Consider the following 274242-nt stretch of genomic DNA (forward strand, 5'->3'; position numbering starts at 1 on the left):
GCCCCTCGGCCCGGAGCCACGCCCACCAGCCAGCCCCGCCTTCCTGATGGTCGGGACCAGCCTGTCCCGGCCGATTTGGGGGAAACCCCTTGCAGGGCCCTCCCTCTTTGGTAGGTCAAGATCAGTGAGTGCCCCTAGCGTCCTTCCGATAAGCCAAGGCTGTGGGTCCCATCTCCCCGCAGGGCACATACAAGAAGCAACCAGTGAATGCATACGTGGGGCAATAAATCGATGTTGCTCTTGCTCTCGCTCAAATCAATTTAAAAACCAACAATTTTACTTAAAAAATAAAAGACCAGTGCCTTCAGGGAAGCCAGGGGAGAGAAGGCACAGGGTGTCTCAGGGGGACCCTCAGTGTGGTCAGACCTCGAATTCTAGCTTCATGGTCACCAAGAACAAAGCTTTTGAGGAACCTCAACAGTTGTTACCAGACTCTCAGAGCATCACCTTCCTCATCGGTAAAATGAGTATCCTAATAATAGGGTGATGTATGTAAACAATTATTATTATTATTATTATTATTATTATTATTACTATCTGCCCTCCCAACTCCCCCTCCATTCCCCCCCCTCCCCCCAGAGTTCTAGGCATTCCCTCGTTAGGACTACCATCCCCAAGGCAGGAGAAAAGGGGAGGAGCCCGGGCCGCCGCCCACCCACCCCTGAATGGGGCCCTGATGGCTGGGCGGATGGGCCCCTGGGAGGCCCCCTACCTAGCGCTCCCGACAGGGGTGCGAACTTGACTGGACCCCGGCCTGGGCGAGAGGCCCGGCTTAGGAAAAAGGGCTTCATGCGTTGGGGAAATTTCATGGGCGAGTCTTGCGGGGGGGGGGGGGGGGGGGTCGGGCTCCGAGGGGCTCCAGTTTGGGGCAGGTCCTGTTGGGGTGGAACTTAAGGGGGTTGGGCTCCAAGGGGGCGGCCTTGGCGATTCCTAGGGTCACAGTCCATGGGCGTCTGGCACGAGGGTTCCAGAGGATGGTCCTAGGGGCGGGCCTCTGTGACCTTGGCCCCTCCTGGGGCCAACAAAATGTGGGGTGCCACAAGGGTTAGGCTCAAAGGGCGGGGCCTGGGAAGAGGCCTTTAGGGGAGCTGGGCTCTTTGAGGACCTGCTTAGGGGGCAGGTTTTATGGGGTTGAGTTTAGGGGGGTCTCCATGGGAATCTATATGGGGGGGCTTTAGAAGGAGGGACCTAGGGACTGGCAATATGTGGGACCTTAAGAGGGCGGGTCTCCTGGGGAAGGATCTGGGTGGGGTCTCGAGGGAGGGGTTTGAGGGGCTGTGCTGGCTCAGGTCAACTACATCAGGGACATTTCAGGGTTTATTCAAACTTGGCATATTCGGGGTCCTTGGACCTGCTTAGGGTATGTCAAGGGGTTCCTTGGGGCACCACCTTCCCCTGAGTGAAATGGGAGGGGACAGAAAATTTGAAGAAACCTCTCCAGGGCGTCCTCACAGTCTGTGCACCCAGGTAGCGGCCAGCTCCCTAAAGACTGCACCTGGGGGCACCCGAGGGGATGGGCACCCAACTGTGCGCAGCCCCTGGAGGGAGGGACTGGAAGCCCTTTCTACCGGGAGGAAATGAGGAGGGGGCCGCATCTTGCTGCAGTTGGAGTCCAAGTAGCTGTTTGCCCGCAGTGTATTTTGAGGTTTGAGGGTGAGCGGCCTTGCACGGTTACATCACCAAGGGCCTGAGTTCAGATGCCTTGAGACCTTGCAGAAGGGCACCAGGCGTCCCCTGACATCCTCTCGCTTCTCCCCTGTCCAGTGGGCAAGTGGGCCAAAGGGTGGGCCTGGCAGCCACCCCATTGTGGGCCCTGCATTTGCAAAGTGAAGGATGATGACCCCCAGGGGTTGTTGTGATTCATAAACAATTGTGCCCAGGAACACAGTGAGGCTGTGGAAGGTATACATTGTATTAAAATGACTTGTTTATCTCCCTGTTGAATGATGCTCCTTCCCCCCTTCCCATGCAAGGCAGCCAGACACATCTTGGGGCCACTAGGAGTAGTGCCCCCTGGCCTCAGTCTTCCACACTGACAAATGGGCCACATCTGCACCTTCCTAGGGCCCTTTTGAGGATGATGTGAGTACATGCATGGAGCAGGGAGCCCAGCACCTAGTATTGCTACATCCATGTAGCAAAACTACATAAACATCTGCTGTTACAACTAGTTACATTAATGTCATGCTTTTCCAGGTCATGGAACAGACAGTTGGCACCTACTGTTTGCTTACTTAATGAGTCAATAGGTCCCGCCCTCCCTCACCTCTCTGGTTCCTTGCACCCCACCCTCTAATTCTGGGACACCCCACTACCACCACCACCACCAAGAAGTTGCCAAGGGCTTGGGGGAACATTCAACCTGTCGGTGAGTTTGGGCAGCTCAGGCAAACCATCGACCGTTGAGTGGACCCCGAGGCCTGGAAGTGCCGTCCAGCCATCGTGACCCCCACCTTCCAGATCTGGGGGGCTGGGTCCTACCTGATCACATCCCCTCCTTTAGGCCACAGAGAAAGTCACAATCAACATTCATTGTTGTCGGTGGGTTGTGAGGAGGAGGCCAGACCCACCGAGGGATGAATGTCACTGTGGCTGGGCCACACACAGCCTGAGGGGAGTGGGCTGGGGGACAAGACCCACCATGGGTTCCCCCCAAATTGCTCAGCCTGTACCTTGCCCTGACCCCAGCCTCTCACCACTTGGGAGGGCTGGGGTCTGGGGTCCTAATGGAGGCGAGCTGGATTTGGGGAGGAAATCCTGGAGGGTTGGAGGGGCTGGACAGCTAAAAACCCTTCTGGAAGCGGGTGGTGAGCTCTGCTCCCTGCAGCTCCACAAACGCTTCTTGAAAGAATAAGCGAATGGGTCCTCTCTGTGTCCAAATCCTGGGCTCAGCTTTCTCACCTCTTTGCCCACACCCTCCATCGCCCACCTAGCACCTTGGTGCTGCTGATCACTCCCCCCGCATGTCTGTGCCCCACTCCTGGGCACACTCCATCCTCCTGAGGCTGACTGAGCTCTCACTTGAGGGAGGGAAGATCAAGACTCTGGTGAGTGCTGGGGGTCCTCCCATTAGCCCAGCCTGGCCTCTGCTCTCCCCAGCCTCCCCATTTCACCCCCTCACCACCCCAGGGACAGAACAGGCTGCCTGGCCAGCACCTAGCCTTGGGGGCTTTAATAAGTAGATGGGGGAAGGCAGACTTTTGTGTTAGTCTTTGTGAACAGCCTTAGGGGCAGGCGGCTTCATACCTCAGTTTGTTCATCCATTAAGTGGGGGACAATAGGTGTGAAAACACCCCAAGGCAGACCAGAGCTGGGGGCTGAGGGCCAGATACCATCCTCCTTCCAGGGACATCTGGACAATCTGCAGGTGTCCCCCATCCAGTCTCCCCCCACCCCCATTCCCCAAAGGCCCAGGGGCACCTGGCCCTACCCCCAGCCCAGGGAAGGAAGAAAGCAATTACTAAGTTACAGGTTAAATCAATGCGTGTCTTGAGGGCGGGGCTTCCAACACTACCCCCCCCCCCCAAACCCTGTGGGGCAGGGTGGCAGGCCTCCTCAAAGGAGAGGTTGGGGGTAGCCCTCCAAACACCCTCTGGGTGGGGTATGTGGCTCTAAATTGCAGGTGCCCCTTGCAGACTGTGTCCTGTATCCCCCTTGCCCCACTCAGAGACCAAACATCTCCTTGGCAGGTGCATTTACAGGGAGCAGCAGCTAGTCCCCCTGTGACAATAAGAAGTCTCCCACAGGCTATTCCTTCCCCTTCACAATCCCTTGGAGGTATAAGGAGGGAACTGACAGCCCAGACTCCTAGGCTCCAGAGAGGGGAAGGGAGGGGCAGGGAGGAAGTGGAGAAGGACGAGCTTGGGGCAGGCAGGGTTTCTCCTCTCTCTGCCCCAACGCCTGGCACATATTGCCCAGCCATGGGGACCTTCGACCTGTGGACAGATTACCTGGGTTTGGCACGTCTGGTGGGGGCTCTGCGTGGGGAAGAAGAGCCTGAGACCAGGCTGGACCCCCAGCCAGAACCAGTGCCAGGACCAGGGGATCCGAGGTCCAGCCCGGAACCCTCACCAGCTCCAGAACGCTTGTGCTCTTTCTGCAAACACAACGGCGAGTCCCGGGCCATCTACCAGTCCCACGTGCTCAAGGACGAGGCGGGCCGGGTGCTGTGCCCCATCCTTCGAGACTACGTGTGCCCCCAGTGCGGTGCCACTAGAGATCGAGCCCACACCCGCCGCTTCTGCCCGCTCACCGGCCAAGGCTACACCTCTGTCTACAGCTACACCACCCGCAACTCTGCAGGCAAGAAGTTGGCTCGGTCTGACAAGGCGAGGACACAGGACTCCAGTCACCATAGAGGAGGAGGAGCCAGTGCAGGTGGCTGGGGGAAGTCCACTGTGAAGGGGGGATGCCTTTGTTAAGTGGGATTAACCCCAGTACCCACCTCATAGGGTTGGGGTAGAGAATCTGCGTAGGAACCTTAGTATTCTAGAAGTGTTGCCCAGGTGGGTCAGCTGGGGCTTGACTTTGCTCTGCAGTCTTGGGAAAGGGACTCTCCCTCTCTGGGCCCTTGGGGGAAATGCCATCCTTTCCCAGGCACAGGCGACCTGGCATGGAAGCCATGGGGATTAGCAAGCAGTGGGATCTGCGGATGGGCACAGCAAGGGCTTGACAGTGGGTGGCTCTGAGGAGCTGTGTGCTCTGAGAGAAGTTGCTCAGACTCTCTGAACCCTAGCTTCCTTATTTCTTACTCATTTGCTAATAGTTTGTGTGCCTGTTCTATGCCAAGTGCTGGGCTGGGCTAGTGGTGAACAAGATAGATGGAAGAACAGCAGTTAAAACACAGGGTGATAGGTGCTGAATGGGGGAGTCTAGAGAAGTACCTGATCCAGATAAGGGGACTCAGGAGGGCTTCCTGGAGGAAGGGACCTCAGGAAGCCTGATTCAGTTTGGGGGAGAGCTGGAAGTGTGGCCAGGCATTGGGGCTTGTTCAGGAACTTAGGGAGGGGGAGTGTGTGATTGTGTGGTGGAGGGGGAGGTGTCAGAGACTTGGGGACAAGCCGAAGGGCCTGTAGGGCCTTGTGGGTCACATTAAAGAGCTTGGCCTTGGGCAGCAGGGACCCACAGAAGTGGCAAGACCAGGTGTGTGTGTTAAGAGTGTGGCTAAGCGGGTGGACCTAGGGGTGGATTTGAGAGTGGTGAAAGCGGCTGGTTCTCCAGGCAGAGGTGTCTGAGGCAGGCCAGAGGGAATGGCCCAGGGCCCAGGGCAAGGTCAGGCTGGAGGGGAGTTTGCTATGTGGGGGGCAGCCCCATAGAGCACCGGGGACTGTAGCTTAGGCGCAAGCTGCCCTGGAGCCCCCCCCCCCTCCCCAGGTCCAAGCCCAGTCTCCTCACCTGCATGGCCCCCCACTCTGATCTTGCTCATCAAATGTGGGTCTCACTTCACAAGTTTGTTTGGGTGAGGCCTGAGCAGCTGCATTTCTAAGCAGCTCCCCAGGAGGTGGCCACGCTGCCAGGCCACGACCATGCAGGCTTTGAGTAGCTTGGGCTTCAATGACAGCAGTTATCAGAAGAGATGCAAAGGACCTCAGCTCCAGTGGGGTTTTAAGGACAGATCCATTTCAGCGACTTTCTGGGGGTAGTCAGCCAACAGAGGGGGTTCTTTTTTTAAATTATTGATTTTAGAGAGAGGAAGGCAGAGTGAGAGAGACAAAAAGAAACATCAATGTGAGAGAGAAACATCGACTGGTTGCCTCACACACACACCCCGACTGGGGGGTGAAACCCACAACGTGGCTGGACCCCCAGCCAGGAATGGAACCCACCACCCTTTGGTGTATGTGAGGACCCTCCAACCAACTGAGCCACACTGGCCAGGGCACGGGAAGGGGTTCTGATGGGCAGTGTCGCTATGTGGGGACTGTGGGTGGGGACTGCCTCCCATCAGATTGAGCTCCGTGAGCATGGTGAGCGGGAAGGAGGATCCCAGCCTGTCCCCGCAGCTGCAAAGTGAACATTTTGAAAGAGCGAGCTTGCCTCCAGGAGAAGATAGTATCCCTGTGCGGTTCAGTGAGGTCCAACTTGGAGGCGCAGGAAGCTGAGGGGACACATGAGATGATGGTCTCAGAATCTTCCTTTTCCCCATTAATTCTGAGGGAGCAGGAACACTCACCTCCCAGGGTGTGGAGTGAAGGGTGAGGGAGACATCCCTGGCGCAAAAGGGCTGTGGGACGCCGGCCTCCCTGGTAACACTCTAGGTATCACAAATACGGGGTCCCCAGGCCCTACGGCCACGAGGGGGCAGCACCACAGGACGGAGTGGGAGTTTTTGCGCTGTTTCTGGGTCTCATATGAGGGCTTGACTTGGTCCAGTAATGTGATTTGGGTGCTGTTCCACAACCAGCCTCTGGGTGGCGCCAGAGCCCTGACAGCCCTGTAGGTTGAACCGGTACTTTGACCACATGAATCATCGCCTATTATTGTTTTTCTCCTCCCCCTTCCGCTTTTGAAACTCAGGTTCCAAAGGTGCCAGGAAGTCGTCGGGACCTTCGCCCTCTTCCTGCTACCCCTCCAATTCTGCCTAGAGGGCAGGTGCGGGGAGGACGCCCGGGATGCAGTCTTCCCCAAGCCTGGGGACTTCTTGAAGGCTGGATTTCAGGGAAGATGCATCAGGCAAGGACCCTCCCCTGCACCCCTCCCCCAGCCTGGGCCTTGAATGAGGGAGCAGCGCCAGGAAACACGACCCAAAGAGCCCTGTGAGGAAGGAGGTGGCCCCGGGACAACCTGCCCTCCCTCCCCAGCCCTGGGCGCCCAGTCAGCTCTCAATAAATGCTATGAATGGATCAGTGGTCAGATGAGGCTGGTCTTGAGACAGGTTAGTGGGAACAGCTTCGGAGGGGCTGGGGCACCTCTTTTCTCTCCTGGCTGTTAGCCTGCACATGTTCCCGTGATTCCTACTTTCCCGACTGCTATTTGGATTTCAGTTCACCCTGAGGCTCTGGGGGAGCAGAGAAATGGGAGTGGGCGCCATAGGGTGGCTGTGGGGCTTTGAGAGGTGGCTCCTTTCCTGGCACTTCTGGGCATGACTTCTGCTGCTGGCATATTTGGGACTTTTTCTGATGTTTTCAAACCCCCTTTCAGCCACTCATAACATATTGACATGCTAAATAGGTGGAATCTCACACGCTGGGGGTGAGGGCCTGATATGGGGGGAGAAATGAAGAGACAATTAGACCAAGCCTCCCTCACCCCCATTGTCCTCGCCAAGGAGGCCCTCAGTGAATGTTTTCCATCGCACCACAATGCCCCCGTGACTTGGGCCATGGAGTCAATATACCAAGCCCTTCTGGGTGGGGGCCAGAATGGGACTATGTTGACTATGCCCTGGGGGGTCAGCCAGTTGAGGCCTTGCCCAGGAGTACTAGGAGGTCATCTGGATCTGCTTGGGCAAGAGAAGGAGATACAGAGCCCTCCCCACCCAGGGACTGTGATCCAGCTCTCCTGGGAAGGGGCTGTGCTCAGAGGAACACCTACCCCTGACTGTCTCCTCCATCACTGGAGGTTGTTTCCCTGGCAGGTGGCAAGTGTCCATCCACATTCCCCTAAGTCAGGATGCTGGCCCCCACCCCATCTCCCAGGGATGGGTGGAGGCAGGATTTGGACTTTGCAGGTCCCCTCTGCCCTTGAACTGGGACCTGGGGCCACCCAGAAGGAGAGTCTGGGATGGGAGCCTGCCCTTGAAGACAGCCTGCTGCCTAGGCTTGGAGGGGGAGAATGGAGGCCAAAAACACCACAGAGAGCAGTCCAAAGGGTCTTCAAATTGAATTAGGGACACAACATCCCAGGCACTGCCAGCTGCTGCGTACTGCCAAGGGCAGAGCTCCTAGGGTTTGGACACACTGGACAAACTGGCATGTCCTGGCGGGGTCAAGGAAGGAGAGGTGAAAGGGGACCCTGATCTGACTTGCTCCCCTCCTGAATAGTCTCCGAGGGTGTAGGCAGTGGGAGGGGTGCTCTGCCATGGCCCTAGAAGTCTGGGTGAGGGAGTCACTGGCAGAGCCACTAATAAAGGGACAGGTCTGGTCCACCTGGTGGTGACCAATTTCATAGAAATAGCTTTTTTTCTGAGAAATGGGTTTGATGACAGTGTCTGGGGCTGCTTCTGATGCTACCTTGGGGGCTGTGGTCAGGCTTGTGGGGGATGAGGTGTGCAGTGACCCCTCCTTGACATCCTGTCTTAATAACAACCCCCCAGGACTGCCTCCTTCCGGTCTGGGGCTTCAAAGCAGCTTGTCTCATGGAGAACAGACAGGGCCACTGAGCACGGGGAAAAAACACCTCTCCAGGTGAGTCCTGTGGGCTCACTGCCTCACAGGTGCTGGCGTGGGTGCCTCAATGGGCCCACACAGCCACCCGCTCCCAGGGAATCCCACACACTCGGGATCTCGTGCGGACACCCTGACCTGTGTCCCAGCAATAGCCCTACTTGCCCTCCTAGGGAGGATGAGAAGCAAAAGGGGAAAGAGGCAGTTAGGTTTGTGGGCCGAATATCAAGGAACCCAAAGGCTTCAACCTTCAAACAGCAGGTCCGGGGCCTTGCTGGGGAATCATTTATTAGTGCTCTTCCCAAAATAAATAAAATGGAAATCCAGAGAGAGACAAACGCACAACCAACAAAGGGGGCCCTTTTTCCTCCAGGAAAGAAACAAATTCTGAACCTGCCATAACCTCAGCTAAGGAGCCAAAATTTGCAAACCCAGATAAACATCTGGGTGGCTCTGGGCCCTGCTCCTGGGGCCCCAGCCCGCCTCCACTTCCCCCTGCAGCCTCAGCCTCTCGGGGAGCAGGTTCCCTCCCCATACAGACTCCAGAGGGCTGCTGTGGACCCAGGGTTTCCCAGGGAGGCTGACTTCCAGGTCGGCTAAAGGGCAGTTTCTGGGGCCCACTAGGACCCGCTGGAGCATCTTGGGGATAACAAAGTACCAGGGGTAACAAAATACCAGGAGCAACATCAGGGACTGAAGGCTTTCCGGGGTCTGCAGGGGGATTGTTGACAGCTCTGTGGCAGGAACATCAGGCACTTCTGGGGCCAGGGTTTGAACAAAACATACATCCATGGGAGGGGTAAGCCCTGCACACAGTCCCCCAGCTTCCCCATTCGGAAGCATCTACAAATCCCGCCAGGGTTGCTCCCCTCTCGGGAGAGCCCCAGCCCCCTTTGATGTGTAGGGCATGGGGGCTTTCCCTGCAGGCTTTGCCTTCCGGTAGTTGAGGCGCTTGAATGCTTCCAGGTCCCGGTGGGCATTCATGATCAGCCGGCTGCAAGAATATGCTGGCTTGACTATGAGGCAGAGCAGGACACACCCACACTCCTGTTTGCACATTCTCACAGAGGCTCACACACTCTCAGACACACATGCACAATCAGAATCAACCTGTTACAGAGTGGACCACTGACTGTCCCAGGCCCTCTCTAGAGCCTAACAAGTCTATAAAGGATGAATCTATGACGTAATAGGTGAGAGCCCAGGAGGAGTGACACTTTTTGGAGGTCTTTGATGGGAGGTCTGGGCGGCTGTAGGGTGCCTCCTTGCTGCCACACTGGTTTTCCCATCCCACTGCCTGTCCTATCCATCCCCTCTTACTTCAGGTTGGAGAGTTCAATAATGAGGCCGCGCATGGTATTGGTTGCGTCCTCCATCCTGGTGGCTTCACGGGGCTTGATCCCCTTGTGGGTACTGTAGGGAAAGGAAGATAAGAGGCCTGACCTCAACAGGCAGCTCCACCAAACACCATTCTGGGGGGCTTTCGCTGGGCCTTCAGCTGTCTGCTTTCCCAGATATTAAGCTACTGCGGGCAGAGCTCTGATGGCCAACCCAGCTGGATCGATTGCCAAAAGCACACCCAGAATCCAGCCACCTCTCCCCACCAGTCTCCCCAGACCCTGCGCCTACAGCTTGTCTCCCATGCAGTATGGGGTGAAGGGCTGTGAAAATGGTCACTGCACCATCTGCTGGCCCCTCCAGCCCCCATCCCCTCCCTCTCGTCCCTGCCTTCCCTCCAGCCACAAGATGAATTCCTGGCCTTTCCCTGAGTACCTCTTAGGGCTCTGGAATGTTCTCTCCCAAATGTCTCCTTCTTGAGGGGGATTGGGGGAATACTTTTCTGATCACTGAGTTAAAATTTTAACCTCTTCCCCACTGACTTTTTCTCCCTAACACTCTGCCATCTGCTTATCTAATTTGCTTGTCTCTCTCTCACCCTGCCTGCCCCATCCAATGTGCAGTAGATGGTGGCTTCATGTTTTGTCCTGTCCCACGCTGCCTGCCCAGTGCCCAGTGCCCAGTGCCCAGAACAGTTTCTGGAAGAGCCGGCACTGGATGGTGTTAACCTCTATGGGAGCGGTGGATGTGCCACAGCACCCACTGTATCTAACATGTGGCCTGCGGGTGCTGGCAGAGGGTCGTCCTCCTGGCCTCCAGTCAACAGCTTTCCCCAAATCACACCAGACCCGGGCATGGCAGCACCTCCTGGTCCTTCACTACAGGATCTCTGTTCTGCTCCACCTGCTGCTGTCACCCAAGATGGCTGGCTGACCTTGGCCTTAGCTTCTTTTGTGTCTTACTCACCATGGGCCATGACCGCAGGCCCTGCCCTGGGGGCCTTCCAGATGTCCATGTGGGGTCACATCGCCCAGCAAGGACATCAGACTCAGACGCGATTCCCCCTCCTCTTTGCTCAAACAATGGTGGGGCCATTTTGACTGAATGGCCTCTGGTACTTGTGCAGGGTGTGTGTGTGTGTGTGTGTATGTGTGTGTGTGTGTGTGTGTGTGTGTGTGTGTGTGACTAGTACAATAGGTACTAGTGACAAAGCTTATGCAAGGGAAGAAGGCAAAAACATGCTACCTTATCCCTGGAGGAGGAGGAGGAGGCGGGAAAGAAAAACTCACCCAGGGTTGCACCCCTAGTCCCTCTTCCACACTTGCTAGACGGAAACAGAAGCTTGGCCATAAATAATTGATAAGGCACCGCCTCTGCAGAGAGGCCTGTAACAGGAGAGGATGGCCACCCAGTGCTTGCCCCGGCAGGGCGGGAGAAAGGACTGGAGGGAGATGACAGGCTGTGAGAGCCTCTGGAGTAAGGGGAGAGGACACCCTCGTCCCACACACACACACTCCTCAGGTGGAGGGACAGTGCACCCAGTGGCCTGCCTGGGGCACAGAGCCAAGTGGGAAGTGAGGAGACAAGCCAGGTCAGACCCTGGGCCAGAACTGGGACCGCCCAAGATCGGCCCGGTCAAGGTTCTTAGCTGTTTCACTGAGGAGATTCAGGGAAAGTTCTAGACCTTTTCTCCAGAAAAATGCACACACTGAATTCAAACAACCCACAGAACCAGGGGCACCAACAGGGGTCCCGGGAGAGATGCTTGTTTGGGTGCAGATGGCTGGTGACCAGTTTTCCACCTGCGGGGAGCCGGGGACACACACAGTCTGAAGGACAGAACTCAGCTCCCTTACTGGATTGAGGAAAGCGAGGCCCAGTGAGGGAGAGCCAGGCCCCCTCATCAGCAAAATGGGAGCTCACAGGGCTGGGGCGGGGGGTGGAGATCATGGCAGCTCAGTGCCAGGAAAGCAGTGACACTCCCTCTCTAAAGGGAAGACCCCCCCTAGATGAGGGTCCTGGGGTGGCCTCCCACCTGGCCTACCTTGGCTGAGACTCGATGAGGGGGCCTCCTTCAGTACTCAGGCTGGTGCCAGGCCAGCAAGGGCCCACCCCGCTCCCTGCAGGAAACTGGAAAGAGAGCACATGTGTGAGCAGTTACCCTGCACAGGAAAGGAAAGGAAAGTCACACAGGAAACGTCTGTGCCCCTGGGGCCACGGCAGGAACACCGAGGCTGGAACTCCTGGAGGAAAAGTGGTTAGACCTGGGGGCCACCAGCTGGGCTGCTCTTGCCATCACTCCTCAGAAAGAGAGCAGACAGGGAACCACGGGCCTGCACCTTCCAACAAGCTGCCCTAAGCCTTGGGGGCTCCAGCCACACATTCTCTGTGCATCCTGCAGTATCTAGAAAGGCACAGAGAGGACCCCTGGGTGCAGCGACTGTAGCAAGGTGGGCATCAGTGTTGAAGGGAAGGGGTCAGCCAGATAAGCCACACATTTTATGTCAGAAAAAGATCTTGCAAATCTATTGCAAAGGAAAAATTCATACTTAATAGGGGAGAGAGCCAAATAACCCGGAGAAGCTTAAGTCTCTAAATATCGACAGTGTTTTAATTTTTGTGGAAAATGTCAGGCTCAATCACGGGGTGACATGTGTCCCAGGGAAAGAGGAAAGAGGCCGGGGGTGGGGGTGGGGGCAGCAGCTTAGCCCAGAGCCTCTTTTAAGGAGACCAAAGTCTTGGGGTTGGAAAGGCGCCTGTTCTAGGGACATGCTCTTCCCTGATGGAGTGGGGACAGGGTGAAGGATTGAGCTACACTAGCAAAGAAGTACCTGAAAAACTGCCTGTAGCCAGTGGTTCTCACCTGGGGATGACTCCATCCCCAGGAGACACTTCACAATGTCTGGGGACATTCTTGGTTGTCACGACTGGGGAAGAAGGTGCTACTGGCATCTGGGTGGAGGCCAGAGATGCTACTCAACATGCTACAGTGCACAGGACAGTCCCCACCACCAGAACGAGCTGGCCCTGAATGCCAGCAGTGCCAGCTGGGGTCTCTGCTGCAGACAATAATTCAGTGTCTCCAGCATCTGGCTATTTCATGCAGGCAACTCTCACTTAAAAGACCACATATTCACCCAACTCACTGCACTGTTCCTGGCCACAGGAATATTCTCTCGCCCACCAGGATTGTGTAAATGTCGGTCACAACAAAAGTGTTTCTGAACATGCCAGGGTCAGAGCTGTAGGCCCCTGAAAGGGACCTGGGACTCAGCTTTGATGCTCCTTAATGCAGCAGTGTATGGAGGCTCCACAGCTCTGGGGTGAGTATCATGTCCCAAGGGAGCTGTTGTAGAAGAAAACACCAGTTTCCTGTGAGGGGACCTGGGTTTGAAGCTGGTCAGTCACCGCTGTGTAACCTCTGAGTCTCTGAGTGGCTTCACCTGACGCGGCACCCACCACCGTGCCTGGTGAGGCTGCCCTCCCTCCATCTGTGCTGCACCTAAGTGTCCCTACCCACCTGGCCTTCCTGCCAAGGGCTATCAGAATCTTCCCATGAGAATTTGCTTGTGCCTGGGTCACCCCAACTTGTTCAGGAACGCCCAATATCTAAACGAAACTCATCTGGGCGTTGGCAGCCTTGTTAAGGCAGAGCCTACTCCCCTGGGGCACCTGTCAGGTCTGACCACCTGGCTGTCTGCCCAGGGCCCCCCCACTGCTGACTCTCAAGTGCACAGTCACTGGCAGCCTGTCCGGAAGGGCTCGCTCTTTTGCCTGCTGGCTGCCACCAAATGTCCCAACTGCTTCCCCAGCTTTCTCCCTTAGCCACTGCCCAAGAGGCCAGAGACTGGGAGTAACTTAGACGGCATTTCCTTCCGAGTGAGGAGTTTGCACTTTTCAAGAAACAAGGCTCCAATTCTAAAATTTCAGCTGTTCCCAGGAGATCGTGTTCTAACTCTGCACTGTGACCTACTTTCCATGATCTTGCTCATCTGGTGATCATGAGACAGGTGCAGGAGGAGCCAGGGCCCGGACAGCCCAGGGAGGGCCAGGTCTGAAATCGCCTCACAGGTGAGCACTGTGGAGGGCCAGAATGCAGTGGAGACCACCTTCGCTCAACCCAGTCACGCTCCCTCCGCCCTCAGAACGGCTGGCTTTCTTCAGCTGGGCACCCGATGGGATCCTGTGCTTGTTTGGGAGCTGTGTCACATGCAGACTCTTTAAGTTCCAAAATGAAAGGGTACAAAAATGCTCACTCTGGCCCTAGCTGGTTTGGCTCAGTGGATAGAGTGTCGGCTTGTGGACTGAAGGGTCCCAGGTTCAATTCTGGTCAGGGGCAATTCTGGTCTGGGGCAGGCTCGATCCCCAGTGGGGGGCGTGCAGAAGGCAGCCAATCAATGATTTTCTCTCATCATTGATGTTTCTATCTCTTTCTATCTCCCTCTCCCTCCCTCTCCCTTCCTCTCTGCAATCAATAAAAATATATATTTTTAAAAAATGCTCACTCTGGGAGAGGTAGGCGGGAACAGTGCTACTGAAAACCTCAGGGGAGCAGGGACCATGCAGGCTCTTGACAAGCATGTATTGAATACATTTTTTGGGGAAAATATCTTCACAGGAACAGCTGAAAAAACAGGCCATCGTTTGTAAAGGGAGTTGGACTCCACATTCTGGGATGGGGTGGCTGAGGCATAGGTGTAGAATCAGGATAATCTGGATGCAGACTCGGCCTCCTCCCCTCCTGGCTGTGTCACCTCTGGCAGGTGCCCAACCCAGTGTGTGGAAAGAGAACCGAGAACCACCTACCTCTCAGAGCACCACTGCAAAGCACTTAGCCCAGGCTCAGGTGTGCCACCAGCCAGGGACATGGAGCCTACTCTGGGAGCAGGGCTCAAGCAAGGCTGCCACCTGCCCTGACAGGTGAACGCCAGGGCTGGCAGAGGCTCATTGGGCAGCTTTCCCACTGCCTGTCACGCAGGCAGCCCCAGCATAAAATCAAAATTCCATACATATGTTTGGCACAGGCCCCTCATGGAAAAGCAGGTCTTTCTTTCTGGAAAATCACAGACTCCACACATCCACTGAAGTTGCAACTCAGACCCCCTAGACTCGTCTGCCATAGAAACAGACTACCACACGCCCCATCTTCCCCCACCACTGGGTGGTTTGGACGAGAGCCTGTGGACACTGGCACCTGTTCTGGGATGGTCTGGCTGTAACTTAAGGAAGCTCTTACCTGCTCAGGTGGGGCTTCAAAGTTGAGGGCTTCCAGGGCATCCTGTATCTGGCTGTCTGGCAGGAAGTCAAGTTCCAAGGCGGCCTGGTCTGCAGGGTCAGGATGCTTGGGCTGGCCTGCCGGGCCTGCAGGGGCATCTGGGCTGCCCTGGTGGGCCCTGGCATCCGGGGGAGGACCAACTGCTGTTTCTCTGCGCAATGGTGGAACAGAGGCTCCAAGGGACAGACTGAACCCCCCAAAGTCTTGTTCATGGCTCTGGCTACCTAATTCGGCTGCCTTTTCACCTGAGGGCTGTGACAACAAAGACAACGCGCACACACCTCCCAGCCCTTCTTGACCCAGGTCTGGTACCTGTGTCTGACCAACAACTGGGTCAATTTCTGAGGCTACAGGACTGGGACATCCAGCACCTACTGAGGGCTCTTGGGTCTCATGAGCCAGAACCAGGGAGGCTGCAGGGCCCCTGGAGACATCACCAGGGGGGTCGGCCTCCCACCCTTCCTCTCCTCTGCTTTCTGTGGTCTCCCCAGCGAGAGGCGGGCCTGTGAGCAGGGCCCCGCTATGGCCTCCATCAGGGGCCTTCCCGCTGGGAGAGGCAGGTGCCTGGGTGTTAGCCTTCTCATCTGGCCCCGTCAACCCCAGAGCCCTCTGTTCTGACTTGGTGGGGTCTGTGCCCACATCTGTGATGACACTGATCCTAAGGGAGGAGTGTCTGGGGCTGCTACAGCGCCCTCCTGCTTCCTTGCCAACCCTGCCGAGTATCTGCAGGGGGTCAGGTGGGGCCTGGGCTGCAGATCCTGGCTCTGAGCCCTGAGTGACCAGGCCTAGGACGCTGTCTCCTTTCTCCTGGTCAGTCCCTGTTCCCCCTTGGCCACCTTCCTCCTGTGGGACTCCTTGGTCTGGCTCCTTCTCCTCAGCACCACTGCTTGGCAGATGCCCTTTCTGGCTGAGATCACCTGGAATCCAACCCCCCTCTGTGCTTCCAGCATCTGGCAAATCGGTCCCTTGTTTCAACAGACAGTCCTGGCTGGCACTCTCTGAAACCAAGGGCACCATCCCCCATTCTGAAGAAATGTCATTGGAGACCTCAGGCTGAGAATCCCCCCTGCTGGACACAGGTGTTACAGCGCTTTGGACACTGTGCTTGGAGTGGGTGCCATCTGTTTGCGTCTGGTCTCCTGGCTCCCAGGCCTCCAAGATAGTGAGCTCTGGGGACTCCTGCCACGGCTGGCTTCCTGCCTGCTGGGCACTGGGCTCTGGTGGTGTCTCCTGTGTAGAGAGAAAGGCTCAGCCTCAGGCCTTCAATAACCAACCACTCTGAAGGTTTTTCTAGTTGTTACTGCCCCTGTACAAAGTCTCAGACACTGTGCAGACCACTGAAGGGATCAGTACAGTAATTCCGTCTTATCCATGGGGGATGCGTTCCAAGACCCCCAGTGGATGCCTGAAACTGCAGATAGTACTGAACCCTGTATATACTATGTTTTTTCCTATAAATACATGCCTATGATAAAGTTATATTTCAAATTAGGCACCATAAGAGATTAACAACAATAATTAATGATAAAATAGGACAATTATAACAGTACACTGTAATAAAAGTTATATGAATGGCTTTGAGGCCATTACTGAGTAAAATAAAGGTTACTTGAATACAAACACCGTGATACCACAGCAGTCAATCTGATAACGCAAACGGCTGCTAAGTGACTGATGGGAAGGGAGCATATGCAGGGTGGAGCCACTGGACAAAGGGACGATTCATGTCCCAGGCAGGACGGTGTGAGATTTCATCACATTACTCAGGACGGCATGCAATTTAAAACTTATGAATTGTTTATTTCTGTATTTTCTATTTAATATTTTTTTGGAAGTGGTTGACCACAGGTTAACTAAAACCATGGACAGTGAAAGCACGGAAAAGGGGGGACTACTTACTAGTACAGGGCAGAGCTTTGTGCCAGAGGCCGGAGGGTAACCGGAAGCCCAGGAATCCTTCCCACATCCCCTTCTCCCCACCAGGCATGTGGAGATCAAGGACATACTAGTAAAACTCAAGGGGGTCTGTGGATGACACTAATGTCAATTGCCTGTACTGGAGACGAACCATACTTATGTAAGAGTCACCACTTGCGAAACTAGGGGAGGAAATACAGGACTTCTCTGTGCTGTTTTGTTGTTAAATTGTGGTATGATGCACACAATGTAAGATTCACCATCTTAACCATTTTTTGTTGTTGTTAATCATCACCTGAGGATATTTTTCCATTGATTTTTAGAGAGTGGAAGAGAGGGGGAGAGACAGAGAGAGAGAAACATCAATATTAGAGAGACACATCAATTGGTTGCCTCCCACATGAGCCCCGATCAGGGCTGGGGATCAAGCCTGCAACCGAGGTATGTGCCCTTGACCGGAATTGAACCCAGGACCCTTCAGTCAGTGTGTCAGTGCTCTAGCCACTGAGCAAAACCAGCTAGGGCACTATCTTAACCATTTTTAAGTGCACAGTTCAGTGGCATTAAGTAAATTCACACTCGCATGCAACCATCATCATCACCCATCCCCAGAAGTCTTCACCTTGTACAACTGAAGCTCTACCCCCATTAAACACTAAGTCCCCACCCCCCCTCTCTCCAGCCCCTCATGACCTCCACACTACTGTCGTTAGAAGTTTGACTAATCTAGGGACCTTATGTAAGGGGAATTGTACGCCATTTGTTGCTTTGTGACTGGCTTATTTTGTTAGCATAATGTCCCAGGTTCATCTGTGTTGTAGCATGCAGCAGTATATCCTTCCTTTGTAATGGTGAATAACATTCCATTGAGTGGATATGCAACATTCTGTTTATCCCATTCATTCATTCATCAATGGGTCCATACTGTTTTTTTGCAACTTCCTATAAATCTCTAATCATTTCAAGATAAACTGTTTAAAAGGTGGGAGATGACCAGAGCAGGCTCAGAGAGAGTATGGCTCCAGCTGGGACATAGATGGAGGACCATCCTTAGGTAGATGGCACCTCGATCCTTCTAGGTGCTCAAGCCTAAACCTGTGGAGTCACTGCAGCCCAGATCGCCCCTGACTGTAGATGCATGTATCTGACATTCCCGCCTGGCATTTCCTGGTCACCTCCAGTGTGACACAACGAACACCAGCTCCTAAGCATCCCCTTAGAGTCTCCCTGTCTCAACGAGCAGCAACTCCATCCTTCAAGCTATTCAGCCCCTAACAATGGAGTCAACTCAATATCTCCCTTCCTTTCACCCCCATGCCATCATCTCTCCCTTCAAATTGAACTGCAAATAAATTCAATACCTAGGGACCGAGGTTTGCATCCAGGATGCCTACAGAGAGCAGCTGCTCCCCCACTTCTTTTGTAGTTATCAGTGCTGGGGGGGAGACACCTTCTCAATAACCTTCCTGCACAGTAGGGCAAATATTTCTAGGAGAGGGTCTGCATTGCAAATGTCAGACCACCGAAGGTCACAGCATGTCTATAGGGCTTCAGTGAAGCCACCGGCCACCAGACCGCTGAGTCACATACAGCCTTTTCGGCATCAATGGCAAAGCTATCACCCGTACTTTTTTTTTTAAATTAAACTTTTTGTAAGATCATTGCAAATTCTTGTGCAGTTGTGAGAAATAATGTGAAAAGATCCTTTGTGCTCCTCACCCGGTTTGCCCCAATGGTAACATCTTATATAACCAAAGTACAGTATCACAACCAGGGTGTTGAAATTGATCAAGTCCCCCGCCTTATTCGGCTCTCCCATTCGTGTATGTGTATTAAGTTCTATACGGTTCTCTCACTGGTGGAGGCTGTGTATCCACTCTGAGAGTTAAGATATTGAAAAGTTGCAAAACAAAGATTCCTGGTACTGCCATTTGCAGCCACACACACCTCTCTCCCATGTTGTGACCTCCCCGTCCCTCCCCCTGCCCCATCTCCAACTGCTGGCAACCCCTAGTCCACCCTACATGTCTATGATCTTTGTCATTTCAATAATGTTCTGTAAATGGAACCCTATAGCAAATAACCTTTCAGGATTGGCTATTCCTACTCCATGTAATGCTCTGCAGATCCATCCATGTGGTTGCCTGTGTCACTACTTTGCTCCTTTTTTTATTGCTGAGTTGTGTTCACGGTGACAGACCATGGTTTGTTCAACCATTCACCAGTTGAAAGATATCAAGGGTGTTCCCAACTAAGGCTGATTACAAACGCAGTTGCTGGCATTCCCACCACTCACTTATTGTGGGGCCTGTGTTACCAGACAGTGTCAGCGCTGGAGCTCACAGCGGCAAGGATAAGGGAGCACACTGTGAGAGCCCCCACAGCCCCCACTTGCCCAAAAGCTACTGAGAAGCAAAGGGGTTCAGGGACAGAACATGGGCTGCCTTTCTGAGTTTTCTTTTTTAATCCTCACCGGAGGATATGTTTTTATTGATTTTTAGAGAGGGAGGGAAGAAGGGAGGGAGGGAGAGAGAGAGAGAAAGAGAGGAAACATGATCAGTTGCTTTCTGCATGGCATGCACCCTGATAGGGGATGAACCCACAAACTAGGTATGTGCCCTGACTGGGAATTAAACCTGCAATCTTTTGGTGTTTGGGATGACACTCCAACCAACTGAGCAGCAACTGGTCAGGATTGCCTTTCTGAGTTTTCTAGTTTTCACGAAATGTGGGCAAGAGGGCTCTTGCCTCCAGCACTCTGATATGGGCACAGCTGTCCTGAGTGCCTCTCACAGGCATGGGAGCTGCTTGCATAGCACCTGCAGTCCAGAGACATCTGTAGTGCAATGTGCTGAAAATGGGGTGTGGAGAGGTGCAGATCTAGCCATTGCCAAAAAACAACAACAACAAGGTTAAACTCCGCTCCCAAGGCTTGGCCAAGAAGCTGCCCATCTATGGGGCTCAGCCTGCTGATTTTAGGGTCTTACCGAGCTAAAGGCCCCACTCCCGAGGTCCTCTTCCCTCGTAGCAGCTAGTCTTGTCACTGCCTTCCTGGGTTTTGCAAACTGCGGGACAAACCTCCTGTCTGAGTTCTGTGAACCAGATACAACAAGAACAAAGCAGCAATAAATATAAGGGAGGAATGAGGTCTAAGAAAACAAACAAATGCCCAAACCGGTTTCCTTCTTGTCTCAAACCTGGCCTGTGCCCTCTATCCCCAGGGCAAACAGCCCATTGGCCACGAGGATGAACAGAGGCAGGAGCTCCAGGGAAAGCTACAAAACAGGCTCACCTGGGAAGGAGGAAAGGGGATTGGCTCCTTTTCTGGTTGCGAGAGGCTCCTGGAAGGAGCTCCAGCTTCCTTGTCCAGAGAGCTGGGTGGAGAAAGACAAAACAAGAGGTTCTGAAATCACCCAAGGCTTTCAGTGCACCTAGTGGGACAGAGAATGAAGTCCAAGGGCAAAGCAGGGCTCAGTCTCCCAGAAGGGAGGTCCTGGAGCACCTTGCCGAGAGAGGGTGGGATGAAGGGGAGCAGTGTGCTGGGGAACATTTGACTCTAAGAAGGGTGTTGAGTCCCACATCTAGAATCGAAGCTGCCTGCTTGGCAGCACTTCACCCTTATAATCCCAGGAATCGGCTCCTCAGGTAAGACCAGGAATTCTCATTTGCACTGACACTCCTGCCTCCAACTCTGCAAATTCTAAGGGAATTTGTAGATATGAGAAACACAGTGCCCAAAGAAACAGGAGTATTCATAATTGCCAAGACCTGATGGCCTCCAGTGCGTAAATGAAATGGTACAACCAGAAAATGGAATATTATTCAGCACTAAAAAGAACTGAGCCCTGGCCAAGTGGGTCAGTTGGTTAGAGTGTCGTCCTATGCACCAAAAGGTTTTGGGTTCGATTCCCAGTTCGGGCACATATCTGGGTTACAGGTTTGATCCCCAGTAGGGGCATGTAAGGGAGGCAACCAATCAATGTTTCTCTCTCTCCCTTCCTCTCTCTCTCAAATCAACAAACATATCCTCTGGTGAGGATAAAATAAATAAAATAAATGAGCTATCAAGCCATGAAAAGACATAGAGGAAACTTAAATGCACATTACTAAGTGAAAGAAGCCAATTTGAAAGGCCACATATTGTATGATTCCAACTACATGAGATTCTGTAAAAGGCAAACTATGGAGAAGTAAAAAGACCAGTGGTGCCCTAGCCGGTTTTGCTCAGTGGATAGCGCGTAGGCCTGTGGATTGAAGGGTACCGGGTTCAATTCTGGTCAAGGGCATATGCCCAGGTTGCGGGCTCGATCCCCAGTAGGGGGCATGCAGGAGACAGCTGATCCATGACTCTCTCTAATCATTGATGTTTTTTTCTCTCTCTCCCTCTCCTTTCCTCTCTGAAATCAATAAAAATATATTATATATATAAAAAAAGACCAGTGGTTGCCAGGATCAGGGGGAGAGATGAACAGTCTCTCAGAGCACAGGGGATTTTTAGGGCAGTGAAAATACTCTGTATGATACTATAGTGGTAGATACATGTCTTTATACATTTGTCCAAACCCATAGGATGTATACCAAGAGTGAACACTAAGGTAAACTATAGACTTTGGTTGATGATATGTCAGTGTAGGTTCATCTTTGGCTAAAAAAATAAAAAGTACCATTCTGGTGAGTGATGGTGATAATGGGGGAGGCTATGCATGTGTGAGGCAAGGGGTATGTGAGGAATTTCTGTCTTCCTCTCAAATCTCTGTAAACCAAAGTGCTCTGAAATTAAAAAAAAAGTTCTCTGAAATTTTTTTGTTTACATTCTCATCTGAGGATATGTTTTTTATTGATTTGTCAGAGAGAGAGAGAGAGAGAGAGAGAGAGAAATATCAATCGGTTACCTCCCATACATGCCCTGACGGGATTGAACCTGCAGCCTAGGTATGTGCTCTGACCAGGAATCAAACCTGCAACTTTTGTTGGCAAATGGGACGATGCTCCAATCAACTGAGCCACGCGGCCAGGGCTAAAAATAAAATCTTTTAAAAAACATTGGTGAGACTACGTTTATCCTATATAATAAAACCTTAATATGCAAATTGACAGAACAGTGGAATGACCAGTCACTATGATGCGCACTGACCACCAGGGGGCAGATGCTCAACACAGGAGCTTCCCCCTGGTGGTCAGTGCCTGGGGGAGCGGCTGCTCAGCCAGAAGCCGGGCTCACAGCTGGCAAGTGCAGCGGCTGTGGGGGTGGTGGTGGTGGTGGTGGTGGTGGTGGTGGTGGGAGCCTCTCCCGCCTCCACTGCAGGCAGGCGGTAAGGAGCGAGGGGTCCTGGATTGCAAGAGGGCTCAGACTGGGCTGAGGGAACCCCACAGTGCACAAAATTTCATGCACCGGGCCTTTAGTATTATAATAATTGTGGAGATATACATGTATACTTTTTTTAAAAAAGACCAAAATGTGGAACCAAAATTTCATATGATTTCAACTTTGGAAGTGGAACAGGAAGAAGCATGAAGATATGCTAATGTGCTTGAATTGTGCCAGCAGAGGTTCCAGAGACAGAGTAAGTCTAGATACTGATAGTAAGAGTCTGTTTTGAGCCACCTACCTGGAGGCCTCCTGTCCTGATTCCTCCCCACTCTGCTCTGTAGAGGGAACAGGTCCTGAACTGCCTTTTGACTCTTCAGGGTGACCCAAAGGGCCAAACTGGAAACTCTGAGGATCCCCGTCAGGGTCTCCGAGCCTTGGGTGCTTTGGGGGTTTTGGTGGACAAATTCCTTCTCCTGGTTTAGAGAAAAGGAAGACAATGGGGTAGAGGATGCCAGGAGCATGCACTTCCATGGCTGACAACCAAACCTGGCGAGGCCACTGCTGCAGTGTGAGCAGGCTTGTTCCAAGGGCAGGAAACCACTGCTCTGACACTTGCCTGGAAAGCGAGAGATGGGACGGAACCTTATCCAGGTGGGGCCTAGGAGCTTATGTGGCTATGGGACTCCAAAGCTTTTTAACCTGTGGACTGGTCATGATTGAGGCTGAATCCTGAGTTGGCCTGATTTGGCTCTAAACCACAGAAGACAAAACCCAGCTGACTGCTTTTCTGGGGAAGTGGTGAGAGGTGTGTACTGGCTCCTTTGGTCTCGGCTCAAACATCCCTGCAGAGGAGCCATTCCCTAACTTTTCTATAGAGCATCCCCTGTCAGGCCCATGCTGTTTTTGTTGACTTCAAAGCTCTTCTGCAAGAATCAATGTACTGGGTCCTTTCTGTCTTGCCCACTACAACTTGCTCCATGCAAGGAGTGGCCTTGTTTATCTCACTCTCTGCTGAGTCTCAAGTGCCCAGAAGAGCATCTAGTTCACCATCAGTGATCAATAAATATTTGGTAGATGATTGAATAAACATGTAGAAAATACACATCACTTCCCAGGAAACGCAGATACAAATAAATGGTGTACCACGCTAGTTTTCTGTGATGCCTGGAAATATCCACCCTGGGAAAACTTGGACCCAGAGTGACTAAGTGGTAATTACGGAACTGATGTCTCAGCTGCCACTTATTTCCTTGTATCTCTGCAATACCTCTCCGTCACTGAGAGCAATTTAGAGCTTAAAGGTACTTTTAAAAATATATAGATTTCATTAATTTTCACAGAGAGGAAGGGAGAGGGATAGAGAGAAATACTGATGAGACAGAAACATCGATTAGCTGCCTCCTGCGCGCCCCTACTGGGGATTAAGCCCACAACCAAGATACATGCCCTTGACTGGAATCGAAACTGGGATCCTTCAGTCCACGGGCCAATGCTCTATCCACTGAGCTAAACCGGTGAGGGCCTAAAGGTATTTATTAACATCTCTTTGTTGGATAAAGGAAACTCCCTTACACATGAATCACCAATTGTTGCTGGTTTGTGAAACGTCCCCAAATCTGGGCTCAACTGAATCATTTATTTAATGAACAAATAATAAGGTTTGACTCTGGTGAGCTCCAGGCCAGACACTGTCCTAAGAACTTGGGTGTGTTATGATAAAACTTCAAGGTAGGGTCCTGTTGTTATGCCCATTTTACACATGAGAAAGCACAGGTACAGAAGGCCAAGGAATCCAGAGCGGGATCCAGGCATCCAACTCCAAAGTCTGCACACCTAAGTGTACTTCGGCATTTATTGAGTGCCTACTGTGTACCGTGCTTCTGACCAGGCAGTGAAGACAAAAGGACAAACCAGACATAGGCCTGATCTTCCTGGAGTTCAGTCACGTAGACCCTTTCCAACCTCAGCTCCTTACACCCACTGACATTAACCCATTGAATAAGCGCCCCCTTTCTCCCAATGCCAATTGCTAGGGCCCACCTCAGCATTCATTCAACTGTGTGCACTCCACTAGACCACAGCAACTTTCCTATAACTTCTAATTCTGTTATGGTTCGTGTGTGCCCATTCAGAACTATAACCCACTGCTGTGTATTTGATTAGCTCTCTCCATGAGAAGCATTTTTCTTTTTTTTCTTGACTTGACCTTGAAGGTGTGGAGGGGAGGCACTAAGTCTGCTGTACCTTTTGATCTCGTGCTTGATCTGCCTCTCCTCAGGTGCCCACCCCAATGCTGCACCCAGAGCAACGCTCCAATGAGTTTCTTACACAAACATATTCCTACCTTGTGGTCTGCCAGAAAACACAAAATACAGCAGCTTCATTTATTTGGTTTTTTTTTAAGATGCCCAAACACTAGCTTTCTTTGCTAATCTAATGGACATTTATACCAAATAAGAAGCAAAAATATCAACAGAAATGAAGAGCCTCTCATTTCCTTCCTGTGATCTGTTCCCACAGGACTAATATAAGAAAAAACTAAGGCAGAACCTTGTTTTCAACCCCAAAGGCCAAAAAGATGTTGGAAGGGAAAGGGCTTCTTTCACCATCTGCCAGAACTGTCTTCCTCTCTCCCCACCCCATCCAAGGCATACAGAAACAGCTGGGCCAGCCCCGGGGTTCAATGAGCTGGGGGTCCACAGCCAAGAGAGGCCCCAAATGACTTGCTGTGGGTGGGCTTGGCTGTCCCCAGCTTCCCCCTCTGAGGTCAGAGAAATTCTCATGTCCCAAGCAGCCTATTGCTCATCTCTACACAAAATATTTCAATCTGTTGATAATTTATTTTTGGTCCCACATTTTGAGGGGAAAAAATGAATGCTACTCCCTAACTTCATTAAGCACTAAGTAAAGAAGTTATTGCTAAACTTTTAAGAAATTTGAGTTACCTTAGACAATAGACAGGGAAATCAAACTATGCTATGTAATACTTGTGTTTCTTTTCTAATGAGGAAATTTTATATGTATATGGACAAGTGAAGATGGTCCCAATATACCATGAAGTAAAAAACAAAGGTTGGCCCTAACCGGTTTGGCTCAGTGGATAGAGCATCGGCCTGCGGACTGAAGGGTTCCAGGTTCGATTCCGGTCCAGGGCATGTACCTTGGTTGCAGGCACATCCCCAGTTGGGGGTGTGCAGGAGGCAGCTGATCCATGTTTCTCTCTCACTGATGTTTCCAACTCTCTATTCCTCTCCCTTCCTCTCTGTTAAAAAATCAATAAAACATATATATTTTAAAAAGGTTGCATATCAATGTGCGATGACGCTATCTCTATATATAAAAGCCTAATATTTTAAGTGCCCAACCATTCGACTGTTCTACCAGTCACTATGACATGCACTGACCACCGGGGGCAGACACTCCGATAGGTAGGTTAGCTTGCTGCTGGGGCCCAGTTGATCAGGACTGGGCAAGATGGGCTGGACATGCCCTGGAGCCCTCCCGTGGTCCCTCTCCAGCCTCTAAAATATTTCTTCTAATTAATTTCCTTTCAATGTGCATGAATCCGTGCACCGGGCCTCTACTTTCCCAATAAAAACACTATATTTTTGTATGTGAAGGAAAAGTTTGGAAGAAGTAGTGTACTCAGGTTCATTTCCTGTTTGTTTTCTTTTGCTTTTTTAATGTTTTAAATTTTTATTGATTTCAGAGAGGAAGGGAGAGGGAGAGACAGAAACATCAATGATGAGAGAGAATCATTGATTAGCTGCCTTCTGCACGCTCCACAGTGGGGATCGAGCCCACAACCTGGGCATGTGCCCTTGACCGGAATCGAACTGGGACCCTTCAGTCCACAGGCTGATGCTCTATCTACTGAGCAAAACCGGCTAGGGCCTGTTTTTTTAAATCCCCACCTAAGGATATATGTTTTTGATTTTTAGAGAGAGAGGAAGGGGGAGGGGGAGAAAGAGAGAGAAACATTGGTTGCCTCTCGTACCAGCCCAGTTTGATTTGGGGATCAAACCACAACCAGGATTTGAACCCTCAACTTTTTGGTGTAGGGGACAACACTCCTATCAACTGAGTTACCTGGCCAGGACATTTCCTATTTTTATTTATTTATTTATTTATTAATATATTTTATTGATTTTTCACAGAAAGAAAGGGAGAGGGATAGAGAGTTAGAAACATCGATGAGAGAGAAATATCAACCAGCCACCTCCTGCACACCTCCTACTGGGGATGTGCCCGCAACCAAGGTACATGCCCTTGACCAGAATCGAACCTGGGACCCTTCAGTCCACAGGCCGATGCTCTATTCACTGAGCCAAACCGGTTTGGCGCTATTTTTATTTTTGTTTGTTTGTTTTTTAAATGCTGTACTATATGATTGATCCATGGCCTGTGGTTTTGCTGGATGTTAACATAGGGGAATAAAGTCTGGAAGGACAATCATAATAGTAGCATATATTCGCGTACTACCTAGGGTCTCTTCTTGGTGCATGACAAACACTAATCCAGCCCTGGCCGGTGTGGGTCGGTGGATAGAGCATCGGCCCTGGCACTGAAGGGTGGTAGGTTCAATTCCCGGTCAAGGACCGTACTTGGGTTGCAGGTTCGATCTCCAGCCCAGTCAGGGGCAGGTGTGGGAGGCAACCAATCGATGTGCCCCTCTCACATCAATGTTTCTCCCCCCTCCCTCTGCTCACTCCCTTCCACTCTCTCTAAAAATCAATGGAAAAAAATATCCTAAGGATATTTTGTAAGAATAACAAAACAAAACAACAAATACTATCCTAATCCACATCTGAGCTCTCAGGCAGGGTTCTCTACCTTAGCACCACTGACATCTGAGGTTGGATGGCTCTGTGTTGTGAGGGCTGTCATGCACATCCTATGACTTTGAGCAGCATCCTGGCCTAGACCCACTAAACGCCAGGACCACCCCTCCCACACACCCCAACTGTGAAAACCCAAAATGTCTCTAGACATCGCCAACTTCCTCTGCAGGGCAAATGCCTCCCCCCACCAGGCAGAGAATCACTGTTCTAAAGAAAAGGAGGGGCGCTCTATGACCCCGTTTGCAGAAGGGGGAAAGTGAGGCATGCAGCACGTCACCTGCCCCACGGAGCAGCAGAGCGGGGCGGATCGCAGGTTTTCGGTCTGACTGTGGAGCACGCAGCCACACCCCAGAGGGCCTTGCCACACGTCACGCTCCGTTCAGGACCAGTCTCTGGCGTGGGCTGGCATGGGGGTTGCACCCCTGCCACAAAGCCGGGGCCCTGCCCCCCCTCCCGGCTGTAGAACCCGCCAGAGGCTGGAGGAAGCCCACAAAGCTTTCACTTTCTCCTGGAGGCACTCTTCCATCATTTATACTTTTTTTAACCAGCAGGTATTAAATTATTTTTTTTAAAGGAGCTTGGTGTGGTCACTTCAGCATTTCCGCAATTAATAAGCCCAAATTCCTACGAAGCGCAGAAACGGCCATAAAGAGATCAACTTGAATATCCGGCTACCTGAGGTCCGCAGCTTCTTCCGCTTACTCATGTTATCCCGCCCTGAGAAACCTGGAAATGAGCAAAATCCCATCGTTACCAGCAGTCACTGCCCCCGATGCGGACCCAGGGCCGCCGGCTGAGGGGAGAAGCCACCCCGTCCCCCACCTTGGCCCGCGGGCCGCCCTGAGGGGTCAGCTGGGCCCCAGAGGACGCAGGTGGGAGTCGCAGCAGCCCCGGGCCAGGCCTGGCTGGGAGGCGGCGGGGAGGGCACCGAGGGAGCTGCCCGGCTGCCCAGGGTCCGGCGCGCCCGGAGGGACCGGGAGGCGGCGACCTCGGTGGTAAGTCTCCGGCAGCCTGTGCGCCGCTCCTCCCTCTGGGCTGGAGTCTCGGGAACCTTCTAGAGCAGCGGTTCTCAACCTGTGGGTCGCGACCCCTTTGGCGGTGGAACGACCCTTTCACAGGGGTCGCCTAAGACCATCCTGCATATCAGATATTTACATGACGCTTCATAACAGTAGCAACATGACAGTTATGAAGTAGCCACGAAAATGATTTTATCGTTGGGTCACAACATGAGGAACTGTATTTAAAGGGCTGTATTTAGAATCTAGAGACACGCGAAGGCTTTGGGGGGGCCCTGGGAGTCCTTCAGAGTCACCAGGTGACTTCAGAGGGGCCTTCGGGGGCGCTTCAAGGGCTGGACGTGGGGCCTTTGGGGAGGGGGGGGGAGCGCTGGGCCTTGAGGGGACGGGAGCGACCACAGGGCAATTCCTTCCACCCTCAGGGACGGACGGCCCAAACTGACCTGAGCCAGAGAAGTTGTTGAGAAACCTCTGTCCTTATCAGGCACTGGGAAGGTCTGCCTGGAGCGGGTGGGGGACACCTAGGTTACGTTATATGCCTGAAATATTCTGGAGAAAATAAAAGATAATCTGGTTCCTCTCAGAGGCCGGGCAGCCCTCCGGGAGGGTCGGGAGCTGAAGGGCCAGGAGGCCTGAGGCCCGAGCTTGTGGAATGGCTTCTGGCAACTAGACCCACACTAACCCTACTGCGGCCACCGAAGTGTGAAGAACGCCCAGACCCAGACCGCCGCGCGGGGCGAAGTGAGCCCTGCGGCCACGGCCACCCCGCACGCCTGAGCGCGCTCTACTTCTTTCCCGCGCACTGCTAGGCCCAGTCCCGCGCATGCGCGGCGCCAGCTTTGGCCGCTCACACCCACTCACGCCCCGCCTCTTGCCCGGACCACTCGTGGCACCACCCACCGCCCCGCAACGCGCACGCGTGCTTACGCACTGACTTTCGGGAGTTGTAGTTTCAATGCGGCGGGCCCCGCAAGTCCAGTGGCCGCGCTCCGGTGCCGCGGTGCCCAAGGGACGAGGCGGAAGTAGGGTGGCCACCCCGGGGACCGAGGACGCTGGGTCGGCGGTCGCGGGGCGCCGGCGAGGGGCGCAGGGCTCTGGAAGGGCGCGTGCGCGGCCATAGGCCCCGGGGGAGGAGGCAGGGCAAGGCCAGGCGAGGGGGCCGTGGTCTGGGCATCTAGCCTGGAAGATGCACAAGAGGAAGGGAACCCCGGGACCCCCGGGCCGAGGCGCCGCCGCCGCCCGCCAGGTGAGTCTGTACCCCGCGGCCCCGCCGAAGGAACCCTCCCCACCCCTCAGGGAACCTGATCTCCACCCCCCAGGTGAGCCACGGTCCCCGCCCCCCAAGTGCGGTTCGACCCCCCAAAGTGCGGCCTACGGGACCTGGCTCCCCAGCTTCTGGCGCCCCGCCCTAGGCTCAGGGCCACCTGTTGCCACACAGCCCCAGTAGGGGAGGGGAAGGCCTCGACTTGGGATAAGGACAGTACTGCTCCCCTGCCCGGGGCAGCTTTGAACCCTCCCATCAGCCAGGCCAGGTCAGACTCTTTTTATCCCCATTATAAGGATGAGGGCACTGAGGCCCAGAAAGGTGGACACCTGGCCAAGGTCATGGGGATTAACAGGTTGGCCAGAGCTCAGTGCAAATCCAGAGCTGCTGCCATGAGCCCACAGCACTGTGGCTGGGTCCCTCCTGCTCTCCCATCTCCTCTGCCCCAGGCACCCGAGAGTTTGATTTTTCTCAGCTTTAATGGAAGGAACCCAGGCCATTGCTTAGTACCCAGGTGTTAGAGTCTGGCCAACCTGAAGTTCCCTCCTAACCCCTGCACATTGGATACTTGGCCTCAGCTCTCAGCCTCAGTTTCCTTATCTGTAAAATGGGGGCCCTAAGAGTCCCTGTGTCACAGGACAGGTGTGAAAATTCATTGGAATAGTTTATGGTAAGTTCTAGAACATAGCACTCAGTAAATATTATTGTCATTGTTCATAGTATTAGAAGGAGCCATATATAATTGCCAATATTGGGTCATTTTTGATCCACAGAAAGGGCAATTTTGTATAGTTCATCCTAACATTATCATGTCATGATGGGTCATTAACCAGGATAGGATAGGATAGGATAGGATAGGATAGGAAAGGATAGGATAGGAAAATGGTCTGTTACATAGCAAAGAGCCCACTTTCAAAGTCATGTTACTGTCAGGGCTTCTATTTACTTTTTTTTTTAAATCCTCACCCGAGGGTATTTTTCCACTGATTTTTAGAGAGAGTGGAAGAGAGAGGGAAACACAGGGAGAAATATCAATGTGAGAGAAACACATCGATTGGTTGCCTCCTGCACGAGCCCCGACCAGGGCCCGGGTAGGGAAGAGCCTGCAACCAAGGTATGCGCCCTTGACCGAAATCGAACCCGGGACCTTTCGGTCCGAAGGCCGATGCTCTAGCCACTGAGCCAAACCGGCTAGGGCAGGGCTTCCTGCATGACCCCCTCTGCTGAGGATGCTGGAAGGAAAAGCCCAGGTGTGCAGAATGGCTGTGCTTTGGGCAGGGTGTGGGGCCTGTTTTCCCTACTGATTTCTGTAAGCAGCGAATCATGGGTGTGGACTCGGAGCAGGGAGCTGGGTCTCTCCGCTTGCCCTTTGCCCCATGTTGATCTATGCCAGGGGGCCTGGCCATCTTGAGACACCTGTTGCATTCTGGGCCTGTTCCAGACTTCTGACACTCCCCAGGGAAATGGCTTTTGCCACAAGGCCTGGGTTCCCTTCCTCCCAAGGGGACCCTGGGTCAATCATGGCTAGGTGTGGTGCATCCCCAGGTCTGACTGGACTCTTTTCTATTCCCACAGCTGGGTCTGCTGGTTGATCTCTCCCCGGATGGCCTGATGATTCCTGAGGATGGAGTTAACCATGAGGAACTGGAGGCTGAGTTCTTGGCTTTGGTTGGGGGCCAACCTCAAACCCTGGAGAAGCTCCGAGGCAAAGGTGAGACTCACAGTTCATCCCTGGAACATTTACCGAGCTCCACTGTGGGCAGGCTCAGAGCTGGGTGCTGGGAAGGCGGGGGAAAGGAGACAGAGAAGGTCCCTGCTCTCCTGAAACCCACGGGTCTGGGTTAAAGGTTAAGCACCAACTCTGTACCCAGAGTGAGGGTTCAATCCCAGCCAGGCCACTTACTGGCTGTGACTTCATGAGTCTAGCACCTGTGTGGGCCTCAGTTTTCCCATTTATAAAATGGGAATAAACCTCACTTACAGGAATTAATCATCTAGTGTTCTTAAAGCACTTCACACAGGTCCTGGTGAGTCGTCCAACCCACTGTCCGGTGATCGGGGCTGCGATGGGGGAAGCACAGAGCATTGGGAGACACCTAAGAGCTGGGAGGGGATTCTTGGAGGAGGCACGCATAATGGGGAGGGCCACCTGAAGAGGTGGGGAGCACTTCTGGGAGAGGTCACAGCACATGCAGATGCCCTGGGGGAGATGGCATTGGGCAGAGGATTCTAAAATGGTCCAGTGGGCTGGAGCCCAGACAGCAGACATAGCCTTTACACTTTTTAGCTAATACAATCGACCCTCATTATCATAAATTCTGTCATTGTGGATTCATCTACTGGCTAATTCTTGGACATGCACAGAGCCACAAAAAGTTTGAGTCACCCAACTTGCCCAGTGTCCCACAGTGAGAAAGTTCCAGAGCCAGAGTTTGAACTCAGGCTTCATAAGGAAGGGATAAGGCCGGTGAGGTCCCTGGGGAGTGGGATTGTGCCGGCTGGATCTAGAGCAGTGGCTGCCATGGAAGTGCCAGGAGGGAGACATGCTGCCCCAATGCCTACTACCCTATTCTCTGGGGCTGTGGGTGACTGGGATGGGAGGCTGGGGACTCTTGAAGGATCCCGATCCACCTGGCACCTCCCCCTGCTGCCAGGTCCCCTACCCATGGAGGCCATTGAGAAGATGGCCAGCTTGTGCATGAGAGACCCGGATGAGGAGGAGGAGGAGGTGACAGATGAGGAGGATGTGGAAGCTGATGATGACCTGCTGGTGAGTGTCCAGAGTGGGGCAGGAGGGTTCCTCCCATTGTTGCCCCATCCATTGGGCCCACATGCAAGCCTCTGGCCTTGTGTCCCTGCAGGCGGAACTTAATGAGGTCCTTGGGGAGCAGCAGAAGACTTCAGAGTCCCACCCTCCTGTGGCCCAGGTATCTCTGACAACTCTGTTCCCTAGCCCGGCGTTCAAGGCTTTCCCTTGAACCGCTTAGCCATGTGACCTCAGGCAGATGATGGGACACTTCTGAGCCCCAGTTCTCTATACTAGGAAAGGGTCTGATAATTTCTGTCCCTCCCAGGTGGGGGCAACTGGCCCAGGGGTGACATGGCTGGTGTGCAGTAGGCCCTCAACCAAGGACACCTTCAGGGTGGGCCGAGTTGGGTCACCACCCACCCACGCCATGCCCCTGGCCCCTCCCACAGCCAAAAGCCACAGCCCCCAGCCCAGGGTTGGAGGCCACCTTGAAGGAGAGGCTGGCCCTCTACCAGACAGCGATTGAAAGTGCTAGGCAAGCCGGAGACAGTGCCAAGGTGCGGCGCTATGAGCGGGGACTTAAGGTGAGTGGGCAGACAGGAGGGTGCTGGGACCCCACCATTGCCCCGGCACTCAGCCCTGTGCTCTTCCAAAACCCACATTTACACCTTCTTCCAGACACTGGAAAACCTGCTGGCCTCTGTCCGGAAGGGCAGTGCCATTGACGAAGAGGACATCCCACCACCTGTTGCCGTGGGGAAGGGCCCAGCAGCCCCATCGAGCCACACTCCTGCACCCACCCTGCCAGGCTCTATGAACCTGCCGGCCCCAGAACCCAGGGTCACAGTGGAGGGTCCTCCTTCCACTGCCCCTGCCTCGTCACTGGGCTTGGCTAAGCCCCAGCTGCCCCCAGGTAGGCTGGGAGCAGGGGTGTTGACATGGGCTGTCGGAGGATATATTCAGTGGTTGGCCCCTCTATGAGGGTTTAGGCCAGCCGTGGGCAAACTACAGCCCGTGGGCCGGATCCGGCCCGTTTGAAATGAATAAAACTAAAAAAAAAAAAAGACCGTACCCTTTTATGTAATGATGTTTACTTTGAAGTTATATTAGTTCACACAAACACTCCACCCATGCTTTTGTTCCGGCCCTCCGGTCCAGTTTAAGAACCCATTGTGGCCCTCGAGTCAAAAAGTTTGCCCACCCCTGGTTTAGGCCCTGTACTGGTTGTTCGATATTATAAACACTTCTCCCTTTCCGAGGTCTGCATGCCTCTGCAGTTCATGAATACCCTTTTTTTCATGTGTGGTGGTAGTAAAATATATATCACATACCATGTGCCATTTTAACCGTAATTCAGTGTAATTAAGTAGTGTCACGCAACCATCACCTCTATTTTCCAAATTTCACCCCAAACCAAAACTCTGTCCCCATTAAACACTAACTCCCCATCTCCATCTCCCTCCCCAGCTCCTAGTAACCTCTATTCTTCTGTCTATGAATTTGCCTCTTGTAAATATTTCATATAAGTAGAACCGTACACTATTTGTCCTTTGTTGTCTGGTTTCTTTCACTCAGGATAACGTTGCAGCTTGTATCAGAACTTGATTCCTTTTTAGGGCTGAATAACATTCCCACATACAGAGTTTTAAGTGGGTAATTCTCAAGCGCTCAGCTTGTCTGTCGTTTCTACTAAACCTCACCTGGCTGGAGGACGCACCTACCTGGAGGTTTTTCTTCTCTACCTCCCCCTCTGGGGTCGCCCTCCTCCCATACAGGAAAGGAGTACACAACCTCTCCCTTCTAGAACCTGAACTCTGGGTTCTGCTCCAGGGGCAAACGCTCCCAGATGGGAACCAATTAGATAGTATAAAAGGATGGCCTGGGCTTGAGAATGTGAACACTGGGTCTTTAATTCCTTTAGCGGCCAGGCTGGTCTCTAAGCCATTGTTTTTGGCGAAGGAGGACTATTGGAAATTGCCACCTGGAATTCTTGGTTGAAATCACCCCAAATTTTTCATGATGGGGTTTTTGGCATTTTTCACAGCAGGCGTTCGGAGAATTGTGGTGTGACGTGGCAATAACAAGACTGTCTCTTCCAAACTATTCTTTTTGGTGTGAAGCAGGTTTCTCTACACTTTAAAAAAGGAAAAAATAAAGTAGGAAAGGAGTGAATGGGAATCAGGAGCTAAATGTTAGGAGGTGGACCCAGCCTTTACTGTGTCAGCAAGAGGTACCTTCCTGATAAAATTTTACCCTTGGTTTGTAAAGGTATTTATGAGAAAGCTAGAGGTATTTATACTTCGCTCAATTACGTGCTAAATATAATTGTAACAGTAATTCAACCCCAGGAGAAAATTTTTTAATGCCGAGAGAGACTTGCGATAATAAATCAATCAAATATCAAGGTGTTTAGGTTCAACCTGTACACACCTTCTCAGGCTAGTGCCCTCAAACTTAAAGCCCTGGGTCCAGCTGTCAGTATGGAAAAGCACAGCCCAGGCTCTTTCCCAGGTGTTTCTAGGATTTGTGGTCACTGGGTGGTGTATCTGTTGTGCTTTGTTTTTTAAATATATTTTTAAAAAAATATATTTTGTTTTTTAAATATATTTTTATTTATTTCAGAGAGGAAAGAGAGGGAGAGAGAGATAGAAACATCAATGATAAGAGAGAATCATCGATCAGCTGCCTTCTGCATGCCCCACATGGGATCCGGCCTGCAACCTGGGCATGTACCCTGACCAGAATCGAACCGTGACCTCCTGCTTCATAGGTCGACGCTCAACCACTGAGCCACACCAGCTGGGCTTGTGCTTTGGTTTTTTATACCAACAACTTACCGATTACTTTCAATCTAGAGATACTTCCTCTGAAAACAAATTGAGCCTATTATTCAAACTAAATTGCTGTTTAAAAAGCAGGTTAGGCCCTAACCCGTTTCGCTCAGTGGACAGAGCGTCGGCCTGCAGACTGAAGGGTCCCAGGTTCGATTCTGGTCAAGGGCATGTATCTTGGTTGCGGGCACATCCCCAGTGTGTGTGTGTGGGGGGGGGGGGGCGTGTAGGAGGCAGCTGATCGATGTCTCTAAATCTCTATCCCTCTCCCTTCCTCTCTGTAAAAAAAGCAATAAAATATTTTTAAAAATAAAATAAAATAAAAAGCAGTTTAGCCCTGACTGGTTTGGCTTAGTGGATAGAGCCTTGGCCTGTGGACGGAAAGGTCCCGGGTTCAATTCCAGTCAAAGGGCACATGCCTGGGTTGCTGGCTTGATCCCCAGTGTGGGGCGTGCAGGAGGTGGCCCATCGATGATTCTCATAACTGATGTTTCTTTTTTTGTTCTTTTAGTTTTTTCCTTTTTTTAAATAATTGATGTTTCTATTTCTCCTTCTCCCGTCCTCTCTGAAATCAATGAAAATATATATTTTTTAAAAATAAATAAAAGCAGTTTAATCCTCTGTTTCCCAGCTTTACCAACACACCACATAAGTGTGTTTTGGTTACAAATGTATGATAGGGTGGTCAAAAAAGGTTCTCAAGTCCCCACATAGATAATGTTAGGATTAAATTCTGTGGGGGACATGGATAGAAAGAAGAGAAGAAGTATGAAATTTCCAACTGCTAAAAGTGAACCCTGGTAAATGTTTTATAAGGAAATGTTGGTATATACTCAAAAGAATTGAAAGCAGAGACATGAAGAGATATTTGCACACCCATGCTCATAGCAGCATGATTAAAAGGTAGAAGCAACCCAAGTGTCTATTGGTAGATGGATGGATAAACAAAACACTATATCTGTACAATGAAGTATTATGCAGCCTTAAAAAGGAAGGACATTCTTGCCCTGGCCAGGTGGCTCGGTTGGTTGGAGTGTCATAGGTGGCAGGTTCAACTCTTGGTCAGGGCCCATACCTAGGTTGCAAGTTTGATCCCTGGTTGGGCCACATATGGGAGGCAACTGATGGATGTTTCTCTCTCCTTCTCTCCCTCTCCCCACCTCCATTCCCCCCCCCCCCCACTTTCCCTCTCCCTCTCTCTATAGAAATCAGTAAAAAATATACCTTCGGGTGAGGATTTAAAAAATAAAGTAAAATAAATAAAAGGAAGGACATGCTGACACATGCTACAATGTGGATGAACCTTTTGGATGTTATGCTGGATGAAATAAGACAGTAAATACTGTCTGATTCTACTTATTGAGGCTCCTAGGGAAGTCAAATTCATAGAGACAGAATGGTGGGTGCCAGGGTTTGGGAGAGGAGGAATGGGGAGTTAGTGTTTAATGGGGACAGAATTTCAATTTGGAAAGATGAAAGTGTTCTGTTCTGTGGATGGATGATGGTGATGGCTGCACAACAAATGGATGTACTTAATGCCACTGAACTGTATACTTGAAAATGGTTAAGATGGTGAATTTTGCCTTAATTGTATTCTGTCATATTTTTCAAAAATTAAAGAGTGGATATTGATGAGTTCCAAATCACCATAGTAGTTAAAATATGTTAGGTTTAAAAGAGTGGTGCAATGTTTTTCTTTTTCGAACATAAATATTTGCAAGATACTGGGAATGACAATGTTGGCCACTTTTAAAACTTAAGATGAAAAAATTTTAGATGTCAACTTAACAATGCTTAACGGTACATCAAATTTGCCAAAAAATTTGGGGCACAAAACAGCAATGGCTCTGGAGCCTGCCAGGCCTAAGCTGAGTCCCCACCATGCTGTGTGACCTTGGGGAAACAGCATACCCTCTCTGAGCCTCAGTTCTCACATCTATAAAATGAGCCTAAGAACAGTTTTTGCTGTGAGAATAGAAATGGTCTGTGTGCTCTTCTCCCTGCCAGGTCCCTGCAGCACTGGCCCCCTGGCTCAGTTGCAGAGCCGCCAACGTGAGTACAAGCTGGCCGCTCTTCATGCCAAGCAGCAGGGAGATACCTCCGCTGCCACCAGATACTTCCGTGTGGCCAAGGTGTGTCCAGACTGAACGACAGACAGTGTCGTATGGAAAGGACGGGATGCTTCCAACATTACATGGTGGCAAAGAACGTGGGCTCTAGAGTCAGACTCACCTAAATTTGAATTCTGGCCTCATCAGTCCCTAGGTGCCATTTGTGGCACCGCTTAAAACCTTGGTTTACCCTTTCTGTGAAATGGTCCTAAGTGTAAGAAGAGGCTTAAGCAAGAAGGGACAAAGGAAGGGGCAGAACTGGGAGTCCTCTGTCACATGGCAGGGCATGGAGGCTCCCCATAGGGCCCTGGCTCCAGCTCCAGCCTCTCCTGACCCCCTTCCTTCTCACAGAGCTTTGATGCTGTCTTGGAGGCCCTGAGCCGCGGGGAGCCTGTGGATTTGTCCCGCTTGCCCCCTCCACCTGGTAAGGACCCCACCTGCCCACCTTCCAGGACTATTGGAGGCTTCCACTGACTTCCTGATATTGCCGCCCCTTTTGGTCAGGCTCGGAGACCCGCTCAGGCCACACCAGCCTGGGGGTAGGGGCGGCCACAAGCAAGCCCCTCATTGCACTGGACTTCTCTGCCCCCAGACCAGCTGCCCCAAGACCCACCATCACCACCACTGCAGCCTCCGGCTCCCACCACGGTGCCGCCCACACCAGGTAGGCTCCTGGGACTTTGGGCGGGCGGGCGGGCCAGGGCAAGACAGTCCCCTTCCTCCCCTTCCAAGACTCTTAACCCTGCCCCCACCCTCATTGGGCCCAGAGGTTCCCCCACCCCCAAGGACTCTCCTGGAAGCACTGGAACAGCGGATGGAGCGATACCATGCGGCTGCAGCCCAGGCTAAGACCAAAGGGGACCAGCGGAAGGCTCGCATGCATGAGCGCATTGTCAAGGTGCATGGGGGCTGAGTGGGTGGGTGGGTGGGCAGCACCTGGAGACCGTGCCAAGGGAATCCTAATATCTGTGTCCCCCACAGCAATACCAAGATGCCATCCGAGCCCACAAGTCTGGCCGAGCTGTGGATGTTGCTGAGCTGCCAGTGCCCCCAGGTAGGCCCTGCCCCTCCCTCCAGCCTCTGAGCCTTTGCAGGTGCTATTCCTTCTGACTGTACAGGCTTGGGAAGTTGATTGCGACACATTCAGGAATTCTGCAAGCTTCTTAGGCAATTGGTAGCTTAAAATCAGTATAGTTGGCGTGTTTACACCTTGGAACTTGGCCAACACTAAAAATCAGGGGGTTTTATTTGAAGAGCCTGTTGGCTAGCCCGCTGCTGTCTGATCTTTCCTTTTCTTCTTTGTTTGACTCACTCCTCCCTGGTCATCAGCTCTTCAGCTTTACAGATACCTGCTCCGCCTCCCATTAACCCCGCCAGTGAGTTGGAGGCCTCCTTTGGGTTCTCAGAGCTGCCTGTGCATCTCTGCTGAGAGCAATGATCTCTCTGCACTTTGGCCCCCCAGGAGTCCCCCCAGGTCCAGGACCAACCCTTGCACCCAGCACAGCGCCTCACAGTGCTTGCTTATTGGAGTCTGGTCAAGGTCCAGGGTCAGGCGAGAGGAGCCAAGAGACAAGAGGGAGGTTGACAGGGTCTGGTGTCTACACCAAACCACCAGCAGCTCCTTCCTGCATTTAAAGTGGATTCAAAAAATAAAAAATAAAAAAAATAAAGTGGATTCAAAGACCCAAGGCTCCATTGGATCGGGTGGAACCCACCTCTCCACCATCATGGCACAGGTTTCTCTCTCCTGACCGGGCTCTCACTGGCCGCCAGGCTTTCTCCCTATCCAGGGCCTAGAGGCCTCCGAGTCCACCCAGCCAAGCCTGGTGGGGGTCCTGGAGACTGCTATGAAGCTGGCAAACCAGGACGAAGGCCCAGAGGACGAAGAGGATGAGGAGCCTAAGAAGGTATGAGGGCTGGGTTCTTGGGGTGAGGCAGGGAGTGACAGCAAAGTAAATCCTGACAATCCCAATCTTGAGCTAGAACAGCAGTTCTCAACCTGTGGGTCGTGACCCCTTTAGGGGTCGAATGACCCTTTCACAGGGGTCGCCTAAGACCATCGGAAAACACATATATAATTAGATATTGTTTTTGTGATTAATCACTATGCTTTAATTATGTTCGATTTGTAACAATGAAAATACATCCTGCATATCAGATAGTTACATTACGATTCATAACAGTAGCAAAATTACAGTTATGAAGTAGCAACGAAAATAATGTTATGGTTGGGGGTCACCACAACATGAGGAACTGTATTAAAGGGTCGGGGCATTAGGAAGGTTGAGAACCACTGAGCTGGAAAGAACTGGCCTCGTTTCTTGGCCCCGCCACTTCCTGATCATGTGGCCATGGACAAGTCATTTTGTTCTCTGGGCCTCAGTCTCCTCTTCTATAAAGTGGGCATAGTCCTAGTCCCTATCTTCCAAAGCTGTTGCAAAGATTCGAGGAGAACAGGACTGTAGGTTGTATTTAGTGCTGAGGAAACAGAAATTAAGCTGGTCACTATTGTCAGTGTCAGGCCCTGACTACTTGGGGAGTGGCCTCATCATAGGTGCTGGAAAAGCCCTGATTTTCTCTCTGTCCTCGGCAGTCCAACAGCCCTGCGGCCCCCACAGCCCAGCCCAAAGCCCCACCCTCAAAGGCACCCCAACCAGGATCCACCTCAGCAGCTAAAGCAGCCCCCAAAGGCACATCCAACAGAGGTAGGTGCCCCCTCCCCACCCTGCCTGTCACCGGGCCACAGGCTGGGCAGCACCCGCAGATGCCCCTGTGCCCACAGCTCAGCAGCAGTTGGCCTTCCTGGAGGGCCGAAAAAAGCAGCTTTTGCAGGCTGCATTGCGAGCCAAGCAGAAGAACGACGTGGAGGGAGCCAAGATGCACTTGCGCCAGGCCAAGGGGCTGGAGCCCATGCTGGAGGCCTCACGCAACGGGCTGCCTGTGGATATCACCAAGGTGAAATCTCTGGGCCGGCTAGACCTTCCCAGGTGCTCATCTGTTGGGCTATGGCCAAAAGCAGCCATGTGACTTGGAATATATTAGTCAGGATGCAGATTAAGCTGCTGTAACAAACAGGCTCTTCCTAAGAGACTGGTTAAACAAGACAGATGCTTATGTTTCTTGCATGTAACACTCAGGGTGCTCTGGGCTCTGAAAGATAAAGCCCTTTAGAGCCCAGGTTCTTTCCATTTTGTTGCATCTGAGGAGGTCGTCATTGTGCATGTGGTCCAAGTGGACCGCTAATCTGTCTGCATCCCGTCCATGGGAAGTCATGAGGGAGAAAAATTGCAGGCCAAGAAGCTTCCTCTAAAGGAAGTGGCATGGAATTGTCATCACTACTGCTCACCTCACATTGCCCAGAACTGAGTCACATGGCTGCACCTAGCTGCAAGGAAAGCTGAGACATGTCTCTTGCGGGGCGGCCATGTACCCAGTCAGAACTCCATTATCAGGGAAGAGGGTATGGATCCTCATCAAGTAAGGCCCCAATGGCCCCTGGCCCAGATGCCCCTTTGAGGAGGGGTTTGCCCTCCCCAGAAGCTAGTGGAGGACTTGCCTCTGGAGGAGAGTTTGGGTGGGTGGTGGGAGCATAGATTTGGGGGAAGTAGTTAATAGATTCTGCCACTTTGGTCAGGACCGTACACCTCTCTCTAGCATCACTTTTTTCTCTGCGGAAGAAAGAGGCAGGGGCCAAAGCAGTGGTCAGGGAAGGCCTCTCCAAAAAGGGATTAGGGCAGGCCCCTCTCCATGAGCCTTGTCTTTCACAGGTGCCACCCGCCCCTGTCAACAAGGATGACTTCACCCTGGTCCAGCGGCCTGGCCCTGGTCTGTCTCAGGATTCTATCCGGCGCTATGGTGAACTCACCAAGCTCATAAGGCAGCAGCATGAGGTGAGGGGGCCCCTGGCCTGGGTCAGCAGGGTTCCCCCAGGGTCATGGCCCCTCAACCCTCCCTTCACTGTCTTTTGCCTCACCAGATGTGTCTGAACCATTCTAACCAGTTCACTCACCTGGGTAACATTGCCGAAACCAGCAAGTAAGTGCCCCCATGCCCACCTCTGCCTGATGTGTGCACCCCCAGCCTGCCTCTGGGACCAGGGACCTGAGCAGAGCCCTCTTATGGCAGATTTGAGAAACTAGCAGAGGACTGTAAGCGGAGCATGGAGACTCTGAAGCAGGCCTTCGCCCGGGGTCTCCCCACGCCTTCTGCCCGCTTTGAGCAGAGAACCTTCAGCGTCATCAAGTAAGGCCCCGATGGCCCCTGGCCCAGATGCCCCTTTGAGGAGGGGTTTGCCCCCCCCAGAAGCTAGTGGAGGACTTGCCTCTGGAGGAGAGTTTGGGTGGGTGGTGGGAGCATAGCACACTCAAGGGTCCTGAGGCAGGCATGAGGTGTGAGTGAAGGATGGCAAGTGAGGAGGTGTTAACAGCGACACCCCGTGGAAACAGTGCAGAGGTGTGCCCTGTCGGGGGCCCGTGGGATGGCGGTTGTTGGTCCTGCTTCAGTTAAGTGTTCCCACGCCTGGATAGTTGGGGTAATTGCTCCACTTGTAGAAGTTGGGTGCAGCCTCTGGGGTAACCTAGGAAAACCACGTAGGAAAATCCACACCGTTTACCCTGGCTTTCCCACGTCTGCATGGCCTGGCTCCTTGTCACTTCCTTTCTGTCTGTCGTCCCCAGTTGGCTCGCCCCCTGCCACACAGCCCTCTTTTTGGTCCCTCAGACACACCAAGCATGTTCCCACGCAGGGCCTTCACCCCAGCGGTGTGTCCTGCCCAGACTCTGTTCCCCGTGTAGCATCTCCATGAAGCATCTCTATGCAGCGGCTTCTGGACATTCAGCATCACCTATGGTGTCACCTGAGAGGCCCTCCTGACCACCCTGTCTAAAGCAGCCCCTCCTGAGCACATTTCAGTCTTTCCCCTATTTTAATTCTTTGCAGAGTTGCTTTATTTCTTTATTCATTGGGCATTTTTCCACTCAGTCAGCTCAGGTTCCATGAGCACAGAGATGGGTCTCATTTACTTCTGTATCCCCAGCATCAAGACCAGCGTGATCAAGAACACAGGCTGGCACATAGTAGGGCCTCCAGAAATATTGTTAAATGAAGGGAACGTCCCCAAGCCATGAGGTCACTGACTGGCACTTAGTAGGTACTCAAGTAATGCCAAATGAAGAGAAGGCCTATAGCAGCTAGGGCACTGGCTGGCACATAGTAGGAGCCTCCTGAAATACTGTTAAATGAAGAGAAGGTGCCACAGCAGTGAGGCCACTGATGTGCAAAGCAGGTACTAAATGTGTGCAAACTAAAGAAAATACCCAAAACTTAGTCATTGGCAGAATTGGACAGAGAACTCTAGTTTGTCTAATTCTAAAACTGGAGCTCAGGAGCTGAGACACCCCCAAAGGCAGTGCGGGGTTCCCTACCCATGCTGAAGGAAAAGGTTGGGGGGGCAGTGAGGTTGAGGTTCCTCTGTCTCCCCACCTGCCCTCCTGGAAGGATCTTCCCAGACCTCAGCAGCAATGACATGCTCCTGTTCGTCGTGAAGTGCATCAACTTGCCCACACCTCCAGGTGAGGGGGCGCCAGGCAGGGGTCAGGGTTCTGGGGACCACCTCTGCCCAGCTGTGACCTTTGTTTGTCCACAGGGCTGTCCCCTGGCGATCTGGATGTCTTCGTTCGGTTCGATTTCCCCTATCCCAATGTGGTATGTGGAGAGCCAAAGAGAGATGGCCTTAAGCCCCATCAGGATGGGAAGTGGGTTGGGCAGGGGTCCCAGGCCAGGCCCCAACCCCTGAGCTTTCCTGCCTCTTGACTGGTCCCAGGAAGAAGCTCAGAAAGACAAGACCAGCGTGATCAAGAATACAGACTCCCCTGGTAATTCATGGGCAACAGGTACCCCCGGCCCTCTGCAGAAATAACATGAGACGATAGCTGACCCCTCCCTCCTTCCCTGGGCAGAGTTCAAGGAGCAGTTCAAGCTCTGCATCAACCGCAGCCACCGAGGCTTCCGAAGGGCGATCCAGACCAAAGGCATCAAGTTCGAAGTGGTCCATAAGGGGTGAGCTGGGGGGTCAGGCACTGCATGGGCGCTGAGGGAGGGGAAGCTACCCTGGGCCAACCATCCTGCGTCCGCTCACATACATAGGGGCCTGTTCAAGACCGACCGGGTCCTGGGCACAGCCCAGCTGAAGCTGGATGCCTTGGAGACGGCATGTGAGGTCCGGGAGATCCTTGAGGTAAGAGGTGGCATTAATGGAATGTTCCATTATGGCCATGTCATCATTCACAGTACTCAGCTGCTCCCTGCCCTGAGCCTCCCAAGGGTCCTCTCTGCTGACCCAGCCCCTCCCAGCCCCTAACACTTCCAGCACCTGCTCCATTATGACCGGTTGGTGTCTCAGTCTCACCCATGGGCTCATAGTTTGGAAATCACCTTGGTTCTCCCTGATCCCAGCCCTGGGACTCCAGCCGCTGCCTGCTTCCCAGCAGCCTCCCCTTATGCCCACCCAGGTCCTGGATGGTCGCCGGCCCACAGGGGGACGGCTAGAAGTGATGGTCCGGATTCGAGAGCCACTGACGGCCCAGCAGTTAGAGACAGTGACTGAGAGATGGCTGGTCATTGACCCCGTGCCAGCAGCTGTGCCCACAGTGAGACCCCCACCCAGCAGCAACCCCAGGGCGGGAGGCTGGGTTCAAGGGGATCCAAGACTCACAACACTGGTTTTGTCCTCTGAAGCAGGTTGCTGGGCCTAAAGGGAAGGCCCCTCTCATGCCTGCCTCTTCAAGGGAGCCAGGAAACAGGTAGGTGGCTGAGCCAGGCCGTGCTGGAAAGAACCCCTCTCTTCCCATCTCAGTCCTTCCTGGACAATATCTCATCAGGCACAAATTGGAGTATGTCCTTCCCCCATTTAAAACCTTTCCTGGCTCCCTTTCTTCTGGAGGATCCAGTTTAAACTCCTCAGCTTGATTGTTAAGATCTTTTTTGATCTGACCATTGTGAATACTAGTATATCCAGCCTTCTCTCCCCCACTTCCTCCTTTTGGTTCATGGCTACACCTAGTTTTCACTGTCCTCTTGGCGTCTATGTTACAATGCCCAGAGCACCTCTACCTCTATACTTGTTCCCTATTCCTCTGCCCAACTCTGACTCCTATGGGTCCCAATTCGGCTGTCATCTCCAGGAAGCCCTCTCTGACTGCCTGGCACAGGCATTGCAGTGGCCTATATATACAGTTGCCTGAGTGAACATCACTGCCACCAGGGTGTAGGCTGAGCAACATTGTGGTGGGCCTGGCTTGTTCCCTAGTACCCATCGTGTCAAATTAATGGAGTCAGGGGTGAGGGATCCTTGTAGACCCTCATCTCTATCCCCACCCCATAGATCTGCCCGGCCCCTGCATAGCCTTAGCGTGCTGGCCTTCGACCAAGAGCGTCTGGAGCGGAAGGTGAGTGCCCACCCACTGGCCTTGGTGGGGCAGGATTGTGGGGTCTGCAGGCTCAAGCAGGGCCCTCTCAGCCCCCTTTGTACCCCACTCCCTCAGATCCTGGCCCTCAGGCAGGCACGGCGGCCAGTGCCCCCGGAGGTGGCCCAGCAGTACCAGGACATCATGCATCGCAGCCAGTGGCAGAGGGCACAGCTGGAGCAGGGGGGCCCAGGCATCCGGCGAGGTGGGGGCTCAGGGACAGGCACACGGGGGAGGGGCAGTGGCAGTGGCCCCATTCTGACCCCCTCCCACCCTCAGAATACATGGCCCAGCTGGAGCATCAGCTGCAGTTCTACACAGAGGCTGCTCGGCGCCTAGGCAACGAGGGCAGCAGGGTGAGTCGGCTGGAGTTGGGGTGGTCACTGGGGGACTGGGGCTGCCAGGGGCTTCCCACTGACTCCCTTTTGGATCCCCAGGAAGCTGCAAAGGAGGCGCTCTACAGGCGGAACCTGGTTGAGAATGAGGTGAGCAGCTCAAGTGTTGGGGTGGGGGTGGGCAGCTGTGGCCACGGCCCCCCTGACTCCTGTGGACTTCTGCAGCTGCAGCGGCTCCGCAGGTGAGGCGCCAACGGGGCTGGCCGCCCTGGAGATCTGGGAGCAGGCCCAGGCCCTGGTGCTGGGAGGAGCTGACATGGCCACAGCTTCCGACCAGACAAGCAGACAATCAGCGGACAATCGGTTCTGGATGGACTCGTCCCCTGCTGGGCCCACCCAGCCTGGCCAGAGCCTCCCTGGCAGGGGGCATCAGGGATGGTGCCTACCAGCCAGCCTGTGCCCCTGGCCTGTTCCGGAGGTGGAAGAGTGGCTAGGACCAAGCCCTGAGAGCCCCTCTAAGCACTTTATTCCCTGTCCCTCCCCAGCCTTAATCCTCAAGCCCTCCCACACCCAAAGAAGCCTCTGAGAGCAGCCAGAACCTGGCTGGCTCCCCACAGGGGTGCCCTGGCCCAGCTAGGCCCCAGGGTTGATACACAGAATAAACAGCCAGGGCCACACCCGGCTCTCCATCTTGCCTTTGTTTCTTGCCCTCAGTGGCCGCTTTGGGTCTTCCCCCCACACACTTTCCCCAGGGGTAGTAGAAGGGAAGGTGCCTGGGTGGAGGAGTGTCCGCAAAGGATGTGTTCTTGCATGTGAAAGCCCATGCATCTGTCAGGGGGTCTGTGGCTGCCTGAGGGCGCCTGCCCTACCATGCATTTAATCTTCACGTATAAACCCAGATATGCCCAGTGGCCTTGGGTATATCTGGGTTTAGAGGTGTGGTCAGGCCATACGTGGTGGTGCTTGGTGACCCATGTGGTTCTCAGGGCCTCAGAATCCAGCCCTGCCACTCACTAGCCGTGGGACCTGGACCAAATTGCCTGATCCACTTAGCATCCTGCAGCCTCAGTTTCCCCCACTGGATAGAGGGATGGTGAGAGCCCTTCCTGTCCCACAACGTGAAGGGCACCTGATTGGTGGTGAGTGCTCGAAAGAATTAGGCTTTATTGTTGCTGTCTCCATCTGTGCGGGACCTGGCCAGCAGGGTCACCTGATGTGTGAGCTGCATGCCTCGGTCCTTCCCTCCGTGTGAGGTGCCCCAGCTTCCTAGCCAGCACTGGTCAGGTGGGCTTAGCCCGGAGGCCTGGGAGAGGTGGGTTGAGGCCCCAGGTGGGCACTGTCTCCTTAGTCCACAGCCCAGCAGAACCCCTTAGGTCAGGGGCACCCTGCCCGTGGCTGCCGTGGGGCCGCGGATGGCAGCTGGATCAGGACCTGCTCAGGGTTACCCGTCGTGTCCACCACGCACAGGTGTGGGAGGCCCAGGAAGGCCTCAGGCGCAATGCTGGTCATGTGAAGCCTGTTGGCCCTGAACCGAGAGGCAAGCATGAGGGCAGGTGCAGGGGAAGGGGCCATAACCACCCTGACCCCCTGGGCCTACTGAGGTCCCCACAGCCCACCATGGCCCTCCCTGCCCGTGTGGACCTGCCCCGGCCCTGAGGGCACCTGAGGAAGAGGGCACGTAGGCTGGGTGTGCTGAGGAAAGCTTCGGGGCCCACGTGGCTGATGCGGTTGCTCTGCAGGTGCAGCTCCTCAAGGGCCTCGGGCAGGTCGGGGGGCACGAAGGACAGCTGGTTGTGGCTGAGGTCCAGCACCTGGCAGGTGGGCAGAGACGCCCGTGATGGCTCTAGGCCCTGGGTCATCTGCTCAGCTAAGCCCCAAACCACTCTCCCCCCAAGCCCTCCTCCCCTGCATGCCCAGCCCAGTCCTGCCCCTTCTCCTGGCCCTTTTCGAGGCTGCTGAAATCCCCCCTTGGCAGAGGTAAACAGTCCTTTCTGGGGCAGGCCCTGCTGTAGATGCTAGGGGCACAGACAAGTTCCCACCTACTGTGGGAGACACTGATTCAATTAGCCATTCACGGAGATGGCACTTAACCCACATTCTCATGCCCTTCTAACACTGTCGTTTACTTATGTTTGCTATTGATTGCTTTCTCCCTAGGCAGGGCGTTTATGCCAGGCCCAGGCGCTGTGTCACTGTGACCCCCCTAGAACAGTGCCTGACACCCACAGATGCTTTAAACTCTGGGATTAATAGTGGTGAAGAGCTAGAGGCCACAGTGTTTACTGAGGCGATGGAGGGGGTGTCTCAGAGGACCAGGAGGCAGGGACAGCACAGCAGAAGGCCTGGGAGCTGAATCTGTCTTATCTACCCCAGGGCTATCTACCCCAGGGCTAGCCCCCCGTGGGGGGCTCTTTCTGTGGTATCTTCCAAGGGCCTTGTGGAGGAGGACCTGGGCAAGCAGGGGATGGAAGGGCCATGGGGACAGTCAGTGTGGCTAACCAGCCAGCCTCTGACCTGGAGGGCCTGCAGCTCATGCCAGGTGCCGGGCTCAATGTCACCCACTCGGAGTCGGTTATGTGCCAGGCTGAGCTCTCGCAGCTGGTCCAGGCCGGCCAGCGGCTCGGGCTCTAGGGCCCGCAACTGGTTGCGCTGCAGCCGCAGGGTGTGCAGGCCAGTGGGTAGACCAGAGGGCACCCGAGTCAGCTGGTTGCCGGCCAGGTCGAGGCTGCGTAGGGCACGCAGCCGGCGGAAGGCCCGATGGTGCACGCGGGCACTGACCAGGTGGTTGTAAGCCAGGTTGAGCTCGGCCAGGCGTGGTGTGGCTGCCAAGTCTCGGGCACCCAGTGCGGCCACACGGTTGTGGGGCAGCACCAGGGACCGCAGGCGGCGGGGCAGCACCAGGGGCACACGCTCCAGCCTATTCCCATAGACATGCAGCGTGTGCAGGCCCCGCAGAGGCCGCAGCGCCCCTGCCGGCAGCCCCGCTGCCCCCAGCTGGTTGTGCTGAAGCAGCAGGTAGCGCAGTCCCCGTGCCCCACGAAGCCGGGCTGCCTCCACCTGCTGGATGCGGTTCCGGCCCAGGTGCAGCACAGTCAGGGTGCGAGGCAGGCCGGCAGGCACCGCGGCCAGCTGATTGTGGGACAGGTCCAGGTACTCGAGGCGGTGCAGTTTGCTGGTGGGAGAGGGGACTGGCGTCGGTCTGGGCACCCAGCCTCGTGGACCCGGTGATCTTGGGTGGAAGGCAGAAGGGCTGACGAGTGGTACTGAGATGTCAGCTGGAAATTCCAACTTTGGGGTGGTGAGTTGAGAGATCTGGGTGGGAGGTAAACTTGGGGTGATCAAGGCAGGTTCTGGCCTGAGGGTTAGAGGTGGGGATGACCAAGACGGAATTCTGGGTCCAGATCTGCATGTGGCAGCTGTGATGTTGGATAACAAGATGGGAGCACAAGGTAGTTGGTAGTGAGGGTGGCTGCCCGGTGCTGGGCTGAGCTGGCGCACAGTGAGTGCTCACCAATGAGGCCATGGGTAGGAGTGATACACGGGAGAGGACAGAGGGTGGTGGCCCCAGGCTCTGAATCCTCAGCCCCTACTCCCAGCACAAAGCTGTACCCCATCCCACCTGTCCCAAGCCCCACCTGAAGGTGGTGGCATCCAGGCCACTGTCTGTCAGCTGGTTATGTTGGAGGTAGAGCTCACGGAGGTGGGTCTGGCGGCTCAGGGCTCCTCGGGGTACCTTGGAGATGAGGTTGTTCTGGGAAAGGAGGAGAGAATGAAATGCAGGGTCTGGAATAGAGGGCAGTGGAGAGCCACAGAAGGCTCTTGAGTAAGGGAGTGATAGAGGAGGAGCTGACTTTAGCAAGACTGCTCAGAGCACTTGTGACCCACTTGTGCCAGTGGTGGAGACTCAGAGAAAGATATCGCTGACAGCTGGAATATTAAGGGGGCAGAGGGGCCTTCCGGGAGAGAGGTGAAGGGGGGCGGGGCGGGGCGGGGAGGAGGTAAAGTGAAGGAGGGGCACCTGCAGGTGGAGCCGCTCCAGAGAGGGTGGCAGGCTGGGCGGCAGGTAGCTGAGCCGGTTGTTGGAGAGGCTAAGGGTGGTGACAGCCTCAGAGCCGTGGAAGGCATCGGGGGGCAGGCCGGCGTTGCTCAGGTGGTTGTTGTGGAGGTACACGGACCTGAGGGGAGCCAGGCTGCGGCCACCCCCAGGCTCCCCACCACTCCCCTCTGCACCCCAGCTCAGGGCTGCCTTCAGTGTGCGTGAGAGTGTGTGTGTGTGTGTGTGTGTGTGTGTTCAGACAGAGCATGCAGGGTCCTGTCTCCCCCAGACCCCCCACGGCAGGCTCATGACCTCCCTCAGACCCAGGGGAGGGGTGGCCTAGGCATGCCTGAGGCCTGGAGGGCCCGAGATGGGCCAGGGGCTACCTGAGCGCCGGCTTCTCCCCAAAGGTGAGTGGGAAGATCTCCGTCACTTGGTTGGCAGCCAGATCCGCTACTCGGAGGGATCGAGGCAGAAACTGGGGGGCCACCGAGAGCTGTGGGAGCACAGTGTGCTGGTCCTGGTAGCACCTTCCAGCCCCTGCTGTTCCCTCTCTGCATCCTCTGTGTGGCTGGCTGGGGTGCGGTGGGGAGTTGGGTGGGGAGCTCACCTTATTGTGGGCCACGTAGAAATGCTGCAGCTGGCTGAGGGACTCAAAGGCCTCGTCGGGCAGGCCTGGGAGCGGAGTGGGTATTGAGGGGACCCCAGGCCTGGGAGGGGGCAGGGGGCAGAGGGAGTCTGTGCTCCCAGCTGCCCCAGGGCTCCTGGCCTGGGACTGGCAGAGGCTCCTCCAGGCACCCCCTCCCAGTCCACAAAAGCCACAGCCCCCCCTCCCCACCCCCATCCCCTGAGTTTCCATCCGGCTCAGCAAAGGGCAGTTCTGGGAAGTGCCGCAGAGCTGCCCACAGACCCAGCATGGGGGAGGGACAGGGCTGCTGGGGCCAAGCCAGGGAGGGCAGCCTCCCGTGTTCCCCCTCACCCTCAGAGGAGATGAGATTGTTGTGCAGGTTGAGGGTGCGAAGACCACTGAGGCGGGACAGCTCATTGTAGGGGAGCTCCTGCAGCTGGTTGTTCTGGGGAGGGGCATTCACACCCCTGACCCGGATGACCCTGAGCCCTCAACAAAAGCCCCCAGCCCTGATTCTCAGCTTCCCATCAGCCTAAGCAGGAGAGCCCCAACACCCCATTGCCCCCATAGTTGATCCCAAACGCCTCATCACCCCTTAGCCAAAAGGACTTTAATCCCCAATACCCCATCCACCCCTATAGTTGACTCCTGACACCCATCACCTTCACCCCAGACAACCCCATAACTGTCAAGATTTTGACCCCCTGTCTCTCAGCCCCTCCCACATCCAATATCTGTACCCCACCTCCAACGCCAGGGCCAATACCCACATGCCCACTGCCTCACCCCTGCATAAGGACCCCACACCGTCACTCAATTCCAGCACTTCCCATGCTCGTCCCACTTCACCCCACCCTGTAATGTCCCCCCCTCACCTGCAGGGAGAGGTGCTGAGCCTCCCTGGTGATGTTGTGGGGGAACAGCCACAGGTCCAGGCCATCGCAGTCCACGGTGTCAGCCCGGGGGCAGGAGCAGCGCGGGGGGCAGGCCCGGGGCAGGGGCTGCGAGCTCTCCCCCATGTGGGGGAAAGCAGGGTCCTCCATGCCGGGGGTAGTTGGGGGGCCCAGCAGCAGCAGGAGCAGCAGCAGCAGGCTCAGCCGCTGGGAGTGGAGGGACAGGTCAGGGTGTAGCCAGGTTGGGCACCCTGTCGCCATGGTGACAGGAGCATCCCAGAGGGGGTGCAGGGCAGGCCAGCCTCACCCTCATACCTTCCCCCACCCCACCTCACCATAGCCAGCCCCAGTTCAGCTGTCTTGCCCGAACTGCCGACCAGGGCTTCCTAATGGAAACCAGGCGGTCACCTCCTGGAGCCTCTGCTGTGGCCGCCACCGCCCCCCATCTCCTGGCACAGGCCACCCTCCCTGCAGGCTGTTCCCCCGGGGCTTAAGAGCGCTGGCCTACCCCCTTGCCTGCTTTGGGGAGGGTGGGTGGGCTGATGGATGGGGTGGTGAGAAAAGGCCAGCCTGTCCCCTTGGCTCCCCACCCCCACCCCCAGCTCTGCTTGCGTAACCTCCGCCAGCTTGGGCCGGGCTACGGGAGCAAGGAATGTTTGGGGGAAAGCTAAGATTCACCCTGTCTGGTATTTGGGCCAACCACAGGAGCAGGGGTGGAGGCAGAGGAGTGGGGCATGCTTCAGGCCGCAGGAGGGTCCCCAAGGACCTGAGGCTGGCGGGGAGGGGTCAGGGCAGGCCTGGGCTCAGCCTGCTAAGCCCCGACACCAACCTGGAGGCTCTCAGCCAGGCCTGCTCTCCCGGCTCCTCCCCCACCAGCTGGCCTCACTGGCAGTCACTCCCCTCCTCACCCAAATGGCCACAGCCGCCGCTGCCTGGAGGAAATTACACGTGTGGAGGCACCAGCCTGGTGGTTAAGGATGCGCACTCGGTGCCAGCCTGCCTGGGCTTGAACCTGGGCTCGGGCTCCTCTCTGGGGCTCGGTTTCCCACTCTGCAGAGTGGAGGGAAGGTGGTCTCACCTCCCAGGATGGGCGTGAGGGTTAAGGGAGATCATGCCTATGAAGTGGGAAGACAGTCCCCGCACATCCCATGCCCTCAATGCCAGAGCAGCAGTGTGTGTCACCGGGTGAGGAGGCACATGCCACTTACCAGACAGACAGACAGGAGCAGAGCAAGGACGCTGGGCCAGGTGCAGAAGGTCACCAGGGCAGGACACCTCCAGGAGCCTGGCAACGGGCAGAACTGGGACAACAGGACCTCCCCCAGGATAAGCTTTCCTCCCCTGGCGTTGCGGTTTAGACCCCCTGACCTTTCATATTGCTGGTCATGGGACTGGGACCTTCCCTTCACCTTTCCTCCTCTGATGCGTTGCCAGTCAAGTGGTAGACCCCCTTGGAGGAGGAGCAAGGGATCAAAGAATGGCCTCATGCGGCTCCCATGCGGGCCCTTGCAGAACGGTCCCCATAAGCATTAACCCCCAGGGATAACATCTGGACCTGTTGTGTCTCAGCCCCAGGCCCTGAAAAGCAGCAAGGCCAGGTGGGGTGACACCATGGCTGACATTAGGACCAGCTGCCATGAGTAATGACTCCCTCCCCTGGCACCGACCAATAGAGACCAGGACCCTGAAAGGACACACCTGGAAAAGCTGATGAATATTCTCAATGAGATCCTCCCCTGGGACGTCCCCTAAGATCCCTGCCTTTAGAGAGGGGAGGAAAGCCCCAGGCAGAGGACCCAGCTCACCTCTCTATCCCACACTCTCCATCGCGCCCTGCCTTTCCCTACTCCCTCCCCCCAGCACCACACCCTTTTCTGGAACATACTGCACCTCCCCTCCTCCTTACCCCAGGCACATGCATCCTTGCTTGCTTTCTCCTAAGTTCCTAGGGCCCTTCTTTAACCTCTGTCACTTGTTTCCTGAGCCCATGTAGCCCAGCTGGCTCACTTCTTCTACCTCTGTCACTTTCTAAATAAACTTCTGCTTGTATTTGAGTCTTGGCTCTGAATGCTTTCTTAACCAGAACTCAACTACTGAGGTGACTGAACTGAGGTCCAATTGCTGGTAACATTCTGGTGCCATTTTGCCGCAAATAGTCTGGTCTCTGAGACATGCCACTTACCAGTGGGGTGACTTCAGACAAGTTATTTTCCTGCCCCAACCCCAGCTTTCCCACACCTAAAATGGGACGACAGCAGACCCTGCCTCAAAGGGTTGTCACAGGCAAAGCCAGTAACAGACAGATGTTCTGAGACCACATCTGACCCTCCCAAGCCCTCAGCGGCTGAGGCCATGGCTGAGGAGGTAGGGACCCCTGGAAGCAGAGCTTGAGACAAGGCCTGTGTGTGTGTGTGTGTGTGTGTGTGTGTGTGTGTGTGTGTGTCAGAGGAGGAAGCTGTAGGGAAGCGGGGCGGTAAGGAAGGAAGGGAGCAGTCAATAATCAGTAAGTTGTCACTGGGGTTATCAACTTGCCTGGATCTTGCCAGTCTTAGCACTCAAAGTCCTGTTACCCAGAAAACCTTTAGTCCTGGGCAGACTGGGGTGATTGGTTGCTATTCTTATCAACACATTCCTGCCATAGACACCTGGGGGCTCACTCCCACTGGGGAACACTAAGAGACTGTGTAGGACACACACCTCAGAGTCACCCACCTCAGGGGCAATGGAACTGGGATATTGATCTTATACTTCCCTCCATCTATCACTGATGGAGGGCTGCCCCCGAGGGGCCTGAATTCTGCTGCACTTTGGGTAGAGCAGGCTCTAGTCCTAAAGAGGTACAGGTGCCTGATGGTGAGGCATGAGGGCATGAAAGGCCCCAGATAGCACCTGCTATAGGAGGCTATGGGGTCCAGCCATGGGGAGTTGGCAGTGAAGTGCATCAGGTGGGTGGTAAGAAGGGAGCAAGATGTAGGAGAACCCTGGCTAGTGTTGCTCAGTGGTTGGAGCATCAGCCCAAGCACCAATAGGTCTCAGGTTCAATTCCCTGTCAAGGGCACGTAGCTGGGTTTCAGGTTTGCTCCCCCCACCGCCCCCCCCCCCCCATAAGGGAATGTGCAGGAGGCAACTGGTCGGCCAGTGTGTCTCTCTCACATGAATGTTTCTCTCTCTCTCTCTCCTCTCTCTCCTCCCACCTCTGGTTTAACAACAACAAAAAAGACATGGGAGAATGGTGGAAAGAGAGGGTCTCTGTATTATTAATCTCTCTTCCACAAAGAAGGAAACTGAAGCCCAAAGAGGTAGTCATTTGCCCACATTTCCGAGGACTGTGTAGCCTTGTGTGTGGGGCCCTCAGGCTGGGGCAGGAGACAGGTCTTAGTCTTGGCCAGAGACAACAACAAACCTCACTCCAAGTTCTCCATGTGGGGCTGATGGCCACTAGTTGGAACATCGTGTAGCAGAATAATATAGCCAGTCCCAGCGAGCTACTGAGCTCCACGGCCCGGCCCCTGGCCCCAGGAAAGCAGCAATGCCAGCCAAGCTGTTTGAGTTTCTGGCAGGCCTCCTTCATTTGCAAAGTATGGAGAACCCAAACCAAACTAACTAATGCAAACATAACGTTTACTGACTCATGAACAAAATACTGGGGGAGAGGTTCTTCGGGTATAGTTGAATCCAGGGGCTCAAATGATATCTTCCTATGGATTCTCTCTCTACCTCTCTGCTCACCAGCAGGCCACTCTGTAGGCTCCAGTTTTAGTTCAGATGAAAGCTCCAAGCTTGAATCTCAAAGGCCTAGCTTTGGTCACCTGTCCATCTGGAACCAGTCCCTGTAGCCAGAAGGATAGAATGTGCTGATTGGCTAGGAACCTTACCATCCTATCTAATAAAGAGGCAATATGCAAATTAACCCTCACACACTCACAAGATGGCAGCCTAGGACCAGGCCAGCAGGGGGTTAGTGAGGGATGACTGAATGACTGAACAGCAGGCTGCGTGGGGCAACCAGGCTGGTGGAGGGGAGGGCGGCCGTGAAGGGTGACCAGGCCGGCAGGAGGGGTAGTACGGGGTGACCAGGCCAGCGGGGGGGGGGCAGTAAGAGGTGACCAGGCCGGTGGGGAGGGCAGTTAGGGACAACCAGGCTGGCAGGGGGGGGCAGTGGAGTTGGGGGCAACCAGGCTGGTGGGGGGGGAGCAGTTAGGTGCGACCAGGCCGTCAGAAGGGGGCAGTTGGGGCAACCAGGCCAGCAGGGGATTAGTGAGGGACGACCAAATGACTGAACAAACAGGCTGCGTGGGGCGACCAGGCTGGCAGGGGTGTTAGTGAGGGACGACCAAATGACTGAACAGCAGGCTATGTGGGCCAACCATACCGGTGGGGCGGGGGGAGCCATGAGGGGTGACCAGGCCAGCAAAGAGGGGCAGTTGGGAGTGACCAGGCCAGTGGGGGGGGGCAGCCATGAGGGGCAACCAGGCCAGCAGAAGGGGGTAGTTGGGGGTGACCAGGCCAGGGGGGGGAGCAGGAAGAGGCAACAAGGCCAGTGGGGTGGGGGGAAGTTAGAGACAACCAGGCCAGCAGAGGGAGTGCAGTTGGGGGTAACCAGGCTGGCAGGGTGGGCAGTAAGGGGTGACCAGGCAGACAGGTAGGTGAGTGATTAGGAGCCAGTGGTCCAGGATTGTGAGAGGGATGTCCGACTGCTGGTTTAGGCCCAATCCCTGGGATCGGGCCTAAACTGACAGTCGGACATCCCCCGACGGGTACCAGATTGGAGAGGATGCAGGCTGGGCTGAGGGGACCCATGCATGAATTTCGTGCACCAGGCCTCTAGTCCTAAATAATAAAGTCTAATATGCAATCGACCAAATGGCGGGATGACCAGTTGCAATGACACTCACTGACCATCAGGGGGCAGATGCTCAATGCAGGAACTGCCTCCAGGTGGTCAGTGCACTCCCACAGGGGGAGTACCCCTTAGCCAGAAGCCAGGCTCACAGCGGGAGAGTGCAGCAGCAGTGGTGGGAGCCTCTCCTGCCTCCACTGCAGGCAGGTGGTAAGGAGCAAGGGGTCCCCAACTGTGAGAGTCCTGGGCTGAGAGAGGGTGCAGGCCGGGCTGAGGGACCCTCCTGCCCCTGCCCAGTGCACGAATCTTGTGCACCAGGCCTCTAGTTAATCTTATAAATGACCTACTGGGCTTATCTCCCTGTAACAAACTCCTCTTCTTTTACTCAACCCGGTCCAGCCCAATTGTGTCCTGCCCAGTCCTGCCTTGCCCAGCTAAGCAGGGAGTTCTGTTGGGAAAGAGATGTAGTGTGGTCAACTAAATATTGATCCTGGAACAATCAGCATTTAGTACACCGTTATGAAATGCATGCAGAATTGTCTATGTGTGGGAAGATTTGCATGGGAAGGGGGTGTAAATGTGTCTCGCTTCACCTGAGGCACTGATCTAAGAGTAGGAAGGACTGTAGAATCAGGGGTAGCTATTGCAGCAATCTGATCTCATTTTGGTTGCAGTGCGGGGTGTGTGTGTGGAGTGTTGATGTAGGAGGGAGCAAGAGGCTGATGGGAAGTGTAGTCTTCCAATTAGAATAGAAAAGGAGAGGTCAATTCAGAACCAGTTAATGACCTTAAGGCTGACCTTTGGCACACCCCTGCTTATCCTCTGATGCCATCCAACCTTAAGACATGGGGTAAGACCCAACCTCTTAATCAGCCTTCATCCAGCCGATAAGCTTTATAGGATCTGGACCCAATCCATGAAATCACTGAAAGACTTTCCTCTTGGTTGAGGGGAATGTCTGACAAAAGTAGGGAAACTCATGGTGAGGGCTTTGGAGCCCTGTGTAAATCAAATGTGTTGAGCCCTGATTGGCTAAGAACCTTACCATCCTAAGGTTCTTAGCCAATCAGGGCTCAATGCACACCGAACGTTAGGCCTCAGCTCGCTCCAGTCATCTTGAGCATGAGAGGAATCCGATCTGACATCTCTCTTGTTTAAGCCACTGTTTCTCTTTTTTTCCTCTTTTTTTTTTTTTTTTTTAAAAAAAACAACAACAACTGAATCTAATCCGAATGGATACAGGGGATAGCCACAGAGCTGAGAGTTGAAGCCACAGCATGGATGACATTAGTCAATGAGAAAGATAGAATGAAAAGGGAGACCCTTGAGGAATGCTGATGCTCAAGGGGAGGGTGGAAAAGATCAGGTGAGGGCCATGGAGATGGAGCGCCAGAAAGAGACGAAGAACCTGAAAAGTATCTGGTAAAACTGAAAATGTACCTGTCATGTACTTGGGATGGTTAATTGTATATGTCAAATATAAAATCTATAATAATAAAAGCGTAATATGCAAATTGACTGAATGACTGAACAGCAGAACGACTGTCCAGACGACCATGCTATGACACGCACTGGCGCCAGGCCAGCGAAGGTGGGTGTGATACGGTTGGTTGGGGGCCCCGCCATTGCCCCATGATTGCCCCGCAGAGGGAGGCCCAGGCCACCGGCTGGCAGACGATCAATCAGGGGGCTCCGTGGAACCGGGGAACCAGGAGTGTGTGGGGTGTTGAGGACACGGGGAATGCCAGGCCAAGGCGGGTGTGGGCAGGGAGAGGGGCCAGGGCTGCAAAAGCCAGGGCGGTGAAAGCCGGAGCTGCAAAGCTGGCAGCCAGGGCTGAGAAGCCAGCAGCCAGGGGAAGGAAGGCCTACCCTTGAACGAATTTCATGCATCGAGCCTCTAGTTATATTATAAAATTACTAGAGGCCTGGTGCACAATATTTGTGCACTCGGGGGGGGAGGGGAGGTGTCACTCAGCCCAGCCTGTGCTCTTTCACAGTCCAGGAGCCATCGGGGGATGTCTGACTGATGGCTTAGGCCCGCTCCCTGTGGGACCAGGACTAAGCCGGCAGTTGGACATCCTTAGTGATGCTGCCAAGGCGGGAGAGGCTCCTGCCACCGCTGCTGCGCTCGCCAGCCTTGAGCCTGGCTTCTGGCTGAGTGGCGCTTCCCCTGTGGGAGCACACTGGCCACCAGGGCGCCATTCCTACATTGAGCATCTGTCCCCTGATGGTCAGTGCTCACCATAGCGACCAGTTGGTCCTCCGTTCGGTGGATTTGCATATTACCCTTTGATTATATAGGCTATTGGGTCACAGGGTACCTAGATTACACATTATTTTTGGGTATGTCTGGATGAGATTAGCATTTGAATCAGTAGACTCAGTAGGCTGTCCCTCACAATGTGGATGGGCATCATCCAATCCATTGAGAGCCTGAATAGAACAAAAAGTGGAGGAAGGAGAAATTCACTCCCTTTTCCTTCCTGCCTGCCTGCTGAGCTTGGACATGGTCTTCTCCTGCCATCAGACTGGGATTTATACCATTGGTTCCCCTGGTTCTCAGGCCTTCAGGCTCGAAGTAGAATTACACCACCAGCTTTCCTGGGTTTCCAGCTTGCAGACAGCAGATCCTGGGACATATTATGTTGTAATAAGCTCATCATAAGCTGAAAATATTATAGGTCGAAAAATGCATTTAATACACCTTACCTGCCAAACATCATAGCTTACCCTGGCCTACCTTACATGTGCTCAGAACACTAACATTAGCCTATAGTCGGGCAAAACCATCTCACTGCCATTAAACACCACAACAGAGTATTGTACCATATGCCACCAGACCGGGAAAAGATCAAAATTCAAAATCTGAAGTCCAGTGTCTACTGAATGCATGTTGTTTTTGCGCTATCATGAAGTTGAAAAATCATATGCTGAACTATCATGTCAGGGACCATCTGTATATATCTCATTGGTTCTGTTTCACATGTGTATTAGGCAGGCGAGATGATTCTGCCTAACAAAAGACCCCAAAGGTCAGTGCCGGACATTAGAGTCGGTCGTCCGTATGATACAATCACCCCAGATCGGCAGGGTTTCCGAGCCACACAGGCACCGGTTGGACAGAGGCTGGGGCAGCCTCCGCAGCTGCTGGTGCAGTGGAAGAGACAGAGGAGACTCCCACGTCAGCTTCAGTGTTTCCAGCCGGAAGTACCACACAACCCTTCCGCCGTTTCATTGGCCAGGTCACAGACACGCGGTCCTGCCTGACCACAGGGATAGAGACGTGAAGGGATGGGGTTTGGGAGGAGCAAGTGGAATATTTGGAGTATTACTCTCTGTGACACCCAAAGACCAGCAATCTAGTCTTTCTGGAAAAACTTTTACATAGCCTCCAACAGATATTTACAAGGATGTTCCTCCAGCCTCATTTATTAGAGTGAAAATTCTCTCTTGCCCTGTATCCTAGGGCTCACAATTTCACTTCATGATCAATGAACATGTGTTCAGTAAGCAAATGAAAAAAAAAAAAAAGTCCCATAAGAGGGGAATAGAATGTGTCCTATGAAAATAATAAAGAACCAGACCTAGGCTGTACAAGGGATTTGGTTTACACATATTGTGTTAGTTTCCTCAGGCTGTCGTAATAAATGACCACAGACTGGGTTGGGTGCCTTAAATCAGCAGACACGTATTCATTTCAGAAGTTTAAGGTGTGTTTTATTTGTGAAGGCTAGAAGTCCAAAGTCAAGGTGTTGGCAGAGCTGGTTCTTTCTGGAGGCGCGTTCTTGCCTCTCTTCCCGTTTCTGGTGGCTGCTGGCAATTAGTGATGTTCCTGGGCTTGTGGCTGTTACTCCAAACTCTGCCTCAGTTTTCATGAGGCCTTTTCGTGTGTGTGTGTGTTTCCTCTCCTGTCTCTTATAAAGACATTGGTCATTGGATATAGGGCCTAAGTGGTTAATCCAGAAAAATCTCATTGTAAGATCTTTAACTTAATTACATCTTTCCCCCCCAGATAAGGTCATATTTACATGTGTTGGGGGTTAGGACATCAGCATCTCTTTTTGTGGGTTGCCATTCAAACCACAACATTGGTTGATCTGAGTAGAGCTCATCTTATGAGGGAAAAAAAAGTTACAGAGTGAGGCTAACATTTTTGATCATTTTTATAAGTTAAAAAAGATATTGGGTGTCTCTGGGGGAAGAACTGGGTGGCTGGGGCTGGGTGCACAGTGGGGCTTGCCATCATATATCCGTGTGTATCTGTTGAATTAAAAAAACTTGATTGAGGTATACGGGACATACAATAAAATGAAAATATTTAATATTTAATAAATAGTAAAATATTTGATATTTAAATGAATCAAAACTCATCATTCCAAAACTCCACATGTATGTACCCACGAAACCATCAGCATAATTGTGATAGTGAAAATTGTCAGCCTTTTCTCCATCCACTTCACCCCCAACCCCAAGAAAATAGCTGGATGCCCTGGCTGGTTGCTCAGTGGTTAGAGCCTCGGGCTGCAGACTGAAGGGTCCCGGATTTGATTCCGGTCAAGGACACATGCCAACGTTGCTGGCTCAGTCCCCACTGGGGGTCATGCAGGAGGTGGCTGATCCATGATTCTCTCTTCATTGATGTTTCTCTCTCTCCCTCTCTCTCTCTGAAATCAATAAAAATACATTAAAAGAAAAAAAGAGAGAAACCAGCTGGAACAGAACACAGTGGCCTGTCCAAGAAAGGGTGGTCCCTTTCCCTTCATTTAATTATTCAATCACTAGAGGCCCGGTAAATGAAATATGTGCACAGTAGGGTCCTTAGGCCTGGCTGGTGATAAGGGCCAATCAGGGCCTTCCGACTGCCACCTGGGGCCTTTCTTCGTTCCGCACCGCCCCCTGGCGGTCAGTGCACATCATAGCGAGCAATCAAACTTCCGGTCTCCCAGTTGAACTCCCGAGGGGACACTTTGCATATTAGCCTTTTATATACAGGCAGTCCTCGGGTTACATTGGACTCGACATACGTTGTTTCGTGGTTACGTTGCCATCTCACATTTATTTATTTTAAAAAAAGTTCCGTCATTTCAACGTATGTACATATGTGCTTTATGTTTTTTATTATTTATTTACCACAAGTAAAGGTCAGGAATTGTTATCTTTCTTTTACATTTTTTTTTACTGTTTCACTTCACTACTGCTGTGTATGTGCTCCATGTGAGTGACGTAGGTGCTTTTGTAGGTGGGTTCCTACTTACGGCGAAAATTGTGTTACATCACATCGTAGGAACGGATCTCCGACGTAACCTGAGGACCGACTGTATACAGATTTATACCATATGGACTCCTGGGTATTTAATTCTTTGGATCACAATGATCTTTTAAAACTCGAATCAGATTCCATCATCTTCTACTAAAACTTTCCAGAGGCTTCCCTTTATATTTGAGTAAAATCCAAGTGCCTTGCTTTTCTATAAGCCCCATGCACTCTTCTTTAAAAAAAAATGTTTTAATTGATTTTAAGAGAGAGGAAGGAAAGATAGAAACACTAATGAGAGAGAGAAACATTATTGATCAGCTGCCTCTTGCACGTCCCCCACTGGGGTTGAGCACACAACCCAGGCATGTGCCCTGACTGGGAATTGAACCAGTGACCTCTTGGTTTATGGGTCGACACTCAACCACTTGAGCCACACCAGCTGGGTGCCCATACACTTTTTACCTGCTTCCTGGTCCTTCTCTGTTTTCCTTGCTCATTCCTGCTCTGGCCCAACTGGCCTTGTTGCAGTCTCTCAGTTATACCACCCTCACTCCCCTGAAACCATTGTCATTGTTGGAATATTCCTTGTCCTCACCTTCACAGAACCCCTCTCTGACTGCCCTAAGTAGCGTTCTTCCTACCTGAAATAAGAAATTTATTTCCCTGTTTATCATCTGTCTTGTTCACTGTTGTATGCACTGCGTTTAGAACATAGTAGGTACTCAATAAATATTTGTCGAATAAATGAAAGCTAAGCTGGAAGAATAAGGAGAGTGAGATCCATTCACTTCCACTGTGATTATAGTCACAATAGCTAGCTTGCATCTGAAATATACATATGCCAGATAGTCAGGGGCACTACACTGTAAGTCCTGGTTTCATCATGTGTAAAATGAAGTGATAAGAGGACCAAAACTGTTGCAAAGTGCCGGGGTCCAACCCCAGCGGGTCCAGGGGTCCCCAAAGGTGTGGACGGAGTCGGCGAAGAAGGAATGACACGGAGACAGCGTTCAGTTGATCAGCAGCCTAGCCAGGATCTCCAGCCAAGTTCTGGTCTGGATCTCCAGAGAGGTTCTGCTTTGGATCTCCAGGGAAGTTCTGTGGCCATGTTCCCTCGCTAGGCTCTCCAGCCAGGCTCAGTCACCAGGTTCTAGTCAGGTTCTCTTGCCAATTTCTGTAGTCAGGTTCAGTCCAGGATCCCTTGCCATGTTCTCTCGCCAGGTTCCGCCTCCAGGCTCCGAGGCCAGTCCCTGTCCAGGATCCTCCAGCATGCTCTCGCCAGCGAAGTTCTTCTGTCTCTAGAGAATGCTCTGTGTAGGTTCTGTGCCTAGGCTCTGTCTCTCTTGGTCCTGTCTTCCAAGCCCTGTGTTCTAAGTTCTGTCTCTTGCTGTCTAGTTACATCTGTATTTATACCAGTTGATTCAATCCTATCAATCTCTATTACAAAGGTTAGGGCGTTTCTTATCTTCATTCCAGGGAGTAAAGATTATGTAGCTTAAGCATGATTGTTCGTAGTTAAAGTGATTAATTACCCGCCTGGCACTTAGTTGAGGGGTTTTATTCCCTCCGTAACTTCAGGGGAAAAATCCCTACCTGGGGAAACAACCTTTCTCAGAGAGGAGACCTTGGTTAAAACACATAGTGCCAAGAAGGTGAGCAAACATATTAAGAACAGTATGCCATATATGCCAGGTCCTTTGAAACAGCAAGGATGGACCGGCTCCCGGCAGCAAAGATTAAATGAACACACACGCAGATGATACTCAGCAGACATGCAACTATTATTAGTATCATGTGTAAAATGTACATAGAATTGTGAGCTCAGAACAGTGCCTGGCACATGTAAAGGGCTCTATAAGCGATTGATGCTATCATCACTATCATCATTATCACACCAGGCTGGGCCCTCATCTAAAAGATGCTTTAATTGAATGTCATTGTGGTTTTGACCCTGGGTGCTCGCCAGATTTCCCCGCTGACATCTCTGGGCTGGGGATTCAGGCCCTGGTGGACCACAGGCTCTTATCGCCCCGCCCACGGGCCTAAACCGCCCCCGGTCTCCATAGAAACCCACCAGCCGCGGAGGGGCGTGACGCCATCGAGACGGACAGGGGCCTTCGCCTATCGAGTCAAAGTCATCTCGGTGTGAGGCACAAACGGGACCTCTGACTGGTGCGTCCTTGCAGGAAGGCGGGAATACGTCGATAACCGCGGGAGCCGTACCGTGCCTACCAATCAGTGGCCGAGGTGGCTGTGATGGACAGGCATAGAGGGCAGAGGCCCGGCGTGTGGGCTTTTACCCAACCAGCGGTCCACAATCTAGTGAAAAGGCCAATAAGGAGGCGGCGGGGGTGGGGCGGAGAGGCCGGTTGCTCCGGAAGTGGAGGGAGGGGATGAAAATGGCGCCCAGCTCGAAATCGGAGCGGAACAGCGGGGCCGGGAGTGGCGGTGGCGGCACCGGCAGCGCCGGGGGGAAGCGGACAGCGGGGCGGCGGCGGGAGCACGTACTCAAGCAGCTGGAGCGGGTCAAGGTGAGGCCCAGAGTCTGGATGGGGCGCGCCTGAGGGTGCGGAAGAGGGACGAGGGAATCGGAGGGAGGGCGTTTGCGGGGTGAGGGGTTGTGGGCGGAGTCCCGGGTAGGGGGCTCGGAGGGAGGGAGTGGGGCGGCGCCCCGGGGAGAAGGCTTGGATGCGGGGGCCGTGTCGGGGCTGGGATGGAGGCGTGGGAGGCGGGGCACCCGCGCCGGGGCTGGGATGGAGGCGCCGCCGGAGGAGTGGGGAGGAAGGGGGCGATCGGGGTTGGACTCCTTCCCCAGGACCCTCCTCCCGCTGCCCCTCCGGTGTGGGGTCTTCGCGCCCCCTCGGCCGAGCCCTCGCTGCCGGCTTCGCGCTTCCTCCGCTCGGTGCTCCTCTCCGTGTTCTGCTCTGGCCACACGGAGCTGGGAGCTGCTGTACCTGCTGCCGCCTCCCCTGCCGAACGGGAGGCGGCTCCCCGGTCTGCCCCTCGGACGGGGGGCCACCGGAGCAGGGCTTTCCCTCCGCCATCAGACAGCACCTTTCCAGGGGGCCGGGCTCTCCGCCCCATCCGTTTGGGGGCTGGGAGGGCAGCGGGCCGCGGGGTCCGGGCTGTGTCGCTGTGGACGGGGTGTGCCTGGTGCCTCGTCTGCGAGGCCGGGAGCTCCGTGAGGCCGGCGGCGTCTCCCCGTTGGGACTGGAGCTCCCGGGCCGGGACGGTCTCCGCCCTTAGCCTGGGAGCTCCCGGGGCTGGGCTGTGCCTCCGCCCTTGGCCTGGGAGCTCCCTGGATGGGCATCTGGGTATCGAGTCTTCCTTGTCGGCCTGGGCCTTGCAGGGCTGATCCTTCAGACCAGGGTCTCCTGGAGCGCTGGGCTGGGTGCCCCTCCGTCCGCAGGCTGCCCAGACCGCTGTCTCGCTGCCATCAGAGTGGACTTTCTTGAGGGAGGACTGTTCATCCCCTATCGGCCGGGGTAGCAGGACCCAGGGTGCCCAGGTCACCTTGTACCCCTCTTTCCTGATTGAAGGGTTTGAGATGAAGGAGTGGGTTTAAAGGAGGCCAAGCTAAGTGAGAAGGGGAATCAGGAAGGACTTGGGTCACTGGTCAGCCCCACCCTCTTATCTGCCTCAGTTGGTCCTCTGCTGAGGCCACAGCTGTCCCAGGGGGCCTGAGCACCCCATGTGTAGGCTAGTGGGTTGAGGACAGGTGAGTGCCGTTGGTCAAGCCCCCGGCCAGCCTTCTTAGCAGCTTTGGACACCCACAGCTCCGTGTGCCTTCAGGAAGGCAGCCAGGTGGCTGGCAAATGTGGGCAGGGGTAACTGGGGGACCTCCCTGGGGGAACGGGATGATGTCAGTGCCGTCCTCAGAGTCTGGGGCCTTGGCAAGAGGGACCCTGAGGCTGAAGATGGGTGGGTCTGGGAGGGTGGCCCGGGTCCCTGGTGAGGAGGGCGGCTCAAGGGAAGTCCAGCTTACCTATCTCCCCGAGCCGATCCCACCTGCCAGAGCTTGGACCACCCTTGGTGGTTATGGTGGGCAGGGTGTGGGCCTGCGTTCAGTGCTGCTCTACCTTGAGTGAGGGGCCTGGGGGACTGCAGGTGGCCTCTGTCCAATGGTGCCTCAAGAGTCCTGGCCGCCCCTTCCCCAGATCAGTGGGCAGCTCTCCCCTCGACTCTTCCGGAAGCTGCCACCCAGGGTGTGCGTCTCCCTTAAGAGCATCGTGGACGAGGACTTCCTCTATGCAGGGTGAGGCTAAGGCCGGGCAGGGGGGTGGCTGGGTGGGGTGACAGGCTGGCCCTGACCTGGCCCATCTGCCCTGTGCCCCACCAGACATATCTTCCTGGGCTTTTCCAAGTGCGGCCGGTACGTCCTCTCCTACACCAGCAGCAGTGGAGACGATGACTTCTCCTTCTACATCTACCACCTGTACTGGTGGGAGTTCAACGTGCACAGCAAGCTCAAGCTGGTAGGGCCAGGCTCGGCGCACAGCAGCGTGCCCCCCCCCCCCCCAGGGCATGCCACCCCTCTGAGCCTCAGTTTCCTTCTTCGGAAAATGGAGATGGTGTGCTCATTGGGTCAAGGCTCATGTTAGGTCAAACCACATGAAATTGCTGTTGTTAGAGTTGAAAATGAGTAAATAGTGGTAATTTTTTGAGGTTCAACTCAGCATATACAATCCATAGAACTCAGTGTCTACAGCTCAAGCCAGGTGGGGTCCATTAGCTTTGCTATGACCAAGTGGGTTGCCACACTGGCTTTAGCCCTGACCTTGACTCCCCCAACCCCATCCCTATTCCAGGTGTGGGGGGTGCTGTTACCCCAGTTTACACGAGCTCAGTGGGGTGGATGGGGCTTGGAAACCAATGCGTCTGGCCGAGTCCCCTCTGCTGGGACAGGGCTTCCTGGGCACATCCAGCCCTGGGTCCAGCCTTTCTGTTTCCCCCATTTGTGGACTGTCTCCCCAGCCTGTCCTCAGGAGGCAGAGGGGTGCAGGCTGGAGGCTGCTTGGGACTCCCTGGCCTGAGACACCACCAGAGGGGTGCTTCTGCCGGCCTCCATTCCCGCCCAGCGTGCGCTCGGGTGGGCTCCCGTGGACCTCTGTCCGCTCTGACCCTGCACTGACACAAACGTGCCACTCAGATCCGGCAGGTGCGGCTCTTCCAGGATGAGGAGATCTATAGTGACCTGTACCTGACTGTGTGTGAGTGGCCCAGCGATGCCTCCAAGGTCATCGTCTTTGGCTTCAAGTGAGACTCGAAGATGGGGAGGCTGAGGTTGGCTAGGGGAGGGCACATGGACCAGGCAGCTGAGGCTGTGCTTGCCCCCAGCACCCGCTCAGCAAATGGGATGCTCATGAACATGATGATGATGAGTGACGAGAACCACCGAGACATCTACATCAGCACAGTGGCTGTGCCACCATCAGGCCGCTGTGCCGCCTGCCAGGAAGCCAGCCGGGCCCATCCAGGTGAGGGACTTGGGGGCTTCAGAGCTCAGGCCACCTGCTTCCTTACTCCAGGGTGGCGACTGAGCCCACGGGTATGTGTTTCTGTAGGTGACCCTAGCGCGCAGTGCCTGCAACATGGCTTCATGCTGCATACCAAGTACCAGGTGGTGTACCCCTTCCCCACCTTCCAGCCCGCCTTTCAGCTCAAGAAGGACCAGGTGGTACTGCTCAACACCAGCTACTCCCTGGTGGCCTGTGCTGTCTCAGTCCACTCGGCAGGTAGGCTCCCAGGTGTGATGACAGTCACAGCATTTGCTGTGAGCCCTGTCAGGTCCGTCCTGTCACTACCTTATGTGACAGGAAGAAACTGAGGCTTGGAGAGGTGCCTCATCCACGGTCACCCAGCCCCAGAGTGGGAGTGTCGGACCCAGACCCAGTCTCACCCCAGCAGTGTCCTCTCGAACAGTGGGCCTGGCATGTTCCCGTGTCTCTGTCCACTACAGCCGCCACCAGTAGAAACATGAAAGTGGCCCATGTGACCAAGGAACTGAGTGTTTGACTAATTTTAGTTATGTTTAAAGTCACATTTGGGCCCGGCCGGTGTGGCTCAGTGGTTGAGTGTCGACCTCTGAACCAGGAGGTCACAGTTTGATTCCCAGTCAGGGCACATGCCTGGGTTGCGGGCTCGATCCCCAGTGTGGGGCGTGCAGGAGGCAGCCGATCAATGATTCTCTCTCATCTTGATGTTTCTATCTCTCTCTCCCTCTCCATTCCTCTCTGAAATTAATAAAAACATATTTTTTTTAAAAAAAGGAATGCCACATTTGGCCCGCAGCTATCATGCTGGACCGCACAGTACTGCCTTCTCAAAAGGAGAACTGTCCATTCAAAGTTTTAGGGAGTGGTGAGTGGACAGAGGGCCCTCTGCATCGTTGTAATCAGAAGGACCAGTGAAAATCAGAAGGTGATGTCCCTTGACAGAGTGGCAGTCATTAGAAAGCTGGGTAATGCCACTGGCTTCTGGCTAGTGGAGCTCCGGTGGCTTTCCCCCACTCCCAGGGCTGGGTGGCAACAGAGTGTGACGTAGGCCCAGCAGCCCCGCGCCTGGGCATATCCAAAGCTGTGGTGGTCGGAGCTGGGGACCACCTGGTGTCCATTCCTGAGGATGTGGGAGGCAACAATAGGGTGGATCAGCAGACCCAGTGTGAGCTCCAGTATCCTGTCTGGGGAGCATGTCTCAAAGTCATTTGCAAATGCAAAAGAAATACAAGCTCTATAACCGAATAACACATAAATTAAAAATGTTTCAATTTTGCAAGAATGCAGTCAAATAAAAAGATGCCCGCTAACTATGTTAAAAGCGTCGCCCTGGGGCAGGAGACTGTGGGCATGAAGAGCGGCCTAAGTGTCTAAGACGGCCCACACGTGCGCTCTCCCTCATGCCTTTCCCGTCCCCCTCCTCTTCCCCTCAGGCCCGTTACCTTTGCCTCTCTCTCCTAAGCTCCAAAGACCCTTGTTTCCTGAGCCTGAGCAACCCCGCTGGATCCCTTAACTGCCTCTGTAACTTTCTAAACAAACTTTCTCTTAGCATTTGGAAAAAGAAAATGGAGCCCACAAACCTGCCAGGACCAGGGCATCTTGTGTCTGGGCCCGTCAGAGGCCTCCCGCCCCTGCCCTGGTCACCTGTGCCCATGTGGGCGAGGCCCAGCCCTGGTTAAGCTGCAGTCCTCTAATGAGCCTGTCCCGGGTGGGGCTGCTGCTCCCTGCCCTCACAGTGTGGGTCCTGTTGGGAAGGACCATGTCAGACAGGACTCAGCCATGTGCACCAGCCAGGGGAGGGGCACTGTCACTGATGCCTAAACACTCCTCTCACCAGAGGAGGGCATTTTCAGAGTTTTGACTTGGCCACTTTCTAGTGGACAGGAGTGCATTGATGGATTCAAATGATCTTGTGGTGTGGTCCTGGACAAGTGTCTCTGAACTGAGAACCACCCCACCCATCCCACCCTCCACCCCCTTTGCTGCTGGGGGCGGGTTCCAAAGGGGATGGTGCGGGCTGGGCACAGGGCCTGGCCTTGGTGCTGCTTAGCTGAGTGAGTGGTGGGGCTCTTGATGCCGAGCCGCCGGCCTGGCTCACTGGGGAGGATGGAGTGTAGTAAACTCCATGTGGCTTTTTAAAAAATCTTCACCCGAGGATGTGTGTTCTGTTTTGTTTTGATTAGAAAAAGTATTTTTTTTTTTATTTTTATTTTAGAGAGAGAGGAAGGGGGGAGAGAGTGAGAAACAACTATCGCTTGCCTCAGCGGGGATCAAACCTAAGTATGTGCCCTGACCAGGAATCGAACCCGCCACCTTTTGGTATATGGAATCGAACCTCCAGTTGACTGAGCTACCCTGCCAGGGCGTGGCTTTTTGTGTTTGTTTTTTGTTTTAAAATTTTGTTGATTTTTAGAGAGAGAGGAAGGGAGAGGGAGAAAGAGATACTCAACGTAAGAGCATTCGGCTGCCTCCTACACGTGCCCCAACCCAGGACCAAATCCGCAACCTGGGTGTGTGCCTTGACTGGGAATTGAACCAGCATCCTTTCCAAACCGAGCCACATGGGCCAGGGCTGTTTTCTTTTTATTTATTTATTTTTTTATGTGGCTTTTTATCTGCTGTCACCGTAGACTGTCAGCTCCTTTTCTGTCTTGTTCACTCGTGTCCTCGGTGTGTGGCATACAGTAGATGCTCACGAATCATAGAATGAACGTGTTCCTGTGCATATACGTGTAAGAGAGAGGCCTTTTAAAACTCTTCTGAGTGTTTCATACAGATCACAGAGCATAGGCTTTTTTAGAACCGCCCAGGGTGGGAGAGAGGCCTGTACTTGAGCTTTTGTTTTGACATTGGCTCACCCGAACACCTACATCTCTTTTTATATTCCAGGTGATAGCAGCTTCTGCCAAATCCTGTATGACCATACCACCTACCCCCCGGCCCCTCCCAGCTCCCCTGGGCTCCAGAGCCCAGAGGTGCCCCTGGCCCTCCCCAGCCTCTGTCCCGAACTGGCTCCAACCCGTCCCTCTGGGGTCCATGAGCCCTCACCCGCCATCGCCAAAGCCAAGGAGTTTGTGGCCGACATCTTCCGCAGGGCCAAAGAGGCCAAGGGTGGGACCTCAGAGGAAGCTCGGCCACTCTCCCACACGGGGCTCTCCGGCAGCTGCTGCCGCCCATCCTCTGAGCCTGTAGCCCCAGGTGGGGAGGTAGCACCCCAGGACAGCCCCCCTGCAGCGGAGGAGCCAGCCCCTGAGCCTGGCTATGTCAACTACACGAAGCTGTATTACGTGCTGGGGTCCGGCGAAGGGACAGAGCCAGAGGATGGTAAGCAGGGAGTCCACCCAGCAGGCAGGGCCCCGAGCACGGGAGGCTGGTCCGGAGTGGGCCTCAGGCCTCCCACCAGCCCTACCCCCTCTTCCTGCCCCTTCAGAGTTTGAGGATGACAAGATCTCCCTGCCTTTTGTGGTGACCGATCTCCGTGGCCGAAGTCTGAGGCCCATGCGGGAGCGGGCTTCTGTACAGGTAGGTGCTGGCAGCAGACAGAACCAGGGGCAGCCCCAGGGAGCCTGCTAGAGTAGTGCTGGGCACAGTCCTCCCTCTACCCCTCCGCCACTGCCCACAGGGTCAGTACCTGACAGTGGAGCAGCTCACGCTGGACTTTGAGTATGTCATCAATGAAGTCATCCGCCATGATGCCACCTGGGGCCACCAGTTCTGTTCCTTCAGCGACTATGACATCGTCATCCTAGAGGTGGGCCCAGGAGTGGGACAAAGCGGGTTCTGGACCTCTCTGCTCTGATGGTCATCCTTAGTAGCTATCTCTATCCACCCCTCGTCCCCCAGGTCTGCCCTGAAACCAACCAGGTCCTGATCAACATTGGCCTGCTGCTCCTGGCATTCCCATCCCCAACCGAGGAAGGCCAGCTCCGGTGAGTGGGCAGGGGGCCACACTGAGACCCTTCCATGTAGGAGAGTGGGGATGTGAGGAGACCCCCCCCCCCCCCAAACTTGGATCAGGTACTTTGTTACTGCTCCGAAGACAGAGCCCCTTGGGGCAGCTTGGGTCCTCGTTCATGGACGTGGTGGTCCCACCCCTTTCTCCTGTTTTCCACCCGCCTGCAGACCAAAGACCTATCACACCAGCCTCAAGGTGGCATGGGACCTCAACACGGGCATCTTCGTGACAGTCAGTGTGGGCGATCTCACTGAAGTCAAAGGGCAGACTAGGTAAGGCTGGGCTGAGGCCAGGGCCCGGGGTGGGTGCCAGAGTGATGAGACCCCTCACCCCTTTGCCCTCAGCGGCAGTGTCTGGAGCTCATACCGCAAGAGTTGTGTGGACATGGTCATGAAGTGGCTGGTGCCCGAGAGCAGCGGCCGCTACATCAACAGGATGACTAACGAGGCACTGCACAAAGGTAGGCCCTATGACCCATGACAGTAGGACGGGGTTATCCCAGTGCCAGGCAGGCCTGGAGGAGACCCCGACTCCTGTGCTGCTGCATGGACGAGCACGATGGCTGTGCTAGTGGATGGCGCGGACGAGGGGTGAGGGGAGGGCAGCCTAGCCAGGCATGCCGGGGGGCCAGCTCAGAGGGCATGACAGGTGTGGCACCGGAGACCTCCAGCCAGTTGCTTATTTATTCAGCAGACATTTATTGGGTGGCTGCAGGCAGGAGGCAGAGCTAACAGCAGGGTCCCTGCCTTCCAGAACCTTCTGGCCCAAATCAGGTCTAGGAAAGAGGGGAACTCATCTCACAGCTGGGCCTTCAGAGACTCCTCTGTCCCAACCCTTCCCCACAGGGTGCTCACTGAAGGTTCTGGCAGACAGCGAGCGATACACATGGATTGTGCTGTGAGGGTCTGGCCGGCCTGGACACTGACTCCAACTACCTCCGCGGCCTGGGAGCTGGCCGCCTTCCTGGCAGCCTCTTCTTGGTTGGCTGGCCGCCCAACGACCGCCACTAGTGTTAGGCTGTGGGAAGGGGGCTGGGCGGGGCAGCCCCTGGTGGCCTGAGAGTCTGGATGCTTCTTATTTATGCCTATTTAAGTTGGGAAGGGGCAGAGGGAGGGAGTCCCCTGCCCCACCAGCCTCGAGTGCCTGCCTTTATCCTGCACGGGGCATGGGTCTTTGCTCCTTGTGTATTTTCCCCTTCCCAGGTTACAGGTGTGGACATTGCCCCCTGGGAAGCTGAACAGACCCTGATTCCTGCCCCCAGCCTCTGACCTGAGATGGCCAACGTCGTGGTCAACCCCCGCCCCCCCATTCCTCCTTTCATGTAATAAATGTTTTATTTCTGAACCTCACTGAGTTCCCTTTCCTGCGATCAGGGCAGCTGGAGCCCCAAGGTCCTCGTGTCCTCATCCCAGCCCCCGGCAAGGCCCTCAAGTCAGCAGTAGCCAAATATCACAGCGGAATTTATTGTTTTAAGAAAGACTACAAAAAGGTAGAAAACGCTTGGCACACTAGACTACCACACTTTCACTGCTGGGAGGGAGGCCAGAGGGCATGGAGGGGAGTGGGCGACCACCCCAAAAGCTTGCAGCACTGCGGAGCACACAAAATAGTGATTTTTATACAATAGGTCAGGTTTTTTTCTTTTTTTGTGTGTGATTTTTGCCATAAACATCTATCTCACAGGTTGAAAACACTGAGAAAACCGAACAGATAAGGCCATGATGGTTGGAAAAAAACCCAAGTTACCGACTCCGCTTGGGCGGCACTCACAAATCGCACAATAGTCATGTGGGGGGCGGGCACACGGCAGGGAGAAGCACGGAGGTTCCATTACAAACCAGCCAGCGGCAGGATTGGTGGGGGAAATGGGGGGTGGTCTTGGATCTGAGCGAGCGGAGCCCAGGCCTTGAGGGCAGGCTACTTCTGGGCCCTGCTGCCCGCAGCAGGCCCCTCTGGGCTCCGGCACCAGGCCCAGCCCACTGCTCTTTGGAAGCTGGAGGCAGTGCCCCCTGCAGCCTTCCCTAGAGCCAGGCTGCCTTCCCCAGAGCTAGGCCGGGCAGTGCCCCCCTCGAGGGCTGTGGGGCAAGGGAGAACCCAGCTCTGGAGAAGATGCGACACCCACGGCTTTAATTGCACTTATACCAAGGAGGAGGGAGCAGTGGGGTTGCTGGGGAAGGGGTCCCGGGGCTGCTGCTGACAGTGGGGGGATCCCTAGGTGATGCCCACCTGTGCCCACCCGGGGCTCAGGGCTGGGCCCAGGACAGGCTGTGCAAAGCCAGCGAGCTGAATAAGTTAACAGGGGAGGGGGCCTGCCTGCCTGCCCCCTGAGGGGGGGGAGGGAGAGGCTGCTGCCTTCTGGGTCAAGGGGCCAGGCTGCTGCCCCAAAGGGCACCTGGGCACAGCGGCGGGTTCCTTAAGGCACGTCTTTTGTGTCAGTTTGCAGCTGTGGCTTTACCCGGCCCTGTGATTGTGCCGGTCCTGTCGGGGGTGGGACCCCCTTGACTTCCCTGTCTGGGAGGCCCCCTCCCCACCCTGGCCGAGGCTGGAGTGGGAAAAGCGAAGCCACAGGAGCTGTGAGGGACCCTGGAGTGGAGGGGCGGAGGGGGCGGGCGGGGCGGGACAGGGGGGGCTGCGGGCTTAGCTGGAAGGCAGCGCCTGCACGAAGAGGCCGCGTGTGTCTGTCCGAGCAAGCTTGGTCGGAGGCTCCAGAGCCTCGGGGCCCAGCGCAGGAGAGGGCGACTCGCTGCCCGCCGCCAGCGAGATGTCCTGTGGCAGCTCATCCTCACTCTCCTCCTCCTCTTCCTCCTCCTCGTCTGGGAAACACGGACCAGAACCACTCAGTGCAGGGCGCTGCGTCCCCCGCCCCCTGCTGCAGGTGCCTCCTTCCCCACAGCCCGCGCCCTGCCCCATCGCGCCCTGCCCCATCGCAGACTTGGGCCCTGGGCGGGGACAAGCCTCGCCTACCTTTGTCTGGGTCTAGGGGGTTCAGCGAGGTGGCCAGGTTGGCGAACTGGAAGGAGGGGAGAGGAAAAAAGGTGTGGGTTCCGGCAAGGGGTGCCCCGCCCGCACCCTCAGCGCTCCCTGCGCACCTCGCCCATGACGGCGATGGGGGTCTCTCCCTTGGCTTGAGCCACTCGGTGCTCGATCAGGTAGTACATGTACTCATCGTAGAGCAGCCGGATGAGGTGGAAGGAGCCGAAGCTGGCCGCGCTGCGCAGGGTCAGGTCCCTAATCACCATGGAGCTGGGGCAGCAGCGGGGAGGAGGAGTGAGGCCGGTTCCGCCCCTCCATCCCTTGTGCCCACATCCCGGCTGCAGGGTCCAGCAAGCCCAGCTACCCTAGCCCTGCCCCCCCCCCCCCGCCCCCAGCCCCTGCCCCGCCAGGCTTCTGTGGGGTGTGCACCAGTAAGAGTGGAAGGCCCTAGCTCCCCCGCCCCCCTCCCCCCCAAGACATCTGCCTTCATAAAAGACCACCTAAGCCCGTTGGCCCCGCCCCTCCCGGAGCCCGCCCGCCGGGCGCACCTGTAGAAGGACCACTTGAGGAGGAAGAGCTTGGCGGCCTTGGGAAAGCCGGTGCTGCCCTGGTAGGGCTTGAGCACCTGACTCACGACGCCATCCAGCCAGGCCGCCCACTGCTCCAACGAGTTCTGCTGCTGAAGCGTCACCTTGAAGTCCTGCTCCAGCCGCTGCACTACTCGGTCCTCGCAGCGGCACACCCACGAGGCCTGCTCCTGGGCACAGTGGGAGGGCGTCCCCGACTCAGCCGCCGATCCAGAATCACCCGGCCCGGCTTTACTCTCACCTGCCCTGCCCTGTGCTCACCTGCACATTGGCGAAGTCCACTCGGTTGAGGTCGCTCAGCATCTGATTGATCTGCGCCGTGTTCTGCAGCACTGCGCGTGCCGCCTGCGCCAAGTGGTTAAGCGACGTGTACCGCCGCAGCGTCTGCGCAAAGGCGCCAGCAGCTGCCACCTGGGGGCGAGGGGAGGGGGGGCTCGTGGCTTCCGCGGAACCCACACCCACTGCAACCTCTCTGAGCCCTTTTCTTCTCCTAAGTAGGATGGGGGTATACCTCACTGCTTTTGTTGGGAGAGCAAGAGGTTGGAAATTTCAAATTTTGGGTATCCACCCACCCAAAGCATGGGTTCCCCCCCCAAAATCAATGGTTTATACCTGACCACCATTATTATTATGAAAGGCCACAACAGAAAATCTGAGTGCGCTGCCCAGAAAGGGCATTGCTTCAATAAATTTCCTTCTATTATGTTTTTACTATTCCGGGGAATGACAGCTCCACAAGGCGGAGTTTGGTTCATCTTGGTCACTGTTGTGCTGCCAGCACTAAGAACCACGCTGGGCATACAGTAGGCACTTAACAAATGTGTTTAATCAATGAATGAATACATGAGTCTTGCCAGTTCTGAAGTGCTTCCCCCTGGATCCAGCTTCTACTCTCTCCCCACAGGCCCCCAGCCCTGCCTGTGTCCGGTGTATCCAGGGGTGATTCTTTAGACATCAGTTCTGTTTAGCTGTCTTGTTAGCATTTTACGAAAAGAAAAAAAACACGTATTTTTTTCCTTCTTTGCTCAAGAGCAAGCACATACCATCTAATTCCTCACATCTAAGTAGTTGGTGAATGTGTAGCATTGATAAAGAGGGCTATTGTTCTGTTTCCTTATCAGTGTAACTCCTTTTTTTTTTTTTTTTAAAGATTTTATCTATTTCTGAACACTTAAAGCACTTTCTGTTGAGGTTGTCTGAAGAAAACTACTTCAAGTTTGCCGTTTGTGTGTGTGTGTGTGTGTGTGTGTGTGTTTTAACTCCTCACTGGAGGACATGCTCAATGATTTCAGAGAGAGGGGAAGAGAGAGAGAAAGATAGATGTGAGAAACATCCATCAGTTGCCTCCCAAATGCACGCAGACCGGGAATCTAACCTACAACCTTTCTATATAAAGGATGACACTCTCACCAACTAAGCCACACTGCCCAGGGCTGCAGTTGGTTTTTAAGATTCTGTGTTGTGAGGTATTGTTTCAGAAATGGGTAACTGAGGAAGCTAGTTTGTAAAGACAATGCCCAAAGCTCACTCCCAGGGGACAGGCAGGGGGATAAATCTTAATGCCTTTTTGGGCAGCGGTACTGAGACCCAGCCCGGAGCCCCCAGACCTTGGCCCTGCAGCCAGGAGGAAGGAGCTAGGCTAAACCCAGGCTGGCCCCTCACCCTCACCTTCACCCGCAACATCTCCTCAGGGATGTTCACCATGGCATGAGTGAGCCAGCTTTCCAGGCTCTTGGCAAAGTTCCGGATTGCTTGGGTCAAGGCACCTGTGGGTGGCAGTGGGAGCTGATGAGGACTGAGGGGTGGGGGACAGGGAGTTGAGGGGGCAGCAGCAGCGCACTCACTGGGGATGGGCCGCAGCACGTCAGGGATAAGGATTTCCACCAGGCCCTGGTATAGCACGTTGTCACAGTGCTTGGTCCACTGCAGCACCGGCTCGAACTTGGACAGCAGCACCAAGCTGGCCTTGGGCAGCCGCTTCTCAGCCTCGTCGTGCCTGCAGACACCCCGTCTTGAGTCAGGCAGGTGCTCTCTGCCTCTGTCTAACCCTTAAGGTCAGGCTGACACAGGCTCAGTGCCCCAGGGCCCGATGGGTCTTATACTTTGCATACTGGGACACAGGCACCCACCTACCCACTGCAGGGAAGACAGGATTCAGTGGGGCACCCCATCCCATGCACTGTCAGACCTATACACACTCTGGAGGGGGCTCAGTAGGCCACGTTTACCTCACCAACGGCAGGAGTCAGGCAGCGCCCCCATTCCTGCAAGATGCCTGAGGCCCAGCCACCCCAGCTCTGGTACTGACTCACAAAGTCCTCCCCTTCCTCCCCGCCTCCCGCTCTCCCCCAGGGACTCACACGGCCAGCGGGGGTGCCTCACTGGACTGGTTGAGGTTGTACCTCCAGAAGGTTTTCCACAGCGTCTCCACCAGGGTGAACTGCAGGTTCACCATGACGTCAACGATGGCCTGTGGGGAGGCCGGACATTCAGGGCCATTGGTGGACAGCGTGGCCCTCCCTCACCCCACCTACCGGCCGGGGGCCCTACCTCACAGTGCTCCCGGTATAGGACCTGGAAGGCCTTGATGTCCCCAGGCCCGATGCCCTCGGGCAGCACTTTGCCCTGGATGTCAAGCTCTGAGAAGTCAGGGAGGCTCCTCGAGGCATCTGGGGGCAGGAAGGGACACCATGAGGCCCTCTGTCCCCTACCTGCCTGTCTCCTTGGAGCCTCATCCTGGGATCTGATTAAGTGGTTACCACTTTCCTACCAAGCAGGAGTCCCCCCTGTGCAGTGGGGGATGACAAGGCTCAGGGAGGGCAAGTGAACCAGCTGGGACCACAAACCCTGACCCAGGCCCCGGCCCATAGGCCAGGGGGCTCTCACCCAGGAACTGCTGGTACTGCTGGACCTGGGCGCTGATGTCTGACAGCCCGGTGGCCTGCTGTGGCCCCACGGCCACACCGTTGGTCATGCCCTCCATCTTCTGGATGGGCTTGAGCCTGGGGGAGAAGGGGTGGGCGGGGCAATTGGGTGGGGGTCAGCCAGAACACCCTTTTTCACCCATCAGTGCAGGGTCCAGCTTGCCCTCTTACCTCTGCTTTTGTGAGAAGGGCTGGCCTCGCATAGCCATGTGCTGTTGGTCCTCCATCAGCCGCAGCAGAGGCGAGCTGGCCTTGATGCGCAGGCCATAGTAGTGGTACTTGGAGTTGCCCCTGAGGGTGAGGTGGAAGGTGAGGGCTGGGCTGGGGAGGCCACTAGTCATCCACCGGGAGCTTCATATCATACCCACTTGGGGGCCAGAAAGAGCCCACAGGAGGGGGAGACATTCCACAGCAAAGACTTGTTGACCACTAGTCATAAGAACATGCTAGGTGCTGTTCCGAGCTCTGAGCACATACAAGTCCACATGCTCCTCATCCCTACCCTATGACGATTGCTTGGACAGGTGAGGAAATGGAGGCATCGAGAAATGCAGCACTTTGCTGAAGGTTATGAGGTGATGCTGAAGCTGAGAACTGGAACCGAGATGCATGCATAGGCCCAGGGGTTGCAAAAGAGGGGCAGGGAAGGGTGGGTTCATGGAATGGCTCCCTGTTCCTTCCTGTGTGAATTCAATGACTCGAGCCTTGATTAAGCACTGACTGTGTGCAGCCCCTGCGCTAGCGAGATGTATGCATTTCAACATCGGAAGACAGGCTAGAAACAAGGGAAGTAACATAAAAGGTATGTTGGACAATGGCAAGTGCTAAGGAGAAAAAGTAAGCAGGGAAGAATGAAAGGTCGGAGTGTCAGAGAAGTAGGGAAAGGCTGCAGTTTTAGTTAAGGGGACTCAAGGTTGTTTGAGTTGAGGTGGGGAAAAGCACACAAGGCAGAAGGCACAGCTGGTGCAAAGGCCCTGGGGTGGAAAGCTGTACAGAGGCCAGTGGGGCTGGAGGGGAGTGAGCAAGGGCATGAGAGAGGTAACTGAGGCCCTGGATAACTTGGAGTGGGGTGGTCCTTGTGGCTATCAGGGGCAGGTGGCCCCACCTGGTGCCCAGACGGCGGGTGCGCAAGCCCATGAAGACAGAGCGGATGAGCTTGCCAAAGGAGGCGGCATTGACGGGCTCCAGCTTCTGCTCCTGGCAGTGCAGTAGGTAGTGGCAGTAGAGGGTGCTCCGTGGCAGACTCACGCCCTCGGCCGTCTCATAGTTGTCCAGGAGCCACTGGACCTGGGGCCAGGAGGAGATGGAAGAGTGCTAAGAATTGCTACAGTATCATCCCTTATCCATGGTTTTGCTTTTTGCAGTTTCAGCTACCCAAGGTCAACCATAGTCCAAAATATTCAATTTCCCCAGCCATCAACACTGTCTGCTCCTGACATCCAACCACTGACAATGTCATGGCTCAATGTCCAGGATCACGGAAGTGACATGTCACAACGTCAGCAGTAGCCTAAGACACTATGTCACATATGTCATTCACTTCACTTCATCTCATCATGTCGGCACTGCATCAGCTCTCATCATCACAAGAAGAGTACAATACAATAAGATATTTTGAGAGAGACCATATTCACATAACTTTTATTACAACATATTGTTATAATTATTCTATTTTATTATAAGTTGTTGTTGTTAATCCCTGACTGTGCCTTTAAACTAAACTTTATCATAGGTATGTATATGTAGGAATAAACACGGTATATGTAGGGTTCAGGCATCCACTGGGGGTCTTGGAATGAATCCCCCATGGTTAAGGTGGGACTGTAGTACTCATTGTTTAGTGCTCTCTGTACCAATTTCCAATTGTGAACCAGACAACCACTGTAGGGCATATCCTATCACAATGACCCATGGGAATTCTCTAGAACCACACTGTCTAATATAGTCACTGTCAGCTACATATAGCTATGTAAATACAAATTTAATTTATGCTAAGTGGAAAAAGCAATGTCAAAAGGTCACAGGCAGTAAGATTCCATTCATAGACATTCTCAAAATGACAATATAGATATGGGGAACAGATCCCTGGTTGCAGAGGGTTAGGGATGTGGGGCGGGAGGAGGGCGCCATGACTAGGAAGGGTTAGCATGAGGGAGACCTTGTGGTGCTGAAACAGTTCTGCATCTTGACTGTGGTAGTGGTTTCCAAATCTACACACACATCAGCAGACACCCACGCTACAGCAATGCTGGCGGCCTCACTGGATACTGTACTGCAGTTATGTCAAATGTAACGAGTGGGGGTAACCTGGGGAAGGGCGCATGGGGTGTCTCTACTATTTTTGCAGTTTCCTGTGACTCTAAAATTGTATCAAAATAGTTTAAAGAAAGCAACTCAACTCAGTTCCTTGGTGACCCCCGCCAAATTTCAAGGGCTTAATAGCCACATGTGGCCAGAGGCCTCTGTACTGAGCATTTATATCACCAGGGAACGTTCTATTGGACAGCACTCTTCTATGCAGCACGTCTGCAAACTGTGGGCGAGGACCCATTAGGGGATCATTAAGTTGGTTAGTGGGTCACACCCGCATTAAGGAAAACTAGACTAGCCCTGGCTGGGTAGCTCAGTTGGTCAGAACATTGTCCCAATACATCAAGGTTGCGTGTTCGATCCCCAGTCAAGACACATACAAGAAAAAAACCAATGAATGCATAAATAAGTAGAACAAATTGATGTTTCTCTCTCTCTTCCTTCCTCCCTCTCTCTCTGAAATCAATAACTTAAAAAAAAAAATTAGAAAAAAAGAAAAATAGACTAGAAGTCAGGGTATATAAGGGAGGTCCCTACCTTCTGAGAAAGTGTCCATCTGAGTTATGTGGTCCACAATGGGTCACCATGCACGTGGACAGTAGTTAAAAAAGTGGGGAAGCCCCCTGGTTGGGGTGACTCAGCGATTAGAGTGTCAGCCCTCACACCAGAGTCACGGGTTCAATTCCTGGTCAAGGGCACATACCTGGGATGCAGGTTTGATCCCCGGTTGGGGAGTGTATGGGAGGCAACCAATAGATGTTTCTCTCTCACATGGACGTTTCTCTCTCTACCCCCCACCTCTCCTTCCCTTCCACTCTCTCTAAAAAAAATCAATGGAAAAAATATCCTCAAGTGGGGATTAACAACAAAAACGGGGGAAGACATCACTCCAGACCCCCGTGCTCTGTGAGGACAGGGGCCACCCATAATTACCAGGGCCTGACCCACCCATGGTAACAGAGCTGATGAGGGGCCCATTTGGGGTTGGGACCCCAGGCTGCCCAAGTGATTGCACACAGCCATCTCTTGGCAGAGGGAGGTATCTCAGTGCCGTCCAGATGAACAAAGAACCTTGCTCAGGGCAGCTCCCCTCATGATGGTGCCTACTTCTCCCTCTCCTTGCTATCTATCTGCTATTATCAATTATAATCAGAGTGACACTTCTTGAGGTACCACTCTAAGAGCTTCATGCATATTTATTGAGGCTCAGAGGGACTGAATAACTTGTCTAAGGCCAAACAGTGATAATTCAATCCTAGGCCATCTTCATCTGAGCACCATGGTGCCAGGTTACGTAGGTGTCTGCAGGGGTCTCACCACCCGCCTCCTCAGGGGCCAGGGCTGGTACTTACAGTGGCTGGTGAGGCACGGGTGGTATGGGAGTAGGACTGGCTGGCACTGCCCAGCATGTAGCCACCTTGGATCACGTAGGTGCCTGCTCCGCTGCTGCTGCCGCTGCTGCCTCCACCACTGCCGCCGCCACCGGCTCCATTGCCACCACTGCCGCCGTTGCTGCTGTTGCTGGCCCCGCCCCCACTGCTGGTAGGGCTGGCGACGACCTGGCTGCCAGACACGTACATGGGCACGGAGCCACTGCTGGCCACCGCTTGGGAGGTGGCAGGCGTGCTGACCTGGGCAGCTGTGCCTGCAGCCTCATAGTAGCTGGTGCCTGCTGTTTGCGTGTACAGCGGTGTCTCGGGGTAGGGGTAGGTGCTGGAACGGCTGAGAACGAAGCAGAAGGAGGGGAGTCAGGGGCAAGAGCTGGGGAACGAGGGGCATGAAGGAGGGAGATCCTACAGGTGTGGGCTTCCAGGATTGGAGCAAGAAGCCACAGCCTAAGTGCCAGCCAGGCACCACCCCAAGGGCTTAATGAGCAAATTTTCATTGAATCCACATGGGAGTCCCCAGATCACAGGTGAGGAAGCTAAAACAAAAGGGCTACATGTCCAGCGAGTGGCTCAGATGGGAGTGCCAGCCCATCCTGTACACCAAAAGGTTGTGAGTTCAATTCCCAGTCAGGGCACACACCTGGGTTGCAGGTTCGATCCCTGGTTGGGGAGTGTATGGGAGGCAACTGATTTATATTTTTGTCTCACATTGATGTTTTTCTCTCTCCTTTCCTCTCTCTCTCTAAAACAAATCAATAAAAAAACATCCTCGGGTGAGGATAAAAACAAACAAACAACTGCCTCCCAAAGTTTATGTTTTAGAAAAAGTTGAGTTAACTTGCAACAGGCCACATGTACGCTGGGATGGTGCTGTACTCGGCACTGTGGACCCGCAGTGTGTGAGACAAAAAAGGCCCCGCCTAGGAGAGTTCATGTTCTAGGGGGGGAGCCAGAAGAGAAGCCTAATGCAGAGGTAAATTGAGGGCACTGTATCAGGTGGTCCGTGCCCCGGAGGAGAGCAAGACGGGAAGGGGGTGCTGAACAAAGGGAGGCTGGCTCTACTTCTGAATCCAGTGGCCACCCTGAGTGCAGATGCGTTTTTGTGTGTGGATCTAGCAACCTATTCTGCTCTGGAGAGTGCTCCTCCAGCTTCCCAGGACCCGCCTCAGATGATGCTGGCTCAAGGGGGTGGAGAGGGGTTGGGAGGGGCACCTCTCTCACTAGGCATCATTGGACATAGTTTTCATGTTTGAACCCTCCCAACAATTAGTGATTTAAAATAACATTAAGTTTTACAAGTCCAGAAAGACAGGAAGGCCAGCACGGGAAGCCCTGGCTTAGGTGGTGTTGTTGGAGCCATCTCATGAAGGAAGCAGGGGAGGAAGCCTTGCGAATTGTAGCAGGAGAGTAAAAATGACTGGGTTTATCTCCAGTGGGCTGTCAGGTAACAGGTGATGGAACCCTACATAGGGGTGAGGGGAGGAGGGGGGAGGAGGAAGCTCTCATGACGCTGCCAAAGGACAAGTCCCATAACATTCCATTAGGCGAACAAAAGCGGGAATGGAGCAGACGGTGTGCTGGTAAGAGAGGGGAGATTAAGGTGGATTTCTTATCTATGTCTGCCATCTGTATGCCATCCATAGGGGCCCCTGGGGGCAGCCAGGAGAGGGAGTTGGTGGGTCCAAGAGTGGTAAGAGGCTAACCACTGGAGGTGAGTGGCCCTGCCCCTCAGACACCTGGATGCAGATCTTGATCAAATGCCCACATCTACCAAATGAGTGACACCGAGAGTGGTGACCTGAACCGTCACTAGCAAGTGTTCACACATTCCAGTGGCGGGGACCACAGCCAGGACCAGTCCAGTTCCCCACATGCATCACTTATTCCAAAAAAAATACTGCATCTATTTGCTGACTGACTGAATGAATGTGTGCATCTCTGGTATTGGCCTGGACAGGGACAGAGGCACGGAGGCTGTGGCTTTTACTAGGGCGGGATAAAGGCCCATCAAGAGCTGGGAATCCAGGAATGAGCCACTGTGAGGAAGAGACAGAAGATTCAGTGCCCCAAGAACTTCATATAGCAAAACTGACGGTAAAATGGACCACATGGTATCACACATACTGTAATCACAGAGGGAAGAATTCAAACAGAAGCAAGGGACAGACACTATCAAGGGAAGCAGATGGAGCCACCCTGCGACCCCAGGCCTGGGCTCATGGCTCAGCTCTGACCCTCTCATCCTAGTGGCCCTTGGGGCCTGTCTCCTCTCCACAATGCCCCCTGTGGTCCCTGCCAGCACTGGTTAAATGCACAGCTAGGAGGCTGGCAGCGTTAGAATTACATCAGTACAACTGGGAGGTAGCTGGATGCCATGAATCATGACTCAGGTGCTGGGGCCATGCCCCTGAGGGGAGCCACAGCATCATGGCCTGGGGACCACCAGCGTCATGCCCACAGGGGAAGGTGGCAGAGATATAAGGAAAAAATTAGAAAAATGCAAATAAAATCTAATGAAACATCTAAAAACTGAAAAAATGGTAACTATAGTCCTGGAATTGTTACTATGGGGGATGGAAGAGGGAAGGTGGCATGTAGAGGATCCTGGGCTGGGGCTAGGGCAGGCCTGGGGAACGTCTACCTGATGTGACATGAATTTATGTGCCATGCGCAGTCCCAGGGAGTGGAAGTCACCTATGTGTCAGCTGGGTGGGCTCTGGCTTTGTTGTTCATGCTATGTCTGTACAGTGGAGTATTCACAGTGTTGAAAGAGGGTAACCCGGACCCATTTGAGCAAATAGAGGGCAAGATCTGAGCTACACATTGAGGAAAGAAATAAGGGATAGAACATGCTGCCTCTATTTCTGAACAAAGAAAGGGTGGTTTCTATTCTCAGATTATCTCTGGGAGGAAACAAAAAAGTGGGTCAGAGTGCCCGCCCTGGGCAAGGTGGGGATTAAAGAGTGGGGGCAATTTCTTTTTTACTGTTTAACATTCCATGTTCCTTTGAAATTTTTATCTTGTAAAATTTTTAATTAAAAATTGTTTTTGTAGGAGGCTACAAACCAGGCCCATCTGACTCCAAAGCCCTAGGTTATGCTGGAACCCTTTCCCAACCTATAGGTCCTCCCTGCTTCACCTTTGCCTGTGGCTGCTGGCTGCCCCGGGGGAGCACCCACCATCTGTCTGTCACCTGAGGCCTTGAGGGCCGGCTGGTCCCCTGAGGACTGGGACTGGGCCCTCCAGTCCTGGGGGTTCCCGAGCAGACCTATGATCCTAATCCTGTCTCCTCCCCCAGCTTTCCTCCCACTCACATGGCACTGGTTGTGTAGCTGGCGTCACCGCCCTCCACATACTGCACTTGGCTGGAGTACACATGTGGGACAGGTACCTGCTGGAGCTGCTGCACCTGCCGCGGGACAAAGAGCATGCAGAGGGTCAAAAGGTGAACCAGCTCCTCCTCTGCCCCTGAAAGGCTAGTGGCAACCCAGCTCCCCGGTCCCCTGGCTCCCAGGCTGGCAGGCTGCACTTCTGGGCTCTCTGAACACACAATGAACAGGACCAGGAGTCAGAGCCCAGGAGCTGCGGCCTCTGCCAGGGCTGGGAATCAGGCAGAGCTGTGTCAGAAGCAAGGACTCTGCTCCACTTGGGGACAGCAAGGGTGGGGCCTGAGGCGGGACATACAGAGGGGAGCCCAGACAGGTTCTGCTGTGGGTGTGAAAGCTGGGCCCCAGGGGCAGAGCCAACCACTGGGCCAAGGCTGTCGCTAAAGCCAGAGCCTTGAACTATAGGCAGGCCCTCATGGATGGAGTCTGCACTAGGGACTGACCCCTGGTTTGCAGGGGTGGGGCCGGGAAATCTAATACGGGATTTAGGGGCAGAGACAGGGTTCGGGAGTGGGGCCCAGTTTGTACGATGGAACTTGGAACCTCCCACAGGGCTTTAGGGGCGGGGTTTACGTACCCCACCCCTCTGTGGGGCGGAGCCTGGGACCTGGAACTGGCTTTGGGGAGGGAGTCAAAAGTGGGTCCCCAAGACTGGCTGGCCTGAGGGGGTGTCCAGGGCCTAAGGGGCCGGGCGCAGGCCGGGGCCAGCGGAACCCGCCCCCGCCTTCCCCTTGTCCCTCCACCTACTTTGAGGGCCGTGGCAGCCGTGCTGAACACTAGCACCTGGGGGACTCTCTGGATCCTGACCCTCTGGTCGGGGCTGGCTGGGGCCGGGAGCCCGGGCAGTGGCTCGAGGACCACTTTCTGCTGCGGCAGGAGCAGGTGTGGGGGCAGCACGCCCACCAGCTCCACCCACTGCTCAGCGCCCAGATCGTAATGGGGCGGCAGCAGCTCAGGGCTGTCTAGCTGCGGGGCCTCGCCGCTGCACGCGGGTGGGAGCGACGGTGGCTCCGGGGCCAGCGCGCCAGGTCCCGGCCCGGGCGAGGGCGGCCGGGGTGGCGGCTCCGGCGGCGGCGTGGGCCTGCGCTCTCGCTGCTCTGCCTTCCTAGCGGGAAACTGACTGCCTGAGCTCTGGAGGACAAACAGAGACACTGCGGGGTAATCAGGGCTTCAGGCCTCCGCCCCCCGGGATGCTGAGCTCCGGTGAGACCCCAGATTATTCTCTCAGCAAAACCTGGGCCCTGAAATGCCAGGTGCCAGGGAAGGGGAAGCCCACAGCCAGAGGTGGAGCCCAGTGTGGGGCTAGGCCCTTAGGACCCCAGGGGGCGCTCTATTCCCTCCCTGCGGCCTGAGGGGCCTGCAACCCTCCCCAGTCCAGCCCAGGACCAGCCCCAGTCTGCCCAGATGTAGGTGGGGGAGCTATAGTACCTCTTGAGCCACATGAACTGGCTGGAGCCCCTGCACCGTGAGTGGCTGCACAGGGCTGGCTTTGGGTGCCTGCGGAGTGGCCTGGACCACAGACCTCTGGGGAGGGAAAAGGGAATCAGACCACGGTGATAATGGCAATGATGGTGGCAAACCCATCCCTAAGCACCCACCCCCGGCCCATATGCACTCATATAAGCCTGGGAGCAGCCTGGTAAGAAAGAGGCCACCTTCTCCAACTTCTCACAGCCGGCCCTGCACCAAGTGCCTTCCAGGTTCATTAACACATTGACCCTGGGCACTGTCCTAGGTGTGGAATCCAGGCTCAGCAAGGCAAGGCTGAGGGGAAGTGACAAGGCTGAGAGATGAACCAGAAACTGGCTGAGGGAGTCCCTGCTCTCGGTCTCCACTCCCTTCAGGCTTATCCCACTCTCCCATGTCCAGGACTCCCACTGTCCTCACTTCCATGCTGGGGATTCAGGTATCACCTTCAGGGCACAGTGAGGGACAGAGGCTGGGGTGGGGTGGGGAAGTGATGAGTCGTGGGGCATAGACTCAAACCCAGGTCTGGATATTCAGAGGGGCTGTGGTGCCAGGCAGAATATCTGTGATTCCTTTGGGGTACAGTTCTGCTTCCTTTGGGGAGAGGATCTATGCTTTTATCCGGTTTCTGAGGGTTGGGAATGCACCAGTGTCAGTGATAACAACCAGATGACAGACAACCCTCACCTCTCACCTAACCTGCCCTGGGTACCATGGCGGGTGGCTCAGAGCACCACCTCCTCCAGAATGCTGGAAACAGATTGGAGGCTAGGGCTTCTCCCTGAGTCTCTTAGGAGTGAGCCAGGACTTGGCCTTGGGGCTCCTGCAGGCAAATCGGCCCAAAGAGGTCAAAGTTGTTTCTAGCGCCTGCTCAGGGTTAGGTGCCTCCCACAGGACCACATTTCATCCTCACAGCAGCTCCAACCACACTGACCCTAGGCCCCAGGACAGAAGCCATTATTTAGAGTAGGGTGCTGGGTCTGGAGAGAGGCAGAAGCGCTTGCCAAAGTTCCCGGTGGCAGGACTCCCATCTGCCCAGCTCTCACAGCCCTAGAAGGCTACAGAGGCTGCCTGGCCAGGACCCCTCGCCCCAGCTGCCGCCCGCCTTGGCCTGGCACCTCTTGGGTGACAGGGACACTCTGCTGGACGCCGTGGACCTGCAGCTGCTGTGGCACCGTGCCCGTGGGGGCCCCGGCCGTCTTGCTGGAGGAACTGTTGGCCTGCACTGGCGACCGCTACAAGGAAAGAAAACATGGAGTGATGCCTGATAAAACCCTTCTCAGGAGGGCTATCCCCAAGAGCTGTTGGGGGCGGCAACAGCCAGTGGGGGCATGTCCCAACCACCTAAACTGGTAACCGGCTGCATTCTGTGCACCCAAACGCCTAGTCCTGGCCACAAGCTGGCCACTACTGGGTACGGCTGGCGATTCAGCCCAGAGGTGCTGGTGAGCAGACCCATCTTCCCCAGTGAAGATAGCTGGACTCCAGCCTCAGCCCAGGCCATCTGCTGCCTCCATAACTGGAGAGGCCGCAGCCCTGAGGTAAGGAAAGGCAACCTAATTTCCAGATATGCTGAGGCACAGATGGCAACGGACACGCCCCAGAGCTACGCAGCTATGAGAGGTGGCACCGGGCACTGACCCCGGGTAAGCTGGTTACAGAGCCCCTGTGAGCACTGGGCCATGCTGGTATCATTAGCTACTTTATATGTAGAAAACTCTAGGCACAGAAGGCTCTGAGGGCCTTCCCAGAGTCCTCCAGGAGAAAATGGCTGAGCTAGGGAATCTGAACCCAAGCTCCTAATGTGGACACCCATGCTCCAGCCCCATGGCCTGCCTACCTGCTTCTAACACTCTTGAAGATATTTGGGGGTCCCCAGATCCTGCCCTGTGGTCTGAGGAAGTGCCTCTACCCAGCCTGTAGAGGGCAGAGGGGCCTACTTTGCCTCGTGTGATGCATTCCTGAGCTGGAACTGAGGCCCATCTCAACTCAGGGTGGGGGAGGAAACTTAACTCCTCCTGAAGGTGGCAGGATCAGGAATTGGGCAGCCAAGCCACCCTGCCCGGGGTCAAAGAGAGTATCAGAGCTGGGGGTGGAGAGGGCTGGAGGATTCTGGAGAGCAAATGGGCTTAGGAGGGGGGCGGGAGCTAAGCCCAAGTATACTATGGGGGTACATGGCTAACCTGGGGAGAAGGAAGTGGGGAAGGGAGCTGACAGAGCCACCACCTACCTCAGGGGGTGAGTGCACCTGCTGGGTGCCATGCACTGTCAGGGAGACTTGGCCTGCTTTGACGCCCGGGGCTGTGCTCTGCACTACCAGCCGCTGCGTGGGGAGAGCCTGGAGCCGGGAGGGAGAAGCACCACAGTTCACTGATGACAATCTGCACAGTTTTAATGAGCATTAACGCGCATCTGTGTTGAGCCAGACAACATCCCAGTGCTGCAAGCTTAGCTCACGGACTCTCTCAGACAAGCCCCGATGCAGCACAGTCCTTATCCCCACTTCAGAGGCTGACAGTGAGGCTCAGTACAGCAATTGTGCTTGCCTGAGGTCTTGGAGCCCATAAGCAGCAGAGCCAGGGTTTGTGTCCAGGGAGTTTCACCCCTGAACCTGACAGGACTGTCCTGGTCTGTACGGAGGCCGGCATGCCACCTATAGCCTTCCAGGGGACAGAGCAGAGCCCTTGCAGTCCCTGTGCTGCCTACAGGCTGTCGGCACCTAAACTGGCCTTGGGTTCTCTGCTCGGGGACCAGCTTGACCTGCAAGCCACCTTTCTGACCACCAATCGTAGTTCTTTCTGTTAAGGTGATTTGTGCGGCTCCTCCTTCCCTGATGAGCCCCGACTAACAGTCTCACCGGCTGGAAGCAGTGGGTGGGGCAGCCCCTATATGGGCTCATGTCCTAGATGCTGGTGAGGGCAGATCCCCGAAGGCTATCAAGGGCTGGTTCTGCACCCTGGGAAGGCTGTGAGGGCCAGGGCCAGACATGGCAGACTTACCTGCGGGGGCACGGGGATGTTGGTGAGCTGGAGGGGTGACATGTGGCCTGGCTTGGTCTGCACACTTGTCTGGACCAGCAGCCGCTGTGGGGGCAAAAAGGAAAGCCCTGAGTTGCGCTGACTTCTCCATGAGGACCAGCCCAGGTGGCTGGAGGGGTAGCTGAAATGAACATCTTGATAAGGACAGGTAAGCAGATGGCTCTGGCAGTGGATCAGGAGGGAAAGCCAGGTACCCTTAGCCACAGCCCCACTGCCTCCCTCATGTGCCCTTCCCACCTGGCCCTGGGAAGGGGTGTGTCCTACCTGCTGGGTTCCTTGCACCTGCTGAACCACCTGAGTGGGAACTCCAGTCTGGCTGGCCGTGGAGCCTGGGCTGGCCTCTGACACAGTCTCACTGGCCCGCATGGCACCTTCTGGGAGGAGGAGTCATAGGGTCTGCTCTGCCTCTGTCCCTGCTCCCACCCTGAGCCTGAGCCCATGTGCATGGGATGATACAATCTGAGGCAGACCCTTGATGGGGCCAGGCCTCTGCAAGAGTCCTGCCTGCCCCCTGGTCAGCCCTGCCCATGTTCATTGGGGTGGAGGCCAGAAGGACCCTTATATCCAGAAGCAGCCCCACCCCCACCCTCCTTATCCCACAGCCAGACTGGAAGGGGTAACCAGAAAGCCATGATGCAGTGGAGGCCTGGAGGGCTGAACCCCCTTTTCCCAACAGACAGGACTTGTAGCCAGGCAGTGACTGGCCTCCCACCTCGGTAGCCCTGGAAGGAAGAGGTGCTGCGGCCACCTTCCCTGAAATGGCCTGTGGCTTCCCAGGAATTGCAGCTGATTAGAGTGGCCCCAGCAGACCTTGTAGGCCAGTGGCTGAGAGCCCCCTCCCTCTCCACGGACCCAGCCTTTCTGTCCTCAGTGGAGTGGGGCAGGCTGGTACTCACGCTGAAGGGCAGCCGAGAAGAGGCAATCATAGAACATGGTGCCCCCTCACTGTCCGTCCCCCCTCCTGTGTCTGGGGGAGCCTGCTCTGTGCTCCTCACTCCTGGCCCACCTCTTTGGAAACAGCAGGGCTCGAGGGCAGGTTTATTATACCTGCAACCTTGGAGAGCTAATCCCCCCAGTGGAAGCAGAGCTCCAGCTGCCCTCTTGGAATAAACACTCCCCTCCCAGCAGGTGTGGCCAAGCAGGGCCTCCTAGGGGCTGGGGCTGGGGCTGGGGCTGGGACTGCACTGCACAGACAGGAGGGAGGCTGGTACCCAGAGATACTATCAGACCGGCACAGGTAGAGTTTCATGCACATTTCACTGAGTGATTAAGGAGAGCTGGGGGGGCGAGGGCATGGAGGGTGAAGTGTTCCTGAAAGGTGTGGGCTGGGAGACCCTCACCCCAACCAGGGAGCCGCTTATCCTGCCCCTCTGTGTGGCCTGATTTGCTCCCAACAGTTCCAGAGGTTGGGGTGGGGCTGGGGGCACACACGTGCCTGCCCTCTAATGTGCTGCCACAAGCAGCCAAGGTCCCAGCCCCACTACCTGGGTCCGCTGGCAAGATTGGGGGCAGGGGTGGGTGGACAAGGAGGGCTAGTGTGGGAAACTGATATAGGGTTAAGCCTCGGACTGACCTGCTGGCAAAGTCACAAGTCCTAACTTAGAGGGCACAGTCCTCTTAGCATAATTAGGCTTGACCTTATAACACTCCCTAGGTCTTATCTGGGAATCTAATGGGCTGAGGAAGTGCAGGAAGTATAACCATGGTGTTAAACAAGTGAAACTCACAAGAACAGTGTAACTTTGGTAACCACTACCTTGTTTAGCGCTCACTATAAAAAGCTTGGTGAGGCCTGAGCACAGTGGAAGTCCTTTCTCTTGAGTTGGACTTGCCGCCCGGTCCCCAATATTCCCAAATTATCTCGTGTCTTTTCTTTTTCATTTGTTGTGCGGCTCCTCTTCCAGACCCGAACCCTGAACCACGCAGGACGTGGAAGGAAACACTTACGACAGGCTAGGACTAACTATAGTGCCTCTGGTGCCCCAGGAGCTGCACTAGGGTCTTCCTGGGCAGCTGGAGATGGAAGGAACTTTTATTACCCCTAATTTCAGATAAGGCTACAGAGACTGGAAGAAAGAAACTGACTTGCCTGAGGTCACCCAGCTGGGAACAGGCAGGCCAGGACACCGGCCCATGTCTGTGCCCACATGAATCTCACGCTATGCATGGAACCCATAGTCGTAGGTCACACCTGGGCGAGGCCCCATGGGCAGTGGTGTGCAGACTCAGGCATGTGGGTACAGGGGCCTATGGGAACAACACAAGGTCCAGAGCATTCCAGCGTGGGGACTCAGCCTCCAAAGCAAGGAGCTGGGCCTTGCTTATGTGGAAATACCAGGAGAAGGGCCCAGCCAGAGCAAAAGGGCTATCCCAGGTAGACGCAAGGACCTCAGGGCCCAAGTCTGGCGCAGAGCACATGATGTGTGTGTTAGGTAGTGGGGAGTAGTGGCCAGATGTGGGAGGAGGAATTGGGGGAAGCCTCCCATTGGTCACATTTGGGGCCGGCATTAGAATAACCCCAGGCCTGCTTGGCCAGCTGCCTCTGCAGCCAGTTCCAGAAAGCATGGATTCCTGTTTTGCTGGAATCTTTCCTGAGCTGTGAGGGAGGCCCTCCCTGAGAGGCCCCCCTGGAAGAAACCTGAGAAAACCCTGAGTCACGTGAGGAGCCCAGCACACCTGGGTGTCTGTGGAGCCCAGCCCAAGGGATGATGCCCAACCAAGGAGGCCTGTGGCAGGTTTGGCCTGGCGCGGAGTGGGCAGCGAGTTGTAGGGGGTGGGAGGGCTGGTCCCCGACACCTTCTAGGCCCAGAGGCTCTGATGAACACGCCAAGGCTGATCCTCGAGCGGGACCCTCAGAATATCAGACATCTGTCTGGGACAGGGACGCCTGGGAAGCAGTCTTGCCCATCTCCTGTGTCTGGGGTGGCCCCCAGGCTGGGACAAAGGAAGATGAGCAGGTAAGGTGTCAGAGTCTATTCCTCAGATGAGGGGTTTCCTGTGCGGCCCCTGTCTGCCCGTGTCTTGCCTAAGGTGTGTGTGTCGGGAAGTGGGGAGTCTGAGAGCGTTTGCATCTGTCTGTCTGCCATCTCCATTCTAGGCATGTGCATGAGATCAGGGAGGGCCCCACTGTCTCAAGACTCTAGTCAGGAAGTGGCAGCTGATTTCCTGTCCCTCAGTCTGGTGAGTATCTCATCTTCCCTGGACCCTGCACTTCCCCTTCAAGATCTATTCATACCTCAAATGCCATGAGCTACTTGGGGGAAGCTGAGAGAGGCCCATTCCCCATGGACAATAGATGGGGTAGTGTGGCCCTCTCCCTCCCAGTCTTTGCTCCCAGGGATGATTTCAGCCAGGAGAACTTGGGGGAGGGGGACCTCTAGGCCTCTGCTGCTCCCATGGTCCTGGGTCCCTTGTCGGTCCTGACCTCGGTGAGGAAACCACACACCCCCACCCTCTATGCCCCTCTCTCAGACGCAAGTCTTTGGGACTCCCAAGGACTCCAAGTGAGAGAGAAGCAGGGACGAGAAGCTGGACTTGGCCCCTGCTTCAGGCTAGCCCCATCCCTGGCAGGCAGGCTTGGTGTCACTGTCCTGGGGACACTGCCAGGACCCCCAGAGCCCTCTTTCCACCTCGAGTTTCTGGCAAGAGTCTGGTGGCCTCTGAAGATGGGATTCATGGATCTAGAAGATTGTTTCTGAGCAGAGAAACGTGAGCTGCTTTCCCATCACCTCCAAAGTCACCTTAGGGCAGAGCCCACGAGGACAGAGCTGGATGACCTGCCTTTTGGTGCTGCCTTGGCTGGCTGCCAGCCTGGGCTCCAAGTCTGGATCCAGGCCCTTCCCTGCCCCCTCCCTGAAACTCCCTGGGTCCCTGGTCAGCTCAGATTGCTTCTGGCCCTGGAGGAGCCCCAGGCACCTTGCTGCATTTGCTGGTGTCACTTACAGCTCCACCTCCCTACCCCAGGACTGGCTCACATGGCCCAAAGGCCACCCTTACATACAAAGGGACACTAACCTGGAAGAAGGTCACAGTAGACCCCCTAGGAAATCACTGCAAGGGGATGGGGGAGGGGTGGACAGCAGCGAGTGCAGTTGCAGGGTGCTAGCCAATCTCCCCTTCCTCAGAACAGATCTAGGAAACATCACCCAGACACTCTTCTGGGAATAGCTCACTCCTGCCAGATCCAGGAGCAGCAGAAGAAAGAAATCTCCTAAGACCACTGTAAAAGATGATTAAGCCACTGCCAAAGAAGGGATCCCAAGAGTCATGCCAATAGCCCAGAGCGCCCTGCAGCACGGTGGGAGGACTGGGGGCCACCTCCCCAGCCCCACAGCTAGTAAGAGTCCTGCTGAGACCCAAGAGACCATGCATAACCTTGACCTCTAAGCACAGGGCCTCCGTGGGGGTAGTTCCAGGAAGAACTGGAGGAGCTGGAGGAACGGAGGGGAACAGAGGGGATGGGCTGGGATTTGGGGAGTTCTGGGGCCTGGAGTTGTGCGCCCATTCTAGACCCTTGCTCTAGAGACCCTAGACCAGAAGGCAGCTAAAGCCAGCACCCAGGAGGTCCAGAGCCAAGCAATGCCCTGGAGCTGAGCAAAGCCCTCCACCTGTGCCACGGAAGGCCTCCCACCTGCTCTTGGTGGCCCAGGGGCTGACCCGTTGTGAGGGCTGCACGGGGTCAGGCCAGCATTCATATGGGAGTTCACCAACCATTCCACCAAGACTCAGTAGACAGAGCTCCGCCCTCACAGATAATGGAGGTAGATATCACCACTGTCATCACTACAGGTGATGATATTAAGAAAAATAAAGCAAAGTAAAGAGATAAGGAGTGAGAGTGCCCGTGAGGTGGTATGGGCGTCAGGGAGGTGGCATCTGAGCAGAGACTGGAAAAACAGGAGGGATGAAACTCCAGATCTAGGGTGGAGTGCTCCAGGCAGAGAGCACTGAGAGTGCAAAGGCCCTGAGGCTGGACCGAGCCTGGTGGGTTTGTAGAGCTGCAGGTAGGCCAGTGAGGCTAGAGCAAAGGTTTGAGGGCACAGGGGGGCCAGGTGGGGCCGAGCAGCCAGCAGAACTTGCAGGCCAGGGTCAGGAGGTTGGGTGCTCATTGCAGGGGCACAGCAAGTGTGGAAAGTTTAAAGCCCTTTCCTATGGGAGGGGCCCAAAGGAGCAGATGTCCTAGAACCCAGAAAGCCCAGGCCAGGGTTTCTAAGAGAGTACCCAAGGTCACCTGCCTTGGAATCAGCTGGGTTGAGCTGGAATGTTAAGGGACCTATGACTATTGTCAATAGGCTCCCTCTAGCTGCTGTAGGGGGAGGACTGTGAAGGGTGAGAGTGGAAGCTGGACCATGCCGGGGGCCATGCAGGCAGGAGAGATGGCTGGCTTTAGGAGGGGGAGCCAAGAGGCCTAGCTTGCTGGCGGATGGGGAAGAGGAATCAAAGCTGACCCGGGCCTGGGGGTGGTGTTTATGAGGACGAGGAAGGCTCAAAGGAGGGCAGGTCTGAGCTGGGGGGAATCTAGGGTCCCACTTGGCCATGGTGACTTGAGAGGCCTATTCAACTGAGTAGATGGTCAGAGGAAGCTGGACACAGGATCCTGGGGTTCCGGGCTGTGGCCCAGGGCACAGATCTCAGTATGGGTATTGTCAGCATGGAGGTGGCATTAAAAGCAGAGACATTAGACAAGGCCCCAATGAAGGATGAGTCACTGGAGTGAAGAGGAGGCCCCAGATCTGATGAGGTCATTGCTGATGAGGCCAGAGAGATGAGAAGGAAGCAGCAAAGGGGACAGAGGAGTGGCAGGGAGGTGGGTGGAGACCAGGGCTAGAGGGCATCTCTGGAAGGAAAGGTGTGGGTGGCTGGGGAGAAAGCTTGGGGTAAGGAAGGAAAGACAAATCCTTTGAGAAATTCTGACTTAAAGGGAAGACACTAGTGGCAGCTTGAGGGGATGCAGGGCTTGGGGGTGGGGGTCCTGGTTAAAATGGGAGCTGTTCCATCTTTGTGGGCAGGTGAGAAAGAATGCAAGATAGGGATCGAAGGACGAGGCTGAGATGGCAGGAGCAAGTCACAGAGAGGGCGGCCTGGGACAGGTGAAGCCGGTGGATGAGATGGAGCTGGGAGGCTGGCTGGGGGAGGGAGTGGGGTCCTTCTCATCACATGATGACACCCTGTCCCCAGTGCGGTCAGCAGCAGGGTCAGGGGTCAAGAACGCAGAGATGGAGGTGATAGAGGTTAGGGGGCAGAGGGGAAGTGGGTTTCTCGGACAGTGGGGGGTATGCTAGTGAGAAGATGTAGCAGGATTGCTGGGCAGCACTGAGAACCCACCAGAGATCTGTGGCCTGGAAACCCTGGCCATGCCCATGGCCTGGCCTCAACCCAGTGTGCTCTGCATGGCTCTCATGTACCATCCCTCCACACCATCTGTGTGGTAAAGCGCCAATGCTCTGAGCTCCTGCATGCCCCACCCCCTGGCCCTCTCTGGGGACACTGACACTGCCAGGAATCTCCAGGAAGCTGCCCAGAGCCCCGGCTGCATCTGTCCTAGTCCCATGGAGTCATGTCATGCCACATATTTAACTATCATCTGTGGTCCTAAACTCAGTCTTGATCTGCTCCTTCCACAGCCCCCAGAATGCACTGTGACCCCCTGCCACTTCCTTTTTCACTCCAAAAGATCTGGCAGCCTCAACTGGGAGTTTTGCTGCATCCTCCCCCCTCCTCAGAGCACATTGGAAACCACTAACAACGCCCAGTCCTGGTCTGAGCTATACACTTCCCCTCAGGGGAGTGACCGCCTGTCCGAACCCTCTGCTCTGCGTTCCCTCTGCCCGGTCTGGCCTTGTCCTGGGAAGACTGGGGCGTGGGTTAGATGCTCTAGGAAGGCTGCACAGGCGCCATGACCCAAGTTTCCTGGTCATTTGCTCCATGGCTTTACGGGGTGGGCACAGTGAGGAACAGGAGCTCTTGGCTACATACTCTTGAACTTGTCCAGCCAAGAGCCCTGCTTGGCCCAAGTCCTGCCAAAAATGAAATGAGAACGGAGGGAGGTGATGCCTTCAGGCCCTCCAGCCAATCTCCCTCACACACATCCCCTGAGCGCATGAAACCATTAGGAACCTTTTTTGGATGAGGAAACTGAGGTAGGGCAGCCAAGGGGCTGGTGCGCAGTGAGGCCAGAACTACTGCACAGCGGCCGTGTGCTCGCCCTCCTCTCCAGCAGATGTTTATGAACTTTAACTCCACTGCCCAATCCTTTCTTCAAGTGACATCTCACTTGGGGATAGACAGGAACAGCTCTTAGAGCTACCCTGGTGGGGAGGAGTCGGGGGCACAGAGGCCTCCCTGTCTGGCCTGGTCACTCCTTCCCCAGAGATGTTCCCCAAGTCTCACCTGGGAATCCTGGAGAGTTTGAAAGCTGCCATCCTGATAACAGGCACAGTAAGTGACAGCCCACTGCCAGGATGCTCCCCAAAGCTCCTCTTGGAGTAGTTTAAAGAGCACCCTGGCCCCACACACATGTCCACTTACCAGAGACGGTGACCACGATGTACTGCTGGGACACTGAGGACGGGGCAGGTGTGCCCGCTGGCTGTGAGGGCGTGGGGGCAGCCGGCAGCTCCGTCACATACTGCTTCTGGCTGCCCGGTGGCTGTGCCTGGGGCTGGGGGCTCTGCAGCTCGGTGACGTACTGAGGCTGGGGGGTGGCGGCAGTGGCAGGTGGCTGAGGGGGCTGGGGTGCCGCTGATGGCGGTGGCTGGGGCTGGGCCTGTGGCGGCTGAGAGGGTTGCGGGGTTGCCTGTAGCTCAGTAACGTACGCCTGTGTTGCCATGCCAACAGTGGGGAAAATGATAATAAATAAGGCTTTTTTTTCTTCCTTGGGAAGAAGGGGAGGGGGGAAGAGGAAAAAAAGAAACAACAAAAGAAGGAAAAACAAAAAATTAATCTACAGGCAGAGGAAGCCAGGGACAGCTCCTGGCTCCCTAGAGACACATTTGGGTTCATCACTGACTTAATTAAATACCGAGGCTGGCGGCCAAATGTAACCAACCCATCACTACAGAGGCACTGGGTATGGACCGAGGCGGGTCTGCACCTCTTCCACTTATCCCCGCCCAGGACTCCTGTCTTCTTCTGTCCCAGCCCCTGGTGCCTGGGGGACCCCTGTGCCAGGAGGAACTCAGTTGGGCCCTCACCCAGGCACAAATGGTACAGTGCTCTGAGGGTTCCTACAGGCTGGGCACTGTGCTTTACATTATTTCATTTTAAACTGTGCAACAATCACATCTGGGTTTGGGTTCAGAATGCCAGATGAGGAGCAGAGGCTGAGAGGTTAAAGGTTACAGAGCTTGCCCCAGGCCACAGAGCATGGAAGCAGCAAGGCTGAACCCTGGGTGCTCTGAGCACTTGACTGATCAGCTAATTGCTGGAAAGGAAAGTCTTGGGTCAAGTTACCAGCCAGCCCATGCTAGCTTCCTATGTGCCCACCATCTGGGCTTGGATTCTTGGCTGGGTATCATTCCCAGTGGGGTACCAGAAAGGTATTTGAGTCCACAACCCCCCCCCCCCCCAACTGCTTATGGCCACAGAAGCTGTCAGGCCTTTGCCTGAGGCAGTTATAGGTGAACACACCAGATGTGAGCTTATCATGGAGAGAGGGCCCTTCTGGGCCACAGGGCAGGCCCAGCAGCCGCTGCTACTTCTGAGGCCCATCTGACTAGGCAGAGGCAGCCTTTCTGGCTGCTAACCCGTCATGGTTCCTCTCCCAGATGCAGGGCTAGGCAAGGCATCCCTCTTGCCAGCCTGCCTCTGCAGGGGATGGGCCGATAGTTTCTGCCCCCCATCTCCCAAGGCACTCCATCCCCAGCTCCTGGGCATCTTATCAGTGGAACAAATGCCTGAGTGGTTCAGAGGTAAAGCTCCAGCCCCACACCTTCATGGCCCTGCCCCGCCTTGCCCCTGGATTTGAGTTTGACAGCCCTGCCTGAGATCCAACTTAAGAATGGGATTTTTAAGAGGAAAGAGGAGAAAAACAACTGCTGCTCCTTGAGGAGAAGCCCCAGGAGCTCTTTGCTGCGATGGCCTCCTCACAGCAGCCGAGTGAAGGAGGAGCCACCATGCCCATTTTACAGATGAGCAAAGCTAGGCTCTGGGGTGAGCTGCTGAAGGTTGTGCAGCAACAGGGAGTGAAGGAGTTGAACCCAGGTCTCTCTGACCTCCAGATGCCCTCTTAGCCCCCAGCCCTACTCAGGGAGCCGGGTTCATTTATTTCTCACAATCAGTAGATTTTCAGGTCAGGAGACCCGAGGGAACCCTTTCTCTCCTCCCCTCCCCTTCACCCCTTGCTCCCAGAGGTTAGCTACCTGCCCTGGACCCCTGTTAAAGCAGCAGAAATGGTGAGCAGGGAGCTCACCTGAGCAGCCTGAGGGATGCTGGGCAGCACAATGGTTTCCCTTTATTTCCCTTCCTAGGACCCAAGAGCTGTCCAAGTCAGGACTTGAACTTGGCTATCTCCTAGCCGTGTGACTTGAAAAAGAGCCTCCCCTCCCTGGGCCTCCAGTGTCCCGTCTATACAATGGGAGGACGGCAGGACTACAAGGCAGGGTGGCTGAGGAGTTCAGTCTAGTCGAGAGGGCAAGCTTGGCTAAGCACCTAGCACAGAATAAGCACTTAGGAAATGGCTCTGGTCCATAACATTACCCAGGACCCTCTAACAAAGCTTTAGGAAAGAGGAAGAGCTGCCAGGTCCTGCCTCTTGGCCGTGGAGCACAAAGGAAAAGGGGCTTCTGTCTGCACTTGGGTGTCCCCACTTGCTGGGCTTAGGGTAGGCTGGGGAGGAGCTGTAGGGCTCCGCTGGCTGGCATAGGCAGAGCTGGCAGCGCCCTGGGGCTACCTTACCTACCAGGCCAGGTCATTGGGAACAGAGGGGCAGAGGCGGGTGGGGAGCTGTCCACCGGGCACTGCAGATGGGTGGCCAGTCTCAGTGATTCCCAGCTGGTAACTCAGGCAGCCTGGGGAGCTTGCCCACCTGAAGAGGCAAGGGGCTGCTGTCTGCCACCACGTGGCCTCCACCCTCCAGCCTCCACCCTCCCCAGACTCCTTCCTGCTATCATTAGAGAGGTCACCTCCCAGGGGCTCCTCACGCCATTAAGTCCAAACTCTGGCCTAGCGCTCGTGCTCAAGGCACTATAGCAAATCATCACCCAAGTGCCTTGTGGCAGATCCGCCTCGACATGAACCTGGCCTGTCTCTTAATTCATGAACACCTGGGTGTGATGAGAACAGCCGATTCATAGGGCTGTTGTAAAAATCTGATGAGATCAGCCTAGCACCCAATGAACACTGAGAAATGGAAGCTGCTATTTTTTTTTAAAAAAAATTTAATTGATTTTAGAGAGAGAGGAAGGGAAAGGGGGAGAGATAAAAACATCAATGGGCTGCCTCCTGCATACCTCACACCGGGGATCAAGCCTGCATTTCGGGTACATCCCCCAACCGGAAATCGAACCAGTGACTTCCTGGTGCATGGGATGATGTTCAACCCATTGAGCCACACTGGCCAAGCAGGCAGCTGCTATTATTATTCATTCAACAAATATCTGTACCTGGTGTGGATGAAGGGTAAGGAGATAGGCACCATTCTTGAGCACTTGGAAGGAGGCACCGAGGGGGAATCCGATTCTGATGTCATCAGCATCACTTGGAGCTAGGTAAATTCAGGTTCCCAGGCCCTGCCGCCCAGAGTCTGGGATGGCCCTGAAGTCTGTTGCTTGAGCTACCCCACCCCTGGATGATCCTGAGGCAGGTAGTCCTGAGGGCACTTTTTGAGTAATCCTGGCCTGGGCTTTCTCAGCCCTAGGAGAGCTGGTCCTTTTGGCCCTCTCACCAGAAAAAGGCTTTAAAAGCTCCACACACTCTGTTGGTTTCTTCTCCTTGAGATACAAAAGCTGAAGACCTCCTCCCTTCCATTCAGGGACAGGAGGAGGAGGCAATGAGGGCCAAAAGGCTGAGTTCAGGGGAGGGGAGAGAGAATGGATAAAACAGTTCAATCAACTTTTATATTAGAGGCCTTCTCAGAACTGTTATTGTCAGTCTCCAGGAGGGGCTATAGAGGATGCCAAATGTCCCATAATTATTGACCAGGGAACGCTTTTTTCCCCCACTTGTGGATGACCAGGTTAAGCAGAGTTATTTAGGATGTTCCCTAAAGAGGAATAGGTCACAAATGTCTATACAGCATGAGGCATTCCTCATCTGTTTGAACAGAGACCCCTTTCTTGATGGAGAAGAGCACACGAAACAAAGGAATAACTAAGCAAATCTACTCCTTGGCAATGAAACTACCAAGAAAAACAACAATGGCTGCACCTGTCTTCAAAGGCAATAGTTATGTTTTTGGAGAACGACTCTAGATCAGGACCAGACAGTCAATGTTTTTGGCTTTGTGAGCAGACTGTCTCTGTTGTAATAACTCAAGCTCTGCTATTATAGTGTAAAAGCAACCATAGATGATATGTAATCAAGTGTGGCTCTGTGCCAATAAAACTTTATTTCTAGACATTCAGATTGAATTTCATATAATTTTCATGTCATGACATATTATCAGTTGTCTTTTGATTCCTAACCCCCCCACCCCCAATCATTTAAGAATGTAAAAATCATCCTTAGCTCATGGGCCATACAAAAACAGGTGGTCCTTGGTTGGTGGCCTGTTTTGGACACCAGATCCTAAAACCAAATGTTTTACATTTTAGATGAGGCCCTTCCAAGGAAAGGGAAAGAAAACTCACCCTCCTCATCTATAGTTTGGCTTCAATAAGGAACTTACAGGGGATGGGGAAGTTAACTATAATGATGTAGGTTTCCCTCATTCTCTATACCCCGTTAATTTCTAAGACTTGTCAATAAGTCTTCCAAAATATATCCTAAGGCTGGGCACTTCTCTCCATCTTCATCAACACCATGCAAGTCTGAGCTGCCATCATCTCTTGCCTGGATCCCTGCCACAGCCTTGTCACGAGCTCCTGGCTTCACTCTTACCTCTATAATCTGTAAGATCCCTTGAAAATACAAACACTATTCAGAAGGCTCCAAGGCTCCCCATCACAGAGAATAAGTAAGATTCAGAGCCCTTCCCATGACCTATAGGGTCCTGTGGGATCTGGCCCCTCTAGTCCCTGCCTTTCTCACTCTGGATGTTTTAGCCACAATATCTCTCATTCCTAAAATGCTCCAGCCATCCTCCAGCTTCAAGACTTTTGCACCAGCTCTTCCCCCTATAACAGTGATGGCGAACCTAATACACACGTGTCAGAGGTGACACGCGAACTCATTTTTTGGGTTGATTTTTCTTTGTTAAATGGCATTTAAACATATAAAATAAATATCAAAAATATAAATCTTTGTTTTACTATGGTTGCAAATATCAAAAAATTTCTATATGTGACACGGCACCAGAGTAAAGGTAGGGTTTTTCAAAATGCTGACACGCCGAGCTCAAAAGGTTCGCCATCCCTGCCCTATAAGTATGTTCTCCTCACCTCCACCTCCATCACTGGCTCCTTTTTTTCATTCAGGTCCCAGCTCATTTGTCACCTTCTTATATTTCAAGTCTCCCTCCCCCCAGCACTCTGGAACACATACTCCTGTTTTCTGATTCCTAGCCCTGTATTTCTCTGTTTGTTTATTTCCTTACTCATAATTCCTCTTCCCTCATAACAACAAGGGCAGAGATCTTGCCAACCTTGTCCATCACTCCAACCCCAGCTCCTAGACCACAGTGGGAGCTCAACTTTTACTGTCAAATGAGTGTCCATGGGCTGGGGACACACTGCTAGTGAATGTCAAAATCCAGTTAGAGCCCTGACTGGTTTGGCTCAGTGGATAGAGCGTCAGTCTGCAGACTGAAAGGTCCCAGGTTCGATTCCGGTCAAGGGCTTGTACCTTGGTTTTCGGCACATCCCCAGTAGGGGGCATGCAGGAGGCAGCTCATCAATGTTTCTCTCTTATCGATGTTTCTAACTCTCTATCCCTCTCCCTTCCTCTCTGTAAAAAATCAATAAATATATTTTTTTTAAAAAAGAAAAGCCGGTTAGAATTTACTGATTGGTGAGACTTTGTAAAAAAGTTATTGCTGCCCTGGCCAGTGGGGCTCTGCAGTTAGAGCATCAGCCAGAGCACTGGAGGGTTATGGGTTTAATTCCCAGTCAAGGGCACGTATCTAGGTTTTGGGTTCACTCCTTAGCCCCGATCAGGGTGCATGCAGGAGGCAACCAAAGATGGACACATTGATGTCTGTCTATCTGTCTCTCTCCCCCTCCTTCTCTCCTTCTACTTTCTCTAAAAAAAAAAAAAAGAAAGAAAGAAAAAGTTACTGCCTTCTGCCAGCAGCAGGCTTGTGTTACACAGATGGATGATGCCTCCTGGTCTAGAATGAGCCCCTAGGTCAGGAATAACATATACTGTGCGGTTGTTATCTGCAGGCCACGTCCCTGGTGCCTGGCCCATCCTCTATCCTCAGCCCCAAAATGCTAGGGGGTGTATGGGGAGGGGAGGGCAAGGACCTCAGCTCCAGGAATACCCTTCCCATGATATCCACCCCCCCCCACCAGCTTACCCAGCTGACTCCTGGAAAGCTTGGGGTTGAGTGGGGGCCTGGGGCCAGGGACAATTTTTCTTTCTGGCTACTCTCCTAAAGCCAGAGAAGGGCCTTAGGAGAGTAGTCCTGGCATCTAGCTCCTGAGATCCCTGTCACCAGCCCCACAGCCCAGCAAGCGAATCAACCTTTCCAGCCACTAGGCTCTCACCCCATTCAAAACGATAAAAATAAATGCAAACAGTGTAATTCTGAGGGCTGAGCAGGAAGTGACAATCATAACAGTAACAGCTAACATAATTTGAGCAATTACTGTGTATTTGATGCTCAACTTGTAATCTCTCATGGAACCCACAGCACAGTAACATGAGATTAAAGTCATTACCAATGATCACTGCCCCCCAGCTCAGATAGGAGGAAACTGGAGCCCAGAGAAGTTAAGTATCTTGCCCAAGAGCAAAGCTAGAAAGCAAATTGATTGTTTCAAGAACAAGCAAACCAAACCAGTGTTCCTACCATAGTCAAATGACTCTCTGGGCTTGAGCCCTTTAAGTGTAAAAGTTGCCCAGCCAGCATAGCTCAGTGGTTGAGTGTCGACCTATAAACCGGGAGGTCACAGGTTCGAGTCCCGGTCAAGGCACATGCCCAGGTTGTGGGCTCAATCCCCATTAGGGAGCATATAGGAGGCAGCTGATCAATGATTCTCTCTCATCATTGATGTTTCTATCTCTCTTTCCCTCTTCCTTCCTCTCTGAAATCAATAAAAGTATATATTAAAAAAAAAAAAGTAAAAGTTATGGGAGGTGGGTGACAGTCAAGAGTAGATAATCAGAATCATCTCTTTCTGCTCAAAATTTGCTTTTCTAATAGGTGGTAATCTTTCTGGCAATTTGGTTATTTCTAAATTTTTACTGAAAATTTTCTAACTTTCAAGGGGTCTTACACCAACTCTCAGAGGCCTGGCCTAGGAAAATTCCCTGCAGAAGTGAACCCCCTGCCCTAGCCTTATCTTCAATTCTCGGGGGGGGGGGGGGGGGGGGCTTTGGGAGCGCCTGAAATGCGATCCTTCTCCTTGAAGTTTGATTGATTTTAAAAGTGGCAGTTTGGCCCTGGCTGGTATGGCTCAGTGTGGTGAGTGTCATCCTGTGCACGGAAAACTCACTGGTTCGATTTCGAGTCAGGGCACATCCTAGGTTGCAGGTTTGATCCCCAGTTGGAGTGCCGATGAGAGACAGCCGATTGATGTTTCTCTCTCTCCCCTCTTCCTTCCTCTCTTAAAAAAATGAAAAATCAGCCCTAACCGGTTTGGCTCAGTGGATAGAGCTTCGGCCTGCGGACTCAAGTGTACCAGGTTCGATTCCGGTCAAGAGCATGTACCTTGGTTGTGGGCACATACCCAGTGGGGAGTGTGCAGGAGGCAGCTGAATTAATGTTTCTCTTTCATCAATGTTTCTAACTCTCTATCCCTCTCTCTTCCTCTCTGTAAAAAATCAATAAAATATATTTAAAAAAATGAAAAATCAATAAAACCTATTAAAAAAGATTTTTTAAAAAAGTGGCAGTTTGCACATAGCCACTCAGCTCTGCTGATGTTAAACTCCAAAGCAAGATGGAGGCTAGGGAAAGTGGACTTGGCCTGGCTGGCTTAAAAAAGAATTCTTCCCAAGCTGGCAGCTCTTGTCGTCTGGCAAAGCAGTCCCTCGATTCTCCTCTAACAAATGTGGAACACTCACTTCCCCTTCCCTCTGACCTCAGTGACCGCTCCCTCCTGCCCACGTGGCCCTGGAGGCTGGTACCTCCTCAGTAACATGTGACCCAACTGACACCAACTTGACTGACACAAAAACGTGTCTCGCCAAGAGAAGCGTAATAAATCTAAGAAACTTCCTCAGGCACCATTTGCTACCCGTACCCAGAAAGGGAGACCAGGATGGGCAGAACAGCTAGGAATGGTCCCACCTGGTCTAAGACAGCAGCCCCCAGAGAAGCAATCAAGTTTCTGTTCCTCTAACTGAGTGATCAGTCATTCAAGATCACTCTTCCCTACCATCAGCTTCGATTTTTGCAAATCAAATCTTCCAGGCTAAAGCCATACTCCTAGCCCACAGCTTCTCCATGAAATTTTGCCTCCTCTCAGAGAGAAGGCAGATCTCGGAGGAAACTGCAGGGTTGAAATTGAAACTAGCTAATAGTTAATCTATCAAACACATTCAGAAACAGTAGATGGGGTAAAAGTTCAAAGATGAACCCTAGAGAAAGTCTTGAAAAGAATTAGGAATCCTTAAAATGCAAAAAAATGGGGGGGGTTCTCCCCATTTTACAGGATGAAAAACTGAGGACTCAGCAGCTATGGCTGGCACTGAGTCCTGGGGACAACTGGGGAGGTTTCTAAAGAGAAAAGGCACAGGTGGCCTACCACCGCTTGGGAGAGCGGTAAGGCCCCGCGACAGCGGCCCCACCCGGTTCCAGGGTGCACAGGACGGCCCCGCCTACACCTTAAGGCTTGGCCCCGCCCACCGACCTCGGCCCCGCCTCGCCCCTCCTTAGCTCCTATTGGCCCAACCTCCCGAGACCCGCCCCTCCACACCTCCTAATATATAAAAGCCCCCCGCTGGGGCCCGTCGACCTCCGCTCGCCGTGGGCCAGCGAGCGCCCGCCCCTCGCGGGGGCCGGGCCGCGGGGCCTAGGGCGGGTGGTGTCACCCCAGCTGGGCCCCGGCCCCCCTCCCCCACGGCCCCGACTGTCGCCGCCATTTTGACCGTCCGCCCCTTCCCCCGGGACTATGATTACAGCGACACCCGCCGCTGGAGCCCCGCCGTCCTCCCCGGCCCGCCACCCCGGCCGTCCGGGTTACCTTGGCTTCTCCCCACTTCTGTCCGCAGAAGGGCTTTCCAGAGGTCTCGGAGGCGATGTTGGGAGGGGGACAGAACGTGCCGGGGTCCCCGGGCCGGGTCGGGGATCGGGGTGGGGGTGGGGGTCGGCCGGGCGGTTGTTGTTGTTGACTCGCGTTGCCGGGTTGCTTGGTCGCCACGACTACCGTGGCTATGGCGCCTCCGTTTCCCTCACCGGGGCAACTGTTGCTACCCACCCTACTTACGTCACGGGCAAGGGCGGGGTCCCGGGTGATTGGCGACGCCGGGAGGAGTGATTGGACAGTCCTGGGCCCTGCTGCTAAGCTATTGGTCCTAAAGCACGCTTTTCAACACCCTCTTGACTTTCCGGCGATCTGATTAATCGGCAGGAATGTCCATCAAAGGAAACTGAACCCTCAAAGGCAGCAGAGCCCGTCATTCCCGCAAGGAAGCAGCGGCTAAGAATAAAGGGGTGGGGCCTATGGCTTGCGGCTTTAAAACTGCCCTCTGTTTCGACTAAAAGGACGTCAATCTCCCCTAAAGGTTTGCCGCGCTCTCTAACTGGAGGCCGCGAGCATGCGCAGCACGCAAGGCTAGCTGGGAGTGGTAGTCCGCTCCTGTGTACTAAAAACGTCTTACCAAATACAAGGGTGAGGAAGAAGAGAGCGCTCTCTTCAGACGTCTCCTTTCCCCCGTGGGCCAGTTCATGGCCTCCCGCACTAAAGTCCGGAGCGGAATGCGGTGACGCAGCCCTGCTCGTCTGTGACGCTAGCGGCGGAGGCCGGACTCGGGGTTCGATTACGTCACTGGGGGCTCTTTCCCTCTCCCCCTCGCCCTGTGACTATGAGATAGACTTGGGGAACCGAGGCCAGGTTCAATCCCAGGTCCCAGCGCCCAGCCCGATACCAGCCCGGGAGCGACCCAAACCGTGGCATCTCCGCCCAGACCGGCCAGACGCGTGGCCGCCTTGCCCGCTCCCTCCTCCCAGCCCCTTAAAGGTCACCGAGGCCGTGGCTACCACGGCTATCTCAGCGCCTCGGGAGGCGCGGGCCGCCCTGGGAAAGGTCTCCCGCGGGCGGGGGACTTAATTGGATGTTTCCACGCGGGTGATAAGAAAGGTCAGCTCCCGCCCCTTCTTCACCGGGGCGGGCGGGCGCGGGTTGGGGGAGCTCAGCCGCTTAGCAGAGCTCCTCACCGCCCCGGCGTCGGTGCCGGTTTTCCCCAGGAAAGAGAAGAAAAGACAGAATGGTGAGCCATTTGGGTGCAACAACTCAACCATCACGATAAATATTTTAATACAATATTTTTAAAAGTTCAAAATTAGCCTGGCTGGCATGGTTCAATTTCCGGTTAGGGCACATGCCGGGTTGCGGGTTCGAACCCCAGTATGAGGCGTGCAGGAGGCTGATGGATGATTCTCGTCATCTGTCTCTCTCTCTCTCTCTCTCTCCCCCTCTCTCCCTCTTCCTCTCTGAAATAAAAAATATATATATATTTAAAATAAATATCAAAATTAATGGAAAAAATAAATCCATGATGAACAAAATACAAAAACTTTAAATAAAAACTACTGGGATTAGGGTGAGATGAGTCATGCAAGTGCAGGGTCAGCTCATGTCTTACTTTAAAAATATATATTTTGATCATCTTTTTTGCATTAATCTTGATTTTTGAAAACAATAATTATTGAGGTTTTTGACACCCCATTAAATTTTGTGCCCTAGTCTTTTTTGAGATAAAAGGAGGAGGAAAAAGAAGGCAAAGGCTTAGAGCCCGAGGTCCCAATTCTAGTTCTGTTGTGGGACAAAAAGTGGGTTTTGTTTCCTGGTTCAACCAGTGTTACACTTCCTCCTTGCAAGGCACAGGCTGTGAAGTGAAAGCAGATAAGTACTTGGAGTTCGCATTCTATCAGGGGAGATACAATTATCAGTCAAATTAGTCCATAAAGTTAGTTTATAAAGGCTGCAGGAGGAACATTAGAGGGCGTGCGGGAAGAGAGAGAGGATGCTGTCGCCTGTGTCACCTGAGCAGGGTTGTTAGGTAGTTAGACAGGCTTGGGCAGAGCAAGGGTGATAGGCCAGGTACAGAGGGTCACCAGGGCTGAAAGCCTCAGTGCCTAGCAACCGGCAAAACTGGGAAAACAAGGACCTCCCCACAGGATAACCTTTCCTCCCCTGGTATATCACCCTTCATGCGGGTTTAGGCCCCCTGACCTTTCCTATTGCTGGTCTCGTGGTTTGGACCCTTCCCTGACCTTTCCTCCTCTGGCATGTTGCTAGTCATGAGGATTAGATCCCCTTAGGGGGGGAATGAACAAGGGAGCTGGAAAATAGCCCTTAATCGTTAAGCCCCTAGGACAATGAGGTTGCCACCGGCATCAAATACATCTAGACCTTAGTTTTGTTTCAGCTCCAGGCCCAGAAAAGCAGCAAAACAAGACAAGCCACAAGCGATGCCTTGGCTGACTCAGGACCAGCAGCGTGGACTGATGACCCCCTGCCCTGGGGCCAACCAATCAGTAGAGACCAGGACCCTGAAAGTACACGCCTGGAAAGCTGATGACTCTTCTGTTGGGATCCTCCCCCGAGACCTCCAGATAAACACCCTCAAGATGAGGACCCGGGGCAGTAGGCAACTCTCTATGGAGCACTCCTGTGTCTCCCCCCCCCTCCCCCCAGGCTCCTTTTCCTTGCCTCTCTCTTTCTCCTAAGCTCCAAGGGCCCTTTTGGCTTTGTAACTTGTTCCCCGAGCGCATACAGCTCACTTCTTCACGGCTCACTTGTTCAACATCTGTGACTTGCTAAATAAACTTTTCCTTGTATTTGAATCTTGGCTCTGAGTGCTTTCTTAGCCAGAACTCAAGTACTGAGGTTGCTTGAGCAAACATCTGGCTGAAGCAAAATGAGCAAAGAGGAAAGCCCCAGCAGGTGAGGTCAGAGAGGTAATGTAGCTTAGATGAAACCCTCCCAGTAAGCCTGCACAGGTGAGCAGAGGCTCAGAGGGTGAAGGAGCTCTCCAGAGTCTCAAAGCTGGAGGCACCAGAGCCCAGACAGCCTGTCTCATTTTCTGGGACTTTCCAATGTGCTTTGCTGCCCCCGGTGTGCCCCTCGATGGAAGAGAAGCGGCAGCCCCAGTCTGCCTGGAAATGCCAGCTGAGCCTCAGACCACACAAGTCCCCCCAACAATTAATGAGTCTTCCAGGCGGGAGGTGCCTGGGATCCATCCCAGTTGGCAAAGTAAGTTGTCCAGCCCCTGCAGCTGCTTCTGTGAGAGGCATGGGCTCCCAGGGTCAACCAGGTGGGAGGGGGGGACCTAGAAGCCCTGTTTCCACCTCTCACCAATTTTCCCATCTTCCTGAACTCTATGAACCCCAAGATGGGCACCACCATGCCTGGAAATAATTTCTGCAGTCACAAATGTCCTATAGAATAAAAGCCCAATATGCTAAGTGTCTGACCGTTCGTTCGACCGTTCCACCAGTCACTATGACATGTACTGACCACCAGGGGGCAGACGCTCCCACCAGTAGGTTAGCTTGCTGCTGGGGTCCGGACCGATGGGGCCTGGGCAAGACAGGCTGGACATGCCCTGGAGCCCTCCTGCGGTTCTCCCCAGCCGATTGTGTACCTGTGGGGTCTCTCGGCCTGGCCTGCGGGGATCAGGCCAAAACCAGCTCTCCAACATCCTCCAGGGGTCCCAGGTTGCAAGAGGGCACAGTTCATTATAAGTCTTCATGGCAGGAAAGCCAACTTGGGGCTAGAAATGTTCTATATTTTTATCTGATGACTAGAGGCCTGGTGCACAAAAATTTGTGCACTTGGGGGGGGGGAGGGAGGGTCGCTCAGCCCGGCCTGTGCCCTCTCGCAGTCTGGGACCCCTCGGGAGATAATGACCTGCTGGCTTAGGCCTGCTCCCGGGTGGCAGAGGGCAGGCCCAATCCCTAGGTGCAGCCCCTGGTCGGGCTCAGAGCAGAGCCAATTGGGGAGTTGGGGCGCCGCCCGCTGTCATGCACAGAGCAGGGCGATCTGGAGGTTGTGATGCCACCCTCAGTCACGCTCAGGGTAGGGCCAATTTGGGGGTTGGGGCACCATCCCCTGTCACACTCAAGGCAGGGTCGATGGGGAAGTTGTGGCGCCAGCCCGTCACGCACAGAGCAGGGCCAATCAGGGGGTTGGGGCACTTCCCCCTGTCACTCACAGAGCAGGGCCCATCAGGGGGGTTGGGGCTCTGTACCCTGTCACGCACAGAGCAGGGCCCATCAGGGGGTTGGGGCACTTCCCCCTGTCACTCACAGAGCAGGGCCCATCAGGGGGGTTGGGGCTCTGTACCCTGTCACGCACAGAGCAGGGCCCATCAGGGGGTTGGGGCACCGCACCCTGTCACGCACAGAGCAGGGCCCATCAGGGGGTTGGGGCACCGCACCCTGTCACTCACAGAGCAGGGCCCATCAGGAGGGTTGGGGCTCTGTACCCTGTCATGCACAGAGCAGGGCCCATCAGGGAGTTGGGGCACCGCCCTCTATCACCCACAGAGCAGGGCCCATCAGGGGGTTGGGGCGCCGCCACTCTCACACTCAGGGCAGGGCCGATGGGGAGGTTATGGCTCTACCCCGTCACACACAGAGCAGGGCCTGTGGGGCGGGTAGGGGGCGGGGGTTGGGGCACCGCACCCTGTCACACACAGAGCCACAGGGCAATCAGGGGGTTTGGGCGCTGCCCCCTGTCACGCTGATCCCGGTGCTGGGAGGCATATTACCCTTTTACTATATAGGGTAGAGGCCTGGTGCACGGGTGGGTGCCGGCTGGTTTGCCCTGAAGGGTGTCCTGGATCAGGGTGGGGGTCCCCACTGGGGTGCCTGGCCAGCCTGGGTGAGGGGATGATGGCTGTTTGCAGCTGGTCACACATCCTTCAGGGTGGGGGTCCCCACTGGGATGCCTGGCCAGTCTGGGTGAGGGGCTGAGGGCTGTTTTCAGGCTGGGGGTGACTGAAGCTCCCAACCGCTCCTTTTTTTCTTTTTTTTTTATTTATTCTGGGCCAGCTTTAGCTTTGAGGCTTGGCTCCAGCTCTTAGGCCTCCGCTGCTGAAAGTAGGTTTCTGGCCTTTGCTTACAATGTTGTGATCCTGCTGACTGAAGCCCGGACTAAAGCAGGTTTCTGGGGTTTTGTTTAGCTTCTATATCTGTTACATAGTTGCTTAGAGTTGCAGCTCAGAGGCCTGCAGCAGCAGGCGGGGAACGTTGGAGTCCTCCGTCACTGAAGCAAGCAAGCCTCATGTTAGTTTCAAGCTGCCTGGCTGCCAGCGCCATCTTGGCTGGCAGTTAATTTGCATATTGCCCTGATTAGCCAATGGGAAGGGTAGCAGTCGTACACTAATTACCATGTTTCTCTTTTATTAGCTAGGATAGTTGCATGAATGTACAGATCTAAAAATGTCCTCAGCTTTTCATTAAAGATCTGTGCATTCATTTATTTTAATCCTCACCAGAGGACATGCTTAGAGAAAGGGAGAAAAAGAGAGATAGTAAGAAGCATCCATCGGTTGCCTTCCGGACATGCCCCAACTGGGACTGAACCTGAAACCCAGGTATGTGCCCTTGTCAGGAACTGCACTGTCCTTTCAATGCACAGGACGATGCTCAGCCAACTGAGCCACTCCAGCTGGGCAAGATCTGTGCATGTAAGTATGTTAAACCTCAATTTGAAAATTAAAGACACACACATTTATTGTACCATTGGAAGCGGTTCTCGATCAACTCCTTCTTGGAAACATTGGTAGTTGAAAGTATGAAGTTAAGAAAAAACCCAGGCCCTGACTCGTTTGGCTCAGTGGATAGAGCGTCGGCCTGTGGACTGAAGGGTCCCGGGTTCCATTCCGGTTAAGGGCATGTACCTGGGTTGCAGGCACATCCCCAGTAGGAGGTGTGCAGGAGGCAGCTGATCGATGTTTCTCTCTCATTGATGTTTCTAACTCTATCCCTCTCCGTTCCTCTCTGTAAAAAAATCAATAAAATATATATATTTTTTAAATTACAAACTTTAAAAAAGAAAAACCCAGTGTGACTTCCATGAGGGTGAGAGCTTTGCAGGCATTGCTGTAGGACTGCAGCTGCCCGCCCAGGGCACTGAGGGGCCCGTGGGGGAGAGGGCTCTGAAAAAAGTTTAAAAATAAATAAATAAAAGCAAGGATTCAAGCATGGTCTTCCCTTCCCAGTAGTAGCTGTGTTTCACGGTCACCAAAAAGCCCAAGAAGAATGCCAGCAAAAGAAAATGTAAAAGGAAAGATAGAATTAGAAAAATTATCATTTTGCAAAAGCCCATGAAATCATTGATTGAGACAGTGACCATGATGGGGATTATAAAACCTCATGTGAGGGAATGCTGGGAACAAGGTATGCACAGGGGCCCGGCAGGCGTGGCTCAGTGGTTGAGTGTCGACCTATGAACCTGGAGGTCAGGGTTTGATTCCTGGGTTGTGGGCTCAATCCCCAGTGGGGGGCATGCAGGAGGCAGCCAGTCAATGATTCTCATCATTGAGGTCTCTCTCTCTCTTTTTCTCTGAAATCAATTAAAAATATATTATATATTTTAAAAGATATGGACAGTCTGCCAGAGGGCCCAGTGGGTGTAGGAGAATGCACTTTGCCACGGAGGCCAGAATGTCACCAGCACTCGCTTTGATAAAGCTTGGTATCCAACTAGAGGTATCCAGGGCCTCGTGGGCCTCTTAATGTGACGCAAAAAGCAAGTTCGCAGCTTTCCCTCGGACACATCTTGCCAAAATGTAAAACCTGGCTCTGACCAAGTCTCTCAACCTAACATCCAATTGGCAGGAAGTGGAAGGGGTCAAAAAACAAACAACGCCCCCCCCCCCCCCACAAGTTAAATGACAACATCAGGAAGCAACAGACGAATCCAGAGGATGGGCTGCACTATGGGACAACTGTCCCGGTCCCTCAACAAATCAGTCATGTAACAAAAAAGAGTGGGGACTGTGCTAGGGCGGGTGGCTGCGTTGACATTTGGAGCCAAATCATTTGTTATGGAGGAGGGCTGTCCTGTGCACTGCCAGTGGCACGCCCTCTTGACACGTGGAACCGTTGTCTGCAGACACAGCCAAATGCCTCTGGAAATACTGCCCCAGAGGATGGTGGGGTGACTGACAGAAGGACCTGTGGTCCCCAGGTTGTCCACTATCGGATTCAAGTAAACATTCTCTATTGTTTAAACCAGTTATTAGCTCCCTGTTGAATTGGGAGAACTCTGACTTGGCAGTTGTGTTCCAAGTTTTTATATTCATTGAAAGTTTTGCACACAGATAAGAATGTGTATTGAGGCCCTAGCTGATTTGGCTCAGTGGATAGAGCATTGGCCTGTGGACTAAAGGGTCCTGGGTTCAATTCTAGTCAAGGGCATATGCTCAGGTTGCGGGCTCGATCCCCAGTAGGGAGCGTGTAGGAGGCAGCCGATCAATGATTCTCTCTCATCATTGATGTTTCTATCTCTCTCCCTCTCCCTTCCTCTCTGAAATCAATAAAATATATATATATTTTTTTAAAAAGCTTTTACTGTTGTACTGTTGCGTATGTTAGCTGTGGGCTTATCATATATGGCCTTTATTATGTTGAGGTACGTTCCTTCTATACCCAGTTTGTTGAGTGTTTTTATTATGAAAGAAATGTTGAGAAGAAACCAAGATGGCGGCATAGGTTAACGCCGGAGATTGCTGCCTCAAACAACCAATTCAAGGGTACACCTAAAAGACGGAACGAACATCATTCAGAACCACAGGAAGGCTGGCTGAGTGGAAATTCTACAACTAGGAGGAAAGAGAATATCATACCCAGACTCAGAGGAGGCGCAGTGCTGAAGTGAAATACTCAGGTGAGGAGTGCGTGCGCAGAGCGGGCTGGCGGCGGAGGGCGCGGTTGTTGTTTTCAATCGGGAGGGAGTTTCAGACTCTGAGCTCCAGATCCGGGCGAGTCTCTAGGGACCCAGACTCAAACGGGAGAAGCGGGACTGTCTGACTTTGGTCGGAACTCGAAGGCAGCTTTCTCTCCGAGGTTTGCAGCGGTTGCTGGGACTCTGAGAGGCAGAGCCTCTGCAGACGGGACTGAGAGCAGCCATAACTGCTTGTTCCGCCCGCCCTGTAGATCCCCAGGGACCCGCCCCGCTCAAGCCCTGCACAGAGCCATTTGCCAGATAGCCTCAGGCAAAGGCTAGATTAGCACCTCCCCAGAGGACAGAAGTTTTCCCACTGCAGACACAGCTGACTCTCATAGCCAGTTGGCCTGGAGGTCAAATCCCCCCAGTATTAACTACAACAATCAAGGCTTAACTACAAGACTGTGCACAAAGACCACTAGGGGGTGCACCAAGAAAGCATAAAAAAAATGCGGAGACAAAGAAACAGGACAAAATTGTCAATGGAAGATATAGAGTTCAGAACCACACTTTTAAGGTCTCTCAAGAACTGTCTAGAAGCTGCCGATAAACTTAATGAGATCTACAAGAAATCTAATGAGACCCTTGATGTTATGATAAAGAGCCAACTAGAAATTAAGCATACACTGACTGAAATAAAGAATACTATACAGACTCCCAACAGCAGACCAGAGGAGCGCAAGAATCAAGTCAAAGATTTGAAATGCGAAGAAGCAAAAAACACTCAACTGGAAAAGCAAAATGAAAAAAGAATCCGAAAATACAAAGATAGCGTAAGGAGCCTCTGGGACAGCTTCAAGCGTACCAACATCAGAATTATAGGGGTGCCAGAAGATGAGAGAGAGCAAGATATTGAAAACCTATTTGAAGAAATAATGACAGAAAACTTCCCCCACCTGGTGAAAGAAATAGACTTACAGGTCCAGGAAGCACAGAGAACCCCAAACAAAAGGAATCCAAAGAGGACCACACCAAGACACATCATAATTAAAATGCCAAGAGCAAAAGACAAAGAGAGAATCTATCTTAAAAGCAGCAAGAGAAAGAAACCGAGTTACCTACAAGGGAATACCCATACGACTGTCAGCTGATTTCTCAACAGAAACTTTGCAGGCCAGAAGGGAATGGCAAGAAATATTCAAAGTGATGAATGCCAAGAACCTACAACCAAGATTACTTTATCCAGCAAAGCTATTATTCAGAACTGAAGGTCAGATAAAGAGCTTCACAGATAAGGAAAAGCTAAAGGAGTTCATCACCACCAAACCAGTATTATATGAAATGCTGAAAGGTATCCTTTAAGAAGAGGAAGAAGAAGAAAAAGGTAAAGATACAAATTATGAACAACAAATATGCATCTATCAACAAGTGAATCTAAGAATCAAGTGAACAAATAATCTGGTGATCATAATAGAATCAGGGACATAGAAAGGGAATGGACTGACTATTCTTGGGGGGGAAAGGGGTGTGGGAATTGCGGGAAGAGACTGGACAAAAATCGTGCACCTATGGATGAGGACAGTGGGTGGGGAGTGAGGGCGGAGGGTGGGGCGGGAACTGGGAGGAGGGGAGTTATGGGGGGAAAAAAGAGGAACAAATGTAATAATCTGAACAATAAAGATTTAATTTTAAAAAAAGAAAAAAAAATTTAAAAAAAGAAATGTTGAATTTTGTCAAATGTTTTCTTTTTTTTGCATCTATTGAAATGATCATATAATTTTTATCCTTCATTTTTGCTAATCTGATGTATCACATTGATTTGTGGATGTCAAACCATCCTTGTATCTCTGGGATTAATCCCACTTGATCATGGTGTATGGTCCTTTCAATGTGCTGTTGAATTTGGTTTGCTAATATTTTGTTGTGGATTTTTGCATCCATGTTCATCAGGTATACTGACCTGTAATTTTCCAAGTGGCAAAACTAAAAGTAATGCCCTAGCCAGTTTTCTCAGTGGATAGAGCGCCGGCCTGTGGACTAAAGGGTCCCGGGCTTGATTCTGGTCAAGGGCACATGTCCAAATTGTGGGCTTGATCTCCAGTGGGGGGCGTGCAAGAGGCAGCCAATCAATGATTCTCTCTCATCATTGTTTCTATCTCTCCCCCTCTCCCTTCCTTTCTGAAATCAATAAAAATATATTTAAAAAAACTAAAAGTAACTAAAATAAAATGCAATGAACAATTCAGTTCCTCATTTTCACTGGATACATTTCAAACATTCAACAGCTCCATGTGGCTAATGGCTACCACATTAGAAAGCACAGATAATGGGACATTCCTGCCACCACAGAAAGGTCTATTGGCCAGAGGTGCTCTAAGCACACTAAAAAGACATTTCAGAGACTCAGGGAAATTTGAATATGTGCTTGGTATAAGATGGGACTAAAGAATGAGTGTATGTTTTCTTAGATGTGAAAATAGTTGTGTGATTATGTAGAAAAATGTCCTTATTTTTCAGAGATGCATTCTATAGACATTAGAGATGAAAAGCTATGCCAGTAAGCTTGAAATGTGTGATTAAAAAACCTAGTACAAAAGTGGTCATGCATCAAATCCTCAATAAATGCTCATGGTCATTAATTCAAAAGTTTGGAGAAATGACAAACTAGGAAAAATATTTACAACTCATTTCATAACCAGATGGTAAATCTCCTGAATATATAAAGAACTCCTACAAATCAAGAAGAAAAAGATCAACAATCCAAAAGAATAATTGGCAGGAAAGAACTATAAATAGCTCGTTTTAAAAAATTGATTCCAGAGAGGGGATGGGAGAGGGAGAGAGGGATAGAAACAGCAATGATGATAAAGAACAATTGATTGGCTGTCTCCTGCACACCCCCTACTGGGGATCGAGCTTAAAACACAGGTATGTGCCCTACCAGGAACTGAACCCTGACTTCCTGGTTCATGGGCTGACACTCAATGGCCGGGTCATTGGTTAATTCTTGTATGTGTCCTGAGCAGGAATTGAACCCACAATCTAAACCTTGGCGTATTGGGATGAGGCTTTAACCAATTGAGCTACTCGACTAGGGCCCATAAATCACTCTTAAACACATGGAAATATATTCTGCCTCATTTGTGGCGAGGGAAATGCAAATTTTCTCTACTCTGAAACACCATTTTTCACTTCATGTTGGCCCAAGTCCAAAGGTTGATATACACTCTGTTGGTGAGGCTGTAAAGAAACAAGACCCTTAGCCATTGCTGGAGGGAATATGAATTAACCTAACCCCCAAAGGGATAAATCTGATAATATCTGTAAAAATTATAAATGCACACAGTCTTTGAGCCGGAAGTCTCACTCTGGGGAATTTATCTACAGACACACTTGCATGTGAGTGAAATGACGTTTGTACAAAGTTCTTCACTGTCACGTTAGCCTAAGAACAAACAATATCAGTTTCCGGGAGTAAAATTAACTCTGGGGCATCCACACAGCAGAACATTATGCGGCTGTAGGAAAATAACAAGGTGCCTAAAGGGAGTTCGGTAAGGGGAGATCTCTGGCATTAGTTAGGTGGAAAGAAAAAGGCAGGGTGCAGAAGAATGTGTAAAACATGCTGTCTTGAATTGAAACTCTAACACATACTACAATGTCGATGAACCATGAAGCATTATGCTAAGTGCAAGAAGCTAGACACACAAATATTATATGATTCTACTTATGCAGAGTACCTAAGGAAAGGCAAAGCCTTAGAGACAAAGAGGAGAATAGTGGTTTCCAGAAGCTGGAAGGAGGGAGGAAGGGTAGTTAGTGTTTAAAGGGGACACAGTTTCAGTTTGGGACGATGAAAACGTCCTGGGAATGAATGGTGGGATGGTTGCACAACAATGTGAATGTGCTATTGCCTGTGACATGGGCACTTAATGTGGCTAAACTGGTATAGGTTATGGGATGTCTGTTTTACCATGTACGGTAAATAGGAGCGTGGGCCCTTCCCATGCTCCAGCTCCCCCTCCCATCCCGTCGAGGAGGATGAAGGCCATCAGTAAGGCACTGGGAGACCTTGGGAACCTGGCCAGCTCCTCACTGCACCAGTCCTCCTCCCCTGCATGCCTTGTTTTTTCTCTGTTTTCTGTGCTCCATGAAACTTTGTGTTGGGAAAGGCTGGGTGGTGGTGAAACAATAGCACTGGCGGGCTGTCCCCAGTTTGCCTGTCTGCGGGCTGGGTGGGACTGGTGGTTCAACTTCATCTGTGGCAGTCAGTGTGGCGGTAAACTTCAGCAGTCCGTCACCACCGGTGCGCATGTAACTTCGAATAAACCCATGTCTTTCACAGCCAGCCCTCCAGGTTATTTCTCTGGGAATCCAAGAACAATATGCTGAGGTTTTCTGGGATCTCAGCACTTTGCAGAACATATCACGACAAAAAATTATTTATTTGTTTATTTAAGAGAGAGAAATTGATTTGTTGTTCCACTCATCTATGCATTCATTGGTTACTTCTTGTATGTACCCTGACCAGAGATCGAACCCGCAACCTTGGTGTATTACAGCGGTTCTCAACCTGTGGGTCGCGACCCCTTTGGGGGTCGAACGACCCTTTCACAGGGGTCGCTTAAGACCATCGGAAAGCATATATAATTACATATTGTTTTTGTGATTAATCACTATGCTTTCATTATGTTCAATTTGTAATAATGAAAATAGATCCTGCATATCAGATATTTACATTACGATTCATAACAGTAGCAAAATTACAGTTATGAAGTAGCAACGAAAATAATTTTATGGTTGGGGGTCACCACAACACGAGGAACTGTATTAAAGGGTCGCGGCATTAGGAAGGTTGAGAACCACTGGTGTATTGGGATGACACTCTAACCAAAGGAGCTACCTGGCCAGCCCTTGACCCCTATTTTTTTTAATGCTATCTTTAATGTAAAAGCAGGTGAGGAGGTTGGGAGCTGAGGACATCCTCTATAATAAAAGGGTAATATGCAAATTGACTGAGCAGCGGAATGACCAGATGCTATGATGCGCACTGACCACAGGGGGCAGACACTTAATGCAGGAGCTGCCCCCTGGTGGTCAGTGCGCTTCCACAGTGGGACCACTGCTCAGCCAGAAGCCCTGAGCTCAGCAGCAGTGGCAGGAGCCTCTCCCACCTCCGCGGCAGTGCTAAGGATGTCCAACTGCCGGCTTAGGACCCCTCCCTGCAATGGGCCTACCTAATTGGTCAGTCGTACATCCCCTGAGGGCTCCCGGACTGCGTGTGAGAGGGCACAGGCTAGCCTGAGGGACACCCCCCACCAGTGCATGATTTTTGTGCACTGGGCCTCTAATGTATTCATATTTGTTTGTAAATATACACAGATATTCTGGAAAGATACTCAGGGTTTTGCATGGGGGAGAGGAGACTGAAGAGGGAGATTCTACAGTGTAAGCTTGCTTACACTTTTTGTTTCTTGACATACCTGAAAGTGTGAACTATTCAAAAATAAAATTAGTTAAGAAGTTTGGAGAGCGGGGCTTTATTTGGGTTTGGTAAGATTTGGGTGTGTTTCTATGCTGACCAGAATAACAGTGATAATGATATGGGTAGCCCCTAATATTTCCTAACTCTTATGTATTAGTTTTCTATGGCTGCTGTCACAGATTGCCACAAACTGGGTAGCTTACACAAGCAGGAATGTATTCTTTCATAGTTCTGGAGGACAGAAGTCCTAAATCAAGATGTCAGCGGGGCCGTGTGTCCTTGGAACACATTCGGGGAGGATCCTTCCTTGTCTCTTCCAGCTTCTGGCAGCTGCAGGCATGACTTCGCTTTTTTTTGGCTACTTGACTCCAATTTCTGCCTCTGTCTTCACTTAGCTTTGTCTCTTCTGTCTGCATCTTTATTACTGGATTTAGGGTCCACCCAGACAATCCAGGATGATCTAATCTCAAAGTCATTAATTATATCTGCAAAGACCGTTTGTCCAAATAAAATCACATTCATAGGTCCTGGGGGGTTAGGACATGGGCCTATCCTTCCCCAGGTCACCATCCAACCAACTGCACTTACTGTGTGCTGGGCAAGGTGCTAAGCACTTTACATAATCTCACCAAAGTCCCCAACACCACCCCATGAGGTACATATGCTAATAATCTCCATCTACCCAATGAACTCAGAGAGGTGCAGCATCTTGCTCAAGGTCACACAGGATAGGATTCAAACCCTGCTGTGTTGGGCACAAAACTTTGATTCTGTATGAGGCACAAAAGAGGTTCCTGGTTCTGGGCCAAAGTCAGACAGTCAGGCGGCAAAATTTCCTGGCACGTCTGTTCTTCGCCAGCCGCTGGGCCAGGCACTGGGGGTGTGGAGGAAAGGAAAGAAGAGTGCATGCCTGGAGAGTTGCTGGGAGAAGTGGCAGAGGGCAGAGCGTATTATTCATCAGACCTTTCCAACAGTACAATCAGATACGACTCCTGCCTTCTGAAGCCATGCCCTTGGCCAGAGACATCCACAAGGGCCACCAAGGCCAGGAGTTTGTCATGAAGAAAAGGACAAAGGAATAAAGTGCAAACCCAGAGGGAATGTGTCAAGAACAGATAACATTTAACCAGCACTTACTTCGTGCCACAGATGGTTTTATGAATTTGACAAACTCATTGACTCCTCCCTGCTTTATAAGTGAGGCAAACCAAGGCACAAGAGGTTGAGTTGCCCAAGGTCACACAGCAGGAAATAGAGACGGGATTCAAACTCAACTCTGCCCATCATCATCATTGGTTTTTAAATATTGAGGAGAGATTTATATAACTAAAGTTAACCAGGTTAAAATTCACAATTCACAATGCTATACAACCATCACCTCTGTTTAGTTCCAAAACATTTTCATCAAAAGGATACTCAGTGGCAATTCCTCCCTCCTCCCAAACTTGGCAACCACTGGTCTTTCTGTCTTTGTGGATTTGCCTATTCTGGACATTTCATATCAATGCAAGCATACAATATGTGACCTTTTGTGTCTGGCTTCTCTCACTCAGCATCATGTTTTTTGAGATGCATCCTTATAGTAGCATGTATCAGAACCTCTTTCCTTTTTATGGCTGAGTAATAGTCCATTGTATGGATGTGTTCAAATGGGAAAAAAGGCCTTTCTTTTTCTTTGCTGTAGCCTTCCACAATTTATGAGAAGCACCTGGTAATTAAACCCCAAGATGGTTAGCTTCTCCGGTTGAAACAGCCCCTCTGTTCAAACTGCAAGACAAAATAAGTTACTGTCAAGGCTACATTCTTCCAATACCTCCTCCCTGCTGGTTTACAACCCAGGCATAATTAGTAGAAAGTTCCCTTCCCTGCTCCTCCTTAAACAAGCCTCTTTTGAACTCTTCATAACTTTTTCTCTAAGAATGTTTTACAGGCTTTGGAAAAATACTGACAAGACACCTGCCTAGGACATCTGCCTGGATTGTCTCCTGAAGAACTAACTCACTTTTCAACGACAGCTCCACTGATGTCTGCCCAACTCCAGCCTAAAAACACCCCTCCCTTCCTTGTCACCTAGCCATAGCAGGAAGGCTTTAAAGGCTGGAGAAGTTGTCTGTTCTTTGTCTTTTGTATTAATTAGCAATGCACTGGCCCTTTCCCTTCAGGGAAAGTAAAATAAAGTCTTCTATCTATCTATCTATCTATCTATCTATCTATCTATCTATCTATCTATCTCCTCTCAGTCGTGAATTCTTTCACAGCCCACATCACTAGCCCAAAATTCTAACAGGATGGAACATTTTATTTCATCTGGTGATGGACATTTGGGTTGTTTCTGCTTTTTGGTTGTTTTGAATACTTCCACTCTGAATGTGTGCACCAGCAATGCACATGCAATGTTTAAAATAGTTCATTTTATTTTATATGAATTTTACATATATATATATTTAGAAAAGAGCCCTGGTCAGGTGGCTTGGTTGGTTGGAGCATTATCCCATGCATCAAAAACTTGTGGGTTTGATTCCCGGTCAGGGCACATACCTGGGTTTCGGGTTCTATCCCCAGTCGGGGCACATGCAGGAGGCAACCAATCAATATTTCTCACATCCATGTTTCTCTCTCTCTTCCTTCCTCTCTCTAAAATCAATAAACATATCCTTGGGTGAGGATTTTTTAAAAAATGCTATCCGCTGAGAGGGCTTAGAAGCAATGCCCCCAGCAGCAATGAGCACACCCAGCACCCAGACCTTGGTTTCCCAATGCCCTTCTGCAGAAAAGGGAACCCAGGCTCCTTGGTTGATTCTAGAACTGGGGTGGCGAAAACACAAGATGATTCTGGAATATTTTGTGGTGTAGAAAGTAAGAAACAAAAACAAACAAACAACTGAGTCGTCTCAAAAGAATAGTGCCTGAAATAAAATGCTTACAGCAGGGCCAACTGAAAGAGCTCCCAGTAGGCAAAGCTGGAACAATTTGTGCAACAAAATAAATAACAATAGTATAGATTATAACTCAAAGACTAAAATAACTGTTCAAAGTCCTACCTGTTTTGGCTCAGTGGATTGATCGTTGGCCTGTGGACTGAATGGTCCCAGATTTGATTCCGGTCAACGGCACATGCCCTGGTTGCAGTCTTGATCCCTGGTAGGGGCGTTCAGGAGGCAGCCAATCAATGATTCTCTTTCATCATTGATGTTTCTATCTCTCTCTCCCTCTCCCTTCCTCTCTGAAACCAATAAAATAACCGTTAATGAATCCATATGGGTATAAAGAAACAATTGAATAAACAAATCAATGGAGACAGAACAACTCTTCCTTACAGAAGAATTTCAAATTTATAATAATAAAAGGGTAATATGCTAATTAGACCAGATAGCCGAATGACCTTCTGGATGTCATTCTGTATGTCCTTCGAATGAAGCCACAGCAGCTTGGGCCGAGGCAGAGGTAGTTAGGGATGATCAGACAGGAAGGTGAGCAGTTAGGGGTGATCAGGCAGGCAGGCAAGTGGTAGGGGCGATCAGGCAGGGAGGCGGAGTGGTTAGGGGATCCCTGAGGATTGGGCCTAAACCAGCAGTTGGACATCCCCTGAGCAGTCCCAGAATCTGAGAGGGTGCAGGCCAGGCTGAGGGACACCCCCCCCCCCCTTCCCCGCTGCCTGTGCACGAATTTCGTGCACTGGGACGCTGGTAATACATAATAGTAAATGTAGAAGGAATGAGATAAATGAAAAATTACTATTAAGCAAACATCACAGTAATAATTTCCATACACACACCATCCACCAATGAAGAGAAAAGCAATGGGTAAACTTTAATGGGAAATAGGGTCTCTGCAAGGCCTCAACGTATCTCAGCCAAAGGATTTATCCATTTTTGGTATTTTTATGATAGTTTTAACATAGGCCCACCAATTCCTCCACCCGTTGCCCTGTTCTGGGTGGAAGCTGAGAATGTTTTGTTTCTGGACTTGAGTGGTGCTTACAGAAATGTGTTCCATTTGTGAAAATTCTTCCAAGTGTCCACTTATAATATGTGCACTTTTCTGTATGTGCAATGAAAAGTTAAATTTACTCAAGTGCAAAAAGAAAAAGAAAAAAAAGGAAAGGAGAGAGACAGACTCGGCTGTCTTTGGAGAGGCACCTGTTGGTGTTAAAACTGAATGAAAGCCCTAACCGGTTTGGCTCAGTGGATAGAGTGTTGGCCTGCAGACTGAAGGGACCCAGGTTCGATTCCGGTCAAGGGCGTGTAACTTGGTTGCTGGCACATCCCCAGTAGGGGGTGTGCAGAAGGCAGCTGATCTATGTTTCTCTCTCATCGATGTTTCTAACTCTCTAACCCTCTCCCTTCCTCTCTGTAAAAAATCAATAAAGTCAGGATGGCAGTGAGCTCTGAGGGAAGCAAGGGATTGTGATCAAGGAGGATGTGGGGTGAGAGGTGCACATCTGTGATGCTGGCACCATCCTATTTCCTGATCTGAGTGACGATGACACATGTCTGAGCTGTGTCTCTCAGTGGTATCCAGGGGCCAGCTGCACTGATTTGTGAGGACGGATTTCCACTTTCCAGGAACTGGGGGGCATCACAGTGACATCACATTGGTAGCTTGAAATTGGCCAGAAACAGACCACTGCTACAAACAATTTTTGTTTTGGAGAGCCCATTGTTAAACATTTCCCAGCACATCACAGCTCCTCTACGTATATGGTATTAATTAAGCATTTTAATTACTATTGTTCACTGTTTTTAATTATGAAAAATATATATAGAATATCAATTTTACCATCTCAACCATTTTTCTGTGCTCAGTTCAGTGTCATTAATATTATTCACATTATTGTGCAACCATCACCACCATCCTTCTCCAGAACTCTTTTCATAGTGCAAAACTGAAAGTCTATTCCCACATATATTTTTTTAATCCTTAAAAATGCTCCCTTGGCCCTGGCTGGTGTTGCTCAGTGGATAGAGCTTTGGCCTGTGGACTGAAGAGTCCTGGGTTCCATTCCAGTCAAGAGCACATACCTGAGTTGTGGGCTTGATCCTCAGTAGGAGGCGTGCAGGAGGCAGCCAATCAGTGGTTCTCTCTCATCACTGATGTTTCTATCTCTCTCTCCCTTTCCCTTCCTCTCTGAAATCAATTTAAAAAATATTTTTTAAAAAATATTCCCTTGGAGAGCATGGATTCTAGAGCCAGATGTCTCTCTTTCCATTTCCACCCCACCCCCACTTATGAGATGATTTGGGGCATCTTATGTCACCACTCTGTGCCTCGGTTTCCTCGTCTGTATGTGGGGATGATCTTAGTCCTGCTTTAGGCCAGTGGCTCTCAAAGTGGTTTCTGGACCAGCAGCATTGGCATGGCCTGGACGTCTGTTGCACGTGTAGATTCTGAGATGCTCTGCATGTGGGCCCAGCGATCTGGGTCTTAACAAGCCCTTAGGAGGTTCTGAGGCTTGCTCATATTTGGAACCATTATCCTAGGCGGTCAGGAGAATGAAACAGATCACACAAATATAAAATCTTTGCAGCAGTGCTTAGTCCCAAGCCCAAGCTGTGTAAGGGCTCACTGTCCTTGTTGTTGTTATTATAGAGGAGGGCCAGGACCCCAGCCCCCTGAGGGGAGGGGTGTGGCCGCACCCTCTTTCCTGGTCTGGTGAGGGTCTAGGTTCCTGGTCTCTGCTGAATGGAGGGCGGCCTTCTTGCCTCTCTCTGTTAAAGATGACACTGAGCGGAACTGCGTCTCCCCATCCCTGGCGAAAGGTTATCGCTTACTTAGTCCGGGAAACGGGAAAGGTCGGGGTGTGCGGGCCATGCCCGCCTCGCCTCTGCTGGAAGAGATAAAGGAGGTCACCTGGTTCCTCCACAACAGGATGGGGGGGCTGGGTGTATAAATGGGGGGCCAGGAAGCAGCAGAGGCACTGACCACTGGGAACCTGCCTTGCTGTGCCCACTCTCGCATCCCAGGCCTCCCTGTCCAGCATGGCCAAGCACCCACTGCTGCTGCTGCTGGCCGTGTGGGTGCTGGCCGGGGGGCTGTGGCTGGAAGCTGAAGCCCGGGGAGCACCCTATGGGGTGAAGCTTTGCGGCCGGGAATTCATCCGAGCAGTCATCTTCACCTGCGGAGGCTCCCGATGGAGGCGGTCGGACAACCTGGCCCAGGAAGCAATGGGTGAGGCAGGGAGGTGGTGGAAGGGAGGAAAGGGGGATACGGGACATGGGACGGGCCTAGAGACAGGGACAAAGATGAGACCAGGGGCCAGGGCAGGGGAGTCCCTGCTCACAACTTGCAGCTGAGGAGGCTGGCCCATCCTTGAGGCTGAGCCATTTAGGAAAACTCAAAGCTGGGATGGGGGTGGAGCCATCTCCCCTGGCTCAGGGTCCAAGGACAGAATGCTATTTCTGGGGCACCTGCTATGTGCCCAGCCTTGCGCTGAGCAAGGCCGCTGCTTACAGGAAGGACTCCGGGGGGCACCATTCGGAAGCTGACACTGAAGTACTTTCCAACCCCTTGGAGAAGGTGGTGTGAGGGGTGTGGGGTGTCCAAGGCTAGATTTTGCCACCTAGTGGGTGACGCTCACAGCAGGTTGCTTTTCCTCTCTGATCCTCTTTATCTGCAAATGGAAGGCAGCCCCTGCATCTCACAAGTTTGCTCAGTGGCAAAATTGAGTCATAACAGGTAAGGACACAGTCCAAGGAAGGCAGGAGGCCAGATTGGGCTCAGTCGGAGGGTAGGGGTCCAGGTTCCTGGAGGGCAGGGGCCTGGCAGAAAAATAGATGTTGGTCATGATGATGATGATGATGGTGGTGGTGGTGATGATGTAAGTGTGGACCTAGAAGACATGCCCTCTCGGCTCAAACAGCCGCTCTACAATTCCGTAGCTGTGTGTTCTTGTGCAGTTGCTCCACCAAATCGGCCTCAGTGGTGTTCCCTGGGAAATGAGGTCATAATAACAGCACTCACTTCATGGCGGTGTCATTGAGAGAAACAAAGCAGTTTATCCACTAAAGCCCTTAAAACAATGTCTGGCACACAGTCAGTCCTCCATAAATGCTCATGGCTATTTTGAGTGCTTATCATGTGACAGACACAGTTCTAAGTGTTGTGTGTGTGTGTGTGTGTGTGTGTGTGTGTGTGTGTGTGTTTTAACATATTTTATTGCCGAAACCGGTTTGGCTCAGTGGATAGAGCTTCAGCCTGCAGACTGAAGGGTCCCGGGTTCGATTCCCGTCAGGGGCCTGTGCCTTGGTTGCAGACACATCCCCAGTAGGAGATGTGCGGGAGGCAGCTGATCAATGTTTCTCTCTCTCATCGATGTTTCTAACTCTGTATCTCTCTCCCTTCCTCTCTGTAAAAAATCAATAAAATATATTTAAAAATATATATATATATATTATTGATTTTTCACAGAGAGGAAGGGAGAGATAGAAGGTTAGAAACATCAATGAGAGAGAAACATCAATCAGCTGCCTCCCGCACATCTCCCACTGGGGATGTGCCCGCAACCAAGGCACATGCCCCTGACCGGAATCGAACCCGGGACCCCTCAGTCTGCAGGCCGACGCTCTATCCACTGAGCCAAACAGGCTTCGGCAAAGTGTTATATTTTTAATGGGTAGTAATTAACTCAACCACTCTTTATGAAACACTAAATTCTTTTTTTTTAGTATGTTTTTATTGATTTCAGAGAAGAAGGGAGAGGGAAAGAGAGATAGAAATATCAATGATGATGACAGAGAATCATTAATTGACTGCCTCCTGTACACCCCTACTGGGGATTGAGCACGAAACCTTGGCATGTGCCCTTGACAGGAATCAAACATGGGATCCTTCAGTCCGCAGGCTGAGGCTCTATGCATTGAGCCAAACTGGCCAGGGCAAAACCCTAAATTCTTAGGAGTTATTATGTTCCTCACTTTGCAGAAAAGGACACTAAGAATCAAAGAAGTAAATTCACTTGTTCAGGATTATAACTTTGAGACACTGGTTTGAAGCTTAATCAGTCTGACTCCCAAACCCATGTTCTTAACCACCAGGTCCTCCATACACAAAGAGTAAGGGAAAAGAAAGGACAGGAAGGTCAAGCTCAGCGAGGTTGAATATTAAACCTAGGCCTGAGTGGAATCAAAACCTTTAACCATGAGACCATGTCACAAAATTGGAAAAGCAGCTGGACCAAGCAGGAGCCAGGACTCTGAGTGTGACAGAAGCTGGGCCCCAAGCATGAACTCTTCTCATCTTTCGCAGGGGATGCCTTCCCAGACACTGACCCCTATGCAGACAGCCAGCTGGGAGAGGCGGTAGGCTCCAGTGACTGGCTGGTCCTGACCAAGTCCCCCCAGCCTTTCTATGGCGGCCAGCCCAGCTGGCAGGGGACCCCTGGATCTCTGCGTGGCAGCCGAGATGTCCTGGCTAGTCTCTCCAGCAACTGTTGCAAGTGGGGTTGCAGCAAGAGTGAAATCAGCAGACTCTGCTAGACCTGGGCACTGGGCAGCCGGGGGTACCGGGACCAATGCTGAATACCTGTCTCTGGCCCCTCATACATTCATTCATCAGCAAGTCGTCGACGTCAGGCACTATGGACTCCAATGCAATTCCCTCAGATAACTGACCTCAACCAGCCTCTCCTAACCCTGAGCAAGCTGTATCCCTACTTGGCCAAATGGTTGCCGCTGATGCTGACTCCTGCCCTCTCCCCGGCCCATATCATGCCTGTGTCTGGATGGTACCCTCCCCTGTGCCATGGAGCCCCTATCTACCCAACTGGCCACACTGAAGAAGCCTTTGCCAAAACTGTGACTCTCCTGCCCCAACTGTGGCCCCTGTCCCCCAGCCAGCCCAAATGCTGCCCTTGGCCTAGCCCAGCCCTTGCCCACTCCCTTCCCCTGCTTTCTAGCTGCTCTCCCTTCCAGCCACCTGCTGGGGTCCCAAGGCCGTGGGCCCCAGGGTTGGTGTTGAGACCCCTTGGTTCCCTTCATATTCTGGGGTGGGAGGCCAGGAAGGGGGCAGATCAGAACCTTCTCCAACCGCAATAATAAAAGTTGCAAAGGTCTCTGCAGCGTGTGTGTTGTTATTGGGGGCGGGGAAGGAGGCTCAGTTTCAGGGGAGTTAGGCTGAGCCCTCAGCCCTCTCCCCTGGACGGATCGCGCCAAGTCGCCTCATCCCTCCCACTCCCCCGGGGACCCTCCGTATTGGGGAAGGAGCGGGGACCGCTGGGAGGGGTGGCTCCGCTTCTCATCTCTACTGGGGTGACCCGGAGAGCAACGCGGTTGGGACCCAGTAGGACCCTGGGGGACCGGAAGGAGCAGGGGCCGCCATGAGGGGGGCCTGGGGCGCGCCCTGCCGGCTGCTGCCTCTGCTGTTGCTGCTGTCCCCGCGGACAAGTGTCCAGGGTGAGTTCTGGGCCCAGCTCGCGCGGGGCGCTCTACCGCGCGCTCAGCCTTACAGCGCGAATCCTCCAGGGCGAACGCCAAGTTCGTGGATGAATGACAGAGGTCCGGACCCCACTCTGCTCCTCCCTGGGCAGGGACTGGGCGCAGAAAGGAGTGGGGAGCGGGAGGCAGGGGGTGGAAGTCAGCCCCGGGGTGGGGGTGAGGGTTGGGGTGGGAGCTCTTGGGGTGGTAACGGGGTGTGGTGGTAGAGGGGGGAGGAGTTATGCCCAAAGCCTGGGTGGAGGTGCCCAGCGCCCCTTCCCTGCTCCTCACTTGCGAAAGGGACCCCATAACCCTCCAGGATGATCAGAACTTGGGGGCGGTCGGGTTCTGCGCAGTGAGGAGGCGGGGGATTGACCCCTCCCTTCCCTGGACCCTCGCCCTCTTCCAGGCAGCCCGGGGCCCCTGCGGTGCTATGGTGTTGGGCCCTTAGGCGACTTGAACTGCTCCTGGGAGCCTCTTGGGGACCTGGGAGCACCCTCCACGCTGCACCTGCAGAGCCAGAAGTAGTGAGTACAGTGGGGTGGCTTGGGGACACTGAGACTTTGGAGGGGTGGCCGCTCAGGTCCCCGCATTTTCCAGGTGAGAGGACCCAGGAGTCGTGTCCCCAGTCCTCCCCAGCTCTCAATAAATCCAGGTCCCCTCCTTTCCCGGCTGCAGGACCCCAACCGGTCCCTTTCCCTCTCTGAGACCCCTTTGCTCCTCTATCAAATGGCCATCCTGAATGACACCTGCCTCCCAGGGCTGGCTCTGAGGGCCCCATGAGGGAGGCACCTGGCAGAGAAGGTGCTGAGTGATGATACGCTGTGTTAGTTGCTTGGTGGCCACTTAAGGCCTCTGAGCTGATGCAGAGACCATTGGGCCGGGTGCTGGGGTGCAGCAGTGAGAGACCAACAGCCAGCCTGGTCCTCCGGGCCCAGGGGCCTCACCTGCCTGCATGGTGACTCGCTCCTGGAAACTCACAGTCATTTCAGGTTTGGCTAAGTGCGCAGAGAGGGAAAGGAGCTGCTTTTTCTTTTTTTCAGAATTTTAAAATTGATTTTGAGAGCAGAACACCGATAGGCTGCCTCCTGCAGCCCCGCCCCCAACTGGGGATCAAGCCTGAAACCTGGTATGTGCCCTCACCAGGAATCCAACCAGCAACCTTTTGTGCATGGGATGAGCCAGCTGAGACTCACAAGGCCAAGGCTTTATTTTTTTGTTTGTTTTTTTCTTTATTGATTTCAGAGAGGAAGGAAGAGGGAGAGAGAGATAGAAACATCAATGATGAGAGAGAATCAGTAATTGGCTGCCTCCTGCACACCCCCCACTGGGGGTCGAGCCCGGGCATGTGCCCTTGGCCAGAATTGAACCCTTCAGTCCGCAGGCCGACGCTCTATCCACTGAGCCAAACTGGCTAGGGCAAGGCTTCGTTTTTTTAATGGTGTTAAAAAACACATAGAGAACTTACCGTTTTTTCAAGCATATATATTTTTCTATTTATTTCAAAGAGGAAGGTAGAGGGAGAGATAGAAACATCAATGATGAGAGAGAATCACCTACTAGTTGCCACCTGAAGGCCCCATACTGGGGATCAAGCCCACAACCTGGTCATGTGCCCTGACTTGGAATTGAACCCTGATCTCCTAGTTCATAGGTCAATGTTCAACCACTGAGCTACACCATCTGGGCATCTCAACTATTTTGTAAAATATGTTTTTATTGGTTTCAGAGACAAAGGGAGAGGAAGAGAGAGATGGAAACATCAATGATGAGAGAGAATCATTGATTGGCTGCCTCCTGCATGCCCCCTACAGGGGATCAAGCCCACAACCCAGGCATGTGCCCTGATCAGGAATCAAACCATGACCTCCCAGTCCATATGTCAATACTCAACCACTGAGCCACACCAGCCAGGCTTAGGTGCAGCATCTTGCTCAAGGTCACACAGGAATCAGGATTTAAACTCAGCTGTGTTGGGCAAAAACTCTGATTCTGTGTGAGGCACAAAACAGGTTCCTGGTTCTGGGCCAACATCGGACAGCCAGGGAGCAAAATTTCCTGGCACGTCTGTTCTTCGCCAGCCCCTGGGCCAGGCACTGGGGGTGTGGAGGAAAGAAAGGAAGGGTGCATGCCTGGAGAGTTGCTGGGAGAAGAGACAGAGGGCAGAGTATATTATTCATCAGACCTTTCCAACAGTACAATCAGATATGACTCTTGCCTTCTGAAGCCATGCCCTTGGCCAGAGACATCCACAGGGGGCAACCAAGGCCAGGAATTTATCATGAAGAAAAGGACAAAGGAATAAAATTTAAATCCAGAGGATTTGTGTCAAGTACAAATAACATTTAAGCAGCAATTACTGCGTGCCACAGATGGTTTTACGAATTTGACATACTCATTGACTCCTCCCTGTTTTATAAGGAGGCAAACCAAGGCACAAGAGGTTGAATTGCCTAAGGTCACACAGCAGGAAATAGAGATGGAATTCAAACCCAACACTGCCAATAATGGGCAGCCCCTACAGCCTTGTTGTCCAGGGTATATATTTGCTACAAACCTGCTTCTATATCTGTGTTGTCAACTGATTAATTCCCTCAATTATTTTGCCCAGCAACAGACCTGAACTTTCCCTATTTCTATGTGTTCTTTCTCTGTTCCTATGCTGAACTTTATCTGTTTCTATGCATTAATACACCATGTTGTTACAGGCCCTCCCTAGTTTACCCATGCCTCCCTCTTTTTTTTTAAAAAAAATATTTTATTGATTTTTTTTACAGAGAGAAAGGGAGAGGGATAGAGAGCCAGAAACATGGATCAGCTGCCTCCTGCACACTCCCCACTGGGTATGTGCCTGCAACCAAGGTACATGCCCCTGACCAGAATCGAACCTGGGACCCTTGAGTCCACAGGCCGACACTCTATCCACTGAGCCAAACTGGTTAGGGCCATGCCTCCCTCTTTGAGTCCAGAAAAATTTTATTATCTCTGCTTGGTTGGTTCCTGTGGTCAGGCTGGCTCAAACTGCTGTGTCTGCCCCTGCCTATGTTCCACCTGCCTTTGTTTCCCACCGGACCCCTGCCCTATCTGCCTGCATTTCAAGTTAATGCTCTCTGTCCTTCCTCCAATAATGGAAACCCCAATTGCTGTTGGGAGCAGGAGCGATGACCGCTCTGGCTGCTTCCTGCTGACAGTGGGCTTTGTGGGGGAGCAGTTGTCAAGTCCCATTGGAGGAGGCTGGTCTAGGGGTCCACAGTAAAAGGCAGTCATCTCCACCTGGGGCTGCATTTGGTGTTTTATAGCCTCTATGTGAGAAGGAACAAAATGTATTAGGAGGTATAATAAGTAACAGCCAAAGAGAAGCAATAGAAATAGCTAAACAAAGGGCTGGGAAGAGGGGGCAACCAGCTTCTTAGGGATGGGATTATTTCTTTAGTTTGTTTTCAGTCCAGTATGGAAATGATACCTGGACCAGGGTGGATCAAAACTATCCCCCTGCCATTGCCTGGAGAGGGCAGATGGTATCGGGGCCTGGGTGGCTGAGTCTCCTTGGGTCTTGGGGTGACTTGTCCTTCCAGGGGTCTTGCATTATAAGGAGGACAAGATGGCTTAGGTGTATTCTGTGGGCCACTAGGCCCCGTCACCCTCTTAGGGTTTTTTGACTCTCTGGTATTGTTTTGGGTCAAGGCTGTCAAGAGCTAGGGTTCCATTTTGCATTTCTGACATAATTTTTTGTTGTTTCTTAAAGTGAAGAAAGCCTGGATACATGACAGCTTAAACTACTTCCCTTCCCTCATATAGAAAATTTTTAATTGCAAGAAGGTATTGTAGTTAATACTTTCCTCTGGGGGCCATGACTCTCTATCTGCCTGTTGATATTGAGGCCAGGCCTGGGTACAAAAGAAGACCAGGTGTTTTCTCTTACGGGTCTGAGGATCAAATGCACCCCAGTGTTTAAGAATACAGCCCCAAGGGCTATCTGCATGGGGTGTGGCTGAAGCCCTTCCCATCTGCAAGAAAACACACAAAAGGATAGCCAGCATCCTCTGTGATCTTCCCTTCTCTGTTTGGGGCATCCTCCTCCTAGGTAAGGGGTGTGAGGTGAGTGCCTCTTTGTGTGTGACCACAAAAGAGGATCTTCCGGACTTAGTCATACTTAAAGGGAAGATCTAGGGTGAGAAAACCTGGTAGTGTGCGTCCCCTAACAGAAATGACCTCCTGGTCTGTGCACACTTAACAGAGTGGCCTACCAGGAACCCGTCCTGCTCCAGATTTGGGGAAGCCTGTACTAACCTGAGTCCCTGATTGCAAGTGTGGGAGATGGTTCTAATGTTTTTGAAGTACCCATCAAGTTTCCTAGGGGAGTTTAAAAGGAAGTGACTGTAGGCCAAGGGCTGGGAGAGTTTGGCCAGTACCCAGAACTCTGGGGGGCCACCACCCTGAGCTCCAGGAAGAGTACAATCAGCTCCAGTCTTATTGCTATGTATGCCCTCACTATCATAAGGTCTATCTTCTTTATCCTGGTCTCCCCAGTCTGTCAGGAATGGGGGACTTATATGGGAAGGGTGGAACCCTACTTTAGTTCAGACTAGGACTTTCCATCCATTGGTGAGGTGATCTCCTTGATAACGCAGGGGTCTGGCACATGACCTACCTGGGAACACGGAGGGCACTGCACGTCGTGCTGGAGGGCTTGGTTTAGTCTCTTTCGGCCCTCCTCTTCCAGTCCTCGGCTCTGCTTGTTTTTTGCACAAAATAAAAAGTCCTCCGCTCCAGGGTCTACATGCGCTCCTGCATATGGAGTGGTGCAGGGCTCAGGAGCATGCGGTGCCTCCTGAGCAGGGGCACTTCCTTCTGGGCTCTCCCATAAATCTGGTAAGGACTAAGACTTCCTCTGATCCCCACAAGTCTAATTCCTAAAATTCACGCCCTGGGAAGGTAGTTAAACTTACTTGACCAAAAGATTGTATACAAAAGACCCAATTTTCTTTTTAACAGACTGGAAGGGGACTAAACAAATCCCACATTAGAAGGGGTGACGTTTTTCTTCAGAGCCACGAAATCCTTGTTCTCTGTCACAGGGACAGTGAGGCCTGGGCACCGAAGGAGGTGGCGATGGGCTTTAGAGGTGGTATTCCCTGTGTGCGAGTAGGGCTTGCAACCTGGTGGAGACAAACTGAACAACACTAATTTATGACAAGAGATCCAATGAAAGGAAAAGTGTTTTAGTGTTCAATGATTCCAAGCCAAGGATGGGAGAAAAGTAAATATTAGTCTGGAGAGTTGTAGATAAACATCCAAGAAAACTAGACAAACTTAGGATTCAGTTCAATTCATAGGTGTAAGATAAAACCTCAAAACAATTCATTGGAATCAACTCACAAGTGTGTATTATAGAGTCTGTTGAAATATAGTTTCTCTCCCTAAAATCATGCTTACTCTTATTGAAGACCAATTCATTTATTTCATTAAGACTAGTTTTAACTTGGCCTGGGTGTTTGCATGAATACACTAAGAACAGTAATTGGCCCTGGCTGGTTTGGCTCAGTGGGTAGAGTGTCAGCCTGAGGGCTGAAGGGTCCCAGGTTCAATTCCAGTCAAGGGCACATTCCTGGGTTGCAGGCTCCATCCACAGGAGGTGGCGTGCAGGAGGCAGCCAATCTGTCATCACTGGTGTTTCTATCTCTCCCTCTCTCCCTCTTCCTCTCTGAAATCAATAAAGATATATATATATATATATATATATATATATATATATCCTATCTAATAAAAGAGAAAAATGGTAATTGGCGTACGACGATACCCTTTTCATTGGCTAATCAGGGCTATATGCAAATTAACTGCCAACTATGATTGGCAGTTAACTGCCAACTATGATTGGCGGTTAACTGCCAACTATGATTGGCGGTTAACTGCCAACTATGATTGGCGGTTAACTGCCAACTATGATTGGCAGTTAACTGCCAACAAGATGGCAGTTAATTTGCATATGTAGGCACAATGCAGGGAGGCGAAAGGGAAAGCAGGAAGAAGCCCCCTGCCACTGACAGTGATCGGAAACCCAGGGGGGAGCTAAGAGCTGGGGGGCAGGGCAAAGGCGGCCCTGGGGCCGCCTTTGCCCTGCCGCCCAGCCATGATCGGAGAATCAGGCGCCTTTTCCGCCCTGGCCAGTGATAGCAGGAAGTAGGGGTGGAGCCAGCGATGGGAGTGGGGCACGGTCGAAGCTGGCAGTCCCGGGAGCTAGGGGTCCCTTGCCTGGGCCTAAAACGGAGCCCACGATCACGGGGCCGCTGCAGCTGCGGGTCCTCGCTGCCCGGGCCGGACGCCTAGGCCAGAGGCGTTAGGCCTGGGCAGGGGCGGAGCCTGCAACCGCGGGGAGCTGGGGGTCCCCTGCCCAGGCCTGACACCTCTGCCGGAGGCCTCACGCCTGGTCAAGGGGCCGATCCGGTGATTGGTGATCGGAGGGTGATGAGGGTCAACTCCTCTGGCTGAGGCGTCAGGCTTGGGCGGGGGGTGGAGCAAGCGATCAGAGGGAGATGGGGGTCCCCTGCCCAGGCATGATTCCTGGGCCAGAGGCCTCAGGCCTGGGCGGGGCCAGAGCCAGTGATCGGGGGGGGGAGATGGGGGTCCCCTGTCCAAGCCTGACACCTCTGGCGGAGGCGTCAGGCCTGGGCAAGGGGCCGATCCTGCGATTGGAGGGTGATGGGGGTCAACGCCTGAGGGCTCCCAGTATGTGAGAGGGGGCAGGCTGGGCTGAGGGACACTCCCCTCCCCCCACACACCCAGTGCACGAATTTCGTGCACCGGGCCCCTAGTATATATATATATATATATATATATATATATATATATATATATATATATATATATACTTTTTTTTTTTTAAAGAACAGTAATTGAATGTATAGGCTCTTTGCTGGAATCTCATGACTGAGCTTTAATGAGCCCCTCAGGGCAAAGAAGCTGAGCCACCCAGTTGCCATCAGGCTTGCCTGCAATACCTGTAGACTTGGGTGAATGCCACAAGTTTTTGACGTTCCCAAAATGTCTTGAGGGTCTTTTCTTGCCATCTCTCAGGAAAGCAACCTTCATTCCTTACCTGGAAAGACTGCCAGAAACCCCGTGACCACACAAGCTACCACGCTTTTCTCTGAGGTGCTCACATTGGCTTCAAGCCTTCTGGTGACATCCAGAGTCCAGGCATGTCTCTCTTGGGCATGACACTCCAGCAAAGTCTTGGTTGATAAAACAATCATTGGAAACTGGTTCCATTGAACCCATGCAAAGAAATGTATTGCCATGACTCACTCATTAAGAATTGCCAAATTCTGGAGGGATTAGGTAGGGAGAAAAATACATAATGCACCAAATTGTTTTGTTTCCTTATATCTGAAAAACAAAGCCCCCAAATTAGGAACACTTTTAGCAAAAGTCACAAGACCTGACTTTTGTCTTCTCACACAAATGAATTTATATGCAAGACCTTGACTGTATTGTGAGAAGCCAATCAATCAAAGTACGTATTTTTATTGAAAAAGAAAAGCAAGTAAACCTATACATCTGGCTCATGAAGCATAGGCGGGCCCACAGCCAATCGAAAGAGCAGGCTGGGTGGGGTCCAAGGCATCACACACCCTCCTGTCTGTAGGTCTTACAACTGCTCTGTTGAATATTCTGGTACAGATCAGTACTTAAGATTCTCTGTTATATTGTTGTAGTCTTTTCAGGAATCAGGAGAAGCATCTGACAACTTTATCTTGCCAAGCCTTGAAAGTGCCTAGGGAGTAAAATCCTCCCCCCCCCCCCCTGTTTTTTAACCTTTCCTCTCCCTCCCCACCCCTTTCTGTACGGAGTTTTTTTTTTTCTTTAACTATTTGCTTTGTGTCTTTGGCTGGGGTGGATAATGGTTTGTTAGTTACAAGCTGGCTGCAAACTGCCCACAGGGTTTGGCTTTGTTTTAATTCCCTTTTAACATTTTTCCTTATAAACCTTTACAATTTTTATAAATGTTTTTACAAATTTTAGAAATAACTAGTTTTCAAAATGCATCTCTATGCACCATGCCTTTTATTACCAAAATCATATAATTTCCAATTAATAATTCTTAGAAGCCTCAATCCTCAATAACCAAGGAAAGCATGCAACCAGCTTTCCTTAGATTGACCCTTATGAACATATTTTATTCTTAACAAAGCAAAAGACACAAAGGCAGCTCCAAATCCACTTTACAGACTCTTTGCAACAAAGGTAAAAGCAGGCGATCTGACAACCAAAGCTGTAATGAGTTAATTTGATCTGCACACGTGGCTAAGTTTTTCCCAGAAACTTGTGCTTTTAAAGATGGCCAGACCAGAGTTTTTGAACAGGTATTTGCTCACATAAGGACATTTGAGATTCTCAAACCTGAGGGAGCAATTTGCCTCTTTGACCTTCGGAGCCTTGGTAGGCACCCATGCCCTCATTAGTCATTGGTCAGACTTCGTCCTGCAACTGGAAGGACGCCTATTGCTTTCTAACTCGGTCCGACAACCAGTTCTGACCCGTGCCCTCTTTTAAATGGCCCAAAGGCTGGAAAGCACATTTGGAAAGTGAAAGAGAAAAATGCCCTCTACAGAGGGCTGCCTGATTAAGTGGCTGGTGGGCACCCGGCAATGCCTCCAAAATTACCAACAAAGATTAAAAGAAGCGATAGGGTCTCTAGGCTAACCGGTGATGTAGAGAGCTTGGATCCTGGACGAGCCCCCAAAGCTGATAACTGGAACCGTGAAACCAAGGGTTTTTCCCAGGGTCCTGTCTCATGACGCAGAAGAATGAGCTCCATGGACCAGATGATTTAAGCGAAAGTGTGGAAACTTTATTACAAGCAGAGTGAGACTCCCTGCACGGGGAGAGGGGCTCAATACTGGGCTGCCCCCCAAAGCCTTGTGGTCCGGAGTATATATTTGCTACAAACCTGCTTCGATATCTGTCTGTGTTGTCCCCTGATTAATTCCCTCAGTGGTTCTTGCCCAGCAAGGGACCTGAACCTTCCCTGTTTCTATGTGTTCCTATGTCTTGTTACTGCAGGCCCTCCCTTCTCTTCCCATGCCTCCCGCTTTGGGTCTAGAAACATTTGATTATTTCTGCTTGGGTGGTTTCTGTGATGAGGCCGGCTCAAACGTCCATGTCTGCCCTTTCCTATGTTCCACCTGCCTTTGTTTTCCATGGGACCCCGGCCCTATCTGCCTGTGTTTCAAGTTAACCCTCTCAGCTGCCCCCTGTCTCCTGGTCTAGTGAAGCTCTAGGTTCCTGGTCTCTGCTGAATGGAGGGCGGCCTTCTTGCCTCTCTCTGTTGAAGATGACAATGAGCCAAACTGTGTCACCCCATACCCGGAGAAAGGTTATTGCTTACCTAGTCCGGGAAACGGGAAAGGTCGGGGTATGTAGGCCATGGTCACCTCGCCTCACCTGGAAGAGATAAAGGAGGTCACTTGTTCCTCCACAACAGATGTTTGTGTGTGTGTGTGTGTGTGTGTGTGTGTGTGTGTGTGTGTGTAGGTGGGCGGGGCTGGGTGTATAAATAGGGGGCCAGGAAGCAGCAGAGGCACTGACCACTGGGAACCTGCCTTGCTGTGCCCACTCTCACGTCTCTGGTCTCCCTGTCCAGCATGGCCAAGCACCCACTGCCGCTGCTGCTGGCCGTGTGGGTGCTGGTTGGGGGGCTGTGGCTGGAAGCCGAAGGCAAGAAAGAATCTGACAAAGGGAAGCTTTGCGGCCTGGAGTTGGCCCGGGCAATCATCCGCACCTGCGATAAACCCCAACAGAGGCGGTCGGACAACCTGGCCCAGGAAGCTATGGGTGAGGCGCCAGGTAGTTGAAGGGAGGAAAGGGAGATACGGGACATGGGTTGGGCCTAGAGACAGGGACAAAGATGAGACCAGGGGCCAGGGCAGGGGAGTCCCTGCTCACAACTTGCATCCTCAAAGTTGAACCACTTGGCCAAAACTGGAGGGTGGAGCCATCTTCCCTGGCTCAGGGTTCAAGGGCAGAATGCTATTTCTGGGGCACCTGCTGTGTGCCCAGCCTTGCACTGAGCAAGGCGCTGCTTACAGGACTCCAGGGGGACACTGAAGTACTTTCCAACCCCTTGGAGAAGGTGGTGTGAGCGGTGTGGGGTGTCCAAGGCTAGATTTTGCCGCCTAGTGGGTGACGCTCCCAGCAGGTTGCTTTTCCTCTCTGATCCTCTTTATCTGCAAATGGAAGGCAGTCCCTGCATCTCACAAGTTTGCTTGGTGGCAAAATTGAGTCATAACAGGTAAGGACACAGTCCAAGGAAAGCAGGAGGCCAGATTGGGCTCAGTCGGAGGGTAGGGGTCCAGGTTCCTGGAGAGGAGGGGCCTAGCAGAAAAATAGATGTTGGGCATGATGATGATGATGGTGGTGGTGGTGATGATGTAAGTGTGGACCTAGAAGACATGCCGTCTCGGCTCAAACAGCCGCTCTACAATTCCGTAGCTGTGTGTTCTTGTGCAGTTGCTCCACCAAATCGGCCTCAGTGGTGTTCCCTGGGAAATGAGGTCATAACAACAGCACCCACCTCATGGCGGTGTCATTGAGAGGAATAAAGCAGTTTATCCACAAAAGTCCTTAAAACAATGCCTGGCACACAGTCAGTCCTCCATGAATGCTCATGGCTATTTTGAGTGCTTATCATGTGCCAGACACAGTTCTAAGTGTTGTGTGTTTTTTAATGTGTATATATATATATACACTCTCTATGAAACGCTAAATTCCTAGGAGTTATTATATTCCCCACTTGGGAGAAAAGGACAGTAAGAATCAAAGAAGTAAATTCACTTGCTCAGGATTATAACTTTGAGACACTGGTTTGAAGCTTAATCAGTCTGACTCCCAAACCCATGTTTTTTGGTTTTTTTTTAACTATAGTCTTTTTAAAAATATATATATATATATATATTTTAATTGATTTCATAGAGGAAGGGAGAGGGATAGCGAGATAGAAACATCAATGATGAGAGAGAATCATTGAATGTCTGCCTCCTGCACAACCCCTACTGGGGATTGATCCTGCAACCCAGGCATGTGCCCTGGGCTGGAATTGAACCTGGGACTCTTCAGTCCACAGGCCGACGCCCTATCTACTGAGCCAAACCAGCTAAGTCCAAACCCATGTTCTTAACCACCAGGTCCTCCATAAATAAAGAGTAAGGGAAAAGAAATGACAGGAAGGTCAAGCTCAGTGAGGTTGAATATCAGACCCATCAAAGCTGAAACCTAAACCTTAGTGGAATCAAAACCTTTAACCACGAGACCATGTCTCAAGAACAGAACAGCAGCTGGACCAAGCAGGAGCCAGGACTCTGAGTGTGACAGAAGCTGGGCCCCAAGCATGAACTCTTCTCATCTTTTGCAGGGGATGCCTTCCCACACACTGAGCCCTATGCACACAGCCAGCTGGGAGAGGCGGCAGGCTCCAGTGACTGGCGGGTCCTGACCAAGCCCGCCCAGGATTCCTATGGATCTCTGCGGGTCACCCGAAAAGACCTAGATGGGGGTAGCCTCCTCAAAAAGTGCTGCAGAAAAGGTTGCGATGAGAAGGAACTCGAGATATTCTGCAAGGAGGGGTTTGGGGGGCTGGAGTTGTTCGGGATAGCGGGGTTAGGACCTGGGCAGGGACTGGGCATCTGGGGGGACGAGGAACAATGCTGAATACCTGTCTCTGGCCCCTCATACATTCACAGGGGACAGATCAGAACCTTCTCCAAACGCATAATAAAAGTTGCAAAGGACTCTTCAGCGTGTGTGTGTGTGTGTGTGTGTGTGTGTGTGTGTGTGTGTGTGTGTTGGTGGTGCGCGGAGGGGGGGGGGGGCTCAGTTTCAGGGGAATTTGGCCGAGCCCTAAGCCCTCTCCCCCGGACGCCCCAGTCGCCTCCCCACTCCCCCTCCCCCAGGGACTTCCCGCTTTGGGGAAGGGGCGGGGACCGAGCGCAAGGTGCGGAGGCGGCTGGGAGGGGTAGCTCTTCTCGTCGCCGCTGGGGCGCTGGACTCTGAGAGCAACGCGGCCCGGGGCCCTGTAGGGCCCGGCGGGACCCGGAGGCGCAGGGGCCGCCATGAGGGGGGCCTGGGGCGCGCCCTGCCGGCTGCTGCCTCTGCTGTTGCTGCTGTCCCCGCGGACAAGTGTCCAGGGTGAGTTCTGGGCCGAGCTCGCGCGGGGCGCTCTACCGCGCGCTCAGCCTTAAAGCGCGAATCCTCCAGGGCGAAGGCCAAGTTCGTGGATGAATGACAGAGATCCGGACCCCACTCTGCTCCTCCCTGGGCAGGGACTGGGCGCAGAAAGGAGTGGGGAGCGGGAGGCAGGGGGTGGAAGTCAGCCCCGGTTGGAGGTGAGGGTTGGGGTGGGAGCTCTTGGGGTGGTAACGGGATGTGGTGGTAGAGAGGGGGAGGAGTTATGCCCAAAGCCTGGGTGGAGGTGCCCAGCGCCCCTTCCCTGCTCCTCACTTGCAAAAGGGACCCCATGACCCTCCAGGATGATCAGAACTTGGGGGCGGTCGGGTTCTGCGCAGTGAGGAGGCGGGGGATTGACCCCTCCCCTCCCTGGGACCCTCGCCCTCTTCCAGGCAGCCCGGGGCCCCTGCGGTGCTATGGTGTTGGGCCCTTAGGCGACTTGAACTGCTCCTGGGAGCCTCTTGGGGACCTGGGAGCACCCTCCACGCTGCACCTGCAGAGCCAGAAGTAGTGAGTACAGTGGGGTGGCTTGGGGACACTGAGACTTTGGAGGGGTGGCCGCTCAGGTCCCCGCATTCTCCAGGTGAGAGGACCCAGGAGTTGTGTCCCCAGTCCTCCCCAGCTCTCAATAAATCCAGGTCCCCTCCTTTCCTGGCTGCAGGACCCCAACCGGTCCCTTTCCCTCTCTGAGACCCCTTTGCTCCTCTATCAAATGGCCATCATGAATGACACCTGCCTCCCAGGGCTGGCTCTGAGGGCCCCATGAGGGAGGCACCTGGCAGAGAAGGTGCTGAGTGATGATACGCTGTGTTAGGTGCTGGGTGGCCACTTAAGGCCTCTGAGCTGATGCAGAGACCATTGGGCCGTGTGCTGGGGTGCAGCAGTGAGAGAGACCAACAGCCAGCCTGGTCCTCCGGGCCCAGGGGCCTCAACTGCCTGCATGGTGACTCGCTCCTGGAAACTCACAGTCATTTCAGGTTTGGCTAAGTGCGCAGAGAGGGAAAGGAGCTGCTTTTTCTTTTTTTCAGAATTTTAAAATTGATTTTGAGAGCAGAACACCGATAGGCTGCCTCCTGCACCCCAGCCCCCAACTGGGGATCAAGCCTGAAACCCGGGTATGTGCCCTCACCAGGAATCCAACCAGCAACCTTTTGGTGCATGAGATGAGCCAGCTGAGACTCACAAGGCCAGGGCTTTGTTTTTTTAATGGTGGTAAACTACACATTGAAAACTTACCATTTTTTTCAAAAAAATATATATTTCTATTGCTTTCAAAGAGGAAGCGAGAGGGAGAGATGGAAACATCAACGATGAGAGAGAATCACCTACTGGCTGCCTCCTGAAGGCTCCCTACCTGGGATCGAGCCTGTAACCCGCAACCTGGGTATGTGCCCCAACTGGGAGTTGAACCCTGATCTCCTAGTTCACTGGTTGGCAAACTGCGGTTCGTGACCCACATGCGGTTCTTTGGCCACAAAATACCATTTGTGGGCACGCATGTACAGTGTGATTGAAACTTCGTGGCCCAGCTCGGAAGTCGGTATTTTGTGGAAGAGCCACACTCAAGGGGCCAAAGAGCTGCATGTGACTCGTGAGCCGCAGTTTGCCAACCACTGTCCTAGTTCATAGGTCAGTGCTCAACCACTGAGCCACGCCGTCTGGGCATCTCAACTACTTTTTAAAATATGTTTTTATTGATTTCAGAGAGGAAGGGAGAGGAAGAGAGAGATGGAAACATCAATGATGAGAGAGAATCACTTATTGACTGCCTCCTGCATGCCCCCTACAGGGGATCGAGCCCACAACCCAGGCATGTGCCCTTGCCCAGAATTGAACCTGGGACCCTTGCGTCTGCAGGCCAATGCTCTATCCAATGAGCAAACTGGCTAGGGCTCAACTATTTTTAATTGTACAGGTCAGTGGCATTAAGTACATTCACCTTGCTGTGTAAACATCACCACCAGCCATCTCCAGAAGTGGGACCTAATTTTCATTGGTAGAGGTTGGGGGAGTCAGAGAAAGTTCTTCCCTTTTTATAATGAGGTGAAATTCAAAGAACATAAAATTTACCGTTTTAAAGTGAACAATTCCGTGGCTTTGGTATGTTCACAATGTTGTGCTACCACCATCTCAATCTAGTTCCCACACATTTCCGTCACCCCCAAAGGAAGTTCAATTCCCAATAGCAGTCCCTCCCCATCCCCCTCCAGGCCCTGGCAGCCACCAGTCTGCTTTCTATCTCTGTGGGTTTGTGGGTTCTGGACATTTCATATCAATGGGCTCGTCCACATTGTGTCTTCAGTGTCTGGCTTCTTTCTCTGAGCATAGTCTTTTCAGGGTTCATCACCTTGTAGCAATATCAGATCTTCCTTCCTCTTTATGGCTGAGTCATATTCCCTTGTATGGATGGGCCACATTTTAGTCATCCATCCCTTTGTTGATGGACATTTGGGGTGCGGCATCTTGCTCAAGGTCACACGGGAATCAGGATTCAAACCTAGCTGTGCGAGGCACAAAACAGGTTCCTGGTTCTGGGCCAAAGTTGGACAGCCAGGCAGCAAAATTTCCTGGCACGTCTGTTCTTCGCCAGCCGCTGGGCCAGGCACTGGGGGTGTGGAGGAAAGAAAGGAAGGGTGCATGCCTGGAGAGTTGCTGGGAGAAGTGGCAGAGGGCAGAGCGTATTATTCATCAGACCTTTCCAACAGTACAATCAGATACGACTCCTGCCTTCTGAAGCCATGCCCTTGGCCAGAGACATCCACAGGGGGAAATCAAGGCCAGGAGTTTGTCATGAAGAAAAGGACAAAGGAATAAAGTTCAAACCCATAGGGCGTGTGTCAAGTACAAATAACATTTAACCAGCACTTACTGCATGCCACGGACTGTTTTACAAATTTGACAAACTCATTGACTCCTCCCTGTTTTATAAGGAGGCAAACCAAGGCACGAGAGGTTGAGTTGCCCAAGGTCACACAGCAGGAAATAGAGATGGGATTCAAACCCAACTCCGCCCATCATCATCATTGGTTTTTAAATATTGAGGTGAGATTTATATAACTAAAGTTAACCAGGTTAAAATTCACAATTCACAATGCTATACAACCATCACCTCTGTTTAGTTCCAAAACATTTTCATCAAAAGGATACTCAGTGGCAATTCCTCCCTCCTCCCAAACTTGGCAACCACTGGCCTTTCTGTCTTTGTGGATTTGCTGATTCTGGACATTTCATATCAATGCAAGCATACAATATGTGCCCTTTTGTGTCTGGCTTCTCTCACTCAGCATCGTGTTTTTTGAGATGCATCCTTATAGTAGCATGTATCAGAACTTCTTTCCTTTTTATGGCTGAGTAATAGTCCATTGTATGGATGTGTTCAAATGGAAAAAAAAAAAAGGCCTTTCTTTTTCTTTGCTGTAGCCTTCCACAATTTATGAGAAGTACCTGGTAATTAAACCCCAAGATGGTTAGCTCCTCTGGTTGAAACAGCCCCTCTGCTCAAACTGCAAAACAAAATAAGTTACTGTCAAGGCTACATTCTTCCAATACCTCCTCCCTGCTGGTTTACAACCCAGGCATAATTAGTAGAAAGTTCCCTTCCCTGCTCCTCTTCAAACAAGCCTCTTTTGAACTCTTCATAACTTTTTCTCTAAGAATGTTTTACAGGCTTTGGAAAAATACTGACAAGACACCTCCTTAAGACATCTGCCTGGATTGTCTCCTGAAGAACTAACTCACTTTTCAACGACAGCTCCACTGATGTGTGCCCAACTCCAGCCTAAAAACACCCCTCCCTTCCTTGTCACCTAGCAACAGCAGGAAGGCTTTAAAGGCTGGAGAAGATGTTGTGTTTTTGGCCTTTTGTATTAATTAGCAATGCACAGGCCCTTTCCCTTCAGGGAAAGTAAAATAAAGTCTCTCTCTCTCTCTCTCTCTCTCTCTCTCTCTCTCTCTCTCTCTCAATATTTACCAGTATCTCATCTATCTATCTATCTATCTATCTATCTATCTATCTATCTATCTATCTATCATCTATCTCTTCTCTCATTTGTTAATTCTTTCACAGCCCGCATCACCGGCCCAAGACACCTAACAGGATGGGCCACATTTGTTTCATCTGGTGATGGACATTTGGTTTGTTTCTGCTTTTGGCTGTTTTGAATACTTCTGCTCTGAATGTGTGTGCCAGCAATGCATTTGTAATGTTTAAAATGGTTCATTTTATGTTATATGAATTTTACCTCAATATGTAAAAAAAATAAGTGCCCTGGTCAGGTGGCTTGGTTGGTTGGAACATTGTCCCATTCACCAAAAGGTTGTGGGTTTGATTCCCGGTTGGGTCACATACAGGAGGCAACCAATCAATAATTTCTTACATCCATGTTTCTCTCTCTCTTCCTTCCTCTCTCTAAAATCAATAAATATACCCTTGGGTGAGGATTTTTTTAATCAAATTTTTAAATTGAAATTATTACAGAGTATTACATATGTCTACTTTTTTTCCCCCCTTGACATTCCCCCGGCCTTCCCTACCCCCCAGTGTCTTGTGTCCATTGGTTATACTTATATGCATGCATACAGGTCCTTCCGTTGATCTCTTACCACCCCACCCCCCTCAACCCTCCCCAGGCTTCCCACTGTAGTTTGACAGTCTTCTCTGCCTCTGTACCTATTTTTGTTCATCAGTTTATAATGATCTTTATTATCCATAAATGAGTGAGATCATGTGGTATTTTTCTTTCATTGACTGGCTTATTTCACTTAGCGTAATGCTCTCCAGTTCCATCCATGCTGTTGCAAATGGTAAGAATTCCTTCTTTTTTACAGCAGCATAGTATTCCATTGTGTAGATGTACCACAGTTTTCTAATCCATTCATCTGCTGATGGGAACTTAGGCTGTTTCCAAATCTTAGCTATGGTAAATTGTGCTGCTATGAACATAGGGATGCATATATCCTTTCTGATTGGTATTTCTGGTTTCTTGGGGTATATTCCTTGACGTGGGATCACTGGATCAAATGGGAGTTCCTTTTTTAACTTTGAGGAAACTCCATGCTGTCTTCCATAGTGGCTGCACCAGTTTGCATTCCCACCAGCAGTGCACGAGTGTTCCTTTTTCTCTGCATCCTCTCCAGCACTTGTCATTTGTTGATGATAGCCATTCTGACAGGTGTGAGATGATACCTCATTGTTGTTTTGGGGTGAGGATTTTTTTAAAAAATGCTATCAGCTGAGAGGGCTTAGAAGCAATGCCCCCATCCCCAGCAGCAATGAGCACACCCAGCACCCAGACCTTGGTTTCCCAATGCCCTTCTGCAGAAAAGGGAACCCAGGCTCCTTGGTTGATTCTAGAACTGGGGTGGGGAAAACACAAGATGAGCTTAGAACATTTTGTGGCGCCAGAAAGTAAGAAAAACAAACAAATGGAGTCATATCAAAAGAATAGTGCCTGAGCTGAAACTGGTTTGGCTTAGTGGATAGAGCGTAGGCCTGCGGACTGAAAGGCCCCAGGTTCGATTCTGGTCAAGGGCATGTACCTTGGTTGCGGGAACATCCCTAGTAGGAGATGTGCAGGTTGCAGCTGATCAATGTTTCTCTCTCATCGATGTTTCTAACTCTCTCTCTCTTTCCCTCTCTGTAAAAAAATCAATAAAAAAAAGAAAAAAGAATAGTGCATGAAATAAAATGCTTATACATGGCCAACTGAAAGCTCTCAGTGGCCAAAGCTGGAACAATGTGGGCAACAAAATAAGTAACAATAGTATGGATTCTAACCCCAAGATTACGGTAAGATAACTGTTCACGAATCCATATGGGTATAAAGAAAAGATTGAATAAGCAAATCAATAGAGACAACTCTTCCTTCCAGAAGAATTCCAAATACTATCTAATAAAGAGGTAATATGCAAATTGACCATCATGCCAACACACAAGATGGCCACTCACATGTGGACACAAGATGTCCGCCACAAGATGGCCGGCAGGGGAGGGCAGTTGCGGCTGACCAGACTGGCAGGGAAGGGCAGTTAGGGACAATCAGTCCAGCAGGGGAGTCGTTAGGGGGTGATCAGGCAGACAGGCAGTTGGTTGGGTGCCAGCAGTCCTGGATTGTGAGAGGGATGCCAAACTGGAGAGGGTGCAGGCTGGGCTGAGGGACACACACACACACACACACACACACACACACACCTGTGCACAAATTTTGTGCACCAGGCCGCTAGTAATAAATAATAGTAAATATAGAAGAAATGAGATAAAGGAAAATTAGGAAACAAACATCATAGTAATAATTTCCATCCACCAATGAACAGAAAAGCAATGGGTGAACTTTAATTGGAAACAGGACCTTTGCAGGGCTTCAAAGTATCTTAACCAAAGTATTTATCAATTTTTTTGTATTTTTTTTTAATTTCAGAGAGGAAGGGAGAGAGAGATAGAAACATCAATGATGAGAGAGAATCATTGATTGGTTGCCTCCTGCAAGCCCCACCCTCGGGATTAAGCATGCCACCTGGGCATGTGCCCTGACTGGCAATCGAACCATGACCTCCCACTTCATAGGGAGATGCTCAACCACTGAGACACGCCAGCCAGGCTATGGTTGGTGTTTTATGACAGTTTTAACATAGGTCCTCCAATTCCTCCGTACTCCTCCCCCCATCGCCCTGTTCTGGGTGGAGCCTGAGAGTGTTTCCTTTCTGGCCTTGAGTGGTGCTTACAGAAATGTGTGCCATTTGTGAAAATTCTTCCAAGTGTCCACTTACAATATGGGCACTTTTCTGTATGTGCAATGAAAAGTTAAATTTGCTCAGGTGCAAAAAGAAGAGAAAAAGAAAAGGAGGGAGACAGACTCGGCTATCTTTTGGAGAGTAACCTGTTGGTGTTAAAACTGTAATGAAAAACAGAGAAATGATGATAGCTAAAGTCAGGATGGCGGTGACCTCTGAGGGAAGCAAGGGATTGTGATCAAGGAGGATGTGGGGTGAGGAGGTGGACATCTGTGATGCTGGCACATCCTATTTCCTGATCTGAGTGACGATGACACATGTCTGAGCTGTGTCTCTCAGTGGTATCCTGGGACCAGCTGCACTGATTTGTGAGGACGAATTTCCACTTTCCAGGAACTGGGGGGCATCACAGTGACATCACATTGGTAGCTTGAAATTGGGCAGAAACAGACAACTGCTACAAATAATCTTTTTCTGGAGAGCCCATTGTTAAACATTTTTCCAGCACATCACAGCTCCTCTGCGTATATGGTATTAATTAACATTTTAATTACTATTGTTTACTGTTTTTAATTATGAAAAATATACATAGAATATCAATTTTACCATCTCAACCATTTATCTGTGCTCAGTTCAGTGTCATTAACATTATTCACATTATTGTGCAACATTCACCACCATCCATCTCCAGAACTGTTTTCATCATGCAAAACTGAAACTCTACCCGCATGTATATTTTTTTAATCTTTTAAAATATTCCCTTGGGGAACATGGATTCTGGAACCAAATGGCTCTGTTTCCATTTCCACCCCACCCCCACTTACAAGATGATTTGGGGCATCTTATGTCACCACTCTGTGCCTCGGTTTCCTCGTCTGCATGTGCGGATGATCTTAGTCCTGCTTTAGGCCAGTGGCTCTCAAAGTGGTTTCTGGACCAGCAGCATTGGCATGGCCTGGACGTCTGTTGCACGTGCAGATTCTCAGACGCTCTGCATGTGGGCCCAGCGATCTGGGTCTTAACAAGTCCTTCAGGAGGTTCTGAGGCTTGCTCATATTTGGAACCATTATCCTAGGCGGCCAGGAGAATGAAACAGATCACACAAATATAAAATCTTTGCAGCAGTGCTTACTCCCAAGCCCAAGCTGTGTAAGGGCTCACTGTCCTTGTTGTTATTATAGAGGAGGGCCAGGACCCCAGCCCTCTGAGGGGAGGGGTGTGGCTGTGATAACCAGAATGGTGAGCCGAGGGTTTTTCCCAGGGTCCTGTCTCAATATGCAGGAGAATGAGCCCCACGGACAAGATGATTTAAGCAAAAGTGTGAAAACTTTATTACAAGCAGATTCAGACCCTCCACACGGAGGAGGGTGGGGGGGGGGGCGGGGGCAATAATGGGCGGCCCCTACAGCCTTGTCATCCAGGGTATATATTTGCTGCAAAGCTGCTTCTATATCTGTGTTGTCACCTGATTAATTCCCTCAATTATTTTTGGCCAGCAACAGACTTGAACTTTCCATATTTCTACGTGTTCTTTCTCTGCTCCTATACTGAACTTTACCTGTTTCTAAGCATTTTATTTGAGAAACATTTCCTTATTTCTGCTTGGTTGGTTCCTGTGGTCAGGCTGGCTCAAACTGCTGTGTCTGCCCCTGCCTATGTTCTACCTGCCTTTGTTTCCCACCGGACCCCTGCCCTATCTGCCTGCATTTCAAGTTAATACTCTCTGTCCTCCCTCCAATAATGGAAACCCCAATTGCTGTTGGGAGCAGGAGCGATGACCACTCTGGGTGCTTCCTGCTGACAGTGGGCGTTGTAGGGGAGCAGTTGTCAGATCCCATTGGAGGAGGCTGGTCCAGGGGTCCATGGTAAAAAGCAGTTATCTCCATCTGGGGCTGCATTTGGTGTTTTATAGCCTCTATGTGAGAAGGAACAAAGTGTATTAGGAGGTATAATAAGCAACAGCCAAAATAAGCAATAAAAATAGTTAAACAAACAGCTGAGAAGAGGGGCCAACCAGCTTCTTAGGGATGGGATTATTTCTTTAGTTTGTTTTCAGTCCAGTATGGAAATGATACCTGAACCAGGGTGGATCAAAACTATCCCCCTGCCATTGCCTGGAGAGGGCAGATGGTATTGGGGCCTGGGTGGCTGAATCCCCTTGGGTTTGGGGTGACTTGTCCTTCCAGGGGTCTTGCATTATAAGGAGGACAAAATGGCTTAGATGTATTCTGTGGGCCACTAGGCCCCGTCACCTTCTTAGGGTTTTTTGACTCTCTGGTATTGTGTTGGGTCAAGGCTGTCAAGAGCTAGGGTTCCATTTTGCATTTCTGACATAATTTTTTTATTGTTTCTTAAAGTAAAGAAAGCCTGGATGTATGACAGCTTAAACTACTTCCCAGTGCCATGCCAGCACAGCCAAGGGTGATCCTGAGTGGCGGTGATGAAAGGATTAAGAAAAGACAGACAAGAGAATGAAAGCTGGGTGGGACTCAGTGGGACGCTGTCTCCCTGATGAGGAGACAGCGCCAGCGCCCACAAGTTGTGTCTTTATTTTATAGCAGATGCCACAAGGCTAGTAGGGGCGTGATCAAGATGTTTACAGCATTGTCAACCCTACTCAACTACATGCACCTGAACTCTATCACACAGGCACGTGGGGCCACATGTTCGGACAACAGGCTCAAGCTTACAGCTATAGCTGTTGGCTATCATTGTGCTGGGAAGGCTCTGCCCTCAAGCTGGGACTTGCACGTGGCCACAAGAGGATTGTGCCCTCTCATTAGTCCGAGGCTTGAACCTGTCCAAAACACTGCAGCCGCACTCCATACTTCCCTTCCTTCATATAGAAAAGATTTAATTGCAAGATGGTATTGTAGTTAATACTTTCCTCTGGGGGCCATGACTCCCTATTTGCCTGTTGATATTGAGGCCAGGCCTGGGTACAAAAGAAAATTAGGCATTTTTTCCCAAGGGTCTGAGGATCAAATGCACCCCAGTGTTTAAGAATACAGCCCCAAGGGCTATCTGCACGGGGTGTGGCTGAAGCCCTTCTCATCTGCAAGAAAACACACAAAAGGATAGCCAACATCCTCTGTGATCTTCCCTTCTCTGTTTGGGGCATCCTCCTCCTAGGTAAGGGGTGTGAGGTGAGTGCCTCTTTGTGTGTGACCACAAAAGAGGACCTGCCAGACTTAGTCATACTTAAAGGGGAGATCTAGGGTGAGAAAACCTGGTAGTGTGCGTCCCCTAACAGAACTGACCTCCTGGCCTGCGCACACTTAACAGCGTGGCCTACCAGGAACCCATCCTGCTCCAGATTTGGGGAAGCCTGTACTAACCTGAGTCCCTGATTGCAAGTGTGGGAGATGGTTCTAATGTTTTTGAAGTACCCATCAAGTTTCCTAGGGGAGTTTAAAAGGAAGTGACTGTAGGCCGAGGGCTGGGAGAGTTTGGCCAGTACCCAGAACTCTGGGGGGCCACCACCCTGAGCTCCAGGAAGAGTACAAACAGCTCCAGTCTTATTCCTATGTATGCCCTCACTATCATAAGGTCTATCTTCTTTATCCTGGTCTCCCCAGTCTGTCAGTAATGGGGGACTTATATGGGAAGGGTGGAACCCTACTTTAGTTCAGACTAGGATAGTGATGGTGAACCTATGACACGCGTGTCAGAGGTGATACGGGAACTCATTTTTTGGTTGACTTTTCTTTGTTAAATGGCATTTAAATATATAAAATAAATATCAAAAATATAAGTCTTCGTTTCACTATGGTTGCAAATATCAAAAAATTTCTATATGTGACACGGCACCAGAGTTAAGTTAGGGTTTTTCAAAATGCTGACACGCCGAGCTCAAAAGGTTCTCCGTCACTGGGACTTTCCATCCATTGGTGAGGTGATCTCCTTGATAACGCAGGGGTCTGGCACATGACCTACCTGGGAACACGGAGGGCACTGCACGTCGTGCTGGAGGGCTTGGTTTAGTCTCTTTCGGCCCTCCTCTTCCAGTCCTCGGCTCTGCTTGTTTTTTTGCACAAAATAAAAAGTCCTCCGCTCCAGGGTCTACATGCGCTCCTGCATATGGAGCGGTGCAGGGATCAGGAGCATGCGGTGCCTCCTGAGCAGGGCACTTCCTTCTGGGCTCTCCCATAAATCTGGTAAGGACTAAGACTTCCTCTGATCCCCACAAGTCTAATTCCTAAAATTCACACCCTGGGAAGGTAGTTAAACTTATTTGACCAAAAGATTGTATATAAAAGACCCAATTTTCTTTTTAACAGACTGGAAGGGGACTAAACATCCCACATTAAAGGGGGTGACGTTTTTCTTCAGAGCCACGAAATCCTTGTTCTCTGTCACAGGGACAATGAGGCCTGGGCACAGAAGGAGGTGGCGATGGGCTTTAGAGGTGGTATTCCCTGTGTGCGAGTAGGGCTTGCAACCTGGTGGAGACAAACTGAACAACAAGAATTGTGACAAGAGATCCAATGAAAGGAAAAGTGTTTTAGTGTTCAATGATTCCAAGCCAAGGATGGGACTAAAGTAAGTATTAGTCTGGAGAGTTGTAGATAAACATCCAAGAAAACTAGACAAATTTAGGATTCAGTTCATTCATAGGTTCAAAACAATTAATTGGAATCAACTCACAATGTGTATTATAGAGTCTGTTGAAATATAGTTTTTCTCCCTAGAATCAGCCTTACTCTTATTAAAGACCAATTCATTTATTGCATTAAGACTAGTTTTAACTTGGCCTGAGTGTTTGCATGAATACACTAAGAACAGTAATTGGCCCTGGCTGGTTTTGCTCAGTGAGTAGAGTGTCAGCCTGGGGATGGACTGAAGGGTCCCAGGTTCAATTCCAGTCAAGGGCACATTCCTGGGTTGCAGGCTCAATCCACAGGAGGGGGCGGGCAGGAGGCAGCCAATCTGTCATCGTTGGTGTTTTTATGTAACCTATACATCTGGCTCATGAAACATAGGCGGGCCCCCAGCCAATCCGAAGAGCAGGCTGGGTGGGGGTCCAAGGCATCACACACCCTCCTGTCTGTAGGTCTTAAAACTGCTCTGTTGAATATTCTGGCACAGATCAGTACTTAAGATTCTCTGTTATATTGTTGTAGTCTTTTCAGGAATCAGGAGAAGCATCTGACAACTTTATCTTGCCAAGCCTTGAAACTGCCTAGGGAGTAAAATGCGCCCCCCCCCGCCTGTTTTTTAACCTTTCCTCTCCCTCCCTCCCCCCTTTCTGTAGGGAGTTTTTTTTTTCTTTAACTATTTGCTTTGTGTCTTTGGCTGGGGTGGGTAATGGTTTGTTAGTTATAAGCTGGCTGCAAACTGCCCACAGGGTTCGGCTTTGTTTTAATTCCCTTTTAACATTTTTCCGTATAAAACTTTTATAATTTTTATAAATGTTTTTACAAATTTTAGAAATTACTAGTTTTCAAAATGCATCTCTATGCACCATGCCTTTTATTACCAAAATCATATAATTTCCAATTAATAATTCTTAGAAGCCTCAATCCTCAATAACCAAGGAAAGCATACAACCAGCTTTCCTTAGATTGACCCTTATGAACATATTTTATTCTTAACAAAGCAAAAGACACAAAGGCAGCTCCAAATCCACTTTACAGACTCTTTGCAACAAAGGTAAAAGCAGGCGATCTAGCAACCAAAGCTTCAATGAGTTAATTTGATCTGCACACGTGGCTAAGTTTTTCCCAGAAACTTGTGGTTTTAAAGATGGCCAGACCAGAGTTTATGACCAGGTATTTGCTCACATAAGGACATTCGAGATTCTCGAACCAGAGGGAGTAATTCGCCTCTTTGATCAAAGGTCCTAGGAACCACAAGGGAGCACACTATCACCTGCAGAAGGGCCTCGCGCACTGTTGAAAAATCTGAACTCTTCAGTCCTCCTCCATTCTGTCTGGTGCTCTACTGCCCTAACGTATGGAAAATGCCCTGACCTACCTCCCCATCCAGCTTCCAATGCTCGCCAGCACATGATGTGGTGTGGACACCAGGAAACGTAAGCTGTGCCCCGCAGGCAAGGGCATTCCCTCCTTGGCTCCCCTACATTCTACTGAAGACCCTCTGACCCCCACAAGGCCACTGCAAGGAGCTGGAAGAAATCAGGTGTGTGGGTGCCGGGTGCAAGGAGGCATTGAGGGGAGGGGGGATCCTCTGCTCACCCATGGCTGGGTCCATCCGAGGTAGGGGTCACCAAGGACAGCAGGTCAGCCAGCCTGGGCCATGATCTGGAGAACTTAGCGTCCCTCTGCCCCCAGTCTCGGGCGGGAGGAGGGAAAGGCAGGAAAGTTGGAGCAGATCTCCGGCAATAGAAAACCTCACAAGAGAACAGGCCAGGGTTGGGCTGTCTGTAGTGGGCTCGAGTGTGCTGTTTGTGGAGGGAACTCCCAGAGGCAGTTAAACCTCTGGTCATTCCCCTCCTTTTATGTGTCTCCGTTTCTCCCCCCGGCTGACTAAAACAGCCGTGAGGACCCGGAGCGCTGCGTGACCAGCTCTTATGTGTCCTCCCTGGATGGGTCAGGGTTCCATTACAGTTGTATTCTGGAGTTCCTGTGAGGCCCCTGCACGTCTTAGGGTTCAACCCCAGACTCCTCTGCGAGGTCCTTACTCACATGAAGACATTGGAAATTCTCGAACCAGAGGGAGCAATTTGCCTCTTTGACCTTCGGAGACTTGGTAGGAACCCATGCCCTCATTAGTCACTGGTCAGACTGTCCTGCAACTGGAAGGACGCCTATTGCTTTCTAACTCGGTCCGACAACCAGTTCTGACCCGTGGCCACTTTTAAATGGCCCAAAGGCTGGAAACCGCATTTGGAAAGTGAAAGAGAAAAATGCCCTCTACAGAGGGTTGCCTGATTAAGTGGCTGGTGGGCACCCGGCAATGCCTCCAAAATTACCAAGGAAAGATCAAAAGAAGCGATAGGGTCTGTAGGCTAACCAGTGATGTGGAGAGCTTGGATCCTGGACGAGCCCCCAAAGCTGATAACTGGAACCCCGAATGGAGGGTTTTTCCCAGGGTCCTGTCTCATGACGCAGAAGAATGAGCTCCAAACCTGCTTCGATATCTGTCTGTATTGTCCCCTGATTAATTCCCTCAGTGGTTCTTGCCCAGCAAGGGGCCTGAACCTTCCCTGTTTCTATGTGTTCCTATGTCTTGTTGCTGCAGGCCCTCCCTTCTTTTCCCATGCCTCCCGCTTTGGGTCTAGAAACATTTGATTATTTCTGCTTGGGTGGTTTCTGTGATGAGGCCGGCTCAAACGTCCGTGTCTGCCCTTTCCTATGTTCCACCTGCCTTTGTTTTCCATGGGACCCCGGGCCCATCTGCCTGTGTTTCAAGTTAACCCTCTCAGCTGCCCCCTGTCTCCTGGTCTAGTGAAGCTCTAGGTTCCTGGTCTCTGCTGAATGGAGGGCGGCCTTCTTGCTTCTCTCTGTTGAAGATGACAATGAGCCAAACTGTGTCACCCCATGCCCGGAGAAAGGTTATCACTTACTTAGTCCGGGAAACGGGAAAGGTCGGGGTGTGCAGGCCATGGTCGCCTCACCTCAGCTGGAAGAGATAAAGGAGGTCACTTGTTCCTCCACAACAGATGTTTGTGTGTGTGTGTGTGTGTGTGTGTGTGTGTGTGCAGGTGGGAGGGGCTGGATATATAAATAGGGGGCCAGGAAGCAGCAGAGGCACTGACCACTGGGAACCTGCCTTGCTGTGCCCACTCTCACGTCTCTGGTTTCCCCGTCCAGCATGGCCAAGCACCCACTGCCGCTGCTGCTGGCCGTGTGGGTGCTGGTCGGGGGGCCGTGGCTGGAAGCCGAATCCCAGGAAGAATCTGACGAAGTGAAGGTTTGCGGCCTGGACTTGGCCGAAACAATTATCAGCAACTGCGAAAAAGTCCAACAGAGGCGGTCGGACGACCTGGCCCAGGAAGCTATGGGTGAGGCGCGAGGAGGTGGAAGGGAGGAAAGGGAGATATGGGACATGGGATGGGCCTAGAGACAGGGACAAAGATGAGACCAGGGACCAGGGCAGGGGAGTCCCTGCTCACAACTTGCATCCTCAAAGTTGAACCACCTGGCCAAAACTGGAGGGTGGAGCCATCTCCACTGGCTCAGGGACCAAGGGCAGAATGCTATTTCTGGGGCACCTGCTGTGTGCCCAGCCTTGCGCTGAGCAAGGCTGCTGCTTACAGGACTCCAGGGGGACACTGAAGTACTTTCCAACCCCTTGGAGAAGGTGGTGTGAGGGGTGTGGGGTGTCCAAGGCTAGATTTTGCCGCCTAGTGGGTGACGCTCCCAGCAGGTTGCTTTTCCTCTCTGATCCTCTTTATCTGCAAATGGAAGGCAGCCCCTGCATCTCACAAGTTTGCTTGGTGGCAAAATTGAGTCATAACAGGTAAGGACACAGTCCAAGGAAAGCAGGAGGCCAGATTGGGCTCAGTCAGGGGGTAGGGGTCCAGGTTCCTGAAGGGCAGGGGCCTGGCAGAAAAATAGATGTTGGTCATGATGATGATGATGGTGGTGGTGGTGGTGATAATGTAAGTGTGGACCTAGAAGACATGCCCTCTCGGCTCAAACTGCCGCTCTACAATTCCGTAGCTGTGTGTTCTTGTGCAGTTACTCCACCAAATCGGCCTCAGTGGTGTTCCCTGGGAAATGAGGTCATAACAACAGCACCCACCTCATGGCGGTGTCATTGAGAGGAATAAAGCAGTTTATCCACAAAAGCCCTTAAAACAGCGGTTCTGCCGAAACCGGTTTGGCTCAGTGGATAGAGCGTCGGTCTGTGGACTGAAGGGTCCCAGGTTCGATTCCGGTCAAGGGCATGGGTACCTGGGTTGCGGGCACATCCCCAGTGGGAGATGTGCAGGAGGCAGCTGATCGATGTTTCTCTTTCACCGATGTTTCTAACTCTCTATCTCTCTCCCTTCCTCTCTGTAAGAAATCAATAAAATATATTTTAAAACAAACAAACAAACAAAAAAACAGCAGTTCTCAACCTGTGGGTCGTGAACCCTTTGGGGGTGGAATGAACCTTTCACAGGAGTCTTTCGAAAATACATCCTGCATATCAGATATTTACATTACAATTCATAACAGTAGCAAAATTACAGCTATGAAGTAGCAACGAAAATAATTTTATGGTTGGGGGTCACCACAACATGAGGAACTGTATTAAAGGGAGAACCACTGCCTTAAAACAATGCCTGGCACACAGTCAGTCCTCCATGAATGCTCAGGGCTCTTTTGAGTGCTTATCATGTGCCAGGCACAGTTCTAAGTGTTGTGTGTTTTTTAATGGGTATATATACACTCTCCATGAAATGCTAAATTCTTAAGAGTTATTATGTTCCTCACTTTGCAGAAAAGGACATTAAGGATCAAAGAAGTAAATTCACTTGCTCAGGATTATAACTTTGAGACACTGGTTTGAAGCTTAATCAGTCTGAATGCCAAACCCATGTTCTTAACCACCAGGTCCTCCATAAATAAAGAGTAAGGGAAAAGAAATGACAGGAAGGTCAAGCTCAGTGAGGTTGAATATCAGACCCATCAAAGCTGAAACCTAAACCTTAGTGGAATCAAAACCTTTAACCACGAGACCATGTCTCAAGAACAGAACAGCAGCTGGACCAAGCAGGAGCCAGGACTCTGAGTGTGACAGAAGCTGGGCCCCAAGCATGAACTCTTCTCATCTTTTGCAGGGGATGCCTTCCCACACACTGAGCCCTATGCACACAGCCAGCTGGGAGAGGCGGCAGGCTCCAGTGACTGGCGGGTCCTGACCAAGCCCGCCCAGGATTCCTATGGATCTCTGCGGGTCACCCGAGAAGGAGACGAAGCAGACAGGGGTAGCCTCCTCAACAAGTGCTGCAATGATGGTTGCACCAAGACGGAACTGATGATATTCTGCTAGACCAGGGGACTGGGCAGCTGCGGTGCCACGGCCAATGCGAATACCTGTCTCTGGCCGCTCATACATTCACAGGGGACAGATCAGAACCTTCTCCAACCGCAATAATAAAAGTTGCAGAGGACTCTGCAGCGTGTGTGTGTGTGTGTGTGTGTGTGTGTGTGTGTGTGTGTGTGTGTGTGTTGGTGGTGCTCGGGGCGGGGGGGCGCTCAGTTTCAGGGGAGTTAGGCCGAGCCCTCAGCCCTCTCCACCGGACGCCCCAGTCGCCTCCCCCAGGGACTTTCCGCTTTGGGGAAGGGGCGGGGACCGAGCGCAAGGTGCGGAGGCGGCTGGGACGGGTGGCTCCGCTTTCGTCGTCGCCGCTGGGGCGCTGGACTCGGAGAGCAACGCGGGCCGGGTGGGCCCCCCCGTAGGGCACCTGGCGGAGAAGGTGCTGAGTGATGATAAGCTGTTTAGTTGCTGGGTGGCCACTTAAGGCCTCTGAGCTGATGCAGAGACCGTTGGGCCGGGTGCTGGGGTGCAGCAGTGAGAGACACCAACAGCCAGCCTGGTCCCCCGGGCCCAGGGGCCTCACCTGCCTTCATGGTGACTCGCTCCTGGAAACTCACAGTCGTTTCAGGTTTGGCTAAGTGCGCAGAGAGGGAAAGGAGCTGCTTTTTCTCTTTTTTAAAAAAGATTTTTAAAATTGATTTTTAGAGGAAGAGGGAGAGAGAGAGAGAGAGAGAGAGAGAGAGAGAGAGAGAGAGAGAGAAATGTGATAGCAGAACACCGATAGGCTGCCTCCTGCACCCGCCCCCCCCAACTGGGGATCAAGCCTGAAACCCGGGTATGTGCCCTCACCAGGAATCCAACCAGCAACCTTTTGGTGCATGAGATGAGCCAGCTGAGACTCACAAGGCCAGGGCTTTGTGTTTTTAATGGTGGTAAACTACACATAGAAAGCTTACCATTTTTTTCAAAAAAAAAATATATATATCTATTGATTTCAAAGAGGAAGGGGGAGGGAGAGATGGAAACAGCAATGATGAGAGAGAATCACCTACTGGCTGCCTCCTGAAGGCTCCCTACTGGGGATCGAACCTGCAACCCGCAACCTGGGCATGTGCCCCGAATGGGAATTGAACCCTGATCTCCTAATTCATAGGTCAGTGCTCAACCACTGAGCCACACCATCTGGGCAACTCAATTTTTTTTTAAGTATGTTTTTATTGATTTCAGAGGGGAAGGGAGAGGGAGAGAGAGATGGAAACATCAATGATGAGGGAGAATCATTTATTGGCTGACTCCTGCATGCCCCCTATAGGGGATCGAGCCCATAACCCAGGCATGTGCCCTTGCCCGGAATTGAACCTGGGATCCTTCCGTCTGCAGTCCAACGCTCTATCCACTGAGCCAACTGGCTAGGGCTCAACTATTTTTAAATATATATATTTTATTGATTTCTTACAGAGAGGGAGGGAGAGGGATAGAGAGTCAGAAACATCAATGAGAGGGAGACATCGATCAGCTGCCTCCTGCACACCCCCTACGGGGGATGTCCCCACAACCAATGTACATGCCCTTGACCAGAATTGAACCTGGGACCTTTGGGTCCGCAGGCTGACGCTCTTTCCACTGAGCCAAACCGGTCAGGGCAGGCTCAACTATTTTTAAGTGTACAGGTCAGTAGCATTAAGTACGTTCACGTTGCTGTGTAAACACCACCACCACCTGTCTCCAGAAGTGGGGCCTAATTTTCATTGGTAGAGGTTGGGGAGTTAAAGAAAGTTCTTCCCTTTTTGTAATGAGGTGAAATTCAAAGAACATAAAATTTACCATTTTAAAGTGAACAATTCCGTGGCTTTGGTATGTGCACAATGTTGTGCTACCACCATCTCTATCTAGTTCCAACACATTTCCGTCACCCCCAAAGGAAGTTCCATTCCCATTAGCAGTCCCTCCCCACCCCCCTCCAGGCCACCAGTCTGCTTTCTATCTCTGTGGGTTTGCGGGTTCTGGACATTTCATATCAATGGGCTCGTCCACAATGTGTCTTCAGTGTCTGGCTTCTTTCTCTGAGCATAGTCTTTTCAAGGTTCATCACCTTGTAGCACATATCAAAACTTCATTCCTACCCTAGCTGGTTTGGTTCAGTGGATAGAGCGTCAGCTTACAGACTGAAGGGTCCCGGGTTCAATTCCAGTCAAGGGCACATGCCTGGGTTGTGGGCTCCATCCCCAGTAGGGGGTGTGCAGGAGGCAGCTAATCAATGATTCTCTCATTATTGATGTTTCTGTCTCTCTCTTCTTCTACCTTCTTCTCTGAAATTAATAAAAATATTTTTTTAAAAAACAACTTAATTTCACTTTATAGCTGAGTCATATTCCCTTGTATGGATGGGCCATATTTTAGTTATCCATCCCTGTGTTGATAGACATTTCCACCTTTTGGTGATTGTGACTAGTGCTACTATGGACATGTGTGTACAGTTGTGGAGTCCCTGTTCTCCATTCTCTGCGTATATGGATAGGAGTGGAATTGTTGAACCAGATGGCAATTCTCTAACTTTTTTGTTCTTGTTACTCCTCACCTGCGGATATTTTTTCCATTGTTTTTTAGAGAGACTGGAAGGGAGGGAGAGAGGGGGAGAGAGAGAAACATCGATGTGAGAGAGACATATCGATTGGTTGCCTCCCTCAGACACCCCATCTGAGACCGGGGATTGAACCTGCAACCCAGCCACGTGCCCTTGACTGGGAATCAAACCCGAGACCCTTTAGTGCTTGGGCCAATGCTCTAACCACTGAAAACACTGGCCAGGGCAGCCACAACCTTTGATGTTCCACCAGTAATGTAGGAGGACTCCAGTTTCTCCACATCTTCCCCAACACTTGCGTTTTTGTTGTTTTCGTGAAGGCCTTGTTTTGGGCCTTTGAAATCCAATGCTTGGAAACTTCCTCAGTTCCTCTTTCTCACCCACATCTGATCTATGAGCAAGCCTTGCCCACCCCACCTTCAGTGTTATTCAGAATCTGGCTTTCCCCACTCCCTCAGCACCCAACCAGCCTCAGCTCCCATCATTGCTGGCTTAGAGGTGCAGTCACCTTCTCCCTGAGCTCTGGTTTCCACCCTCAACCTTACAGTCTCTTCTCTGCATAGCTTCCAGAGCAGCGGTCGCCAACCTTTTGGACCTCACGGACCACGGACCACTGGTTGGCGACCGCTGCTCCAGAGGACACCTGTGAACATCAGAGAAAGGGCATCTTCCTCCTCTGCTCACAGTCTTTCATAGCTTCTGCCTCACTCAGGGTAAAACCCAGTCCTCCTTGTGGCCCACCAGGACCTGCACAATCTGCTTGTCACCTTCCTGCCCTCACCTCCCCCACTCTCCCACTCACTCACTCCACTCCAGCCAATGGGCCTCCTCTTTACTCTTTGTTCAAATAAGATCACATTCGTAGGTCCTGGGGGGTTAGGACATGGGCCTATCCTCTGCAGGTCAGCATCCAACCAACTGCACTTACTGTGTGCTAGGCAGGGTGCTAAGCACTTTACATAATCTCACCAAAGTCCCCAACACCACCCCATGAAGTACATATGCTTATCATCTCCCCCTATCCAATGAACTCAGAGAGGTGCAGCTATATATATATATAATTTGATGTCAGAGAGGAAGGGAGAGGGGAAGAGAGAGAGAAAAACATCAGTGATGAGAATCATATTGGCTGCCTCCTGCACACCCGACGTTGGGGACTGAGCCTGCAACAAGGGCATGTGCCCTGACCAGGAATCAAACCATGACCTCCCAGTCCATAGGTCAATGCTCAACCACTGAGCCACACCAGCTGGGTAAGTGCAGCATCTTGCTCAAGGTCACACAGGAATCAGGATTCAAACCTAGCTGTGTTGGGCACAAAACTCTGATTCTGTGTGAGGCACAAAACAGGTTCCTGGTTCTGGGCCAACGTCGGACAGCTAGGCAGCAAAATTTCCTGGCACGTCTGTTCTTCGCCAGCCGCTGGGCCAGGCACTGGGGGTGTGGAGGAAAGAAAGGAAGGGTGCATGCCTGGAGAGTTGCTGGGAGAAGTGGCAGAGGGCAGAGCGTATTATTCATCAGACCTTTCCAACAGTACAATCAGATACGACTCCTGCCTTCTGAAGCCATGCCCTTGGCCAGAGACATCCACAAGGGCCACTAAGGCCGGGAGTTTGTCATGAAGAAAAGGACAAAGGAATAAAGTTCAAACCCATAGGGCGTGTGTCAAGTACAGATAACATTTAACCAGCACTTACTGCATGCCACGGACTGTTTTACAAATTTGACAAACTCATTGACTCCTCCCTGTTTTATAAGGAGGCAAACCAAGGCACGAGAGGTTGAGTTGCCCAAGGTCACACAGCAGGAAATAGAGATGGGATTCAAACCCAACTCTGCCCATCATCATCATTGGTTTTTAAATATTGAGGTGAGATTTATATAACTAAAGTTAACCATGTTAAAATTCACAATTCACAATGCTATACAACCATCACCTCTGTTTAGTTCCAAAACATTTTCATCAAAAGGAATACTCAGTGGCAATTCCTCCCTCCTCCCAAACTTGGCAACCACTGGTCTTTCTGTCTTTGTGGATTTGCCGATTCTGGACATTTCATATCAATGCAAGCATACAATATGTGCCCTTTTGTGTCTGGCTTCTCTCACTGAGCATCATGTTTTTTGAGATGCATCCTTATAGTAGCATGTATCAGAACCTCTTTCCTTTTTATGGCTGAGTAATAGTCCATTGTATGGATGTGTTCAAATGGGAAAAAAAGGCCTTTCTTTTTCTTTGCTGTAGCCTTCCACAATTTATGAGAAGCACCTGGTAATTAAACCCCAAGATGGGTAGCTCCTCTGGTTGAAACAGCCCCTCTGTTCAAACTGCAAGACAAAATAAGTTACTGTCAAGGCTACATTCTTCCAATACCTCCTCCCTGCTGGTTTACAACCCAGGCATAATTAGTAGAAAGTTCCCTTCCCTGCTCCTCTTCAAACAAGCCTCTTTTGAACTCTTCATAACTTTTTCTTTAAGAATGTTTTATAGGCTTTGGAAAAATACTGACAAGACACCTGCCTAGGACATCTGCCTGGATTGTCTCCTGAAGAACTAACTCACTTTTCAACGACAGCTCCACTGATGTCTGCCAAACTCCAGCCTAAAAACACCCCTCCCTTCCTTGTCACCTAGCAATAGCAGGAAGGCTTTAAAGGCTGGAGAAGTTGTCTGTTCTTTGTCTTTTGTATTGATCAGCAATGCACTGGCCCTTTCCCTTCAGGGAAAGTAAAATAAAGTCTCCTATCTATCTATCTATCTATCTATCTATCTATCTATCTATCTATCTATCTATCTCCTCTCAGTCGTGAATTCTTTCACAGCCCACATCACTAGCCCAAAACTCTAACAGGATGGAACATTTTATTTCATCTGGTGATGGACATTGGGTTGTTTCTGCTTTTTGGTTGTTTTGAATACTTCCACTCTGAATGTGTGCGCCAGCAATGCACATGTAATGTTTAAAATGGTTCATTTTATGTTATATGAATTTTACCTCAATATGTAAAAAAAAATAAGTGCCCTGGTCAGGTGGCTTAGTTGGTTGGAGCATTGTCCCATTCACCAAAAGGTTGTGGGTTTGATATCCTGTCGGGTCACATAAAGGAGGCAACCAATCAATAGTTTCTCACATCCATGTTTCTCTCTCTCTTCCTTCCTCTCTCTAAAATCATTAACATATCCTTGGGTGAGACTTTTTTTAAAAATGCTATCAGCTGATTTGATTTAGAAGCAATGCCCCCATCCCCAGCAGCAATGAGTATACCCAGCACCCAGTAATAAATAATTGTAATAAATAATAGTAAATATAGAGGAAATGAGATAAAGGAAAATTACTGGGAAACAAACATCACAGTAATAATTTCCGCACACACCATCCACCGATGAACAGAAAAGCAATGGGTGAACTTTAATTGGAAACAGGACCTTTGCAGGGCTTCAAAGTATCTTAACCAAAGTATTTATCAATTTTCTTGTATTTTTTTTAATTTCAGAGAGGAAGGGAGAGAGAGATAGAAACATCAAAGATGAGAGAGAATCATTGATTGGCTGCCTCCTGCAAGCCCCACCCTCAGGATTGAGCGGGCCACCTGGGCATGTGCCCTGACTGGCAATCGAACCATGACCTCCCACTTCATAGGGAGATGCTCAACCACTGAGACACGCCAGCCAGGCTATGGTTGGTGTTTTATGACAGTTTTAACATAGGTCCTCCAATTCCTCCATACTCCTCCCCGCATCACCCTGTTCTGGGTGGAGCCTGAGAGTGTTTCCTTTCTGAACTTGAGTGGTGCTTACAGAAATGTGTGCCGTTTGTGAAAATTCTTCCAAGTGTCCACTTACAATATGGGCACTTTTCTGTATGTGCAATGAAAAGTTAAATTTGCTCAGGTGCAAAAAGAAGAGAAAAAGAAAAGGAGGGAGACAGACTCGGCTATCTTTTGGAGAGTAACCTGTTGGTGTTAAAACTGTAATGAAAAACAAAGAAATGATGATATCTAAAGTCAGGATGGCGGTAAGCTCTGAGGGAAGCAAGGGATTGTGATCAAGGAGGATGTGGGGTGAGAGGTGCACATCTGTGATGCTGGCACATGCTATTTCCTGATCTGAGTGACGATGACATTGTTTAACCTGCACATGTCTGAGCTGTGTCTGTCAGTGGTATCCTGGGGCCAGCTGCACTGATTTGTGAGGACGAATTTCCACTTTCCAGGAACTGGGGGGCATCACAGTGACATCACATTGGTAGCTTGAAATTGGCCAGAAACAAACAACTGCTACAAATAATCTTTTTCTGGAGAGCCCATTGTTAAACATTTCCCAGCACATCACAGCTCCTCTATGTATATGGCATTAATTAAGCATTTTAATTACTATTGCTCACTGTTCTTATTTATGAAAAATATACATAGAATATCAATTTTACCATCTCAACCATTTTTCTGTGCTCAGTTCAGTGTCATTAACATTATTCACATTATTGTGCAACCATCACCACCATCCATCTTCAGAACTGTTTTCATCGTGCAAAACTGAAACTCTACCCGCGTGTATATTTTTTTAATCTTTTAAAATATTCCCTTGGGGAGCATGGATTCTGGAACCAAATGGCTCTGTTTCCATTTCCACCCCACCCCCAATTATGAGATGATTTGGGGCATCTTATGTCACCACTCTGTGCCTCGGTTTCCCCGTCTGCATGTGGGGATGATCTTAGTCCTGCTTTAGGCCAGTGGCTCTCAAAGTGGTTTCTGTACCAGCAGCATTGGCATGGCCTGGACGTCTGTTGCACATGCAGATTCTCAGACGCTCTGCATGTGGGCCCAGCGATCTGGGTCTTAACAAGCCCTTCAGGAGGTCCTGAGGCTGGCTCATATTTGGAACCATTATCCTAGGCGGTCAGGAGAATGAAACAGATCACACAAATATAAAATCTTTGCAGCAGTGCTTACTCCCAAGCCCAAGCTGTGTAAGGGCTCACTGTCCTTGTTGTTATTATAGAGGAGGGCCAGGACCCCAGCCCTCTGAGGGGAGGGGTGTGGCTGTGATAACCAGAATGGTGAGCCGAGGGTTTTTCCCAGGGTCCTGTCTCAATATGCAGGAGAATGAGCCCCACGGACCAGATGATTTAAGCAAAAGTGTGAAAACTTTATTACAAGCAGGTTCAGACCCTCCACACGGGGAGGGGGGGCCAATAATGGGCGGCCCCTACAGCCTTGTCGTCCAGGGTATATATTTGCTGCAAAGCTGCTTTTATATCTGTGTTGTCACCTGATTAATTCCCTCAATTATTTTTGGCCAGCAACAGACTTGAACTTTCCATATTTCTACGTGTTCTTTCTCTGTTCCTATGCTGAACTTTATCTGTTTCTAAGCATTTAATTTGAGAAACATTTCCTTAGTTCTGCTTGGTTGGTTCCTGTGGTCAGGCTGGCTCAAACCGCTGTGTCTGCCCCTGCCTATGTTCTACCTGCCTTTGTTTCCCACCGGACCCCTGCCCTATCTGCCTGCATTTCAAGTTAATGGTCTCTGTCCTCCCTCCGATAATGGAAACCCCAATTGCTGTTGGGAGCAGGAGCGATGACCACTCTGGCTGCTTCCTGCTGACAGTGGGCGTTGTAGGGGAGCAGTTGTCAGATCCCATTGGAGGAGGCTGGTCCAGGGGTCCATGGTAAAAAGCAGTTATCTCCATCTGGGGCTGCATTTGGTGTTTTATAGCCTCTATGTGAGAAGGAACAAAGTGTATTAGGAGGTATAATAAGCAACAGCCAAAATAAGCAATAAAAATAGTTAAACAAACAGCTGAGAAGAGGGGCCAACCAGCTTCTTAGGGATGGGATTATTTCTTTAGTTTGTTTTCAGTCCAGTATGGAAATGATACCTGAACCAGGGTGGATCAAAACTATCCCCCTGCCATTGCCTGGAGAGGGCAGATGGTATCGGGGCCTGGGTGGCTGAATTCCCTTGGGTCTTGGGGTGACTTGTCCTTCCAGGGGTCTTGCATTATAAGGAGGACAAAATGGCTTAGTTGTATTCTGTGGGCCACTAGGCCCCGTCACCTTCTTAGGGTTTTTTGACTCTCTGGTATTGTGTTGGGTCAAGGCTGTCAAGAGCTAGGGTTCCATTTTGCATTTCTGACATAATTTTTTATTGTTTCTTAAAGTAAAGAAAGCCTGGGTGTATGACAGCTTAAACTACTTCCCTGTGCCATGCCAGCACAGCCAAGGGTGATCCTGAGTGGCGGTGATGAAAGGATTAAGAAAAGACAGACAAGAGAATGAAAGCTGGGTGGGACTCAGTGGGACGCTGTCTCCCTGATGAGGAGACAGCGCCAGCGCCCACAAGGTGTGTCTTTATTTTATAGCAGATGCCACAAGGCTAGTAGGGGCGTGATCAAGATGTTTACAGCATTCTCAACCCTACTCAACTACATGCACCTGAACTCTATCACACAGGCACGTGGGGCCACGTGTTCGGACCACAGGCTCAAGCTTACAGCTATAGCTGTTGGCTATCATTGTGCTGGGAAGGCTCTGCCCTCAAGCTGGGACTTGCACGTGGCCACAAGAGGACTGTGCCCTCTCATTAGTCCGAGGCTTGAACCTATCCAAAACACTGCAGCCGCACTCCATACTTCCCTTCCTTCATATAGAAAAGATTTAATTGCAAGATGGTATTGTAGTTAATACTTTGTTTAGTCCCCTTCCAGTCTGTTAAAAGAAAATTGGGTCTTTTGTATACAATCTTTTGGTCAAATAAGTTTGACAACCTACCCAGGGTGTGAATTTTAGGAATTAGACTTGTGGGGATCAGAGGAAGTCTTAGTCCTTACCAGATTTATGGGAGAGCCCAGAAGGAAGTGCCCCTGCTCAGGAGGCACCGCATGCTCCTGATCCCTGCACCGCTCCATATGCAGGAGCGCATGTAGACCCTGGAGCTGAGGACTTTTTATTTTGTGCAAAAAAAACAAGCAGAGCCGAGGACTGGAAGAGGAGGGCCGAAAGAGACTAAAACAAGCCTCCAGCACGACGTGCAGTGCCCTCCGTGTTCCCAGGTAGGTCATGTGCCAGACCCCTGCGTTATCAAGGAGATCACCTCACCAATGGATGGAAAGTCGCAGTGATGGAGAACCTTTTGAGCTCGGCGAGTTAGCATTTTGAAAAACCCTAACTTAACTCTGGTGCCGTGTCACATATAGAAATTTTTTGATATTTGCAACCATAGTAAAACGAAGACTTATATTTTTGATATTTATTTTATATATTTAAATGCCATTTAACAAAGAAAAATCAACCAAAAAATGAGTTCCCGTATCACCTCTGACACGCGTGTCATAGGTTCACCATCACTATCCTAGTCTGAACTAAAGTAGGGTTCCACCCTTCCCATATAAGTCCCCCATTACTGACAGACTGGGGAGACCAGGATAAAGAAGATAGACCTTATGATAGTGAGGGCATACATAGGAATAAGACTGGAGCTGTTTGTACTCTTCCTGGAGCTCAGGGTGGTGGCCCCCCAGAGTTCTGGGTACTGGCCAAACTCTCCCAGCCCTTGGCCTACAGTCACTTCCTTTTAAACTCCCCTAGGAAACTTGATGGGTACTTCAAGAACATTAGAACCATCACCCACACTTGCAATGTCCTCATTGGTGTTTTTATGTAACCTATACATCTGGCTCATGAAGCATAGGCGGGCCCCCAGCCAATCCGAAGAGCAGGCTGGGTGGGGGTCCAAGGCATCACACACCCTCCTGTCTGTAGGTCTTAACTGCTCTGTTGAATATTCTGGCACAGATCAGTACTTAAGATTCTCTGTTATATTGTTGTAGTCTTTTCAGGAATCAGGAGAAGCATCTGACAACTTTATCTTGCCAGGCCTTGAAACTGCCTAGGGAGTAAAATCCTCCCCCCCCCCCTGTTTTTTAACCTTTCCTCTCCCTCCCTCCCCCCTTTCTGTACGGAGTTTTTTTTTTCTTTAACTATTTGCTTTGTGTCTTTGGCTGGGGTGGATAATGGTTTGTTAGTTATAAGCTGGCTGCAAACTGCCCACAGGGTTTGGCTTTGTTTTAATTCCCTTTTAACATTTTTCCGTATAAACCTTTTATAATTTTTATAAATGTTTTTACAAATTTTAGAAATAACTAGCTTTCATAACGCATCTCTATGCACCATGCCTTTTATTACCAAAATCATATAATTTCCAATTAATAAGTCTTAGAAGCCTCAAGCCTCAATAACCAAGGAAAGCATACAACCAGCTTTCCTTAGATTGACCCTTATGAACATATTTTATTCTTAACAAAGCAAAAGACACAAAAGAGCTCCAAATCCACTTTACAGACTCCTTGCAACAAAGGTAAAAGCAGGCGATCTAGCAACCAAAGCTGTAATGAGTTAATTTGATCTGCACACGTGGCTAAGTTTTTCCCAGAAACTTGTGCTTTTAAAGATGGCCAGACCAGAGTTTATGACCAGGTATTTGCTCACATAAGGACATTCGAGATTCTCAAACCAGAGGGAGTAATTTGCCTCTTTGATCAAAGGTCCTAGGAACCACAAGGGAGCACGCTATCACCTGCAGAAGGGCCTCGCGCACTGTTGAAAAATCTGAACTCTTCAGTCCTCCTCCATTCTGTCTGGTGCCCTACTGCCCTAACGTATGGAAAATGCCCTGACCTACCTCCCCATCCAGCTTCCAATGCTCGCCAGCACATGATGTGGTGTGGACACCAGGAAACGTAAGCTGTGCCCCGCAGGCAAGGGCATTCCCTCCTTGGCTCCCCTGACATTCTACTGAAGACCCTCTGACCCCCACAAGGCCACTGCAAGGAGCTGGAAGAAATCAGGTGTGTGGGTGCCAGGTGCAAGGAGGCATTGAGGGGAGGGGGGGATCCTCTGCTCACGCATGGCTGGGACCATCCGAGGTAGGGGTCACCAAGGACAGCAGGTCAGCCAGCCTGGGCCAGGATCCGGAGAACTTAGCGTCCCTCTGCCCCCAGTCTCGGGCGGGAGGAGGGAAAGGCAGGAAAGTTGGAGCGGATCTCCGGCAATAGAAAACCTCACAAGAGAACAGGCCAGGGTTGGGCTGTCTGTAGTGGGCTCGAGTGTGCTGTTTGTGGAGGGAACTCCCAGAGGCAGTTAAACCTCTGGTCATTCCCCTCCTTTTATGTGTCTCCGTTTCTCCCCGCGGCTGACTAAAACAGCCATGAGTGACCAGCTCTTATGTGTCCTCCCTGGACGGGTCAGAGTTCCATTACAATCGTATTCTGGAGTTCCTGTGAGGCCCCTGCACGTCTTAGGGTTCAACCCCAGGCTCCTGTGCGAGGTCCTTACTCACCTAAGGACATTTTGAGAGTCTCGAACCAGAGGGAGCAATTTGCCTCTTTGACCTTCGGAGCCTTGGTAGGAACCCATGCCCTCATTAGTCATTGGTCAGACTTCGTCCTGCAACTGGAAGGACGCCTATTGCTTTCTAACTCAGTCCGACAACCAGTTCTGACCCGTGGCCACTTTTAAATGGCCCAAAGGCTGGAAAGCACATTTGGAAAGTGAAAGAGAAAAAAGCCCCCCAGAGATGGCAGCCTGATTAAGTGGCTGGTGGGCACCTGGCAATGCCTCCAAAATTACCAACAAAGATTAAAAGAAGCGATAGGGTCTGTAGGCTAACCGGTGATGTGGAGAGCTTGGATCCTGGACCAGCCCCCAAAGCTGATAACTGGAACCCCGAATGGAGGGTTTCTCCCAGGGTCCTGTCTCATGACGCAGAAGAATGAGCTCCATGGACCAGATGATTTAAGCGAAAGTGTGGAAACTTTATTACAAGCAGAGTCAGACTCCCTGCACAGGAGAGGGGCTCAATACTGGGCTGCCCCCCAAAGCCTTGTGGTCCGGGGTATATATTTGCTACAAACCTGCTTCGATATCTGTCTGTGTTGTCCCCTGATTAATTCCCTCAGTGGTTCTTGCCCAGCAAGGGACCTGAACCTTCCCTGTTTCTATGTGTTCCTATGTCTTGTTGCTGCAGGCCCTCCCTTCTTTTCCCATGCCTCCCGCTTTGGGTCTAGAAACATTTGATTATTTCTGCTTGGGTGGTTTCTGTGATGAGGCCGGCTCAAACGTCCGTGTCTGCCCTTTCCTATGTTCCACCTGCCTTTGTTTTCCCTGGGACCCTGGCCCTATCTGCCTGTGTTTCAAGTTAACCCTCTCAGCTGCCCCCTGTCTCCTGGTCTAGTGAAGCTCTAGGTTCCTGGTCTCTGCTGAATGGAGGGCGGCCTTCTTGCCTCTCTCTGTTGAAGATGACAATGAGCCAAACTATGTCACCCCATGCCCGGAGAAAGGTTATCGCTTACTTAGTCCGGGAAACGGGAAAGGTCGGGGTGTGCAGGCCATGGTCACCTCGCCTCAGCTGGAAGAGATAAAGGAGGTCACTTGTTCCTCCACAACAGATGTTTGTGTGTGTGTGTGTGTGTGTGTGTGTGTAGGTGGGCGGGGTTGGGTGTATAAATAGGAGGCCAGGAAGCAGCAGAGGCACTGACCACTGGGAACCTGCCTTGCTGTGCCCACTCTCGCGTCCCAGGTCTCCCCGTCCAGCATGGCCAAGCACCCACTGCCGCTGCTGCTGGCCGTGTGGGTGCTGGTCGGGGGGCCGTGGCTGGAAGCCGAATCCCAGGAAGAATCAGAGGAAGTGAAGCTTTGCGGCCTGTACTTGGCCCGGGCAATACTCCAAAACTGCGAAAAAGTCCAACAGAGGCGGTCGGACATTCTGGCCCAGGAAGCTATGGGTGAGGCGCGAGGTGGTGGAAGGGAGGAAAGGGAGATATGGGACATGGGATGGGCCTAGAGACAGGGACAAAGATGAGACCAGGGGCCAGGGCAGGGGAGTCCCTGCTCACAACTTGCATCCTCAAAGTTGAACCACTTGGCCAAAACTGGGGGGTGGAGCCATCTCCACTGGCTCAGGGTCCAAGGGCAGAATGCTATTTCTGGGGCACCTGCTATGTGCCCAGCCTTGCGCTGAGCAAGGCCGCTGCTTACAGGACTCTAGGGGGACACCATCAGAAGCTGACATTGAAGCACTTTCCAACCCCTTGGAGAAGGTGGTGTGAGCGGTGTGGGGTGTCCAAGGCTAGATTTTGCCGCCTAGTGGGTGACGCTCCCAGCAGGTTGCTTTTCCTCTCTGATCCTCTTTATCTGCAAATGGAAGGCAGCCCCTGCATCTCACAAGTTTGCTCAGTGGCAAAATTGAGTCATAACAGGTAAGGACACAGTCCAAGGAAGGCAGCAGGCCAGTTTGGGCTCAGTCAGGGGGTAGGGGTCCAGGATGCTAAAGGGCAGGGGCCTGGCAGAAAAATAGATGTTGGTCATGATGATCATGATGTAAGTGTGGACCTAGAAGACATGCCGTCTGGGCTCAAACAGCCGCTCTACAATTCCGTAGCTGTGTGTTCTTGTGCAGTTGCTCCACCAAATCGGCCTCAGTGGTGTTCCCTGGGAAATGAGGTCATAATAACAGCACCCACCTCATGGGGGTGTCATTGACAGGAATAAAGCAGTTTATCCATGAAAGCCCTTAAAACAGCGGCTCTCAACCAGTGGGTCCCACGACCCCTTTGGGGGTGGAAAGACCATTTCACAGGTGTTGTTCAAAATACATCCTGCATATCAGATATTTACATTACGATTCATACCGTAGCAAAACTACACTTATGAAGTAGCAATGAAAATAATTTTATGGTTGGGTCACAACATGAGGAACTGTATTGAAGGTTGAGAACCACCACCTTAAAACAATGCCTGGCACACAGTCAGTCCTCCATGAATGCTCAGGGCTCTTTTGAGTGCTTATCATGTGCCAGACACCGTTCTAAGTGTTGTGTGTTTTTTAATGGGTATATATACACTCTCTATGAAATGCTAAATTCTTAGGAGTTATTATGTTCCTCACTTGGGAGAAAAGGACACTAAGAATCAAAGAAGTAAATTCACTTGCTCAGGATAATAACTTTGAGACACTGGTTTGAAGCTTAATCAGTCTGACTCCCAAACCCATGTTCTTTTTTTTTTTTTTAAATATATTTTATTGATTTTTTACAGAGAGGAAGGGAGAGAGATAGAGAGTTAGAAACATCGATGAGAGAGAAACATTGATCAGCCACCCCCTGCCCATCTCCCACTGGGGATGTGCCCGCAACCCAGGCACACGCCCCTGACCAGAACCAAACCTGGGACCCTTCAGTCCGCAGGCCGACGCTCTATCCACTGAGCCAAACAGGTTTGGGCAAAACCCATGTTCTTAACCACCAGGTCCTCCATAAATAAAGATTAAGGGAAAAGAAATGACAGGAAGGTCAAGCTCAGTGAGGTTGAATATCAGACCCATCAAAGCTGAAACCTAAACCTGAGTGGAATCAAAACCTTTAACCACGAGACCATGTCTCAAGAACAGAACAGCAGCTGGACCAAGCAGGAGCCAGGACTCTGAGTGTGACAGAAGCTGGGTCCCAAGCATGAACTCTTCTCATCTTTTGCAGGGGATGCCTTCGCACACACTGAGCCCTATGCACACAGCCAGCTGGGAGAGGCAGCAGGCTCCAGTGACTGGCGGGTCCTGACCAAGCCCGCCCAGGATTCCTATGGATCTCTGCGGGTCACCCGAGAAGGAGAAGAGGGAGAAGTACAAGAGGGAGAAGGACAAGAGGGAGACGACACAGACAGGGGTAGCATCCTCAAGAAGTGCTGCGAAGACGGTTGCACCAAGACGGAACTCAAGATATTCTGCTAGACCGGGGGACTGGGCAGCTGCGGTGCCACGGCCAATGCGAATACCTGTCTCTGGCCGCTCATACATTCACAGGGGACAGATCAGAACCTTCTCCAACCGCATAATAAAAGTTGCAAAAGACTCTGCAGCGTGTGTGTGTGTGTGTGTGTGTGTGTGTGTGTGTGTGTGTGTGTTGGTGGTGCGCGGGGCGGGGGATGGGGGTCGGGGGCGGGGGGGCGCTCAGTTTCAGGGGAGTTAGGCCGAGCCCTCAGCCCTCTCCCCCGGACGCCCCAGTCGCCTCCCCACTCCCCCTCCCCCAGGGACTTTCCGCTTTGGGGAAGGGGCGGGGACGAGCAGAAGGTGCGGAGGCGGCTGGGAGGGGTGGCTCCGCTTCCGTCACCGCTGGGGCGCTGGACTCGGAGAGCAACGCGGCCGGGGCCCCCCCGTAGGGCCCGGCGCGACCCGGAGGCGCAGGGTCCGCCATGAGGGGGGCCTGGGGCGCGCCCTGCCGGCTGCTGCCTCTGCTGTTGCTGCTGTCCCCGCGGACAAGTGTCCAGGGTGAGTTCTGGGCCGAGCTCGCGCGGGGCGCTCTACCGCGCGCTCAGCCTTACAGCGCGAATCCTCCAGGGCCGAACGCCAAGTTCGTGGATGAATGACAGAGGTCCGGACCCCACTCTGCTCCTCCCTAGGCAGGGACTGGGCGCAGAAAGGAGTGGGGAGCGCGAGGCGGGGGGTGGAAGTCAGCCCCGGTTGGGGGTGGGGGTTGGGGTGGGAGCTCTTGGGGTGGTAACGGGATGTGGTGGTAGAGGGGGAGGAGTTATGCCCAAAGCCTGGGTGGAGGTGCCCAGCGCCCCTTCCCTGCTCCTCACTTGCGAAAGGGACCCCATAACCCTCCATGATGATCAGAACTTGGGGGCGGTCGGGTTCTGCGCAGTGAGGAGGCGGGGGATTGACCCCTCCCCTCCCTGGACCCTCGCCCTCTTCCAGGCAGCCCGGGGCCCCTGCGGTGCTATGGTGTTGGGCCCTTAGGCGACTTGAACTGCTCCTGGGAGCCTCTTGGGGACCTGGGAGCACCCTCCACGCTGCACCTGCAGAGCCAGAAGTAGTGAGTACAGTGGGGTGGCTTGGGGACACTGAGACTTTGGAGGGGTGGCCGCTCAGGTCCCCGCATTCTCCACGTGAGAGGACCCAGGAGTTGTGCCCCCCAGTCCTCCCCAGCTCTCAATAAATCCAGGTCCCCTCCTTTCCCGGCTGCAGGACCCCAACCGGTCCCTTTCCCTCTCTGAGACCCCTTTGCTCCTCTATCAAATGGCCATCATGAATGACACCTGCCTCCCAGGGCTGGCTCTGAGGGCCCCATGAGGGAGGCACCTGGCAGAGAAGGTGCTGAGTGATGATAAGCTGTGTTAGTTGCTTGGTGGCCACTTAAGGCCTCTGAGCTGATGCAGAGACCATTGGGCCGTGTGCTGGGGTGCAGCAGTGAGAGAGACCAACAGCCAGCCTGGTCCTCCGGGCCCAGGGGCCTCACCTGCCTGCATGGTGACTCGCTCCTGGAAACTCACAGTCATTTCAGGTTTGGCTAAGTGCGCAGAGAGGGAAAGGAGCTGCTTTTTCTTTTTTTGTTTTTTACAGATTTTTAAAATTGATTATTAGAGAGAGAGGAAGAGGAAGAGAGAGAGATAAAAAAAAAATCAATATGAGAGCAGAACACCGATAGGCTGCCTCCTGCACCCCCGCCCCCAAACTGGGGATCAAGCCTGAAACCCGGTATGTGCCCTCACCAGGAATCCAACCAGCAACCTTTTGTGCATGGGATGAGCCAGCTGAGACTCACAAGGCCAGGGCTTTGTTTTTATAATGCTGGTGAAATACACATAGAAAAGTTATCCTTTTTTTCTCAACCATATTTAAGTGTACATGTCAGTGGCATTAAGTACGTTCACGTTGCTGTGTAAACATCACCACCACCTGTCTCCAGAAGTGGGGCCTAATTTTCATTGGTAGAGGTTGGGGAGGTAGAGAAAGTTCTTCCCTTTTTGTAATGAGGTGAAATTCAAAGAACAGAAAATTTACGGTTTTAAAGTGAACAATTCCGTGGCTTTGGTATGTGCACAATGTTGTGCTACCACCATCTCTATCTAGTTCCAACACATTACCTTCGCCCCCAAAGGAAGTTCCATTCCCATTAGCAGTCCCTCCCCACCCCCCTCCAGGCCCTGGCAGCCACCAGTCTGCTTTCTATCTCTGTGGGTTTGCGGGTTCTGGACATTTCATATCAATGGGCTCATCCACAATGTGTCTTCAGTGTCGGGCTTCTTTCTCTGAGCATAGTCTTTTCAGGGTTCATCACCTTGTAGCACATATCAGAGCTTCCTTCCTCTTTATTCCCTGGTATGGATGGGCCACATTTTAGTCATCCATCCCTCTGTTGATGGAAATTTGGGGTGCTTCCACCCTTTGGTGATTGTGACTAGTGCTACTATGGACATGTGTGTACAGTTATGGAGTCCCTGTTCTCCATTCTCTGGGTATATGGATAGGAGTGGAATTGTTGAACCAGATGGCAATTCTCTAACTTTTTTGTTCTTGTTACTCCTCACCTGCGGATATTTTTTCCATTGTTTTTTAGAGAGACGGGAAGGGAGGGAGGGAGGGGGAGAGAGAGAAACATCGATGTGAGAGAGACATATCGATTGGTTGCCTCCCTCACACACCCCATCCGAGGCCGGGGATTGAACCTGCAACCCAGGCACATGCCCTTGACTGGGAATCAAACCCGAGACCCTTTAGTGCAGTGGTTCTCAACCTTGGCTGCACATTAGAATCACCTGGGAATCTTTTTTAAAATCCTGATTTCTGGGCCTCATCCTCCTGAAATCCTGTTTCTTTGTTATGGGGTGGGGCCACAACATTAGTAACAAAGAAACAGAATTTCCGGAGGATGAGGCCCAGAAATCAGGATTTTAAAAAAAGATTCCCAGGTGATTCTAATGTGCAGCCAAGGTTGAGAACCACTGCTTTAGTGCTTGGGCCAATGCTCTAACCCAGTGATGGCGAACCTATGACACGCGTGTCAGAGGTGACACACGAACTCATTTTTTGGGTTGATTTTTCTTTGTTAAATGGCATTTAAATTTATAAAATAAATATCAAAAATATAAGTCTTTGTTTTACTATGGTTGCAAATATCAAAAAATTTCTATATGTGACACGGCACCAGAGTTAAGTTAGGGTTTTTCAAAATGCTGACACGCCGAGCTCAAAAGGTTCGCCATCACTGCACTAACCACTGAAAACACTGGCCAGGGCAGCCACAACCTTTGATGTTCCACCAGTAATGTAGGAGGACTCCAGTTTCTCCACATCTTCCCCAACACTTGCGTTTTTGTTGTTTTCGTGAAGGCCTTGTTTTGGGCCTTTGAAATCCAATGCTTGGAAACTTCCTCAGTTCCTCTTTCTCACCCACATTTGATCTATGAGCAAGCCTTGCCCACCCCACCTTCAGTGTTATTCAGAATCTGGCTTTCCCCACTCCCTCAGCACCCAACCAGCCTCAGCTCCCATCATTGCTGGCTTAGAGCTGCAGTCACCTCCTCCCTGAGCTCTGGTTTCCACCCTCAACCCTGCAGTCTCTTCTCTGCCATAGCCTCCAGAGGACACCTGTGAACATCAGAGTCAGGGCATCTTCCTCCTCTGCTCACAGCCTTTCAGAGCTCCTACCTCACTCAGGATAAAAGCCAGCCCTCCTTGTGGCCCACCAGGACCCGCACAATCACCTTGTCACCTTCCTGTCCTCACCATCCCGCCCTCCCACTCACTCCGCTCCAGCCACGTGGGCCTCCTCTTTACTCTCCCTCAAACATACCATGCAGTTGACCCCAGGGCCTTTGCACTGGCTATTCTCTCTTCCTAAAATATTCTTCCCCAGGTACTGCATAGCTCCACCCCATCCTTCAGGCATTTATTCAAATGTCTCCTTGTCTGAGAGATCTTTCCTGACTACCCTCCCCAAAATAGCAGTCAGTCCTCACCCCGTCACCATACTGCATCCCCTTCACCCTGCTGGATTATTCTTTATATCGCTCATACCTCCATCAATTATATATTCGTTTCTCATCTGCCAACCCCACTGGAAAACCAGCTCCAAGAGCAGGCTCTTGCCTGCTTTGATCATAGTCCTATCCTATTTCTACAACAGGGCCTGGCACAATATTTATTTGCTCACTGAATAGTTGCATAGACATAAGTGTGCATATCCTATATAATAAAAGGCTAATATGCAAACCAACCAAACGGGAGAACGACTAGTTGCTATGATGCACACTGACCACCAGGGGGCAGATGCTCAATGCAGGAGCTGCCCCCTGGTGGTCAGTGTGCCAGAAGCCGGGCTTATGGCTGGTGAGCACAGAGGCGGTGACAGGAGCCTCTCCTGCTTCTGTGGCAGTGCTAAGGATGTCTGACTGAGGGACATCCCCTGAGGGTTCTCGGACTGTGAGAGGGCGCAGACCAGGCTGAGAACGCCCCACCCCCTGCATGAATTTTGTGCACCAGGCCTCTAGCGTGAATGTGTGTGTGTGTGTGTGTGTGTGTGTGTGTGTGTGTGTAGTAGGTGCTCAGTAAATACAGTAACCGATGTTCACATAACATGTATTATGCACCCAAATGGTGTTCTAAACGAATTCCACTTATTATCACAGAGGTTCCCCTCCTCTATCAGCCCTTTCGGCAGGTGCCCTCATTTTGTAGATAAGGAAACTGAGGCAGGGAGAAGTTAAGTTGCTTGTCAAGGTCACACAACTCCAAAATAGGAGAGCTGGGATTTGAACCCAAACAGAGCAGTTGTTGGTATGGCTTGGGCCCAGCCCTATGTACACCTCCCCCTACTCCCCCATCTCTTCTCACAGTCATTCCAACAGAACCTGGACTGTGGCAGTGCCTACTGGGCAGAGCTGGGTGACCATCCCCCGGGAACAGTTCACCACATCTGATGAACTCCTTGTCTGGGCGGCCGTGGCGGGCCAGCCTCTCTGGCCCCCAGTCTTCGTGAACCTGGAGACTCAAAGTAACAGGCAGGAGGGTGGGTTTCTGTCTAAGGGGTGGGTAGTCCTGAAGCCCAACTCAGTGCACCCTGTCTTCCCCTCCTCAGTGAAGCCAGAAGCCCCGCAACTGGGCCCTGACGTGGACTTTTCAGAGGATGATCCCCTGGAGGCCACTGTCCAATGGTCCCCACCTGCATGGCCACCCCATAAGGTACTGGTCTGCCAGTTCCACTACCGGAGATGCCAGCAGACGGCCTGGACCCTGGTGAGTGTCTAAGTGCTTTCCCCCAACCCTATTCAGGGCGTTAGCCCCAAATCAGAGACCAAGCCGAGAGCATATTTCTCACCTGCTGCTGAGTCTGTCTGCATCCCCCACAAAAGACCTGTACATGTATTTTCTTCAACTAAAAAAATTACCCCCCCCCAAATCTATAAATTCCATGCAGTCTCAATCCAAATTCCACTTGGAATTTCTGAGAAAAAAATAAACTTCTTGTAGCATCTTTATGAATGAATAAAAGTACTCAAGTAGCCTATGTTAACCTTAAAATAAGAACAAGGGCACTTAGCATCATTTTACAGATGAAGAGCAGTGCCTGGTTCTCAGTAAACACTCAAAAAGAATTAATAGCCCAGCTGGCATGGCTCAGTGGTTGAACATGGCTCAGGGGTTGAGCGTTGACCTATGAACCAGGAGGTTCCCGTTCAATTCCCAGTCAGGACACATGCCCGGTTGTGGGGTCGATCCCCAGTAGGGGGTGTGCAGAAGGCAGCTGATCAATGATTCTCTCTCATCATTGATGTTTCTATCTCTCTCTCCCTCTCCCTTCCTGTCTGAAATAAGAAAATATATATATTTTTGAGAGAATTAATAAAAGCAGCCGACATGCTGAGCATCAGGTCCGAGGCTAAGCAAGTAGCATGGGTTATTTTTTTTTAATTTTAAAAATATTTTTATTGAGCTGTGACCTCCTGGTTCATAGGCTGACATTCAATCACAGAGCCGCACTGCCACGCCGGCTGGGCCAGCATGGATTATATTGATAAGAACTTCCAACCTTCCTACATAGCAGATACTTTTAAGATCTTTATTTTATAGTTGGGGAAGCTGAACCTCAGAGAACTTAAGCAATTTTCCCAAACCCACATGGGAAGAAAGTGGAAAACAACCCCAGGACCATGGAGTCCAGAAGGAGTTGGGGGACCCATCCATGCACTATAAGAGCATACCCCAGAAGATGCATGTCATTTCTGTTCATATCTCATTGGCCAGAACATAGTCATGTGGTCTCGCCTCACTGAAAAGGAGGCTGGGAAATGTAGTCTTCATTCTTCATAGCCATGCTCCCAACTACTACTAGGCGGTTGTATTTCCAAAGGAAGCGAGGGAGAATGGATATTAGGGGTAAACAACTGTCTCAGCCTCAGCTTTTGATGCAAAACACAGTGTAGAGCAGAGCTGTCACTTTGATCATTCATACAATTCAGGGCAATGCAGACTTTGGAATCTGACTGCCTGGGTACGAGGCTCAGCTCCAGCACGTGCCAGCTCTGTGACCTCGGGCAAGTCGCTCCCTCTCTCCGAACCTCGCTTTTCCTAACCTGTAAGATGGGGGTAATGATAGAATTTACCACCTATTGCTATACCTGGCACATGGGGCCCAATTTTTTTTAAAGAATCGTTTGTTGATTTGGAGAGAGAGATGAAGGGAGAAGGAGAAAGAGATCGATGTGACAGTATAACATCTATCAGTTAGTTACCTCCTGCATGGCCCCTACCAAGGATCGAGCCCCTGCAACCAGGGCCTGTGCCCTGGCCAGAATCAAGCCTGCAACCTTTCCTTACACAGGACAATGCCCAGCCAACTGAGCCACAGCAGCCCGGGAAGGACCGAAATTTCAAACAAAAGTCCAACGTCTTGGGAACCCTCTCGGTCCCAGGCAAAGCAGGATCGTTGGCCACCCTGATAATATATAAGATCAATTACTGTCTACTCAGCCCTCAGCCTCATTGCTCTGTCCTTCTCTCCCCAGCTGGAACCAGAACTGAAATCCATACCTCTGACCCCCATTGAGATCCAGGACCTAGAACTAGCCACTGGCTACGAGGTGTCCGGCCGCTGCCGAATGGAGACAGAAGAGGACCTGTGGGGCGAGTGGAGCCCTATTCTGCCCTTCCAGACACTGCCCTCTGGTGAGAGTCTCCTGGCTTACCCCCAGCACCTTTGTCCCTGCTCCTGGAGTCTGTCTATTCACGCCCCTTTCATTTGTGCCCCTTCCTCGTCCAAAAGATGTCTGGATATCGGGGAACCTCTGTGGGACACAAGATGGACAGAAATCCCTGCTTCTGTGGAAGGTGAGTTGTGGGGACCCGTTATATTTCTCAGCATGTGTCAGGAAACCCCCAAGTAACAATGATGTCAACAAGACAGAGGTTCCTGCCCTCATGAGTTTGCTTCAAGGCTTAAAGGAGGGTGATGATCAGAGACGTCCTGGCACAGGTTGGGCCCAGAACATGCGTCCATCACCTGGGACCTCTGAGCTGAGACTTGAAAATGGGAGCATGTGTTCTAGACAGGGAGACAGAACAAAGGTTTGGAAGCAAGACTAGGCTTAGCTCCACAAAATATAGCAGTGTGCTAAGGGCTCGGATGCTAATGTCAAAAGGACATTATGAGGTAACACACATGGGTACAACAGTCCTCATGGATCCAAATCTGCTCAGTGCCTACTATTTTCCAGGTATTGCTAGGCCCTGGCTCACAGTAAATATAGCAAAGCACAAAACAACAAGGCCCTATCCTCTTTTTAGAAAATATGTATTGAATTCTGGCCAGCGGTGCTCAGTGGTTAGAGTGTCAGCATGTGCCAGAAGCAACCAATGGATGTGTCTCTCTCACGTAGATATTTCTTTCTCCTTCCCTCCCCTCTCCCTTCTACTCTCTATGAAAAAAATCAATGGAAAAATATCCTTGGGAGAGGATTAACAACAACAACAAAAATTTATTGAGCATTTACTCTTCTTTTTCCTCCAAATATGTTTTTTTTTTAGTATATTTTATTGACTTTTTACAGAGAAGAAGGGAGAGGGATAGAGAGTTAGAAACATCGATGAGAGAGAAACACCGATCAGTTGCCTGCTGCACACTCTCTACTGGTATGTGCCCGCAACCAAGGTACATGCCCTTGACCGGAATCGAACCTGGGACCCTTCAGTCCACAGGCCGACGCTCTATCCACTGAGCCAAACCGGTTAGGGCCCCCAAATATGTTTTTATTTACTTTTTTAGAGAGAGAGGAAGGGAAAGGGCTAGAGAGATAGAAACATCAATGATGAGAGAGAATCATTGATTAGCTGCCTCGTACATGCACCCTACTGGGGATGGAGCCTGCAACTGGGCATGTGCCCTGACCAGAAATCTAACCATGACCTCCTGGTTCATAGGTCAATGCTCAACCACTGAGCCATGCCAGCCGGGCTGGAACTGTATTCTAATCCCACCTCGACTGTTAAGCCCCTCTGAGACTCAGTTTCCTCATCTGTAAAGTGGAGCAAACAAAAATCTTTCACTAAGGGTGTGTCAGGTGACCTTCACTGAGACACCCAGTAGGTGTCTGCTAAATGGGAGATATTAACCCCTTCTTTCCCGATCCCACAGGCCCCCGGGCACTGTGTGCAGGTGAGCTATAGAGTCTGGTTCCAGGCTAAAGGTCAGGACCTGATCCTCCAGGAGACGCCCTGCTGTAGCTCCTCCATCCCAACCCAAGCAGAGTGGGTTGCCGTGTCCGTCGTCAATGCCACAAGCTGGGAGCATCTCACCAACCTTTCTCTGGTCTGCTTGGGTAAGAGGCTGTGAATGTCCTCCACTCAGTGCCCTGGAAGTGCCAGGAGGGGGCCTCCTGAATGGGCAGCTGAGACTTCTTCCCCCTGCCCTTTAGGTTCAGACTCTGCCCCCCGTGGTGTGGTGGTCAGCAGCATTGCTGGGAGCACAGACCTGCTGGTGACTTGGCAGCAGGGGTCCGGGGAGCCACAGGAGCATGTGGTGGACTGGACTCAAGATGGGACACCCTTGGAGAACCTCAACTGGGTCCGGCTTCCCCCTGGGAACCTCAGCGCTCTGTTGCCAGGTGAGGCCCCGCTACACCTGGTCTCCCATCCCAGCTGCTGGAGAGCAGACTGATGGATGGGTATGCGGGAAAGAGTGTGATGCTTAAGTATCATTAATTCACCGACCACCCACTGTGTGCCGGCATCTATTCTAGACACTGGTACACAGTGGTGGCAGCTGACATCTATTGGCATTTACCATAAGCATTAAATCATTCAAACTTCCTTATAAAATAGGTTTTTGCTATTCCCATGATGGATTTACAGATGCCAAGAAAGGCCCAGGGTGGTTAAGCAACTTGCCTGAGGTCTCAGAGCAAGTAGGTGGTAGAACAAGGATTTAAATAACATAGTCAGGCTCCTGAAGCCAAACCCTGAGCCATCACTCTCAGCAACATTCTTGTGGGTCAGGCAGACAATGAAACAAGAGCAAATACTTATAATGTCATTGGAGCAAAATAAATCAGTGTCAGGGGAAGGAGGGAGAATCGCCGTTTTAGAAGGAAAGGTTAGGAAAGGCCTCTCTGGGAAAGTGGCATTTGAGCTAAGGCCTAAAGGAGGTGAGAAAGGGAGCCATGAGGATGGCTGAGGAGAAGGCAAGAGGGAGTAGACAGTGTAAAGGCCGTGAGGCAGGGATATATCTGATGTGTTAGAGTCAGTAAGGAGGGCGGTGTGGCAGGAGTGGAACGAGTGAGCGGGAGAGTGGGAGGAGGTGAAGGCAGGAAGGCAATGGGAGACAGTAGGAGGTAATTGGCCGAGTGTGCAGGGACATATGGGCCACAGGGAGGATTTTACCTTTTTTGTCTCAGTGAGGTGAGAGACACAGAGGATTTTGAACAGAGGAAGGAGGTGCCCTGACTCAGGTGCTCACAGGCACCCTCTGGCTGATGTGCTGGGAGGAACATACTGGGTTGAGGGGTGGGGAGGTGGAAGTTGAGAGAAGGAACTACACTAGTCCAGGCCAGAGATGAAGATGGCTGGACCAGGTGGGGACTGAGGTGGGGAGAGAAGCAGGCAGGTTCTGGTTGGGGAAGTCTTGGAGCAGAATCTTGGGGACCCATTTGACATATTTGCATCTGAGGCTTATCCACATGGAGTTGTCCAGAAGACTGTCAAATGCTCCAGTCTTGGGCCAGCAATGAGCTCTGAGCCGGGGCTTGATACTGGGGAGGCCTTCCTTCAGGTTGAGAGCTTGGGAGAGCTTGAGATGTTGAGTGAGAAATGTAGGAGAGAGTCCTGAGGCCCATAAGCATATATGGCCGAAAGAAGAGGAGCCTCAATTCTGGAACATTCCCAGTTTGGAAAGGCCATGCAGCAGCAGTGGTTTTGAGGAGGGACTTCAGGAACCTCACTTACCCGTGATGGGTGGTGTCAGGGCCCCCATCCTAGCCCAGTGTTTGACCATCTCCCAGCCTCCAGCATTTCCTGGCCTGAGGCCAGTTTCTGGTCCCTGAAACCTTTTTCCTGCTGGTAGAAGGCTGGAAGTGCAGGGAGTTAAGCCACTTCAGGTGCAGCCCTGACCATCCTATCTAATAATAGACAAACATGGTAACTGACCGTACCTTCACTACGCCTCCCATTGGCTAATCAGCACGGTATGTAAATTAACCGTCAACAAAGATGGCGGCTAATTTGCACACTGCAGGCAGGGCGGGTCAGCGCCATCCTGCCTGCCCCACTGTCATCCAGGCCTCCTATCTGCGACCCGGGACGGCCGGGCGGGGCAACAGCGATCTACCGGCCCACCCTGCCACCGTCCGGGTGTCCCATGTGCAACCCGACCCAGGGCGGCAGGGCGGGACAGCGTGGCTCCTCTGTCACCCCAGCTTCCTCATCACAGCTCCCTTGGGGGCCTAAGCCTTTCGTCGGACATCCCCCGAGGGCTCCCTGGCTGCCGGAAGGATGTCTGACTGCCAGCTTAGGCCTGATTCCCCGGGGAGTGGGCCTAAGTCAACAGGTGGACATCCCCCAAGGGGTCCTGGACTGCAAATGGGCTCAGGCCGGGCTGAGGGACCCTCCCCCCCCCCCGAGTGCACAAATTTTTTGTGCACCAGGCCTCTAGTTGACAAATAAAGGGTTGGTGGATAAATACCCAGCTCCCTCCTCCAACGAGATGGGTCTCAGGCGCTCGCTGCTGCCTCCCAGAGATCACCAGCGGGAGTGAACCCCCCTGTTACCCACAGCGGGAACTTGTTTGCAGACGCACAGTTTACCAGCTGCTTTTCTTTCCCTATTTCTCTTCCCCGCTGGCCCTCTGGGTGTTTTCTGGGGTTACTTCCCAGAGAAATGACTTATACTCAGATCTTGTTCTCTGCGTGTCCTTCTGGAGACCCAAATGAAGGAAATACATAGGGGAGGACAAGCCAATCAAACTGGACTTTGCTCCTCCCCACTTTTCCACAGGGAATTTCGAAAAAGGGGTCCCCTACCGGATCACAGTGACAGCAGTCTCTCCTGGGGGCTTGTACCCTGCCCCCTCAGTCTGGGCGTTCAGAGAGGAACTAGGTAAGCAATGGGGCTGGAAGATGGAGGGTCTGGAACCCTGGCAGACCTTGACCCACTGGCTTTGTCCCCAGCACCTTTAGTGGGACCAGCGCTTTGGAGACTCCAGGATGCTCCCCCAGGAACCCTCACCTTAGCGTGGGGACAGGTCCCAAGGCACCAACTTCGGGGTCACCTCACCCACTACACCTTGTGTGCGCAGAGTGGGACCAGGCCTTCCGTCTGCATGAATGGTGAGCTTTTCTGCCTCCTGCCCCCTGCTCCCAGACCCCACAAGGCGCACCCATCAGTTTACCTCACCCCTTGTCCTCAGATGGGCCCCTTTGGTTCCCTCTCAGTCCCTGGGAGAACACATGATGTCATCTGTTCCCTAGTGGACAATAACCCTGGTGGCTCTCTAAGTAATGGACTGTCATTTGGCCATTAAAAATAAAGACTCCAATCTATATTTATTGATATTGAAAGATGCCTGTCATATTTTATTAAGTGAAAAAGATAAAAGGATTCAAAACTCTGGGATGGTTCCATTTTTGTAAAATAAACCAGCATTGAGCAAAGCTGAGGCAGAAATGTGAAGATAAATTTCCCTCAGTGCCAACAGTATTGTAGGATTACATATGATTTTTACTTCTTTTTCATACTTTTGGGTATAGGCTAAATTTTTACTCCGTGCACAAATTCCTTCTTAAAAATATATTACCCTTTTTTTCTAATTACAAAAACTATCTGTGCTTGTTACAAAAGCTGACACACATCATCAAGAATATCAGCATTTCATCATTTCACTGATACTGACAACACAGCTTCCAGGTTTTTTTATGTGTATGTTAACATACATAGGAGTTGGTGTTTTGAAGATTTTTACCATTTTATTATAGAAAATTTCAAGCACATACAAAAGTAGGGAAAAGATAACAAATCCTCGTGTATCCACCGCCCAGCTTTAGTAATTACCTCCATTTTGCCAATCTTGTTTCAATTTACAACCCCTCCCCCCTACACACACTCTTTTTTTCCTAGAGTCTTTGGTATCGTTTCACTCCTAAACACATTAGTACTTCACATTTGTTACTAATTGATAATGCCTATTTTTTATTTATTTATTTATTTTATTCATTTTGAGTTTATTCTCTTTTTTTATTGCTTAAAGTATTACAAAATGTATTACATATGTCTCCTTTTTTTTTTTCCCCCGCCCATGACAATCCCCTGGCCTCCCCTACCCCCCAGTGTCTTATGTCCATTGGTTATGCTTATATGCATGCATACAAGTCCTTTGATTGATCTCTTACCCACCCCCCTCTTGCCCTCCCACCCTCCCCGGCCTTCCTGCTGTAGTTTGACAGTCTGTTCGAGGCAGCTCTGCCTCTGTATCTATTTTTGTTCATAAGTTTATAATGGTCTTTATTATCCAGAAATGAGTGAGATCATGTGGTATTTTTCCTTCATTGACTGGCTTATTTCACTTAGCATAATGTTCTCCAGTTCCATCCATGCTGTTGCAAATGGTAAGAGTTCCTTCTTTTTTATAGCAGCATAGTATTCCATCGTGTAGATGTACCACAGTTTTCTAATCCATTCATCTACAGATGGGCACTTAGGCTGTTTCCAGATCTTAGCTATGGTGAATTGTGCTGCTATGAACATAGGGGTAATGCCTATTTTTTAACATAATTACTTTGCTACAACTGTATCTTGCAAACATATATAGATATAGATATAGATATAGATATAGATATAGATATAGATATAGATATAGATATATAGATATAGATAATATAGATATAGATATAGATACAGATATAGATATATAGAGCATTAGGTTAAAAATTATATATATTATTAAATATACATACATGTATATTGTCATTATTATTAAAAGAGGACCATGTTATAGGCTACTAGAGGCCCAGTGCATGAAATTTGTGCATGGGTAGGGTCCCTAGGCCTGGCCAGCGATCAGGGCTGATCTGTGGGGTGACCGGTGGGGCAATCAGGGGAGCCCCCCACTGGCACCCACCTTGACCAGTCTGACACCACCTGTTTGACAGCCCCGTCCCCCACTGCCACTGCTGGTTGCCTCCCTCTGTGGGGTGACTGGCCGGGCGATTGGGGGCCCCCCGCTGGCACCTGCCTTGGCTGGCCTGGGGCCTACAGGCTGGGGGCAGCTCCTGCTTTGAGCATCTGTCCCCTGGTGGTCAATGCGCATCATAGTGACCAGTCATTCCACTGTTCAGTTGATTTGCATATTAGGCTTTTATTATATAGGACTAGAGGCCTGGTGCATGAAATTTGTGCACGGAGTGTAGAGGCCCCTCAGCCCAGCCTGCACCCTTTCCAATCCGGGACCCCTCGGGGGATGTCTGATTGCCTCCTGCCTGATCACCCCTAACCACTCTGCCTGCCTGATGGCCCCTAACTGCTCTCCCCTGCTGGCCTTATCACCCCTAACCACCTCTGCCTCAGCCCCCACCACCATGGCTTTGTCCAGAAGGACTCCCAGAAGATGTCTGGTCTTATTAGCATATTACCCTTTCATTAGTATAGATAGTTTGGCCCATGAATCTTATGACTGTGATGTTTTGCCACTTTCTTTTTTCACCTGATGACTTTGTTTGGACATCTTTCTTTGGCAGTATATCTGGATCCCTGTTCATGTCTCCTATAATTCTATAACAAACAAAAAAGCTACTTCCCCTTTTGGCTTAAAAACAAAAAAAGAGCAATTCAGTAAAAAAGTAAACAGAAATAGCTAAGGAAGGTCCAAATGTCTACCCTGGGTCTAAGGAGACTTCCTCCACTGGGTTCTGTGTAGGTAAGGGATATGATACTCGTTTATTCTTTTGTTTATTCAAATCTATATTATTTTCTTTTTAAAAAATATTTTATTGATTTTTTTACAGAGAGGAAGGGAGAGGGATAGAGAGTTAGAAACATCGATGAGAGAGAAACATCAATCAGCTGCCTCCTGCACACTCCCCACTGGGGATGTGCCCGAAACCAAGGTACATGCCCTTGACCGGAATCGAACCTGGGACCCTTGAGTCCGCAGGCCAATGCTCTATCCACTGAGGTAAACTAGTCAGGGCCTATATTATTTTCTTAGTGCTTGCTATGTGTCAGGCTGATCCATGTACTGGGATTATGGCTCTTGTGGGACTCTAACTTTCTAATGGAGGACTCACAAGCATAGACAAAGTAAATAGCATCTAACCATTCTGTCAGGTGGTGAGAAGTGCTGGGTTCAGTATGCAGCAGGGACGATGGGTTGTGAAGGAGGTGATGGAGTGAGGGAAGGCCTCCCTGAGGAGGCAACATTTGTGCAAAGACCTGAAGGTGGGAGCTGTGTTGTGGGGGAGAATGTTGCAGGAGGAAAAGCACGTACAAAGGTCCTGAGGTGGGACTTGACCGCCTTCCCACCCTTTCTGGGTTTGTCCTTCAGTGAGTGGCAGCACCCAGAAAACCACCCTGCCTGACCTTCCCTCGGGGCCCTGTGAGCTGTGGATGATGGTCTCCACCATCGCAGGACAGGGCCCACCTGGCCCCAGCCTCCGGCTTCACCTACCAGGTAGGGGCTGGGGCGGCACTGCTGTAGTAGGGGGCCTGCTTCATTTGAAGGGGATATGGAATGATTCTCTGGGCTTTCATGACTGGGCAACCTTTTGACTTGGGAGGTGCGGGGGGCGGGTCGCTACTGATGATGCATTGTGATTCTGCTAAATACTGCTGTGGGTTATCAGGCAATGTGTATCTCTGACCATGTCACCCACCCCTCAACTTGACCTCTGACCGATTATTGCTCTGTTCACAAGCCCACTCCCACCCCAAGATTTCCCTCACCCCTTGCCCCTACTCATTTTCTGCCTCCCTCACGCAAGCCTGGCACATCAATGAGCCTTAACTGACCTCTCCCTGCTCCTGGTGGCTAACTGTTCTTCTGCCCCTCTCCCCCAGATAACACCCTAAAGTTGAAAGTTCTGCCAGGTGTCCTTTTCCTGTGGGGCTTGCTCCTGATGGGCTGTGGCGTGAGCCTTGCCAACTCTGGAAGGTGAGGCAGTCAGACATGTGGGTCTCTGCCCAGTAGGAAGGGCAGCTGGGCAATAGCTGAACTTCCAGGGTGAGGGGACACCCCACATTCCTAGACCCTGCAACCTGGGCATGGGTATTCTCTGGATTCCCTTCCCTGACTCTTACCTGCTTGCCAGGTGCCTCCACCTGTGGCACAAGATACTCCCCCGTTGGGTCTGGGAGGACATCCCCGATCCTGCCAACAGCAATTCCAGCCGGCCCCACGTAGAGGTGAGCAAAAAAGACTGGCTTGTCAGGAATCTCCAGGAGGTTGGGAGATGCTGGGACAGTGGGGAGTGGGTGGGAGCACTGAGGGAAAATGGGGCTCATAATCTCAGCCTCCTCTCTTGCCAGGAGGTACCCCAGGCCCCGCCCCCTGGGGACTTGCCCACCCTGGAAGTGGAAGAGATGAAGCCGCTACCAGTTACAGAGTCCCCCCAGGCCTCCTCCCGGCTTGATTCTGGGTATGAGAAACACTTCCTGCCCACACCTGAGGAGCTGGGCCTTCTGGGCTCACGGCGCCCAGGCCCCAGGTTCTGGCCTGAAATGACCCCAAGCCAGGAGACAGGGTGCTCCTTTGACAGCTGAAGACACTGAGGCTCAGAGAGGCTGAGCCACTTGCCTAAGGATACCCAGGCAGGAAGAGCTGAGTGAGACCGAAGGACTCCTACAGAGAAGGCCTGGCCCTAGAGGGAATTTACGGATGGCTGAGGCAACAAAGGAGAATATACGAAATCCAGAGTGGCAGCCACCTCCCCAAATCTGTCCTGCTGCTGTAACAGAACTGTAACCAAGTGCACTCGCAGCCTCCCTTGCTGCTAGGTGTGGCCACGCACGGAGTTCTCACCCTTGGAATGTGAGCAGAAGTGACTTGTGCCAAAGCTGGGACTGGATGGAGCTCCTCCATATTCTCTTTCCTTTTCCATGAGCTGGAAAAACATCAACATGCCCGTAATTTAGCTTCAGCCAGACCCAAGAGAAAGGTGAGGACAAGAAAATGAAAGGAACTTGAGTCCCCAAGTGACTGCATGGATCAGAAATAAACTTAACGTTTTTATAGTTACTGGAGCTTGAGGTCTTTTGTCACAGCAGCTGCACCTATACATTCACTGACTCATAATCTTTTGATTCTAGCCAAACGAAGCCCTCAGTTTCCCACCAGGAGATGATAAGGTGGTTCTGTGCCAAAAACACACACATTCGAGCTGTCCCAATGCTTTAATATTTTATTTTCAAGTATAAAGGTTTAGCTGGAGAAGGGAGCCAGGGTCACAGGCAGTGGGCAAGGGGTCCGGAAGCCCAGGTGGAGGTGGAGGTGTGGGCCAGCAGGCTCCCAGATGCCATGGCCAGTCCCATATGCCCTGTCTGTGCCTGGGAACCCTCTGCTGGATGCCAAGAGGCCGAGGTAGCTGTGAGAAGAGCGAGGCGTGGGGTGGAGGGCATGGATTCACATCACCGCACAACACTGGCACGTCTTTTGCTTAGGGCCGCTTGCCTCTTCACCCTCAGGCGGAGCAGAGGGCTCGGGCTGCTGGGCAGGTGCATAGGTGGGCACGGGGTGGGCACTGGGGTTGGCCTTCGGCTCCTCCACCGGAAGCAGTGGCTGGCACTCGGTGGGCTGCTCAGGAGCTGGGGTCTCTGCCAGGAGGGGTGCGGCGTCCCCTGAGGGGCCCTGGCCCTCAGCAGGGCTTTGAGGCTTCGCTGCTCCCTCCTCCAGCGGGCCTTCCTGCTTCCCCTGGGACTGCTGTGGTCCTTCCTCCTCCGGCCTTAGCTCTTCCTTGGCCCCCAGGGCAGCCCCTGCCTCACGCACCTCCTCTGCCTGACAGTCCTCTCCAATTGCAGGCTTTCTCTGCTCTTCTGGACTCACATCTTCCTTGACCTCTTGGCTCTTCTCTGCCTCCAACGGCTCCTCACCTGCTGTTCTCTCTGCCTCCAGTGGCTCCTCACCTGCTGTTCTCTCTGCCTCTAATGGCTCCTCATCTCCTTTTTTCTCTTCATCCCGTGGCTCCTCAGCAATTGTTCTCTCTCCTGTGAGTGATCCCTCACCCTCCGTCCTCTCTGTCGTCAATGGTTCTTCAGTCGCCTCTAGCTTTCCTTCCTCTCCCTTCTTCTCTACGACCTGTGCTTCCTCAACGCCCCTCTCCTCCGCCCCGAGCGTCTCCTCACCTCGTTCCTTCTCTGGCCTCACTGGCCCCTCAACTGCCTTGCTTTCTACTCCCAGTGGCTCCTCAACTTCCTTCTCTGCCTCCAGCTTTTCCTCACCTCCACGCCGTTCTGTTCCCAGTGGCTCCTCGCCTCTTTCCCGCTCTGCCCTCAAAGGTTCCTTCGTTTCCTCACTTTCTGCTGACAGTGCTTCCTCACTGCCTTCCCTCTCTGTCTCCGCCTTCCCCTCCCCTCCTCTCCTCTCTGGCTTCAAGGGCTCCTCCCTTCCTTTCTTCTCCGCCACCAGCGACACCTCTATTCCTTCCCACTCTGCCCCTGCCTTTTCCTCTGCCTTTTCCTCACTTCCTTTCTTCCATGTGCCCAGCGACTCCTCTGCCTGTCTCCTCTCCATGTCCCAGGTTTCCTCGCCTCCCAACCTCCCCACCCCCAGAGGACTCTCCTCTCCTCCCTCCTTCCCCAGTGCCCTCGGCCCTTCCAACCCTTCGACCAGCAGTTCCTCCCAGTCCTCGCTGAGGGTCACTCTCTCCACCCAAATAAAGGACCCCTCCTCTCCCCCAGAGCCCCCCTGCCTGAAGCCATCAGGGCTGCCCCTGGGGGGCTCTTCCCCTTTTCCAGACGCTGCTCCCTCTCGTCCCTCCTGGAGCCTCGGGGAGCTGGTCTGCGCCGTCTGTGGGCCCCTGCCGGCCTCCCCTGAAGCCTCTGAGTCGCTGGCCTCTGTGCCTCCCACCCCTTCCCAGACCACCTCCACGACACCCCGGTCCTCCTTCACCCAGGACGGGAGCTCGGGGCGGCGGGCTTCCAGCCTGTCCCCAATGGCCTCCAGCACCATCTCCTCTACCTTAGCCTCCAGCTCTGGGCCCGTGGCCCCCCTGGCACAGTCCTCTGTAGCCCTCAGCCCTTCCCATACCACCTGTACCACACCCCCTCCTTTGGCCTCACCCACGCCCCCAGACGCTGCTGTCACCCCCTGATTGTGCTCCTGCTCCAGAGGGGGGCTGGGTCTGGGGCAGGGGCCATTGGCTTCTGAGGAGACCCCTGCTGCCCCAGGGACCTGCCTCAGGGCTGGCAGAACCCCAACAGCCTCTTCTCTGGGCTCAGCCAGGGACTCCAGGGATGTGCCCACTGGTTCTGCTGGCAAAGAGGCTCTCTTGTTCAGATCAGTCTGACCTGGGGAAGTCGGGGGAAGGCAGAAGAGAGGGAAGGTGACAGGGTGAGATTCAGGTCACCCAGATGCAGGTCCCTCCTCTTGGGACCCCCCGACCTAGGGGCAAAAATACCCACCTTCAGTACCTGCCTCCACAGTGGGCTGGGAGAGTGGACGAGGACCCTGCAGGAATAACAGAGACAAGGTCAGGCCAGCCCATGCCTTCACTTCTGGCCTCCTGCATGCCAGTACCCCTCCCCTGCTCAAACACCCTCAATGGCTCCCCATTACCTTCAGTACCAAACCGTCTACTGCACCTCAGCCTTCCTCATCCATCTTATTGCCCTCTGCTCCAGTGCCTGTGCACAGTAGGTGCTTAATACTGTGTCATGCAGCTAATATTCTATATTGGGCATCTACTGTATTGACAGCTACTGAGATTGCCATAAGGGACACGTAAGCCTTTTGCTATTAGAACATACATTCCAAACACGTTTGGAGGGCAGCCCACTGTGCTGGGACCCTGGAGGGCTGAGTCCCTCCCTGAATCTGCCCCTCACTTGCTATGTAACCTTGGAAGAGACGCTGTCACCTCTGGGCCTCTGTTTTCCTGTCCGTAAAATAAGGCACTTGAGCAAGAGATGATGGGCACTTTGATGACCTTTCCTCTGGTTTCCAAGGCACCTGAGGGAGCCAGTCATCTTCCAGAGGCTTTGGCTGCTGGCGACAAATTTCCAGCTGCCCACATGGCCCTGCCCCAGCATGCTGTTCCTTCACTGTGTGGCCCGGAGCAGTCTGGCTTGCCAGTGATGTCACTGTTGGCGAGACAGTGACTTCAAGAGACAAAAATAATACATTCCAGCCTGGCCAGCGCAGCTCAGTGGTTGAGCATCGACCTATGAACCAGAAGGTCACGGTTTGATTCCTGGTCAGGGCACATGCCTGGATTGCAGGCTGAATCCCCAGTGGAGGCATGCATAAGGCAGCTAATCAATGATTCTCTCCCATCTTTGATGTTTCTATCTCTATTTCCCTCTCCCTTCCTCTCTGAAATCAATAAAAAATACATTCCCATGGGAGTAGGCAGGTCATAAATACAAATAAATAAACATATAATGCCAGGGAGTGAGGACTTTGGCAGGAAAAAGAAAAGCAGGATGAGAGGTTAGGGAGTCCCTGGGAGGTGATGGGGTGCCTCCTTTACTGTAGGTATAAGATGCGGGAGGGCTTCTGGGAAGACATGACATTAAACAGAAACTTGAAAGATGAGAAGAGCCAGCCTTGAGTCAAGAGGTGGGGAAGGGCATTCCAGGCAGAGGGAACAGCAAAGGCCCTGATGCTGGAATAAGCTAGGCAAGTTCAAGGAACAGAAAAGAGGGTCAGTATGGCTGGAATGGAGTGACGAAGGAAGAGAGAGGAAGATGGGCTCAGGAGGGGAGCTGGGGACAGCCACACAGAAAGCCTAGGCCAAGCTCCGTGGATCTCCTCACAGTTCTCTGATCCTAATCTCTTTCCAGCCTCCATGCCTTTACAGCGTCTGTCCTCTGCCTGGAATTCCCTTCCCCTCCTGTCTGGCCCTCACCCAGATTCAGCATAAATGTCATTGCCTCCAGGAAGCCTTCCCTGAATCCTCAACCTCACTAAGGTGTTTCCTCTGAGCTCCCTTGTGCCAGGGCTCCCTACTCACAGACTCTTTGCACCCCATCTCCTCATCTGGACTGTGAGCTCCCTTGAGCGAGGAAGCATGCCTTGTGCATCTCTGGCAAGAAAGTTCTGGCTTATATATAAACACACACACACACACACACACACACACACACACACACACACAACTAACAGGTGCTTCCCATGCTGATTAACAGATCTTCTCTGTCTTATGACAGGCACTTGGGAGCTAAGGGAAGACATCAGGGAGAGGTGGAGACTATGGGAAACCCACACCTCACAGTGACCCGGCACTAATGTGGCAGGATCTTTGGACTTCAGGGCAACCCAGACCGCCAGATTTTACTGTAAAATATCCTGGCTTTCAAAATTCTGTGTGGAGCATGTGGATTCTATCTTAATAAAGGCATTACCAAGACGAAAACAAAACAAAAAAAACCCCAAACCTGTGTAGATGCCTCAAATTCTAAGCACATCTCATGGTGACCTGTCCCCACCTTTGAGACTGGATTCCACGAGCACTCCTCCACATTTTCTGCCTCCTTCCTCATTCGGACCAGAAGACGAACTATATATCAAAACATTCTGTTGTGCCTGTTCACAGTGTTAAGCTGAGATACTGTGGACCCTCCCTCATACCTCTTCCGGTGTGTGCTGATATTCTCTTTCCAGAGACAGGGAAACTGAGGCTTGGATAGGAAAATGGCTTGCCCAAGAACAAAGAAGTAGAGGACCCAGCATCTAAACTGTACCTGCAACGGTTCTGCTTGGGGCCCTGTGGCCACACCCCCTCCCCAACCATTTGCTCTTCCTCACCTGTCGGCGCCAGATGGGCCTGCCAGAGGGCTTGTGCTGGGCACCTGTGGACGCACTTTGCAAGAGCTGCAGCTGAGATTGGAGTCTGGAAGAAAGGGGGCTGCTGGGAGGCGAGTCCCCAGGTTCAATGGATCCCTCCCACCCCCAGTCTCAATTTGCCACCTCCTGGGAGTGGACCCAGGGTCCTGGCCTAGCCAGTCTGGGGCCAAGGCAGCAGGCAGGGACCCCACTCACGTGAACAAGCTGTCTTCCAGGTTCCGGATGCGGTCCTGCGCTTGGTCCTCGGGGGTCTGGGGGTCCTGCAAGGTGGCTTCCTCCGATCCCTCGGGTCCCTCCGCCCCGTCCATTAGCCACCGCTCCCGAAGAGACTTCCTCTGGGCATGGAAAGGGGCTCCAGCTGGCCATATGGACTTCCCTGCCCTGTGCAGGGTCCTCCCCCACCCCCGCGGCCCCCCACCCCCACCCCACCCCCGCCAGGCTGGGCAGATTTCTCATAGCCCCACAATGACTCAGATGGGACAGACATTTCTCCTCAGACTGGATACATGAGACACTCCGTTACCAGCCCATCGCTTCTCCAAGCTGCAAAAAGCACCCATCATCCTCCCGAACCCTTCCAGAATAGGACAAACTTCCCCAAAGGTGAAATCAGTCTCTTCTGGCCCCTCCCTACCGCAAAGTTGGACAAGCACTTTCACTGTCCCCATTCTCTTCCCGAAGGTGGCACAAGTGTCCCCTTCACCACCATCACCTATTCTCACACACAGGGAAAGGCAGCCGCCCCCAAAGCTGGAACCAGCGCCCCAACTGCACCCCCAAAATTAGACAGAGGCTCCTATGGTCCCGCGAACCGACTCTCACAGGTACCCTCCCCCCCCCACACACACACACACACGCTTCCTGGCCCAGGCTGGGCAGGCGTCCCCCCGCGCCACCCACCAACCTTGAGCCGCTCCACGCGGAGTTTCTCCTCCTCCAGCTCCCCGCGCGCCGCACGGATCTCTTCCTGCAGCCGCCGCTTCTCCTGCGCACAGAGGATGGAGCTGCCCGCCGGCCGGCTGGGACCACCTCCGCCCCTTTGGCCCTCCCTCCTCCGCGGAAGTCGCGGGGGCTCCCGGGGCTGCAGGACGGCGGGGCACACGCGGGCCGGGGCGGGGAGGGGGCTGTGGAGGCGCTGACTCAGCAGCGGGGAGGGCGGGGCGGGGGCGGGGCCGCCGCGCCCGGATTCTGCGGAAGCCCCGCCCTCCAGGATGGGGGTCTGTGATGGGGGCGGGGCGAGCCTTGGAACGGACACCTAGAGGGGAGACAGAGCTCTGGGGTTCCGGGATATGGAATTAAGAGAGACGGGGTTCAGGGGTGAGGGTCCAGATAAGGGGATCAAAGGAAGGGGGCTAATGAGATGAGGGTCCGGAGGAGTCGTGACGAGACAGAGGAACTGGGGAGCGGAGGGGCCTGAGGATCTAGGTGGGGCACCCCAGGCAGGGCAAAAGCTGCTTCCCCACTTCACCGCGCTAGTCCAACTTCCCGGGGTGGGAGGGAGGCATAGTCATGGGGGTTCAGCGAGACTGGGCTGTGGAGACGGGGTCCAGAGAGATGGAGGTGCAGAAGAGAGGGACAGAGAGATGGGAGGCAGAGGTGAAGGACAAAGAGATGGGGGTTAGTGAGGTGGGGGGTTCAGAAAGAGGAGGTCACATATATAGAGCCAGAAGGTTGGGGTCCAAAGAAATGAACATTTAGATATGGGGGTGCAGAGAGATGAGGATCCAGAGATGAGGGATGAGAGAGATGGCGGTTAGTGAGGTGCAGGTCTGAGAGATGAGGTACAGACATGGGGGTCAGAATGATGGGGGCTCAGAGAGGTGGGGTTCAGAGATATGAAAATTTCGATATGGGGGTTCAGAGATGAAAATCCAGAAATGAGGTATCAGAGAGATGGGGGTCTGAGAAATGGGCTTTACACATGGGATGTCTGGGAGATCGGGGTTCAAAAACGGAGCATCGGGTGATGCAGATTCTGGAAGTGCAGGGTTGTAGCCTCACCAATTTGAGGGTGGCGGTGACCAGACAGGAGAACTAGGGAGTGGAGGCCTGGGGATTTAGATGGGGCGTCCCAGGCAGGGCTGGAGCAGAGGGTGCTGCTCCCCAGCTTCACAGTGCTAGGCCAGCTCCCCGGGACAGAAGGGAGGCAAGAAAGAAGCCTAAGACTGGAGCTATCCAGGGCGCTGGGCCAGGCTCACCCGGAGGGCGACACTTACCGCGATGACCTCTAGTCGCTGCCGGTAGAGGGAGCTCTCGGCCATGGGTCTGTGGGGAGAGGGCAGGGGCTTCGGAGGGGGTCTCCCAGGGCCCCACCATCAGCAAGCTGACCTCTTGAATGACCCTCCCTAAGCCAAGATCCCTGCGCTGCTTGGAAAACAACTAGAGCCCAGCATTTCCTCTCTTTCCCCTTTGCGCGTGGGAGGAGTTGGGGCAAAGGATAGGTAGGAGTCCTGTGAGGAGGCAGGAGCAGAGACCATGACAGGTTGAGCCAAAGCCCTTCCTCACCTCTCTGAGCCTCAGTTTCCTCATCTGTAAAATGGACCTGGATAGCTTGACCCTGACCTTGCAGAGAGATGCCCTAACAAGGAAGTATCCACGCGGGGGGAAACGTAGTCCTCCAAAAACAATAGCACAGTTTATTATTCATAATACCTTTAATAATTCCCATGATTGATAACGCTTATGGTGAATTATAATAACCATTTCCAGTCCATCCTACAGAAATTCTCGAATCCCTCCAGACCTCCAACATGCTGTGTCTCTTTCAGATTCCACACCCTCTCTGGACTTTGCCTCCTACCCAGGATCCCTTAAGCTCTGGGGGGGACGGCGGGGGGAGGGAGTCTGGGGAGAGAAGTGTCCATCCCACCACTGTGGACACTTACCATTGCCATGGTAACTCCAGAGCTGCCTTCTCCACCTGCCAACCCCCACCCCCAGGGGGCAAGGGTCAGCAAGTCATGCTGCTTAGCCCTGGACTCTGAGCTGAAAGGAGGGGAGGAGGATTTGCTATTTAAGGTTTAACCTGAGATACTGTCATCGTTGTCCTCCTTGCAGCATCCCAGGATCCCGATTCACAGCCTCCTGGGCTGCCCCGGCCCCATCTGGAAACTGGGAACTGACTGTGGTCCTGCAGGGCACTTAGGAGACAGTCTTCGCTGTACCCAGCTATCATCATGGACATACACTGAGCGCTAACTATGTGCAGGTGCTTCACAGGCCAGCATCGAGAAGGCTACATCTGCCTGTTGTTCTCTACACTTAGCCCAGGGCACACACAGGGCAAGCCCTCCAACATTGATTAATTTGAGCGCTAGCACTGTTGGGTGAGTGTTAGCCTCATTGCCCAAACTCAAGCAGGGCCTTCCACATCTTCTCTGGTCACACCATGCAGCTATAATCTCAGCACATATTTAGCACTTACTATATATAGTGCTCTAAGTGCTCTGTGAGGCTTCCAATCGGCTACCACAGCCACCTCCCCTCCCCCTCTCTGCCCTGATCTTGAGACACTGTAGTCGACTCTGCTGAGGTGATATTCCAACTGAGAATAAAATCACCCAACCGTTACCCAGTGCCTACCATGTGCCAGGCGCTGTGAAATGCTTTGCCTATATAATTCATTGGGCCTTTCCAAAGATCCTAGGAGGTAAGTCGGATTCTTGTCCCCATTTCATGGATGGGGAAACTGAGGCTCTAAGAAGTGGCAAAAAGACTTGCCCAAGGTCACTCACTGAGTCAGGATTGGAACTGGAAGCTCTCAGGCCCCAAACTAGGAACCCTGGGGGAGAGAGGAGGGTCCAGGCACCCTGTCTTGGCAGCCAGGAGACCAGAGATCAGCCTGGGGGTCTGTGATTTCAGTTGGGGCAGGGGGTTGAAGTCATGGTTTGCAGGAAGGCCAGACCCTCTGCTAAATAGGTTTGCCCCTGAGGGAGGGCTGAAGTCCCCCCTCTGCTGTCCCACCCCCAAGATGTAATCTCCTGGCCTCTTCCTTGCTGGGGGGGGGATCAGGTTCCCGTTGCTAGGCAACCAGGTTTGTAGTTGGTGAATAATGCAATGGGAGACCCAAAAGAGTGAGGAAACCAAATTGGGGTCCCTGGGGGGAGCCCATTTTCCAGAATTTTTTACAAACCTCTGGAGCCCCTTCACCCTCCTCCTTTTAAAGGCCCTCACACTTCAAATATTAACATACTGTGTACATGCATTTGATATTGTTTATCTCTAACTCTACAAGAACTGCGTTCATAGCTATGGCCTGTTGCCACCAGGAATAGTTGGTAGCCATTTCATTAAGCAGGTGATCATTTCAATTTTGCCATCATCTTTCCCAGTTTAGGAACTAGTAACTTTTTCTGTTGGATTTCAAACATTTCCTCCCACCATAGTCGCTGAGGGGTGTTCCTAGAGGCAAAAGGGAGCAGTGAGGAGCCCTGTCATTCCCACCCCACCCCCAGGCTGGACTTTGGGCTTGAAGCCTCCGAGCAGAAAATCCCCCAAAATGGGGGTGGAGGTTCACTTCTCCCACCCAACTCTCTGGGGAGGGGGTCATCGGAGAGCCTTCGAGGTTGGCTGCTGGCCTCCCTCCACTTCCCCTGGCCTTAGGAGAGGCCATCTGGGGCTCTCACCCCAGTGGAAAGGTCAGCGTCCCCAGTGAGCCCCTCCCAGGCCCTGCCCACCTGCCCCCCTGACCCTGGACACTTACATGGGTGTGGCCGGAGACCACACCTGGCTCTGCAGGGCCATCTCTGCCCAGAAGCCCACGTTCTGGTCTCAGATGTCCAAGATCAGGACTCACTACCTGCTTGCCTGCCTGAAGGTGCCCTGGATGGAGGCTGTGACTTGGCTGGCAGGAGTGGGGGGGCTGCGGTCAGGCACCGGGAGAGCTGGTCCAGCTGGTTTGGGCTGGGAGGCGGGAGGTGCATGGGGCGAGGGGGGCTGGGGGCTGGCGGGCAGTTCTGGGGAGGTACTATCAGCTGTCCTGATAAATTATTTACCAGCTACTGGCCTCCTTGCTGCACTGGGCTGCCTCCCGGCAAACATGCTCTCACATGCCTGGTGGGGCATGTGGGCCAGAGTGGGGAGTCGCAGACCCTCCTTGGAGAATGGTGCCCCCACTTGGGGTGCCAGACGACTCGACTCCAGTCTGCCCACTATGGGTCCCTCCCATGTGAGCATCATTGCACACCATCCATGCTGGCTATTCTTGCACGCTACGTACTGCCCTCCCTTCTTGGACCCTGGCTCTGGGGTGGGGAGGGAGGGACTAATCCAGCTAGAGGATTCTGAGCTCTGTGGGAATCGGGAGACCTGGGCTCTGGGTAACGCTAGGCAACTCGCCTCAGGTTTGTAGGCCTCAGTTTCCCCTTTTGTGAAATGTGAGAATTAGATTAAGTGGCCTCCAGGGCGCTGGACCCTTAGATGCTGTGACAATTAGGGGTGGGTTCGTGATGAGGAAGGTCCCGAGAACTTTCGACCTAAATCTCGAGGGTCTCTATTTGGCACCCCCATGCCATTCTTAAAGTGCCAGCAGCCCCTTTCTACTCTCCTGGCTGGTCTCCCATAGTCTCCAGTGCTTCCCCTAATTGCACAGCCTTGGTCACACTGTGCAAGTCCAAGACATGAGCCTCAAGGAGAAAGGCCCTTGCCTGACCTCCCTGCCCTGGAGCGCACACTTCAGCGAAGACCCTCCCATGGGGCAAAGAGAAGGTGCCCCACATCCTCACCTCCCTCTCCTGGTTCCTGTTCGGGGGTGGGTTAACTCCGTCCAAACTTAAATAAGAAGGAAGGGGTTTTTTTTTTAATATATTTTTTATTGATTTCAAAGAGGAAGGGAGAGAGAGAGAGAGAGAGAGAGAGAGAGAGAGAGAGAGAGAAAGAGAAACAACAGTGATGAGAGGGAATCATTGACCAGCTGCCTCTGCCTCCTGCACGGCATCCCCGATTGGGGATTGAGCCCGCAACTGAGGCATGTGGCCCAATGGGTATCGAACCCACGACCTTCTGGTTCACAGGTAGATGCTCAACCACTGAGCCATGCTGGCTGGACTTTTTGGTTTTTGGTGTGTTTTTTAAATCCTCACCTGAGAATATTCTTTTTCTTTTTTTAAAAAAATATATCTTTATTGATTTTAGAGAGGAAGAGAGAGAGAAACATCAATGATGAGAGAATCATTGATCGGCTGCCTCCTGCACGCCCCCTACTGGGGATTGAGCCTGCAACCCGGGCATGTGCCCTTGACCGGAATCGACCCCTGCACCCTTCAATTCGCAGGCGGACGCTCTATCCACTGAGCCAAACCAATTACGGCGAGGATATTCTTTTCTTGATTTTTAGAGAGAGAGGAAGTGAGAGGAAGAGAAACAGAGATCGGTTGCCTCCCATATGCGCTCCAATCGGGGCTTGAACCCACACCTAGGTATGTTCCCTGACTGGGAACCAAATCCAAAACCTTTGGTGTATGGGACAACACTCCAACCAACCGAGCCACCCAGCCAGGGCTGCCGCAGTGGTCTTGAGCTCACTGAGAAAGCTTTCCGTTTCCCGAAGGCAGACCACGCAGCCAGGGTGGCCTCACCCTGCCACTTCACGGTACCCTGACCTCAGAAGTGGCCAAGAACAGCTGTGGGGATAAGGGTGAGGAAAGAGCTTGGGCATGTAGGACAGGGTCCCAAGGCACATGCACAAGGTTCCTTGCTACGCAGGGCAGAGTTGGAGGTGGGAAGCAAAGGGGGCCAGACTGAGGACTGGGGTTTCCCTGTACCCCATATTCTAGTACAAAACTCCTAGGGATTCAAAATATCCATTAAAGTGTAGGGGGGAGAGGGCAATGGGGGGATAAGGACACATATGTAATACCTTAATCAATAAAGAATTTTTTAAAACATATTTTATTGATTTCTTACAGAGAGCAAGGGAGAGAGATAGAGAGCCAGAAACATCAATCAGCTGCCTCCTGCACACTCCCCACTGGGGGTGTGCCCGCAGCCAAGGCACATGCCCTTGACCGGAATCAAACCCGGGACCCTTCAGTCCACAGGATGACACTCCATCCACTGAGCCAAACCAGTCAGGGCAAGAATTTTTTTAAAAAAGTAAAGAAATAGATTCCTAATCTGTTAAAGGCAAAGAAGGGATATTTTCAGTTACTTCAATATTGTCAGTGTTTTATTTTTATCTGAAAATTAAAAAGTATGATTTTGTATTGTATACAACCATTTCAAAGAGTAAAAAATAATTACCATGCATTCCTTATCCAAAAGAGACTTAGGGAATAGTTTTATTAGGAGTTATTTGTAGATTATCATAATGAATAACTCATTTAAAAAAATGTCCAGTAAACCTGGCCTTCTAGGTCATTCTAAAAGTATATTTGCCATGATATGAAGAGAGAACATATTTTTAAAATTGGTTTTTAATTGTGGTAAAATACACATAAAATTTCTCATTAGTGACATTTAGTCCATTCACAATATAGCAGCTTTTACCACTATCTAAATTCCAGGGCTTTTCATCACCCCAAAGGAAATCCTGCCCCCCGAGCAGTCACTCCCCATTCTCTCTCCCCAGCCTCTGGCAACCACCAGTCTGCTTTCTGTTTCTATGGATTTGCCTGTCCTGGAAATTTTATATCAGTGGAATCATATAACATGTGGCCTTTTGTGTCTGGCTTCTTTCACTCAGCACAATGTTGTAGTATAAATAAGTGCTTTATTCCTTTTTATGGCTGAATAATATTCCACTGTATGGATGGACCACATTTTATTTATCAATTCAGTGTTAATGGAGATATGGGTTGTTCTCACCTTTCAAAGGCAAGAATATATTTCAGGGGGGGTGGAAAGGGACACATATGTAATACCCTTTGTAAGACTGTAAGCAATAAAATAAAATAAAAAGAATATATTTCATTTAAGTGCTTGTAGTTTGATTTTATAAATGTAATAACAACAATAATAATTATATAAAAGGAGCCACTTTAAAATGGAGCCAGAGCTGCCATCCTAAAGGAACTGCCTTTCATGTCTTTCCCCCTCAAACCTTTGGAATGTTAAAACAGAGCAAAAGCCCTGGCTGATTTGGTTCAGCAGATAGAGCAGCGGTTTCTCAACCTGTGGGTCGCGACCCTTTGGGGGTCGAACGACCCTTTCACAGGGGTCGCCTAAGGCCATCGGAAAACACATATATAATTACATATTGTTTTTGTGATTAATCACTATGCTTTTTTTTATTATTATTATTAGTTAAGGTATTACAAATGTGTCCTCATCCCCCCCATTAACCCCCAACCTCCCCCCCACACACAAACTCATGCTCCCATCCCCCCGTTGTCCATGTCCATTGGTTTGGCTTATATACATGTATACAAGTCCTTCTGTTGATCTCACTATGCTTTAATTATGTTCAATTTGTAACAATGAAAATACATCCTGCATATCAGATATTTACATTACAATTCATAACAGTAGCAAAATTACAGTTATGAAGTAGCAACGAAAATAATTTTATGGTTGGGGGTCACCACAACATGAGGAACTGTATTAAAGGGTCGCGGCATTAGGGAGGTTGAGAACCACAGGGATAGAGTGTCAGCCTGTGGTCTGAAGGGTCCCAGGTTTGATTTTGGTCAAGGGCACATGCCTGGGTTGCGGCTCAATCCCCAGTAGGGGGCGAGCAGGAGGCAGCCGATCAATGATTCTCTCTCATCATTGATGTTTCTGTCTCTAGCTCTCCCTTCCTCTCTGAAATCAATAAAGATATATTAAAAGAAAAAAAGCAACAGGACAAAATAACCTTCAGACAGGGCCTAAAGCAACATTGTGCCCCAAGGAACTGTTTGCAAAGATAACAAGAAAGCAGATATATGATTACTGAACAAATGACTACAGGACTGAAAATTTAAAACATGGTTTGGAGCCCTAACCGGTTTGGCTCAGTGGACAGAGCGTCGGCCTGTGGACTGAAAGGTCCCAGGTTCGATTCCGGTCAAGGGCATGTACCTTGGTTGTGGGCACATCCCCAGTAGGAGGTGTGCAGGAGGCAGCTGATTGATGTGTCTCTCTCATCGATGTTTCTAACTCTCTATCCCTCTCCCTTCCTCTCTGTAAAAAAATCAATAAAATATATTAAAAAAACAAACAAAAAAACATAGTTTGGAATTAGTATCACTATGTCAGCTCATCTGCACCAATAGAAATACATTCCTTTTGTTGCTAGAATTGTTCACCTTCCCTTTCTCATAAATTTCCCTTGCCTTTGTCTCCTAATCAGAACACTGGTTGGGTTTCTGTCTGAATCAGTGCTTCCCAAATATCTATTGTTTTGGATCTCAAATAAATGCTTGTTGCCTCTCACTTTGGCCTTTATTTTCAGGTTAACAATGTTATAATTTAGATGTATAGTATATAGGCTTTCCTTTGTACTCTTGTCCTGGATTCCACATTGAGGCAAGACTGTTTATAATTGTGTCTGTCTCTGAATTTCAAACTCAACAGTGAATGTGCAAGTCTGATTTATTTCCTTATTCCCAACATTGATGTAGGCCTAGTAAGTATCATGCAATAATAATTCTTAAGCAGTTCCGCCCGACTGTTGCCGCCATCATGGACACGAGTCGTGTGCAGCCTATCAAGCTAGCCCGGGTCACCAAGGTGCTGGGCAGGACCGGTTCCCAGGGACAGTGCACGCAGGTCCGCGTGGAGTTCATGGACGACACGAGCCACTCCATCATCCGCAACGTGAAAGGCCCTGTGCGCGAGGGCGACGTGCTCACTCTGCTGGAGTCGGAGCGAGAGGCTTGGAGGCTGCGCTGAACTGGTGCCTGGGTCCTGGCTGTCTGGGTGAACCACATAGCCCATGGGGAAGATGCTCCACTGTTAATAAAGCATTTATGTAAAATAATAATAATAATAATAATAATAATAATAATTCTTAAGCAACTGCTGTGTGTTAAGCACTGTTCTAGGCATGGGGTGTTGGGTATAGAGGTGAGCAAGACAAACCAAAAAGTAACATGGCTCACCTTCTATTGGGGGGAGATAGATAATATACAATCTATATATATAAAAGCCTAAGTGACCGAATGACTGAACAACTGAATGACTGGTCAACTGGTCGCTATAATGCGCACTGACCACCAGGGGGTAGATGCTCAAAGCAGGAGCTGCCCCCTCATGGTCAGTGTGCTCCCACTGCCAACCTCCTGCGGCCCCTCTCCCCGGCCAACCTCCCACCGCCCTGATCGGCCAATCACCAGCCAGGCCGAGGGACCCCACCCATGCACAAATTTGTGCACTGGGCCTCTAGTTAAAAAATAAATACAGTGGGGCCTTGATTTACGAGTTTAATTTGTTCCACGACGGAGCTCATAACTCAAATTACTCGTATGTCAAATCATAAAGTGAAGGAGACACGTGATGCTGGGCTGCTGTTGTGGCGTTCACTGTGACGTTTGCTGCGCCAACTAGCGGTGGGGTATCTGAAGCTGGCTCGTAACCCGAATTTTAGCTCGCAACTCAAAGCAAAAAATCGGCCAAGAGATGGCTCGTATCTCGAAAAACTCGTTAGTCGGGACACTCGTAAGTCAATGCCCCACTGTAAAGGCAATTGCTGATAACTGCAATACAGGGTGAGTTACAGAAAACAACAGGGTAGAGTTATGGAGAAGGGCTGTTGATGATATAGGCTAGATAACCAGGGACCACTTGTCTGAAGAAGGGGAATTTGAGCCCAGACTTAAATAGTAGAAGCCAACCATGTAATGAGTCATTCCAGGAAGAAGGAAAGACAAGTGCAAAGGCCCTGAGGTGGCAATACAGGGAAGCACAAGGCCAGAACAAATGCATGATCGAGGGAGAGGATGTTATGAGACCTGAGAAGTGGGCAGAGCCTTTGGCCTGGGGTAGGGAGCTTGAATTTTTCTTCTAAGTTTGGTGGGGAGCCACTGGAGGAAGGTGAAGTGGCTGGGATGAGAGTGAAGTGGACAAATGCAGAATGTTTTGAAGGCAGAGCCAACAGATCCAACAGCAATCCAATCCAGATGAATTGAAGGGGGAAGGGTGGCTGAGGGAAAGAGAGAAATTGAGGCTGACACCTATGTTTGGGGCATGAGAATCGGAATGGGTGCGTTGCCATGCATAGGGAGAAGTAGAGTTGGAAGAAACCAAGAGTTCAGTTTGAAAGTGTTCAGTTTGACATGTCTATTAGACTGGAAGCTGTTGGCTGTAAATCCCAAACCCTGGGGAAACGTCAAAGCTAGAGCTGTAAACTTGGGATACAACAGCAGAGGGATGGTGTTTAAAGCATGAGATTGGGATTTGTGAGGGTCCCGGTGCTAGCAGGAAAGAGATTGTGCGCTCAAACTGAGTAATGGATGAGAAATTAATAGAGTCGGTTTACAGAGGTGCAGGGAGACAATCAAAGCATTGTTCACACCCTGGGTTAGAAGCTAGGAGCTCATACCACGCCTTGGCCTTGGAGAGAGGCGGAAAGAGAGGAGGGAGAGAGAGAGAGAGAGAGAGAGAGAGAGAGAGAGAGAGAGAGAGAGAGAGAGAGAGAGATCAAGCTGTGCAGAGCTGCTACCTACAGTGGAGGGACACAGCCAACCTTGTCCATCTGAGGGCACATGGGATTAACATGCTGACCTCACTCTCCTCTCCCCATTAGCCAACCCCAATGGCAGCCAGAGGGGAAAGAACCTGTGGCTGTAGGTGAACAGAAGTCTGAAAAGGGGTGCTCTGGAGGTAGGAGGAACACCAGGAGAGGTGGTGTTCCTGGAGATCAAGGAGCTGGAGAGGAAGTCAGAGGGGAGCCAGTGGCTGGGTCTGACAAGTGAATGTCATCAGCGTCCTTGGATGGAGAAGCTCAGTGGGATGGGTACCAAGAGCAGAATTAGCATGGCAGGAGGAGGGCCAGAGGTGATACAACCGAGAGGCCGCTGTAGAGACAACTCTTCCCAGAAGCACAGCTTTATTTTTATTTTTTCAGAAGCACAGCTTTAATCCTCATCACCTCTCAAGAAAACTGAGCCTTGGAGAAGGCGGGTACCTTGCTCAGGTTATGAGTGAGATGGAACCCAGGTGAGCCCAATTCCAATTAGGCCAATGGGGTCAGAGGGAAGAAGGAGGTCAGATGGTCAGAGGGAGGAGAGCAGTAGTTTGAGATTGCAACCCAGGTCGCAATGAGAGAGTGGAAAGAGATGGGAGTGGCCAAGGAAGGCAGAGTTGGGGGAAGGAATGATCAGAGTTGGACAGATTATTGGGAGTTTCTGAGGCTGGGTAGCCCTACCACTTTCTCTAGGTAATTATAGCTTTCTTCCTGGTCACCCTAGAATGGTCAGGGCAGGAGGGCGGATTTGGAGAGAGCCTGGGGAACAGAACAGACAATGTCCCTGGAAGTAGATCTGGGGGGGGGGGGGGGGGGCAGGATCTGGCCCTAGCTTCAGGGAGCTGCTACCTCCTGCAAGCCTGGATCCCTCTCTGGGCCTTCCCAGCTGCCTGAGCCCAAGATGACTGCCTTTCAAACGCAGTCACTCTGCTGAACCACGGGCGCACCGGGCCTGTCCCTCCTTCCTCCCTCCGTCTGGGAATGCAGTTGGCCAAGGACGCTTTGAGGACTTTTCCGGGAGAAGGTGAAGGGAAGCCTCTGAGCTCGGCGCCAGTGGCCACCGCTGGGAGCCTAGCTGAGCCCAGGAACTTGTCGCCCATGCTCCTGGCGCCCCCTCCAGCCTGAGCTGTGCGCCGCAGGGGTGGAACGTGATGGACAGCCCGGAGGCCAGGGGCGTCGCTGCTCTCTGGCACCGGCTGGGCGGGGGCTGGCAAGGCCCCAGAACGATGTCTTCCGGGGATACCCCTACCAGAGGGCCAGTGGCTCAGAGGCCCAGCTCGGCGTATGGCTGGGGCCACGCCTCCAGAGACATGGGGATGAAACGGTGCCAGGGTGGCGCCCAGTGTGTGAAACGGCACCCAAACTGCCCCCTTCCCTCAGGTAGTGGATGGAGTCTAGGGAAGTCCAGTGCCCTGAGCTGACCCGAAACGCGTCTTTGGACAAAACCCGGTGCCCCGCCGAGGCGCTCTGGCCCGAGGGCGGGGCCAGGGCGGAGCCCGAGCCCTCCGGGCAGGTGCAGGGGGAGGTGCCCGGCCCTGCCCTGCCCCGAGGGGCCGTTCTTGGAGGCCAGAGGCGGGTCAGAGAAACGGCCGGTGCGGGCGACGCCCTGGAACCCGCGGGTGGAGACTTCGGCCACAGGTGCCGCGCAGGGCACTGTGTCCCAGCCGTGGGTATCAAAACTCTCGCGCTGGAAACTCAGGCTTCTGGGCTGCTCTCAACTCTCAATTCCCGACACCAAGGCTCCCAGGCCGGAGAGTGGCGCCCTGGGGTCGCCCGAAGAGCGGGGCCGAGAGCCCCCGGGGTCAGACAGCGAAGTCCCTGGGCCTGTGGCAGGACAGGTCACCGCGGTGCCCGGACCAGGCGGCGAGGACCCGGTGCCCTCTGCAGAGCAGGACGCGGGGACCCCCGGGCCAGCTAGCGAAGTCCTCCAGCCATCGGCGGGGCAGGGCGCGGAGCTCCCGGGCCATGCCCACCTGGGAGCTGTGAGACTCCTGGGCCAGGCAGCGACGACTCGGAGCCAGCGAAGCGCCGCGGGTCCCGGGGCAGTGTACGAGTCAGGGTCACGGGACCTCTTCCTCCGGGTTAGACTCGGAAGCTCCCCAGCAGCGTTTTCTACTGCGCCCGGAGACTCCCCCCTAACAGCGCCCAGATCAGCTGCTCATGGAGACGCCCATCGAGCGCGAAATCCGCCGCAGCTGCGAACGTGAGGAAAGCCTGCGCCGGAGGCGGGGACTGAGCCCAGGCCGCGCGGGCCGCGAACTCGTGGAGCTGCGCTTGCGGCCGGTGCTCAGCCTGCCAGGCCCGGGCCCCGCGCTCCCGCGTGCCTTGGAGCGCGCGCGGGCGGGCGCGCAGATGCAGCGAGACATCGAGCGGGAGGCTCACCGGCAGGCGGCGCTAGCGCACCCCGCGCCCCCTGAACCGCGCCCCCGGCCGCCTCCGCAGCCGCTGGGCGAGCTCAAACGCTTCTTCGAGGCCGCGGGTGGGTGCGACTCCTCGTCCGCAGCGGAGGACGGCGCGGGCCCGCAGCGGCTGCGGGAGCCAGGGAGCCTGTCGCATTTGGCGGTGCAGAGCCGGTGCCCGGTGCTGGCCCGCGCACCGCCGCCCATCGCGCCGTCGCTGCTGGAGCAGGAGGTGCGCGAGGCGCAGGAGCGCGAGCGGGAGCTGCAGCGCCAGAGGCTTAGCGTCTATGGCACCGCCGAGGTCAAGGAGCCCGCGCCGAGCCTAATGGGTAAGCCACCCGCGCCGGGACGCCGGGGCTCCCCAGGGCTCCAGCCGCTCTCACTGACTGCCCAACTCCAGTGGCCCCTTTTCTGGCTCTCTGGGGGTTTCCCCCTGGTTCCCAGATACCTGGAGCCCCCTCTCAACTTTCCGTTCCCTGTTCACCCCTTCTGGGCTGCCCACTCTCTGTGCTTCACTCCTTAATGGGAGTGGTCATCCCAGGTACACCTCACCTAGGATCGTGGTGGGGGAGGGAAGATTCCAGATGTCTTCCCGTTTTTGGGGGGTCCCAGGGAACCCTGCCTGGGTTCCGCCACTCCCGGATCGTCCTGAATTTTCGCGCCCCTGCCTCCCCACTCTGGGTTTGCGTCCCTCCTCCCTCAGAATAGAGGCTTCCAGGAGACGGTGTGTGTGTGTGTGTGTGTGTGTGTGTGTGTGTGTGTGTGTGTGTGTGTGTGAACACCTGTGTGTATTTAAGGGGTGCGGCCTGCCTCCTTTGTCCCGGCGCCTCCAGCTGGTGAGAGGAGGAGCGACCCCGGCTGAGTGCCCCTTTCCCCGCAGCGATCAGGGGCGATGGAAAGCTGGCGGTGATCTGGCCTCCCCGCAGAAAGGCTTCCGAGAACGGCCTGGAGCAGGTGGGTTCCCCTTTATCACCGTCTTTCCCCCACCACACGCCCCCGCGGCACCAGGACGCCGGGCCGAGGAAAGCGCATCCCTGCGCCCCCGGGGACGTCCCTCTGGGGAGGACACAAAGTTCCGGGAGCGGCTCCGGGCCGAGGAGGAGGTGGTCCTGGGGCCCAAGCCGCCCCACCCCACTCCTGGGTGTTCTGACTGGCCCTTCTTCCCAGGAGGAGCGGAAGCCTTGAGGTTAGAGCAGGCTGGGATCCCCGGCCGAAAGTTACATGCCCGTCAGAGGACCGGACAAGAGGAGCCCACGCGTGCTCTCGGGATAAGCAGACCTCCCGAAGACAGACCCGCGGTCTGCGCTAGGGAAGATGAAGCCTACCAGCCCATCCTTGAACTTCATTTTGTGAAATTGATTCGTTTCTGCTACAAAACTGTTATTTTCCATTGGCAAATACCACTACAACCACCTAACCAATGAAACGGTCCAGCCCTTCTCCACCCAACTGGAAACCGAGCGAGCCTCTCCCTCCGGTCTTGACCGGGGTCACCGTCTCGGCTCCCTCATTCCCCAATAAAGTCCCTTCTTGCTGGGCAGTGCAGGCTATTTTATTCTGGGTCCTCTAGGTCTGGGTGAGGCGGGGCGTGGCGAGCGGAGCAGAAAGCAGCAGGAGGTGCCGGCGGCGGCGCCGACGCAGACGGTAAGGCGGAATGTGCCCTTAACGCCCGGTTCCTGGGCTGCTGGTCCCACACAGCCCTGCCCGGGTCCTTCTGCCCCCTGGCGGCGCGGGCGCAGACTGCGGCATTCGGATCAATGACCTCACACCCTCCTTTTCCAGACTTCGTCAACATTTATTGGTGCCAGCAGCATGCTCTGCGCTGGGCGCTGGCTAGACAGAAATGATAAGAGGTTGTTCCTGCCCTTGGGGTGTAAACAATAACTACAAAAGGAGGAGAAAAAGAAAAAAAAATGAGGGTACAATCTCCCTCGCAGGGCACACAAGGCCAGTGATAGCAAACCTCACATGCCTGTGGCCCCAGGCTAATGTGAAGGAGAGAGATGAGGGGTGCTTGAAAACAAATGCCTAGGTTTAACGGGCTGGTAAGTGTTCCTCCAACACAGCAGTGCTACCAGTGAGTGGGTTAAGTGGGGCCAGAGCTTCTGCTTCCCAAAAGCAGTGGAAACTGGGACTTTAAAAGAGAACCTACCAAACTTTAAATAATTGTGACTATTTAGAAAACTTTTAAAATAGTGTGTGTGTGTGTGTGTAGACAGCAAGCAACACCTGTCTGCAATAGGGCTTGTGGTTCATTCTCTCTGTTTCCCTTGAATGGACTTGAAGTTCTGTGAACACCCCAAGTCTCTGCAGTTACATTCTGTGGTTGTAGTGTCCCAGCTTCTTAGGGTGCAGTGAGACTCAGAAACGGTTGAGACTCAGGGAACATTTTTAGAATCATTGTTTAAACTCCTGGATTTGTCCAACTCTGTATACTCTGAGTCTAGCAACAGGCTGGAACCTGCAAAGGGACAACAAATGGTTAACGAAGGATGGAAGAATGCTTGCTCACACAGCATTGCACGCCAACAGCAGCTCAGCCCACCACCTGACCCCATCATCAGCAGACTGACCTCGTACTTGACAGTCACTCTGGGAGGTCGAGAGAGAAAGGCAGGAAGGGCAGCAATGCCAAGGTGGAAATGGAAACACCCAGAGCCAGTTCTTAATTCCCAGAAGGGCAGCTAAGAACTAAGCATGTAAAGAGTTGACAGGGTGGCTTAAGAATGGACCTTGTTTCTTAAATGTTCCTGCAAGTTAAAATCACCAGAGGCGCCCTATGCCAAGCAAATCAGAATCTGAGGGAGGCCGTGGCATCAGTGAAGCTCCCCAGGTGCTTCCAACATGGAGCCAAGTTTGAGAGCCATGATGTAGATATAGGCCACAAGTTCTCAAAGTAAGCTGGCACTGCTTGGGAACGTATTAAAAATACACACGCTTGCCCTGACCGGTTTGGCTCAGTGGATAGAGCGTTGGCCTGCAGACTGAAGGGTCCCAGGTTCGATTCCAGTCAAGGGCACATGTCCAGGTTACCGGCTTGATCCCCAGTGGGGAGTGTGCAGGAAGCAGCTGATGAATGATTCTCGCTCATCATTGATGTTTCTATCTCTCTCTCCCTCTCCCTTTCTCTCTGAAATCAATACAAATAAATAAAATTATAAACACACACACACATGCTTGGGCCCTATCCCAAACTTGATCAAAACTTCCATGTAATTCTCAGGGATGCTAAAGTTGGAGAATCCCGGGTGTGGACAGTTCTCCAGGAACAGGACCCAGGAAATGTTTCCTTCCTCTCCCAGTGCTGCCATCACCCACTGGAAACCTTTAGTCTGAAGTGGCCTGTGTTCTTGCCTTATGGGAGACAGTCTAAAGCTGCATGTGGCTAATCAGAATTGAGATGTACTGTAAGTATAAAATACCAGATTTCAAAGGCTTAGTACCAAAAAAGGGGGGATGTCTCATTAATACTTTATTTTTAAAAATATTTTTATTGATTTCAGAGAGGAAGGAGAGAGAGAGAAAGAGAAAGAGAGAGAGAGACCCACAACCCAGGCATGTGCCCTGACCGGGAATCAAACAGTAACCTTCTGGTTCATAGGTCGAAACAAACACTGAGCCAAGCTGGCCGGGCTCATTAATAATTTCTTACATTGATTATATGTTGAAATAATGTTTTGGAGATGTTGAGTTAATTAAAATTTCACTAAAATTAGTCTGGCCTTTAAAAAAAATGTGGCTACTAGAAATTTTGAAAGTACACATGACTCACACTTTATATTTCTATTGAACCAGGCTAGTCTATAGAGTTCTACAGCTGAGTGCTTCAGAACCCCTTTGAATTCATTCGGACCTGGGCCGTGGATTAAAAAATCCTTGATACAATCAGAAATTGTCACCAAAAAAAAGAGCCCCAACCTCCAATTCTGATTCACTTAACCCCTCATCCGTTTGTGTCATCTGTAAAGTGGGGCTTATATATACAATGCGCCAGGGATGGTTAGGTAAGCGAGTGGCTTGCTCAAAGCATTAAAGCAGGACACTAGGTCTCTCCTCCGACTCTGAAAATGCAGGGTTGGAGGTGACGAAAAGGCATTTCTTAGTTTAAAGGGGGTAACTGGCAGCTGAGTGACACATGGCCAGGAACGGCACCCCTCACCTCGCAAGGGACCAGTTGCGATGACAAGAACCCAGCTCAGGTCCAGGCTCCGCTACTTGCTCGCCGAAGCTTTGAACAGGTGAGTCCAACGGTCTGAGCCCGGGTTTCCCCTCCAGTCCAAGGCTGGGTGAGGCTTTGGAGATGCAAAGTGGTAGTTCTTGGCGGCTCTCCCACCGCACCTGCGCCCAGGACACACCGTGGCGTTCTGCGACCTACCCGGTCCGGGACCCAAAAGCTAGAAGATCTGATCTTGGCTCTTAGGAAACTAATCAAGAGCTCTTATCCCGGGGCACATCTGGAAACAAGGTGTTTTACGCTACAAAGAAATCACTTCCGGGTCAAAGTAGGCAAGTGGGCGTGACCCTGGGGGTCCCTTCTCACACATACACCGCCCCCCCGCCCCCAACGGGCGTTGAGTCTCCCGGCTACCCGAAAGTTGCGGTTTTCTAGGTTCCGGTTGTTGACAAGCACCGCTACTTCCCTTTTTGCTGCACGGACGCCTTTGCACATGCCCAGAGCTCTGGTCCGCCGGTCCACGGAACACGGTTTTATTACAAAAACTACATTTCCCAGAAGACTGCGCGAGTAGGCGGGGCTTCGTCGCCCGAGAGGAGGGGAGCGGCGCTCGAGTGGACTCTGAGTTTGTGACCTCTTTCTTTTATTTAACAGAAAAATGGTGTATCCGCACGCAGGGCCCCGCGGCCGGGGCAGACCCAGTGCGGATGGACCAGCGCGGCCTGGCCCCTGAGAAGGTGAGGCCGAGCTGCCCTTGGAGAACGAGTGAGCCCCTCCCTGCCCTGCCCCTCTCCTGGAGTTTGGAACTGTCAAGCTTCAGCTCCTACCCTCTCCCAGGTTCAAGACCCCTGTGTGTCCCACGTTGTGGGCCCGGCCGCGCTCGGGGACCGGGCCGGGCCTGCCTGGCCTGTGAGGATTTGCACCAGCAGGTCGGTGGCTAGCATGTGAGATGGCTCCTCGAAACCGATGGTCAGCAGCTGCTGGTAATCTCCGGACGGCTGCGGGCACAAAATCCTGCGGGCCCAGGACAGACAGGGCGGGACGTGAGCGCCCTCTGCTTCTCGGGAGCCTCTCCCCTCGGGTGAGGGGCTGGGACTGAAAGAGGCTTTGTTTCAGCTGGTGGGGGAAAGTGGTTTCCTTGTTGATGAGAAGCCTAGGGTACTGGTTCTGGGAGGCTGAACTAGGCATCCCTCATTTGACCAATCATCTAGCTGCTGTGTGCCCTTGGGCAGGCAACCTCTCTGGGCACCTGTTTCCTTCTTTGTAAAAATGGGCTGGTTACTTAGTATAGACCTAAATGGGTTTTACATAAAGCAGTTTTCAGAACATAATAAAATGTTATGGTTGTTACCAAGGGGAACAATGTTGTGGGGGGTGGGGGAGATAGATGGTCTTTGGTATGGTTCTGCCCCTCCCTCCAGAGCCCACGCCCGCCTTGCCATGGCCCTAGCTCCTACCAGGAATAAAGGTCATCCTCGGCTGGTCCTAGGGGCACCCATCGGCCGATGGACCACAGCTTCTGAATCTGGGGACAAGAATTGGCCGGACTCTTGCCTGTGTCTTCCCATGTATCTCGATAGCACAGGAAGTAGCTGGGAGGGGAAGAGGCAGCAATTACGAGTGAGCAGTTTTCTAGCTTCTTCTGTTAAGGGCTTTAATTTTGAAGGTGAGGTAGAAACTCATCAGAAGTTGCCTTCAAGTTCTCAGCTAGGGATGTGACACAATACTGAGGCCTTTTCTCTCTGCCAGACTACTTTTAAGATGAGGACTTTTATTTTGATTGGGGGATGAATTTTTTAAAAGGCAAGGATGGCCTTTCAAAGGTCCTTGGTTTCCTGTTTGACTTTCCACACCTTAGTGGTGGTGGTGGTAGTGGTGGTTCAGAGGCCCATACTGTCATTCTCCATAGAGGGGGTAGGGACTTTGATTCTGGTAAGGGGACTCACTAATCCACATGGGAATCTTGCCCCCGGCTGCTGGGGTCTGGGGTAGTTTCCAGGTTCCAGCGCATCTTCTTATAGAGGTACCGGGGGAAGCGGCTGGTGGTGTAGGCAGCAGGGGCACAGTATCTGAAGATGGACACCTCGTGGGAAGGACTGATGGAGAACCTCCCACAGAAGAAACAGGAGATGCTGGGAAGAGATGGGAGAGTGGGGAAGGAGGTTGTGCCCAGACCCTTCTACTCTCTACCAATCCCAGTCTCCCACCCTATTACCTTAGGGGGTCTGTCTCTTCCAGTTCCACAAACCCAAACGATGCATACATGAGCACCAGCTGTTCCAGTCGCAGGGTCAGCTGTTGGGAGATCTCCAACAGCTGCATGGAAGAGGAGGCATCATAGTATTAGCTGGCCTACCAGGAGCACCTGCCCCTCTACCTCCCTCCCCGAGGCCTGAGGGATGACGAAAGGGGAATGGGGTTTAGGGAACTGCCCCCACACACCCCCTTTCGAACCAGCTCCTGCAGAGCTCCATAGATGGGAGGCACACCCCTTGCAGCTGCCTCCAGGTACAGGAAGTAGGGCTCACACATTTTTAAGAAGGTGGGCATGGCCTTTGCCAACTGTTCCTTCTGAACTCGGTCCCTGCTGAAGGGAGAAGAAGACCTTTGCTTAGGATCTCTTATCACTCCTCATTTCTCCCATTCTACTCAGCCTCCCACTTTTATCCCTGGTCTGGACCTTGGGTACACCCTGTCCACCCCCACCCCCCATCCCCCCTCCAGATCTTTCTTTGTCAGAGCATCTTCCAGGACAACCTGCATCACAGCTATTTGGAACACCTGGTAAAATGCTGACACCTGAGTCCCATGGCTTATTTTTGCAGGTGGGACCGGGAAACCTAGGGTTTAAACAGCCCCCCAGAATCAGTCTCTTTGGGCTGCAATCACATTCTCCTTTTTGGTCTCAAACTGGTAACCAGTGGACCAAATCTGGATCAGATGGGTTTTGTTTAGCCTGCCCAGGATCCAAAACCTAAGCCTTCTGTTAAAAAACCAAAAAAAGTCCTAGAGATTTGGCAAACTGGGGCCCAATAGCAGGTACTCCCTAACCCAGGGGTGGGCAAACTTTTTGACTCAAGGGCCACAATGGGTTCTTAAACTGGACCGGAGGGCCGGAACAAAAGCATGGATGGAGTGTTTGTGTGAACTAATATAAATTCAAAGTAAACATCATTACATAAAAGGGTACGGTCTTTTTTTTTTTTTTTTTTTTTTTTTAGTTTTATTCATTTCAAGCGGGCCGTAGTTTGCCCACGGCTGCACCCCAAATAGTACACAGCCTTCATCACTCTTCCAAATTAGATTCCTAATCAGCTAGCTTCATTCATTGCCTCTAGCTCCTAATGCTTTTAAGTTTGCCACTCTGGTGTGTGCCACCTGCCGGAATCCAGTCACCCCTCTCCTGTTTCCTTACGTACAGGGACCCTAGGACTCTGTCCAGCACTACCTGTAGAGCAAGTAGCTTTGGAAATCATCCGCCTTCTTGAGCAGGTAGCGGAGTTGTTCCGTGATGGGGCTGAACAGGGTGTCCAAGGGTAGGCGAGGAGGTGTGGGGCCCGGGCCCGGGGCCAGAGGCTCTGGGGAAGGCGTGGAAGGGGAGGTCTTGGGCAGTTGCCCCTGGCCATCCTCCAGTTCCACTTGGGCTGGGTCCCCAGGTCGGCTAGAGGGCGCCGACCACGAGGGGTCTCCGCAGGGCTGAGCCCCAGGTTCCATGTCGTCCTGGGGCAGCTTTTCCCCAGTGCCGCCGGGGAGGAGCGGCTCCACGAACCACTGCTCCGAAGCCATTGTGGGGCTGGAGGAAGGGATCTGAGACCTTTAAGTCTACACCACCCCGGTTGGCCACGGGTTCGACCCCGCCTGGGAACCTCCGGTTCGACCCCGCCTGGGAACCTCCGATTCGCCCTCGATGGGAGCGCAGCACCGTCCACCTCACTCCTGCCTCGACCGCTCTGCCAGCGGCGGAGCACCGCGCGGAGTTCACCTCGTTTGAATTTCAACACGTAGGAGGGGCGCGCCGCTGGGGTCCGCTTGAGCGCGCGCTCCAGCAATCCAACGGAGGTGGGGTGGGGGCGACCTGGGCCGGCACTGGGGAGGTTATGTCTTTGGGGTGCGGTCTGGGGGCCACCGCCTTTCTCTTGGAGGCAGTTTCCTAGGGAGGAGGCGGTCTCTGCAGCGCGTTCAAGCCCCGGGGCGCAGGAATATAAAGGTAGACACCTGCTCCCACCCCCAGAGCCTCCGACTCCAGGACGGAATCTGTATTTTAAAAACTAAGGGAGTGCCCGGCGGGTGGCTGAGCACGGACCTCTGAAGCAAAAGGTCACTGATTCAGGGCACATGCCCAGGTTTCCAGTTTGATCCCCAGTAGGGGTGTGCATGAGGCAGCTGACCCATGTTTCTCTCATCCATGTTTCTACTATCCCTCTTCCTTCTAAAATCAATAAAAGCATATTAAGAAAAACAAAACAAAAACACAGCTCTAACGGGTTTGGCTCAGTGGATAGAGCCTCGGCCTGCGGACTCAAGGGTCCCAAGTTCGATGGGCATATACCTTGATTGCGGGCACATCCCCAGTAGGGGATGTGCAGGAGGCAGCTGATCGATGTTTCTAACTCTCTATCCCTCTCCCTTCCTCTCTGTGAAAAATCAATAAAATATATTTAAAACAAAAAAACTAATGGGAGTTTTCCTGACCGGTTGCTTAGTGGTTAGAGCCTCAGCCCTCAAAAGGGGTCCATCCAGTCCTGGTTGGGGCCCCTGGGAGAGACAACCAATCAATGTCTCTCACATCTGTTTCTCAATCTCTCTCTGCCCCACCTCCCTCCTTTCCACTCTCAAAAAACAAGGGGAAAAAATAGCCACCAGTGACGGTTAACAAAATAAATTATAAAACTAATGCAGTTGAGAAACTGCATTAGAACCTAATAGGGACTATCTCATTTGATAACCCAATCCCTTGTTCCTTTTATGGAGAGAGGACCTTGTAGCTTGGAGGTCCTGCCATGGGCCCTGCTCCAACAGTTTTTGTAGCTTGCAAGACTGTCAGACGTATACATATGAAGCCAAATACTTTAATTATACTTACACTCTGGGTAAAGTGCTCACAGGTGTTGGATCCCACCCTGTGACCCTGAGCAAGTATCTTTGCCATAGGGAGTGTTGCCTATCTGTAAAGTCATTTTTACAAGCTCTGCTTCTTGGGGCTGCAGAGAGAACCAAGAAAATGTAAAGCTGCCTAGCTGGTGTGGCTCAGTGATTGAGCTTCAACCCATGAACCGGGAGTTCACGGTTGGATTCCCAGTCAGGGCACATGCCTGGGTTACAACTGATCATCAGCAGGGGTCATGCAAGAGGCAGCCAATAGATGATTCTCATCATTGTTTCTCTCTCTCTCTCTCCCTTAAATCAATAAAAACACATTAAAAAAAATAAATTCCTTAAAAAACACACAAAAAACTAAAGCCAAGGTTAATTGCTAGTCACTCAACAAACATTTAAGCACCTACTGTTACAGGTACTGTTCTGGGCATGGGGAGATGATAGAACTGCGCAAGCATTCCTGTCCTCCCGGAGCAATCACTATTACAGCTGGCTGTGAGGCAGCCCCAATTCACTACCTGTCTCCCTCTGAGAACAATTCAGTACTATCCCGGCTCTCCCAGGAGGCTGGTGCGGTTCTTCAATACCCCGCTTCCCCAACTCCATTGATAAAATGGGACTCCTGGCCTTTTTTCTTTTCTTTTCTTTTTTTTAAAACTTTATTTAAAAAATCTTCGGTGCAATATTAAAAAGCAATACAGCCAGCTGGAGCGACAACCAACAGAAAGAGTAGGGAAGACCCACTGATCTCACCCCACCCAGGGGACGGAGGCTGAGGGCAGACCAAGGAGGGGCCTGGTTGATGGGGGAGGGAAGAAAGGCCACCCATCAAAATGAATAGGCAGAACAAATCATTTATATAGGAAACATCTGGCTGAACTAAAGATCTATGGGAGATAGGAAACCCCCATTTCTTTTCTTTTCTTTTTTTTCAAAAATGTCCTAGGTTGGGGGTGGGGGTGGGCCTCCTGGGGTGAAATGAGCAGGCCCTGTCCCACCCCACACTCCTCCATCAGGAAGTCTGGGATGTGCTCGATGCCAGATGTGTGTGTTGGGGAGACACTGGGAAGAGATGAGTAGGGAAGGGTGCCCCTCACTGGAATCTGTTATGAGGGCTGCGAGTGTCCCTAGTCCAACCCCTGGACTCCAGGGGACTTGGGTAAGATGGGTCTGGAAAGGGTAGGGGCAGGGGTGAGGCTGGACGTTCAGCCTAGGAGGCCATCAGGGTCATCATCCTCAAAGTGGCCTTGCTGGAGCACCTTGATGTGGTGCTCGTAGATTTTCAGGGCTGGGCCAAGGCGGATGGACAGGCCGGTTAGCACATCTGTCCGCTGCATGAGCAGGAGAGACTTGCCATCTATTTCCTGGGTGGGACAGAGAGAGACAGAGAGCAGGGTCAGAGCAGACCCCCACTGCCCTGGGATAGAGGAGGGAAGCTGAGGGTTGGAAACTCACCTGTTCTTGGAAAGCTGTTGCCTGCTCCGGGAAGCCAGCCTCTGTGAAATATTCTACCACGTCCATCACTGTCCATTCTACAGGGTCAGCTGGCTTCTCTTTGCGCCCAGAACTGCATTGGAAAAGAGGGAACCGGTGAACAGTGATGTTACCCGGGTTGCTACACACCCCTGGGCACCACCCTCTTGTCTCAAACATCCCAACTTACGGACAGCCAAAGGGGGTTCCATCGGCCCCAGGCAGGGCTGGTTTTCCTGGGGGCAAAGGCACGGGGGATGGGGAGTCTGGCCCAGTGGCAGCAGAGGCTGGGAAAGAAAAAGCATCTGCCTGTGACTTTGTCTTGGGGCTTGATTCCTCCCGACCAGGCTCCCTCCCCCACCCAGAGGGGTCCTTACCTGATCCCCCTTCCTTATTCATGGCTGCCATGGAGAACACCTGGCGGGTGCCACTGCCTGGTGCTGGCCCCCGCCCTTCATCCTGGCCCTGGTGAGGTCCACAAGGTGTCCACTCCTTGACCCTCTCCTTGGCACTCTGAGGGCCCCTCTCACCATTAAGCTGGTGATGCTGGGCACCTGCAGGACGGTCACCCTCGGGTACCTCAGAGCCTTCAGACACATTGTCTTCATCATCTTCATCTTCTTCATCATCTTCCTCCTCTTCCTTCTCAAGCAGTCGCTCTTCTCCACCTCTCTGGTGCCAAGGAGGGAGGCACGCAAAGTTAGCAGCTGTTCTGGCCGTGGGCCCAGTCCCTGGGATCCAGGACTGAGCGGTGTACCTAACGGCCACTTTTAATATCAACACGGCTTAACTTCTACACATTTGCTCCGTGCCAAGCTCTGTGTTAATAAAGCCCCCAGTAGCCAAATCTCACTAAACTCGCTCAACCCCAAGAGGTCGCTACTGTTGTTAAGTTTTACACCGGAGGAAACTGAGGCTCGGAAAGATTAAGTCACTTACCAAGGTTGCTACAAGCTGAATCTGTAGGGAAGCCGCACAAAGCCCAAGCTGCCCGTTCCTCCCGAGACTTGCACCCCCAACACCAAGTTCACCCGCACCTGCCCACTGCGCGGCGCCGTCCCTACCCAGCGCGCTCACCTTGCTCCGAGACGCGCGGGCGCTGGCAGCCGTCGGCGCTCGTCCAGGCCTATCCCCGCGGGGCAGCGCGAGCGCTCCGAGACGGGTGCGCTCTAGGCGGCCTCGCGCCGCCGCCTCCTCCTCCAGTAGCCCCTGCGCACGGCCACGGGTCAGGCGGCCACCGGCACCGCCGCTGCCCCCGAGGTAGCGCACGACTTCCCGCAGGCTCACGGGCCGCGCAGGGCCGCTGGCCCGCGCCGCGCCCCCCTCAGGCGGCTGCTGTGGCTGCTGCGGCGGCGGCTGCTGCTGCTGTGGCGGCGCCGGCGGCTGTGGCGGTGGCGGCAGCGGCGGCTCCCGGGCGGCGACGGCGGGCGGGGGGGCGCGACGCGGGCCGGTCGGAGGCGCCACTGCCAGAGGAGCGGCGGTCGCAGGCGGCGGCGCGGCCAGGGGCGCGGCCCGCTGCGCGCGGGGGCCCGGCTGCGCGGGGCCGGGCGAGGGGGGCGCTGTAGTGGCGGCGGCCGCGGCAGCCGCGCGGGGCGCCCGGGCTGGGGCGGCGGCAGCGACGGGCGCGGGCGGCGGCGGCGGGGCGGGCGTGGGCGGCGGCGCGGCGGCCGGGCCCCCGCGGGGGGCGCGCGGCGGGGCCGGCGGGGTAGCTCCGCGCCGGGGCGGCTGGACGCGCGCCGCGTTGCGGTACGAAATGCTCCCCTTGTAGCTGACCCGGAGAACGGCGCGCTGCTGGATCAGTTTCTCGAGCTCGGCGCGCGTGCGCTCCGGCTCCGGGCCGTGCCGCCGCCGCACCATCCGGCAGATGCGCTCCAGGTCCGGCCGCGCCTTGCGCGAGCGCAGCGAGTCGATGGTGTCCAGGATCCACTCTTGGTAGTGCGGGGAAGCAGCGGACGACGAGGTAGCGGCCGCCGTGGTGGCGGCCGCCGCCGTCTCCGGCGGGGGTAGGGCCGGGGGCCCCGCCATGCCTCCCGCCCGGCCCGGCTGCACCGTGCGCGCTGCCTCCCTCCCAGCGCGGCGCCCCCCTCCCGGGCTCCCCTCCCTCCGCCGCTGCCCGCCTCCTCCTCCCCCCCCGCCCGGGGGGCGCAGCGCCTCGGCGGAGCGGCGGCGGCGCTGCTGTTTCTTTGCAAAAAAAAAAGAGAGAGAGAGAAAGCGAGAGAGAGAAAGAGAGAGAGAGAAAACAGTGAGAAAGAAAAGAGAGAAAAAAAATATATGCACACACTCACTCGCACGCACGCACACACAGACCCGCTTCTGCTGGGCGCGCGCGGGGCCGGGGATGCGAGGGAGGAGGGGAGCGCGGCCGGCCCCTCCCCGCCGCTGCCGCCGCCGCCGCCGCCGCCGCACGCGCGCCCTGCGCCCGGGACACTCCGGCCCCCCTTCCTTCCCTCCCTCCCTCCACCCCGCCGCCCGCCTTCCTCCCTCCCACCCCCACGCGCCCGCTTTTAAGGTGGAGCCCGGGCCCCCTGCCCGCCCCCTTTACCCTGCGCTCTCGCTCACTCCGACCCCCCCCTTACAACTCCCGCGCGCTTTTTAAGGAGGCGCCGCGGAGTTGGCGCCGGGGCGGGGGCGGGGGAAAGGGAGGGCCGGGGGGGAGGGGAGAGGGGGCGGGCGGGGCGGACGGGCGGCGCTCGGCCGCCCTCCAGCCATTGGGCGCAGGACCCAGACGTCCCCGGCGCCCAGCCCCCATCTCCACGCCTCCGAGGCGCGCTCCGCTCTCGGGACCGCACTTACCGGGAACTCGCGGCTCGGGCTGCCGCGCTTGCTGGGCGCCGCAGAAACCCTTGAGCCGCCGCCACTCCAGTGGCCCCAGGGCGCGCTTGGCCTCGCGCTGAGAAGGCGGGGAGAGGGACGCGCTCCGTCACCCCTACCCTTGACCGCCCCCAGCCAGGCCCCCACTTCTCTTGCCCACCCCATAGCTCGGCTTCCCAGCGCGCCGGCCCCGGAGTCTCCTTGGAACTCCCTTTCGGCCCAGGGCTGTATGCCGAGGGGTGCGCGACGCAGACTTGGGGAACCCCGAATTCAGGGTTATAACGCAACTTGCCGCCCCCTTTTCCTGGGGGGAGTGACGGAAGTCAGCTAAACCCATTTTTATCAGGACTCCAGGCCAGGTCCTAATCAGCCTCGACTTTAGGGTGTAAAATTCCCTTCCCATCCTCCCGGCCGGGGGTGGGGGGCGGACCAAATTCGGGAATACCAGGGACACTTTTTTTTAAACAAAACTTTATTGGTAATAGTTTTCAAATATGTTTACAACAGCACACTGTTCAAGAGGAAGTCTCATCCTTCCCAGCACACAGATTGATTCACCCCTGCGCCCACCCGGGGCCCCATCCCAAGCCTGAGAGCTCCTCCTGGGATGGGGAGAAGTTATGAGAGGGGCAGATTTGAGGTTGAATAGGGGCTCCCAACTTTTCTATTAAGAGAGAAAAAAAGCACAAATGGGCTAAGAGGTGATAGACAGCTGACAGCTAAGCAGAGGAGCGCCCAGGATGGGGGGAGGGGGACAGGGCTGTTGGGTGAATAAAACAGAGCCCCTCCCTAGCAACCCTGGGCTTGAACGGGGGTCCACAGGGGGCAGGGGGGCTCTGCCTCCTTTTGCCAGGGTTGCCTTCCCAACTGAGCTGAGAAGAGGCCGGGCATTAAAATCTAGCTAAGAATAAAATTTAGGAGTTTGGGGGAGTGCTGTGGGGAGGAAAGACCCTGGGCTTGGGGCTCCCCCTCTATCTTTTGGGGGGACAACTCCTCTTTGTCAGGGAGAGGGGCGGCTGCTTTGTCCGGGTCCCAAAGCCCAAGGGTGAAGAAAGGTCTGTTGGGGCAGAAGGGGGTAGGGGCTTTAGGGGCTTCCTAAAGGGGCTGAGACCTTTCCAGGCTTGGCAGGGGAGGAGGGGACTAGCAGCTTGGGGGAGAGGGTGGAACCCCAGCCCTTTCCTTTACTAGTCAATCTGCTTCCCAGCCTCGTTAAAATGGATTTGGAGAGGGGGGGATGGGAGGCACTGGTGGAACTTAAATAAGTTTGTAAATTGTTTAAAAAATTCTAGCAAGTAGCCCACTGCCCATGTCACTAAAATCTCTCCTTCCCAGGCAAGATTGCTTTGAAGGGAAGGCTGGCCATTCTTTTATTCTCCCTTAGCAAGTTTGCTGGTGGTCTGGTGAGGGAGGGGATGTGGGGAGGGAAGGGGCTGGAGCTAAGTTTGGGCCCCTCTTTCCACACCCTATCCCTGGATACACTGGTCTGACTAGAACTGAGATACTCGTTTAAAACAAGCAGAAGTGGGCTGGGGTGGAAGAAGGCAAAAGCATCAAGGAGGGCAGGAGGGTGCAGGGGATGAGGGAGAGCAGCTGGTATTCCCGTCTCTCTGAATATCTGGGCTTCCTGTTCCCCGACCCTGGAGGGTGGGGTGGGGGTGAAATTAGATGTAAGGAACTCTGGGGCCCTCTGGCTGTTCAATCCAACCCTCCCACCCACCCTCCCCACAAAAAAAAGAAAGAAAACCCTTGGGGGCACAGGCACACCCCTAAAACTCAGAAAACTCCTTGCCACACTTCTCATTGATGGAGACTCGGATCTCTTCCTCTTCATAGTCATCAAAATTACTCGTGTCCCCAGGGCCTTTAAACTTTGGTATGAAGGGAGCTTCCACCTGGAGAGGGGTCAAGAATCACCCAGACCTCAGCAGTCAACATAATCCTTGTTAAAACAATAAATACGAATGGCCTAACATTTATGATAACTTACTGAGACTCAGGCCAGAGCTTAGCATTAGGGTGTGAACTCACCTTAACAACCCAAGAATCTTATTACAGTGGACCCTCAGTTTCTCCAAAGTCTCCCATCTCGAACAATTCGCTCCTCAACCTGACAACCCTTTCATGCTGATACCTGTATGATCAGTCACACATCTCTCAGGTGACAAAGGAGAGAGTGTGCGAATATGAGTCAGTTTACTACTGTTAAAATCTCAGGATATTGTGCTGTGAATATTCTCGTTATTTTTTGCTTTTGTTGCTTATAATGATTGTCAAGTTTTCATTTTTTACTGTACACTTCCTTTTTTTAAATTTTCATGTCATTTTTATTCTTAAAATGTTTAGTTATAGATTAAACAGTACAATAGACACGTACTGTATATAAGAAAAGTTAAAACAAGGAATCATTTGGGGGTCTGGATGGATTGATTCAATTTACATTATTTCTAATGTGAAAAAATTATTCAGTTTTCAAACAGCCTTCCAGAACGGACAATGTTCGAGAAACGAGGTTCCACTGTATAGCCAACTCACCAATGGGGAAATGACTTTCCAGACAGGGGTGTCTCTTGCTCAAGGTCACAGTGGCCAAGTGACCCTAAAATGATGCCATTTTTAGACCTCCATTGCACTAAACTGCCCCAGCTAGAATGACCTAGGGCCATGGCCTATTTTCAAATTCTTCCCTTTCCATCTCTCCACTGGCAGCCCACCCTGGCTCTTGGCCTGCCCCCAAAGCCTTCAGCCTGTCCGGGGAGAGGACGGGACACCCACCTTCCTCTGGTAGATGGCAATCCAGTCAGTCGTGGCAAACCACTTGTGGTTCTTGATGTCATTGACCCCATTCTTGAGGTTCCCATAGCGCTTGGTGAGGTCTACCTGAAGGAGGTTCCGCAGCAGATCCTTCAGGTCAGAGCTGAAGTGGGATGGGAACCGCACCTGGGGTAGAAGTGGGGGGGGGGGGACACAGACAGGGTGGGAAACTGGCCTGGGGCTTGGGGACCCCAAAACACTGCCTTCATCACCCAACAGTCCTTTGGGGCACTTGAGTGTGTGCTGGAATCCCATTAAAACAGTTCATCAGGCCTGTTGGAGTTTCTGATTCAGAAGGTCTGGGTTGGGGCATGAGAGCCTGCATTTCTAGCTAGTTCCCTGATGGTGCTGGAGAGGGGACCACTTTGAGATCTGGTGCTCCAAGTTAAATGTTATGATGGTCCCATGTTAGAGAAGACGAAACGGAGGCTTGAAAGGGTTAAACAGCCTGCCCAAGGTCACACAGAAGAGTGGGACAGGTTGGCTCAGCCGTGGTCAAACTACGGCCCGTTTGAAATGAATAAAACTAAAAAAAAAAAAAAAGACCGCACCCTTTTATGTAATGATGTTTACTTTGAATTTATATTAGTCCACACAACACTCCATCCATGCTTTTGTTCCGGCCCTCCGGTCCAGTTTAAGAACCCATTGTGGCCCTTGAGTCAAAAAGTTTGCCCACCCCTGGGTTGGCTCCATCTTGGGGCTGATAGACTCCAGACCTTGCAGTTTTAGCCATTACTTGCTCACGTGGCTCTGCTTAAGTCTTGGGACTTCAGAAATATCCACATTTGAGAGAAACAACTGTTTTTCTATTTCTTTCTCTGCATAGTTAAGGCTCTTCTATTCTTTAAGGCTCAGTTCAAATCTTCGAGAAACTTTCCCTAAATGCTCAGAACCCACAGCCTCGTATGCAACTATTCATTGGATTTATAGCTACAAGAACAGATTTCCAGCACTGCTCTCCCTCTTACAGGCTGTGACCTTGGCCATGGCCTTTAACCTCTCTGGGCCTGTGCCTGCCTTTCCGGCACGGGGCAGATATCCCAGGGTTGCATGAGGGAGATAATACTGCTGAGGGTGCGTGGGAACTGTGAAATGCTACAAAAGGGGAGTTATGCTCTTCTCCTCTTCCCCCGTGGCACATTCTATGGATTCTTCTTTGTTTCCCACTTTGGGTCATTCTCTTGGCACTTTCCATTGTGCCTGGTGGCAGACACCTCATCTTTCCCTATTCTGGGACCCCACTTTGCAGCTGGTGATTTCTCTCAACCTCCCTGAGAAGCAGCTGGCTGGTTCCTCAGTTATCAGGTGGGTAAGATGAGGCTCAGAGGAGGAAAGCCACTTGCCTGAGGTTTCAAAGCCAAGGGGTGGCAGAACTGGGACCTGGAGACGGGTCAACCCACCCGGAGCTGGGAGTTGCTTCCACCAATTCCTGGTCTGGGTGGAGGGATGGTTGGTCCTCCCAGAAAGGTGAGTGAGCTAAAGACAAAAGTGAGGTTCCCAGCCTCTCTGGAGCCCTTGGATCTCGGACCAGACATATCCCCTCCTCTCCATGCCTCAGCGTCCTCAGTCCCTCGGAGTGCTGGGTAGGATGGAGTGGGTGCACTGGGGCAGTGGATGCTTAATGCACTCGGTAGATGTTAACTCTAACAGTCCCCTTACCTGCACCCTCTGAGGTTGGAATTCTGTATTTGAGAAGGGAGGCATGGGCCATACACCCCAAATGACTGCCCAGTGGGGTCTGGGAACCAAATACATTAGCTTTCCTGCTGTGAAACTTGTGAAAAATCACAGAAGGGGGATAATTAGGAACAAGCAGAGCCTCACATAGGGCAGGGTGGGGGTGCGGATGAGGCTCGGGGTTTTAGAAGCCCTTGGGAGGTTGGCACTCTGGGTCCAGGAGTAGCCAGTGAGGTTGTGTGGGGTGTTGACCTCAGCATGCCTGATACACTCAATGTCACTGCCTGGCCTGACTTAATGAACTTCTAGATTGTTCTTACAATGATGGTGGGGGGAGGGGGGAGAAGGGTTTGTCCTGGGAAGAATCCCTGTGTCCAGGCCTCACCTTCCCAGAAACAATCTTCTCGTAGATCTGAATGGGCTGATCAGCGAAGAAGGGGGGGTAGCCAGCAGCCATCTCGTAGATGAGAACCCCCAGGGCCCACCAGTCCACAGCCTTGTTGTAGCCCTGGGGTGGAAAGGGGGTGCAGGATGAGGGAAGAAGGGTGAAGAAGGGGCACAGGCGGAGTGGGCCTCAGGGACAGGGGGAGGGGTGGGGAGGAGCCTACTTTGCTCAGGATGATCTCAGGGGCCAGGTACTCGGGGGTCCCGCACAAGGTCCAGGTGCGGCCTTTCACACGTTTGGCGAAACCAAAGTCTGTCACCTGTGGGCACAAGAGTGGGGTTGGTTGAGAGCGAGGGAGAGGGTCCAGGCCATGGACACCTGGGGCTGTCCCTTGCCTGGCCCAGAGGGTACCTGAATGTAGCCCTGCTGGTCGATGAGAAGGTTCTCTGGCTTCAGGTCCCGGTAGATGAGATCGAGCGAGTGCAGATACTCGAAGGTCAGGACGATCTGGGCGGCGTAGAAGCGGGCATGGGGCTCGCTGGCAGGGACAAGTGGAGAGGGGATGAGTGGGTGTGGTGGCCACACTCACCCAGCAGGACTCACCCGCCCCCAAATGGTCTATCGGGGGGGCCTACAGCCCAGCTATCCAACATGTGTAAGAGGAGAAGCCTTATTCATACAGAGCTCCAAGCAGGAATGAGCCCAGCTATCCATCAACAGAGCCATGGTGTCACAGACTGTGACAGAGTCAATAAAATGCTACCCAGCACCACCATCAGGACACATGGATATGTTCAAAACCGTGGCTAGATCTCAAAACAATGATGTGAAGAGAAGAAAAGGACAAAAGAATATGAACTGTGTGATGCCATTTATATCAAGTCCAAACCTAGACCAAACAAATTCTATGGTGTTTAATGCCAAAAGGGACAATTGCCTTTTTCAGGGTGGTGATCTGCCAAGAAAAGCATTAGAGCAGTGGTTCTCAACCTTCTGGCCCTTTAAATACAGTTCCTCATGTTGTGACCCAACCATAAAATTATTTTTGTTGCTACTTCATAACAGTAATGTTGCTACTGTTATGAATCGTCATGTAAATATCTGATATGCAGGATGGTCTTAGGCGACCCCTGTGAAAGGGTCGTTTGACCGCCAAAGGGGTCGAGACCCACAGGTAGAGAACTGCTGCATTAGAGGGATTTTTCTGGGGTGATGAAATACTCAATATGGTGTTTTGGGTGGTGGTTAAACAAATGTATGCAACTGTCAAAACTCATGGAACAGAACATTGACCTGTGCATTTTATTGTATGTAAAGTGAACAGCTATCTGAATAAACAAAATAAAACAATAGCATACATTTAAAAACTGCATAAAATCACCCCACTGCTCAGTGACTGAGCATCAACCCATGAACCACGGGGTCCCCGGTTTGATTCCTGGTCAGGGCACATGCCTGGGTTGCAGGCTCCATCCCAGGTGGGGGGCATGCAAGAGGCAGCCTATAGATGTTTCTGTCTCATTGATGTTCCTATCTCTCTAAAGTCAATAAAGACACATAAAAAACAACAACAAAAAACCTGCATAAAAACTTAAATGGTGATACCTGTTACTATGTTTGTTTTGTTTCATGGTGGCTGGGTGGTTGAGACATTGCAGGTTCCTCAGCTCAGCGGGAAGGAGAACCCACAGGGACCTGGAGAGGCTACCTCCAAGTCCCCAGATGGCTTGGTATGTGACATTGCCGCCTGTGGACGCCCCCAGGCCTGGTGGGCTGGGGCAGTCCGCTCACCTGAACCTTCCGATCCGCCGCAGATGTGAGAACATTTCCCCGCCGGGTACATACTCCATGACCATGTATAAATTTGAGTTATCCTGTGGAGAGCAGCAGCTGGTCAGGGCCCTGCTCCCCAAGTCCTGGGCCCCACCCGAAAGTCCGATGCCCTTGACCAGCAGGAGTTTGGAAATCTAGGCTCCAATATGAGCACATGCCAAGGACCAGACACTGTACTCACTGAGCTCCCTATCTCACTTCCCTCTGCGCCTGAGGACAAAGGGACAGCTATTATCCTGCCTGTGGGGGTGGGTGGTGAAAGGGAGGGCTGGCCACAGGTGCCTGGGCTGGAGAGGGGACTTCACAGTCTGTGACTGTCCTGAGCAAGGCTCTTGGGCCACCGTTTTTTTTTTTTTATCACAAAATGGAACCAGGAGAGGCTACAGAATTTGTGCCCCACCCCCTGCCAAAAAGTGTCTCCTTACTAAAACAATGATTATGAACTTTAAGGCGGCAGCAGTAGAGCATGACGCCAAGCACAGGTCCTGGTGACTGCCTGGGTGGCAGGCCCCAAGTGGACTTTCCCAACTCTCAAAGTCCAGCTTAGGATGGCACCCAAAATAGCTCAGATAGGGTGTTCATGATGTGCCATGGAAACCTTTTGATCCCCAGTTTACAGATGAGGAAACTGAGACTCAAGTGAAGTCCTTCGCCAGGGTCACATGGGCGGGGGGCGCTGAGCTAGGATTTGAACGCAGGCCACATGTCAGGTTTTTGTAAACAGGGTGGTGATTTTGAGGGATGTCATCCAGGTTGAGTGACATGACCACACAAGGTTATCAGGTAGACAGACCTAGGAGTTGAACGTGGGTGTATCAGAATCCCAGGCTGATCCGCCTTTCCTCATCCGTGGGGGGGCTCACCTTCCAGGGGAGCCACTGATTGTCCTCAGCCCCCCGGCATGGTTTCCCTCTCTGCCCCCTCTGTTCCCTGATGGCTGGGACCCACCTTGAAGGAAAACTCAAGTCTGACAAGGAACGGAAAGTTGACAGCCTGCAGGATGCGCTTCTCGTTCAGGGTGTGCTCGATCTGTTTCAGCTTCACCACCTAGGAGCAGGAGGGGTGTGGAGAGGAGGAGGTATGAGAGGGCCCTCGTCCCCCAGGCTGGTTTCTGTGAGGGTTTGTGGCCTGTGGAGCCCAGGTGGGGTGCTGAGGACACAATAAGAAGGCTGAGGCTGCCTTGTCCCCACGTGGCAAGAACACGAGTCACCAGGCTTTTCAGTGCAGAGGGATCTGAGCTGTGATGGGGGAAGTTCGGGGCTTGCGGATGCCCAGATGAGGCGCGAGGTAAAGTCTGGGGCAGGGGTAGTCAGAGAAGGCTTCTTGGAGGAAGGGGCAGCAGCGGAAAGACACGCCAGAGTAGTGCCAAAAGAGTAGGGGGTTTACAAAAAACTCTGCATCTAGAGCACTCACACACACATTACATACCCAAACCCCAAGCTAATTTCTCCTCAGCCCTCAGCTATCTCCAGCAGGCCCGTCATGCACAGTGACTGAAGCCCTGAGGGGTATGTACTGTGAACACACAAGCTTGGAAGCCCAGAGAGGGGCAATGACTTGCCTAAGGCTGTGGTTGGCAAACTGCGGTTCGGAGCCTCATGCGGTTCTTTGGCCCCTTGAGTGTGGCTCTTCCTAAGCCTTAGGAGTACCCTAATTAAGTTAACACATTGCGTACCACATAGAAATCTCTAAGACATACGCCAGGGACCGCATGTTTTTGGGCAAACTGCACGTTATTTAAATCATCATAATGCACTTTAGGTGTTGTTTTTCAATAATTATAACATTTTTATTTACAAAAACAATTAAACAAAGTTCCTAGTACTTTTTTAACGTATGGTACTGCGTAAAACATTTTCCTCTATGAAGAGGGACCAAACAAAATTTACATAAGTATCTAGATTTGCTCCTTTTTCCATGGGCGTGAAAAACGAGAACACTCGTGAGCGGTCCTTAACAGATGGCGCGCGAAACACGAGAAAACTCCTGAGCGGTACGAAATGTGTTAATAACAATGTACCTACCTATATAGTTTAAGTTTAAAAAATTTGGCTCTCAAAAGAAATTTCAATTGTCGTACTGTTGATATTTGGCTCTGTTGACTAATGAGTTTGCCAACCACTGGCCTAAGGTCACAGGTCAGCTGGTGTGTCACACACAGGCAGCCTGGCTGTTCAGCCAGCTCTGAACCCCCGTCTGGGGCCTTTTTTGCTTTGCTCACAGCTGTATCCTTTGTCTATACCTGCACTGCCCAATGCCATCCACACTAGCCATATATGGCTGCTGAGAGCTTTAATGCGGCCAGGAGACGGGGGAACTGAGTTTAAAATGATAAATATCTAAAGTGAAAATTTAAAAACTGACACTTGACACAGTTACTAGACATCTTTTAAGTCTGTCTGGAACAACTTGGGCTATGCCAATCTGCCTTTTCAACTTCTCTACTTTTTCTTCTCTTTCCTTTAAAAATTTAACATCAGAACAGAGATATGTTGTAAAGTGTAAAATGCACACTGGATTTCAAAGACTTGGTATGAAAAAAAAAGTAAGATGCCTCATTAATGATATTTTACATTGGTTACATACATTGAAATTATAATGTAAATATACTGATTTAATTACAACATATTGTTAAAATGCATTCCACCTGTTTCTTTTATTTAATGGGGCTTCTAGAAAACATACGTGGCTTATATGACACTTCTACTGTGCAGCAGTGCTTTAGAGTAGTGACTGGCATAAGCAGGGTGTCAAAAATATTCACAGAAAACAGGTCTGTGTAAATGCCACCTCCTCCAGGAAGCCCTCCGGCCACCTGGAATACAGGTTAGGTGTCTGACACTGTTTCCAGTGCCTGATTGTCCTTGGTATTCGGCCTGGAGGGGAAGTTCGTGGTGCCCTTCTGGCCCTCGGGTCTGGCACATGATGGGGGCTCGAGAAGCAATTGGTGAGTGGATGGATGGGAAGAGCACTCCAGGCAGCAGGTGGGATCTGGCCGCAGGGCAGAGCTGAGCTTACCTTTTGTTTGTCCAGGATCTTCATGGCGAAGTGGTTCCCAGTCTCCTTGTGTTTCACCAGCATCACTCGCCCGAAGGAGCCTGTGCCGAGGGTCTTGATTCGATCGAAGTTATCCAAATTGGCTGTATTCTGTGGATGGAGAGGTTGAGAGAGTCAGGGACCCTCTTCCCTGTGGCCTGCTGGGCCAATGTCTGGGGCATCATATCTGCCACCAGCAGAGGGGGCCCTGGGGAGCAGGGAGAGTGATGGGCTGAGAACAGGGAGCAGAAAAGCAAGATGGCGGAGGGCACATTCCTTGAGGCGAGTGGCAGAGGCCAGATCTGGCCCTGGCCTGGGGCCCAGGAGCTGCTGGCAGCTGTGTGGGGGGCAGGGGCCACCAGTTGTAGGGGGTGGTAGGATGGGGGAGCCTGGCAGTGGGCAATCAGGAGCCTCTGTCCAGGAGCCTCCAAGGGTGTCCAGGCATCCTCCACAGGGTTCTAAATCCCAGCCATGACGCAGGGGTTACGCTGGAAAACGGAGGCCATTAGCTCACCCCTTCAAGGGTTCCTTCCGTACATAGGGTGGGTGGCGGGGGGCGGGCTTACCTGATCAGGATTTTCCCATTTTTTAAGAAAATCTTCTTTGGCTTTGGCTAAGAACTCTTTCACTGGAAGGAAGAGAAGGGAGAGTTAGCTAGACATCCCCATCTCACTGGGGCAGGCCCAGGGTGTTCCTGGGGAGATGCTCATTTGTGGAAAGTGGGGTGCAGCTGTTTCAACCATAGTCTGATCTTTTTTCCCACTAGGGTCTTTGGGTGCCCTGGCTGAGTCTGAGGGCAGCTTGGGAGGGGCCTGATCTGGGCTAGGGCCTGGGTCCCCTTTACTACAGGGAGGTGGGATCCAGCCTCAGCTCTTCCAAAATGGGGTACAGAGCAACTCGGGGGTCACTCTCAGGGGGACAGAGGGCAGTACCCAGGCCAGCCCACCCCCACTTGTCCCAGTTCTGACCGGCATTCCAGGGCCAGGGAGGGCCAGGGAGGACGCCAGCCGAGGTATTTATAGCCTCAGGATTTGGCTGTTCCTCAGGCCCCTTCTCTGGGGAGGCCGGTCGGGGGGTGGAAGCCTCTGGGGCTCGGGTAGCAAGCGCCCTTGGGGGGGCTCAGCTGTTGCCCTGTTCCTGCCTTTGCCAATTCAGGGGCCCTGGTTCCAGAGCTGGTTCAAGGGAGGCCTCGCTCTATGTCTGCTCCCCAGAGGCCCCTTAGTACCCCAAGAATATCACCATTCAGCTAATACTGAAGACTTCCCAGCGGGCTGACCCTGGGCCTGTTTTGTCTCCACTATCAAATTTGGTTAACTCACCAAGTTTCCTTTTATTCTTCTCCCCATTTAACACTAGGAAACTGAGGCTTCAACAGAGTCATACTTGCCAGCACCCTGCAAATCGTTAAGGGCCAGGACTCTGGAACTGAGATTAAGTTCAGACCCCAGCCTGGTTCTGCTAAACTGTGTGACCTTAGGCAACTGACCTTACCTCTCTGGGCCTCAGTTTTCCTCATCTGTAAAATGGGGAGAATAATAGTAATGACCTGGCAAAGTAGTTTTGAGGACTGAATGAGTTAATCTAGGGCAGTGGTCGGCAAACTGCGGCTTGCGAGCCACATGCGGCTCTTTGGCCCCTTGAACGTGGCTCTTCCACAAAATACCACGTGCGGGCGCACACATACAGTGCGACTGAAACTTCGTGGCCCATGCGCAAAAGTCGGTTTTCGGCCTGGGCAAGTCTATTTTGAAGAAGTACTGTTGATATTTGGCTCTGTTAACTAATGAGTTTGCCGACCACTGATCTAGGGAAATGGAGTTGGACAGTGACCTGTATGAGAGTCATTCCATATAACTGTTGATTATTAATTTTGCTTTCAAGTATTTTTTATAATTGAGGTATAAAATACAGGGGATGCATTGAACGCTCACATCTTAAATGTGTGGCCTGACAGATGTGTACATTACGGACCTGTCCTAGAGACAACCCCTGGGGTCAGGCATGCCATGTGCCAGCCCTGAGCTAAATGCTTTCTATGCTTAAGTCCTACCCCGATGGCTCAGAGTTGCTATTACCTCATTGTACAGAAGAAAAGACTGACCAGGCCTTAGGTTGCCTGCCAGACCCCACTGCTCACGCAATTAACTGCTTCCCTCCTGAAAGGTCGTAGTGACCTAGGGTGGCCCACCCGACAGACCTGTCCTCGACCCTCTGATGTTCCTGGACAGGTGCCACCCTGAGGGGTCCTGCACACTTGGACTCTGGCCTTGCCTGTCATTTGTGTGTCCCACCCATGTGCACCAGGAGTCCCACACAGCCTCTGGGTAGCCACCCCCCTCCATGATCCCCAAGGCTCGCCCTCAGCATTCGGATAAAAGAACCTCCCATGGGGCTACAAGGGCAGCAGATGGAGAAGAGAGCACTGGCCAGGAGAGCCTTACAAAGAGTGACCGGGCAGAGTGAGGGAAGTCAAGGAGTGGTCAGGAGTCCTAGGCTGGCGCCTGGCTGGGCCACCAACTGACTGAGAGACCTCTCTGAATCTGGGGACAGCACCACATCCAATGCTTACACTAGCAGAATCTTTCCTGACACACACTATCTTCCTTGGACGCCTCCAATGTATACACTAATTTCTGAACGAAGGTGGGGGAGATGGTACCCTTTTGTAATTCTACCTTCACCAGCCCAGGAAGGTAGGGAGAAGTGGGCTTGTGAGGAATCCAGAATGCCTGGTCCCACTTCTCCTTTTGCTCTCAGCCATCCCTGAAATTGCCATATCCTGCTTTTCTGACTAGGGTACCGCACTGAGAGGCTCCACAGGGTGCCTTGGTCCTAGCATAGCCCTTCTCTGTCCCTTCTGGTGCCACTGGCTCGCAGATTTGGGGATGGGGCACAAGGGAGGGGCAGAGCCAGGAGGAACAGGCAGATACAGAGGAATAATGATGGGGTAACCCCATCCAGGAGCCCCTATACTCACCTCTGCTTCCTGCCTCCTCCAGCAGAGGGTACAATGGGGGTGGAGTGGGATGGGGTGATCTGGGGCCCGTCTGCCCCTGACCAGGGAGACTCAGGGTGCTGGCTGTGGCTTAGGTGCCCAGAGGGCGTGGTGCAGGTAGCTCAGGAAACGAATAGTCAGGTGGGCCCAGAGGAATAGCTGCAGCCATAGCTGGAAGGTGGTCTCTGAGTCCCCACCCTGGCCATTGCCTGAACCCAGATTCATCGTAGGCTACCCTGGGAACCAGGGAAACCAGGAATATGCAGAGCTTCTGAGCTGGTTTCCTCGGGAGGGCCTTGGGGAACCCTGAAGGAGGAGCTGGTTGCTAGGGAAGCATTTAAAGGTGCCTGCTCCTGGCTAAGGTTTGCAGAGGCCCTCCTTGGCAGGAGGCAGTGGGAAGATTCTCCCTAGGATGTCCCTCCTGGCTGGCCTTCCTGCCCCGGGGGTGGGGTGCTAACGCTAACTTATTCCAGGGACTTCACTGCTCCCAGGATGCCAGACCCTGCCTTCCCCAGGCAGGTGGACTACCCAGAGGATGGTACCTGATGTGCCCAGGGCAGTGCTCACTGGGCAGAGGAGAAGGAGTTAAGGGTTTAGGCCCAGGCAGCAGCCAGGGACTCCTTGGGGGCTAGAGAGGCCCAGGGCTCCATTAATTAGCAGAGAGTTGGGTTGGATGTGTGTGTGTGGGGGTGGTGGTGTAAGAGCCACCCTACCACCTCTCCAAATCCTGTAGCCCCAAGAGAAATGGGTGCATCAGGCTTTCTCTTGTTCCTATGCAGGGGCGGAGTGGAACGCATCCTGGGATGTCCTTGGCCTCTGTCAAACCTTACCCTGTGCTTGGCTCTGCTCTAGGCCATGAAAGTCCAAACCGGAAACAAAGGCTAAACCCAGCGGTGGGGGAGGGGGAGGGGAAGGCTGCCTCGACCGTCTTCCTCCTTTCCAGATCTCAAAAGAAGCGGACGGTGAGTGGCAGCTTCTCCCAGTGTGCCCAGCACCCGTGGCCCTTAGACAACTGCAAGTGGCAGGGAAGGGAAACCCAGCCAGCTGCTGGCTTGTGAAACCTGCCGCCCTGCCCATGTCTTCCACGGGAGTAGGCGGGTGGAGGGGTAGGGTGCGTGTTCCAGCCTCCATCCTGGTCTGGATTCGATCTGGGCTCATAAAGAGGACCCCAGACACCCCTTCCAAAATCCAGGACTACCGCAGGAAGCAGGAGCCCAGTCTCAGACTTCCCAGACAAATCTCAGTACTCTCTGTCCACCAAAGCCTGGTTGTCCCAGGAATTCTGGGGCAGGGATGCCAAGTCGGGGCTGGGACCCCCAACTAGGGGCTGGCTGATTCCTCCAGTCTAGCTTGGATCCCCTGCTCTGAGCTGGAACATCCCCCAGTCTGAGCTGGAGCCCAACACTGACTACCTCACCCCCATTCTGAAATGAACCTCTATTCTGGATTGGGTGATCCCCTAGTCTGAGCTGGACCCCAACACTGGGCAGGACCACTGCAGAGTCTGATGGCTCCCCATTCTGTACTGGGCCATCTGGCCTGGACTCCATCTTAACATCCCCCCATTCTGACCTGGACTCCATCACTGAGCTGGACCAACCGCCATTCTGAGCTGAAGCCCAATACTGGGCGAGTCTATCCCATTGCCCTGCTCTGAGCTGAACCCCTGCTCCGGGTGGGCCAAACCCCTTGTCTAACAGGGCTACCAATCCCCCCTGCTCTTCTCCAGGCCCCCAGCCCAGGATTGTAAGGGAGGGGTTCCCAGGGCCAACCAGCCGTCCACAGCCTTCTCCTCTCTGCCTGCTCCCCAAACCCTACTGCAGCCCCTCTCTGGCTCCAGGGGCAGAGTGCTCGGAGAGTTGCTATGGCAACAGGGTTTAGTCTCACCATCGTTGAAGTTGGAAGCCATCACTCAGTCTTCCTCTCAAGGCACCAGAACTATGGTGGCTGAGAAGGCTCAAGAGACCTGCTGCACCAGCTTGGCTGCCCATCCCCAGATACCTGCCTCTAGGGGGAGCCAGGAAGGTGTGTGTGTGTGTGTGTGTGTGTGTGTGTTGGGGGGGGGGGTAGGAGGAGGAGCCAAACCTGGGCAGTAGGGGCAGGGGAGGGGCAGACAGGACCCTCAGGTTTCTGTCGGCCTGATTGGGTTAAGGCAAAAAGCTACCTTGGAAAGACCTTCTTAGGCACCCATACAACTGCCAAAACACAGGTGTTTGACCCTCTTGTACTTCCGTAGGGTGTTAGAAGGCAGCAATTCTTCCCATTCAGGGACTTCTTGGGGGCACTTTTCATGCCCAGAGCCTGGATCTGCTTGTCCCCAGGGCCTAGAATGTGTGTGTATGGGCTCCCTCTCACCAGCCCTACCCCTTCCCCCATGGGCCTGCTCCCAGGGGTGCTTTTGGCCAGTGCCAGCCAAGGCCTGAGCCCCACTTGGCTGCCTATCCTGGGAGCCTCTTGGGGCCACTGCTCTCTCTCAATTTCTCCAGCTTGCTCAGAGCCGGGTGCTAGGTTTTTTCTCTGCCCTTTTACCATCTTGTCCAGGCCACTAACAATGGCTTTGGCATCTTTGGGTACAGATTGCCCCTACCCCACCTCACCCAACACCAGGTAGATCCCCCACTCTCTTGGGAGCAGGCTGACATTATCATGCCCTGGCACCAGACGGTAGCACAGGGGGCTGCAGGATGCCTAACTAGTGCCTACTAAGGCTTGGGCATTCTCCTTACCCCAGTATGGCTGGTGTCTGGCAGATGAAATTCAGGTGCCCCCTGCAGGCTGGCCCGGCTACTGCCCCTAACTCCCACCCTACCCCATCCTAGTTATAAGGGCAAATTTTGACTAGCTCCATCCTTTCAGAATCAGAGTTCCAAGCAAAGTGGGGCTTCCTTCCTTATCCTATTTCTTTCTCTGAGAATCCCTGCAAGTCTCTGGAAGGAAGTACAGCTGAGAGCATTTCCCAATGTATGACATGGGTCCCACTGGCAGGGCATGAAATGATTTTAGGGATGTTTCACTATTCTAGTCACATTGCATTTCAATGTGTAGCAGGAAAGAATATAACTGGCACAGTAATCCCATGATCATTTATATTACTGCTTAGGATGGATCAAAGTTTATGTCTGAACTTAAAAGTAAGTCAAAATTTTTACTATTTTAAATTAAGAAAATATAAATGAATAGAGTAAAAATCAGGGAAGTAACTTGCGAATGTCCCGGTTAGGAAATTTCTGGGGTCCTGGAAGTTGGCTGGTAGACAGATCGGAATGTTAATCCTGCTTCTGTGACATCATCTATGTCAAACTCAGGGTCATTTAGAAAATTCAGAAAATAGCCCGTTATGAAAATCACTCGAGTGGACAGATCTATGGAAACCATTTAGCTGGGCATATCCTAGATACCCAATAAATAGTGGCCCTATTCCACCGTGATGGTCCATTCCTGGATGTCTGCCCTGCGCTCTAAGAGAATTAGTGGTTCCTTCCGGAGCCACTGATCTTCCCTGTACAGCTCCCCCCTCCCCCCTCACACACACTGCATGTGTTTGATATCCCTTGAAAGTTTTCCAGGACTGGGTCATCTCCCCAACTTTCAACGGAGCCACTGCAATATATAGCTGCCTGCCTCCACCTTCTACCTCCCAGGCCTCACCTGCTGGGGGCCCAGCCCCTCCCTGTGTGCCTAGGCCCCCCTCCAAGCTCATGCCCAGACTTTTTTTGGTCACTACCCACCTGCTCCTCTGTCATCAAGTACTCAGCTACAGGCACTTGCCTCCATATCCCCCGCCCATCGGTGACATGTCAGCCCTCCCCATGGCTGCTCAGCAACTCTGAGTTCTGCCATGTGAAAATAAAGTTCCTTAGTTTTCATATCAGGGTCTTTCTGGGAGGGGAAGTCAGGGGAGCCAGACACTGGGATTTGAGACCAATAACTAGGAAAGACATATTTGGACGTGGCCTCCCTTTTCAGCTCTGACTATTTCTGGGTAATGGGAAGGGGATCCTAGCTGAGGTCCAGCTTTAGGCCTGGAGTGATGACAATCTAAGAACTGGAGGAATTGAGGAAGGGGATTGAGAACCATTTCTGAAAGCAGATACAGAATTTCTTTCTCTGGTTGGCTATAAAAGGCCAACACATTTTGTAAGGTGAGGGGGGAACAAGCCTCTATCTGGCTGAGCCCTGGCAATGATCAGAATCTGTCCCTTGGCAAAGCAAGTCATTAGATGTCACCCATTACTCTCTCTGACCGCCATCCCCTGAGTCCCCTTTCTCACCATTCCAGCTCAAGCTGAATGAGCCTTGTTTAACTCAGACACTCTTCATCCCCCACTTTTCATCCTGAGCCAGGAGCGGGTGAAGAAGCCCAGGGGACTGGGTGAATGACGGAGCCTCAGTTGTGAAACGACCATTTATTACTGAGGGGACCTCTAAGGAGCCTAGAGCTCGCTGCACAGCAGGAGATGGGTAAAGGCTCTGCTGCCATCCCCTAACCCCAACCAGGGAAGGAGGAAGAAACAAACCCAGCAAGACCAGCTCAAACTTGGCTTTGAACACACTGAAGCAGTTCTCTAGGTTCATAAACAGTCTGCTACCCCAGCTAGGGACAGACACTTGGGAGGAGAGAGCACAAGCAGAGCAGCAGAGTGACAGGATGAGAGAGGGGCAGAGGGACCCAGAATGATCCTGTCCCCCATGCCAAGTAACACAGAAGGGAAAAGCAATGCTGGAGGTGGCTCTGGGAAAAGCTCAAGTGGGCACAGGGTGTCTGGAGGGGGGCTCTGGTAAGGTGAAGAAGGAAAGGGCAAGAGAAAGATGGCGGGGGCTGGAGGAGGGAGGGGTGTGGTCACCAAGTGGCCAAGGTCCCTATGGGATGGAGGCAGACCCCGCAGCACTCCCAAGACCGGCAGAAGCCTGGGTCAGGGTCTGGCCGTGAGGCCCGTCAATGGGAGAGGTGAGTGAGGAAGTGAGGGTATTAGTACATGGGAGAGGGTCCGGGAAAGTAGGGAATAGGGTAGTGACAGGGCCCCATGTGGGGCCCCAGCGGTCATACGTGCCATGGCTGGCAGTGACAGCTGGGTGGGGGGGCACAGTTTCTGCAGTGGGGGGTGGCCTTTGGCAAGGGGGCCCCTACGAGAGTTCTGCGGGCCCTGGGCCCTAACCTTGGACAGGCAGGGGGAGGGGGCGCTGGGGGTAAGCAAAGAGAAATGGGGGGGGAGGGGGAGGGGCCAGGCGGTGATGCACAGGGCGGGGGCTGACAGCGTGGGTCCGGTATTGAGGTCATGGCCTGAGCACTCACCACTCTCCTGCTCGCTGCCCTTCTTGGCGGCGGCGGCGTTGCCCATCGCGGCGGCGGCGGCGGCCGGGGCCGGTCCCGGAGCTGCGGCGCGGCGGGTGCTGGCGGCGGCCGGCGGCCCCGGAGCGCGCTGGGCAGCGGCCCCTCGGGTTGCTGCTCTGGCTGCGGCGCCGCGACCCCCGCCAAGCCCCTGCTTCCCGCGTCTCCCCGCGCCCGCCCGCCCGGGAACCTCAGCCCAAGTCCGCTGCTGCTGTCTGTCTGTGACGCTCCCGCAGCCTAAACTCATTGGTCCAGGCTGCCCTGATTGACGGCGCCACGCTGCCGCCTATTGGCCCTCTGCGACCCACCAGCGCCGCTATAGGTTCCAGCCCCGTGACGCGCGCCGCGGATGCCCGGCCACTGGCGCGCTCGCGAGGCGCCTATTGGCTGCAGTTGGCGACAAGGCCCCAGGTTCGCCCAGTGAGGCCGCCAATTGGCCGGGCGTGCCGTTCGGCCAGTCCCCCCACAGAACGTTCAGTGTCAATCCCGGGGTGAGAGGGCGGGGCGGAGGCGCAGCTTGCAGTCGGGGCGGCGAGGCGAGGCGGGGCGGACCGGGGCGGGGCGGCCGAGGCTGGCGGATGGCTGCGCCGCGCTTGGAAAATCAGGAGGCGGTCCAGGCGGGCGCCTGCCCGGCCCCGTGCACGCCGCAGTCCCCCGCCTCCGCTCAGTGCGGCAGCGGCCGCGGCCGCGGGCCAGCCAAGGTTGGCTCCACAGTCTCCCCTCCCCCGGCGCAGTCGCTGTCCACCTGCCAGCGGGGGAGGGGAGTGGCGCCGCGGGTCAGAGGTCGCCGGGCCTCCGGCCTTCGTCATTCATAAGGCCCGGCGAAGGCTAGCTGCCGCAGGCCCGGGGGTGGGGCTGGGTCTCCTGGAGGAGGCTGGTCCTGGGGAGCAAGGGGCGATTGGGAGGGAGCCCTCAGTGTCCGTCCCGTTGCCGGGCGCCCACACTGGGCTCGTGCCACTCGTTAAATACATTACTTCTCAACAAGCCCTGTCACGCAGCTAGTATTATCACTCCCATTTTACAGATGAGGTATCCGGGGCAGCGACAGCCTGAGGATTTTGTCTGGGCAACGCAGAGGGAACCTGCCTTCCAGGAATTAGCAAGATGCCCTTTTCATACGTTTACCAGTGTTTTCCACTGCCACACCACTGACATTTGGGGCCTGATCATTCTTTGCTGGGAGGATTCTTGTACAGTATAGCAAACCCCCACCCGCAACCCCGTTTAGCTGCATTCCCAGTTTCTCTACCCACTGGATGCCTGTAGAACCTCTTATCCTCCACCAGATGTGACAATCAAAACCATCTCAACATTGCTAAATGTGCCCTGGGGGGCAAAAGTGCCCCCAGTTGAGAGCCACTAAAGCAGGGCAAAGCCCAAAAAGGAGGCGGTCAGAGGGGCAGGGGACTGGCTGAGCCAGCCCTCCCTAACGTGGAGGGGTTTAGGAGGTCCTAAGTCTACCAGCCAGTCAACTCACTGCTCTGCCTATAAGTTTGTACAACCTGCACTCTACCCGGCTGCTGTCTACACCCATGTTCCTAGCTCAACTACAGTCTCAGGAGGGGAAGAGTTGGGCTTTTATGTGAATTATGGGGAAATGGCTCACCAGCCAAACCACTCCAGCTCTGGCTGTGGGTTTACAAAGAAAGGTTAAGTAAAAGTTAATAAAAGTGTTGCTGTGTCCTTGGAATACAACGTTAACTTCTTCTTGTGGGTCAAGGTCAACGTCTGAAAAAACACACCACTGGTTATGCTCTACAACAGCTGCATTGCTTAAGCTTCAACAAATAAAAACCCCTTTCCAAATCTCAGTCTGGATTACAAATATACAACCAATTAGGATTAGAGCAAGGAGATAAGAGGCAGTCAACCCACTGGCCAGGGCAAGAGGACCCCCACCCCATGTTCCAAGGAAAGAGGGACAAAGCTGCCTCAGTTCAACTAAGACAAAAGCAGAAACAATCAGTCTAGAGGAAATGCATTTTTAGATCAACCAAACATATTTAATACAAAAACTTTTTAATATACAAACTGTAGTCAACAGCATCCACGTAGCAGCGAAGAGATGGGGAACATGGCTAAGGAAGGTGGTTTTCAGGGTCCCTACTGTTTCCCATGCCTGCAATCACTCCGTAGCCTGTGAGAGCATAAGGTCTTAGCAGAGGGCAAAGGCAGCCAGAGGTCCTGATGCCAAAACAAAGCCTGGTCAGCGGCTGCTCCAACAGTGGCAGCCTCCAGGGAAATCCAGATCCAGTTAGGAGGTAACAAGAAGGTGGTTGTGACTGAGAGGAGAATCAACCATTATTCCTCAGCATCCAGCTGATCACACTTTTGCGAACAGAGTTTTCCAGGGGCTGCTGGATTGAAAAGACCTAAAAATTTTTCTGGGAAAAGGACAGAAATTGTGTCCAAGTCTAACTTCTAACTCAGATTCCTTGACTCCAGAAAGCTAGGTGGATCTACTCAAATGTTTGGGAAGGGAAATGACAGAGCCTTTGGTCCAACAGGGCTGGAACCATTGACCAAGAAAGCCTCAAGGAAGGCCAGGGAGGTCTGTGGGAAGAGGTCTGGGTCAATGGTACTTACATGGGAGTCTGGTGACACAATGGCTTATGTGTGAAAGAGAGAAAGGACACAAGTTAGAGAGAATTAAGAACTAAAGCACCTGCTTTTTATAGGCCGGGGCAGTAAAGGTGAGAGAATCTTTCTGGGCTGAGGTTGGGAGAGACCTGAGGCCCATTCTTTCCTCAGGGATCAATGTGATAGGCCTGAATATAGTTGATGGCCCCAAAGTCTTCCAGGTGGCCCCCAGAGGACTCTCTGGGAGGCCTAACTGCCCACTCCAGATGTGTTGGGAGACTGGCCATAGTCCTAGCAAGCCCCAGGTAGGGCCTGGAGTCCCCCAGTTAAGACCTCAGTTAGATGCAGTCCATGGAGTTCTCGGGGAGGAGGCCAGGGATGCAGCCAGGGAGCCCCAAGCCCTTGACAGGGGTACAGCTGATGGGGAGGCTGCAGCTTAGGGCAGGGTCCTGGTTCTCTATGGCCTCCAGCCTGTCCGTGTTGTTGTCCCAGTTGATGTGGAAACGGGTCACTCGGGGATTTGAGGCCAAGATGTTCCGTTGGAGCTGGGGCAGGAAGAGAAATGTCAACTGTCAGCATGCCCTCTCATTACTCCCACAAAACCAGGGCACCCCTAGTCTCCCATCCCAGACCCATGAAGAGCAGACCTTGCTTATTCCATCACCAACAATATGTGTGCGACTCCAGGGAATGCCTGTGCACCACGATTTAGGGCCAGGACCTATCTAATCTTAATTCTGCAAGGCATGCTTCTGAGAAACAAAGACCTCTCTCTCTGAGCACTACTTGAAAACTTTAAGTGACCTTGGCTCCTGAATCAATCCAATGACTCAACTCCCCCCAAATACAAAGGAGCCAGATGATCTAGAGCAGGGAGTGGAGAGCGACCCCACCTGAGAGAAGTCTGGCTTTGGGGGTGGGTTCTCCCGCAACTCTGGGTCGGGGTACTCATTGTTGACGTAGTAGCCCACACGGATGAACTCCTGCCCATGATAGGTGCAGGTGATGAGGACCACGGTCACACCAATGGCGTCGCTCTCAGGGATGAGGGATGGGTTGGGAGCATCGGCCTAGGGAAAACACATCCTGAGCTTAGAACGGTCAGCTCTGAATTCAGTGTTAATGAATCAACAATAATACCAAATGAGGTATTTAAACACACCTAAAACAAGGTTATGTGTTGACTGGTTGACAAAAATGTGAGATATAGGAACCTAGCCCTGTATGTCCTATGGGGCGATGGTTCAGTATTCACTAATACACTGTTCACAGCAGGTTTACAGAATGTAACTCCTGTGAATAATGAGGATCAACTGCGAATCCCTGGTTCATGGTAACAGTCATGACACAGAGATGGAGGAAAGAGAGGTGTTTGAAGTACCGTTGAGAGGTCAGACAGCTCTTGAGAACAGAGCGAGAATTTGAACCTGATCTTTAGGCCACTAAACCACGCTGTGTGCTTTTGGGTAGAAGCGGATGTTTCTAGGTGTCAAAGCCTAAGGCCTCCTTTCTTACCTGAAAGACGAACATGTGTCTCCCTGCTGGGATAGGGCCGACCAGCACTGAGTCTAGGATTTGATCAAACTCCTCACTCTCAGCTGAGCCAACATAAATTATCTTCCACTCTAGGTCTGCAAGGACATAGGGTGTTAGGGAATTGAAATAACGTGACAGCAAGAAGGCAGAGAAAGGGTCTTCTCATGTCAGTTTTGGAGAGATCCTTAATATGGTGCAAGATTCTTATTCTCAACAACACCTGACATCCCTGGGCGCTACGTGCCAGGCACTGCAGTCCTGAACACTGGGCAGGCAGGAAACTCTGACTTCCAGTGGGAGTGGGAAATTTCTCCTATGGGCTGAGCTTTGCCAGGCGACCTTGACTCTGCACCTCCAGGGAAACTCAGGCCTCTCAGAGCCTGAGGGCAAACCGTATGGCAGAGGCTGAATTAAGACCCACGTGACAGAGGCGTGCTGAGGAGGGAACAGCAGGGAGTTGGGCCATTTCAGGGCCCTGCCCACTGGGTACTGGGATAGGAAGCAGCATCCTCTTTCACACACAGGGACCGGTGCCACAAAACTAAGTAGATCCCTCGACAACTGGGGCAGGGCGGCAGATTCCAATACAGCAGGACAGCCAGCGGCAGGAGGGAGAAGACAAGGCTGCTGTGGGAGTCAGCCAGGCCCCCAGGTCTTTTAGATCCAGCACCAAGTCATGCCTGTTTATTGGCCATTGGGTGACCCATGACTCAATCAACAAATATGGCATCATAGGTGATCCTCTTAACTCCAACTCTCTTGTATCCAATCCAGTAGAGGGGACCCCATCCCTCAGTATGTTCCGGCAAGATTAAAGGAGAAGTGCTTAAGGAGACCTTGCCCATCAATCACAGGAAATTCCCAGTGACCACTGCCTCTTGCAAGAGATCCAAGTGTACCAGGGGCAAGGTCACGTTAGTACAGGGAAGCTTGGCAGGAGACCTGGAACTTATTTTAGGTTCTCTGAAATTACACAACCTACCACTCCAGCAACTGGGGGAAGTTTCACAAGCTGTGATTTTCACAGGAAGCAAATGCTCTTGGAAGCTGCCCTGTTCCCTGGTCCAGTGTCCTGCAAGTGCATCCAACTTCGGAAGCACACTGATGCCGGGCCACAACTACGGAGGTTGGTCATCTGAGCCCCAAGCTCTTCCTCGATACACTGGCTTCCTGTCCCTTTGCAGTTTCACCCAGGCCTACTCAGGGACTCTATCAGATTTGAGATACAATGACACCGGCCCACTCCCGACTCACTGGGGTTCAAACTCTAGTATCTTTTATTATTTGCAGGGAGGATTAAGTTTATTGATCTATTTTTGTTACAAGTGGTGACATAACGACATGTTTGGAACCAACAGAAAATCAGCTAGCTGTTCTCACCTTTCTCACACAGGTCTAGATTTTGGTATCTTTCCTATCTTTCCTTCTGGTCTCTCCCCCATCACCAGTTGGAATCACATGTGTGTGCATTTAACTAATGTGCTGGGGAGGAGAGATAAAAAGAAGACGGAAAGAGAGCAGGCTCAGGGCACACCAAAGGCACTTGATGTTCAATACTGTTAGGCAAATCTGAACAAAGACTGTGTGGGTGCTGACTGGAAGAGAAAACACACTGAATGGGTGGCCAGGCAAGCAGGCCACAATAGATCCCTCAATACCGCAGAAATTAACCAAATAATTAATGGGTGATGAGAAAAATATTAACTCAAAAGTTGGAGGAGCTGATAAAATCATCTACAGGACAAGAAGAGAACCTATAAATTGGAATCATCTTAAAGTTGAAGTGTTTTAAGTGCCATACTTAAGTGGCATCATTTTTTAATATAACCGTTCTTTAGAATTAGATATGGAATATCAGTCACCAATACAGCACAAACTCACTCCTATAAAACACAGGACACCATTATATACATGTAACATGCGTACTTAACCTTCAGATCAATTTCTTTTTTACTATTAAATATGTTTTTATTGAATTTTTTTTAGAGAGAGGAAGGGAGAAGGATAGAGAGCTAGAACATCAGTGAGAGAAAGACATCATCAAGCGGCTGCCTCCTGTGTGCCACCCACTGGGGATGGAGCATGAAACCTGGCATGTGCCCTGATGGGGACTTGAACTGGTGATCTTTTAATTCATGGGTCGATGCTCAACATCTGAGCCACACCGAAGGTGCAATTTCAAAGATAATTTGACTACATTTCATTTTGTCTTTACACTCTAACTTTATGATCTAACCACTGCACAAGATGCTCCTCCACTATCTATGAAAACGAAACCAAAACCAACGGCATGATAAAAGACGTGTAGTTGAAATAGCTGAGGAACCTGTTTCCTGCCTTAAAAAAAAATGTATCCAGTAGGTCTTTTTCTGTTTGTCATTTTATTTTTGTTCATAATAAAGATGAACTTTGGCCTGACCATAGCTGTGGGTCAGATCATCTGGCCCCATGACTTATTCCAGCAGTGCCTGTTGAATTTCTCAATTGAAGGGGGGGCAGAAGGACAAACCTAATGTGTTAAACGTGGACCCATGTTTTGGAAGCATCTATTTCCACACGCTGAGGACAAAAGAGAGCAAAAGGTGTCTTGTCAGATCTGTAGTTGCTAGTGTCAACATAACAAGACTGAGATTTCCTCAGTATCTGAGGCTTCTAAGGCAGGTCCACTCTATTTTTTGGGGGGCAGGCAGAAATCAAATTCCTTTTGCTCTGTGGGAAGAGGCAGAAAGCAAGTTTGATAGGTTAGAGCCCTAAGGGTAAGAACCACAGCCTGGATTTTCAGGCCAGAGTTACTTCCCAACTTGAGTTTCTCTGGGCAAAAGTTTTATTGTCTTGGTATAATTAATAATAGTACCTGCTTTGCTCTCTTTTGAGAGTCCTGATGGTAGAAATAAGTTCTATGATCAGTTCTATTTATGTTCCACTTCTAAAATAGAGGATGCATTCTCTTCCAGGTTTTAGTAAAGATAAAGAACCCTGGACTCGGGCTCTGGCTGGTTTAGCTCGGTGGATGGAGCATCAGCCTGTGGAGTGAAGGGTCCTAGGTTCAGTTCTGGTCAAGGGCACATGCCTGGGTTGAGGGCTCGATCCCCAGTAGGGGGTGTGCAGGAGGCAGCAAATCGATGATTCTCTCTTATCACTGATGTTTCTCTTTCCCTCTCCCTTCCTTTATGGCAGTGGTTCGCAACCTTCCTAATGCCGAAACTCTTTAATACAGTTCCTCATGTTGTAGTGACCCCCCAATTTCATTGTTACAAATTGAACATAATTAAAGCATAGTGATTAATCACAAAAACAATATGTAATTATATATGTGTTTTCTGATGGTCATAGGTGACCCCTGTGAAAGGGTTGTTTGACCCCCAAAGGGGTCGCGACCCACAGGTTGAGAACCACTGCTCTATGAAATCAATTTAAAAAAGAAAAAAAAAAAGAACCCTGGACTCAGAACAAGCCCTAAAATGTCAATTATTCTACCAACCAGCTATGTGACCTTGGAGAAGTCAGTCTGCTTCTCTCTAGTAAAATATAATGACCGGCAGGTTGACTTTGGACCTCAACTGGGATTCTATAAACAGATTATTAAATAATAGGCAGGGGCTTCCTAAGAATACAAATACTAGATAATGACCACACAGTTACTTTTAAATGCAAGGAGCACAAGCAGGCTAACTGAAACCTGATCTCCTGCCATTTGGGAACTGTGAATCCCTTAACCTATTAGCTCCTTATATTTCCTCTTGGCTTTAAAACAAAATCTTATTACACAGTGACATTCTACACTTAATTTATTTACACCCTGCCTTGTTACAGAAAGGATTTAACTGGACTTATTCTATAGTTAGCCACAAGTAAACGACATAATTTAAAAAGAAGAGAAAGTAGGGAGACGGATCCATTGGCCCAGCACACAAACATCTCCAACCCTAAACTAACCCAAGTGGCTGGCTTTGCAAGCAAACTGACCAACTACCACCTAGAGGTGCTGATTAGTACACCCTGGCTTCCCAGGTCTCCACTCTTCAGCTGCTGCCTCTTCGCTTTTTAACCACCAAGTGAAGAAGTGGTTGGATGGAGTACAGTGGTACCTCAGAGATACTGTGGGTTCAGTTCCGCCCTACCATAATAAAATGAGTAGTGATCTTTTTGCTGGTGAGTCTTATCTTCAATTTGTAAAAAAATGCAACATCTGTGAAGTGCAATAAAACAGAGGTAAGCCTGTACTTCCTCCTGAGGGTGGTGGCAAGACTTCCTGGGTGACCTTAAATTTTTAGATTTTTATAGACCTTTCCTTGAAAGGTCTTTCATTTTTTGTGGCTTCCATCTTCTCATCTGTGAGATGAGAGCCATGTCTACCTTTATGTCACACAGATGAATAAGTACATCTATGAAGGCACCTTGGAAAAGATGCCCAAAAGGCTGTGACCTCCTAGCTGGCTGACTGAAGCTGGATACTAACATGGTTCGGCCCACCCTACCCGACCTCACCTCCAGATTTGGGGTCAGACCAACAAAAGTGCTAAAAGAATTGCGGCTGTAGGTCAGCTGGAACCTGGTGCGCGCAGTGGGAACTGTGCAAGCATGTCAAACGCGCGGCCAACAGACCACATGCCTCCTTTATATGTCTGACATGCTTGGATGCTTGCCTGGCTAGCCCACTCTTAAATTTGAGTGTGCTCATCAAAGCCCACTGTCAGGGAAGAGTGAAGAATGGGAGCTGGGAGACTAAGTTATCCTCAAAGACCGGAGCTGGAACCTAGGCGGGTTGGAGCTCAAGGAGAGGATTGGGGCCAGGCTGAGGAGGAGGGAAGCCAGGTTCTAGGGCAGTGATGGTGAACCTTTTGAGCTCGGTGTGTCAGCATTTTGAAAAACCCTAACTTAACTCTGGTGCTGTGTCACATAAAGAATTTTTTTGATATCTGCAACCTCAGTAAAACAAAGATTTATATTTTGGATATCTATTTTATATATTTAAATGCCACTTAACAAAGAAAAATCAACCCAAAAAATGAGTTCGCATGTCACCTCTGACACGCGTGTCATAGGTTCACCATCACTGTTCTAGGGCATGTGTGTTGGGATAGAAAACAAGGAGAAACTGGTGGGGTATTTTAAGTATCAGAGGTTGGGGAGGGGATTATTGTGTGACAAACGGGGAGATGGGGTGAGTGAGGTCGTGTCACAGGGCGAGGGTCTTCACAGGGCGAGGGTCTTTCTTCACAGGGATAAAGGGTGATAGGAGGGGTTCCACTGGGAAAGTTGGGAAGGTGCCTGGGAGAGAGGCCTCTTACAGGGAAACTGGGGGGGGGGGGGGGGGGGAAGGTTAAGGTTTCCACAGGCAATGGGAGGGGGCTGGGGGCTGGAGTCTCCCTAGGAAAAAAGTGCGGTGGGAGTGTCTCGCCAAAGAAGAGATAGGTGGAGAAGTCTGAGTGGCTGTAATGTTAATATAAAAATCTTCTATACAGAAATAGAAGACGGGGTGGCTGAGGGTCTCCGCAGGTTAAAGAATGGCGGCTGAAGCTTCCATATAGAAAACGGGAACCCAGAAGCTCCGCAGGAAAAAGTGTGGTTTGGGAGGATGAGGTCTCCCCCGTGGGAAACGTGCATATCCGTGGGGGGGGGGGGGGTAAGGGATCCGGTTGGCCGTGGGGTGGGGGTAAGAGGTAGCCTCCACGCAGAGGTTAGAGCTGGAGAGGAAAGAGGGGGGTAAGATCGGAATTGGGGGGTTATTTCACAGAGGAGGTCGAGGTTGGCCGCGAGGGTCTCTACGGGAAAGTCGGGTAGGCCACGGGACCCGGGGGGAGGGGGCAGTGTCCACACAGGCCCAGCCTCACCGTCCGCCAGAGCCTCATTGCACTCGAAGCTGATCTCGAACCGGAAAGGGCTGTGGAAAGGGCTCGGATTCTCCAGCACCGCCACGTTCAGCACCGATACCTTGGCCATCGCCTCGCCGGGCCGCGACTGAAGCCGAGGCTGGGTCCGAGCCCACGCCTGGATCCTGTAGGATCAGCGGGACAGCGTTTCCCACAGAGCCTCCCGCCGACTCGGTCCGTAGACTGAAGTGCGTATACCCTCCGCGCGCCTCCTTCAAATAGCTGGCCGCACCCTCCGACCAATCACCGTAAACGCTCCCCGGCGGCGTGAGCACCCTCTTAGCCAATCCTGGAGCGCCGGAGGCGTGCGTCGAGATTCTCCGGACCAATCCGCGGAGCTCCCTCTCCGGGCTGTGCGAGGGAGGCGGGATCACCTCTTGGCTTCTTTGGATATCCGCCGGGAACCAATCCCCAGCGTCTCAAGACTCAGAGAACGAAGGCGGGGGTAGGCGGAGTCAGAGCACCAGGCTCTTGTCGGCCAATCCTGAGGGTTCCCGCACCAGCGTGGCCCGCCCTTCGCATAACCCTTCCGGGAGACGCATCTCAAGGGGAGCAGCGCCGCCAACTGCCGAGCGGTGGCGCGCGGCGCTCGCTTAAGAGGGCGGGAAGGGCGGTGCTCGAGTCCGCGGTGATTGGCAGGTGAGAATGGGCGGTGATAAAGCAGAATTTTTGAGAGGTTATTGGCTGAGAAGTCTCGCGGGGCGGGAGGAGAGGAAGACTTGGCTTGGGATTCGTGAGAAAGGAGCGGAAGTCGGCCCGCCGGCACGGTGGAGCGGCGTGTGAAGAGAAAGAAGGGGTGTTTGCAGCCTCGGCGCCTGTCAACAGGTGAGCGTTAACCAGGAGCTTCTCTGAGGGGCTCCTGGCCCCTTAGGCCCAGCGGCGGCGGAATCCGTTGTGAACGTGGTGACTCACCCCTGAAGGCAGATGGAGCAGCGGTACTGCGGCGCTGGGGCCCGGGACCTGGCAGTCAGCCCAGTTCGAGTCCCTCCCTCGCCTCCTCGTGGGCCGCTGGGAGTCGTGTCAGGTGCACACCGCTGTAAGTAGGAGTTCGAGTCCAGCCTCTGCTGGAATGAAGGGTCTCATCATTGATGTTTAAGCATAGTGATTAATCACAAAAACAATCATGAAGTCACTGATTTGTGACTTCATAATACATCTAGAAACTTCTCTCCATTTCCATGCCTTGCGGGCCACCGTTGCCCCTGCCAGGAAGACTCCTGGCGCCTCCGCACCCGCGCTCTCTGCTCCCACCCGCGACCAATGGAAATAACTCATGCCACATACTTAATCTTAATTTGTTTAGTAATAACGTTTTTAAAAAGTTTAAAAAACATCAAAACACATTGTGGGTGGGTGGGTGGATGAGTGGTTAGAGCGTAGGTCGGCGCACCTGAAGGGCCCTGGATTCGATTCCTGGTCCGAGGCATGTACCCCCGTTGCAGATTGGATCCCCGACCCGGTTGGGGCCTGTGCGGGAGGCAACAATCAATGGATGTGTCTCTCTCACATCTTTGTTTCTTTCTCCCTCACTCCCTCTTCCCCTCCACTCTCTCTAAAACTCAATGGAAAAAATATCCTGACAATTTAAGGGAAAAGAGCTCATTGCTCCCGAGGACTTAAAAAAATGTTGTATTTAATCCAGTATAAACAAAATATTTCAGAGGTGGTGGGTATAAAAAATGCAAATGAGGTAACTTACGTTATTTTACTCTGCACAAGGTCTGTGAAATCCCATTCTTTTTACAGCTACATTTTCTTTTCTTTTAAAAATATATTTTATTGTTTTTTTACAGAGAGGAAGGGAGAGGGGTAGAGAGTTAGAAACATGATAAGAGAGAAACATCGATCAGCTGCCTCCTGCACACTCCCTACTGGGGATGTGCCCGCAGCCAAGGAACATGCCCTTGACCAGAATCAAACTTGGGACCCTTCAGTCTGCAGGCCGACGCTCTATCCACTGAGCCAAACCGGTTAGGGCTACGGCTACATTTTCATCAGAAATAGTTGGTCTGGCTTTAAGTTTTATAACGTTTACAGTTGAAAATGTAAATTCTCATGCCCAAGCCTTCCCATGAAAAGTGTTCCATGAGCTCAATTGCATATTGGTTTTTAAATTGAAATGTTAACTAAAATTAAGTGACATGGAAAGTTCTGTTTAACAATGGAAGTAGCTATGTTCAGCTGCTCATGAGCCCTTATGGCAAGTGGCTATTGTATTATTGGACAGCAAAGATCAAATTGGATTAGTCACTCTCCTGCTTATAATGCGAGTGATTTTCTATTTTTCTCAGGATGAGAACACAGTCACCCCTTTGGCTCCACTGCTTTGCTTTTCAGTGGTTCAGTTACCTGCCTCAATCTTGGTACGAAAATATGAAATGGAAAATTCCAGAAATAAACAGTTCATGTTTTAAATAGTGCACTGTTCTGATTATCATGATGAAAAGTGAAATCTCCCCCTGGATGGTGTGGCTCTGTTGGTTGGGCATCGTCCCATGCACTGAAGGGTCATAGGTTCGATTGCCTGTCAGGACACTTACTCAGGTTGCAGGTTCAATCCCTGGTCAGAGTGTGCGGAAGGCAACCAACTGATCAATGTTTCATTCTCACATTGATGTTTCTCTTTTACTCTCTCTCTCTAAAATCAATAAAAATGTAAAAAATAAACACGTAATACCTGACTATTTAGTCAGGGGGCACTGACTGCTTTTCCCTTAGATTGTCAAATAAAAAAATGACAACAGCCAACACAACAATAGTCATCTGATGCAAATGAATCAAAATTATACCTATATATATTTTTTGTCAGATCAACAAAACATATATTTTTTGGTCTATCGCAGAATTTTAATTTGTGTGCCATGAGATGAAAAATGTTGAAAATCACTGATCTAGCGTATCAGAGAGACCCCCCCATTCACATAACATTTATTAAAGTAATCGTTATAATTGTTCTTGTTCTGTTTTATTATCAGTTATTGTTAATATCTGACTGTGCCTGATTTAGAAATTAAACTATCACGGGCATGTGTGAATAGGAAATAACAGTATATTTAGGGATATATATTCATAGTTTTAGGCATCCTCTGGGGATCTTGGAACTGTCTGCCTCTGCTAAAGGGGCACTACTCTATTGTCTTTAAGACTCTACATGCTTTGTTTCCTACAACCCACAAGCCCCAACTTCAGGCCAGCCAAATTGACCCTCTCTTTGTTCCTTAAAAATCTGACATAGCACTCCCAGCTCAGAACTTCTAACTAGATTCTCTTCTCCTAGTTCTTGGGATGGTTGGTGCCTTCTTGTCATTTATGTCTTGCTGTTTAAATATCCTCTTCTCAGAGAAGCCTTTCCAGGGTCCCCTGGACCAGTGGTTGCCAACCCGTGGTCCACTGCCCTGGACAGTGTTCATACACAGAGTATAGGCCTGAATGATCCAGCTTACTAGCATATCTTATCCAACCACCTCTGGGCCCCCCTAGAGTCTTAAGGCTACATATATTTTTGTATCTACATGTCACATCAATTTTTTTATTTTTATTTTTTTGTTAATCCTCACCTGAGGATATTTTTCCATTGATTTTTAGAGAGGGTGAAAGAGAGTAAGTAAGTAGTGGATGTGAGAGACACATCGACTGGTTGCTTCCCACAGGCATGGCTACTGGAACCAGGGATTGAACCTGCAACCCAGGTATGTGGGAATGGAACCTGTGACCATTGAGCCACATGGGCTATGGCATACATGTCACATTAATTTAAAACAATGTTTTTTTGCATTAAAAAATGAAAAAATTTTTTTTGCCTTTGAGATTACTTGGCTGCAAGAAAATTCACATTTGTGATGGCTGTGATTTCTTGGCAATCATTGAGCCTATTTGGAAATTTTTGTGACTCAGGAAAATCTAATTTTCAAATTATTTCCAAATGTAATTTGATTGTTTATGAATACTAAATTTAATGATGAATGAAGTTGCCATAATGTTACATTTTCTAGATATTTAATTAAACATCTATTCATTCCAACTTTGTAGTTTTCATTTTTCATTGTGGAACTGTTTTCCTTTATCCCCAGTCTCACCCTTTTCATAGCCCCCGGGAAAGCTCAACTGGGTGGTGCTAATAAAGAAAATGGCTCCATATAGCTGGCTGAATAATACTCATTTGTAAACCAGATCATGTCATTACTCTGCTTAAAACCTTCAAAGGCTTATCATACTTAGAATGAAACCTAAGATCTTTACTGTGGCTTAGGAGGCCCTGCAGGGTGACCTCAGTTGACCTCTGCAGGCCTCATCTAACAGACTCCCTCTTGTCACCACTTTCAAGCCCTGCTGGCTTGTCTTTCAGCACAAGCTTATTCCTGCTGCAGGGCTTTGCACTTGCTGTTCCCTCTGTCTGGAATCTGCTTCCTTCAGATAATTGTATGGTTGTCTCATTCTCATCATTTATGGTTCAACTCAAATGTCCCTCTCAAGCCTTCCTGGACCACCCTAGTTAAAGTAGCTCTTCCTTAATCACATCACCCTGCTTTATTATCTCAGAATCTGTACTTAATGTTGGTTTTGAGTTGTGCTTGTTATCGTTCGTCATCCCTTAATAGATTAAAAACTGGCTGTGGACAGAGATCTTAACCTGCCTCACATTGACCTCTCAATGTATTTTTGGAGATTAGGATAGGGCCTCACACAAAATCTTCAGTAGATTTTTAAAAAAAAGAATAAATCCATATAAAAGGCTTAGCATAATACCTGGAATGTGAAAAACAATAAACATGAGCTAAAAACAAAACAAAACATGAGCTGTTAGTACTACATAGTAAAAGATAAAGTCTTCATTCTTATGTAATATTTCGGGTGCACATACTTGAAAAACTATAAGAAGTGCTCAAACAAAATACACTTTCACTCATTGCCCAGATTAAGAAGTAAAACATTAGGGATGCAACGAAAGGCCCCTGCCTCAAACCTACTCCTTTCCCTCCAATGTAACTACAACCCTAGATTTGGTGTTTATTTTTCTGTGCATGTTGTATATCTTTATATGCATGTATCTTTAAACAATATATAGTATTGTATATCATGTTCTATAATCTATATACATAAAAGCCTAAATGACCGTTATGACCAGTTGACTGGTTGCTATGATGTGCACTGACCACCAGGGAGCAGACGCTCAATGCAGGAGCTGCCCCCTGGTGGTCAATGCACTCCCACAGCCAACCTCCCACGGCCAGTCAACCTCCATGGTCCCTCCCCCTGGCCGGCTGGCCCCAGTCAGCCCTGTTTGGGACTGGGTGAGGTGGCCCCAATTGGCTCCAATCACTGACCAGGCCAAGGACCCTGCCTGTGCACAAATTCGTGCACCAAGCCTCTAGTTTTATATAAATGATATAAGTACAAAAAAGAGTTAACCTGTCCAGCTGGTGTAGCTCAGTGGTTGAGGGTTGACCTATGAACCAGGAGGTCATGGTTTGATTCCCTGTTGTGGCACATTCCTGGGTTGTGGACTCCATCCCCAGTAGGGGGTGTGCAGGAGGCAGCTGATCCATGAATCTCTCTCATCATTGATGTTTCTCTCTCTCTCTCCCCCTCTCCCTTCCTCTCTGAAATCAATAAAAATATATTTAAAAAAAAAAGTTAACCTAACAGACCTAACACTACTATTCTTGGAAAGGCCTATGGGCAGTGTTGGTCCTTGGCTGGTGTCTAGGAACTTGGATTTTAGGAGGGTTCCCACTAGTCTATATATATAAAAGCCTAAGCAACCATCCGACCGTTTGACTGGCTGACCAGTAGCTATGACGTGCATTGACCACCAGGGGGCAAACACTCAACGCAGGAGCGGAAACCACAGGCATGGAAACATGGAACAGACTGATGAATCTCGGGAGGGAGGGAAGAGAGGGGAGGGCGGGAAGAGATTAACCAAAGATCTTATATGCATACTAGAGGCCCGGTGCATGGATACATGCACCGGGTGGGGTCCCTCTGCCTGGCCTGTGGGGATTGGGCCCAAACCGGCTCTCCGATATCCCCCAAGGGGTCCCAGATTGCAAGAGGGTACAGGCCAGGCTGAGGGACCCCACTGCTGCACGAATCCGTGGACTGAGCCTCTAGTCCTTAAATAATAAGAGTGGTTTGTGGTGCCTTACCTATTTGTACATTGTGGTTTTACATTGTGGTTTACGTTAAACACCTGCTTTCTTTCTGGAGCTTGAAATGTTGGTACTTGATCAGACCCCAATACATATTTTAGCACTGAGTTTCTAATGAGCTTCCCTGGTCGACAACATTTCACACAAGTTGCCACAGTTCTACTGCAGGAACTAAGTGTGTCCCATGTGACTCCACTAGGAGAGGACTTGAGGAAGCTTGCCCCGGTTTCTTCCAGACTTCACCCCATGTGTCTTTTCCCTTGGCTAATTTTGCTTTGTATTCTTTCATGCTAAATTCTGTGAGTCTTCCTAAAGAATCATTGAACCTGGAGGTGATCTTGGGGAACCTTGACACAATATCATACTGGATGTATATCCTGACAGCGCTGGATCTAGGGTAAGGCAAGCAAGGCACATAGGGTACCAAATTTGACATGCTCACTCCCAGGGTCACTTAAGTGTCCAACAAGTACTTACATGATCTTGAGGGTGAGTGCCTCCTAAAATTTTCACCCTAGACACATCACTTGCTTCATTCTAGTCCCTACCCTAACTTATAAACTTGCTTTTTTCGTCCAATATAATGCTTTGAGATTTATCTATGTTGACACATGTATGTAGCTCTAATTCATTTATTTTTACTGCTAGAAATCTGTGCTTTCTGATGTAGCCACTAGCTACCTGCAGCTGAAACATTTATTTTCCCATTCACACTAACCAAATTTCATATGTTTAATAGGCACCTGTGGCTAGTGGCTACTGCATTGGACAGCATGGATAGAGAACACTTTCATGATCATAGAAAGTTTTGTTGGACAGTCACCCCTTGATATTTAGGTGTTTCAGATTTCTATTACAAACAGTGTTACAGTGTTCATAGTTATGTATGTCTCCTTGTGTACACATGCAGGAGTTTCTCTAGGATACTTACCTAGGAGTTAAATTGCTGGCTTATGGGTTATGGGAGTATTCACCTTTACTAAATATTGACAATTTGCTCTTCAAAATGATCATCCCAGTTTTCACTCCCCATCACCAGTGTTGTTATTGCTCAGTGTCCTCATCAACACTTGATTTTATCAGATTTTTACATTTTTGTCTTTTGATGGATGTGAAGTAGTGGTTTCAGTTTGCATTACCTTGATTATTGTGAGGTTGAGCTATTTTCATATGCTTATTGATTGATTGCCTTCTGTTAATTGCATGTTCATATCTTTGCCCATTTTCCTATTGGGTTGTCATCATCTTACTCAGTTCAGGAGTTCTTCTCACATCTGAGATTTTTATGAAAAGGCAAATTTCAGGTTACTTTTGATGTTCAGAATTTATTATTATTACTAGAGGCCCGATGCATGAAGAGATTCATGCAATAGGCCTTCCTTTCCCTGGCTGCCGGCACCAGTTTTCCTCTGGCACCTGGGACCCAGGCCTTCGCTCTGGCCACAGCGGAGAAGCCAAGCCTCGAGGCTTCTCCACTCCAACTGCAGCAGAGAAGCCAAGCCTCTTCAGTGTTCAGTCATCTTCAGTGTTCAGTCGTCTTCAGTCTTCGCTCTATGTCTGCATATGCAAATTAACTGCCATCTTTGTTGGGTTAATTTGCATACACATCCTGATTGGCTGGTGGGCATAGCAGAGTGACACCAATTTACATGTTTCTCTTTTATTAGTGTAGATTTTAATGTCATCAGAATTATCAACATATATTTTGTGTGGGGTTTTGTGCCTTGCTTAAGAAATCTTACCTTGAGATTAATAAGGTATCCTACTGTGTTTTCTTCTGGAAGTTTTACTTTTCATATTTAGCTTTTAAAAAAAATCTGCCTGGACTTTGTTTTTATTTTTTTCACATGGATAACCAGTTGTCCCAGTTCCATTTATTGACTAATCCAGTGGTTCTCAAAATGTGACCTTCTGTGGATCCCCAAGAGTCTTTTAGGGGGTCCAGAATATAAACTCTTTTCATAATAATTTAAAGGAGTTATTTGCCTTTGTCATTTGTGCTGTGTTATGTGCATTATTGGTATAAAAGCAATGGTGGGTAAAAACTGCTGGCACCTTAGCAGGAATCAATGCAAAGTCACCAAACGCTAGCAGTACTTGTTATTGTATTCCTCACCCCCACACATTCAATGTTAAACAAAATACTTTCACTTAAGAATACCTTTGAAGAAGCAGTGAAAAGTAGTAATTGTGTTAAAGCTTTAGCTCTGCAGCAGGTCTTTTTAATATTCAGTATGGTGGCATAGGAAGTTTGCATAGAGCATTTCTAGTGCATGGAAGAATGATGGCAGTTTAGATAATATACTTTTACAGTTGTTTGAGTTGAGATAAAACTGGCAACTTTTTTCATGGAGCATCATTTTTACTTGAAAGAATGACAGACTATGGTTACTCAGATTAGGATATTTGGCAGATATTTTCTCAGAAACGAATGAAGTGAGCTGGTCACTGCAAGGACAACTTATGGTTGCCCATGATAAAATTCAAGCTTTCAAGCAAAACTTAGATATTTTGGAAAATTTTATTCACTACCATGAATCTGGCAACTTTTCAGTATTTAAAAGCTTTTTGATGAAACCAATGATGATATTTGCAAATAATGACTTTAAAAATATTGTGTAGTGAAATGTAATAACTCAGTAGATCAGTATTTTCTCAAAGACCAATGTATGATGTTACAAAAGCATGATAGGGGAAAGATCAATTAAAACTGCATGACAAATATGTTTCAATGTAATGCACTAAATTGATACAGTTTCCTGTTCCACATTGTAACTAACTTTAATACACCGCCACTTGAGTTTTGGTGTAGTAACAGAGTAGAATACCCTCAATTAGCTGAAAAGGCTATAATACTTCTCCCATTTACAACTATTTATCAATGTAAGGCTGGATTTTCTTCATATTCTTCAACCAAAACAGCATATTGTAACATATTGATTGCAGTAGCCTATGTGAGAACCCAGTTGTCTTCCATTAAGCTAGTAGGAGCTTTACAAAAATGTAAAATAATGCCATTCTTTTCACTGCTTTGTTTATAAGTAAATAAATAAATACATTTTAATTATAGCTTATGTTAACATTTAATAAACTTATTAACTAATTTAAGTTAGTTAAGTATTTAATTTTTAAATCAGTTTTAATTTCCAGATCAGTCAATATAAATAGAAATAAACCCTATGCCTATAAACAATAACTCTTTAGGTTTCTCATTAATTTTTTTTTAATATATTTTATTGATTTTTCACAGAGAGGAAGGGAGAGGGATAGAGAGCTAGAAACATCGATGAGAGAGAAACATCGATCAGCTGCCTCCTGCACATCTCCCACTGGGGATGTGCCCGCAACCCAGGTACATGCCCTTGACCGGAATCGAACCTGGGACCTTTCAGTCCGCAGGCCGACGCTCTATCCACTGAGCCAAACCGGTTTCGGCTCTCATTAATTTTTTAAAAAGACTTAATTTTTTAAGAGCAGCTTTAGGTTCACAGCAAAGTTAAGAGTAAGTTACAGAGATTTCCCCTATACCCACAGCCCACCTCCTAACCCCCCATGCATAGCCTCCTCCTTTAACTTCCCCAGCAGGGTGGTACATTTGTTACAATTGATAAATTGTGTGGACACATCATATTCAGAGCATGAGGTCCATAGTTTACATTAGGGTTCACTCTTGTGTTGAACATTCTGTGGGTTTGGACAAATGTATGACATGTATATAGTCTCATACAGAGTTTCTTTCACAGACCTGAAATCTTTGGGGCTTTGCCTAGTCATCCCCTCCACCCCATCCTTGTTAATTTTTAAGAGGATAACGGAATCCCTATACTACAAAATTTGAGCTCCTCTAGACTAATCTATTCTTTTCTTAGTGACTTATAACCTCTGTCTAGAGCAAGTTTCCATCTAGTCACAGGTCTCTTCATTGGCAGGGGAGGGGCCTACAACCAAGCTCTTGACCAGAATTAAACCTGGGATTGTTCAGTCCGCAAGCCGAGGCTCTATCCATTGAGCCAAGCCAACTAGGGCTCACCACTTTCTTTTATTTTTATTTTTTTCAATGATTTTTAGAGAGAGGAAAGGAGAGGGTTAGAGAGATAGAAACATTGATGAGAGGAGCATCATCGATCGGCCTGCTGCCTCCTGCACGCCCCCTCTTGGTGATTGAGTCTGCAACCTGGACATATGCCCTGACCCCAAATCGAACTGGTGACCTCTTGATTCCTGGGTCAGTACTCAACTGCTGAACCAGACCAGTTGGGCTCACATTGATGTTTTTCTCTCTCTCTCTCCCTCTCCTTTCCTCTGTCTTTAAAAGTCATGCCTGGCTGGTCACAGTTCTATCCCTGGTCAGGGCATATGCCCAGGTTGCCGGCTTCATCTCCAGTGTGTGGGGTGTGCAGAAGGCAGCTGATTAATGATTCTCTCTCATCATTGATGTTTTCTGTCTCTCCCTCTCCCTCTCCCTCTCCTTCTCCATTCCTCTCTGAAATCAATAAAAATACATTATAAAAATCAATAAAAATATATTTTTAAAATTTATCCACTACTGGTAAACTGTTAATCTCTCATTGTATAACTTTATATTCTGCATATATTGTGCACACACAATTTTATATATGTATACACACTTTTTGCATATATGTTTTTTAAACTGGGGCAGTCTTTTATATCCTTTTTACACTTAGTATTATGAATATATTTCCATGTAATTAATGTTCTTTTACATCTTTTGTTTTGTTTTGTTAATCCTCACCCGAGGGTAATTTTCCATTGATTTCTAGAGAGAATAGAAAGGAGGGGAGAGACATGAGAGAGACACATTGGCTGCCTCCTGAACATGCACCTTTCCAGGGCCGGGGATCGAGCCTGCAACTGAGGTTACATGCCCTTGACCAGAATTGGACCTGAGACCCTTCAGTCTGCAGGCCAACAGTCTTACCACTGAGCCAAACTGGGTAGGGCTACATCCTCATTTTTAATTGTTACATGGTATTCTGTTTGTATTATTTGTTTATTTATTCTGTTTGTATTGATGTACATCATTTATGTAACTATTTTTATACTGAAATTTTAGATTATTCCTTATGTTTCACTCTTAAAAGCCTGACTCCAGTGAATCTTCTTGCTGCTGAGTCTTCATGCCCATGTGTGATTCCTTAGGCTTGATTCCCAGGAGAGGACTGGTTGGCTTAAGCAATGGTTTTCAACCTGTGGGTTGCGACCCCTTTGGCGGTCGAATGACCCTTTCACAGGGGTTGCCTAAGACCATCCTGCATATCAGATATTTATATTACGATTCATAACAGTAGCAACATTACAGTTATGAAGTAGCAATGAAAATAATTTTATGGTTGGGTCACAACATGAGGAACTGTATTTAAATGGCCAGAAGGTTGAGAACCACTGGCTTAAAGTGAGGACTTCAGTTGTGAGAAGCTGGGATTGTTTGGTCAGAGGCAGAGGCTGGTGGAAGACAGTAGGACAGGACAGATAGAAAAGACTAGCAGTTATTAGGGTTTTGGTCAAGGAGAGTCCAGGTTAAGTGAAAAGTGATTGATATAAATAGGAAGGGAAAAACCAGCAGGTGCCTGTCATCACTGCTGGTTTCCATGACTGCCATGTTTGAAAGGGTAAGAGAGGACCCGACTAAGCTTGAAATGTTGTGGGTATAGAGGTCCATCCTCAGCCCAGCTCCCCAAGAGTTTGTGGGAGAGAGGAGGTTTTCTCAAGGCCAGAGGCTCCAGTGCTCTCAGTCCTTTGGGGATCTGAAAAGACTCTTCTGTTGCTCTGAATTAAGGCCTTCCCTTTGGCTTGATTCCCAGGGGTCCACCCTGGACAGTCCTACTACTAGCTACATAGAGACCATCAGGTGTAGTCAGTGGGCATTTCCTCTGACTCTGGGAGCCAGATTGTCAGCTTCCTTTATTGTGTGCCAAGTGGGGTTGGTGGGCAGTGATGAGAAGTGGGCAACTGCAGCTGCATGCAGATAGCCCTAGAGGCAGCCCTGGGATCTAAGACCAAGATGGAGGCCTGGTGCAGCACTTTTTTATTAGCTGAGTGAATGTGGGTGTGTTCTCTAACTATTGTGGGGATATTCTCTAACTTTTCTGGGCTTCAGTTTCTGCAGCTCTAAGTGGGGCTAAGTAACACCTGCCTCACTGGGTCATTGAAAACATTAAATTGGATAGCATATGTAAAGTATCTAGAGCAGTCTTTCTCAACCTTGGAGGCACATTAGAATCACCTGGGAATCTTTTTAAAATCCTGATTTCTGGGCCTCATCCTCCAGAAATTCTGTTTCTTTGTTATGGGGTGGGGCCACAACATTAGTAACAAAGAAACAGAATTTCCTGAGTATGTGGCCCAGAAATCAGGATTTTAAAAAGATTCCTAGGTGATTCTAATGTGCAGCCAAGGTTGAGAACCACTGATCTAGAGGGTGTAGGCACTGTAAACTTGCTTAGTAATCTTATTTAAGTAAGTCATGTAATCACTTTAACCTCAGTTTTCTCATCTGATCAATAAGGATAATAATATATACCTTGTAATAAGTAAGGTGAAATGTAGAAAAGAGCTTTGAAATGATAAATCTCAATATAAAAGTTATTCCTATGTATGTGCAAATCCATGCCACTAACAACTACCTGAGGGTCATCAGTTGTCCAGCCCAGCAGATTTCTACTGTTTATGTAGTGGGTAAGCATGTGTAGGGCTGGAGAAAGTAAAGGACACAATGGCAGAAGAACAGGCCGTGTTGTTATCTTAGGCCAGGGTTTTATTTTAAAATCAGACCATGAGGTCAAAACCACATATAGTTTATTAATTACCCATAAAGCTCCTGAATTGGCTCACAGGGACTCTCTCAGTAGATCCAGTAGAATCAGTTCCTTTTCCAGCATAGGAACAGATTTTGCCTTTTCTTGGGTTGGACACCGCTAAAATATTGAAGTTAGGTTTCAGGGCCATGTTGAATTAAAAATTTAGTATCACATGGTGAGAGAGGTGTGGGAACTGAGAGATAGAAACTCCCATTCACAACTCCCATCATTCTTAGCTCTCATCTCAGGTTCACTCTGGTTCTTATGTTCAAGTCAGCTTTTTATTGTTTAACAAATATGTATTGATCACCTGTGTGCCAGATGCTATGCTAGAAACTGGAACAGCATTAAAAAAACACCATTCTATATTACCTTCTAATTGGGGAGGCAGAGAGTAAACAAGCAAGAAGGATAGTTTTGTGAGATGGGAGAACTATGAGAGATAAAGCAAGACCAGGTTTAGGAAATTCTGGAATGGCCAATAGCAGTTTAAATGGAAAAGCCTGCTGGGAAGCTCTGATTTGCAAAAGCTCTGCTAGAACAGCCAGTGCAAAGGCCCCGAGGCAGGCAGGAGTGCCTGCATGTTTGCAGATGAGAAGCCAAGTGTGGCTGGCGTGGAAGGAAGGAGGGGAGCCATGGGAATCAGCTCTGTAGGGCCTTGTCAGCAATTGAGCTGTTGGTCTTTCGTCTGGGTGAGAGAAGAGGCCATTGAATAGTTTTGAACCAAGGAAGGACAAAATATGCTTACCAGGATCTCTGTGGTTTCTGTGTTGAGAAAAGCCTGAAGGGGGACAAGAGAGCTAGTAAGGAGCCTGCTGCAGTAGTCCTAGTGAAAGATAGGGTTGGCTTGAACCAAAGTGGTGAGAACTAGTTAATGCTGGATATTTTAATGTTAGAGCTGCTGATGCATTTACTGTCAGAATAGATGTGGAGTATGAAACAAAGAGATGAGTTCAAGAGAAGCTGCAAGAGTTTTAGCTTGAGTCTTGGGATGGACTTGCCATTGAGGTGGGAAAGCATTTGGGAGGAGCTGGGGAGTGGTGGTCAGGAACTTAATCTGGTTTAGGACAGATTAAGTTTGAGATCCTAACAGACACCCAGGGGTAGATGTGGATTGGGATGTTGGATGAATGTAAATCTGGAGCTCAAGGTAGTTTAGACTGGAGCTCTATGTTCAGGACTCCTCAGCATATAGATAGCATTTAAAACCATGAGATGGGACAAGCTCTCCCAAGGTAGGTAGGAAAAGGTCTAAGGCTGAGCTCCTGGCCTTGCCAACATTAAGAGGTCAAGAGATGAGAAGGCACCAGCCACCAGGACTGGGAAGGAGTGGCTGGGGAGGTGGGAGGAGAAACGGGGAAGTGTGGTGTTGAGGGCAGAGGAGCATGGAGATACTTTCACTGTTTGAGTGGTCCTTTCTCTATGCACTGGCAGTTCTATTTGAGGATACACATGCTGCAAATCCATTGTGTTGTCATTTTAGAAAAAGCGCCATTTCAGTAGTGTGTGGGAGGGGGAGATCTAGGAATCAGACAGGCACAGTGTAAAATTCCGTTTTGCTCTAATAAAGCCTGTGGACATAGTAGTATGTCCGGGCCAGGAAGGGCTTCTCTAGATACATGGCACAGTTGCCTGGCCCAGAGAGACTAGGGTGTGCATGCAGATATTGTAAGCCTCAGTTTCCCTGTCTTTAAAGTGGAGTTTTAATAACCTTTACCCACCCTAGAGTGTTCAACGAAAAACTGTACCCGAATTGCTGCTCAGCCAGGCCCAAGAACCTACCAAGTTTTGAGTAGGTTCTGGTTCTGTGACTCCAGGCCTCTGCCATGGGTTCTAAATGTTACAGTGCAGGCTCTTCAGGGTCAGAGCCTCAGGTGGGTGCTCAGTGCAGATTCACTCACCAGTTTTCACCCCTCAATGAGTCACACCACTCATCATTCCAAGAAATTCTTATTTTCTTTATTGTTTTTTTGACTCAACAATTTTTTAAAACTTTTTTTCTGAAACGTTCTTGTTGTTATGAGCCTTTTGTTTTGTTCTCGTTAAATGCACTCGACCCAAAATTGGTTTGGCATATCGAAAAGGAGACCAAGGAGGGACTGGGGGCATGGAGGAGGGGAGGCCCGAATAGACAGAGAAATTGAGAGAAGAGGAACATAGAGACAGCAAAAAAAAAAATGGAAAGAGGTGGAGACACAGTAAGGAAGGCAAGGGAAACAAAAAAAAAAAAACACACCCACAAAACAAAACCACCCCAGATAAAAATTAACAAGATTGAGAAGCAAATGAATTCAAGGAAGGAAATAGGAGAGGAAACCAAGACCCTTTCTTCTCTATACTGTCCCAGCTGGGGTGGGGGAGTCAAGGCACCAGGTCTGGTTGGGGTGCGGGGATGGACACCTGGGCTCTGGGTGTTTTGCACTGTGCTGCAGTGGTGTGCAGCCCCACCAGGGGGCCCTGCCACACAGCTTTGAGGCCTAGGAATTCACCTTGGTGAACCTGGCTGGAATGGGAACCAAGGGACCCACTTACCCTCTCTCCCCTTGATTGTCCGTGTCTGGAGATAAAAGGAGGGCTGGGCAGGGAGAGGATGGAGGACTCCTTGCATGCCTCCAGTTCCCCTGGAAACTCTCTCACCCTGCTAACTTTTCCAGTCCTCTTGGTGTCAGGCCAACTCCTCCATTTACCTGTGTCGCCTGCCAGCTCTTTGCAGACCTCTAATTGCCCCTCTTGAAACCAAGGCAGGCCACAGAGCTGGTTCCCATCCTCCTCACAGAGCCATCTGGACGAGATCATCCCCCCTCTTACTTCTCTGGGTCCAGACTCACCCATGGTCTTCTGGTGAACAGGGTTAAGCCTCCCTGCCAGGAGAAGCTAGAGATGGAACCCAACACTGCCTTCTCCCCACACGTGTACTCCCACACAGGACAAACCACCATCTTTGGTCTGACCCCTTCTCCCCTGACGGGGACAAGCCAGCCTCAGCTCCCCAGAAGGGAGGGGCTTTCTAGCAGCAAAAAGGGCCCCTCCAGCCACCTACCTGTCCCTTTTCTCTAGTTTCTCCCTAGAGCCCTTCCCCTTTAACCCAAAAAGTTCATGGTAGCAGCAGACTGAGACCCAAAGATGTTTGAAAACTCATGGCACTTGTGAGAAAAGAGGAAGGGGCAAAAAAGACAAGGAGGGGGTCAGAGCAGAGGTGGAGAGCCACCCCTGAGGAAATGGCAATTATGGGGCTGTGTTAGTGTGGCAATGGGACTATGCTACCCCCAGAGTGTGTGTGTGTGTGTGTGTGTGTGTTCTGGAGGGCCAGGGTGACAGGCTAGAGAGGGGACCAGAAGAGGTACTCAGGAGACATTCCAAGCCTGACACTTCTTTAGGGCCTACAGGTTTAGGGTTGAGCCCCCAGAACATGGGTGTCCTGACTGGAGGCCCTGGTATCTTGCTTTGCCTCCTCTGTTGGAGGGTGTAGGGTAGGGAAGGTGATATTTCACCTTTGCGCCCTATACCACCCCCACTCCCACCCAAACAAGACCACCTCATCATTCCTGGTCCTCCCTCCTCAGTCACATCAAACCCCGCTGTCCTCATTTTCCTCCCCCATCAACCTCTCTAGGCAGGAAATCAGCCGCTCATCCCCAGCCCAGAGTTCCAGAAGCAATGTACAAGAGGCAGGAACTCAAAGGGACAGCACAGCCATCTTGGCAAAAGCATCTTTGGGTGTGAGGGGTGCCTCCCCTGGGCCAGTGGGGAGGGAAGGGGTAGACAGGTCCCCAGTCCTGGGGCAGGCAGTGAGGTACACGCCCCAGGAGGGCTGACTGATGCCAGGGTCAGGCGGAGCAGGGAGGGAGGCAACAGAAATAGGTGCCTGGAAGGAAACAGGTTCTTTGTTTCGCTGTTGCTTCTAGATTTTTTCTGTCTCTGGATGGTAAAAAGCTGCTCTGGTGGCCGCCCACCTGGCTGGGGATGCACACGTACACGGAGAAGTCCAGGCGGCCAAGGCCCAGCGGTGTAGCTCTGCTCCGGAGAAAGCCCGGGCCGGCTGGGCCGCAGGCTCCTGGTGGCTTCAAGTGATGAGATTTTCTTTTTTTTTTTGTCTTTTCCATTTCTTTGAAATATTTACAGCAATGGGAGAGGAGGAAAGAGGAAGGGAAAGAGGGCCCCTAGGGAAAGATCCAAACCCAGGACCCACTCCCCAGGGAGATCCAGACCCAAAATCTGCTCCCCAGATCGCCAAGCCCACAGGATTGGAACTGCCCAAATATGGCCACCCCTGTGGGCTGGGGGCCCTTCAGGGAGTTGTGCTTCATCAGGAGTCACCCCAAGGGAGGGGGTCAGTGGGTGCACTTGAGGAGGGCAAAGGGGACAGGTTTGCTGGGGAGGCAGGGACTAAGAGCAGAGGGAAGGAGCTTCAGAGAAAATTCAACCTTTACACCACCAGCCACAAATGCCCATTCCTCTTGCCCTGGGGCTTATCTCCTGGGCCAGAGGCCCCAGTCTCCAGGGAGCAGGGACTGTAGTGCAGGAGGAACCTGTCCATCTGTCCTTCTGCCCCCACTGCTCCCTCCTGGGGCAGCCCAGCATTTCTGACTACAGAAAGAGGTGCAGATTGAGAAGTTCCATCTAGCAAGGCCTTTGGTCCAGGGACACCAAAGCCCTCATCTCTCTCCAGCAGATAGGAAGAGCAGCGGGGAGGGGGAAGTCAAGAGTGAGATGTACCCTTCCAATTTCTCCTTCCTTATTCCCCTTGGGACCTCTGGGTTCCTCCTCATGGCACTTCCCCCAAAGTAAGCTGGTGCGTGTGGCTGGTGGGAAACCCTGTCTGTGAACCCTGCACCTCAGGTCCCCACAGCAGGGCCCCCAAGAGGCCTCGAGGGCCCTCAGACCAGGGATGCCTGGAGAGTGGCCCACCAGCCACTGCCTCCTTCAGTCTCCCTATCCCCTCAGAGCCCTACTCAGGGTTCCCTCCCTGGCCTGGGCTACCAGCCCCCGGTCCATGAGGTCCCTCAGAGGCTGGTGACCAGCTGCATCTGCCCATCCCCATCAGGCCCTGGCCCCTCAAGGCCTGGGGCTGCCAAATAGCCTTCGTGGCTGGGCCGCCGCACCTGGTAGTAGCCCTGCAGGGGGTTTCGGGCCACCAAGGCTGGTGGGCGCGAGGTGTAGTAGATTTCAGGGGGGACAGGGGGCGCGGGCGGGGGTGGGGGCAGGGCCTCACTGGGCCCCTCAGGGCTGCTGTCCGGGTAGGAGGGCGAGTCCCGAAGGTTGGCCCCACTGGCATAGAGGGAGTCCCGGCCTGGAGGGGAGGAGAGGGGCCGGCTGGTGGCCCCGTCCTCTGCTGTGCAGCTCTCTGACTCGTCCAGATCGCTCTGGTACAGCACCGACTGGGCCCGGGGCAGCAGCAGTGGCTCCTCCAGGGCCTTGTAGAGAAGTTCAATCTCCGCCCGGTCAGCACCCCCGGGCCCACCAGCCTCTTCCTCACTGCCACCCCCCGGCACAGGTGGCACCGGGGGCTCAGGTGGTGGAGGGCCTTTGGCCCCGCTGCTGCCACCCCGCAGGTTGTTGTGCACCAGCTCTGAGATGATCATCTTCTCAAAGGCGGCAGCATCTGCCAGGTTCCGGCCTCGGGGTGGCTCAGGTGCCCCATCCCCTGGAGGGAAATCCCCACTTCGCAAGGAGTAACTGTTGTTGAAGTTGCCGTTGAGGGGCAGTGTGTCCATGCCGCAGGCTTCCCGGCCTCCCAAGGGGTGCTCTGCAGGCAGAAGGGGGTTGCTCAGGGGGAGGGCAGGCATTGGGAAGGATCCAGGCCATGTGAGGTGGGGCTGCCTGGGTTTACCCCTGCCCCTGGGGACTGGGATCTTCCATTCCCTCTCTTCCTCATTGGCAGTGGGGCCACCCATCATGCAGGTTGGTGGAAGAGGGGGTGGAGACCAGTTTTCCCTCCCAGCCAGGGACTCAGAATCTTAGCGGTGTGAGAAGACTGGGATGAGGAAGTTTCACACCGTTAAGATTCTGAGCCCCCCGGCTGGGAGGGAAACCTGTGCTTGACCCTCATCTTCATTCCCCACCTGACGCCCAAATACACCACCAACCAGCTGCTAAACCAGAGACTGCATGCATATGCTTGTGGGTGTGTGTTGGGGCGAGACGGGGACGCACTCTATGAGTTCTCCCTAAATAAGTGAGGCCATCCAAGGAGGCCACTGTCTCGTTCCCCTCCCAGCCTCGGAAATATTACCAGGAAAGTCTCACTTACTGGGTTCCCGGTAGCTCCCTGCAGGTGCCAGGCCAGGAGGGAAAAGAAAGAAGGTGAATGGGCTTGGAATGCTGAGTCCAGGCTCAGTTCAGGAGGCACGAGGGCACCCCAAGTGAAAACCCCTCAGGATGCAGACCCCACACTCCCTGACCTGGGCTGTTGCCCTCTCCCAGAACTAGAGTATTCTTACCTGGGGAGTTGAAGACAGGGGGTGAGGAGGGATTGAAGCCCACTGACTCGGCGATGAGGGTGTTGTAGGGGCTGGTGCCGCCACGAGGCTGAAGCACGGGGTTGGTCAGCAGGTGGTTCCCCATGGTACCTGCCCAGGAGGTCAGAAGTAACAGGGCGGCTTGGAGACACAGGCCAGGAATCTCAAGGGACTGGAGCCAGGGGCGAGGGATGCTGTCTCACCTCGGTTCAGGGTAGGGGTACTGTTGATGTCACCCGCCATGAAGGAAGATTCTGTCTGTTTCCTCACGGTGTCATTCCACATCCTCCGGATTCGGCTCTGGGGACACAGCCCAGACATAAGGGGACCCTCAAGCTGCCCACCCTCCAGAAACTTTCTGAGACCACTCGCCTGATGACCACCACCAAGGACCTGGGCAAAGCACTGCCCCGCCTCTGGGCTCCTGGCTCTAACACTCAGCCCAGGAAGCCTGCCTAGTGCCCGCCCCAGCTCAGATACCTGGGTCCCTGTGTAGTAGCGGGTGTTGCTCCGCATGGCTGAGGTCTTAAGCGAGCCATGAGCCCCCCCGGGCGGGGAGCGGATGCAGCAGTAGGAGTGTCGCAGGCACTTGCTGTACTCCTTGTGCACCTGGGGGGCGAGAACAGGCAGCTGGTCGCAGGCGCCCCCACTCAGAGGAGTCCAGAGACCAAGCTACAAGCAGGCATCAGAAACCTGTTCTGTCCCCCAGCAGCCAGCCAGGTAGACTCTCTTTCCTTGCTCAGGCCCATCTTCCGTTCTTCACCTCCACCAGTTTCTTATCCATTCAATGACTCAACACCTCTTTAATGCATATCCTCTGTGTGTCAGGCACGGTTTAGGCTCCAGGGATAATCAGAACAAATCAGACATAAAGCCCTACCTTTCAGAGCTGCTATTTTAGTAGACAGAGACATAACATAGATGCAAACATCAGTACATAATGTAGGATGTCTATGGTGTTAGGTGCTGCGAAGGACCTATGGCTGGAGAGGGGGTTAGGCAGTGCTGGGGGGTGTGGGGTGGTGGTGGTGGTTTGCAGATTTCAAATCGATCAGGAGAGGCCTCACTGAGAAGCAGACATTTCGGCAAAGACTTGAGAGAAACAGACAGCAGGCCCTGTGATATCTGGGGAGGAACAGGGAACAAGCCATGAGGACGGTCCATGTCTAGGTGTCTGAGAGAGGGCAGAGGGCACTGCTGGAAGAAAGGGAACAGAGGGGGCTCTGGTTGGACCTTGCGTGCCTGGAGGTTCCTATAAGGATGTCACTGTCCCTGTGTGTCCAATGGGGGCTGCCAGTTTTAAGAGGAGGAAGGATACAGTCAAACTTGCAGGACTCTGATTGGTATCTCCATCCCCAACCTTAGCCTTACCCACCTCACTGTCTCCCGAGACTAACACTGACAGGGCCCCCCACTGCCTTCAGGACCAAGTACACAAATGCCTTGGCTCAGTTTCCATGGCTTGAGTCCTGTATGTCCCCTCCACATTCCTCTGCTTCTGTTATCACCTTCATTTACTTTCTTAAGATTTAGATCAGGGGTCCTCAAACTACGGCCCGCGGGCCACATGCAAATACAAATATTGTATTTGTTCCCGTTTTGTTTTTTTACTTCAAAATAAGATATGTGCAGTGTGCATAGGAATTTGTTCATAGTTTTTTTTTAAACTATAGTCCGGCCCTCCAACAGTCTGAGGGACAGTGAACTGGCCCCGTTTAAAAAGTTTGAGGACCCCTGATTTAGATTTTAACATGTTTTATTTAAAAAGGAAACTTTATATCACCACAAAACTCATAGTTCATCTCATAACTATTTAAGTAGGAAACATTTGTCTGGATGGGGCCCAGGGTCATCTCCATTTTGCATGCCTGCTTGGTGCCCCACACCCTGGGAAGAGGCCGTCACCATGTCCCAAATCCACCCTGCTTTCTTGCTCTTCCAGTCCTCTATCCTACTCTTTTCCAGATCCTTCTTCACCCCTGGCTAAATCCTCCCGGACGCTGAGCCCATGCTCCCCTCGCAGCAGGCACAGGTCCCTACGGAAGTCAGGCTGCCTGGGCCTCCTCCCTGACCTCACCTTCTTCTGTAAGGCGCAGTGAAAGACGAAGATGAAGACCCCCTGGAAGGCGTTGAAGGTGGTAAAGAGATAGGCCATGACTACCGACTCCTTATTGATGAAGAGGAGGCCGAAAGCCCAGGTGAGGCCCAACAGGAAGAGCAGCGCGATGGCCCCCAGGGCCCAGGATCTGGGGTGGGTGGGGAGAGAAGACGGGGACATCAAAGACCCGCTAGTGGTGATGCTTCCCCTGTTGGCCTCCTTGGGCCTGGGCGCTCTCTGCAAAGACCCACCTAAGTGAGTAGGCCTCACGATAATGGCCTGCCCAGCGACACTTCCACCGACCCTGGGCCAGAGGGGCAAGCAGAAGTCGGGGGTCGGGGTTTGTGAATGGTCAGTCATTCCCTGCATCTTTCATCCTTCTGGCCCTATTTCTAGGCCCTTAAATTATCTTTTGCTGCCTATTTCTCTTTAACTTGCCCTGAAATAGACTCACTTTTGAATTCAGTCTTGCCCTAAGCAGTATTCAGTTATGTCCCCCAAACCACAGGTTGAATGTGTTAGTGCCAGGTTTTTTAATACACTTTAGGTAGATATATAACGAGCACAATAAAGCACCATCTTTGTCCTTAAATCACATTGTGTGACAACAGAGTGACAGCACTACATTTTACGAAGTCCTGGGAGAGGCCGGGCCAGTGTGGAGTTTTTGTGGCAGGGGTGCAGGGAGGGGGTGCTCACTTAATGTTGTCTAGGCGACTCGAGTCAGGCTTGAGCACAGATGAGCTCCGGATCATCTTGTGCAGGGTCACCATGAGGAACGCCAGGTTCACCTGGGGCAGGACAAGGGGAGGGGCTGTACTGCGGCTGCTTTGCCTGTGGTGTGAGCTTCTGGCCAAGTCTCAGCCTGGACCTCCTTCTTCCGGGCCTCTTCTACAGGCATACCTGCCCCAGGTGCTCACTGACTGGTGTAACTGTCGGTTAACAGGGTTCCCACTACTGGAAAGACGGGGCCCACAGCCTGCCATAGAGCAGGGGCTCAAATTCCAGCTCCTAGATGGGTGAACCTCAATGCTGGAGCTCTACAGACCCGCTGTGCTCTCCTCCTCTTAGTTGGCTGTTCAGTTCCCATGGTTTTCAAGGGCTTGGGGAGACTGGGATTGCTCGGGGACAAGGCTAGCCTGGATAAAGGATGGAGACGCAGTACTGGGGTACCACCTTCCAGCTTACCACAATAACAAAGGAGACGGGCCCAATGAAGCTCCAGATGAAATAATTATCCACTCGGAGCCAGCAACTATAAAGGAAGCAGGGCCAGGTAGATAGAGGCAGAGGGGGGCCCCTCCCTCTGACCCCAGGAGCCCAGTGCCCCAAGGGTCCTGCTGTTGAGCAGGGAACCAGGCAAGAGGAGAGATGGGGGTGGGGGGAGGCACTCACGCCTTCTCGGTGCCATAGCTGCGGTAGTCAATGGCAGCTGCGATGCCTACCACCAGGGCTGGGAAGCAGTAGCCACCTAGGTAGTAGTACTTGGTGCGGGAGTACTCGCTCTCAAACACCTCTACCAGCAGCAGATAGAGGTGCACACCCTCCAGGCACAGCCAGGAGAAGGCAGCCAGGAAAAAGTAGTGCAGCAGGCCAGCGAAGATGGGGCAGGCAATCTGGGGGGCGAGGGCACCACAAATGAGGGGCTGCCAGCCAGGTGGCCTCTCCTGCCTTCCCCCACCCCCTACCTTGTGCCTGGCCCACCTCATACTGAGTCTTGTCTATGCCAACCAGGAAGAGCAGCTCAGCCAGGAAGAGGTTGATGCACAGGTTCTTGTGGATGGTATTGCGGTCAGTCTGCAGTCCCCGCAGGAAGCAGAAGGTGGAGATGCAGATGGCCAAGCAGACCAGGGAGATCACGATGCCTACCCAGGTGATGACTGACAGCAGCAGCTCGTTGATGCGGCCCTGGTACTGGGGGACAGCAGAGGGTACACTCAGCACCCCTGCCCACAGCCGGGCTAACCCTGGGCTCAGCTAAGTGCCAGCTGGGGGCAAGGCTGCAGGCCACAAGTACTGCTGGTGCAGCCCCCACCCCCCTGGCCTACTGCCCCCGCTGCCCCGGCCAACTTGCTGGCCCCCACTGCTCTGCAGGTGGCGCGCTCACTTCCTCATGCTCTGGAAGGCATGTGGAGAGATGACAAAGGTGACACCAACTTGCTTCTCCAGTGGGCCTTGGGAGAAGGTGGGACTCTGACCAGAGAGAACCAGATGTGTGGCCTCATCCCCTGGGCAAGACTGGTAGCCCCCCATGCCCATGAAGCTGGTCTTCCCTGGCACTGCCCATGCTTCACTCTATGATGCCATGCAAAGCTGGGCCAGAGAGTGGGCCCGCCAGGAGAGCGCAGCGGAGCGCCAGCCAGCTTACGATCTCACGGTGAGCCATGAGCACGGCAAAGTTGGTGAGGTGGCTGCAGGCACATGTGGTGTGGGTCTTGTTGGACTCCACCAGGCGGCAGCCCTGGGTCGACCAGTAGCCCAGCATGGAGCGCTCCGAGTAGTTCCAGAAGGAGCAGTTAGCATTGAAGTGGTTCTTGGCCTGTTGTGTGGTGGTGGCCGGGGAGTCAGATCTGGGGAGTCCCTCTCCAGCCCTCACACCCAGCCACAAGGATAGCAGCAAGCATGGAGAAGTGCTTGGAGCTCCAGGTGGCAGTTTGATATCTCTGGGGACAAATGACCTAAGCGGTTGAGGCGGGGGCTGCGAGGGGGTGCATGGCCTAGGGAGGGGTGCAGACTTGCTCCTGGGTGGATGAGCAGGCAGTGGGAGGATATGCAGCATGGGAACACAAAAGATGCTGGGACCCTCATGGAGGGTGGGGGATGCCTCAGCTCACCTCCAGGTGGGCCACAGTAAAGATGACAGGGTCCATGAGGAAGACACGACTGGACTCCTTATTGATGGAGGCTGCAATGACCTGTGAGTTCACCACCAGGGAGGTGCCCCCTGGGCTGCCCGTGCCCGTTTCGCTCGCCAGCTTCACTGTGGCGTTCTCAGTGGACAGGAAAAGACCCAGGTTGTTGTAGAGGATGAAGACAACTTTGACCACCCCTGGGGAGGACAGGTGTAGTGGGGTTTGCCATCAGCCCTTGGCTGGTGCAGCTCCGGCCACTGGGACCTGTCTTTACCAGGCCGAAGCCCATGCGAGTGGGGCTCAGAGAACCCTGCCCTGGGACAACTGCTCGGTTGCAGGCAGCGCCAAACAACAGGGCAGCAGGCCGGAACACACAGCAGCTGGGTCCCTGGGCACCTCTCACTTGTGGTGTGATCTTGAGCAAATCCCTAACCTTCCTGTGCCTTAGTCTCCAATGGGACAGTCCTCCCTGAGCTCTGAGTATCAACTGCTGCTGTCCCAAAGTGAGCCCTGCAGACTGAAGTGTCCTGGCCCTACGGGGCTTTGGGAGACCCCATGAGTTATATTCCCCCAGCTTGAGCAGAGGACTTCAGGGAGCCACAAGGAAGGAGAAAAGAAGGGGCACTGACCATTGCGGCTGTTCTGCTTGATGGTGTTGGCTGACAGCTGGATGGAGTTTTCGCTCGGGTACTCCTGGGGGAACACCAGCTCCTGCACTTGGCCCTCTGTGTTCAGAACCGTGACCTCCAGGACTGTGGGACAGAGGATGGCAGGGCATACGGGATTGGAATCTGTGCCCAGTCCAGGGGCCAAAGGTCAAGGGCCAGGGTGGTCTCTGGAACAGGTGGGCCCCACAGTTCAAGATTTGCACTTGAACTTGCCTCGGTGAGACTATAGCACTCACCCACATTCTGTTTGGCAGCCAAAAAGCGGGCCGGCTCCCTGACATTGTCGGCCAGCAGGAAGGCACCCTCCTCCAGTACGTCCAGGAGCATGGTGGCTGTATGCACCTGCTCTGTGGCATTCATGTCCTTCCAGGACTCAAGAGCCTCTGGCCGCAGCAGGTTGTCCACCGTCTCCACCACAGCCTAAATGAGCAGGGAGAGGGGTTGGGGGGAGGGGGGAAGGTTGGGGGTAGCGCCATGAGTCGCCCCACATCCTCCAGTTCCTCAGGATGGCCTCTGTATCCCCTCCACTCAATCTCCACCCCCCCAGTGCCTCCTGGGGCCTGCCCCACCCGCCTCAGACAGTAGAAGCCCTCTGGGCCTCACCTTAATGTAGTCCTTGCAGGTTCTCTCC

General features: G+C 52.0%; 19 protein-coding genes and 1 long non-coding RNA gene across 45 annotated transcripts in view; 10 read left to right on the forward strand and 10 right to left on the reverse strand.

Annotated features, from left to right (window-relative positions):
• The first annotated feature begins 2778 nt into the window (after positions 1-2778).
• Positions 2779-7369, forward strand: NANOS3 (nanos C2HC-type zinc finger 3). Its single transcript, XM_059696583.1, has 2 exons — positions 2779-4377; positions 6517-7369. Exons 1-2 carry the CDS (start codon positions 3921-3923, stop codon positions 6582-6584), a joined length of 525 nt encoding a protein of 174 aa, XP_059552566.1. The 5' UTR covers positions 2779-3920; the 3' UTR covers positions 6585-7369.
• Positions 7370-8092: 723 nt separating this feature from the next.
• BRME1 (break repair meiotic recombinase recruitment factor 1) lies at positions 8093-28839 on the reverse strand. 2 transcript variants are annotated; one of them, XM_059696584.1, is made up of 9 exons: positions 28469-28839; positions 27682-27732; positions 22464-22638; positions 20147-20228; positions 19842-19946; positions 14899-16167; positions 11707-11792; positions 9645-9737; positions 8093-9318 (listed from the first exon to the last, which is right to left on the reverse strand). In XM_059696584.1, exons 2-9 carry the CDS (start codon positions 27710-27712, stop codon positions 9168-9170), a joined length of 1992 nt encoding a protein of 663 aa, XP_059552567.1. In that variant the 5' UTR covers positions 27713-27732; positions 28469-28839; the 3' UTR covers positions 8093-9167. The 2 variants fall into 2 exon arrangements, with proteins under 2 accessions (XP_059552567.1, XP_059552568.1); XM_059696585.1 differs by lacking the exons at positions 8093-9318; positions 9645-9737; positions 11707-11792; positions 14899-16167 and adding an exon at positions 18860-19734.
• A 124-nt stretch (positions 28840-28963) lies between these two features.
• On the forward strand, positions 28964-45467 carry CC2D1A (coiled-coil and C2 domain containing 1A). Of its 5 annotated transcripts, none has more exons than XM_059696588.1 (29): positions 28964-29271; positions 30865-31000; positions 31944-32059; positions 32151-32216; positions 32488-32622; positions 32717-32951; positions 36877-37001; positions 37332-37404; positions 37573-37644; positions 37748-37878; positions 37962-38034; positions 38754-38887; positions 39574-39685; positions 39763-39935; positions 40748-40870; positions 40957-41015; positions 41106-41222; positions 42477-42550; positions 42625-42683; positions 42802-42853; positions 42938-43037; positions 43125-43215; positions 43490-43627; positions 43716-43780; positions 44362-44425; positions 44497-44648; positions 44723-44799; positions 44881-44928; positions 45004-45467. In XM_059696588.1, exons 1-28 carry the CDS (start codon positions 29212-29214, stop codon positions 44919-44921), a joined length of 2853 nt encoding a protein of 950 aa, XP_059552571.1. In that variant the 5' UTR covers positions 28964-29211; the 3' UTR covers positions 44922-44928; positions 45004-45467. The 5 variants fall into 5 exon arrangements, with proteins under 5 accessions (XP_059552571.1, XP_059552569.1, XP_059552572.1 ...); XM_059696586.1 differs by having other exon boundaries at positions 44522-44648; XM_059696589.1 differs by having other exon boundaries at positions 43719-43780.
• Positions 45468-45922: 455 nt separating this feature from the next.
• Positions 45923-50937, reverse strand: PODNL1 (podocan like 1). Of its 4 annotated transcripts, none has more exons than XM_059696594.1 (10): positions 50671-50936; positions 50318-50542; positions 49794-49887; positions 49425-49489; positions 49201-49310; positions 48797-48866; positions 48414-48529; positions 47293-47950; positions 46441-46589; positions 45923-46303 (listed from the first exon to the last, which is right to left on the reverse strand). In XM_059696594.1, exons 1-10 carry the CDS (start codon positions 50671-50673, stop codon positions 46153-46155), a joined length of 1641 nt encoding a protein of 546 aa, XP_059552577.1. In that variant the 5' UTR covers positions 50674-50936; the 3' UTR covers positions 45923-46152. The 4 variants fall into 4 exon arrangements, with proteins under 4 accessions (XP_059552577.1, XP_059552576.1, XP_059552575.1 ...); XM_059696593.1 differs by having other exon boundaries at positions 48797-48953; positions 50671-50934; XM_059696592.1 differs by having other exon boundaries at positions 48797-48953; positions 49201-49489; positions 50671-50937.
• Positions 50938-62795: 11858 nt separating this feature from the next.
• Positions 62796-71231, forward strand: DCAF15 (DDB1 and CUL4 associated factor 15). 2 transcript variants are annotated; one of them, XM_059696607.1, is made up of 13 exons: positions 62796-62963; positions 64590-64687; positions 64772-64907; positions 65582-65688; positions 65770-65909; positions 65997-66167; positions 68817-69251; positions 69358-69449; positions 69550-69678; positions 69771-69856; positions 70050-70154; positions 70227-70342; positions 71085-71231. In XM_059696607.1, exons 1-13 carry the CDS (start codon positions 62826-62828, stop codon positions 71117-71119), a joined length of 1788 nt encoding a protein of 595 aa, XP_059552590.1. In that variant the 5' UTR covers positions 62796-62825; the 3' UTR covers positions 71120-71231. The 2 variants fall into 2 exon arrangements, with proteins under 2 accessions (XP_059552590.1, XP_059552589.1); XM_059696606.1 differs by having other exon boundaries at positions 62797-62963; positions 70728-71231.
• Positions 71232-71491: 260 nt separating this feature from the next.
• Positions 71492-104744, reverse strand: RFX1 (regulatory factor X1). 9 transcript variants are annotated; one of them, XM_059696599.1, is made up of 22 exons: positions 104401-104744; positions 95483-95771; positions 88220-88329; positions 87917-88000; positions 87148-87255; positions 86036-86152; positions 84879-84974; positions 84198-84581; positions 83379-83473; positions 80029-80398; positions 77472-77653; positions 76538-76657; positions 76329-76444; positions 75993-76111; positions 75803-75912; positions 75287-75438; positions 75111-75208; positions 73704-73853; positions 73404-73612; positions 72972-73125; positions 72847-72892; positions 71492-72695 (listed from the first exon to the last, which is right to left on the reverse strand). In XM_059696599.1, the coding sequence occupies exons 3-22, from the start codon at positions 88319-88321 to the stop codon at positions 72520-72522; spliced, it is 2988 nt and encodes a 995-aa protein (XP_059552582.1). In that variant the 5' UTR covers positions 88322-88329; positions 95483-95771; positions 104401-104744; the 3' UTR covers positions 71492-72519. The 9 variants fall into 9 exon arrangements, with proteins under 9 accessions (XP_059552582.1, XP_059552580.1, XP_059552579.1 ...); XM_059696597.1 differs by having other exon boundaries at positions 95483-95824; positions 104401-104619; XM_059696596.1 differs by having other exon boundaries at positions 95483-95828; positions 104401-104619.
• Positions 104745-123431: 18687 nt separating this feature from the next.
• Positions 123432-126757, forward strand: LOC132234154 (relaxin-3-like). The gene is made up of 2 exons (XM_059695199.1): positions 123432-123931; positions 126008-126757. The coding sequence occupies exons 1-2, from the start codon at positions 123742-123744 to the stop codon at positions 126235-126237; spliced, it is 420 nt and encodes a 139-aa protein (XP_059551182.1). The 5' UTR covers positions 123432-123741; the 3' UTR covers positions 126238-126757.
• Positions 126758-127016: 259 nt separating this feature from the next.
• Positions 127017-138928, forward strand: LOC132234153 (relaxin-3-like). The gene is made up of 4 exons (XM_059695198.1): positions 127017-127152; positions 127583-127700; positions 136817-137007; positions 138584-138928. The coding sequence occupies exons 1-4, from the start codon at positions 127077-127079 to the stop codon at positions 138877-138879; spliced, it is 681 nt and encodes a 226-aa protein (XP_059551181.1). The 5' UTR covers positions 127017-127076; the 3' UTR covers positions 138880-138928.
• A 14898-nt stretch (positions 138929-153826) lies between these two features.
• On the forward strand, positions 153827-156156 carry LOC132234155 (relaxin-3-like). Its single transcript, XM_059695200.1, has 2 exons — positions 153827-154090; positions 155858-156156. The coding sequence occupies exons 1-2, from the start codon at positions 153901-153903 to the stop codon at positions 156067-156069; spliced, it is 402 nt and encodes a 133-aa protein (XP_059551183.1). The 5' UTR covers positions 153827-153900; the 3' UTR covers positions 156070-156156.
• A 15617-nt stretch (positions 156157-171773) lies between these two features.
• On the forward strand, positions 171774-188185 carry IL27RA (interleukin 27 receptor subunit alpha). The gene is given in 15 exon segments (XM_059696608.1): positions 171774-171962; positions 172392-172509; positions 176312-176469; positions 176554-176711; positions 178481-178640; positions 178738-178802; positions 180106-180289; positions 180386-180574; positions 182958-183059; positions 183131-183289; positions 186499-186624; positions 187011-187104; positions 187262-187355; positions 187479-187637; positions 187640-188185. Coding segments are annotated over 15 exon segments (1872 nt in total). The 5' UTR covers positions 171774-171886; the 3' UTR covers positions 187670-188185.
• A 156-nt stretch (positions 188186-188341) lies between these two features.
• PALM3 (paralemmin 3) lies at positions 188342-197813 on the reverse strand. The gene is made up of 7 exons (XM_059696609.1): positions 197654-197813; positions 195168-195216; positions 193856-193936; positions 193147-193286; positions 192913-192997; positions 190569-190614; positions 188342-190454 (listed from the first exon to the last, which is right to left on the reverse strand). The coding sequence occupies exons 1-7, from the start codon at positions 197692-197694 to the stop codon at positions 188572-188574; spliced, it is 2325 nt and encodes a 774-aa protein (XP_059552592.1). The 5' UTR covers positions 197695-197813; the 3' UTR covers positions 188342-188571.
• A 4715-nt stretch (positions 197814-202528) lies between these two features.
• On the forward strand, positions 202529-202876 carry LOC132234955 (small ribosomal subunit protein eS28-like). The gene has a single exon (XM_059696611.1). It carries the CDS (start codon positions 202552-202554, stop codon positions 202759-202761), a length of 210 nt encoding a protein of 69 aa, XP_059552594.1. The 5' UTR covers positions 202529-202551; the 3' UTR covers positions 202762-202876.
• A 2763-nt stretch (positions 202877-205639) lies between these two features.
• On the forward strand, positions 205640-208492 carry MISP3 (MISP family member 3). Of its 2 annotated transcripts, XM_059696615.1 has the most exons (3): positions 206124-207281; positions 207833-207906; positions 208120-208492. In XM_059696615.1, the coding sequence occupies exons 1-3, from the start codon at positions 206714-206716 to the stop codon at positions 208135-208137; spliced, it is 660 nt and encodes a 219-aa protein (XP_059552598.1). In that variant the 5' UTR covers positions 206124-206713; the 3' UTR covers positions 208138-208492. The 2 variants fall into 2 exon arrangements, with proteins under 2 accessions (XP_059552599.1, XP_059552598.1); XM_059696616.1 differs by lacking the exon at positions 208120-208492 and having other exon boundaries at positions 205640-207281; positions 207750-207887.
• Positions 208493-211965: 3473 nt separating this feature from the next.
• C5H19orf67 (chromosome 5 C19orf67 homolog) lies at positions 211966-214999 on the reverse strand. Its single transcript, XM_059696617.1, has 6 exons — positions 214575-214999; positions 213569-213713; positions 213342-213442; positions 213073-213258; positions 212584-212718; positions 211966-212140 (listed from the first exon to the last, which is right to left on the reverse strand). Exons 1-6 carry the CDS (start codon positions 214910-214912, stop codon positions 211966-211968), a joined length of 1080 nt encoding a protein of 359 aa, XP_059552600.1. The 5' UTR covers positions 214913-214999.
• A 2134-nt stretch (positions 215000-217133) lies between these two features.
• On the reverse strand, positions 217134-220151 carry SAMD1 (sterile alpha motif domain containing 1). 3 transcript variants are annotated; one of them, XM_059696614.1, is made up of 5 exons: positions 218774-220151; positions 218227-218368; positions 217887-217983; positions 217679-217790; positions 217134-217587 (listed from the first exon to the last, which is right to left on the reverse strand). In XM_059696614.1, exons 1-5 carry the CDS (start codon positions 219719-219721, stop codon positions 217429-217431), a joined length of 1458 nt encoding a protein of 485 aa, XP_059552597.1. In that variant the 5' UTR covers positions 219722-220151; the 3' UTR covers positions 217134-217428. The 3 variants fall into 3 exon arrangements, with proteins under 3 accessions (XP_059552597.1, XP_059552596.1, XP_059552595.1); XM_059696613.1 differs by having other exon boundaries at positions 217887-218001; XM_059696612.1 differs by having other exon boundaries at positions 218074-218368; positions 218774-220149.
• An 807-nt stretch (positions 220152-220958) lies between these two features.
• Positions 220959-238786, reverse strand: PRKACA (protein kinase cAMP-activated catalytic subunit alpha). Its single transcript, XM_059696618.1, has 10 exons — positions 238541-238786; positions 230819-230880; positions 230235-230363; positions 228165-228263; positions 227175-227257; positions 225795-225921; positions 225607-225702; positions 225384-225506; positions 223280-223444; positions 220959-222399 (listed from the first exon to the last, which is right to left on the reverse strand). The coding sequence occupies exons 1-10, from the start codon at positions 238584-238586 to the stop codon at positions 222274-222276; spliced, it is 1056 nt and encodes a 351-aa protein (XP_059552601.1). The 5' UTR covers positions 238587-238786; the 3' UTR covers positions 220959-222273.
• Positions 230897-235289, reverse strand: SMIM46 (small integral membrane protein 46). The gene has a single exon (XM_059696620.1). The coding sequence runs from the start codon at positions 233470-233472 to the stop codon at positions 233320-233322; it is 153 nt and encodes a 50-aa protein (XP_059552603.1). The 5' UTR covers positions 233473-235289; the 3' UTR covers positions 230897-233319.
• A 1758-nt stretch (positions 238787-240544) lies between the features above and the next one.
• ASF1B (anti-silencing function 1B histone chaperone) lies at positions 240545-248769 on the reverse strand. The gene is made up of 4 exons (XM_059696621.1): positions 248527-248769; positions 242672-242787; positions 242050-242226; positions 240545-241701 (listed from the first exon to the last, which is right to left on the reverse strand). Exons 1-4 carry the CDS (start codon positions 248633-248635, stop codon positions 241495-241497), a joined length of 609 nt encoding a protein of 202 aa, XP_059552604.1. The 5' UTR covers positions 248636-248769; the 3' UTR covers positions 240545-241494.
• A 563-nt stretch (positions 248770-249332) lies between these two features.
• LOC132234963 (uncharacterized) lies at positions 249333-270071 on the forward strand. Its single transcript, XR_009452960.1, has 3 exons — positions 249333-249601; positions 252151-252254; positions 269959-270071. It is a non-coding gene; the product is annotated as an uncharacterized LOC132234963 (long non-coding RNA).
• ADGRL1 (adhesion G protein-coupled receptor L1) overlaps positions 263473-274242 on the reverse strand; it is a 44314-nt gene continuing 33544 nt past the window's right edge. For 3 of the 6 annotated variants that reach the window (XM_059696625.1, XM_059696622.1, XM_059696627.1), the window contains 14 exons: positions 274215-274242; positions 273848-274031; positions 273573-273695; positions 272926-273140; positions 272460-272630; positions 271796-272005; positions 271487-271707; positions 271280-271346; positions 270791-270882; positions 270071-270239; positions 268197-268602; positions 267976-268104; positions 267786-267803; positions 263473-267281 (listed from right to left, as the gene is read on the reverse strand). The exon at positions 274215-274242 is cut by the window's right edge and continues 11 nt beyond it. In XM_059696625.1, the coding sequence (XP_059552608.1) occupies positions 266539-267281; positions 267786-267803; positions 267976-268104; positions 268197-268602; positions 270071-270239; positions 270791-270882; positions 271280-271346; positions 271487-271707; positions 271796-272005; positions 272460-272630; positions 272926-273140; positions 273573-273695; positions 273848-274031; positions 274215-274242 (2776 nt within the window). In that variant the 3' untranslated portion in view covers positions 263473-266538. The remainder of the gene's footprint in view (positions 267282-267785; positions 267804-267975; positions 268105-268196; positions 268603-270070; positions 270240-270790; positions 270883-271279; positions 271347-271486; positions 271708-271795; positions 272006-272459; positions 272631-272925; positions 273141-273572; positions 273696-273847; positions 274032-274214) is intronic. The other 3 variants (XM_059696623.1, XM_059696626.1, XM_059696624.1) reach the window with 3 other exon arrangements.

The sequence above is a fragment of the Myotis daubentonii genome, chromosome 5, assembly GCF_963259705.1.
Source record: "Myotis daubentonii chromosome 5, mMyoDau2.1, whole genome shotgun sequence".
In the NCBI taxonomy this organism is placed as follows: domain Eukaryota; kingdom Metazoa; phylum Chordata; class Mammalia; order Chiroptera; family Vespertilionidae; genus Myotis; species Myotis daubentonii.

Bases quoted from the DNA above. Each gene is read 5' to 3' on its own strand.
- NANOS3 (XM_059696583.1), top strand. From the start codon at position 3,921: ATGGGGACCTTCGACCTGTGGACAGATTACCTGGGTTTGGCACGTCTG. The intron at 4,378-6,516 runs GTGGCTGGGGGA...TTTGAAACTCAG, and splicing joins AGGAGGAGGAGCCAGTGCAG to GTTCCAAAGGTGCCAGGAAG.
- BRME1 (XM_059696584.1), bottom strand. From the start codon at position 27,712: ATGAGTAAGCGGAAGAAGCTGCGGACCTCAG. The intron at 20,229-22,463 runs GTAGGTGGCTCA...TTCTCCACCCAG, and splicing joins TCAGGACAGGAGGCCTCCAG to CTCTCTGGACAAGGAAGCTG. The intron at 9,738-11,706 runs GTAGGCCAGGTG...CTTTCCCTACAG, and splicing joins CTCATCGAGTCTCAGCCAAG to TACCCACAAGGGGATCAAGC.
- CC2D1A (XM_059696586.1), top strand. From the start codon at position 29,212: ATGCACAAGAGGAAGGGAACCCCGGGACCCCCGGGCCGAGGCGCCGCC. The intron at 32,060-32,150 runs GTGAGTGTCCAG...GTGTCCCTGCAG, and splicing joins AAGCTGATGATGACCTGCTG to GCGGAACTTAATGAGGTCCT. The intron at 41,016-41,105 runs GTAAGTGCCCCC...CTCTTATGGCAG, and splicing joins AACATTGCCGAAACCAGCAA to ATTTGAGAAACTAGCAGAGG.
- PODNL1 (XM_059696592.1), bottom strand. The intron at 48,954-49,200 runs GTAGCCCCTGGC...GGCTCCCCTCAG, and splicing joins GGGGAGAAGCCGGCGCTCAG to GTCCGTGTACCTCCACAACA. The intron at 47,951-48,413 runs GTGGGGCTTGGG...CTCTCCCACCAG, and splicing joins CTGGATGCCACCACCTTCAG to CAAACTGCACCGCCTCGAGT.
- DCAF15 (XM_059696606.1), top strand. From the start codon at position 62,826: ATGAAAATGGCGCCCAGCTCGAAATCGGAGCGGAACAGCGGGGCCGGG. The intron at 62,964-64,589 runs GTGAGGCCCAGA...CCCCTTCCCCAG, and splicing joins AGCAGCTGGAGCGGGTCAAG to ATCAGTGGGCAGCTCTCCCC. The intron at 70,343-70,727 runs GTAGGCCCTATG...CCTTCCCCACAG, and splicing joins TAACGAGGCACTGCACAAAG to GGTGCTCACTGAAGGTTCTG.
- RFX1 (XM_059696597.1), bottom strand. From the start codon at position 95,783: ATGGCAACACAGGCGTACGTTACTGAGCTACAGGCAACCCCGCAACCC. The intron at 88,330-95,482 runs GTAAGTGGACAT...TCCTCCTCCCAG, and splicing joins CATCGTGGTCACCGTCTCTG to AAGGTGCCATGCGGGCCAGT. The intron at 87,256-87,916 runs GTAAGTCTGCCA...TCCCGGCTCCAG, and splicing joins ACATCCCCGTGCCCCCGCAG to GCTCTCCCCACGCAGCGGCT.
- LOC132234154 (XM_059695199.1), top strand. From the start codon at position 123,742: ATGGCCAAGCACCCACTGCTGCTGCTGCTGGCCGTGTGGGTGCTGGCC. The intron at 123,932-126,007 runs GTGAGGCAGGGA...CATCTTTCGCAG, and splicing joins CCTGGCCCAGGAAGCAATGG to GGGATGCCTTCCCAGACACT.
- LOC132234153 (XM_059695198.1), top strand. From the start codon at position 127,077: ATGAGGGGGGCCTGGGGCGCGCCCTGCCGGCTGCTGCCTCTGCTGTTG. The intron at 127,701-136,816 runs GTGAGTACAGTG...CTCCCTGTCCAG, and splicing joins CACCTGCAGAGCCAGAAGTA to CATGGCCAAGCACCCACTGC. The intron at 137,008-138,583 runs GTGAGGCGCCAG...CATCTTTTGCAG, and splicing joins CCTGGCCCAGGAAGCTATGG to GGGATGCCTTCCCACACACT.
- LOC132234155 (XM_059695200.1), top strand. From the start codon at position 153,901: ATGGCCAAGCACCCACTGCCGCTGCTGCTGGCCGTGTGGGTGCTGGTC. The intron at 154,091-155,857 runs GTGAGGCGCGAG...CATCTTTTGCAG, and splicing joins CCTGGCCCAGGAAGCTATGG to GGGATGCCTTCCCACACACT.
- PALM3 (XM_059696609.1), bottom strand. From the start codon at position 197,694: ATGGCCCTGCAGAGCCAGGTGTGGTCTCCGGCCACACCCAT. The intron at 193,937-195,167 runs GTAAGTGTCGCC...CTCTGTGCGCAG, and splicing joins AGCGACTAGAGGTCATCGCG to GAGAAGCGGCGGCTGCAGGA. The intron at 190,615-192,912 runs GTGAGGAAGAGC...TTATTCCTGCAG, and splicing joins GGCCCATCTGGCGCCGACAG to GGTCCTCGTCCACTCTCCCA.
- LOC132234955 (XM_059696611.1), top strand. From the start codon at position 202,552: ATGGACACGAGTCGTGTGCAGCCTATCAAGCTAGCCCGGGTCACCAAG.
- MISP3 (XM_059696615.1), top strand. From the start codon at position 206,714: ATGGAGACGCCCATCGAGCGCGAAATCCGCCGCAGCTGCGAACGTGAG. The intron at 207,282-207,832 runs GTAAGCCACCCG...CTTTCCCCGCAG, and splicing joins GCCCGCGCCGAGCCTAATGG to CGATCAGGGGCGATGGAAAG.
- C5H19orf67 (XM_059696617.1), bottom strand. From the start codon at position 214,912: ATGGCTTCGGAGCAGTGGTTCGTGGAGCCGCTCCTCCCCGGCGGCACT. The intron at 212,719-213,072 runs GTGAGTCCCCTT...TTCCCCTCCCAG, and splicing joins CAAGATTCCCATGTGGATTA to CTACTTCCTGTGCTATCGAG. The intron at 212,141-212,583 runs GTAGGAGCTAGG...CTGGGCCCGCAG, and splicing joins GAGGATGACCTTTATTCCTG to GATTTTGTGCCCGCAGCCGT.
- SAMD1 (XM_059696612.1), bottom strand. From the start codon at position 219,721: ATGGCGGGGCCCCCGGCCCTACCCCCGCCGGAGACGGCGGCGGCCGCC. The intron at 218,369-218,773 runs GTGAGCGCGCTG...CCTTGGCACCAG, and splicing joins CCCGCGCGTCTCGGAGCAAG to AGAGGTGGAGAAGAGCGACT. The intron at 217,588-217,678 runs GTGAGTTTCCAA...TGTCCCACCCAG, and splicing joins CAACAGCTTTCCAAGAACAG to GAAATAGATGGCAAGTCTCT.
- SMIM46 (XM_059696620.1), bottom strand. From the start codon at position 233,472: ATGAATCTGGGTTCAGGCAATGGCCAGGGTGGGGACTCAGAGACCACC.
- PRKACA (XM_059696618.1), bottom strand. From the start codon at position 238,586: ATGGGCAACGCCGCCGCCGCCAAGAAGGGCAGCGAGCAGGAGAGTG. The intron at 230,881-238,540 runs GTGAGTGCTCAG...TCTTCCTTCCAG, and splicing joins GGGCAGCGAGCAGGAGAGTG to TGAAAGAGTTCTTAGCCAAA. The intron at 225,922-227,174 runs GTGAGCGGACTG...TGTCCCTGCCAG, and splicing joins CGGCGGATCGGAAGGTTCAG to CGAGCCCCATGCCCGCTTCT.
- ASF1B (XM_059696621.1), bottom strand. From the start codon at position 248,635: ATGGCCAAGGTATCGGTGCTGAACGTGGCGGTGCTGGAGAATCCGAGC. The intron at 242,788-248,526 runs GTGAGGCTGGGC...ATGTCCTTGCAG, and splicing joins CAATGAGGCTCTGGCGGACG to ACCTAGAGTGGAAGATAATT. The intron at 241,702-242,049 runs GTGGGGTCGCTC...TTCCTGCCCCAG, and splicing joins CAAAGCCAGACTTCTCTCAG to CTCCAACGGAACATCTTGGC.